The 270,171-nt window shown below is 42.1% G+C and overlaps 6 protein-coding genes across 10 annotated transcripts; 4 read left to right on the top strand and 2 right to left on the bottom strand.

Annotated features, from left to right (window-relative positions):
- Positions 1 to 51,778: 51,778 nt before the first annotated feature.
- On the bottom strand, positions 51,779 to 161,390 carry tgfbr3 (transforming growth factor, beta receptor III). The gene is made up of 18 exons (XM_071203038.1): positions 161,173 to 161,390; positions 153,632 to 153,802; positions 132,136 to 132,323; positions 116,995 to 117,132; positions 100,839 to 101,024; positions 86,819 to 87,002; positions 83,550 to 83,712; positions 81,765 to 81,912; positions 79,785 to 79,974; positions 79,170 to 79,441; positions 77,919 to 78,074; positions 67,938 to 68,087; positions 66,057 to 66,242; positions 64,687 to 64,980; positions 64,035 to 64,161; positions 59,794 to 59,832; positions 59,220 to 59,327; positions 51,779 to 55,739 (listed from the first exon to the last, which is right to left on the bottom strand). Exons 2-18 carry the CDS (start codon positions 153,690 to 153,692, stop codon positions 55,621 to 55,623), a joined length of 2,709 nt encoding a protein of 902 aa, XP_071059139.1. The 5' UTR covers positions 153,693 to 153,802; positions 161,173 to 161,390; the 3' UTR covers positions 51,779 to 55,620.
- A 15,735-nt stretch (positions 161,391 to 177,125) lies between these two features.
- Positions 177,126 to 196,567, top strand: brdt (bromodomain, testis-specific). Of its 4 annotated transcripts, none has more exons than XM_034082045.1 (20): positions 177,126 to 177,502; positions 179,220 to 179,481; positions 179,653 to 179,790; positions 180,064 to 180,202; positions 180,300 to 180,430; positions 181,779 to 182,129; positions 182,208 to 182,336; positions 183,162 to 183,359; positions 183,460 to 183,641; positions 183,755 to 184,044; positions 184,161 to 184,268; positions 186,325 to 186,441; positions 186,846 to 186,901; positions 186,998 to 187,172; positions 193,506 to 193,576; positions 194,571 to 194,634; positions 194,715 to 194,818; positions 195,101 to 195,294; positions 195,510 to 195,726; positions 195,824 to 196,567. In XM_034082045.1, exons 2-20 carry the CDS (start codon positions 179,290 to 179,292, stop codon positions 195,887 to 195,889), a joined length of 2,922 nt encoding a protein of 973 aa, XP_033937936.1. In that variant the 5' UTR covers positions 177,126 to 177,502; positions 179,220 to 179,289; the 3' UTR covers positions 195,890 to 196,567. The 4 variants fall into 4 exon arrangements, with proteins under 4 accessions (XP_033937936.1, XP_033937937.1, XP_071059052.1 ...); XM_034082046.1 differs by having other exon boundaries at positions 177,474 to 177,497; XM_071202951.1 differs by lacking the exon at positions 177,126 to 177,502 and adding an exon at positions 177,598 to 177,716.
- Positions 196,568 to 199,143: 2,576 nt separating this feature from the next.
- On the top strand, positions 199,144 to 213,587 carry ephx4 (epoxide hydrolase 4). Its single transcript, XM_034081512.1, has 7 exons — positions 199,144 to 199,670; positions 201,281 to 201,366; positions 204,077 to 204,234; positions 205,881 to 206,009; positions 210,910 to 211,013; positions 211,733 to 211,881; positions 213,324 to 213,587. The coding sequence occupies exons 1-7, from the start codon at positions 199,428 to 199,430 to the stop codon at positions 213,562 to 213,564; spliced, it is 1,110 nt and encodes a 369-aa protein (XP_033937403.1). The 5' UTR covers positions 199,144 to 199,427; the 3' UTR covers positions 213,565 to 213,587.
- A 2,633-nt stretch (positions 213,588 to 216,220) lies between these two features.
- Positions 216,221 to 256,931, top strand: btbd8 (BTB domain containing 8). Of its 2 annotated transcripts, none has more exons than XM_034080535.2 (19): positions 216,221 to 216,321; positions 217,159 to 217,277; positions 221,397 to 221,576; positions 224,205 to 224,323; positions 227,413 to 227,527; positions 229,450 to 229,539; positions 231,970 to 232,050; positions 232,130 to 232,226; positions 234,951 to 235,039; positions 244,988 to 245,090; positions 245,561 to 245,743; positions 245,827 to 245,997; positions 247,517 to 247,646; positions 248,670 to 248,731; positions 249,522 to 250,041; positions 250,534 to 250,621; positions 251,962 to 252,086; positions 252,171 to 254,009; positions 256,014 to 256,931. In XM_034080535.2, the coding sequence occupies exons 2-19, from the start codon at positions 217,174 to 217,176 to the stop codon at positions 256,511 to 256,513; spliced, it is 4,596 nt and encodes a 1,531-aa protein (XP_033936426.1). In that variant the 5' UTR covers positions 216,221 to 216,321; positions 217,159 to 217,173; the 3' UTR covers positions 256,514 to 256,931. The 2 variants fall into 2 exon arrangements, with proteins under 2 accessions (XP_033936426.1, XP_033936425.1); XM_034080534.2 differs by having other exon boundaries at positions 221,376 to 221,576.
- Positions 256,932 to 257,253: 322 nt separating this feature from the next.
- On the top strand, positions 257,254 to 259,245 carry LOC117445839 (protein SPO16 homolog). The gene is made up of 5 exons (XM_034081725.2): positions 257,254 to 257,412; positions 257,659 to 257,752; positions 258,547 to 258,718; positions 258,829 to 258,907; positions 259,015 to 259,245. Exons 1-5 carry the CDS (start codon positions 257,347 to 257,349, stop codon positions 259,120 to 259,122), a joined length of 519 nt encoding a protein of 172 aa, XP_033937616.1. The 5' UTR covers positions 257,254 to 257,346; the 3' UTR covers positions 259,123 to 259,245.
- A 56-nt stretch (positions 259,246 to 259,301) lies between these two features.
- Positions 259,302 to 266,674, bottom strand: LOC117445037 (glomulin-like). The gene is made up of 19 exons (XM_034080428.2): positions 266,600 to 266,674; positions 265,679 to 265,804; positions 264,804 to 264,914; positions 264,623 to 264,731; positions 262,804 to 263,053; positions 262,271 to 262,361; positions 262,040 to 262,191; positions 261,886 to 261,939; positions 261,767 to 261,797; positions 261,582 to 261,671; positions 261,060 to 261,101; positions 260,879 to 260,952; positions 260,430 to 260,514; positions 260,336 to 260,338; positions 260,184 to 260,290; positions 259,914 to 259,977; positions 259,697 to 259,829; positions 259,502 to 259,596; positions 259,302 to 259,416 (listed from the first exon to the last, which is right to left on the bottom strand). Exons 1-19 carry the CDS (start codon positions 266,672 to 266,674, stop codon positions 259,315 to 259,317), a joined length of 1,794 nt encoding a protein of 597 aa, XP_033936319.1. The 3' UTR covers positions 259,302 to 259,314.
- Positions 266,675 to 270,171: the final 3,497 nt, after the last annotated feature.

Raw genomic sequence — 270,171 nt, 5'->3', positions numbered from 1 at the left:
CTGGGAGACTTTAATATTTTATTGAAAAAAAGTTACATTGCACACACACAACACACCCGATTGGCGGTTCTAGTGTTAAATAAACTCACTAATTAATTAAACCAGTTCAATACGCATTATTGTTATTCTAATCATTCTTTATGAGCGCAAAAATAGTCTTAAAATCAGACCTGTTTTTAAATGAAATCTGACGGCAGGCAGTTAGCTCTGATCACCTATGATAAATGCGCCACACCTAATCGCTGGCCATTCAGCCACAGAGCTCCCTCTATACAAATCAAACTGTAGACGGTGTGAAAGCACCTATTGTTTTAAATCATGGTCGGAATGTGACCTGTGAGCCTTCTGAATTACCGTGGGACAGCACATTCTAAACTAAAATGTTCAATCAATAGAGTAACATCTTATCTTATCTTAATAATATCTTCATATTAATAATAATAATACATCATACAGTATGTGTCCGAAAGGGAGCAGGAGGAAGCAAACACAAAAATATACAAAACATATACTGCATATTAAAGCAAACGATTGTAAAGGTAAAAATATGAGCATGACAAATAAAGAAGTGTAATGTAAACATTTACATTATTATTATGATTATTTAATATATAAAGACTATATATTATTGAATTACAAGATTAGATACACTTTAGTTGATCTAAAATATTGATGTGTTCAAATGCTCTTCGAAACACAACTGCAAGTCCATGAAACTTGTCTTTCTGTATTTGTGAATGAAGCGCCATCTCCTGGTTAAAACCTGAAATTGAAAATCTGGCAACGCCCTCTTGGATAATAGTGGGAGGACTTAACATTCCTCAATACTGGTTTTAGGCAGGTCGTAGCAGGAAGCTGTAAACTGGAGTCTGAAATGAGGTGCTACATCTGTAACAAGGATAATCTGGTGTTTTTGAGTTGATGAGTAGTGCAGATATCACTGTAAAATCAATTGACAGTAAGTAGAATACATTACAATCAGTTGAAAGCTATTTGCGTCCGTTTATGAAGCTGAAGGAGACTTGTGCGTCACAACTGCACGCCAAAGGACCCTGACCAAGCGTCGCTATTGGACTATCAGGGAGTGAGACTGTGTTGGATAAACATGTTGCCATAACCCTCGTAGCAGCTTCCATATTTTAGAACTCACTGTAATGACTGAATGAACACAAGTGGAGGACTCAATAGCACGACTCAGAGACAGAGGCTTAGGATGCAAAAAAAGGTCTTTATAGCCAAGGTTCGGTACACGGGAGATCAGTCAATAAGGCTAACAACACAGACGAGGAGTAGACAGGGTCACGAAGCTGGGTCAGGTACACGTGGAATCAGATACTATGAAAAATACTGCTGGAACGCTAGGAAGAACTAAGACGAACTGGCACTGAAGGGAATGTGGATGCAGACTAAGTAGGCAGAGGGAGATATGATAATGGGGCACAGGTGAGGCTAATTAGGGATGGGAAGCAGGTGGAGTTCAATCAAGGGCAGGAAAGCTGAGACTGAAATGAGAGAAACCACGATGAAAACAGGAACAATAACAAAAACAACATGCTGGCTAGGCCCTTACAGTACCCCCCCCCCCCCCTCTAGGGACGGCACCTGACGTCCCAGGTAGTTCAGGATGTTGGCGTTGAAAGTCTTGGATGAGGTCCTTACTGACATTACTGGTGGAGACCCATGACCTCTCCTCAGGACCATAGTCCTCCCAGTCAACCAGGTACTGACGTCCCCGGCCTCTAGGTCGAACTGCCAAGAGGCATTTCACAGTATATACAGGTCCACCATCAATAAACCGGGGGGGTGGAGGGTTCTGTGCGTACTCCACCCAAATAAGATGCGTTCTCCACGTGACAGGGTTCTGAGACACCAGGCAGCGTAGACAGGTCTCAAGCTCCTGATTCAGCCGCTCCGTCTGGCCGTTAGACTGCGGATGATATCCAGAAGAGAGGCTGACTGTGGCACCGATGAGTAAGCAGAAAGCCTTCCAAAACTGTGGCCCCCGGTCTGACACAACATCCCTCGGGACACCATGGAGACGGAAAACATGGAACAACACTGCCTCTGCTGTCTCTCTGGCAGATGGCAGCTTAGGCAGCGGGACAAAGTGGACCATCTTTGAAAATCTATCCACAATTGTCAAAATAGTGGTGTTACCTTGAGACGGCGGCAACCCTGTGACGAAGTCCAACGAGATGTCAGACCAGGGGCGGTGTCGGCACTGGAAGCGGGCGCAGAAGACCAGAAGGGGGCTGACGGGAAGTCTTGTTCCGGGCACAGACTGAACAGGCTGCCACGTACTCCTTGACCGACCTCTCCATGGAGGGCCACCAGAACCACTGCTTAATGAAGAACATGGTGCGGCGAACGCCAGGATGGCAGGAGAGGAGGGAAGTATGTGCCCAGTGGATGACCTGTGAGAGAAGACGGTCAGGAACAAACAATCGGTTCTGTGGGCAACCGTCGGGAACCAAAACATTAGCACTCGCCTGCCTGACCCTCTCCTCAATGTCCCATGTACATCCCACTACACAAGAGGGAGGAATGATTAGCGAGGGAGTGCGAGGAGTTGGATCGGAATCAAACAGGCGGAATAGAGCATCAGCTTTAGCGTTCTTAGTACCGGCACGGTATGACAGAGTGAAGTTGAATCGGGTAAAGAATAGAGCCCATCTGGCTTGTCTGGAGTTGAGGCGTTTTGCAGATCTGATGTACTGAAGGTTCTTATGATCGGTCCAGACTAGGAAAGGGTGCTCGGCTCCCTCCAGCCAGTGGCGCCACTCCTCCAAAGCCACCTTAATTGCCAACAGCTCCCTGTTACCCACATCATAGTTTCTCTCGGCTGGGGAGAGTTTCCGAGACAGGAAAGCACAGGGTTGGAGCTTGTTGTCTCTCTTCGACCTTTGAGAGATGACTGCCCCAACGCCCACATCTGAAGTGTCAACCTCGACCACAAACTGCTGACGTGGGTCAGGAAGCGTGAGAATAGGGGCCGAAGTGAAGCTCCTCTTAAGCCTCCGGAAAGCCTGTTCTGCTAGGGGGGACCAATGGAACTTCACCTTGGGGGAGGTGAAAGCATGCAGTGGGGCAGCCACAGAACCAGGGACGTGCACAGACATTTGGAGGGGCTATTGCTCTAAACTAGAAACAGGGCCCTGCCCCACCAAAAAAAACACAAGACCTTTTGAATTTGTTTCTAAATGAAATGTTTTGCGGTCCATATCTCATTAACATATCTAATGTTACTAACTATTAAAGAAAAAATGGGGACAATTCTGTTTTAATGTAGGTTAGTTTGACCATTGTAACTTCTGTGCAGACATTCTTCTCTCCGCGTTTCATTGACAGTGATCGGTTTATCGTTCAATTCACACTGCCCAAGTAGATGTTTAGGGGTCTCTTGGAAGTATACGAATGCATTTTTTATATCAGATAAATGCATTAACATCACATGCAAATTCTCTATCCTTTCACCCGCAACGATTATAATCTGCTTTGCTTCTTCTTCGGTTTCTCCATTATTAGCTCTGAATGTAATCCTTTCTGGGGCTTCTTGTGCTTCTTGTGGTCTGTTGAATACCTGGCGTAGGATTTGTTTAGCTGTAAGGACAGGTACCATATAATTGTCTTCAAAAGCTTTGTCTATGTCGTCACACGTTTTGGCGTATCCTTTGCTGTAATGACAACCGACACTAGAATAGAGATCCTCCAACAGTCTTTTAATACATGTTCTGGCACTGTCGCCAATTTGGGCAATTCCATAGTATCGCGCTTTTTCTCTCATTATACTGAAGCAAAGCTCTGCCATTGCTTTTGGTATTTGCTCAACACATTCACAGCAGTCGGTTAGCGGTAGATGATCTATAAGATTATTATGATCCGGTAATGGCTCGACAACACCATCAGCATCCTCTAGTTTAAATTTCTTCACTTTGTTCCTTTTTCTTTTCACCTTCCTTCTTTTTGTCTTTTTCGTTTTTCGTCCTATGGCCCCTTTTCTTTTCATTCGCATTCTGCGTTTGCTTTTCATTTTTCTTCTCCTTTTCATTTTTCTTTTTCTTTTTCTTCGTTTTTCTTTACTTTTACTTTTCTTTTCTGCTAATTGTCGTTTGCGATCTTGGCGAGTGGTATGAGATATACTGTTTCTATAAAGGTTATCTATAATACCATCTTTTAAAGAAAGATATTCTTCATATGTCATGTTATCATGGTCCTCTTTTGTCCTAAAGACCTTACATGGATATGATATAGAGGAGAGCTCTTCTTCGGGAACATCCTCTCCCCTACTTTGTGACATCCAGTCATTAAGCCCATATCCGTTATCCTGGTGATAATAAGGGTAGGCTACATCAGACTTGGTTTTTCTCAGATCCATGGCTAGTTTTCAACGGTCGTCCTTAGTTTTATATGATTTGCTGAGTGGGGTGGGACTTATTGCGTTGAGTGGGAGCAGTCATCTGTAGAAAGTACTCTGTTTTATTAGATTTCGTAAAGCATCTGACTCTTAATGGCAGTTTGTGATTTTGAGGCTAATTCAGTGAAACAAGGCTGTTTTGAACATTTGACAGATTTATGCTTAATTCTCTCAAAAAAGATACTGAAAATATACACTTTTATGTTTAAAAGCTGACCACTACCATGAAAGCACTCTGTTTTATTAGATTTCGTCAAGCATCTGACTCTTAATGGCAGTTTGTGATTTGACGCTATTTCAGTGAAACAAAAGGCTGTTTTGAACATTTGACAGATTTATGCTTAAATTCTCTGAGAAAGTTACTGAAAGATACACTTTTGTGTATAAAAGCTGACAAAAGTAGATAATGAAGAACTTTGTTTTAGTAGATTTCATCAAGCATCTGACTCTTAATGGCAGTTTGTGATTTTGAGGCTATCTCAGTGAAACAAGGCTGTTTTGAACATTTGACAGATGTATGCTTAATTCTCTCAAAAAGGTTACCGAAAGATACACTTTTGTGCATAAAAGCTGAAAAAAGTAGATAATGAAGAACTTTGTTTTAGTAGATTTCATCAAGCATCTGACTCTTAATGGCAGTTTGTGATTTTGAGGCTATCTCAGTGAAACAAGGCTGTTTTGAACATTTGACTGATGTATGCTTAATTCTCTCAAAAAGGTTACCGAAAGATACACTTTTCTTTTTAAAAAGCTGACCACTGCCATGAAAGTACTCTGTTTTATTAGATTTCGTTAAGAATCTGACTCTTAATGGCAGTTTGTGATTTTGAGGCTATTACAGTGAAACAAGGCTGTTTTGAACATTTGACAGATTTATGCTTAAATTCTTTGAGAAAAGTTACTGAAAGATACACTTTGTGTATAAAAGCTGAAAAGTAGATAGTGAAGTACTTTGTTTTAGTAGATTTCGTCAAGCATCTGACTCTTAATGGTCCTCTCTAAATTTGATTCAGGGTTTTGTTTTAAATGATTTGAGCTTTGTGTGTACAGACACACATAAAACACTGAAAAACACAAAAACAAGGACTGTAATACACATGTATCAGACACGCTCCCCTTGCTCTAATGAAGACAACAGTTTTTAAATGTAAAAAAAACACTTTTTTTTATTTTTCACACACAAAATCAATAGTTATACTGATTGTAGCATCCCCAGGACCGTCTCCAGCTTAGAATTCCCCATATTACTGGAGATATCCTGATGGAGTTTGTTTCACTTCAGTCAAAATATTCATGTGTATGCTGTTTTCGACACAAAATGCATTACATCTACAAACAGAGCATACAATGAGAGCACATGATACACTTTTGATGTTTGTTTCATTTCTGAGATAATGTTACAGAATGTTTCGGAAAATGAAGATTCCAGGACCACTTTAAATGTTTTGTTTACAATCGTTTCCCAATGACCCGGAATAGTACTGCCAGAACGAACGATATCCAAAATGTCTTCCAGTTTACAAACTTCAGCCATTCTTTTTACACGGGGGTCACTACTCGTTCTGTTTTCAATCGTCCTCATCACCACACTTATTAAAAAGGGTATTGACTACATTCTGATCAATATATACAGAGCGTTTTGCAAAGTAGTTTCCCATTTTTATTTTACTTAAAGAAAAAAGTCACTGCATTGAACAAGCTTCTTCTCCATCCAACTGCTGGTTGTTAGTCTTCTTCTTCTCCATCCAACTCTGCATGGATATTTCAAGTCTCTCCTTGAGGCATCTGCATTTTATAAGCTTGTGCAGAAAAGCTTCCGAAGCGCGTCCTATCCTCAGTTCATCCTCGCGAATGCCTTTTTCAATAAGACTCTGGTCAATCACTGTAATGAAGTTTACGAGCCAAAGTCTTTTCATTAACGCTTTGTAATTGTTTCTGAAGAAGAAATCGGGCATGTCATTCCGACAATCGTGTTGCCTCTGGTCGGGGTGACTGCCTCGGCATCCTTTGCAGATTTCTTCTCTGTACCGATACATCACCATCTCCAGAATATGAAACAATTCCGATTTCACTGTGTCCCTAAACAGAGACTTCTTGACCCGAGGAGTAGCATCAGCAGCAGTAGTACTGCAAGATTCGGGTTTCCCAAATGGTGGTGTTGATGGTAGTTCAAGAGTCTGTTCCTGGATGCAACTCGCGGGGGGAGTCTTGGTTTTTCTCAGATCCATGGCTAGTTTACAACTGTCGTCTTAGTAGGGTCTTTCGTTGTAGATCATTTGCTGAGTGGAGGGTGGGGCTTATTGCTTTGAATGGGGGGAGTCATTTAAAGAATTGAGAGTTTTTAGAAAAAAGTTCTTTAAGCGTTGTAGCTTTTTCATCTCATCTCCAGCAATAGGTCATCATTTAAGAACAAGTAATAGTTTTGTCAAGATTCAACGGAAAAAGTCAAAAAAAGTATCGTTTGTCAGAAATATGGAAAAGTCATTGTGTACAAATAGTATGTTGAAAATCAAAAAGAAAAAGACAACTCAATTCAATACAAACTAATGAATATTTACCATGTTCTAAAGTGTTGCACCCCTTAAGGAAAAACCCCTTCCTTACCAAGTACTTCATATTATGCCCTTTTGTTAAGTGTTGCTTACATCAAGGTGTATCTTAAAGTATCTTGGTAGCAGAAAAATAACTAAAAATATGTAAGGTTATCAGAAAAGAAAAAACCTTGTTTAACTGAACAAGTGTTGCATACGCCAAAGTGTGTCTAAAAGTATCTTAGTACCACAAGAAAAAAGAGAAGAAAGCGTTGATGTTAGCAAAAACTGGATTGTTCCACTGAAATAATAAATAAATAATTTCAGAATGTGCGTTTAAAAAGAAAATGTATTCAGATAAAAGTATTTTGTTAGACTATTAAGTCCAAGATGGTTACATTTACCCCCTAACCCATTTGTATTATATGTTTGTTTTCCTAATAAAAACAGAGTCATCACATTTTGTCTCCAGACCTTTTTATTTTTTACATTTTGTAACAATCTTTAAACATTTGTAGAGATCAAACACTGTGGTTAAAATGAGTGTCTTTATGACGTCTCTCACACAGTTGGTATTTTTCACAAAATTCATTTTTAAACACATCATCTTGATACAGAGATAACACATTTTCGTAAGACAACCCCAACACTCTTTTTACATAGGTAGAAAACAAAAATGCTTTTCTTTGAGGGGTCCTTAGTTTAAAATGATCTGTGGGGAGGGTGTGACTTGTTATGTTGAGTGGGAGGCCTCTGTAAAGGTGAGAGTCTTTTTCACCAGTATAATGTCCATCGATGTCTGACTCTGTTTAAAAAGTTCTTTAAGCTTTGTAGGTTTTCCATCAATCATTTTCAGCCAAGCAGTCAGAGGCACCCGCAAGGATGTCTGAAAAACCCCGCATGTAGAGTTGAAATACTCCAAAACAAAATCATCAGAGGGGTCCTTCCCCAGCGTCAACAAACGGCTTGCGCGGTAATGTCGCCCCGATGGTCCGCTTTTAGTTTCCCAGACGGTGCTTGTCAGGACTCTTCTCACTTCTGGCAGCGGGGGAATAACTCCTTCTTCCTCCACATTGAGTGGCGGCGGTGACAATTCTTCTTTGATCTCGCATGCTGTCTGTGTTTCTTTGCTTTTCTTTGCAAATATCTTGTACACCGCTGGTTCCACTATATTTTCTTGATGCACTACTTCTTCCGATACAGTAGTTGCTTGGAGATCTCTGGAAGACACCAGAGTTAACACAGCCCAATCTGTTGAGGTCAGTGTCGCTTTAACACTGCGGGGTCCATACATTTCTCCATTCTTCAGATTGTAGAAATGCAGTTCATTCCCCATATAGTTGAATACATAACCCCAAACATCGCCATTTTTCAGAGTCCATTCTTCATGAAGTTCTTCGGCTGGAGGCGTCTGAATCCGGCACAGATATTGCATTAGTTTCTTGATTGGCGCTCCGGACGGATGGCAGTAAGTTGTCACAGGCGTCTCGCTGATTAAACCCATATCTATGCTTCTCTTGGCCATTTTTCTTTTTTGAAAGGTGACTTGGTGAGTGGAAATGACTGGCCTGTTATTTAGTTTGAGCGTATTTATTTTCATCTATTTCCATCCCCTTACTTTTAAATGTTCTGGTGAGGAGGGCGGGACATGTTATGTTGAGTGGAGGCGGAGCCCTTGTACAAGCTGGAGGCTTCATGGAGTGAAATGGAGCAGAAACACATTTTTTAAAGATACTTTAAGAGGGAGAGGGGTAGAGACAGCGGTAGTCAGGGCAACAGTCACATGGGTGGAGGGCAGATGTCTCTCTGGAGCAGGGGCAGAAGGGAAACATGTGGCAAAACAATCCTTATGCCAACCCAAAACTCTCCCGTTGGACCAGTCCATGTCGGGATTGTGTTTTACCAGCCATGGGTAGCCCAAAATAAGAGGGTGTGAAGGGGAGTTAAAAAGATGAAAACTCAGGGATTCAGTGTGGCCGATAGCGATGATTAGTTGAAGGGTACGGTGGGTGACTCGGAACAATAAACGTCCATCCAGAGCCTTAGCTACAAGAGGCCTCAACAGGGGAACGAAATTAAGTCCAAGTCTCTTGGCTAATCTCCAATCAATGAAACTCTCATCTGTTCCGGAGTCAATTAGAGCAGCATGAGACAAAGTCTGAGTAGGAGTAATTAGCTGAGCGTACGAGATGGACAAAAAGAAACAGTTCGGCTCACCAGGACCCTCCTACTTACTGATGAGCCTGGTCTTTTACTGGGCATCTGGCTACAAAGTGACCCATCTGTGAGCAGTAAATGCACCTCCCCTCCCGTAGGCGGAGAAAACACAGCTCTCGACTGAGAGAGCATGCATCACACACATGTATAAGTATACAGGTAGCAGTTTGCAGCTATATACAGCGCCCGGTGGCAGTGAGGGATCTGGAGACTGCCTCGGCATCCTTTGCAGATTTCTTCTCTGTACCGATACATCACCATCTCCAGAATATGAAACAATTCCGATTTCACTGTGTCCCTAAACAGAGACTTCTTGACCCGAGGAGTAGCATCAGCAGCAGTAGTACTGCAAGATTCGGGTTTCCCAAATGGTGGTGTTGATGGTAGTTCAAGAGTCTGTTCCTGGATGCAACTCGCGGGGGGAGTCTTGGTTTTTCTCAGATCCATGGCTAGTTTACAACTGTCGTCTTAGTAGGGTCTTTCGTTGTAGATCATTTGCTGAGTGGAGGGTGGGGCTTATTGCTTTGAATGGGGGGAGTCATTTAAAGAATTGAGAGTTTTTAGAAAAAAGTTCTTTAAGCGTTGTAGCTTTTTCATCTCATCTCCAGCAATAGGTCATCATTTAAGAACAAGTAATAGTTTTGTCAAGATTCAACGGAAAAAGTCAAAAAAAGTATCGTTTGTCAGAAATATGGAAAAGTCATTGTGTACAAATAGTATGTTGAAAATCAAAAAGAAAAAGACAACTCAATTCAATACAAACTAATGAATATTTACCATGTTCTAAAGTGTTGCACCCCTTAAGGAAAAACCCCTTCCTTACCAAGTACTTCATATTATGCCCTTTTGTTAAGTGTTGCTTACATCAAGGTGTATCTTAAAGTATCTTGGTAGCAGAAAAATAACTAAAAATATGTAAGGTTATCAGAAAAGAAAAAACCTTGTTTAACTGAACAAGTGTTGCATACGCCAAAGTGTGTCTAAAAGTATCTTAGTACCACAAGAAAAAAGAGAAGAAAGCGTTGATGTTAGCAAAAACTGGATTGTTCCACTGAAATAATAAATAAATAATTTCAGAATGTGCGTTTAAAAAGAAAATGTATTCAGATAAAAGTATTTTGTTAGACTATTAAGTCCAAGATGGTTACATTTACCCCCTAACCCATTTGTATTATATGTTTGTTTTCCTAATAAAAACAGAGTCATCACATTTTGTCTCCAGACCTTTTTATTTTTTACATTTTGTAACAATCTTTAAACATTTGTAGAGATCAAACACTGTGGTTAAAATGAGTGTCTTTATGACGTCTCTCACACAGTTGGTATTTTTCACAAAATTCATTTTTAAACACATCATCTTGATACAGAGATAACACATTTTCGTAAGACAACCCCAACACTCTTTTTACATAGGTAGAAAACAAAAATGCTTTTCTTTGAGGGGTCCTTAGTTTAAAATGATCTGTGGGGAGGGTGTGACTTGTTATGTTGAGTGGGAGGCCTCTGTAAAGGTGAGAGTCTTTTTCACCAGTATAATGTCCATCGATGTCTGACTCTGTTTAAAAAGTTCTTTAAGCTTTGTAGGTTTTCCATCAATCATTTTCAGCCAAGCAGTCAGAGGCACCCGCAAGGATGTCTGAAAAACCCCGCATGTAGAGTTGAAATACTCCAAAACAAAATCATCAGAGGGGTCCTTCCCCAGCGTCAACAAACGGCTTGCGCGGTAATGTCGCCCCGATGGTCCGCTTTTAGTTTCCCAGACGGTGCTTGTCAGGACTCTTCTCACTTCTGGCAGCGGGGGAATAACTCCTTCTTCCTCCACATTGAGTGGCGGCGGTGAAAATTCTTCTTTGATCTCGCATGCTGTCTGTGTTTCTTTGCTTTTCTTTGCAAATATCTTGTACACCGCTGGTTCCACTATATTTTCTTGATGCACTACTTCTTCCGATACAGTAGTTGCTTGGAGATCTCTGGAAGACACCAGAGTTAACACAGCCCAATCTGTTGAGGTCAGTGTCGCTTTAACACTGCGGGGTCCATACATTTCTCCATTCTTCAGATTGTAGAAATGCAGTTCATTCCCCATATAGTTGAATACATAACCCCAAACATCGCCATTTTTCAGAGTCCATTCTTCATGAAGTTCTTCGGCTGGAGGCGTCTGAATCCGGCACAGATATTGCATTAGTTTCTTGATTGGCGCTCCGGACGGATGGCAGTAAGTTGTCACAGGCGTCTCGCTGATTAAACCCATATCTATGCTTCTCTTGGCCATTTTTCTTTTTTGAAAGGTGACTTGGTGAGTGGAAATGACTGGCCTGTTATTTAGTTTGAGCGTATTTATTTTCATCTATTTCCATCCCCTTACTTTTAAATGTTCTGGTGAGGAGGGCGGGACATGTTATGTTGAGTGGAGGCGGAGCCCTTGTACAAGCTGGAGGCTTCATGGAGTGAAATGGAGCAGAAACACATTTTTTAAAGATACTTTAAGAGGGAGAGGGGTAGAGACAGCGGTAGTCAGGGCAACAGTCACATGGGTGGAGGGCAGATGTCTCTCTGGAGCAGGGGCAGAAGGGAAACATGTGGCAAAACAATCCTTATGCCAACCCAAAACTCTCCCGTTGGACCAGTCCATGTCGGGATTGTGTTTTACCAGCCATGGGTAGCCCAAAATAAGAGGGTGTGAAGGGGAGTTAAAAAGATGAAAACTCAGGGATTCAGTGTGGCCGATAGCGATGATTAGTTGAAGGGTACGGTGGGTGACTCGGAACAATAAACGTCCATCCAGAGCCTTAGCTACAAGAGGCCTCAACAGGGGAACGAAATTAAGTCCAAGTCTCTTGGCTAATCTCCAATCAATGAAACTCTCATCTGTTCCGGAGTCAATTAGAGCAGCATGAGACAAAGTCTGAGTAGGAGTAATTAGCTGAGCGTACGAGATGGACAAAAAGAAACAGTTCGGCTCACCAGGACCCTCCTACTTACTGATGAGCCTGGTCTTTTACTGGGCATCTGGCTACAAAGTGACCCATCTGTGAGCAGTAAATGCACCTCCCCTCCCGTAGGCGGAGAAAACACAGCTCTCGACTGAGAGAGCATGCATCACACACATGTATAAGTATACAGGTAGCAGTTTGCAGCTATATACAGCGCCCGGTGGCAGTGAGGGATCTGGAGCCTTGCTCAAGCGCACCTCAGGGGGCTTAGGAGGCGATCTGGGACCTCTCAAAGTACCAGTCCAGTCCCTGTACTTTGTCGGTGCTGGGACTCTCTAAAAAGGTCAAATTCCACTTGTTTTGCATCAATCTTGAGACAGGGTACTTATTATATATTGTAGTTTGGATCAACCCTGTCTCCTAAAAATTACGTTCCCACAGAACTAAACTGCATTCTCAATTACGTTTAGCTAGAAACGTATTTTCTCCCATGTTACGTTCGTGATGAACGTATCTCAAATACGTTTATTTTCTACATATCTTTTCCATTTATTGTCTTGCTTATGATAATGATAATAGTCATTTAGAAATATCATTTTAGAGCACACATTTGAAATCAGTAGGCGAGGCTGTAATTTCGCCAGCTGTTACTCTCATGAGCGAGGCAGAAAATAATAGTTTTATCATGCCAAAAGGCTGCTGTGTCGTTTATTGCACCTCAAACACTAAAACAAATCCAGAGTTACGTGTTTCTGTACTTCCTCTAAGAACAAAGGACAGTAACAGAAGATCTCTGTGGCTTCAGGCTTGATCGCCGTTCAAATGACAGCGTTGGTTTCCCCAAGAGTGGGCGGGGCTGTAAAGTGACATCGATTTTACTCTCATTCAAAACCATTCTATTTATTCTAACGTAAATTACATGCCAGTGTTTTATCTTTTTATTTATTTGTTTTTATTTTAAATCGTATAATGTCGGACTTGTTTTCCCGTCTGTGAGGAAAATAAATGATATCTGTATTTTTTTTAATATTTTTTTCCTTCTAATTTGTTATTCTTTTCTAAATAACACACTGTTATTTACTCAACAATAACACACAATTATCCTTGTTTTTATTTATTCGTTTAATTCTATAATCTTGGGCTTTTTAGCATGCTTGTTAGCCGTAAATAAAGTCACCGGAAACAGACGTAGGCTTATAAGGGACATTTCGAGCGATACACACCACAAACTACCCATAACAGATTACCCAAGATCCTCAGCTTGAAGCTCGTTGATTGGAGGTTTTAGCCGCAATGCATGTTGGGATATGATGTTAATACGATATGATATCCGAAAACATTTAAAAAAAATAAAATAATACTTTATTCCGAGTGTTCTTGCTTTTCTCTTTGGAAGTCATCACATAACTGCATTGTAATACACGGTTCGGCTGCATTAAATATTACACATCTGCCGTAGTTCTTTATTTATAGAGCCCTGATGAGAAGACTTCTAGACAAACAGGAGAACTGCCGCCAAAACTGAATATGTGAAGTGGATCATAAATATATCAACAATTAAACAACATCTTGCATTTCTTTTCACAAAATACGTCTCCTTGCAGTATCAATAGTAATTCGGCTGACTTTTATATTTGATCCAATTGGTAGATAGGCTGTATTTACACCATAACGGTGCACAGCTGATAGAAATGGACTTGTAATTTTTAAAGATATTACTAAATGTCTTTGAATATAAGAATGTAAATACTGAGTTGAGAGAATAGTCAGGGGATTTGGGTGATGGGAGACACATCTATGGAATCACAATTTCAATAGTTTACCATTAAATGACGGATATACCTTTCTGTCTGTGATGTTTTACAAATCAGATATTAATGTGTAGAAGTAAAACATGAGAAATAGTATAGCAATATCCTGTAAAAGTATGTAAAAACATGAATAAAACTAGCAAACTACACATCTTCAAATGTTATACATACATAAGTGTCCTACACTAATAATTAGTGCTGTCAAAATTATCGCGTTAACGGCGGTAATTAATTTTTTTTAAATATTTAACGCATTTAACGCATGTGACGAATGGCCTGCCCCATACGTGACACCAGTGGCAGCGCCAGGGTATGGCTGGGGTAGGCTACACCCATACCAAGAAATGGCTTAGCCCCACCATGAAAAATTATGTTAAAGTAAGCAAAATAAAGTCTGCCAACTCGCGCGGAGTAAATTGCATAGACAGCAGTTAGTAAGATTGATTTCAGTAGCCACGGTTTTGAAAACTTTTGTCACGTAGTGATCGTCTTCTCAATAGAACATCTTTGATAACGGCGTGGTGTTGTTGCAGGAAGTCCCGACGGAGAATACTTTTGCTGTAGGTACAGTAAAATGTACACATAACTGGTACGCAGGTTATATGTGCGTAATCTGAAATGCGTACCGTCACTTGTGTCACAAAGCGCATTTGCGTACCGACGTACTTGTGAAGCTTTTCCAGAAGGCGGTTAGATCACCGGACGACAGAGTCGGTCTCCGTGTGCACAGACAGAGCTGCTGTTAACGTTGGTCTGTACAACGGAATTGTGCCAAAACTAGCCAACCGGCTGCAGAGGGAGACTCCCCCCCCTTCACTGAAGAACTGAGCTAAAACAGCTGATCACAACGTTCACACTCTGTGGTCACGAAGTACTCCACTAGCCGCCGCCGCCGCCCCCCCCCCTCTGTCGACTTTCCTGAAGTACTACCCACGTTGATAGAAATCAACATGTAATGAATTAAGACCCCGCGGTTTGATGATTGATAGGTGTGTGGGTTGTCTTTCATTTTGACACGCAGAAAAATGTTATAATAAACATAGATACTGTATGTTAAATGGATATATCTGCCTTCTTTCATTTATCTTTCCATTCCCACAACAATATACATAAATAAATGGCATATTTTGGACATAGTTCGAATGGTGATTAATCTGATTAAAATGTTTAATCGTTTGACAGCCCTACTAATAATACAAAGTTAATATTAGTATGCTGTGTGTACCTTGTGTGCACCGCTTAGTGGTTAAAGCATGTTATTAAATTATTTTTAAAAAATATTAAGAGCCAGGTTAACCTCTGAATTGTAGTGGAGTAGAATTACAAAGTAACAATGAGCTGTCATGTGGGTATATATTAATGCTGCCCATTATGAATACAAGCGATTTTCACCCATTTAGTATTTACATGTTTTACATTTGTACACACCAATGTGTTTCCTATCGCCTAAACCTCCAGGGATGTACAGTACACAGTTTAATACTGTCAACTTCTAATTTTGGGAAAAACAAAAACGTCTTTTAAAACTACAATTCCCAGTAGAGACGTGCCATAGAGAACATGTTGCGAAACACAATAGCCAGCATGTGTAGTTCTGGGGGGTGTTCGAGTCCAGTTTTGAATAGTCTGCCGTGGTTTCGTTCCATTTCAAAGAGCTTGACGCTCGGCGTAACCTTGGCGCACTGCCACTCCAACATCCAATCCCAGAGCTTGAAGATTAATCACGGGGGTTGTCAACGGGACTGTAGTCCCAAACGATAGCTGGGGATTATGGGTAGTGTAGTGTCTTCGGCCATCCTAAACTGAATTTTTTTTTCCGGATATCATATAACATCTATCATATATCATATATAACAACACCACATATAACATATAACATATATCATATATCATATATCATATAACATCATATAACATCATATAACATCTATCATATATCATATATAACAACACCACATCTGGCATCACATCTCATCTTCTTTTACTGTCCTTTCTTCTTAGAGGAAGTAAAGAAACACGTAACTCTGGATTTGTTTTAATGTTTGAGGTGCAATAAACGACACAGCAGCTTTTTGGAATGTTAAAACTATTATTTTCTGCCTCGCTCATGAGAGTAACAGCTGGCGATATTACAGCCTCGCCTACTGATTCCAAATGTGTGCTCTAAAATGATATTTATATATGACTATTATCATTATTATAAGCAAGACAATAAATGGCAAAGATATGTAGAAAATAAACGTATTTGAGATACGTTCATAGCGAACGTAACGTGGGAGAAAATACGTTTCTAGCTAAACGTAATTGAGAATGCAGTTTAGTTCTGTGGGAACGTAACTTTTAGGAGACAGGGTTGTTTAGATTCCTAAAGCTTTTAGTCTACCATCCCATCATTCAAGGGTGGTTTTCAGTAATTTTATTTTTTTGGACGGACACAATAATTTACATTTTTTTACTGTGTTCAATCTGAATTTAATTTAAAAATAAAACATCTATATTGATTCTGACACTTCTACATCCAACTCACAGATGTAACCTTGCTTTGAGAAAAAGATTATTAATGTAACCCTTTTAGAAGGGAAGATATGGTCATTTGTTCTGGGAATGTCATTTTCGAGCCTGAGACCTGAAAAACAGGCTCAGGGCTTAACAAGTTGAAACATGGCTGAAGGGAGGCAAGTGAAGGATATCAATGTATTTTAGTAAATATTCATTTTTTATTGTGTGTTAATGCTCATTTCAGTACTTTGCATTGCCTTTGTGTAGGTGTTTACCTTAACCTTAACCTTTTCTAACCTCAGAAGTTGTATTCAAGGCTGCATGCATATTTTTTTCTTCCGGAGAGTTCTTCAGAATAACTTATTTGATCTAATCAATATTTTGGAACATGAGCTAGAGAGAAATCAAAGCAGGATGCAGTCAGTGCTGACTGCTGACGTATGCTGAGCTGGCAGTGGAGATGGAACATTTTACAAAGTTTGACTTCTTTCCACAGAATTAGGATTTGTGAATTATAGCACATGTCATGGATGAAGGTGAAAGCGAGCAGTGAAGCCGATGTTAGAGGCCAGTGAGAGCTGGTTGAAGAAAAGGCAGTCTGCTTAATCAAACTAAAATATGGAAATCTTTCTTATGAGCATAGCAGTGATTCATCTTAAAGCTTGGGTTGTATAATATAAAACCTTCTGAGTTCTCTTTGAAACCAAGTGCATCAGTAAACTTCTGTTTTAAACTGTTTAGCTGTTTTAGCTGACTTGTGCATTGTTTTATGGCATTCAATGAACAGCAACAACATTCAATGAAATGCTATTTTGTAAATGTGTTAATTCTGGAGACATTGATAAATACATTATTAAAATAGGATAAACATATACTGTATATATGATTGATACATCGTTTGGGTTCATATGTGGGTAAATCTGGCAGATAATAGCCAGCGCCTCCACACGTCAGTGCACTAAACGGACACACACACACACACACACACACACACACACACACACACACACACACACACTCAACATAAATGGAAAAACAGACATTGATATTTGAATGTTCTCTTGACCCTCTCTAATTTGATCAAAAATACCTGGGGATTCTTAAAGTGTAGCACTATTTATTATTATAAGGCCAGGTAAAAAGCAGCCAGATAATCAGGGCCCAGATGCAGAGCAGGCAGGCAGAGAGTTAAGGTTCAGGATTCAGGTGACTGGAACTCAAGGCACATGTCAGCGTTGACAGGGTTTCAGGGAATGAGTTAAACACTGCAGGGCTGATGAGGGGAAGTGGAAACAGGTGGAGCTGAGGGTCAGGTGACTGAGAGGTGGAGGAGTCCTCTGGTGGGAGGATGGAGGATAACAGGGTAGTGACTGCTGATGGAGACAGGGGCGAGGGACCCACGTTTCTTTAGCCTATTGCCAAAACTGCAACAAGCAAAACATTTCCACTGCATGAAACATAAGGTTTTGAGGTAGAAAACATAACATAACAGACAGTGGCATATAACACAACACATATTTAGTTTACTTTATGTAGGGTTTGATAAATGTTCACTCATTCTGGATGGATCACTGAATGGGTCAGGGGCTTTCCTCTGCTAAATATCACTTAAAGAGAAAACTAAATGATCACAAAAAGACTCACAACTCTGAAAAACGGGTAAAACAACTAAAACAGATACAATATGATTACAAACAGCCACAGAATTATGGAATGCCATTTAAGCCAAAATTAAATAAATACATAAATAATTAAATAAATACATATATATATATATATAAATATGCCTAAGAAATAAATTGTGAAATAAATAAATGAGGCAATAAATATGTATACAGATGTAGCACTCCAGATCAGACTCAAATGGGTGTGTCCCAGTCAAAAGCCCAGCGGATGCCAGTGGCTGGGGGTGTTGCCAAATTTCTAGAGGGCGTTGCCCAATTTCCCCATTTGTTCAATTACAGGATTTAACCATGAGATGGCGCTTCATTCACAAAATACACAAAGACAACTGGGTGTTGTAGAAACATCAATATTTTAGATCAAATAAAGTATATAGTTTGCTTTATGCAGTATATTTCTTGTAATATTGTTGGGGTGTTTTTACACAGTACAGTAGATTGAAGTAAATCAACTTATACATTAAGATAAGATAAGATGGACCTTTATTAATCCCGTGGGGAAATTCAGTAGTTCAAATAGCAACAGGGTGAGAGTGAAAAACAGGACAGCACAGATTCACACAGATTAATAAAATCAAAAATAAGATGAGCGATAAAAATAATAATAATGAGTAACTATGAAATAAGAAATGAATAAAACTAAAATGTAATTATCATATCATATATTATAATGTATTGTATTATTAAGTAATTTCATACATTAACCCCATTATAGCAGATGCCACATTGAATGGATGAACACATGTATGCATCAATAATTACAACAGAGTATTTCTAAATACAAGTTGTAAAAATACTTATATGTATTTAATATTAACCCTTTGGAGTCGACCGTCACGCCGGCATGATCAGATCACATGACCTGTTCAAGCCGGTGCCGCATAAAAACAACAGTCCGGACAACATTGCCGTGTGTTTCTGTCGAAAGTAATGGCTTGAAACTATATCCCAGTCTTTGTTTCATGCAACAAGACCCAGTAAACACGGAGATACGATTATATAAAGTTAATACATTTCAAAAGTATGAAAAATGGAAGCACATATTTGAATATCTTCGCCGTGTTTGATCATTTTACGAAACGGAAAATACTGGAAACTGTAGATCCTGCTCAACAGGATGTATATGTGTATTTCTTTCGAAAGTACTGGCTTGAAACTATATACCAGTCTTTGTTTCATGCAAAAATACCCAATAAACACGGACATACGATGATATAAAGTTAATACAGATATATTTCAGAAGTATGAATAATGGAAGCACATATTTTAATATCTTCGCCGTATTTTATCATTTTACGAAACGGAAAATACTGGAAACTGTAGATTCTGCTCAACAGGATGTATTTACCAGGGAGGGGGTGAGGTAATCGGGTAAACGGAGTGATACGAAACGAGATGAAAAGAGACGAAGAGGGACGGTGGGAACCAAAGAGAGACGGCGGGAAATGGAGAGAGACGAAGATATACGAAGACAGGCGGCGGGAGACAAAGGGAGGCGGCGGGAGACGAAGGGAGGCGGCGGGAGACGAAGGGAGGCGGAGGGAGACGAAGGGAGGCGGCGGGAGACTGTGATTGAAGTAAAGTGACAGACAAACATTGAGAATTTAGATATAGTTAGATAGATTTAGAGTTTTGAAGATTCAACTATGATGAAGAGAACTCTGAACGTGAGTCAAGCTTTAAGCTTGTTTTTTGACATGGAGGAGGAGGAACCTGTGATGTTGGCCTCTGTGTCGTAGTTGACATAAACCGCTTTGAAGCGTGGCACAGATAAAGACAGAAAAAACTGATTTTTGTACATAATGTGTATATATATATATTTGTATTATATTTATAATAACACTTTTGCCTTATCAGAATGAAATCCCATGCTACCTCAATCAAACGTTCACATTATCATAGTGACATCCCATGTATATATTTCCAGCTTTTAAATGGTTTCGTTATGTATGTTTGTGTTACCTATATGAAAAATAATATCATTTTCAAAATCTGTTTTTACGTTTTTTTTTGGGGATTTTGGGTCCAAAATGTTCATATAGTAGAAGATCACTGCTCTAAACAAAGTAAAAAATCCTACAGCCAAACGAAATAAATATAATTAATTATGATGAATACGTTAAGTCTTGTTCATTGTTTTTCACTTTTATTAAATGTTTGATATTTCCAGTGGAAATGGTGGACTATCGGACATTCAAAATGCAGCATATTTTCACTCTTACACACATATATTCTCCTTTTACATACATACATTTTCACACGTATATATTTACACTCACACATTCATACATTTTGCTCTCATATTATCATATTTCAATGCACACATTCATATATTGTCACTCACACATTCATGCATTTTGTTCTCATATTCATATAATGTAATGCTCATATTTATATATTTTGCTCTCATGCGAAATCTACTAAAACAAAGTATGTCATGGTGGTCAGCTGTTAAACACAAAAGTGTATCTTAAGGGCTGTAAATATAATATATAATATGCAAACAAAAACCTACAGACTGGGGGATGGGAGATCACAGGAGTGGGGGGGGGGGAGAGCTGTGGAATGTGACGCTTGGGAGAATTCCTCCACACATTCCGATGGCCAATTCGTTTTAAACAAAGAGTTCGCAACACAGGACAGCATAGGCAACATGGGGGGTGGGGGCTGGTGAACGGTCTGGTCAATGTTTGTAAACACAATCCCCAGGATGTGTCCTAATCAAACCAAAAGAGAAAATGCAGATATCATTCTCTCTCTCGACTCGCTGGTATCTCGAGCTGAGCGCTCATTGGTGTTCATACTGCTCACAGGCTGGGCTGCTGTGTATATCTAGTGTATTCATATGAAGGGCTGTGTAGTTACGTGGATATTTTATATTAGTGTACATTTGGTTCACAGTTACGTCGATATTTTCTACAAGTGTAAATGTATGCATACAAACTCAGATTTTTTTTCTGCAAGTGCTCACATCAGGTTTTACACGCTCTCACATTTTGCACCATATCTACCTTCATAAACCACGCTCACGTCGGAAGGGGGCTAGATGAACCTGAGCGATAATAACAGTTTATGATGAGTACGGAAAATGAATAACAAGCAGTAGCACTGAGCAAAGTGACTTGAACGCAACCACACACTTATACAAAAATAATACACTTTATAAAGTCAGGCAACACTAACCAGGCTTTGTGTGATTCTATTTATTTGTACCTTACTTTTACCATCCGTTCGCTGTTAATGATCATTGTGGAGAGCAGGCAGAAGTTTTGTTTTGTATTATAGCAGCTATCAGATGGAATCAATACATGGGCTGCACAGGTTGTCATGTCCGACTATCACAAGTAGAATCAGTGGCAGTGCCAGGGTATTGCTGGGGTAGGCTACAGCCATACCAAGAAATGGCTTAGCCCCACCTTAGCCCCACCATGAAAAATGATGTTAAAGTACGCAAAATAAAGTCTGCCAACTCGCGCGGAGTAAATTGCACTGACAGCAGTTAGTAAGATTGTTTCAGTAGCCACTTGTCTGGAAATACCGAAGACTAGAAACGGTTTTGAAAACTTTTGTCACGTAGTGATCGTCTTCTCAATAGAACATTTTGATAATGTCTTCTGGCCAATCAGAATCACGATAACGGCGTGGTGTTGTTGCAGGATGTCTCGAGGGAGAATACTTTTGCTGTAGTACATCTCTATATACATCGATACAACATTACGTGTTGATAGAAATCAACACGTAATGAAATAAGACCCCACGGTTTGATGATTGATAGTTGTGTGGGCTGTCTTTCATTTTGACACACAGAACAATGGGGGCTATCCACCCTTATCCACAATGTAAAGTAATTCACAGCCTCTTCCCTCTTCTCTCTGTGAGGAGCAGCAGGTTCAGCTTTCAGAACAAAGTAGGCTAACTAAAATGGCATTCATTTTTTTAAATATGTCCTGTAGTAAATTAATAGATGTATTTATTTTCTTCTCAAGAGAGTACCAGAATGTGTATTTTATGTTAGTATTTCAAAAAATCTCCTGGGGGAGAATCTTCCCAGACCCCCCTGCAGGGGTTGGGTTTTCAGCATGTCAACTCTTTCACTTGTGGGGAAATTGCAGGATTGGCTCCAGGTCGCCCTTTTTATTTACTACAAGACAAATGTGCCTTTTTATTTCATACAGTTACATTTGGATTGAGACAGGGAAATAATCTAAACCTCACGCGTGGCGTTTCACTGTCAAATACTGACTTGAGCCCCATCACTGTATGGGTTAGCCCTACCATAGATTACCCAACAAAAATACTCTGGCGCCGCCACTGAGTAGAATCATAATGAAAAGGTCAAATGTGCCTGTAGAAAATGGCTTATGCCACAATAGGATAGCAACAAGTAGTCAAGATAGACATTTTAGCTTTGGTTGCTGTTGCATAACTGCGGTCAACTCAGCCGTCTCTCGCGTTTGCTTGGTCAAATCAGCAACTATTCATTTTTGAGTGCGCAATGCACCAGAAAAGCATAAGGACGGTTCTTGAAACGGAACCGGTTTCGTTTATTGGCAGTTTGCAAACCACTTGTGTTGTGTTTAGAGCCGGCTCCGCTGCGGCCGAAACAGGAAGAACCAGAGCTAAATCAGGCTAGCCCGATCTGGCTCTGGAACCGGTTTGGTGGAAAATGGGCAGAACCAGATAAGCACCAGAAAAGCACAAGAACGGTTCTTGAACCGGAACCGGTTTGGTTTATTGGCAGTTTGCAATCCACTTAAGAGTACTGGAGTGTGAAACAAGAGCTATTGAGTCAGTGTTGTGGTGCTGTTGCTCTGGTCTGGATCTGTGATCTAACCAGGGTGCGAACTGGAGGGGAGCAGGGGGAGCTATAGCTCCCCTAGTGGTGACATGAGCTCCCCTGGGAACATGGTTTGTGACATTTGGGGGGAGCTCTCTAAAATACTGATATGATGACCTTATCAATTCCATTTTGGGCATGTTTTTTTTTTCAAAGGTTAAAAATAAGTGAAATAAAATTATATTTAGAGTTTATGATTCATGAAAAAAGTGTCGCCTGCTTGCACGCTGCCCGCAGCTCCACCCACTACCCACTCACTCACAAGCTCGTTTAGTTAGCACTGCATGTTTACCAGGCATTGTTGCTGCTGCTGCTGCTGACATGTCGAAAAGAAAAAAACAACTTACCTTGGGCAATTTCTTTAAAAAGACGGCCAAACAACCTGATCAAGAAGACCAACCGAATGTAGCTGGTGGTAGCACATCGTACGCACGTTGTGACTGCTGCTACAACAGAACCAAGAGAGGAGGGAGCTAACGGCAGTGCTAGTGCTAACTTGACAGCTAACGTTAACTTGGGGGCTGAAGAGACACAAGAAGACGAGCCGTTGTGTTGTGTGTGTGGCGTCGCGTCTCTCCAGGCAGTGAGAGGGTTGTGTTGTGCTATAGCTGTATTATTAATATTAATATTGTTCATGGTTGGTGCCGCTGGCTGCTCTTATCGCGTGTGTTCGGCTCTGTGTAGGCAACAGTCATAATAGGCTATAGCCAATGTGAAACAATGTAGCCTGTTTTTGAGTCATTTTAAGTTGATTTAATTAAACAGTCAAACGTTACATTGGTGGTCCGTGGATTATTTATTATCAAGTTGATTGAGGTTTGCGTAGCCCATACATGCCCACCTGGTGGGGCTTCATAAATGTGAACAAATTCAACCCATTAACTTTAATACATTCCAGAAACAAAGCATCTGATATGCAAAAGCAGTCTTGGATTTAGATACTTCACAGTAGCATCCTTCAAGGGCCACTTTATACGAGACCTCCATAATAAGAGGGTGGGGGTGGGTCCAGCTGGGTAACACATTAGCAGATCGGAACAAACACACACACACAAACTGTGTGTGTGTGTGTGTGTGTGTGTGTGTGTGTGTGTGTGTGTGTGTGTGTGTGTGTGTGTGTGTGTGTGTGTGTGTGTGTGTGTGTGTGTGTGTGTGTGTGTGTGTGTGTGTGTGTGTGTGTGTGTGTGTGTGTGTGTGTGTGTGTGTGTGTGTGTGTGTGTGTGTGTGTGTGTGTGTGTGTGTGTGTGTGTGTGTGTGTGTGTGTGTGTGTGCAGCAGCTCTTTGCATGCCACAACAACGCTCCGCTCTGCGTCATATCAGTGTCTGATTTATTCCCACTCCGAGGTGTTAGCATGCCAGTAAACTCTCCTCATTACGGGGAGAAATGGAACACGTGAGTATTCCTAACAAACTCAACAGCTAATGTAACAACATCTGCTGCTGAGGAGGTCTCACAGGTGCTGCACAGCGCGTGGACGTTACATTTAATCCTGTGTGTGTGTGACATATTGATCATAAGGGATTTATCACATTGATAAATGTTGCTAATGCTTTCTATGGGGGTTAATGTTTCACTTTCTTTTGTTTTCAGAGAACAGCTGGGTTTCAGCAGACGACAGGAACCTTCAGAAAAATGTGAAACCTCGAGATGGTGACACTTCCATAAACAGAGGTCTCTGTGAATAATCTGTTTCAGGTCCTAACCCTGAGTGTTTCCCTCTGCTGACCATATAGGGTGAGTTCTCTCTGCAGAGCAGCACTGTTTACATCAGCCAGCACTTTTATAAGAATCTCTTTTTCTGTGAATTAGCACGCCTGCTGCCCCTTTAAGCCTGACAGCTTCCAGAGTGACAGAAGCAAGTATCTGAGTGTGAAAGGTGCTGTGTCTAAAGCTTACAATGTGTTTATGCTCTGTCGAGGTTAAATTATGATAGCTCATCAAGAGAGCTGTTTATGTAATCCTGCTGTTGCTATTTGGAGGATGTTATTTTCTTCAGAGCAACTCAAGAGTGAGTCAACTACACCTGACTGTATAGTTTCATAATGAGGAGCTTTTTCTATGCTGGCCGACCCAAGGAAACGAGTTACAATGGCCCAAAACACTTCCATAAGGAGAAACACACTGCAGCTTCAAAATAGATGCTAATATAAAAACACAAATGTACCAAAACACATGCAAATGAATAAACATCTTCACCAACTTGTCGAAACACTATTAGTGTTTATTAAAAGCGCTGCATAAACAAAACGCTGCAAATACAAAATGCTGCAAGAAGCTCAAAACACAACAGAAACAAAATTGACGCACACAGCTGTGACCGGAGGGCTTGGTGACATTCAGGGATTATAAAGTTGCTGTCGGTTGTGCTTGATGTGTTGGGTGGCATATCCCTTCTTCCCCAGAGTGTCATAGGGCGCCACTGGACCCCAGGCAGTGCGGTTGGGAAACATCACATCCTCCACCCTGATCCTCAACACCGGAGCCCCTCAAGGCTGCGTGCTCAGCCCTCTCCTCTACTCCCTGTTCACACACAGCTGCGTGGTCACACACAGCTCCAACACCATCGTGAAGTTTGCTGACGACACGACCGTCATCGGCCAGATCTCCGACGGCGACGAGACGGCGTACAGAGAGGAGGTCGGAAACCTGACATCTTGGTGCCAGGATAACAACCTCCATCTCAACGTCAGCAAAACAAAGGAGCTGATTGTGCATTACAGGAAGCAGCAGGGAGAGGGACACGCCCCCATCGCCATCAATGGGACTACGGTGGAGAGAGTCAGCAGCTTCAGGTTCCTCTGTGTCCACATCAATGAGGACCTGACATGGACTCATCACACTACCACCATCACCAAAACAGCTCGACAGCGGCTCTTCTTCCTCCGCAGGCTGAGGAGGTTCAACATGGACTCCAGGATACTCTGCAACTTCTACAGGTGCACCATAGAGAGGATCCTGACCTTCTACAGGTGCTCCATAGAGAGGATCCTGACCTTCTACAGGTGCTCCATAGAGAGGATCCTGACCTTCTTCAGGTGCTCCATAGAGAGCATCCTGACCTTCTACAGGTGCTCCATAGAGAGGATCCTGACCTTCTACAGGTGCTCCATAGAGAGCATCCTGACCTTCTACAGGTGCTCCATAGAGAGTATCCTGACCTTCTACAGGTGCACCATAGAGAGTATCCTGACCTTCTACAGGTGCTCCATAGAGAGCATCCTGACCTTCTACAGGTGCACCATAGAGAGGATCCTGACCTTCTACAGGTGCACCATAGAGAGCATCCTGACCTTATTCAGGTGCTCCATAGAGAGGATCCTGACCTTCTACAGGTGCTCCATAGAGAGCATCCTGACCTTCTTCAGGTGCTCCATAGAGAGTATCCTGACCTTCTACAGGTGCTCCATAGAGAGCATCCTGACCTTCTACAGGTGCACCATAGAGAGCATACTGACCTTCTTCAGGTGCTCCATAGAGAGGATCCTGACCTTCTACAGGTGCACCATAGAGAGCATACTGACCTTCTACAGGTGCTCCATAGAGAGGATCCTGACCTTCTACAGGTGCACCATAGAGAGCATACTGACCTTCTACAGGTGCTCCATAGAGAGCATCCTGACCTTTTACAGGTGCACCATAGAGAGGATCCTGACCTTCTACAGGTGCACCATAGAGAGGATCCTGACCTTCTACAGGTGCTCCATAGAGAGCATCCTGACCTTCTACAGGTGCTCCATAGAGAGGATCCTGACCTTCTACAGGTGCTCCATAGAGAGCATCCTGACCTTCTACAGGTGCTCCATAGAGAGGATCCTGACCTTCTACAGGTGCTCCATAGAGAGGATCCTGACCTTCTTCAGGTGCTCCATAGAGAGCATCCTGACCTTCTACAGGTGCTCCATAGAGAGGATCCTGACCTTCTACAGGTGCTCCATAGAGAGCATCCTGACCTTCTACAGGTGCTCCATAGAGAGTATCCTGACCTTCTACAGGTGCACCATAGAGAGTATCCTGACCTTCTACAGGTGCTCCATAGAGAGCATCCTGACCTTCTACAGGTGCACCATAGAGAGGATCCTGACCTTCTACAGGTGCACCATAGAGAGCATCCTGACCTTATTCAGGTGCTCCATAGAGAGGATCCTGACCTTCTACAGGTGCTCCATAGAGAGCATCCTGACCTTCTTCAGGTGCTCCATAGAGAGTATCCTGACCTTCTACAGGTGCACCATAGAGAGCATCCTGACCTTCTACAGTTGCTCCATAGAGAGCATCCTGACCTTCTACAGGTGCACCATAGAGAGCATACTGACCTTCTTCAGGTGCTCCATAGAGAGGATACTGACCTTCTACAGGTGCACCATAGAGAGGATCCTGACCTTCTACAGGTGCACCATAGAGAGCATACTGACCTTCTACAGGTGCTCCATAGAGAGCATCCTGACCTTTTACAGGTGCACCATAGAGAGCATACTGACCTTCTACAGGTGCTCCATAGAGAGCATCCTGACCTTCTACAGGTGCACCATAGAGAGCATACTGACCTTCTTCAGGTGCACCATAGAGAGCATACTGACCTTCTTCAGGTGCAGGTGAAATCTGCACAGCACATCACCAGGACGGAGCTGCCATCCATGGAGCATCTTTACTCCCAGCGGCTCAGGAAGAAATCCCTCCGGATTACAAAAGACCACCATCACCCCAGCAACAAACTGTTCTGTCTGCTGCCGTCTGGCAGGCGGTACCGCAGCATCCGGACTAAAACCACCAGACTCAGGGACAGTTTCATCCCACAGGCCAGACGACTGTTAAACACCTGAACTTTGAAACAACATCCATAACATTCATCTGGCTGCTACTTAGACATTATAATAATACATTACATTTATAAAGCGCTTTTCCTGGTGCTCAAAGCACTTAGAAGCAAGTAAAACAAAATAACAACAAAAGTAGAAAGTGCTAAGCTAGGAGGAATCAGGGCAAGGGGTTAGTTGATTAGGAGTTGAAGGCAAGAGTGAAAAGGTGAGTTTTGAGGGATTGTTTGAATGATGTGAGAGTGTTGGCGGATCTGACGTGGCTGGGGAGGGAGTTCCAGAGTGTGGGGGAGGCTGCAGCGAAGGCCCTGTCACCCCAGGTCCGGAGCTTTGTCCTGAAGGGCTGCAGCAGGTTAGCTTCAGCAGACCTGAGGCGACGGGTGGGGGTGTGTCTTGGATGAGGTCACAGAGGTAGGGGGGGGGGGGTGCAAGGTTGTTGAGGGCTTTGAAAGTGAAAAGTAATATTTGAAAGTCAATGCGGTGTTTGATGGGGAGCCAGTGGAGGTCATGGAGGATAGTGGTGATGTGGTCGGAGCGTCGGGTGGAGGTGAGCAAGCGGGCAGCTGAGTTTTGGACATATTGTTTTTTTAGTATGAATGCAGGTGATCCAAAAAGTATGCTGTTGCAGTAATCCAGTCGGGATGTTATAAAGGCATGGATCAGAGTTTCAGCAGCGGTCAATGAGAGGGAGGGTCTAATGCGGGCGATGTTCTTTAAATGGAAGAAAGCGTTTTTTGTGACCTGGTTGACGTGAGGGAGGAAAGTGAGGGTGGGGTTGAAGATGATGCCAAGGTTACGGATGTGAGTGGAGGGGTTGACATTGGAGCCATCGATGGTAAGAGAAAAATCTTGGGTTGAGCGGGTAAGTGAGTTTGGGCCAATGATGATAAGTTCCAATTTGTCACAGTTAAGTTTTAGAAAATTGTTTTGCATCCACATTTTAATATCAGTGAGGCAGGTGCTGAGCTGGGAGTGTGTGGTTGGAGAAATTGATTTTGTTGAGAGGTAGAGCTGTGTGTCATCAGCATAACAGTGGAACTGGAGTTGGTGTTGACGGAGGATTTGTCCAATTGGGAGGATGTAGATGATGAACAGAAGGGGACCAAGAACAGAACCCTGAGCGATGCCATGATTGACGGGGGCTGTGGGGGATTTGGAGTTGTTAATGGAGATGAATTGATGTCTGTCAGAGAGATAGGATTTGAAAAGCAATGTATTTCTATGTCGATGTTCCCCTTTTTTTCGTGTTGCACAGCACGATTTTAAAAGCAATGTATTTCTATTGGTAGTATGTTTCAACCCAGTCTCACAGCATTACATGTTGAAACATACTACCAATAGAAATACATTGCTTTTAAAATCGTGCTGTGCAACACGAAAAAAAGGGGGAAATCGTGTTGGTGAACACGAAATGCCGTGAGACTGGGTTGGTGTTGCAGGACATGTGTTGGACAGACAGAGTGTGTGGTTGGACTCTGTCTCACAGGCAGGTTGCAGTGTAACATCAGAGAAGACTGGGACTCAGCACGATAGATTCAAACACACACAGAGACGAGACAAGAAGAGATAAACAGTCGGAGTCATTTCAAATGGCGTGCTCAAAAAAGAGAAAGGTAGACAGCGAAAACAGAGCATTTAATGACATTTTCTCTCACTGGACCTCTTTGAAATGCAATTGAATGAACCTGCATTATAGCAACAACAACAATAATAATAATAATAATAATATTAATAATAATAATAGCAATAATAATTAGGAGGGGGGGGCGCGGCTGTTCTTCTGTTCTCTGAGGGGAGGCTCACCTTCCCACACTATGAAAACCCCTGCTTTAGGGAGAACACTTCTTGTTTGTGATTTGACAGAGCCTGCCAGAGAAGCACTGCTGTGGTTGGTTGTTTTTGCTGCCAGTCAAGAAATTACGGTTCGTGATTGGTCAGCACCCGACAGCGCAACATGTCCCAACACATCAGCTGTTAGCTGTAAGCACACACTCAGAGCTCACAGCTCCTCATATCTGTTCAGAACTGGACAAAAGTTAAACATGAACAAACCACAGACTGCCTATGTCATGGTGAATACAGTCGCTGCTTTATTTCTGTCTGTATGGCGTTGTTGTGAGTGTGGACGGAGCAGCTACAGGTTAGTTTAGCCTGATCGATCCGATCTCCATTCAGAAAACACGCATTTTAAAAGGGTTTTTCGCCTGCCGTCTTGTCTGCACACTTGTCAAAGCATTAATTCATGGTTTTTACTAACCAGTATCAGTATGTAGTTACTTCGGCATCATTTTGAAACGTGTATTACAATTAAATCACGGTAAAATATGTTCATTTTGTTGTAGTTGGTATCTCCCATAGGATTTACATGGAGATACGCCCCGCCCCCCTCTCCAGTTGGCTAGCTGTAGAGGTAGCGGTTACGGCTACTAGGGCTTTCCACACCGGGAAAGCTAAGAAACTGTTCGCGAATTATTTTTTTCCACCGTAGCTGTGTTGTGCAGAGACGAGGGTGTCCAATGTTAGTGGCCAGCTGACGGCAGGGAGTTGACGAGATTGTTGACGGCCAACGGCTGGAGGCTGGTAGCAAACGGGCTAGCAGGCTAGGGTCCGGTACGCAGGAAAAATCAAATAGGTAACGGAAAACTACTTGAACAAAGTAGCGATTCGGTTGGAGCCAATATTGACAGATGTTATATATAGCTAACCGATGTATAAAGAAAAATCTGATCAAATATGTTCAAACACAAACTCAAAGTAGGATAGCGGTGGAGAAGCGGCAAACAAACCACACCAGCGTCCTCTCCTATCGGCAGTTGTGTATCACTTGTAGACTCTTATGGCACTACTTCTAATCTATTTTATTGTATTTACTTGCACTATTTGTTATTGTGTTGCACTGTTGGAGGAGCATAAGATTTTCATCGACATAACTACACTTTAGCCATGTACGAATGAAAATAAAAGCCTTGAATCTTGAAAAGGTAAACGCCGGCATTTTTGAAGTTGGTGAATGTTTTCTAAATGCCTTGCATGTGTTGTCTAGTTGGGGAGGATGTTCCTTAATTTGCATGTGTTTTGGCACATGTTAGTTTTTGCACTGTATTTGAAACTGCACTGTGTTTTCTCCTAATGCATTTGCCCGTGTCGGCCACAGTATTTTTCCAATAGCATGACTCGCTCCTAAACTGCCACTATCCTTGCAATAAACGTCAGCAAGCTCGATGAAAAATGCATTGTGTCTGATAAAAGAGGGGGCTGGGTTGTGCAGAAGCAGGCGGAGGAGAGAAGAAGAGACAACCCACAGCCAGGTCTGACCTCGCTGTGACTGGGCTGCATGAAGGGTCTGTTATTAAGATTGAGAGAGGTCTCCTCAGGGACTCTTTATGGTAACGTGTGTGTGGAACTTCGCTCATATCGGCCAACATGCAGGGCCCCTTTAAGGGATACCTTTGACTATTGTACTCTGATATTTTTCTTTGCCTGACACATGACCGGTATTAGAACAAAATATTCCACATTTGTCCTTGAGCTACCTTAAAAACACATGGCAGCTCTCCCCTTTAGAGGCCGATTTGTGTAATATGCTACTATTTTAGAGCAGCATTTTATCCCAGATAATGATCAACTCTTCACCATAAAGATATCCTGTTGTGTTTACTTAATGTTTACCTGTTTTAAATATTTCAATAGGGTAAGAGTAAGTATTGTAATTGTACAGAAATAACAATTGTTTACACATGCTCATTGGCTGCTATTGGAATGATTCAATCCGCTGTTTAGACAATGGGAAGTTAATTCACTTCACGGTCTTTTATATCTCTATTTATATAATTATATTGTTTTGTTCTTTGAGAGTATATTAAGTCATCGCAAGTCATACGTCCAAGTGATGTCATCATGAGTTATTGATGTTAACATTGAATTGAATTTCTTTTTTTTCTTTGTCAAATCTTTGGAGTCGGACTCAAATCCACAACCTGGATTCCATTAAATATGTTATGCACACATTTGAAAAATAAAAAACCCTTGTCCCACACAGTAATTGTAGTGGTTTGTATTCCGTCTATAACAGCGGTTTTCAAAGTGTGAGGCGCGCCTCCCTGGGGGGGGGCGCCAGAGAGCTTCAGGGGAGGCGCAGTGTGAGAAAATAATAACGAGAAAAAGACAAGTAAAGTGTCACTTGCAGACTTTTGGCTGTCTGTCGGGACCGAGTTCCCCCACCTCGCCAAAAAGGCTGTAAAAGTGCTCATTCTGTCACGATCTGTCTGTGTTGTGTTTAGATCTGTCTTTGGTTTCCTGTCTGTGGGCCCTTCTCACTTCGGTTAAATGGATTCCTTGCGTCCCTCACTTGCGTCGTTTCCCTGTGACTAGTCCCTCCCACCAGGGAAGCACGGAGAGACGCAAGGAAACCACGAGAAGCAGGAAAATGAGTTTTAAGAACAATGGGACGTCCTTTCCTCCGGAGCGTCACGTGAAGCGACGTCCGCTTGTGATGACGCCGCACAGCTGATCGTCTGACAGCAGCTCTGTCCCCTTGTGTTCACAAACACCCCCGCCTCTGTTAGTACACATTTACTGACACAAACATTTGTATCATCTGTTGTAGACCCAAATACATTAAATCAAATAAGAACTCATTCTCAAAAAAGATAAACGCCATTCTTAAAATGTATAAACGCTTAAGACCTTCCTTTTTGATAAAGCTTATAGTTAGGGCTGATTACATTCAGCCCCTAGTTTTGCTGATATAGGCTTAGTTTGTCGGGGGACATCTTACTTCTTCCTTCTCTCTGTCTGTACCTGTGTACACTCATGTTCCGATTAACCCAGCTTCCCCAAATGTCTTTCTTTTTGGTGTCTATATACGCCGGGATCCGGAGTCATGGATGATCCTGCGGTCCTGTGTCCTGGATCGCAAGCCCTGGATCGCGAGTCGTGGCTGTGGTCCTGGATCATCGGTCCTGGATGGATATCCTCGTGGATTCATCTTCCTATTATACACACATGCATTTCCAAACATTTGGACTACCTATGTTGCAAATGTATTATCTTTTCAATTTACACACGGCATCTATTGCACGTCTGTCCGTCCTGGGAGAGGGATCCCTCCTCTGTTGCTTTCCCTGAGGTTTCTCCATGTTCCCTTTAAACTGTGGGTTTTCTCCAGAAGTGTTTCCTTGTACAATGTGAGGGTCTAAGGACAGAGGGTCTAAGGACAGAGGGTCTAAGGACAGAGGGTGTCGTATTGTCATACTGATATTCTGTACACACTGTGAAGACCACTGAGACAAATGTAACATTTGTGATATTGGGCTATATAAATAAACATTGATTGATTGATTGATTGATTGATTGATTGATTGATTGATTGATTGATTGATTGATTGATTGATTGATTGATATAAACGAACAATAGTTCGATTAATATTGATTAGAGTGCACAATAGAAATAAAATAATTGAGAGAAGAAAAAGAGATATGTTATCTATCAAAACCCAGTTAGATTAACATTCATTGGTTACAGCGACCTCTCCTGGCGAAGTGCAAGGCTGCAGTGGGTTTAACGTATCTTTGCCTTGAAAAATATTCGATGCACACACACACACACACACACACACACACACACACACACACACACACACACACTAAGACTGAATATCATGTTCTATTTGCAATTAAAGATTGATAATTGTGTGTATTGGGTTATTGAGAAGAGACTAGAGAGTGCTGGACATTTTTTTGGGAGGAGACGACCTTTTATCAGGTATTAAAGTAGAAAAGCAATGATTAAAATACATTCATTCCGGGCTTTGAACCAGCTGCGCGGAGGACATCGCCACATTCGGGCCGCCGGCTCTACCCACTGGGCTATCTATTCCTTAAAATATTTAACTGTTTTTATATTACTGATAATTGTCTTTTTTTTCACAACTTCTCCACATTTCGAAGTGTTTCCCGACTCCGAGCCAGAACGACCTATCTTTCTTCCTGGCTTGCTCTATAATGATATCAAATGCAATACCAACAACAACTCAACCACAACAACACAAACTACAACAACAACCCACACATTGCGCATTGTTTAGAGCAGTCATAAAGTGTTGAAGCGCTCAAATTCGAAACTGTTTCAACCTGTCACCTGTCAGAACCGAGACGAGGCAGTGCATTGAATCGCGTGAATGGACCGCGAACCAGTCAAGTGATTCATTCAGGAAATGAAGCAGTTGCTGCTTCGGACGTCACATGTCACGTGATTTGAATCAAGCTTCGAAGCACTGCTTCTATGGAATAGGAAGTCCAGGGTTGAAGCTCCGTTCGAAGCTTCAGTGTCAAACTGCCATCACTAGCGGACTGGCCATCTGTGTGTTCTGGAGAATCACAGAACGGCCGGTCGTCAGCGGGCCGTCGACAGCCGGCTCGGTTCACTGACGGCTGGCACCGCCCCTTTTTTTAACGGCATCATTTAAGTTGCGCTGAAAGGTGACAGAGGTCCGTTCAGCGGGCCGTTTCCACGCAGCGAGGCTCCCCCCCGTTGACAGTTCACTAGCGTGCTCTACCAATTTGTGTGGGCTGGGCTGGGTGAGATTCCAGGGCTGATTTTTAGTCCCCGTCCGCCCCTGCCTCCACCTACCTGTGTGAGTGTGGGTTTTCCGCATTGACTTTGATCAAAAGCAAGTCCCGGTCAAGGCTGCAGCCTGAGGATGATCTGCGTTTATTCCTGTCTACATTGCATCCTGTCTACATTGCATCCGCCTGTGCGCATCAAAGACGAAGACTCAGGCGCGTTCACACCGTACCTTTCCCACTTTAGTTCCGAAATGTCGCGTTCACACCAAAAAAATCTGGAACTAAAATTAGTTCATGAGAACCTTTTTACCCCCTTTTCCGTCGCTGCTCGAGAGCAGGTACTTTCGTGGGAGAAAAAGGTTCTTATTTTCGGATTGCAAACCACGCCCCGTAAAACTCCCAAAAGGTTTTGTGATGCCGCCATCCTCCCATTAGCATTATTAGCATTAGCCCAGCGCACAAACGCAGAGAGACTAACTTATGGCAACACAAAAAAAAAACATGGGAGCGGTGGAGATGAGGAGGTGTCGGCGTTCTGGCGATTTACTCGGAAGACTTCCGGCCGGGGACTTCGGGTGGCAGTATACGCCGTGAAATTGTTGGCGGCCTGCCAGTAAACCCAAAGCAGAAGAAGAAGAAGTGACGTCAGCGGCTTCATTTGCCTAATCCTCCCTCAGGGACTTATTCCGGTGTGAACGCGATCTGTACTTAGTTCATGAGAACTAAAGAGTTCTCATGAACTAAGTTCTGATGAACCTTTGTGGGAAAAGTACTGCGGTGTGAAAGCGCCTATTGTTCCCACTAAAGTAGGGGTGAGTCATAAGGAGGCAAAGTTGACGTTCAGTGTGTTGCCAGGAGCATATAATGATTTATCCACGATGTTGAAAATGTAAAAAAAATGTACAAAAAATGTTTAAAACATAAAGATAAAAAGGTTCAAAAAAGTTATTGTTTAATGTAATAAGGAGGTGACGCTACTCAGCCAATCAAATCGATCCAGTCAGTGAGTCAGCACGATAGATTCGAACACACACAGAGACGAGACAGGAAGAGAGAAACAGCAGGGAGTCATTTCAAATGGCTGCTCAACAAAGAGAAAGGTAGACAGCGAAAACAGAGCGTTTAACGACATTTTCTCATACTGCCTCTTTGAAATGCAATTGAATGCCCCTGCATTATAGCAACAACAACAATAATAATAATAGCAATAATAATTGGGAGCGGGGACGCAGCTGTTCTTATGTTATGGGGGAGGCTCACATTCCCACACTTTGAAAACCCCTGGTCTATAAGAGTATAACTCCATCCAAACACGATGGAGACATGGAAGAGGAACCATTTAAGTTTGGAAAAAGAGGTTGTGCTGTTGAGAGATCTTGCAAAACGTTTTTTAATGAAGTCAATGTATGGAATAAACAAATAAAAAAACATTTTTGGAAACACAGCTCCTCCTTATAAACAAGGGACACTTTCTGTCACTGTTGTCACACAGTTACTTTTACTCTACTACATTTATTTAGTACCTTTAGTTACTTTACGGATTTGAATTAATGATGTGAAATATAATCAAGTGTTGAATCAGACTTTAGTTCCACCTGGAGTAAATCCACAAGCTACCCTGCAGTCTACAAAGTACTTCAGACTAGCTGCACCTTTACCAGCTTTGAGAACACTTTCATGATCAATCATTATAAAACATTTCATATATATTATTCTGAAATGGACCAATCTGCACAACGACTACTTTTACTTTTGGTACTTTAACTATATTTTCTTACTAATACGTTTCTACTTTTACTTGAGTAACATTTTGAATGCAGGACTTTTCCTTGCAACAAAGTATTCCTACACTCTGGTACTTCTACTGTTACTCAAGCATAATATATGAGTACTTCTCCCACCTCTGCCTTATTTTATGGAGGGGATTTGGAATGGAAAATGGGAGAGAGAGGATGACATGCAGCACAGGTCATCAGGTGGAAATCCAACCGTGGTCCGCCGCAGTAAGAACACGAGCCTCCACCTTTACCCAGTGAGACCCTCCCCCACTGAGAGGCTCATCTGGGGTCTGATTAAAACCTGTTAAACCCCAAGAAGTTTGTTTGTGCTAAACCTCTCCAAAAGTGTCAAATGTCACTTGTTTTGCATCAATCTTGATACAGGGTACTTATTATATGTTATAGTTTGGATTCCTAAAGCTTTTAGTCTACTAACCCATCATTCAAGGGTGGTTTTCACTATAAGTCATGGTTTTGTTCAGTACTTCATCAGATTGATACCCAATACAACTGTTTTCATATTTCTAAATGGTCATAAGAACATGTGTTTTTGAAAACAGTGTGTCCTGCAAAGGTGTCAGCTAAGCTAACATACTGCAGTTCTCTCAGACATCACGTTCATACGTTATCTGTCATACTCTGCTCTGTATACAATAACTAAAGTCTCAGGTACTTGTCTGGAACCTCAGAGCTTTAGTCCTGAACTGTGCTTATTATCAATATAAAAGCCAACCTGACGACACACACACACATTTCATTTGGTTTCCCCCAGCTGACTGCTTAATCCTTTCTGTCATGTCGCCCAACAATAAACAGACAGTGAACAGATGAATCAGACGGACTCATCCATTATCAATTATGCTTATTAGATAAGAAATTAGGAAAGCATTGCAAGGTTTCAGCGATAAAATCCTTTTAGTTTAATGTCTTGTGTTCCTAGTCTTGTCACCTTCCGTTTTATTTTGGTAAATGACTCTACCCTCTCGTTTCAGGTGTCTTCACTTCCTGCCCTTGTGTGTCACCTGTCAGCCTGATTGTTGTTCCTGCCCCTGATTGTTTCCACCTGTCCACGTCGAGTCCATATCTGTCATCAGTTAGTCTTTTGAGCAACCTAGTAGAACCTAGTGATCTTTTGTTTGTTATCGAAGTTTTCCTATTAAGTGATTGTGTTTGTAGCCTTACGTTTGTAGCTTTAGTCTTTTATAAATAAAATATATTTTTGAGTTAAAACTGAATCGTGCATCTGAGTTCCACCCTATCGTGTCAAGCATAGCCAGTTTGGTCATTTAAATCCTTCCTAAAAACACACTTTATAAAGAGGTGTGGTCTTTTTTCTCCCTGCTCTTCTCCTGACTTCAGTCTATGTTTTAATCTTTTTGTTTTGATCTGTTCTTAATTGTATCTTTGTTTGTTGGTGTGTTTATTTGTATCTGCTTACCTTATAAATATCACCTTTTATTACCAGTTTTTTTTGGTTTTACCAAATGACCAATTTTCTCGGAAATGGCTTCTTAAAGCGTGTACGCCAAATAATTGGTTATTTTTTCAAATCTACGATTGTTAATTATACAATTGAAATTACAATTAAACATTAATACTATAATTAAATATAATACTACATTTTACATATGCATTTAAGACATCTTTCTTTTATAATATTTTCTTTAAAAATAATAATAATAATAAGATTTTTAATAACACTTTATCATTGAACTAGAAATTATTCCTGTGCATTGTGTTTTTGTGTTATTTAATATCCATAAAGCTTTTTGTTTTGACTTTTCTAACCTCTTTCCTCCACTCGATCTCTGGTTCTGGTTCTCTCAGGGTCCATATATCAGCTGCAGATGTGTACAGAGCAGCTCCATATTTCACTGTTTTCTTTAACTACACCTCTGCTCCATTCACTCTTCAGTGCGGCCCCGGGCTGCGCTGTAATTTCTGCACATCTGTTTTGTGGACGACAGCTTTCACTGATCAGCTGGGGTTTCCTCTGGACCAATGGGAGGACAGCAGAGTATTTTCTCTGATTATTAGCTGAGGGCAGACATCTGGTAGTGTTTAGGAGTGGGTACCTGGACCCAGATTATTTGGTTTGGTTGCGGAGCAGATCTGCACTCTGGAGGCCCGGCAGGGCGGTTCTCTGCGCAGGATTCTGGATGGAAAAACACATTTTAATGAAGTCGCCCCCCCCCCCGCGCATCTACTGTGGCTCTGCAGGCCTGACAGAGTGTGTTTACATCAGGAGAACATTTACCAGAAATCTGATTGTTTGGTTTTTAAAAGTTACTTTAGTTGAAGTTTAGTTCTTAGAAAAATATACTTCATGTCACAATATTATTTGTATTTTATTGCAGATTGTGTTCAGACCAGTACGGATGGCTTCATTCTGCTGATAGTGAAATCTGATTTTGTAATTTTGCATCATTCCTGTGTGACAAAAAGAACCAGTGATTTTTGTCACACAGGACCAATTGTTACAATGTGAGGTGCAGGGGAAAGAACGATACGTGGAGAGAGGGTTTTCTTGCAAAAATAAACAGGCGTTTTATTCTTAGCCTTCCAAATTATTCCACATAAACAAAAACGGCATGCCTGGTGCTCCGTTCACCAGCAAGGAACAAACACCAATGCCCCTTCCCCTCTCTTCCCAACCACATATAGGAGACTGCCCACCTTCCCAATGCAACCTGGCCAATCAGGTCATGGTTCTGAAAGCGGAGTGAAGGGTTGAATAGAAAATTAAACACGGTTGTCTACATTTAATAAAATCATAAAGGCTTAAGTAAATTCATAATTGCATCAACATAAATATTGTACCTTAAAAAACAACAAGGTCTGCTTAACACGGATAGTTTTTAACCTAAAATCACACATTTCCTGACCAATCACGCCCATGACTCCGCCTACTCATACGGCACATGGGTGGATGACTGAATGTGCAGGGGCCTTCACCTACAAATTGTTACTCAAAGACTCAAACCACATTGTCCATACAGTTTGGTACCAAGAATGGAACATAACTGGTAAATGGACTGTAGAGCTTTATTCAGTCTTTAACCCCTAACCCTAACCCTAACCCTAACCCTCAAAGCACCTTCACATAGCAAGTCAGCATTCACCCTAACCCATTCAAACAGAGGCAGATGCTGGCAAACAGTACAAAGTGCTCAAGGAAGCTAACATTCACACACATGAACACACACGATTGGTCATGCCATCGGGAGCAACATGGATTACAAGGTCACACCAAACAAGTGTAAAGAATCGTCCATGAGAAACAATATGACTACAAAAAGCAACATAAATAACACAAAGAGGTTCATCATCCATCGCTCTGCCCATGCCCTCAATTATCAATAGAATCAAAGGATTCACTAATAGGACCAGCTGAACAACTCAAACATCCAACCCCCATACAGAGACAACCTTCAAACAAGCCTTTCCTAAAGATACAATCTGAGTAATCCTCTCGAGAGAAACTGTTAAACAGCCTCTGTACTCTTACACCATCTATATTTTCAATTATATCAAACACTGATGTGAATAAAACCTATGAGTGCACAAATATATTGCCCTAACTCTGTTAAAGTCCAAACTTGATTTGGTAGAAATAAACACGTTTTAATTGCTTCCTCAAGATGAAGTTTCCAGTAATCATTTCCTGTAAAAACTCTTTCAAAAATGTATTCTGTGTAAATGAAACATTCTGTTTGCTAGAAAACTGAAATGTTAAACCAGCTAACGCAGGCGCTGTCAGGTTGGGGAAAATAGGACCCAAGTGCAGTTAAAAATACAAAAAGGTTTGTTAACAAAAAGCGAGCTTTATTAAAAAAAAGCCGAAGACAGGAAAAACAAGAAACTGATTAACAGAAACAAAACCGGGGAGCACGACAGACAGGAACAAACATACAGACGGGAACAGGCAGGAGACACGGACAAGCATAGACGAGGCAGGGAACATGGACACGAAGAGACGACAGGTAGCAGGGACATGAAACGACGACAAACAGACATGGAGCACAGGGAAGACAAGACTAAATACACAGAAGGGTAATCACAGGACAAGACACAGCTGGGCAGGGGAGGAGAAACACAAGGGCAACAGGTGAACACAATGAGACACATCAGGGAAACTAAAGACAGGGAGGCAAACACAGGAAGTAGGATCAGACAAGACACAAGGAGGAAAACATTTAAAAAATAATAAAGGTGGTAAATGAAAACAACAAATCCATGCATGAATGTCATCTGCTGCACAGCTGATGTGCTCGTAGTGGCACAGATCCAAATTAGCAAAAGTTCCCTCTTTTAAAAATAAACAGCGGCCGTCCTCCTGCGTATGAATCCAGTCACTCAGAATGCTCACAGCCTCACTCAAGATGAAACTATGTGGGTCAAAAACAAATGTGTGTGTACAGCCACTGACATGAAAATGAAAGCAACAACAGACAGGGTCTAATGTGTTTATCTGTTAAATATATGAATTAGAAACCCCATCCTGGTGGTTGGAGACACTTTGGGGCTTGAGGCCACAAGTCGCTGGAGTGTAAATGAACGATGTGTCTGCACAGGCCACGTTTTCCGCTATACTCCTCCTAAAAAGTTACGACTTTAACCACACGGGCGGAAACATAAACTGCCATCAACCACCTCAGATTACCAACAGTTACTCTGACAGGAAGCTGCATCACACCGCTGCTGTGGAGGAGGATGTGGCCAGGTGGAAACACAATGTGGATCTGCATGAAGGAGGAGGAAATGGAGGTCATGAATCTATAAGATAGAATGAATGGGTGGAAGCTTTCAGCCTTAACTTCCACTAGTGGAGCCTGAAGTCCTCCATTAGAGAAGCAGATATAAAAACAGCTACTCAGATAAGACACTCGGTCCAAACAGTCCAGACAGACTGAATGCTGGGTACATTTCTCCAGTTTGTTTTTGTTTTCAGTTTATATTTGTGGCTTGGGCAGCAAATCAGTCAGTAATTAAGTGCATGTTGGTGTGTGAGTGTGTTTACATGGACATGGATTTTGCACATGTGCATGCAAAAGAGATGAAGAAAAAAGGGGTGCAGAGAAATGGAGACGCTAACATTAACTGAGTGGGAGATGTTTGTGGTAGAAAGCTATTTACGATTGAGCTTTTTCATTATGAGTAATGTAATTTTAGGCTACAGTGTTTTTTTTTCTTTCCTCTTTCTTCCCACTGGAAACACTTCAGTGTTTTCCAGCAATAAGTACGAGGGCCTCAGATGTCTAAAAAAATACACACATGCGGTACCCATGTGCCACAGTGAAAACAGAGTTTGCAATTCAGCAGAATGAGACCGTTTTATGGATTCTGGCAGCAATATGAAAGATAGCAGAGTCATATTTTGATGCAGCATACATCAGAACCAGCTGTGTGGGAGGCTAAAGTTAGCATTCAGGGGGCTATAGTTTCTGCATGGCTAAAAAGGAAAAAAACAACAACAGGAGAGGAAGCTTACTAGAGCAATAAAGCAACTTCATTGGTTAAAGGTGCAATGCGTGCGATATAGGCAGGATTTTATAATTACAACAATGACCTCACAATTTGACGTGATAACAGTGTTGACCGAATTACAAAGACGTCTATGTATTGTGTTGTAGGGATACGGACCTACTGACATTAACACGCTAACTGACGAGCCCCTCTTGTACTAGTTCTTCCTCTAGAGGCGATAGAGAGGGGCACTGTAGTGGCAGTCTGCTCTCAGCAAACGTGAGAAGACAAAGACGTAGAGCCGCCCCAAACATGTTCTACAAGTACTGTTAAGAATCCTTCATGTTGAGTTCCGGTTATGGCGTTGGAGTGATCGGTCGCATTGGCGTTTGCTCCCTAATCCTTTTTCGCTTTTACACATATACACCCAGACGTCTGCTACTTTTCTTACTTGATTAGTCATTAGGAGTGCCTCAGTAACTTTTTCGTTGTTGAAATGAGTAAAACTCAAGGCAGTCGTGGCAAAAGTCAGCAACAAACTAATCTCTTCAGCTCGCAAGATAAAGAGGCTAACAAGATGGCTACCAGTGCTTCGGAAGCTAGCGTGCAGCCGCTAACACTCGATATGCTAGTCGGAGAGCTTGAGAAACTGCGTAAAGACGTAACAGGTGAACTTACCGCTTCCATGAACACCGCGCTGGCCCCAATCCAAGCCTCTCTTCAAAATATCACCGACACCGTGGCTACACATACTGCCACCATCACCGGAATGGAAACGGCTCTCAGCGCTCATTCAGATGGAATCACTACTCTGGAGCGAGAGGTGGCCGTATTGAAATCCAAGTTGGAGACCACTAATCAGGTGAATGACAGATTGAAGCTGGCGGTGGAAGACCTGGTTTCACGTTCCAAACGACAGAATCTCCGTGTGATTGGCATTCCAGAAGGAATGGAGGGGGATGATGCTCGTCTCTTCATGACTCTACTGTTCAAGAAGATGGTCGGAGACCCTCAGCTGGATACCTTGGAGCTAGACCGTGCACATCGCAGTCTGGCTCCGAAACCGCCGCAAGGTTCCCGGCCCCTCATTGTCCACTTCCATAAATATGCCCAGAAGGAACGTGTGCTGCTGTGGGCTAGGAAATCCCGGGATGTCTCGTACCAAGGTCATCCCATCAGGATCTTTGAAGATTTCAGCGCCACACTCGCCAAGAAGCGGGCCGCCTTTAACAAAGTGAAGTCGCAGCTCTACAAGGAGGGAATACGCTTCGGCTTACTCTACCCAGCCCGCATGCGTGTTACTATTAACGTACTATTCTAATCTTTACCAATCAGAGGCTCCACCTGACAACATCTTAATGAAACAATTGTTGGATAATTTGGACTTCCCTACGATCAACGAAACAAGTAAAAGGAATCTAGATGCTCCACTCAGTTTAAAGGAGGTTACAGACAGTCTCAGATTAATACAGAATGGCAAGGCACCGGGCCCGGACGGCTTCCCAGCTGACTTTTTAAAGAAATTATCTGATCAACTGGCTCCCTTGCTATTGGACATGTTCAACGACTCCTTAGAGCGTGTTTCCCTTCCTCCATCCGTAACTCAAGCATCAATTTCACTCATTCCAAAAAAAACAAAGATCCAGCCGAATGTAGCAGCTGGAGACCTATTAGTTTGCTCAACTCTGACATAAAGCTATTAGCTAAGACCCTGGCTAGCCGTCTGGACCCCTGTCTACCAAACATTATTTCGGGTAATCAAACTGGCTTCATAAGGGGTAGACAGTTGTCCTCAAATATTCGTCGCCTCCTTAATATTATAATGTCTAAGTCTAGCACACAAGAGGCTGAAATGGTAATCTCTATGGATGCGGAGAAGGCTTTTGACCGAGTGGAGTGGGGTTATTTATTTTCAGCTCTTGACAAGTTTGGTTTTGGTCAAAGATATATTTCATGGATTCAATTATTGTATAGTGCTCCTACAGCTAGTGTGACTACCAACTCCACTCAATCCAAATGTTTCCCCTTACAACGCGGTTGCAGCCAAGGCTGTCCCCTGTCGCCTTTACTGTTTGCAATTGCAATCGAGCCACTTTCCATCGTTCTCAGAAACTCACAAGCTTTTACAGGTATCTATAGGAATGGGGTTGAACACAGGGTTTCGCTGTACGCAGATGATTTGCTGCTCTATGTCTCGAACCCTACGGCCAGTATTAACGGGATTCTTGACGTTTTACAAACGTTTGGTTCCTTTTCGGAATACAAGTTGAACATCAGTAAGAGCGAATGCTTCCCTCTTAATATTGCGGCAAAACAGATTCCGGCCCAGAGTCTGCCTTTTCATTTGGCCTCCTCTGGTTTCCGGTACCTGGGCATTCATATTTCGCATAGTCTCGCCTCACTTCATAAGCATAACGTTTTGAAGTTGGTGAAGGAGGTTAAATCTGACCTACAGCGCTGGAACTCTCTCCCTCTGTCGATTGTAGGTAGAATCAATTCAATCAAAATGAATGTGCTTCCCAGATTCTCATTCCTTTTTCAATGTTTACCATTATTCCTCCCCAAATCTTTTTTTAAGGACTTAGACAAGACTATTTCATCTTTTATTTGGGCAGGAAAGACCCCAAGGGTAAAATATTCTGTCCTACAAAGGGCTAAAGAAGATGGTGGCCTTGCTCTACCTAATCTTCTGGCATACTATTGGGCGGCCAATATTCAAAAGATTCACACTTGGCACAACTCCCCCATTACAGACTGGTGCCAGATGGAGGTGCGGACTTGTGGCTCCATCTCTTTATCGTCGTTAATTTGTGCCCCCCTAAAATCATATCCTGCTAAATGCGTATCCAACCCAATTGTACAATCTACTGTAAAGATTTGGAGGCAATTTAGACGCCACTTTAAAATTGTTTCCCTTTCCCTGCTAATGCCCATTTGTAATAATCATATTTTTCTTCCTTCATCTCTTGACCCAGTTTTCTCTTTGTGGAAGGAGAAAGGGTTGGTTTATTTCAAACAGCTTTTTGTTGATAACATTTTTGTCTCCTTTGATATTCTCAAGACTAAATTTGACCTTCCAAACTTCCATCTCAGTTATTTAGATATTTTCAAATCCGAGACTTTGCTCGTTGTAACTTCCCCAAATTTCCTCATCAACCACCTAATTCTCTCATTGATACAATTCTATTGACCCCTGGCCTGTACGTGGAGTAATTTCAACCGTGGGGAAGTTAATCTTATCAGCACTATCATCTCCTTTAGCGACTAGGAACATCTGGGAGAAGGAGCTTGGAGCTACCTTTTCAGATGAATGGTGGCAGGGGGCCCTAGACAGAGTCAACTCTACTTCATCTTGCGCCAGACTGACACTGATACAGTTTAAGGTCCTACACAGATCACACCTGACCAAAGTTAGACTCAGCAAACTGTTTGACACAAGTGAGATGTGTGATAGATGCTCTCTCTCTCCGGCCAACCACACACACATGTTTTTCTCCTGTCCAAAGCTGGGTTCATTCTGGTCCTCTTTTTATGATACACTCTCGAAGGCCTTCAATAAGCCGGTGGTTCCTAGCCCTTCAATTTCTATTTTTGGTGTCCCTGAGGAATTCTCTAGTTTCACTAACAAGGAGAGCAATGTTATTGCTTTTGCTTCACTTGTAGCCCGCAGACGTATTTTACTGCAGTGGAAGTACCAGAAACCTCCATCTTCTCAGTCGTGGTTGAAGGACTTAATGTCTTTCTTATACTTAGAGAAGATTAAGTATAGTATAAGGGGATGCTCTGATAAATTTAGTAAAACCTGGGATCCTATTCTCTCTTTTGTTAATTCGATTCCTTCCTTAGGGGATTAGACAATTATATTACTCATTAATGTACGTCGTAGCTACTATTGAGACTGGACGGTTATAATGCAATGATAAGTGATTGTCTCCTTTGGCGTGTGAATGGTCATGCAGCCCAATGTGCATGGTGCAACACAGTGTTTCTTTGTATTTCTGTGCTTTTGTGATATCCTCTTGTATTTTTTTTGTATTTACTTATTTTTGCTCCTCTTTTATATTGTATTGTGATGCTTTTCGGTTTTGTTTTGTAGGGGGGTGGGGGGATGGTTACTATGCCATGTTTGTTGTAAACAAAAAAAGTAAAATCGGGTGATCTTATGTCAACAGTTTGTATGTTTTAAGATTGATGGCCCAATAAAAATACTTTAAAAAATAATCCTTCATGTTCCGTACTATAACATGCTGTACCGTATGGTACCATCCATGCAGTGGGAGTAAAGATATTTAAATCCATCCGATTACTCCAGCTCTCTGACTAGAGCACTGTAGTCATCGATTTTCCACAACGCCAGTTTAAAGGGTCCAATACACAACAAGTAGCCCACATACTGTACAGTATAAACATTTTCTAAAATGTATTTTACTCAGAACTGGATACAACGAGGCGGTGCCCGTTGATCAGTGGTACAAATCAAATGTCCTGACTTTTGAGTAAACTAATATACGGATCAACTGGGGATTAGAGAGCATGTGCTAAGCATGGCCTTTCTACGCTCCGTCATGTCCAGTCCCAGCTGAGTCAACTGAATGGAACCCTAAAATAATTGATTTTACAAGATTAGGACCCAATGATTTGAATAAAGGCTTTTCAAGTGTTCATAGTTAGCTCAAAAATGATTTTATTTACAGACTACTCTTTCCCAATTTAAGTAAAGGGAACAATTATTTTTGCGACCAATGACATTCCAACAAGTTGTAGTACCCCCATGTATCCACTATGAACATTTGCTTCAATGTCTTCCTGGCGGCTTGGTTTTTATGAGTGAAGATAGCGTATTACAATAAACACCAATGGTACAGAATGGTGTAGACCAGAGGTGTCAAACTCAATTTCATCTCGGGCCACATTAGCATTATGGTTGCACTCAAAGGGCCGGTTGTAACTTTAAGACGATATAAATATACATTTATATATATGTTATCTATATTAAATAATGTATTATATTACATTATTGCCTCTGCATTGAATTATTATCAAATAGGGTAATAACTTTATAATTAACTATGTCTGAGAGCAGAAGTCTAGGGCAAATAATTGCAAGTCTCTTCAGTGAGAATGTCACATGATTTGAAAAGAAAAGCCACATTCTGGAAAAAAAAGTCACATTAGAAAGAAGTAAAAAAAAAGAAAATAAGAAGTGAAAAAAAAGAAAAAAGAAGTGAAATTAAAAAAAGTTACATTTTGAAAAAAAGTAACATTTTGAAAAAAGTAACATTTTGAAAAAAAGACAAATTCTAAAAAAGTCACTTTCTACGAAAAATACTTATTTTGAAGAAAGAAAAGTCAAATTCTGAGAAATAAGTCAAATTTGAAGTGCATTGCGGGACATGTAGTTTATGGTCTTCTGTAAATCGGCATGTAACCGTATAATAAACATATTATATTCTTTGCAAGCTCTTGTTGGGCCGCATAACATGAAGTCACGGGCCGGATTTGGCCCCCGGCCTTGAGTTTGACACCCCTGGTGTAGACGTTCTGTCTCCTAAATGGGTGAGGTCTAATTTAATTACTTTTTATTTTGCTAGTATTAGATATATACATTATAACTTACAACATGTGTAGTTTCATAACAACTACACTGAACAAAAATATAAACGCAACACTTTTGTGCTGATTAGACAGCATGATTATTGCACAGGTGTGCCTTAGGCTGGCCACAATAAAAGGCCACTCTGAAACGTGCAGTTTTGCTTTATTGGGGGGGTCTGGGGGGGTCCGAAAACCAGTCAGTATCTGGTGTGAACACCATTTGCCTCACGCAGTGCAATACATCTCCTTCGCATTGAGTTGATCAGGTTGTTGATTGTGGCCTGTTAGGGTTAGGGTTAAACCCTAACCCTAACAGTCAGTGAGTGACATGTTAGGTAACCTGTTAGGGTTAAACCCTAACAGGCCACAATCAACAACCTGATCAACTCTATGCGAAGGAGATGTGTTGCACTGCGTGAGGCAAATGGTGGTAACACCAGATACTGACTGGTTTTCGGACCCCCCCAGACCCCCCCCAATAAAGCAAAACTGCACGTTTCAGAGTGGCCTTTTATTGTGGTCAGCCTAAGGCACACCTGTGCAATAATCATGCTGTCTAATCAGCATCTTGATATGCCACACCTGTGAGGTGGGATGGATTATCTCGGCAAAGGAGAAGTGCTCACTATCACAGATTTTTTCAGATTTGTGAACAATATTTGAGAGAAATGGTTATTTTGTGTATATAGAAAATGTTTTAGATCTTTGAGTTCATCTCATGAAAAATGGGAGCAAAAACAACTGTGTTGCGTTTATATTTTTGTTCAGTGTAGTAAGCTAGGGTGTTGTGACACAATGTGACTAACCTTTATACTCTGTGTTGTAGAAACAGATACAAAATTCTCAAAGATGAAGGAAAAGTGGGTCTGATATTTACTTTTGAGGCATTCATCTGTGTTTATGTTAATGTTTTCCTCAGCGTGGTTAAATTATACAAAAGGAGAAACACTAGCAAGAAACTTCACTAGATTTTATTATAAGATCACTCTGCTTGCACAAATGTCCATTTATAGTCCACAAGAATTGTTCAACTCAACAAAACAGTGTTCCTCATGCAGCCGAATAATTCAAGTCAAACGTCATTTGGAATGGCAAACATATAATCCAAGGAAAACAATGCATTGCAAAAAGGAATGATGAAATGCTGCAGTGCTCCAGTGATTGGGGCGTGTATCGATGCATTACACAATGCGACTTTAATATGTTCCCATTGTTCAAACTGAAATGAGAGGAATATGAGGCGCGCTGAACTGATGACCTATTCCAAATGAGTTGACTGATGAAAAGACACATAAAGCAGCTTTTAATTCTTCATTCTGATGGTTTGAATGTGTTTCTCTCGGGTTACACTTGTTTCAGTTTCCGCTTGTTTTGCAATTAGTTTGATTATTGTTCTATTCTTTTTCAGCCATGTGTAAAACATAGCAGCTCATACTGCCAATTTCTGATGAAGCTACACACACTACACAACATCTAGTATTATTCACTTTGAAGCAGTTGATGCAAATTCACATTTCTGTCTCCTAAAAATGTTGAAAGTTTACTGACTCTTGAACGGAAACACGTCTAGTATCTCTGCAAGTATTTGGTTTCTAAGTTATGTGTGCAAGATCTGTTTTGTACTCTTTTAGCTAATGTGAATGTCAGCCTGTCAGCCTGTCTCTCTGGCTCACGCTCATCACAGGACGTTCTGTTTTTTTGTGATGGGCCGTGGGACAGGAAGATGTTGCTGTGAGGGAAAGGTACACATGGCCTGTTAATGTGCACCCCCCCCCCCCCCCCCCGATGTTATAAACCAGCCAGAACGTTCCAGAACGTCTGACTTAACTTAATTCAAGTAAGCATGTTTAGGAGCAAAGGTCTGGTCTGAATTATCCCAGCCTAAAACAAAAGTTCCCTTTAATTTGATCCTGGATTTATCATGCATATTGTCTGGGGGACGCTCAATCAGTGACTAAACGGATTAAATGCAAGAGTGTAAAAGCCAAAGAACAATTGTGTGCTCCAGGTACCCATGGGGGGACGCTGGGAGTGTAAAAAATGACATCAGGATCTACAGTGTGTCTATGATTTTAAAATCAATATTAGTCATTAGATGGATGAGAGCATCGCAGCATGATGGTGACATGTGACATCACAGAGGCTTTAGGGGCCAACCCAAAGCTGAGCTAGCATGAAAAGTGGCCCCTCGCTCTGTACTGCACCCAGGCCTGGGGAGTAATGGATTACTTCAAACGGGATAACGTAATCAGGATACAGCAGAAAAAAGGCACCTATTTTCTCTTAGTTACATTAAATTACTGCATTTCTGAAATATGGGGATTACTATCAGGATTAAAGTTTGAGTAAATCTAAAAAGATCATACAGTGTTTGATGTAAAGGATCAGATGTTATCTCTTCTCTGTGAGCCGTACTGTTCTGTAGGCTAATACTGTGTGAATCTGTTCATAACATAGTGTGTGTGAGCTGAACTGTGTGTATGAAACTAAAACGGAGCATTTCTGTCAGCTCTGATTTTATTTCTGTTTTTTAAACTGTAGTATATGTGCTCATGTGTTTCAGTGTTGGTGTGTAGGCTGCTGCCTGAATCTGCTTCATGAAAGGCAGCTTTTCCTATCAATACAATCCTTTCTGATCCTAAATATCTTGGTTTCTTCTTTTCTAAGGTCACATCGTTCTGTTGTTTTATACATTTATAAAAACATCTTCTAATTAGTTGGCATACAGGGAACTGCTTTAGGCTGGTTTAGGTCCTATCTATCTGAACGCTCTCAGTTTGTATGATGAATCTTCCATGCAAACCAAAGTTAGCCTTGGAGTGCCACAGGGCTCAGTGCTCGGACCTATTTTGTTCACATTATATATGCTTCCGGCAATATTATAAGGAATCACTCTGTACATTTTCATTGTTATGCGGATGATACTCAACTATATTTATCCATCAAGCCTGATGAAATGAATCATCTAAATAAAATTCAAGACTGCCTCAAGGACTTAAAAACGTGGATGACCTTAAACTTTTTGATGTTAAACACGACCAAAACTGAAGTTATTGTACTTGGCCCGAAGAATCTACGAAACACATTATCTAGTTAGTTCTACTAACTATGGATGGCATTAATTTGGCCTCCAGTGAGACTGTAAGGAATCTTGGTGTTATATTTGATCAGGATTTATCCTTTAACGCCCACATAAAATCAATTTCAAGGACTGCCTACTTTCATCTACGTAACATTGCAAAAATCAGGCATATCTTGCCTCAAGACGATGCAGAGAAACTAGTCCATGCATTTGTTACTTCAAGGCTGGATTATTGTAACTCCTTATTATCAGGGTGTACCAAGAAGTCAGTTAAGTCACTTCAGCTGATTCAAAATGCTGCAGCTCATGTACTAACCAGAGTTAGGAAAAGGGACCACATTACTCCTGTTCTGGCTGCCTTATACTGGCTCCCTATAGAACACAGGATATAATTTAAAATTCTTCTTCTCGCCTACAAAGCCCTTAATGGGCAGGCGCCATCTTACCTTAAATAACTCATTATACCCTACTGTCCTACTAGGGCATTGCGTTCCAAGAATGCAGGGTTGTTGGTTGTTCCTAGAATCTCTAAAAGTACAATGGGAGCCAGAGCCTTTTCTTATCAAGCTCCACATTTGTGGAATCAGCTTCCAGTTTGTGTTCGGGCGGCAGACAGCCTATCCGTTTTTAAGAGTGCGCTTAAGACCTTCCTTTTTGATAAAGCTTATAGTTAGGGCTGATTAGATTCAGCCCCTAGTTTTGCTGATATAGGCTTAGTTTGTCGGGGGACATCTTACTTCTTCCTTCTCTCTGTCTGTACCCGTGTACACTCATGTTCCGATTAACCCAGCTTCCCCACATGTCTTTCTTTTTGGTGTCTATATACGCCGGGATCCGGAGTCATGGATGATCCTGCGGTCCTGTGTCCTGGATCGCGAGCCCTGGATCTTGAGTCGTGGCTGTGGTCCTGGATCATCGGTCCTGGATGGATATCCTCGTGGATTCAGCTTCCTATTATACACACATGCATTTCCAAACATTTGGACTACCTATGTTGCAAATGTATTATCTTTTCAATTTACACACAGCATCTATTGCACGTCTGTCCGTCCTGGGAGAGGGATCCCTCCTCTGTTGCTCTCCCTGAGGTTTCTCCCATGTTCCCTTTAAACTGTGGGTTTTCTCTCTGGAAGTTTTTCCTTGTACGATGTGAGGGTCTCAGGACAGAGGGTGTCGTATTGTCATACTGATATTCTGTACAAACTGCGAAGTCCACTGAGACAAATGTAACATTTGTGATATTGGGCTATATAAATTGATTGATTGATTGACTGTTTGCATAATACATTTATTAAAATCAACGGTTCATTTTTTCAGTGTGCCAGGCACGCAAGGAGCTCTAATCAAAAACAAAGATGGAGAGAGTGCTGTTCTGGGGGGGGGGAGGTAAGGAACCCCCAAAGGTTCCAGCCAGAAGACCGCATGGTCTGTATCACGCTATGATCTCACCAGAGGAGTCATGACTTCAGGCCCAACATGTCATCATTACACATCAGTTATACAGCACCCTCACACACTGACAAGAAACCATCAAACAGCAGTCTGGTACATTGTTATGAAGATTTATTGGACATAATGGGTATACAGATGTCATGCTTATTTACAGCTTATAAAAATTCCAAAATAAAATCATGAAAAGTTTTACACATTTTTACAAACACCCGAAAAAAGGCAATCTTGGCATCATGGGAAAGATCAAACTCTTCATGGTTTGAGAAATAAAACTGCAGTAAAACCACAAAGGGGCCCGAACCATCCAACTGCAGTTTCATCTATTTAACTAGTGTTGAGTTCAAACATAGGCACGAAACATTCACACATATGACATCACACACGTAGAACAAAAAGTACACATTCATAGAAAAACATGAGGTAGTCAAATGGTTACAAATACAATCAATAACTAGATGGTGGATTTGTGCTCCACTTACAGCTGTTGTTCAGCAGTAACTATAAGTCCTATGGAAAGGCATATTTAGCTTCCATAATAACGCCTATTTGATCTGATACAGCATCATTATGTCATATTGCCCCCTTGTCTCCTAAAAATGATGCCTGACTACAACTCAACTGTATTTTCATTTACTTTCGAGGTAAACATGTTTTCCCAGGATTACAGTGGCAGTTTTAAACACATGCTTAACGTTGTGAAGTGAAACATAAAACATGGTTAGGTTTTGGTAAAAGATCATGTTTTAGGTCAGAATGAGTTTGCTCCGTAACAAAGGTTATTTTCCCAAGTTAAGAATGTTATACAGTTGAAATGCATATATCTAAGTTGAAATAAGTCAATGCAGACGTCATCAGTATGTTGTAGTAAGTGCGTAATGTAAGTTAAATTGCATACGTAATAATAAATGATGTCTTATTTGCGAAATAAGTTTCCCTCAAAGCATATTTTAGATTTCAGTTTGGTTTAAGGTTAACATCAAAGGAGACGAGGCATTGAGGCAGTAAGCATGGGGGCATGTTTATATGTTTGAATACATCTCATGAATCAGTTTGATTGAATATTCCAAAATGATCTGAATTGAGAAGATTAGATCCAGGACACAACATGGCGCTCAGCCACTTAACAGCTGGAGTTAGCGGGGTAATTACTCATGGGAGATGGACAGCAGATAAGAGAACCTCAAAACGAAAGGAATGTCAGAAAGCAGAGATCTCACAATGAGCGCTGATCGTAGGCTTCCCTCTCTGCAGTGTTTTGGAAAACAGTTGAAAACACCCTCCATTCTCTCTTGATATACACACACACACACACACACACACACACACACACACACATCACACATTCAACTTTCATTTTGGTTTATTGCTGCCGTCTTTAACCGTTGATCCATTTGTTTTCATTATTTTGAGGGGATTCACCTCATAGTTGTGAAAAGAAGGGTTTTTCTCTATGACAATACATAAAGTAAGGATACCATTATTTACCTAGACTTTGTGAAGAATAAAGTTAATAATTATTGCGATCATTTAAAAAACAAAAACAGTGATTTCCTTACTTTATATGAAAATATATTTTGAGTTAGAAAATGATCTATACAAAACAGTATAGTAACATTAGATGATGACAAACTGTGATAGGAGTTGTATTCTGTCTGATCATACTCATCAATCCTAACACATGTTTTATCACACAATAAACAATGACTTGCAATAGCTTCAAATGTAAATAAATATGATGTCAAAGTTAGTTTGTATCAAAGAGTGGACTTGGTTTATACTCTATATATCAAATATATTTTAAAAAGGTGAATCATTTTGTATCTCCATATTCATCAGTTGAAGTGTCAGGAAGCCGTGCCATGAGGCCTCACACATACTTGTGTATTGTATTAGCATATCCACAGTTCACAGTACAGTAACACACATACAAGACAATAGGTTTCTCTTGGTAAATATATTCCAAAATATAATTTTATACACAAATATATATTTAGACTCTGTTCCCTCTGTAGAAAGCTTTACACATGTTTACATAAGATAAAAAGCTTTGAGATAATATACATTCTGTTTTTCTTGACAGGGTTCTGGAGTTCAAAGGGCCCACACACACTCTGAGAAACACACCCAGTGTAGAGGGAGGCTCTACAGCAAACATTCATATCATTCTGAGGTGGGTGATGCAAAACAAAAGATATGTCCACAGCAATGAGCTGCAGCTTATGTACCAGTCAGTGCCGAGATGAGAGATCTACACTGCCCACTGTGGCTGTAGTGGCACACATCTGCTCTGACTGTCTGATGCGCTGAGAAACATTCACTGGATTTATCTTTTCATTATTCATCAAAAAGAAATGCCAAATATTTCACTTCATAACGTTTCTCAAATGTGAGGATGTCCTGTGTTTGTGAATGTAAACCCTCAAAAGGGTCCGTGGGCAAATGGACGGGGTCCTAACTTGTAACAACATGATTCTTCTTTTATCACTTTTAAAATGATAAATGGTATTAACTTGTAACTGATAAACTGGTCTAATCTTAAAGAATTTGCACACACTCTTAACCGCTTAACATTTTAGAGTATTTACAATATTTACAAAAATATACAGGTCCTTGGAGAATAGTTTAGCATGTTGGGAGCTATGCTACAGGATGGTATGCAGAATTAAAGCACAGACATGAGTGGTAAATATCTTCTGATCCCGTCTCCTGCGCTGCCATACAAGAAAACTGCATTTTCAATTATGTCTTTTCTTTTTCCGGATTACAGTCGCAACTATACACCGGGAATCATTGTGCATTTAAACAAAGGTAGCAATCAAAACTACTTGGATATTTAAAGTAAAGGATAATGGTTCAGATTTAATTCACCTAGAAAAGTAACCTACATGACCCCAATGAAGTATGTGACACAAGCCGACTGAATACTTGAGTTAAAATGCACATTTGACTTTTGGTTTAGCGTTAGTAAGTAGTGTGTTTGACCTATTTACCCACAGAATTCGACACAGACTTTCATTTGAAACATGATTACGCTACGTCGAACACAAACGAAGAACGAGAGAACAAATTCATTTACATCGAAACGTATTTGACATATCATATGGTAACGTGACTTTTAGGAGACCGAGGGTCTAACTTTTGGATGGCACGCAAATAAAGGAATTCCCAAAATGTGAAACTATTCCATTAACAATGACCAAAACAAGGGTACCCATAATGCCCCTGTGGAACTCTGTAACAGAATGGACTCAACTGAAATGCGGTACTATCACCACATAGGAAAAGGCACCGGTGAAATATGTGTTGCCAACCTGCGGGTATAAACCCATTATAAGGGAAGAGTTATTACGACATGGGGCATTCTATCAGCATGTCTTTCACATTGTTCTTTCACATTTGTTGGCGAATACTCTTCTGCATACATTCAATATCTATCTTGCATCTTTTAAAAGCCATCTCTCGGTCACGATGACGACTTGTGTCATACTGCACTTTTGTCCGCATGTTAATAGTGGTTGCGTGTTGTGAAGTGTAACAGTCCAGCCATTAACATCTCACGTACTAATACTGACGTCACTGCAGCCTGGTGGCCTTCCTGGCTGCCGCAGGACACCTGCTCATTACAGACCGCCTCCATCTCACCACTTAAGGCCACAACAAAAGGCTTTTGCTCAGAACAAAACAGCATTAGGATTGGAATGAAATGCCTTGCATACACGTATTTTCCTGTACTAAATATGAGTTGAGGCTGCCAAGGTCACTACTTTTACACAGCAGTAACACCAGGACAGTTTACTAGTCTGGCACAAAAGGAATTTACAGGACCAAAGGTGTTTTTGTGTGACCTTTAACATTCCCCTAATATTTCCTTTCATGGAAGGAGAAGAACAAAGCGGTCCCTGTGAACCTTGGGGCCTGGGCAGGGGTCCGGGTCGGGGCTACGCCGTGCTGCTGCTGGAGCAGGGCGTGCTCTGGGTGCTGCCCACACTGTGGCCCGGGCTGCTGTTCTCTGAGGCCGGGAGGGGCTTCTGGACCTGCTGCCTGCCAGCTGTCTCACCTACACAGGGGGAGAGAGCAGGAGAGGGGGTGAGGAGGGGTGAGGACCAAAGGGAGGTAGCATTTCTTTCATATATATTACAGAAAGGCAGGAGCATGACAACTTGCTTTGCTTAAAGCTACAAAGTGTCCTTCTCCTACTGCGCATGCTGGAACCGTCATTGTACCTCTTTAAAGAAAGATCTCCTAACATGTACTATGACTGTCACCACCTGACATAAAGCTTACACTTGATATCAAATACAATTCTTTATCGTGACGTTTTGTGACTAGCCATCACACATGTTCACTCAAGCATGAGCACAAAAGGATCCAGTTTCAGTGCAAAGACCTTGGCTACAAACTGCAAGAAGAACTCTGGATTTGATCTGTGCTAACGTTTACCATCTTCAAGCACAATCTGCTACAGATTCACAAAGTGTTTTAACTGCTTGGACCCGCAACATGTCACCTCAGAGCGCCCAGAAACAACCAGGCACATCCTATCTGTCGGATGACATCTGGGAGACAAAGAGAAAAGGAGGATTCCTGTTCATGGAATTCACTTCTTTGGTGATCTGGATTCAATTAGCCGAGCTTTAGTAGATACAGCAGAACAACACAGGACAGGACCCACTGACTGCAGCTCAAACCGCTGACTGGTTTATTGTTCTATGACTAAATAAGCATTTCATTTTGTAGACTCTTGGGATCCAGCGCTTTAAATGAAGAGGGAAAATAAAAGTGCTTACATTTGTTTACAGAAAATGTCTCTGACAGACAACGAACAGCTTTGGGAGTGCAGTCGAGTCTGGGTTGCATTTGAGTATGTGGCACACACGTGTTAGTGAAGTCTTTCCCTTGTTTGTTTGGCCCTAATACATAGAGAATGTGTCTCTAAGATAAGGGTTTTCCCATCGATGGTCTTGTTTGTGCCTAAAGTTGAGTGTGGCTATAAGAATATGTGAGTCCACTGGCGGTCACACGCCGCTCCCTCTTTGGGGCCCCTTAGTGCTGCTAATGCTTACCAGAGCAGAGCTGCCAGAGGTCTTTCCCTCGCAGGACCAAGAGCTCTTGAAAACAAAGAAGCTTGGATTCCCCTCATCTGTAAGGAAATGTAAATTCCTAGGTCCAATATTATCTTGGTGAGAGGAGAGATAAAGGCTGTTTTTATTTATTTGGTTATTTGATTTATATACTGCATTGTCATTGTCTTGTTTATGTCTCTTATGCTGGTGTTATCTATTGTGTATCTTGGTTTGTATGTGTTTGTACGGCGACCTTGAGAGCCTTGAAAGGCGCCTATATAAAATAAATGAATTATTATTATATTGTGTATAAAAACTCTGACTCAAGGGGCAATTTGCCTCCGAACTTAAAATGTCTAAATCAAGACCTGGGACCAGATGTATCCTTGGACCAGATACTTAACCCAGAGTTGCTCCCGATGGCATGGCCAGCGGTGTGTGAGTGTGTGTGAATGTGAAAGTGGCCCTGCTCTGTGTGGGGGAGGTGGGAATGAGGACTTGTGATAGTAATAGCGCTTTGAGGGCTCGTAGAAAAGTGGATACAGTGCTATATAAGTACAATCCATTTACCATCCACCATTTAAACAGGGATCAGATAACAATGTGTATCTGATGATGACACTGGATTAAAAGTGACAATTAATACTAAATGGAACATGAATGTATCAAACAAAGCTTAAGGCAATGTCACCTGACAGCTGTCAAGGAATAACACACACAACTAACTTCTCAGTGAGGAGAGGTCAGAGGATCGCCAAAGGCACAAGAATCCTTCTTTTGGAGACATGAACGGCGGGACAACATTTCATGACAATCCAAGCTATAGTTCCACCATGAAGGGGATCTCACTTTAAAAAAACACACACACTGGCTACTAATACATAATGAAACTTTGGTCTTCGTTAAAGCCATGCTTCAAAAAGTGTTTCCTAGTCGTACATTTCTTGCTGTCACTTGTGTTTGCGGCCCTTCAGTTGTATTCGTAGCCAAATAGTATTTAATAACATATTTCTAAACCCTGATTTTTAGAGGTGACATTTACCATCGGTACTCTTCCATGCAATTATTTCTAAAATATTTGGTGTATGTGGTTTCAAATAGTGAGCAGAGGTAGAGAGCAGTCATATCCGTTGAGAGATCTTCTCAACGGACATGACGGCAGCCCTGGCAGAATGCATGGTGAATGAGCAGGATGTCAGATCATATATTAAGGGTTCTTGGAGACGCTTGGGATTGCCCTATATGGAGTAAAACTGCAATGGATACAAAACCTTTAATGTAATGCCAATGAGTAGTAACTTCAAAATAAGTTTATTTCTCCAGAGTGTTTGTCCTCAGACCCTGAGGGGACAGACCCACATCTCTCTTCATGTTGCATCCTTCTGTACACAAGTTTAAAATACACCCCAACTGATATGTTGGTGGTTTCTTAGGGGATCACATACTTGGCGTTTATAAGGAACTGCCAATATTGCCTTGTAAGGTAATTTCAGCAAAGACAGCTTTACACGCCCAGCTAAAGCCTATTTTAATAACATCAGCAAGAACATGTTGTAAAACTCTTTCCAGAAATACTATCCTAACACCTGTTTCTCTCTCCGTGCTTACTTCTCATATCGTTGGAAAACCATCTAATAAGGCTCTCTAGGAAAGCCGTCAAGCTGTAGTCAAGTGGCTTTCTAAAGAGGAGCCAATACCAATGTTGTGATAAAGATAAGGGCACTGAAATCTGACTTCTGATCTTTTTTATGCTACACGGAATCCTGTTCAGTAAACACAAGATTTAGAATGAGTGGAACAGTTTGTAATAGTTCTGACAATGTGTCCGGATCTTTGGATGATTTACTAATGCATTTTATCTGTCCAACTGTAAGCTTTTGTTCTATGCCTAAACTCAAACACGTTGCATGTTCAGAGAACACCCTGAGCCCTTTATAGAAGACGTCCATGGTGAACACATCAGCCGCGGGGCCAGCAGGTCAATGGCATGGCTGATCACCAGTCAAGCAGCAAAGCCAATGAGAACAGGGCAGCTCTGTGCAACGGTGAACTCCAGAGGGCTGCTGGGAGCGCACTTCCTCCCGGGGGTCAGCAGGGGTCGGCAGGCTGGGGACGATGGGGAAGCTCTTGGCATCGAATGGACAGATTGTGTGTCCTTTCCTGCGAGGGCCACGAAACCCAACAACGGGGGTTTCCAACTCGTCCCAGCCATTGTACTGAGAGTATTCGTCGACCACCCCGCAGCTCCCAAAACACTCAAAGGCAGGAAAGAGAAGAGCCCTCGCTGCTGACCAACAGGATATATTTACAGTAGAGGAGTCGATCTGTTATCGTGAACCGGCCTCTGTCAGCAGCAGGATGTTTGGCATTCCCAGCGGCACATTGCTGGCACCCGGACACTGGGGCATTCTTTAGCGTCTTGTCTTTTCATTAGTGTGGAGAGGTGAGCGGGGAGCAGCAGGTAAAGGACCTACCTGTGTGTGAGTAGATGAACCACAGGGCTCCGGTCAACAGAGCCCCAATCACGAAGGCTGCGAAGGCGATCCCCACCACTGTGGGCGTGTCCAGCACGTACAGCGCGTCTGCAAACAGAAGAGCACACAGTTCATAACTTGGAATAACACATTCAAATATACATAATAATAAGTATGTATATCAATAAATTGTAAGACAATCATCACGTTTAATTAAATGTATACATCATTTAGGATAAGACGCTTATTGTCATTGTGATGTTAAACACAACAATAGCTGTTGGTTTGGAAGCAATCCACTCTCCAAAAACTCATAAATATATGAAAAAAATGACAAATGTTTTTAAATAGTCGTAGTTATGTACTGTACATACATTGTGCATAACAATTACATAAAATCAAGAAATATATATCTTATTGGTTTATGTAAGCCTTTAACCACATGTATTTATTTAATTATTCATTTTCAAGTCTTATTTATTTATTTAATACTTAAGGCTCCATATAATTCACATACATGTTAATATAAATAGAGGAGAATAATACATCTTGAAACGTGTGTACAATCACTTACTATCATCATCAGTATACGGTGGTGTTTCAGAAGGAGGAACTATAACACAAATGAAAGTATGTCTCATTATCGTGTCGGCGTATCACATTCATACATAGTGAGTCGTTCAGATGGTCAGCTGTCAGCTCCGGGCCAGAGGACCAGAACATCACTGACACTGCCCGGAGTTGATAAGCAATTCTCTGAGGAATGTGACACAGGAACCTGAACCAGGAAGTGAGCAGCCATACTATCAGCTGATGAACCTACTGACTCCGAACAATGCATGTCCAGCCCTCATAATGATGTCTTACCAAACAACACAAAGCCTCTTTTGTAATCTAAAGAGGCGAGCCTGGTGCACGTCCAGGACTCGGGCACAATGCACGCTATTCTTGGAAAGAACACCTTTGAGTTTCCATTTTGCATAATGAATGATGACAGGTCATCAGAGAGAACTTTAATTTCAGAGGGGACAATGGCCAGAGGACGTCCTCTCTGCCAACCCCCCCCCCCCCCCCAATCGTTCCAGTGTTATCTGTACAGTACAGAAAAGGCAGACAGAGCAGGCATAAGGGAGGCCAGCATGAGACGTTGGTGTGTTATGTTGTCTTGTAATGGCCTTGGTAATTGTTGGGATTTAAATATAATCATTTTTACAAACTGACAAAGACAAAGTTTCATTCATCATCAAAGTTTTTGAATATGTACTTTTCATCGCTCAAAATGAAAGAGTCATTTGACCACCCAGAGTCATAGATATCAAAACAGCATCATCCAGAACAGTGTCTGATTGAGGCAAGAGATCGCATTACAGTTTTATATCACAGATCATCACAAATATTTATGAAAAATATGAAAGTATTGATCGTGCTATAAGCAGCTAAATTATAGCTTTTAATTATTATCAATCATCAATGAACCCTGATTGGGAATAGCACCGTTGAACGCGTGTGAATAATTCAGCATCTAGCAGGCTTTGACTTCTATTAAAATGCAACCCTGGCTTTTTCATTCGTCTTGTTTTATGAATGTACGCAACAAAAATAAAAAGCATGAGAGTCCGTGTGCAAGGTTTCTGTGCAGAACGATTTTTATTGGATGACAGATTTAATAAAATGCATACCAAATAAATGGACTTAAACTGGACTCATTTTTTATTTTGTATGTGGAGAATTGACATGACTATCATCGTATAGCTCCCATGGTTAAACCGAAACTCAATGTATCTTTTCATATAACGCCTTGATGTCTTCGGGGAATTGTTCCCTTCTGGACGCCTGGCAGTTCTTACATTTTGCTGACTATTTCAACAGAACCACACAGCACCCCTGAAGTTAAAATCATGACTTATGTTCCTCTGCCAGAGTTGAAAGAGGTCTCTATTATCTCTAGGAACGTTTTCTTGCCATGGAATGAGAGAGAATGTTTTTGTTTAACTCTGATCTCTCCTCACACAGCGCAGAAACCCCTGATATCCTCTTCTGCAAGACCCTTGACATTGGATGTTCTTATTTATAAAGCCCAGTACAGTTGAACTCGACAGTTCAGAACGTTGTTACTGCAATAGGCTTGGTCTATGAGGCTATTGGCACCCACATAAAGGATGATATACAGTGGTTTTATATAGCTATACAGGTTTCTCATAATGGATCTGTTCAAACAATGTGTGGATGATTTATATTCTGATTGGTACATAAGAGTTTTTCACTTCTGCTTTTGTGATAACGTTGGCTTTTTGACATCAGTCCAGTGTATATAATAGCCCAGAGGGAGATCAAAATACATTCAACCTAATATTATGCAGTTTTTATTTTGACACAGATTATATTTTATTAAATGTAATGTGAATAAACGTGTTTTAAGTTTCTATCTTCTTCTCTTACTCTTTGCAGTATAAACGTAATACTACTGGTGTGAGTTATATCATCCACACTGCCAACTTCTCAAATAAACGATACTTTTCTGAACTTTACCAGATCCAATAACTTTTATTGTGTAGCAGTAAATCTGCTCCGGATGGCTGCGCTCTGAGGCTGTTGTGTTTCCATGCACCAAGTTGGCCACAAGTGGCCCTCTTTGATTTGTAGATGGACTTGTGCTCTTTGGGATACCATCCAGTACAGAACTGTGGCCCTTGAAAAGGCTGGTTATTTTGTTTGCCTTCGTAGCATAAGAGATGCCTTTGAGTTATAAAACCTGCTCTTTGAAATAGGTTTCTTTTCACTGTGCTTATTGCATATTTGTGTTGACTTAATGGGTGCCATGGGAAATAAACCTGCTGCACCCGCTGGATGTTGGTGTGGCTGTGCATGTTCCTCACCCTAGCTCAGCTAACTCACTCGTACTTTAACAACAAGTTTCTGATCACCAATGTCTTCAGCAGCTTGCTAGCATTAACACTGGACTTCTGTGACCACATACTGTTTATCTCTAAGGGACCCCACATTCATTTCAGTTCAGGAATGTTCTGTACAACTCTGGCCCCTCACGCGACAGCCAGGCTGATACCAGATTGTTGAAGCCTTTATTTGTATAGTTTTGCGTATGGCCGCATCCAACAATTGTTTTTACTATCAATTAGCCTATTTTGTCTTAGTTGGTAAAAAGTGTTAGTCAAAAACGCTGACTAAAAGACCAAGTTGTCATATTAAAATGGCTTGTACTGTCTGTCAAAAGTCTTACCACTCAAAGGTATAATGATAAACCATGGTCATTTAGGATTATCAGTATATTTGAGAGGCTGGAGCCAATCCATTTGTTTTTGTTTTAAAATAAATTATTTAAACAATTTTGAAAAGAAATGGTCATATATTTCAGTGGGGCCAGGAGCATGACACATCGGTTTGCTTCGAGCTACAAAGTGTCCTCCTCCTACATGCTGGAAAAAAGTACTGTTTAGTCTCCTACTGTTTACTATGACTGTCACCACCTGACATACACCTTACACTTTAGATACAAAACTATTCTTTATGATGAGGGCCCAATACTGAACATTTCATTAGTCATAACAGAAGACTCAAAATGGTCTAAGCCCCCAGGTTTCTCCTAATGCAACGTTTGTATGAATATGAAGATGTGTGTGATTGTAAATCGGTAGCAAATCATTTCAAACATATTTACCAGTGCTTGTCTTTGCTTCTTTTGGGCAAACTATGTTTATCACACTCTTTCATACTACTGCTAACACTCTAAATCTTTTTTATTTCTCTATGGCAATTGCATGTAGCTTATAAGCTTAAATATAAGACAGTACAATATATCCACATTAGGCTTAAAAAGTCTAATATTGGCCTTGCTGATATATGAGTCATGCTCTAGCTGACCACAGGTTCTGGTTGAAGTCATTGCTCAGAGGGAGGCTGATTTGAAACGCTTTGGCTGACCACCAGAGATCGGGCACTCATGATATCACCCCGTCTCAGTTTAGGTCATAATTAGTTAAATGTGAACGTGGTTACCTCAGGCCTCCCCCCCACATCTGCGGGCTGAACTCACTCACAGCCCAGGAGAGTCCACAACACAGCGAGTGAATGGAGAGTGGCTAAACAAGAGATGATGGAGGGGCCCTTTAGGGTCTGGCTGGACCTCCACTCCCCTCACACTCCTCCCTTCTCCCCCTCTCTAGTATAAGGCTGAGGCCACAGTGAAAGTCCTAAGTGAAAACAACTGGTGCTGTATGACTCCTTTTTTTCCACCCCTCCCTCAGCATGGACCGGTCCAGAGCAGCCGAACTGGGCCTCTGTGTTTGCACACGCCCCTTTACTGCAGTCCACCACATGCTAGTATGTGTACACACACACACACACACACACACACACACACACACACACACACACACACACACACACACACACACACACACACACACACACACACACACACACACACACACACACACACTCTTGTGTACAGACATTAATGTAAACACGGCACACAACACAGTGCTGGTAATGATGACCAGAGGGGGGGAAGTGATGTTCAGGGTTTTGTGGTTTGGTCTAATCTCTGAGGATTGGACTGAGCTTTCTCCGTCTCCTTGCCCGCTCAGACTTCATTCTCTCTTTACTCCAGTTTTCAAACCACACTTAACACTCAAAACAATGGAAAAGCAGGGCTTCACTTGTCATTTGTGGTGCTGATAAAACCAAAATGAAAATGAGAGAGCTTTGTAGACATTTATAAATGGTGTACAGGTTGAGCCCATGGCATAAGGTCTAAGTTTGTGTGAAGGGTTATATTTGCATCCCCTCTTTACTAACCTGGTTCTTCTGACGGACCAGATCCATCCACCACGACCAGCGGCTTCGTGGACGTCTTGCTGTGCATTACCATCGACAGGATATTTTCCACAGAAGGAGAATCGCAGGTGTCACTCGGTTGTAAGCACTGCATGGACAAAAAAATATCTGAACTTAAAACTAATACATTAACAGTGAAAAGCCCAAACTGTACATGTATGTCACTGTACAGCATTTCATTTTACATTCTATGTTTAGCTCACCACTATTTAACTTTATAACTTACAAAATTCTCGTTTTGTTCTACTTTGTTTCTTCTTGCACTTCTTTAATTGTTTTTTTGATTTGTTTTATTGTTAAATGCAAATAAAGTGGAGGAACGTGCTTGCAGGAGATTGTCTAAATTGGACAGAGAACAGTAAGAGAAAAATCAAGATGAAAATCAAGACAGATGTTTGTTTGGTTCTGCAGCTGGATACTTGGCGAATCTCACTTTGATTCATGTTTCCTGATAGTGAAAGGCTCGGGTTAGCCAGAGTTAGGCTGGGGCACGACTACACCAACTTCAAATCTCCTCAAATAACATCGCTAATAAACTCTCGAGAGACTTGTGCTGTCAAATAATAAAAGATGCAAAAGTATAAAAGTCATTTGGAAAGTAAAGACTGCATACCGGAGGCATTCTTTGGTTGCTCTGAGAACTCTTGGAGCACAGAGACATATCGCAGTGCAGGAAGAGCAGGGACAGGTTGAACTGAGAGTTGAAGGTGAAGCTGAAACTCTGCTTCTCCGCCGGTGTGTGGGGGACAGGGAAGCCCCTCGGAGGGTAGTAGGTGACGGAGTCGTCTGTGGGGCACACTGTCTCAATGAGGGTGTAGTCTGAGGGCACCGTGGGGTCGGAGTTGGGAGAGATGAAACAGGTTACGATGGTGAACCCCAGCTCCGGATCTGTGGCAGCCGATGTGACCTGACCAGAGAGAAGAAAATCCTTTATCATTAAATACATCTAAAATTGCAATAGCAAACATCTTTATGTTAGTAAGACTGAAGTCATAATTGTTCAGGGAAATCCACTTGTGATTGGTATTTGTCTTTTCACCAACTGTATATCCCAGGAACAAAGAAAATTAAAACTGCGGTCACAGAAGTGCGCGCAGTGATGAGCGGGCCCTCGCGTCCGTGCGCCTGACTTTATTCTGCTTACTTTAACATCATTTTTCATGGTGGGGCTAAGCCATTTCTTGGTATGGCTGTAGCCTACCCCAGCCATACCCTGGCGCTGCCACTGGTGGGATGGGGCGGGCCATTCTGTATGCGTTAAATATTTTAACGCAATTAATTAAAAAAATTAATTACCGCCGTTAACGCGATAATTTTGACAGCACTAATATATATATATATATGATAATATGGAAGTGGTTTCTGATGGTGACAAACCCTGTCAACACATTACCGATGTAAGAATAGCAAAATTGTGAGTATATTCTTCCTTACATGAAAAGTCCTATATTTAAAAAAAATAAGACTATTTTTCAATTCTTAACCTGATGGTGGGGGTCGGTGTCTCTTTTTAAGTCTTTAATTTGAGTTTATTCATTATATTCATGAAAATTCACCATCAACTCCCACACTTAGGATACATTAGGTTAACAAGGAATACATATTTTTGAATAATGTACCTTTTCTTCCTTAACAATCCCCCTTGAGCATACATATACACAGAAAGACCCTTTGTAACCAGCTGGCTCTGTCAGTAAAGCACCTCCCACTGATATCATCATAACTCCTCTTGTCAAAGGACTCCAGAGTATGACCTCTATTTGTACTGCTGTGGATTGAGGATCCTGAGACAGACAGGATATGGAGACATGTAGAGAGGAGATACAAATACTATTAGGGGGTTGAAAGTGAGAGTTTGGTTTTAAGACCTAACAAGATCAAATAGAAACTGACATGGCAGAAACTAATGGATGAAAGAAGGAAGAGCTGAACGGCAAGGACACAATATATAGAATAGTCCTTTTATTGCAATGCAACACGTACCTCCACAAAGACTTGCTGCTTTTGTGAAACAGTGTAGAAGGCCTGGCGTGAGGGGTTGTGGATCGGCAGTTTGTTGTACAACTCCATTTTAAATGTCATGTTGCTCACTGGGTGCCTCCCTGGTCCCGGTACAATCCTGGGAAGAGTTGCAGAACTTTCCTGGTTCTTTCTGTACGTGCAATTGAACTGGGAGGAGAAAGAGACAAAAGCCAACGGAAATATCAGCATGGATCTGACGTCTGATTTCAGTGTGCCAGTGTTTGACCACATTAAAGAGGGAGTGCTGACGTTGTGAAATAGTAGAGGTACTTATCCATTGTGAAATATATACAATAGATGACTGTATATAATCAATCAAACAAAGTTTATTTTGTATTGTTTAAATAAAATAAATAATGTTATTTATAATGTTGGCAGGCCCCCAGTTTGGAATAACAGACAGGATCATGCAATGTTCTGCTGTGAACAGGAGAAGCAGCTAACGGTATTTAGCTGCAGAAAATAAAATAGAATACATAATAATTCATAAATGGTTTATTTTAAATATTTTGATATTAAAGCTCACACAGGCAGATAGAGCAGCTCGGGGAGGTAAAGGCATCACTTATTACACCTTGCCGCGTGAGTGCAGCCATGTGCAATGATGTGCTTGTGTTGGTGTGTTCCAGGTATGCTCAAGTGATGAAAAGACGTATAAAAGTGTTAAAAGAAACTAGCGGTAATGCATCAATATTTATATCGTATATTATCATAATTTAACAGTTAAATGGCAAACATGTCATGTATGCTGTGCAATAGCTGCCCACTGCTCCTAGTACTAGGATGGGTTCAAAGCAGAGAACACATTTCACTGTGTGCTGTGTGCTCTGCATGTGTGACCGTTAAAGAGGGGTTTCATATCTCCATATTCTTCTTCTTTCATCCCTCTCAATTCTTCTTCGTCACAGTGCGTCACCGGCTAGCTAAATTGGGCTAATGTCTTTAGTATTATAACCTGTAACCAAATAGTGAGTTGTGTCTGTGTGCTGAAGAGTGTCAGTTAGCGTGTTATCGGGTTAATTGTGAGCAGACCTTTGGTATTTTATGTTTATCTAAGTTGGAGAATGTGAACAAATGTTTAGACAGAGACATCACTTATTAGAACGTGTCGAGTGTATGCCCAAGGCAGTGATGTGCTTGTGTTTGTGTATTTCAGAGATGAAGTAAAAGGATTCTTATTTTAAACGTATACAAGCCTTAGAGTCCCTTTTATGTCCAAGTGTGCAACATTTTTATCAAAGAGGTCTGGCTTTGAAGAGAACATAGATACCAGCGTCAGATCTTTTTTTAATTGGGCTGTCAGACAGCAATGCAAAGTGGTGAAAACATTCTTAATATAGCGTCAACTTAAACTGATACAGGATTTGTGTAGGTGTCTAAAATGTGATTCGCTCCAAACCACTCACTTTTAGCTTCTGTCCTGTAACTCCTGTCTGTTTCTCCAAACAGGGAGGCAAGTTGACCTCCATTTACTATAGTTAACACAAACTATGCATAAACCCCCACTTCAAACTATGCTAACTATCCCTTTAGAATGGATCAGGAAATGGAGAAAGAACCCAAGAGATACTCTATAGACAAGAACAATAAGTATGACACTGGGAATGGATTAGACAAAGGAAAATAAGTCGGTAGAGGATAGATGGAGAAACTTCAAAACGGAAAAAGTCAGATCAAGTTCACAAAACAGACATCATGGAAAGAAAGACAGATTGTAAGAGCCAGATGAGTTTTTACATGCAGCAAGGGGGTTTGTTCCCACTCTGCATGAACTACATAGAGATGTACAGTAGATGGTCTTGTATATCAACTCTCAGAACCACAATGGTTCTGCTGTCTTACCCCGATGACGGACTGGTGCTCTGTGGGTTCCGTAAACCTTCTGTTTAACTCCACCGGGTCTCTTGGGAACAGCATGTCTCCTGCTTGTAGATCCTCATAATCCAGCGGACCACCACTCCCATCCTTGGTCTCAGCATGACTTATCAGAACCTGCAATCCACAGAGGGGGCCACATCAGTTAGTGAGTGAAACATAAATCCTTTCCAGATTTTCATATTTCTTTTAACCACATCCAGTTGTGAGAAGTGTTGCTTAAGTCCGGGTGTTCACTAAGACACAGGCATGGAGATTTGACTATTGGAGAGGAGGTTGCCAAAACATTCTGCAACCAATCATTTGGATTTAAAATCAGGGTTCATACATTTTTTCAGCAATGATTTTCAATGACTTCCCCATGACTTCTCAATGACCTTTACCTCATTTTCCATGACCAAAGAAAAATTACCACTGAAAATAGTTTATTTGAACATGGAACAGGAAAATAAGGTCTGCATATGAAACATGTTGTGCCTATCTAAAACAAATCAAATAGTAGGCTTACTAGCTTCTACACGCTAAAGCAACTGTAGTCAGGGATGCAAACTCATCAGGTATGAAAAAGGTGACAAGGATCCGAGCCCCCCGACCCCACGGAATATCGGCTTTAAAATGAGGAATAACAGGATTTTAGCAGTCAGAACAACTAAAGCAGCAGTTAATAACAGAAACGCCAAAGAGTCACATCTAATAGAAATATATAAAAGCATTTATTTTAATTGTGTACTGTAGCAGTCAGTTTATAATTCTGGCAGCACTGTTGAGCATTTTGAAAATATATTTTCATGCCTCTGTGCAAGGCTTAGTCTTTCTATCTGTATAGCCACTGGTGTAACTAAGTTCATAAACTCAACAAGTACTATAACCTGACTTTGAAGAGCAGACTCTCTGAGTCAGATCGTAAAGTGGTCCAGCAGACTGATTGGTGAGCCACAGCTAAACCTGGAGACCCTGTACCTCAGGCAGTTACAGCGGTTATCCAGCTCCATATTGGACGATGACTCCCACCCTCTGCACTCAGAAGTCAAGCTTCTTCCTTCGGGCCGGAGGTTACTTGTCCCAAGGAGTAGAACGAAGCGGTATAAAAACCAGCAGCTATTGCACAAATTAACACATCATAGGAGCGTCACACAGATGCCTATTTTTATTTATTTATTTATTTAATTGTGAATTTTGAATGTCCATGTTTGTACTAGTGTTTTCCTTCTTAAAATGTTTTTTAAATATTTTGAGATTTGGTTGAGCAGGGTATACTTGTACTTTTACTAGTCCTTTATTAGAGATGTGTCTGTTGTTTGTATTTGTTTATAGTGTCAGGATGGAACCCTTGTCTTTTTCTCTGCAAACAGAATCTACCTACGGGTACAAATAAATAACCTGAAGGTACATGGTGTACTTCGACTCCACTACAGTTCAGAGGTACATGGTGTACTTCTACTCACTACAGTTCAGAGGTACATGGTGTACTTCGACTCGACTACAGTTCAGAGGTACATGGTGTACTTCGACTCCACTACAGTTCAGAGGTACATGGTGTACTTTTCCTCCACTACATGTATTTAATACCTTTAGTTACTTCACAGATGTGGATGAATGATGTGAAATATAATCAAGTGTTAAATCAGACTTTAGTTCCACCTGGAGTAAATCCACCAGCTACCCTGCAGTATACAAAGCCATTCAAACTAGCTGCACCTTCACCAGCTTTGAGAACACTTTCATGATCAATCATTATAAAACATATCATATACACTGAACACAAATATAAATGCAACACTTTTGTTTTTGCTCCCATTTTTCATGAGATGAACTCAAAGATCTAAAACATTTTCTATAAACACAAAATAACCATTTCTCTCAAATATTGTTCACAAATCTCAAAAAATCTGTGATAGTGAGCACTTCTCCTTTGCCGAGATAATCCATCCCACCTCACAGGTGTGGCATATCAAGATGCTGATTAGACAGCATGATTATTGCACAGGTGTGCCTTAGGCTGGCCACAATAAAAGGCCACTCTGAAACGTGCAGTTTTGCTTTATTGGGGGGGTCTGGGGGGGTCCGAAAACCAGTCAGTATCTGGTGTGACCACCATTTGCCTCACGCAGTGCAACACATCTCCTTCGCATAGAGTTGATCAGGTTGTTGATTGTGGCCTGTGGAATGTTGGTCCACTCCTCTTCAATGGCTGTGGGAAGTTGCTGGATATTGGCAGGAACTGGAACACGCTGTCGTGTACGCCGATCCAGAGCATCCCAAACATGCTCAATGGGTGACATGTCCGGTGAGTATGCTGGCCATGCAAGAACTGGGATGTTTTCAGCCTTCAGGAATTGTGTACAGATCCTTGCAACATGGGGCCGTGCATTATCATGCTGCTTGTCGTGGATGAATGGCACAACAATGGGCCTCAGGATCTCGTCACGGTATCTCTGTGCATTCACAATGCCATCAATAAAATGCACCTGTGTTCGTCGTCCATAACATACGCCCGCCCATACCATAACCCCACCACCACCATGGGCCACTCGATTCACAACATTGACATCAGAAAACCGCTCACCCACACGACGCCACACACGATGTCTGCCATCTGCCCTGAACAGTGAAAACCGGGATTCATCCGTGAAGAGAACACCTCTCCAACGTGCCAGACGCCATCGAATGTGAGCATTTGCCCAATCAAGTCGGTTACGACGACGAACCGGAGTCAGGTCGAGACCCCGATGAGGACGACGAGCATGCAGATGAGCTTCCCTGAGACGGTTTCTGACAGCTTCTGCAGAAATTCTTTGGTTATGCAAACCGATTGTTGCAGCAGCTGTCCGAGTGGCTGGTCTCAGACGATCTTGGAGGTGAACATGCTGGATGTGGAGGTCCTGGGCTGGTGTGGTTACACGTGGTCTGCGGTTGTGAGGCCGGTTGGATGTACTGCCAAATTCTTTGAACGCCTTTGGAGACGGCTTATGGTAGAGAAATGAACATTCAATTCACGGGCAACAGCTCTGGTGGACATTCCTGCTGTCAGCATGCCAATTGCACGCTCCCTCAAAACTTGCGACACCTGTGCAATAATCATGCTGTCTAATCAGCATCTTGATATGCCACACCTGTGAGGTGGGATGGATTATCTCGGCAAAGGAGAAGTGCTCACTATCACAGATTCTTTCAGATTTGTGAACAATATTTGAGATAAATGGTTATTTTGTGTATATAGAAAATGTTTTAGATCTTTGAGTTCATCTCATGAAAAATGGGAGCAAAAACAAAAGTGTTGCATTTATATTTTTGTTCAGTGTATATTATTCTGAAATGGACCAATCTGCACAATGACTACTTTTACTGTCGCTACTTTCACTATATTTTGATGAGAATACTTTTCTACTTTTACTTGAGGAACATTTTGAATGCAGGACTTTTACTGAAACAGAGTATTCCTACACTCTGGTACTTCTACTTTTAATCAAGTACAAGATCTGAGTACTTCTACTTTTACTCAAGTACAAGATCTGAGTACTTCTACGTTTATTAAGTACAAGATCTGAGTACTTCTACTTTTATTAAGTACAAGATCTGAGTAGCCTACTACTACTACTACTAAAGTATAAGATCTGAGTACTTCTACTTTTAATCAAGTACAAGATCTATACTTATACCACCTCTGTTTATAGCCTATGAAAAAAACTATTAGAAAACTAAGGCTAAAGCTAACGTTAGCAGATAGTGACAATGTATGCAGGGTTGGGTTTTAACGGAATACATGTAACGGCGTTACGTAATCAGAATACAAAAATCAAGTAACTGTATTCAGCTCGCGTTACATTTGAAAAACGAGTAATCTGATTACAGTTACTTTCGTAAACCTGAAGTGAATACATTTTGGATTACTTATTGGAATTATTGGTGGAAAGATTTCCTCACAATATTTAATATTCATTACTAAAGGTACAGCCGAATCATCACAGCGCACAAAACCTATTACCGCCGCAGATGGACCAAAAAAGGGAGCGTTTGAAAAAAAGGGGCGGGTCCGCTCAGTGAAACAATAACAACGAAACATGGAGGTACAAAAGTCTGCGTTTAAATCGCGCGTCTGTGTGTGTGTGTGTGTAGAGGTGTGTGTGGTTAAAACACATCAGCCACACCGCTCTTTAGCCTTTCTAATGATTCTGAAGGTAAACACAGTGAAGGCGGTGCGTGAAAGGCTCGTCTTCTCAGAAGCTGAGTTAACCCTCCCGCTGCCTCCTGGCGCTGCATAGATTTCATGAAGTGAAGGAGGTTTTCCTTCTATAAAACAGCTGCGGGCATGAATGTGTCACAGACATGAATTCATAGATCAAGGCAGACTGGTGCACACACTCTCCTGTTTTGCCAATCCGGTGCTTAAACAAAAATACACCCCTGGCCGAAATGTCCTTAAAATGAAGTCCGAGTTCGACATTTTAATTCATGTCCTGCCAACACTGGCAGGACAGAAGGCGACACCGCCGTTCTGCCGTGTCCTAACTCCTCACATCCCAAGCTGCATCCCCAACAAGTTTATTATGTTGTAACATCGTTTCAGATGTGTTGTTTCAGTTGTGCTCTTGATAAGCCATTAAAACAGTAAAAACACGTTCAGTTTCCTTTTGCTTTGCAGCTTTTTGTGTCTCTTGTTCACCAAAACATACCCATCTGTTATGGGAAAAGAAAGTAATCCAAAAGTAATCTAAAAGTAATCTGATTGCGTTACTTTTTTTAAGACACGTAACTGTAACTGTATTCGGATTACTTTCAGAGCCATGTATTCAGTAATCAGTAACTGATTACATTTACAAAGTAACCCTCCCAACCCTGAATGTATGCTAGCTAGCTAGCTCAACGATTCTTTAAATGATATTGCGACAGAAAAACATGTCAGTTCACATCACGCTCTGCCGCTCTGCTCTGAACACCTGAACGGCCCGTTCTAACAGCTGTTCACCAGCGGTGCAGTCAGTCGGGACTCCGCACAGTTAACGAACGCACCGTAGATAATGTAGCTGACCCTCATCCCGGAGCAGCAGAGTTCAGCCGACAGGCAGGAAGACTCGAGCACACAGCTCGCACTTCATATATTAAAAAATAACACCATGCGCGTCATGATGGCACATAACAGCTCGCGACCGCAGATTATTTCAGCGATTAGATTAAATGTAAATTATATTTGATGCAACTTTAGTTACATTTCCATGACTTTTCCAAAACTTTGGGAAAAATATTGTTTTCCATAACTTTTCCAGGGCCTGGAATTTGCATTTTCAATTTCCATGACTTTTCCAGGTTTTCAATGACCGGACGAACCCTGTAAAATGTGGGAATGTCCTGTGGTTTCAGCACTGGGACTCATCCTGGAAAAAAACATAGAACATACTTTAATTTCTCTGTAGAGCAGAAGAATGTCAGGGGTCTGACATGAGGACATGCTTCTCTAAGAAAAGGCAGATTTAATTATGTGAGAGGACAATCTCTGTGACACCAACAGTGTTTTCCTTGAGTCTGCACCAAATGAGTTAGTTGAACTGCCTTTGGTGCCACTGCTGAAGTAAATCAACTTGTCAAAGGACAGAAGAAACAACAGCCAAAGCAGATTATTTCCGAAGTGTGGGGATCTACACAATGAAGTTGAGTCTCATTTGACTAGAGGTCAGAAGAGATCCCTGCATCCAAGTGCAAACACAAAAGACGACCTTGGACTTGTGCCCAGGTTTTCCTTTTGCATCGGACAGAAAATGTGTTGTTCCAAATTTCCTCCACAAAAGATCTCAAAAGGTTGGGGAGGAAGTGATTCATCCTTGCTTGTTAGAACAAATGCACTGAGTGAATGCATTCCACAATAATGAAGACAACTGGGGCTGTGAGACTGTTCTCACACTGATAACCATGACATGGCAATGTGCTCATAATGGTGTCATATTGCTTGTACATGTATTCATTAAATAAAAAGGTTTTAACAGTTTGTGGAAAAAGTGTTTAAGCTTCAAGTGTCAGAGAGGATATTTCCTATTAGCTGTTGATGTCTGATAGCTGACGTTATTGGGAAATATGTTGTCAACTTCGGTGATGCTAGTGGCTTAAACACATTGTTTTCCAACCAGTCCATATAGTGAATAGTAAATACAGTTATGTATCAGCAGTGGTTTATGACTTCTTTGTTTAATTTGAAAATATGGAAGCTGGCCTGCTATGCTAACTAGCTTTTACTCATAAACGGTTTCAACCTAGTAAGCCAGTTAGCCAAGTTGGCGTAGTCAAATAATAGGGCTGTGCATCTTCACTGGTCTCACGATTCGATTCGATTATCCTGTCAACGATTCGATTCAATTCGATATCCCGATGCATCACGATGCATCACGATTCATACCAATGCGTTGCATCCTCAATTTTCTATATTACTGCACATGGCTTATTTTTCATCAATGCATACATACATATGAAGTCTCTTTTTATTATTTAGAAAGTGCTTCAGAAATCAATAACATAAAGTTGTTCCATCCTCAAAAACAAAAAAAGAATGCTTCTGCAGTCTAGCTGCAGCTTCGAGCAACAGTCTTCTGTTAAAAAAGGACACTGAATGTCCTGAATGTGGAATCACACACAGGACTTGAGTCTGAACACAGCAGACAACAGGAGTATTTACAATAGCATATACAGTACAAACAAAAATACTGCATGTGGGTGCACACTTACATTCTCTGTTTTACTGTTACATAAATCCCATGAATGTATGAGATTAAATTAGCTTCATTATATCTCAGTGATTAAGTGAATAATAAAGTTTCTATCGGGTTACTATCAGCCTGTCACTCATTATTTTCAGAGAGGGGGCGGGGTTTGGAGGAACGGAGAGGAGACGGTGATCGCGGAAGCTTTTTTCCTCCTGCCTTCACAAACTTTACACACGTATATATCGTCTGAAAATTGCTAGAGGACATTCATACTTTGCAATCCAAGTATGGAGTCAGATTTGGGTCAATATTCTAGCGCGTAAAACAAGCTACTCACGAGCGGAAAATGTGCTTTTACACGCGCATAAAATGACCCTCGCGTGCAGATTAAACCCCCGCGAGCGAGAGAGACAGCCCTCTTGCTCGCTCGCAGTGTGTCAGCCTCGCGGCGTCTGTCTATGCGCGTGAAAAGTTTCTGGCACTTTGGGGCGGAGCCACTGGACTTTGATTGACAGCTGCAAGGAAGCCCGGAGTTGCCAGGTTTGATAAATGCCTGAACTACCAAGAGCCGAGGAGTAGTGACAGCTGCAAGATCAATTGGACGAGATTGAATGGTAAAGTTGTCCATACAAAACTATTATATTCGTAAAGTGTACAGCTAATTAATATATATATATATATATATATATATCTTAATGAATTTTATATAAAACAATATATTTTTGAGTGGGCTGTATCTGTCGAAAACTGCTGTCTGCTGTATGCACCTCCCTGAAATGAACTATAAATGAATTATAGTATTACTATAGTATACTATAAGAGTTGTATAGTGTCCTTTAGTAAGTTTGTATTTTTCACCAGCTATTGTATTACTATAGTTTTTTATGTAGTGCCATTTTATTAGCTATAGTAGCCCTATAATATGTCAATAGTAATACTATGTATCTAGATCTTTGTAGTATTCCTATATTATTTTAAATAGTATAACTATAGTATAATATATAGTGTTTCTGTAGTTGTTTTTTGAACACACTATAGAACACTCCTATAGTAATAGTATGATGTCGTCATAATGAATCCATATTATTACTATAGTGTTTGTAAAAGTATTGCACTCCTAGAATTAATGTGTAATTTTGTTTATATCAAATTAATTTATATATATATATATATATATATATATATATATATATCAGGGTTTCCGTTAGCCGGTAATTACCGGTTTTTAGCTGGTACAATTTATTAAAAAACCGGTAAATTCAAAACCTGACGGTCAAAATGTCTGGTAATAATTAGGGAGGCTCCGATCGATCGGCCGCCGGTCATTATCGGCCGATATTCACTCTTAATAGTTTGATCGGTGCTCTCTATAAAGGCCGATCAGGAGAGCTGGATCTGATCGATATGGACATAAACGCGAATGAAGTGTAACCGGAGCGAGAGAGAGATCAGATCAGCTGCTGAGTCTGACCGAGACACGCAGCTCTGCATAATCACCTGAAGCCCCGCCCTCTGTTTAGCGGGCTGCAGGAGCTGCTTGAGAAACTGACGGGCTGTCAGGAGAGAGAGAGGGAGGGAGAGGGGAAAAGAGAGGCTCCGTTTCTCCCGTGTTATTATTCAAAGTTGATGTAAACTTCTGAATAATGTACGTTATCTACTACAAGTAGTTTGTTTGAATGTAATAATTATGTTGTTTGTGGAATCATTTATTGAAAAATGTTTATAATCTGTTACGATTATAAACTGAAGCAATATAAAAATGAGCCCCGTGAACTGAGTTTTAAACTGAAGCATATCTGCTCATAGTCCGGTAATTACCTGCTAACGGAAACTCTGCTACACAACTATTATTATTATTATTATTGAAATATGACCGGTAAGTTTCAAATTAGTCCGGTAAAATAAATTCTGCCCGGACATTTGACCGGCGAGAAAAAATCCTAGCGGAAACCCTGATATATATATATATATATATAGCTGTGTAGCTGTACACTTTACGAAAATAAATTACGAATATAATAGTTTTTTATGGACAACTTTACCATTCAGTCTCGTCCAACTGATCTTGCAGCTGTCACTCCTCGGCTCTTGGTAGTTCAGGCATTTATCAAACCTGGCAACTCCGGGCTTCCTGGCAGCTGTCAATCAAAGTCTAGTGGCTCCGCCCCAAAGTGTCAGAAACGTTTCACGCCGTGTAGACAGACTCCACGAGCAAGTGAGGCTGACACTCCCGCGAGCGAGCAAGAGGGCTGTCTCGCTCGACCTGACATGATTGTAACGTGATTATTTTTGAAAAACATAAATCCCTGTGCCGCAGCGACACGGAGTGATTCAGAGCGGGTCCTTCTGCTGTTGGTTCTGGACTGGTGTTCTTGTGTTGGTGGATAAAGCAGACTGCTCTGTGTTTGGTGTTGCTGTGCCGCTGTCACGTCTGCGTCACCGACCAATTTGATATTAAAGTGACAGAAAAAAAAAACGTTATAGTAAAGCCGCGGCCGGAAAATCAGGAAGCAACGTTACTACGCTATAACCGATTATCTTCCGTCACTGCATCGATACCGAATCGTCCACGTCCGCATCGCAATGCATCGTAGAAACGATTATTTTCAACACCCCTATCAAATAATAGCTCAAAAATGTGGCCCCAGGGCTGGATAACTGCCTGTGTTTTTGATGTCCACCCACACAAATACTGCACCAAAATGGAGATAAAATATGAAGGGTATTGCTATTAGTGCAGAACATGTTTTTCTTAAAATAAACAAGTCGGTTGTAATTGTATGGTTGGAAAAAACACATTTGAATTTCAGTTAAAATGTTAAAGTAAAACAAGTATGACCATGTTTTAGTAAACACAGCATTTCAAGTGAGTGAATATTGGACTTGCCTTCCTATATTTGAGTTTATTCAACGCGTATAAGCTTAGAAAATCGCATGTTTTTGCCATTTTCTAATCTTTCTCTTGGATGCGTGCTTGGACCAAATCAATACGTCTTTATGGAGGTTGACACCCTGAAATGTCACAAACACAGAGAGCATGGTCTCTCCAATGCCAACAAACACTTCTAGTGGGAAGTGAGGATTGAGAGGGATTCTGTTTATATAAGTCTATACTCAGTTTATTGGGGGAAATCCTACTCATTATGCCTTTAAAAACACTGAGTTTGTTTGTACATTATAACCGGGCAGCCAATTTCCATGGTTAAGGTTAAGCAGCCTTGTTGACATGACTTGCTGTAATAATGGGTATTGTACTCACAGAGTTGATGTGGAGGGCCATTGGGCTGCCCTGCATGGGATATACAGTGGTCAGGCAGCCAGTCAAAGGAGTTTCCAGGGTGTAGTGGGTGGCATTCACTGTTGCTTTGCATGCTGGATCTTGGAGCGTGAGGTTGGCATGAGCAAACCCATTCGCCTGAGGAAACATACAAAAATGGCAACATTGAGTAAAGATCAAAACAACTTTTACTAACTCATTTTTATGATAAAATGTTAAAAAAGGCAAAGTGGTTGTGTGAGACTTTGGTTCCCAGGAATAAACAAATCCCACAAGGTGGTCTAGCTCCAGCCCCAGCTTCTCCTAATTACAGTGTATGCCAGTTTCCATTCTGTGATGTGGGCTGACTGCACAGGCCCGTGTTCAGACGCCAAATGTCAATGTCAGGGATGTGGTCACTTAAATACAAAGTAATAGAACAATGACAACATTGTCATTAATGCTAGTTATTTCTACTTTACATTTGGTGACCTGATATCAGGTGTTTCTCAATCAGCAGGCTAACCTGATCTCTGCAGCTCAAAGCCCACACATTAATCATCGATCCATTCAGAGCCCTAATTGGTCCGGACACTGCAGTTCTCTTTGGGAGTTCTGTTCTCCATTGTTTGTTGTTTTCTGTTCATCTTGTCACATCAAGTCTGCGTCGTAAGAGCAGAAATGTGCAAACAAAACACCCAAAAGCAAATGTGATTGATCGGACCATGAAACAATTTTCAGATGTGCGACTTGAAAGGTATTTCAAATCATCGACGACACTGGATTAAGTGTGGTTGGGAAACAAAATATTTCATTGGTTTTGTTCTTTGCTGGAATAAAGCATTATCACGCATTGAATATTCAAAATGAACTGTTGTTTTTGTCTATTTAACATGAGAGGGGAACATGTCTTAACTGTTTGCTTCTTTACTCTAAGATCATGTTGCTTCATCTGTTTGATGATTGACAGAAAATGTATTTATTTAACAACTAAGTAACGCACATATTTGATAGCTAATGTTTTCTTTATCTCTACCACGTTAACTTATATGCTTTAAAGAAATGGTATGTATGTGTGTGTCTGTATGAAATATGTGGACATTTTTATTTTTGGTAAACGTTAAATATATATGAAATGATGCCTCCTGGATTGAACCCCAATTCAATTAAACTATTCAAAATAACCATTCCTTTAGCTCTGTACGTTTCCAGGCAGAGGGGTCCATAATGGATGACATCTTGCTCTCCACTCACTTGCAGGCTTTCTTTTTCGATGCTGACCACCATCCTCGTGGCCTCACACTGCACGCTGAGGCCCACGTTCAGAAATTCATGATGGTCCTCGGGCTCTCCGTTCTCCCAAGGCCGCTCATCGATGGAGGGGGGCAGGCCGTCGGACTGAGGCGGGGGGAAGTGGAAGGGCAGGCTGGAGCGCCGGGAAGCAGCTCCCGACCTCGCATGAGGACTGGCGTCACGCAGGATGGAGAGCTCTGGAGGCAACATGCTCTCCAGAGGATCCACCACATCTGTAAATCACAAATTGTAATAAGTTATTATATATATTATATTAGCTATGAAGAAATTGCATCAGCTGCTAAAATGTATGTATGCGCATATTAGTCAAGCTTCAGTGGAAAAACGATTATGTCAACACATTTCTCATAAATGTATTAGGTTAGTTGAAAGCAATAATATTAAGTTGAACCTACTTTTTCAACTAAACTTATAATTGCTTACCTAATACAGTTATGTGAAATATTTTACATAGTATATTTAATTAAAATCGACGTTTCCGTTTTTTCAGTGTACAACACATTATGTCTGTTTCTGCGCTTCAGTAGAATTAAATTGAGAGGATGTTTTTTTTACCTCGCTCTCTAAGTCGGATAGTGAAGTGGTTAGCAACGGGAGTGCTGGTGTAAGATGTGACAGGACCGTAGCCATGGTCCCCCGCCCACTTGATAAAGGCTTGTGACCCCGATGGCAAGTTCTCCTTCGGGGATTTGGACACCTGCATCACTTTTTGTGTATTGAAACTAACACTCACGGTATCAGAGGCCTGTGAAAAAGAAAAGCAGAGGTGTTATTTATCTTGTAGAAAAAGTCAACATTTGCATAAGCTCCTTTAAGATGTTCAGGAAACAAAAGACATAGTTTACTGTTCCAGAGATGTTAAACTTCAAGTTCAGTCCTGTTCTCATTCTGTGTCCGGTGTGAATCATGTACCGTGTGAGGTGTGGGCGTGTCGCCGCTCAATCAATGCTGAGAAACCATCATGTGAGTTTCCCCCATAACATGTGTCTCCTGCTCTGATTCAGACCTTTCCCACACATTCAAGTCTCTTAAGCAACTCTGAAGAGAACCCGTTGTGTGACAGAAGCAAGGCCTCAGTGTTACGAGGCTATCATATCACACACATAGTTGACACAATCCCAAACACTGGTTGCACAAGCACAGCATCCTGTGTAACACTGCTGTCAGGTCAAATTCAAACGGTCAGGAATTTGGCAACAAAAATGGGTTTTGTGTTTTAGAAAGACCATTCTGCTTTGGTTTAACACTGATGATAATGATGTGTGGCAGCTACAAAGCAGTAGTAAACAAATGTATTTGTTGTCATTGTCTGACTTTGGTAAATCCGAACTAACCCTTAAAAGTACAAAAGTAAACAAATAGAAGAAACAAGCCGATTGAGCCAGTGATAGATGAGCACATCCAGTGTTCTGTGAGTTCAAATTAATTAATATTAAATGTGCCTTTTTCTAGGTGGCTTAAATATGTTTGCTGTTGTCTATCAGAACTATCCCTGCAACTTCTGCTTAATGCATAACAATGGCTTTGTGCTGATGAACGTACTGCAGGCTTTGACCTGGTATCACACTCACACACGCTGACAGACACACTATACAGCAGTGACCAGGCAGCTGTGCAAACACACCGTGCCGGGTAAAAGTGCTGTGTCATGGCTGCAGAAGCATCAGCGTTACACAGCGAGGAGACACAGAGCCCCTCACACAGCTCCACTGAAATCAGCACACAAATCATACCGTAAATACCAAAAAAGGAAATATTTTGAGAAATGCCCAACATTAGTGAGTCTCTTTCAGTTGCATTGCACTGATTTCTTATTTCACTCCGGAGAAAGAAAATGTTCAACATTTCAGCCCTGGAGCAAATAGAGAGCTTGGAAAACTGCCAATTCTCCATCAAGATGATGTACAGTTAAACTGTTCTTCCAAAGTGTACATAGGTGTCATATTCTTATAGTTCCTAAGCGTTCTAAGAGACACTAATGAAGATTTAATATCAAATCTGTAAACTCAGCTCTGTTATGTGTAAAAGTATAGTCCTAAGAAAAGGGCATTCTGATATACTTCAGAAATAAGCCAGTGTTTGTTATGTGTGTGTGGCGAGGAGGTGCTAACAGCTAGCAGCTTAAGACAACGCCTGAAGAGAACTGCTCGTATTTCACATCGTGACTGATGGTGATGGGAAGCAGCTTTGTGCATCTCAAGTGCTGCAGTAGCTTTGGCTCTAAAAGATGTGATGCTCCCACCACCTCCCACTCCTGGCTCTCTCAATGTGATGACATCCTGGAGCTGCCACAATGTCATTTCACAGTTCCCCCTAACCTGTTATCCCCCCCTGCAGCGGGGACCCGGCGCCAATTCAACACACATTCTGGTGTGACACGTTCTTTGGGAACTGGTGTAAAGTGATGACATGTCTGTCTGGGACATGACTTGTGAGCCACCGTGATGTTTGATAACACACATCTCAGTGTTGATGTCTGTGAAGGAATAAAAAAAGATGTTCCTGAATGGAAAGCTGTCTGTTTTTCATGCTTACCACTACAACCAGGTTTCCGATCACGCTGTGGGCCTTGATGACCCAGTTCACGGACTTGGCGCACTTGAGCAGCAAGATGACGTTACGATGCAGCGGGGGATCGTCCTCCAGAGGCCGTAGATCCACTATGACATCCACCTGGAAAGCACTGCAGAGAAGCAGGAGAGAGGGGAGGATAGTTGGACGTTTAGATCCACAAAGTGTTATCACGCCTTCTGTGTCTGGCCAACTAATTAAAAACCTGGATGCAATCCCAGAAAAAATGCAGACATATGCAACACAGACCAGAAAGCATTGCAGTGAACTACAGCGCAGTGATTCCCAGATGTGCTTTGCGTCTTTGGAATAATCACTCCGTTGGGGAGTGAGGATATTATCTGGCAACATGAACTCTGAGACCCACTTTTGAAATATCTCTCAAAAAACAAACCTCCACTAAGTGAACAGTGACGGCCGTCCACACACAGGCATGAACAAAATCTTTCAAAGCTTCGCCCATTCACTTGAATGGGGTGACGTAGAAGATTTGAATCTTCGCCGAACTGCATTGTGGGGAGCGGAGCATGGCTTTGCAAGCATCGTGAGCATCAAAAGTTGAGCAATGTTCAACTTTTGATGCTCCCGATGCTTTCGAAGCTGGCAATCAAATCCCGTTTATGCAAATCCCGCCAGTACAAGCGCTAGCCAATCAAACCGCGTGCAAGCTGGGAGAGCCAGACCGCAGTTCATTTCCTCATATTCCAAACGAGAAATTACGGTAGCAAATCACCCGGTTCTTTACGACCAGACTATTTACCGGGATACAAACCGGAGGAACCAGGCATGGAGGGAGGGGGCAGAGACAGTGGGTGAAACTGGTAGCTTTTCGCCTGTTTGGGGAGTTTATATCCAGTTTACTTCGTTTTAACATTGCTATTGCTTTGTATGCCGGAGGCGGGCGGGAGATTCCTGATTGGTTGTTGGTCGCCTTGGGCGCGAGAAATCGCCAAGCCTCAGACACGCCCAGCTTCAAGATTTTTTGATGCCTGTAGTGTAGACAGGCCATAACGGTACGTCCACACAGCAGCTTTAGACGAAACTTCCACCGCTTCCAACGCTTCTCTGCTCAATGACTTTGAATGGGGATGACGTCACTTTGCCTCGCGTTTCGCCGAACTGCATTGTGGGGGAGCGAAGCGAAGATTTCCAGGATTTCCAGGATTCCAAAGTTGAGCAATGTTCAACTTTTGAAGCTGAGCTGGAAGCGTCAGCCAATCAAACACGTTTATGCAAATCTGACAGTAGAAGCGCTAGCCAATCAAACCGCGTGTAAGCAGGGAGAACCAGACCGCAGTTAATTTCCTCATATTCCAAACGAGAAATTACGGTAGCAAATCACCCGGTTCTTTACGACCAGAACTATTAACGGGATACAAACCGGAGGAACCAGGCATGGAGGGAGGGGGCAGAGACAGTGGGTGAAACTGGTAGGTTTTCGCCTGTTTGGGGATTTTATATATATTTATATATATATTGCTCGCATAAAATCCCCGGGGTTTTTTGCTTTGTATGTCGGGGGCGGGAGATTCATGTGATTGGTTGTTGGTCGCATTGCTCGCAAAAAATCCCCAAGCTGTCAGACACGCCCAGCTCCAAGATTTTCAAGATTTTTGAAAAGCTGCTGTGGACGTACCGTAACCCCCCAACTGACTTTCCATCCAAAACAAACTCCATGGAGATTAGTGAGAGCATCTTGACCTCGAAAATAAACTATGACTACATGTTTTCTTGGCTCCGGCCACTCACCTGCTGGAGTTGGGGGCTTGCAGCTCAATGATGTGGACCTCTTGGTCTTTGTCGGGTCCAGACAGCACACAACCCTTTGATGTCTGTGGCTCCACGTAGCCGCCCAGGTAGTTCAGAGACAGGAACTTGGTATCAATCTTGCAAGTGTCAGAAAACAGTGGATCTGAAAGAGAAAGGGTTGTTTATGAAACTGGTTGGGGGTTCTGTGAGGCTATAATGATCCCCCAAAGGAGAAATACGGCTTTTTGTTACCCCACACCACAGGAAGGTCAGAGCCGGGGTTAGCTACATAACAGCAGCCGTGCTTCTGGGAGATTTCAGTGCTCTGCCTAGGAGACTTCAGTAGGGTGGATGTTTGAACAGTCTCCATGCTAACCTAACCACACAGTCCTGCAGCGCTGGTTATCACTGTATTAGCAACAACTAGACATGACAATTAACAAGTGCTAAACAATGCTAAATATAATGGGTAAATCAAAGCAAGCCAAATATAATCCCTCAAACAGTGGATTGGGATTCTGCTGCACTTGAAAACTGTATTGGGTTATTCCCTCACCACTGCTACACTCTGCCACAACATGTTATGAAAATGCAGCCTGTAGTGTTTCTGTGTTCCCTAAGGTTCTGGTACGGTAGGCCTTAATACTACATTGGCAAATACCTTATTACTCTTTTATTTTAGTAGGAAGGCCCTCAAGAAAGCCTGACAAAAATGTGTGTGTGCAAATTATTATATATATATAAATATTTATGTAGCTTTTATTATGAAACCTCAATCAAATATAGAAAACTGAAGACACTTTGTTTTTTTAACTATGTTGTTGTCTGAAGCAGTTAAAGATTAGAAATATTGTAACTGGTATCAACAGTAAAAAGAAAACCACTTTAAAGGTCTGTTAGAATGTGTGAGATTGGCCATGGTTGATGTGTTCCCGCCTGAATCATGCTCCCAGTCCGGCTCTGTGTTGGATGGGCTGGGCGTGCTCTGGTTGGCATGACCTCTTCTTATCAACAGGGACATTTCTCTTTTGGTTTTTACATGGGAAAACTAAACAACGTTTTTCAACCCTAGTTCCTGTACAATAACAGGACAAAGTTATTCATATACAGATGTTATCAAACGTTCTAGTGTTTTTTTCTCCACTTTCACTGCTCTTCGAAAAATTGGTTAACTGCTAAGAAAGTACTTTTAGGTCATACAAAGTGACACCCTTCTCAGCGGTCAGATAAAACACAAGACAGCTGCTTCCTTATTTGGCAAACAGACTTATTGGACAAAGTGCAAACTGAAGGCTGGCACCTTCCTTTCCGGAACCCTTGTGACACTTGGAAGAGCTAAAGGGAGACCTTGAGTACGGGAGTGGTTAGGAAAGCACAGTGAGAATGTGTCCATCTTCATGAACCACTACTAACGATGTGGAGGAGTGGAAATCTACAGCTCTTCACTCGGAGTAAACATCATGGCACTCTGAGCTGTTGCCAAACCCACAGCCCCTAATGACATAAGCCAAACGCTCGCAGGCTGAGCAACCACTCTGCTCTCCACAGCAACTAACAACACTGAGAGAGAACCTATCACTGGCAGTAGAGGAGCCATTATTTATTTCCAGACATGAGTTGTTTTATTTCCATGTGGTGAAGGATGCTCATTAAAAACAAGATGTCCTGTCTGAGAGCTGATGCATTGGGAGGTTGGACGTGCTGTCTGTTCACTGTATGGACCGGCCAGTAGAGGATGTTCTAACATGTGTGAAGATCACTCACAGCTTCCCCTCAGAATCCTGCAGTGCTTCCTCAAGCCACTCAGAAATAAGAAGTTGAAATGCTTCCACAGTCCTGATGTGGGTTTCTTCTTTGTGGTGCTGGACAGTTAGTAGCAGTAGCATGTCAATAAGTGTAGCAATGCTCCCACAAAGGCACTCAAGAAGAAGATCATCCAACATGGACATACATATTGCATGATTACAAATATCCCCAGATCTGCCTTGCTAGTGTCTTAATAGGAAGCCATTGCATTCATCAAGTGTCTTAGACCACAAAGATAAATGCAATTTGTTGTGGGAAAACAAAAAATGTAAATATAACTTTTGTCTATTAATAATAATAATATTAATTAATTAAAGCGTCGTATCTAGGTTTTGTCTGTTAGGAGTGAGATAGAGATTATTATCTAATATATGCATCCAATGAAGCATCGCATGAAGTCTGTGATGAATCAGAGGCTGTTTGTTGGGGCTGTCATAAACGTTTTTACATTTTAGTTTTGTAGGCAGACCATGCAGGCCAGCCCGATGGTCACCAAGGTTCATGTTTTAATAGCATTTCTACAAAAAAAAGCCCAGTCGAGCCTAAAATGTGAAAATATGGCTTAGACCTCAGAGAGTTCTACTTGGGCCTGCGACCATAGTTTTACTGTATTCTGTTTTGAAAATCCACAGCGGAGGTTTGTGTCATATGAGGTGTATTTTGCATATCTCCTCCGTAGCCAACGATCTGTGAGGCTGTTGGCTCGGAGACATAAACTCCGTAATAAATGGTAGTCTACATTTCATAAGAGGTGTAAAACTTGTGAGCATTTTAAATCGCATTTTGAACTTAATGTTTATATAATCTGTAGTGTATTTGTATCGTTGATTTATTGTGAGTGAACGGGCGATATACAGTAGAGAAGGTTTAAGCTGTCATTATTAGGGCTGTTATATACTGTTGCAGTGGGAAGCAGGCGTATTGTTTTTGGATACGTGTGGAGTCAGGTGGTCCGTGAGTGCTTTTTATTGGTTGAGTGTCCTTGGTATGAAGAGAAACACTGCGCTAGTGGAGTGTCAACGGGGGAGCCTCGCTGCGGGGAAATCATACAGATGGCTAGTCCGCCCTGAAAAATGTCTATGCACCCGTTATTATTATTAATAATATTTTGTAATCATCTCGCGACACCCACTCGGGGTCTTGGGACCCCCCACTTTGGGAACCCCTGCTCTAGAGTGACACTGCATGAAATGACCTGAATGCCAGAATACTCAAATACATAGTCCATGCCCTTTCTGTATATATCTGAGGTCCAATAGTGCATGTGGCTGTAAGCAGCTCAGCTCAGAAGTACCACAGGTAGCCCGTTGAGGGAAGGAAATTATTTTCCCAGAGCAGTGCATGTGAACCTCTAGCCAGAGTTCAAACACAAAGCTAAGTAAAGTTATGGGAGCTGAAGGGGAATGGGGGGGGGGCGTGCCTTGAGGCATACAGCTATGTTGGGAATTTTGGGAATCTAGTACCTTCTCCGACTTTGATGTAGATGTCTTGAGTCATCCTGAGCTCAGAGAAAGAGGTGACGGCTCTGTACTTCTTCTGGGCCCAGTTCAGGAGATGCTCATTGCCATGGGAAAAGGCCTCCTTCTGGATCTGGCAGGAAAGAGAGAAGTTCCCAGGCTGGAAGTGGACCTCTGAACCCTCAGATACCTTGAAGAGAGAAAAACACAAGAATGTAAGAGGACAAAGGCAGAACATGCCAACAAAGAGGAGATATACACTGTAATAGGTTTTCTTTTCAGCGTTGGTGATGTCCAGCATCTATTTTTAGTTCATTTAGTTAATGCATCAAATATTCCTTTTTTCACTTAACGTTTTAACACTCAAAAATCAAACTCCCTGTTGAGAAGGATATGCTCATAAAAAGTGAACTAAAGAAGAAGAACCTGCAGACAGACTGAGAAAAAAAGAGCTCAGCCTTTCCAAAATTAAACATGCTCTCTAAACATTGGTGAAACCCATCCTACACGCTCAATCCTTTCCGTTATTTCAAAGCTTCTACAAATATGCTCTGTGTATTTTTACACAATATGCTGTCTGGTTTCCAGTGTTTACACCTTGTACTGTGTTGTAGTGCGTCATCACAAATGTGTAGTACTGCTTTAAAATGGCCACAAGGGGATAACAGAGAAAACAAAAAAACTTGACACTGACAGACTGACTGACAAGAAGGACAGTTGTCGGGCACACACTCAAACCAGGTAATACATAACATAACATCTGAGGCACAAGCATAAAAAACTAATGTTCAAAAGACAATAACTTTGTGCACATGATACAACACTTTGTAATACAGTGATACAAGTAATGGATGTCATAAAAAAGTCAAAAATGAGGAAGAAACCGTATCAAACATTTTAACATAACTTGAGTCAGGTAGAATTCTTAAAATATAAAGGACGTGCTAATTTGCGTTGAACAGGGAAACTGGCCTGGCCGCATTGAAGGGACCACCCCTTTAGCACTTAATGGAGCTCAGAACATATGCTTCATTTCAGAGAGATAAACATTCACATGTGCTGTAAAACCTAGCGAACAACCAAACTGAGTCCAAGCACACGGTCTAGACAGCCTTCCTCATTGTATTTCCATGCTTGTTTTTCTTTCTCCCTAGGTATCCTATCTGTATGCATGAGAAGACAGTGCTGGCAGGCCCAATTAAAAACATGAAATCCCTACTGAGTCCAACAGGAATACGTTAGACTTCTTCTCTGTGATGATGTTGTGAAGTCTTCCTAAATTGCAATCATGTTTTATTGATAATGGAATAATATCCCTTGGGGGCGTTCAAGTTTTCAGACATAACTGTTGAAACAACATCACAACATCTGTCTGACCTCTGGACACTCCTCTCCATGTTCCTGGCATTGTCACCAGAGGCAGTAAATCCTGCAGGCCGAGGAGATGGGCTCCGTGGAAGAATTCAGCTTGATTGAATTTTTAGCGCTTACTACGGTGATAAGAAACAAAAAAGAAAGATGGCGAGGAGGTGGAGCCCAGAGGAGGGGCTAGAGTCTCATCGCTCACCTTGCCAAGCTCAGCAGAGCTTATTAGTTTAATTGCAGAAATACGACTGCAATTAGTCGCAAAGAATTAGAGGGGGGAAACCTGAAAGCCAAACTAGCTCCAGGCCATCCAGAGCACTGAAAACCTCAGGAATTTGAAACAGGGCCGTCACAGCCCCCCCCCCCCACCCTTTATCTCTCCCCCTATCTCTGTCTCAGTTGACAAACCCAAAGTACTTACAGTACAGTTCTATTTTCCTGCAGGGCAAACGCAGTATTTATGACATTGTACTTTTGTTCAACAGTATTTTTGGCGTGTGTGTATAGGTGTATAGTTTTGATTTGAGGTTGTATGTGTAAACGTATCTGGCAATAAACTTGATGAGCCCTCGATAAGCTAGAAAGGAAAGAACATTGTTTTCCATGGGCATATGTGGAATATATTAATATAAATAAGTAGAATATGTAAATATAATTATATAATAATGATTGAAATAAACTGTTTACATAAGCTGTCAATCAATATACTCTAAAACTGTTAATGTTGTTGTTAAAGCACTCATATTTCAAAAATATATGTATCAGTACCCACACGGAAAGAAAGTATATGAACATATATGCCAATATATGGCAAATATATGCAGAATATATTGGCATATATGTCATATTCAGGTTCATATATGTTCATATATGTGGATTAATAGGAGATATATGTGTCATATATAGCTCATATATTTCCACATATATGCCAAAGTCAGGTTCATATATTTGCATATATCGCCTACATAATGCCTCATATATAGCTCATATATCTGTCTTTTTGCATATATGTCATACAGAATGCCTACATATATATAGGTCTTTGCAAGGTAATGTGGTAATGTGCATATTATTCCAAAGTTCTATATAACTACATGAATTAATCATTGTACTTATTTCCATTCAATGCAGATTGAGGTTTGCGGATTGCCCAAGACAATTCAATGTGTAAAGACAATATTGTTTTATTACGGTATGTTTTATTGTATGAAGCAACATTTGTTGTCCTCTGGACCGGGAGCGTGTGTGTGTGTGTGTGTGTGTGTGTGTGTGTGTGTGTGTGTGTGTGTGTGTGTGTGTGTGTGTGTGTGTGTGTGTGTGTGTGTGTGTGTGTGTGTGGCCCGAGCGAGCGAGAGAGAGACCTTACGTGCATTGTTGTTGTTAGCATCTGGTGCTAGCTAGCTGCGCTAACGGATACAAGGAGCTGTTTAAATGAAAACAGAGGAGCGACATTTCGCCGACAACTGCGCCGAGCACTTGACTTTATGCAAGAAGCCAGACAGTGGGACATTGTACGAAAAGTCAGCACACTCAGCACTGATAGTGCGCAACATGATTGCAGCGTCCAGGCAGCTCCCGTTCGAGCATATGCCTTGAGTTGCACATAGCTCCAACGATCCCACACACACACACACACACACACACACACACACACACACACACACACACACACACACACACACACACACACACACACACACACACACACACACACACACACACACACACACACACACACACCACACACACACACACACACACACACACACACACACACACACACACACACACACACACACACACACACACACACACACACACACACACACACACACACACACACACACACACACACACACACACACACACACACACACAATAATATAATATATGTTAATGACGTATACATTTTGTGTGTTGTATATATGTGCATATATGTGCAACCTATATGTGCAACCTATATGTGCATATATGTGCAACCTATATGTGCATATATGTGAAACCTATATGTGCATATACACTGCACCCATATATGTACATATATGTGTGCATATATGTGCATATATGGATATATATGTACATATATGTTCAGAGACATATATGTAGGGGTCCAATTTCATATATGTCACATATATGTTGAAAATATATGTGACATATATTAAAAATATATATGTTCATATACTTTCTTTCCGTGTGGGTATCTCTGAGTTGAGGATTGAAGATTTCTTCTGAGCTGCGAGCTTCGGCCCACTGCCAACTAAAGCATTACCCCTCTATATAAGAATATAGATCTCTTATAAAGCAACCTATTGCTATTACTGCCAACAAGTCTCTTGAAGGTACATTGTGTTACCTGTGCAGGCAGTGGCGGCTGGTGGGAAATATTTTTGGTGGGGCTATGGAAATAGGGACCAAACCATACTAAGGCGGTCCGGGGGGATCCTCCCCCGGAAGACATTTTTGAGAAATGACCCCTTAAATTATCTGGTGATGTTAGAGGGTGGGGGGGGGGGACAAATTGAGGCGTACAAATATGAGATAATCCATAATCTTCAGTGTGGTTAGCTATGAATCTTCCAAAACTGTGCAACAGTACAGTACAAACTGCAGAACACTGGTGCTTTGGGAACACTCAAATGATTTAATTCCCATTTAAAATCAGGAGACTAAATATGAACATTATGTGTGTGTGCGTGCGTGCGTGCGTGCGTGCGTGCGCGCGCGCGTGTGTGTGTGTGTGTCATACTTGTCAACACTCCCGATTTTCGCGGGAAACTCCCGATTTCATTGCCCTCTCCCGGTTTCCTCCCGGGGTCATGTTTCTCCCGATTTCTGACAAAATCAGATTTACTCACGACTGTTTCCACTCTGACTTTAATACAGCTACACCATTGTTTGGTTTCCATGGTAGCGCGTCTCTTTGGTCTCTTTAGCAGCACGCGCAATTCAAAGTTGGAGAGGGTGAGGAAGATGAAAACTGAACAAGAATCGACAACTCCACCCTCTGCTCACTCCTTTCCTGTAAAATACAGGTCCAGCCCACACATATGCTCCATGGTGCTACAGGCATTGCCCTTACAACTACAATAAGCATGTAAATGTTAATCTACAGCTCCGGCGATCCACTAGCACCGGAGTCTCCACGTGCAGACAACGACTGTAGCGTCACCTAGGATACGAGTCCAAACACACAGGCCAGGGCGCTGACAGGGCACCCTTTGAGCATCAGATCTGACGACGCTGATTGGCTGAAATTATGTTTCGGCGGCGGTTTCGCCCCCCCCCCGCTTGGGACAGTATGTCCCTGCGTAGTGGGGGCTGCCATGGCTGCCCGCACAGCAGCTGATATATCTCCGCTAGCCAGTACATAGCTGGCCAGTGCGGAGCTATCGGAATAAGTGTGTGGCGTTGCTCTCTCACTCTGGCCAGAGTTGGGGGTATCAGAGCCAGGGGTGGGAACGCGTACAGAAGGCCCGGGGGGCAATCGTGCGCGAGTGCATCCACGCCTAACGGTGCATTTAGATCACGCATCGAAAAGAACAGCTGACACTGAGCGTTGTCTTTTGATGCGAACAGATCCACCGCGGCTCTGCCGTAACGCACCCACAGCTGGCTCACAATCCTTGGATGTAGAGTCCAGTCTGCATAAAGTGGTGTACCTCTGGACAGTAGATCTGCCCCGAGGTTCATCACTCCCGGTACGTGTGTCGCTCTCAGAGAGAGGAGACGTCTACCGCTCCATAGGATAAATTTGCGCGCCAGTGTGTGTAACTGGAGAGAACGCAAGCCCCCTTGGCGGTTAATATACGATATTGTGGTCGTATTGTCTGTCCTCACGAGGACGTGATGTCCCCGGAGGAAAGGCAGAAAGCGTCTTAGGGTGAGGAACACCGCTAAAAGCTCCAGGTAATTTATGTGCGCCCGCTGTAGGTCTCTGCTCCAGAGACCCCTCACCGGGCGACCTTCATAAATACCTCCCCAACCTGTCAGACATGCGTCCGTGGTGACCACTTTCCGTGAAAGGACAGCACCCATGGGCACACCCCGTACTAGAAAAGTCGGGTGCAGCCAGTGGCGCAGTGCCATTACGCATTTCACAGTAACCATCACCGCCATGACGCGCGGGGTTTGGGTTTAGTTTTAGGGCGGCCACCCAGCGCTGAAACTCCCTCATGTGTAAGCGTCCTAGTCGTACGACCAGGATGGCTGACGCCATGAGCCCCAGCAATCGCAGGCATGATCTGAAGAGAACATGTTTGCGCAGCTGGAAAAGAGCAAGACAAGCTCTGAAAGCTTTCACTCTTTCCGCTGACAAGCGAGCTGAAAAGGGCACCGAGTTCAGGCGTAAACCCAGGAAGAGTATAGTCTGCGCGGGGCACAACATGCTCTTCTCTGTGTTTATTATGAAAACCCAGGTTGAGCAGGTGCTTTACGAGGACATTTGTCTGCGTAACAGCCTCCTGCTCCGACTGTGCGAGAAGCAGCCAGTCGTCCAGGTAGGTCGCCAGGCGAATACCCTGTTGTCTCAACTGGGCTATCGCGGCTTCCGTACACCGTACAAACACCCTTGGACTGAGAGACAGACCGAAGGGGAGTACTCTGTATTCGTAACAGATCCCCTGAAATGTGAATCTCAGATATTTCCTGTGTGGATAATATACTGAGATGTGAAAATACGCATCTTTCAGGTCGACTGATGTAAACCAGTCGTTTTGTCGCACGAGCCGCAGCAGAGATGTGTGAGTGAGCATTCTGAACTTATATCTTTTTAGATATTTGTTCAGAGCCCTCAAATCAAGTATTGGCCAAATTCCGTTCCCTCCCGTTTGGGAACGAGGAAGTACTTGGAATAGAAGCCGCCCTGACTCTGCTCGGCGGGTACAATAGATATAGCCCTCTTTTCTAGGAGTGAGAGAATCTCTCTCTCCAGAATATGGGCTGACTCTTCTCGGGCCTGCGAATGCAGAATGCCCGAGAAGCGAGGGGGGGTGGGGGTGACTTGGAGTCTGTAGCTCCGTGTAACTGTCTTGAGAAACCCAAGCAGATGTCGTGAGCATCTCCCGCTGTATGCTCCTTAGAGCCAGTGGAGATGTCACGTCTCTTCCCCTCTGAGTCTCTATTTGTTGTGTTATGGGGCCCTCCAGTGTCTGAGCACTGTGGTGCCCCATTTCGACAATCCCCACCGACACAGCGCATGCGTGTGGCGGTGGTGCCCTTACGGCTCCAGCCGGCTCCAGCCGGCACTGCGCATGCGCGTGACGGTGGTGCCTTCACAACCCCAGCCGGCACTGCGCATGCGCTTGACGGTGGTGCCTTCACGACCCCAGCCGACACTGCGCATGCGCGTGACGGTGGTGCCTTCACAGACCCGTCAATTGTCCGCCCTTTGAGAGAGGCCGTAGCTGCTCTCAGAAGGGGAACAGTTGACGGACTGTTTATTGTTTTTCTTTTCATTTTTCCGAGCTGCGCCCTTGGCTCGAAGCCTGGATGCGTCAGCGGAAAATGTTTTATGACAGAAAAATCAATAAGTGTGTGACATGTGTTTATGCGGACTTGAGGATGGTGTTGAGGCATCTCTCGAGGCGGCGGGAACACATTTAGAGCTGGGGAACCGTAGACTTCCAGCTCTGTCACAGAGGGGAGAAGGAGGGGCTGTCACGCCGCTCGCTTCTTTTTCCTCGACTGCTGGCCGAAATTATGGGTTAGCTGCGCCTGGGCTGCAGCCGGAACCGGAGATTTTCTAGGCCAGCTCGCCCTCGTCCCCTGCCTGGGCTGGGGACTCGGGCGTACTGCGACCTCTGCGTTTTCGGTATTTTGAACCGAGCAGGGTTCGGGGCAGCTTGGACGAAGGCAGCGGCTGGGCCATATATCCTCACAGAGCTCCGCTTGGTATGCGGTTAGCAGTGAGGAAACGTTCAGAGCCCGGCTCTGTAGGACCGTTCAGCCATGGTCGACTGGAAACGGTCCACCTTCGCTGGCAGCGTGGGGTTCCTGCTTGGTGACGGGCCCATCCTCGGTAGGAGGTGGGCTGCCACCAGCAGTTCCATCGGCGGTATGCGGAGCAGGCCGAGCCTCCGCGGGCGAGACCATGATGAGGTCTCGCCGGGAGCTCCCGCCTGGTGAGGCGTGGGGCTCCGTTCCCGCGTCTCTTGCCGCCACCGGGTCCCGGCCTGACACGGCGTGGGATCCCGGTTCCGCAGCTGCCGCTGTTAGTGAGCCCCAGACCGACACAGTGAGGGGCTCAGTCTCTGCGGCGGACGCCCCCGTGTCTTGATTGCTGAACGGCGAATCAGTGGACATGAGGGAGTCCTGTTCCAACAAGCTAGCTTGGTGTGCTCGCCGTCGGTGGAGGCTCTTTCGGGTGAAACGGGCACAATGCCCGCACGAGCCGGGGTTGTAGATAGCTTCCTGGGCGTGTTCCAGCCCGAGGCAGGACGAGCAGACGTGGTGTGAGTCTGTGCCTGCTATCTTCAACCCGCAGCCGCATGACCGAGCCTCAGAGTCCCTGACTCCTCTGGGTGAGGGTGAGAGGCGTCCATCTTGTTCGCCTCGTGGCGTGGAGAGGACCCGCTCGTAACAGGTACGTCGTTGAGAGAAAAGTGTTACCAACCCATCCTTAATCCGGAGAAAAAGGGACGGTGTGGGTCCTTTGTTCTCAAAGAATATTGACTGGTGTGTCAATATACTTCTAATCCTTTTCTCCTCCGTGAGAGAGAAAAAGAAAAGCGTCCTCGCTACCGTGGTGACGGTAGTAAAGGGAAGCTAGCTAGCAACAGGTGTGTTGCTAGCTTGAAAAAATCAGACCTACCTTACTTTCCGGGGAAGAGAAGGGCGAGGTCGATTCCAATACTAACTGGCGTTAGTATTACCGTCTTCCTGCAAAGCAGAAGGAGTAGCCGGCGAGTAGCCGGCGAGTGCCCGTCGACCGAAATGGTTATATTTGGGTTCAGTCTGTGGACCGTTAAGCTTGTCCGGCTACTATAGAGATGTGCTCTGAAGCGAGAAGAGGTGTTTGAATGACTTATAGGGGGTGAATTCCCTGACGCTGACGTCAAGATCACCAGCCAATCAGGATTGGCGTAATGAGATTGATGCTTCCGTTTGCTCCGCGATGAAGCGCATCCCATAGTGAGACATCGAACGGAGTGTTATGAATGAGAACTGGATCTAACCTCGATTTAAGAGGAATTCCTCAGACTTGGAAAGTCAGTTACACACCATGGGGACTGAGACGCATGCTTTCATGTTGGTAATGGGAGAAACTCATGTAGGCCTACTTGTGCTTGTAAATGGTATTTGCAGGCAGGCATGCAACTCCAACAACTCAAATGGTGACTGTTTTCTCCGTTTATATAGAATAACTAATGTTAGCATACTTATATCTGTTTAAGAGTACTATTTTAATGTATCTGAAATGGTCACCATTTTAATGAACACCTTAATCTTCATTATCTAATATCTATAGCAGGGGTGTCAAACTCAAGGCCGGGGGCCAAATCCAGCCCGTGACTTCTTTTTGTGCGGCCCCACAAGAGCTTGTAAACAATATAATATGTTTATTATACGGTTACATGCCGCATTACAGAAGCACGTTGCCCATAAACTACATGTCCCACAATGCATCTCAAATTAGACTTTTTTCTCAGAATTCGTCTTTTTTTTCAAAATGTCATTTATTTATTTTTTGACTTTTTTTCTCCAGAATTTGGCTTTTCTTTTTAAATCATTTTGTGACATTCTCACTGAAGAGATTTATGAAGTTAGTACCCTATCCGATAATAATCCAATGCAGAGGCAATAATGTAATATAATAAATTATTTTATAAATATTAAATATTTATACAGTATATATATTTTTATATAGTCTTATATATAAAACTGGCCCTTTGAGTGCAACCATGATGCTAGAGGCCCGAGATGAAATTGAGTTTGACACCCCTGATCTATAGTGATAGAAGCACATCTGCCAATACCCTATATGACCCTAAACATCCAACAGTACCCTTTCTGCCTGTAAGCACCAACATATTACAGCCATATGCGCAGTCAAAATGAGAAGGCATACCAAATGTTTGAGATCAATTACCACAGAGCTGTAATCCTCCGCTGAGCAACACCCAGAGCCTGGGAAATCACAAATGTTTAGAAGTGAAGAGGTGTTGCAAACAGAGGAGGGGGATGGAAAGCGTGGATAAAGAGTATGAGCATGCAATAACTCTCTGGTGATATGAATGTGATAAATGCTTGATCTCGTGCCTTGATGAGATACGGGAGTTAATCACGCTGCTCATGCATGTTGCTGTTATCTGGCAGGCTCGTTTGTGGGGAAAACAAAACCATATGTCTCAGCGCCACTCGGGAGCCTTACTCTGCCATCTCTGTCTGCAAATAAAAACCAATAGCGGCTACCCATGGTTTCCATCAAATATTACACTGAGGAGAGTAGTCCTCATGTGAGAGAGCGAAAGAGCTTATCCCTGTGAACGCAACACAGGCAACGCTTGGCACACAAACAATAGGCAGCACAAGCCAACAGCACAACTTTACAGATTTGTTCCATCCAGAGTCACTAAACCTTTGATCCAGATCAAGCCTTTCCAGCACAGATGCAACACAGCCCTCCTCCTCTTCAAAAAGAAATATTTAACACCCTGCCTGTCTCACTTCGAGGCCTAATGTCCCTTGCTAAAATAAATCTGGCATGATTTCAATGCTCATACTTCATGGCGTGTTAGACCCGTGATGGTCTGTGCCTGCGGATGATTGACACGGATTAGTGCTGAGAACATGTTTTACACCAAAAATCTGGATTCTTGCATTTTTTTAAGGGGGCAGGGTCCAGAGGCCAACAGCAACAGCGTGCCCAGCGTCTCTGTAGCTTTTTCCAGCGGCCCATCTGTGTCCGCGGAGCCCAGAGTGCCGGGACCAGGAAACAAGGACTGGCAGGCCCGAATCAGAGTCCAATTAGTCCCAGGAAACGGCCTCTCCAGCAGACAGGCAGAGCGAGGGAGGTCTGGAAGTGGGTTTCTGTTCTGAAGTGTTAAGCTCAAAAGCAGTTCCTTTTGACTCTGTTACTGTAGGATCTGACCACACAGCTTCTCCACCTGGGAGGCAGCGATCAGAGAGTGTGGGAACTGGCAAGGCCACTAACACCGAGACCTTTGTGGTCGTGGAACACGTACATGTACTTTTATGGACTGATACAAGTTCTTAGTTTAATTGACTGTTCCTCAAACCCCTCCCCAAAGTGATTGTCCAAATGTAACTAGGTGAGACAGACCTGCCAAGCCTGGTATTTGACCATATGTTGGAGCAGAGCACATGGGCTGCCGTTCAAGACTCAGCATTCAGAGAGTTTGCAGTGTGTTTTCACACAACTTGCCTTTCAGGGATGAGCCCAGAAATGTTCCAATACCTGTAAGCTTCTATCAGTGCCTCCCTGTGATTAACACCAATTATATTAATGTAGTTTATATTTTGTAATTGATTCTGACTGCAATCACAGTTAATGATAATGATAATTAGCTGCTCAATAGAAAACACCCAAGTGCCCCAAAAAATTGGTCGTCCTTTGCACTTTACGCAAAATCTACAACAGTGTGCTCTGTAGTGAACTTTCATCTGCAATTCATCATTGATCAAAGGAGTCAACACATTGTTCGTACGGTGGGACGGTGTCTGTCTCAGGTATCTGAGTCGTGTGGCATGTTAAGGAGGTGTCACTGTGAAGAGAACCTCAGACCTGGGCCTGGCTCACAGCCATGTGCAGTCAGATACCGACAGCTAGCACGGCCACATGGCCCAGTGCTGTCACTCAAACACAAAATACTTAACACCAAATTCAGTGGGGGCTCCCGGAGCCAGTCAAAGCCATTAGCTCAGCTTTGTCTGACTGCAGGGACCTACTTCTTCACTCTGATTCCCTTCGTCATCATGAGACAGACAAGTGTCATACTGTTTGGCCAACAAAGGAAGCCAATACTCCAGGTTTGTCTCAGAAAATATATTGTTGCTTTGAGAAATAGCTAAGTATGTTCGCTACTGAAAATACAATTATTAGACACATTCCTCTATTACAGGCTGTATCTTATCACTAAAAGCAGCCCATTATATAAGAGATAAAAGAAAAAAGGAAAACTTGTTTCTGTGGAAAAGCACTGGTGTCTAACATCATTAGACGCACAGCAACAGCTCTGCCTGGACTGTAAGCCGTAATGAAGGCTGTCAGCTGTTCTGTGTCTGCCACCACTGACAAGGGGAGACAGTTACTATGATGCTGACCTGCTGCTCTCTGCACAAACATCCATCTCACTGGCCCCACATTATCACAGCTTAAGGGAAATACAAGCTGGCCAGATGCATCCATCTGCGTGATATGCAACAATTTCCCTTGACATGAGAGCATTTATTCTCATTACTACAGGAAATAATCATTAGAAGGAGAACTCGGCACTCGGGCCTCACCCTTTCATGTTGTGTTTTCTATTAAGTACGTTTTTTTTTTAAAAACAGATTATCTGAATTGATCAAAGTAATGCTCTCTAAACATTTGTGTTTGTATGACAGATGAATGAAAGGCTGTACCCTAGCCTTTAACTGCACCCATTTTGAAATGTACATTAAACACTCTCAATGGTTCACTTATATATCAACTGGAAGTCATATGTCAGATAAGCCTAAAAAGGTTCCATATGGTAGAAGACGCACATTAATAGGCAGCCTGCTCAAACGTCCACAGACTCTTTATATAATAAGTGTGTGCGTGTGTGTAGATGAGCCTGTGCATCATGCAAGGATTTTGCAATTTCATCTTTTTTTCTCCGTGTCACATCGGCTTTCACGGCAGAACATTATGCACATGAGAGGTAAGCAAGAAAATACTGGACCACATATGGGAATCATTTGTGTACCTGATACTGCATTCTTAGGGAATGCTGTGGTGTTAACATACAATTGAAAATGATTACTTCTGGGAAGCCGAAAATGCAGGAAAGCCTTCGGAGCATATAGAGGCAAAGAAAGAAAAAAAGTTTTCCTCGCAATATAGTATGGTTAAGCCAAGGCTGAGGCTTCTGGGTCTCATGTTGCTGTGATGTTCTCATGTGATGCACAGGCTTTAAACATGGGCACTGAAGGATTCCATTTTTACATTTTTTATTAAGTTTTCCAGCGAGTCCCCCTGGTACCTTCAAAAGTCTGGCTCTCCAGGGGACGGAGCACCAACTACTGTACACTGAGATATCCCTCCACCAAAACATCTTCTCTTCCTCCCACATACAGTATGTACTCTGGGGCGAGACAGTCACTTTGAAAAGTTCTTACAAATAAAAAATTCATGGACAGTCAAACACCATTTCACTATTTATGCAATAGCTACTGTACATATGAAGGGTTTCTCTTGTTTGGTCTATCTCTGTTTGTTTTCCTTTTGGTACAGAGTCCTATTATTATTTTAGTTTTCAACTGTTGGTAGTAGTGTGCGGGGGGGGGGGATTTGAGCTAATTATCGTAGTGATATTGCGTAAAATCGCCTTGAAATCCTCCTCAACGCGGCTCTCTTGGATCCTTTCATCTGCAACCAACATATTGTTCGGTCTGGTTTGTTTTGTTGCCATTTTCTTCATTTTTTCTAGGACAAATGCATTTAAAAACTTGCAGTTATTATAACCGGTAGCCTGGTTATTTAAAAATGGCAGGCTGGTACAGGATGTCAAGTTTCATGCTATAGACGCTTCTCTCTAAAGATTCAGTTGTCTGCATTCTTTAAGCTTCACTTTTTACCTTTATCTCAAAAAGTGTCACATACTATTTGGAAACTTTTACTGATGGAAAACTTAAATACAGCTAGTTGAGTTGAGTCGAGTCGTGTCGTAACATGCAGAGGAAATGTGTCAATAGTCTTGGGTCATAACGATGATTGAGTGTCCTGTTGATGTTGCACATCTGGATCGGTTTTAGCCTCCCAGTGTATTATTAACAAATAAATTAGCAATAGAATTCCAGATTTCAGCAAATTACACAGGGTGAGCGATCAGCTCCTTACTCAGCAAATGTTAGTGGTTTAGTGTTTGCTACCACACATTCCCCGTTGTTAGGGGTTTTTGTGGGATACGGATACGCCCTGTCTGATTTGGACAGCTGCCAAGCTATCAACTGGACTGTTAACAGGAGGGAGGGAGGGAGGCGTGGGGGACATGGCCCTGTGGTTATTGAGTGTGAAAATAGCTGACAAAGCACATCACAACTTTTCTGATAAATATATTTTCAAAACCAGGATGTGAGTAAGGCAGGAGTTTGGCAGTATACAAACTAATTTCACAATAACCTACTTGATCATTTGATAAGACACAAATAATATTAATATTAGCCAAACTTGCACTTCTTAAACCCCAGTGCTCTGAGAAGACTGCACAGCTGTAGCTAAATACGTGTGCACTAAATGTGTGCACAGAGATTGATGCCTCGCCACAATGACTGCACCTGCATGCCTCAAAGACTCCTTTTGGCGGGTGGAAGGGCCTCTCTGCAAATTTACATCACTTAAATGATTTTCCTCAGCGAGGAAGGCTACTGAAATGGGAGGACGGTTTAGCCTGTGAGGAAATGAAAACACCGTTTTTAGGAAGCAGGATTTAAAGACTTTTAGTGATGCTGGACTCACATGAAAGGTACGTTTAATGCCCAGGGCCAGGTTCTCTGTCTTGATCTTCCATATCAGCGGTTGTGGGGAATTGAGCACGAAGACCAGTGGCTTCTGGTGGCGCAGCAGAGACTGGATGGGCTTCAGATGCAGCTCGACCTGGACAGGCAGAATAAAGGGATACGAGTGAAATAAAGAAACAACACGCTGGTGAACAAGTATCATATACTGAGGAAGAGCTGGGCATTAGCAGGGAACATGCATCACTTGATCCTCCTTCACACAGCAACACTATGCAGAGCTTTGGTTTTCTCATGCTCACTGAGATGTAACCAGAATGATGAGGCAACACAGTTACTATCCTGGTGTAATCACACTGCTGTAATGTTGGAGATTGTTCTTCTCTATCAGGCTTTGTGGTTGTTTATGTACTCAGTTTGCTGATAAGCTCCACAAGACTCCGTGCTGTGTTCTCCCTAAAAGGCGCTTGCTAAGCTCTCATGTAGCCTCAGCGGGATCTGAACTTTCACACAGAGGACTCTTTGTTACCAGAGGGGAAAGAAAGTGGCGGGTCTCTGTTACCATCTCTGCAGCATGCAACTATGCCTTTGATTCTCAGATGCTATTCAAATAGATGTTCACAGTCTGGTAGTGACATTGGGAAAACAAACTTGATGTTTTGTTGCCTAGACCGGTGTTGTTGTTTTGTTTCCAATGTTGGATTGGACAATTTGGTAATAGTGAATTCAGGTGGGTCATGGCCTGAGCATGCACTAAACTCAAAATCATCTCCAGGCAAGGATCTGTCTTTGTATTGCCCATTCAGACACTTCTAAAAGTAATACTTAATTGTTGCATTATGCCAGAGTTGTTATTAATCCTCTATTGTTCTCGCTAGCTTTGATAAGAAGTGATACTCGAGAGGTCTGTCTTACTCTCTTTTTTAAACTTCCTTCACTCTGTATTCCCACACTGATCATATTAGCCCCATCCTGCTTGTCAGCAATAAATGCCTTTAAATCACTAATTCAACCCACAAGGTTCATCTAACAGGATAAAACCACCCCTACAGGAATATAATCAGTCACAGCTACATCGCTTTTCTCAACAAATACAGCATTTGGCCTTCAATTGAAACTAAAAATGGAACCGACAATGTCTAATTACGAAGACGATAATTGTTCAAATGTGTTGACAGTTTCACATTAGTGGTCTCTGAACCATGAAAAAACCTTAAAAAACATTCATACGGATCATTTGTTTAAATGTGGTCGTGCCGTATCAAGATTAAGATCTACATTGTTAATGCAAACCATTAACATTTCTCAGCTTCAAACTTCTCTGCTACAATGCAGTTCTGCTAAACGTGTACATTCTATTCCAGTCACTTCAAAACAAGTATATATGAGCAAAAAAGACACTGTGCTCTTGGACTGAATTGTACGAGGGTAAACTATTTAAGGTCACGTTATGTAATGTTCTGAAATGGACATTTGAATCAGTCTAATTGTTCATTTTGCTTTATCACAAATGAACGATATCCTAGCAAGCGTTGGGAAGTGATACAATTATTTGGCAACTTTACATTCTGAAGTTGATCAAAGATATTTCTGAGTGTTGCCAATAGGCGCTTTCACACCGCAGTACTTTTCCCACAAAGGTTCATCAGAACTTAGTTCATGAGATCCCTTTAGTTCTCATCAACAAAGTACAGATCGCGTTCACACCGGAATAAGTCCCTGAGGGAGGATTAGGCAAATGAAGCCGCTGACGTCACTTCTTCTTCTTCTGCTTTGGGTTTACTGGCAGGCCGCAAACAACTTCACGGCGTATACTGCCGCCCCAAGTCCCCGGAGTTGGGCCTTCCGAGTAAATCGCCAGAACCTCCTCATCTCCACCGCTCCCATGTTTTCTTTTGTTTTGCTATAAGTTAGTCTCTCTGCGTTTGTGTCCTGGGCTAATGCTAATGCTAATAATGCTAATGCGAGGATAATAAAATGGCGGCTTCACAAAACGTTTTGGGAGTTTTACGGAGCGTGGTTTGCAATCCGCCAATCAGAAATGGGAACCTTTTTCTCCCACGAAAAGTACCTGGGTTGCGGTCGGATAATCCAAGGTTGCGTTCCAATAGTCCATTTAGTTTAGGAACCTTCCTAACCAAGTGAAATTACCCGGAAGTCCCTCAGTGGCAGCCATGATAAGTGCCGTTCCAATTCTCCAAATGAAAGGAAAGGAGGTTTCAAACTTCCTTTATAACCTCCTTTAGCTTAGGAACCACTGGACCTCCCTTGCCGATAGGAGAGGAGAAAATGCTGCCCCACAATGCATTGCAGCCGCAGCATTTGCCGTCACTCAACAGTCGGCCGTTCACGGAAACAACCGATTATGACCGAGAAATTATATCATGAGAGTTACGGTGCTTATTAAGCATTTTAAAACGTATGTGGTAAGTTGCCAAAGTGCTTTGTTTTGAACGTTCATCAGTATTATAATCAAAAAGAGAAATATGAACGTTAGTTTTTACTGAAATGATCAAATAAAGTCAACATTTCACAGTCTTTACTGAGCTGTGTGGTTTGTTAAACTTTTAAAAGATGTTTGAATGGTGATATACACAGTGATAGATGTTAAGGACTAACGTTTATAATAAATACATTTGTATTGATTTTAAGATATTTTCATACAATCATACGTATTGGGATCATTTGTATTAATGTGGACCGGAGGGAGAGGGTGACGAGCAGAAGTTTCACTTTCCTTTTTTATTTCAATTCCAACTTTGGTCATGAAGAATATGTTTCTCTGTTGTCCACGTTCATAAAGCAAAGCAGCAGCATCAGAGCACGGTGCAGAGTCTCTAGATGAGTTTACAGTAGTCCCTCGTTCTTATTAAACATCCATGTTGTAGTCCGCTGTATAGAAAACTGTAGTTTCCATGGTTACCCCACAGCAGCAGACGCACACAATGACGTCCGCTGGCGCATCATAAACACGTCGGATAGTGAAAGTGCATTCGGATTCTCTAAAGTACCGCAGTCTCATCTCCGAAGTCCTTTTGAATTCTCCTATCCACTATCCCTTAACCCCGTGACCTTTCACTCAGAGGTCAAGGAATAGGAGATAGGGTTAGAACTTAGGAGCTGATCTTTGGATTATCGGAACGCAACCCAAAAATCAGCTCCTAAGTTCTAACCCTATCGTCTACTCCTTGACCTCTGAGTGAAACGTCACGGGGTTAAGGGATAGTGGATAGGAGAATTCAAAAGGACTTAGGAGAAGAGACTGCGGTACTTTAGAGAATCTGAATGCACTTCACTATCTGACGTGTTTATGATGCGCCAGCGGACGTCCTGAATGTGCGTCTGCTGCTGTGGGGAAACCATGGAAACTACAGTTTTCTATACAGCGGACTACAACATGGATGTTTAATAAGAACGAGGGACTCATCTGGAGACTCTGCACCGTGCTCTGATGCTGCTGCTTTGCTTTATGAACGTGGACAACAGAGAAACATATTCTTCATGACCAAAGTTGGAATTGAAATAAAAAAGGAAAGTGAAACTTATGCTCGTCCCCCTCTCCCTCCGGTCCACATTAATACCAATGATCCCAATACGTATGATTGTATGAAAAGATCTTAAAATCAATACAAATGTATTTATTACAGTGATAGATGTTAGTCCTTAACACCTATCACTATCTATCATTCAAACATCTTTTAAAAGTTGAACAAACCCCACACAGCTCAGTAAAGACTGTGAAATGTTGACTTTATTTGATCATTTCAGTAAAAACTAACGTTCATATTTCTCTTTTTGATTATAATACTGATGAACGTTCAAAACAAAGCACTTTGGCAACTTACCACATACGTTTTAAAATGCTTAATACGCACCGTAACTTTCATGATATCATTTCTCCGTCATAATCGGTTGTTTCCATGAACGGCCGACTGTTGAGTGACGGCAAATGCTGCGGCTGCAAGGCATTGTGGGGCAGCATTTTCTCCTCTCCTTTCGGTGAGGGAGGTCCAGTGGTTCCTAAGCTAAAGGAGGTTATAAAGGAAGTTTGAAACCTCCTTTCCTATCATGTAGACTAGAGAATTCGAACGGCACTTATCATGGCTGCCACTGAGGGACTTCCGGGTCATTTCACTTGGTTAGGAAGGTTCCTAAGCTAAATGGACTATTGGAACGCAGCCCTGCTCTCTAGCAGGGACGGAAAAGGGGGTAAAAAGGTTCTCATGAACTAATTTTAGTTCCGGATTTTTTGTGTGAACGGGAACGCAACATTTCGGAACTATATCGGAACTAAAGTGGGAAAAGTACTGCGGTGTGAAAGCGCCTAATGCATTATTACCTAGTGACTTATCTTTCTGTTCTTTGCATGCCTAGAGTATTTACACCACTGACAGTGGAGAAAGAAACCCCACTCTGTATCTTTATGATACTTAAAACGTTTAAAAAGATCAACTGAAGACTGACTGAAGACTGATCACTGAACTGGCTCCTTAAGTAGATACAAATGAACTGATTTCATAACGAGCTAGCTCATTAGTGTAAATGACTGACAGCTGGTACTGTAGATAATCCTCCAGTTGACTTTCACAAGCACATCATAACGTCCTTTTTAAGCTTCTAGCCCGAACTGCTTTCAGGATGAGGTTGTGTTTGTGAAGCCACAGTTGGCTCGAGCAGCTACAGTGCATAGTAGGGCTGCCCCAAATTAGTCGACTAATCGTTAGTCGGCGAAAAAAGCCTTAGTCAGCTCTTTTTTCATTAGTCTATTAGTCGAAGGACACAAAAAAGAAAAAGAAAACTCCATCTGTGCGCTGCATCAGCTTGAAAACCCGTCTAGTATTATTTGAGTTCATCGGATATATTTGTTTAGGCAGATAAGTTTGTGATTATTCTTTAAACAAACCCATCTTTAATCTACCAATCTGTTATTGTCACAGCAGGGTTGCCAAGCAACATGCAGCATCCCCCCTGAGGCACTGGCTGGGCGATTGGTGATTATATATAACATATAAAAATGTTGGACAGAACCAGGTGATCTTGATTTATTCTTTATGCTAAATTAAGAAAATCGGTTGCTGGTGAATAAATCATCTCAATCTCTAACATAACGTAAATAAGCATACTTTCTAAAACAATCCAGAAAAATACATATCTACTATTACAGGACAACTGAAGATCATGTGATATGATCAAAATATCCAGAGCAGCTACTAATAGAATAGTAAGTGAACTGCTGTTTCCAAGGCCCTACAGTATATTGAACTGTGCACCTCCACAAGCCGGCAGTATCTCATTCAGTTCCACACCATGAATACAGCCCTGCCGAGTATAATCACCATTCCATTTTCTTGTCAGTAGGAAACATATGAAAAATATTGCTCTGTATCTTTGTCTAACAAGATGCTCGACTCCTGTCCTCCCTAACAGATATCTATTTCATCCCGTCAATTGTGATTGTCTTCTGGCTGATGCTCTGCGTTCAAAGCCTTGTCGCTGTGATGCTGCATGAAGCCATTTAACAAGAGGCACCGGCAGCAGAGACAGCAGAGTGAACATGCAGCATCAAAGCCTAATTACCATCCTCCACAGATGTAAGCCCCGGAGGACAGCAACACAAACGACTGTTTAGTGACGTGGTCCATGAAAGTGCTGCACAAATCATTCAAACATCCCTTCGAGAGAAGAAAATGGAACAAATGAGTGAACAGTTATCTATGAGGCAAAACTGTACGGTGATCCAAACAAACAGATCAGAGATTCGTTTTTTTCTTTTCCATTTTCTTTTTGCATATTTGCTTCCCCTGAAGTCCAGGCTCTGGAAAAAAAGCGTGTGCATCGCTCCCCTGAGAATATCAACAACCAAGATATAGTCATACCTGTCTTGGCCTTGAGAGATGGAAGAGAAGAGGAAGAGAGAAGCAGAAGGAGGAATTCTAAACCCAGACAGAATCACTTCCAGAAGACTTGAGTCACCTGAAAAACACACGCATACACCGAGCTCAGACGGGAAGGAAGGGCCAAGAGGCAATGATGGTGAAAACAGGAAGAAAGCTGTGATAATTATCTGCACTTTTTCTCGGTTCAGCAAGTAAACAGAGATACGTTCTGACCAGATCCGGGTTTGCACAATGTGAGCGATGATCAGGACTCCACAGCCAGAGCTGTGGGAAGAAGTACTCAGATCTTGTACTTAATTAAAGTAGAAATACCAAAGTGTAGGAATACTCTGTTACAAGTCAAAGTCCTGTATTCAAAATGTTACTAAAGTAAAAGTAGAAAATATTGGCATTAAATATACTAAAAGCACCAAAAGTAGTACTCATTATGCAGATTAGTCAATTTCAGAGTCATATTATGTGTTTTGGTTATAATTATTGATGTGTTTATCAAGCCGGTAAAGGTTTAACTAGTTTGAATGATGTATTGCTCGGCAGCATGTGAATTAACTCCAGGTGAAACTAAAACTATTATATAAGCGTTGATCATATTGTTTATCATTCATCTGTATCTGCAAATTAACTGAAGGTACTTCATACGGTACATTGTGTGGAGTACAAGTACATGATAACCTCTGAATTGTAGTGGAGTATAAGCAACAAAGTAGCATTAGAGAAGTAATGTTGAGATAGCTGTAGTTTACTTGATTATGTCCATGCTATTGTGTACTTCTACTAGGTAAATCGTGTACCCCCACTACATTTATGTTATACATTTAGTTACTTTACAGATGTGCTTGAAGGATGTGAAATATAACCAAGTGTTGGAAATCAGACTTTAGTTCCACCTGGAGTAAATCCACCAGCTACCCTGCAGTCTACAAAGTACTTCAGACTAGCTGCACCTTCACCAGCTCTGAGAACACTTTCATGATCAATCATTATAAAACATATCATATATATTATTCTGAAATGGACCAATCTGCACAACGACTACTTGTACTTTCGGTACTTGAGTATATTTCGATGCACAATACTTTTTGTACTTTTTACTTGAAGGTAACAAAGCAGGACTTTACTTGTAACAGAGTATTCCTACACTCTGGTACTTCTACTTTTACTCAAGTACAATATCTAAGTACTTCCCACCTCTGAAATACCTCAAAATTGTACTTAAGAAAAGTGCTTGAGTAAATGCTACCTCGTTACTTTACACTACTGTCGACCAGCAGCTGGTGTGCATCTCTGCCCACAAGCTTTTAATGTGTCATAAGAGTGGTGTGCATAGCAACAGCGCATGTCACACAGCCAGGGTGGTGAGGGAAGAGGAGCAGAGCACCAGGCAGAGTGCCTCTAATGGTTGTTGGCGAGGATCAGGTGGTGCTGAGTGTTCCCTCTGGATGCTTCCTTCATGGGACCCCTGCGGGGAGGGTCTTCCGGGAAACAAGAGGCCACGCCTGATTGATTATCAGGAGGCTGGCACGGGGATTTGGGGCTCCAGTGTCCATTACAGTTATGGGGCGCATTTGCCAGCAGCCACGGATGGAGGTTTGTCTAGACCTATCACGTTACTGAAAATCTCACTCCACGCAAGGGACGACAGCTGTAGCAGGATATGCAAGGCCTGTTACGGAGCATACCATCAGTGGGTGGTAGCATGTGGAAACAATGGGAATGTTAAAAAGAAACAAAACAGCTACAACTTTCAAGCCCTAAATCAGCGTCAACGACAAACGCGCCATCAAGAATGCTTATTGTACTTATTGTACGGCGAAGCCACACGGTTGGATTTAGAACGTTCTGATGTCTTTGACACAGTCATTGTAATGATCTGTTTGTCCTGGTCTCCAGCATGTGGTGCCATTTCATGACCTTTCTAGTCAAGTAAATCACGCTGAGATTCAAGTGTGCTTCATAAACACTGCGCATCAACATTGCAATGTGATACTTTCAAAGACAAAGTGTGCGGCCAACAGCGTGACCCTGCAGTCAGAGTGCAGCGTCAGTGCGGCTCCTTGCAGTTCCCTTTATTGACGGAGCTGATGATCCCTGTTGATTCGGAGAAAACCCAAAACATCCTTTAATTAGCCAGAAAGTAGGACTAATCTAGTAGCACTCTCCCTCCCAGGAAATAATAAAAGAAAGCCAAAGTATTCCATGGCATGAACAGAGCGGACAATATCTGAATAACAATGAATGGCTCTTTTTAAAGGAGAAAGTATGGTTTTAATTGATTACAACAAAAATCTAAACGAGATAAACGTCCGCATGCTATACTGGAACATTGCACAAGTTGAAAACAAAGTGCGTTGGCTAACTTGGCTTAAAGAAGTCTTGATTCCAAAAGGAGAAAGCCTGGGACCAATCATACGGTGTTATCTGACGTGCGTGTGTCTTGTCTGTCTGGATCTTGGTTCTTTCTGGATCACTGAGGGTTGTACAGAGCGAAGGGGATCCGGACCAAAAGCTGTTGACCGCTCTTATCAGCGCCACCCACATATTTGAGCGCCATGGGGATGCTACCTGGAGCCTGTGATGCTAATCAGTCTGCACTCGGTTCAATGCCAAACTGAAAGGCAAAACAGCCTGGAAAGACGTCAAGGTTAGACAGGCCCTCTGGATAGCAATCTGTGAGTGATATGGCAGCAAGGCAGGACGCGCTGAAGAAAAACAACACGCAGCGGGGGTCAGGAGGACAGCCCAAGATAACACTCTGATAAGATGGAAGTCGGACTGAAATGAAAATCAATTGTTGCTAAACAAAAATAAAGGAGTTTAATTTATACTTGGTAATAGTGCCCACTGCATAATGTTATTCAGGGATGGATCTTTGGTTGGTTTGATGGCACAATCATTTAAAGGTGGGGTCGGTACGTTTGAGAAACCGGCTTGAGATACACTTCTTGTTATATTCCATGGAATGCTCTTAACATCCGATAGAATGAATATCTGAAGTGCTTTGACAATAAATACATAAAAAACTGTCACCTATGGAAGATCTGATTGCACAAACGTATCTCATGCCCTCATTGGTCATGTGCGCGTTCGTGTGTGTTGGGAGGAGGGGCTCTGTGAGGAAGTGGCAGATTTTTTCCGGCTGTGTATTTTCAAATTCAAAATGACCTACCCCACCTTTAAGTGTGAATATCTTGGTTTGCGATGCACAAATAATGGTTTATGATACCACTTTGATTTGAAAGGACACAACTTAATGCATTAGCTAATGGGCTATTGTTGTGTAGCTCTTGCTACTGGAAGTACCCTTTGTGATTTGAGCGCTTCCTCTTATGTCTTTGGATACTTTGGATGTTCTACCTTACCAATCTAAGGAGGTTATAAAGGATTAGCAAAAGACTATTGGCAAGAGTTGTATGGAATTGTATGGGGAGTGTGTAGCACGGGCAAGGAAGAACCCATGACAATGTGGAAGGTATCTGAATCACACTATGTTTCACTTTCTTTAACAGTGCGAGATGGGGGGCATGGATTCGACGGAGGTCTGTGCTCTGCAGTGTTTTATTTACTCAATGTATTTACATGTGGAGAAATCCTAGGAGCAAAAAGTTCTACTGAGCAAAGACTGCATGCTATTTGATAACAGCGTGAGGCCACACAAAAGCACGTTTTGAAGAGAGAAAAGCTGCCTTTGTGTGTGCAGTTAGTCTCGTGTGATCGGACACTAGGCTCTTGCCAGCGGTGTGTGCCCGGTGAGCTCCTTCAGCTCGTCTCTCATACAGTCAAAGATATCTGCGAATTCCAGCTGATAAAACAATCCTCTGCTCTGCCTCACCCCGATTCAGAGCCAGTGGCTGTGTTTGATGTTTGCTTTTGGTAAACTGATGAGAGAAAGATGGCGGATTTGAGATATGGTCGGCCCCTTGTGATTATTCCCTATCACCGACTGCATCCCCAGACAGGTCTCTTGTTTGGAGTTTTTCGCTCTGCACTTTGCAGCAACTGGGGAACTCAGGTGTCTGCCCAAGTGCCATGCTCTGCGTCAGCGCACATGTGGTGGTGGTTTGTTCGCAGGGTGCAAAAGGCCACTTTAGCATGTGGCTGAGGGAACATATGGAAACATGTTCAAGCTTGATACCTACACCGTTGACCCGAAGCTGGGGGGACAGAAAATAACCCCTGGATGAGGTCATTGTTTTGGTAGAGCTTAAGTTGCAAAACACCAACACCTCCGGGTCAATAGTCACAGGACGAAAATATATTTTGCCTCAAAAGGGGTTTAAAGCTCGGATGAAGTTCGAGCAGTAAGTCTCGTCTACAGCCCACTCTGACTGTTACCCCGCTTCGAAGAATAGATCTTTTTTATCTAACACCATTTTGTGAAAATGATTCTACCAGTTTTTGAGGGAATCACAACCCCGACACAAAAAGCCCCAACCTGGCACTACAGGCTTCGCTATGACTTCGAGCACAGAACAGTAACTTTACTAGTCCCATTCCAGGACACTGGCTCTCAGCCTGGCCTGGCTTTTCTTTAGAGGTCCACGAGGGAATAAGAGAGAAACATGGGCTTCTGTTACTATGATCAAGATCACTAGAGCTGAGGAAATCAGACACATGTTAAACAATATTGGCCAGGCGTGCCAATGACAGCACTGGTCATTTTATATAAAAGAGAGCTATGAATCTATGAAAGAACAGCCCACTGTCTCCAGGAGGTTGAGTACAAGTCCAGAGAATTATGAGAAAGAGAAAAAGGAAAAAAACCTTATGGTGATACTAGAGAAAAGGTCTTGACCAAAGTGGAGGACAAACTGACCAAGTGACCACACATTAGAAGAACAGACCTAGATCGCCGTCCTTAGAGTTGCTAGTATGGCTAAACTGTGCACAAGTCAAAACGTAGCTGCCTTTGCAAGATGTATTAAGAGTGATTACTATATGAATGCGACTGATTTGAATTGATTAGGGCAATAGAGTCTTCTTTAAAACTGTAGTGTCCCATTCATTTACTATAGTCCAAGCTCTAAATCTAGATGAAGACCAACAGAAAGCTAGTTTTAGGGAGAAGATATCAAGAGTCGAGGAATCTGTAATGTCTTACTTAATCAGGGTGCTGCATGGAATTGATTGTTCAAAACGTTAACATTATTTGTTTTTTAACTGCCATTGGCGATAGGAACATAATCTCCTGCTCACTGGAAGACATTCTAATCAGTAACAGGGCAATTCAAAAACTATAATTGATGATATAGTAATCGATTCAAGTCATTCAGTTTCTGTAAGGGATAATGTCATTTATTTATTTTTTGACTTTTTTTTCTCCAGAATTTGGCTTTTCTTTTTAAATCATTTTGTGACATTCTCACTGAAGAGACTTATGAAGTTAGTACCCTATCCGATAATAATCCAATGCAGAGGCAATAATGTAATATAATAAATTATTTTATAAATATTAAATATTTATACAGTATATATTTTTATATAGTCTTATATAAAACTGGCCCTTTGAGTGCAACCATGATGCTAGAGGCCCGAGATGAAATTGAGTTTGACACCCCTGATCTATAGTGATAGAAGCACATCTGCCAATACCCTATATGACCCTAAACATCCAACAGTACCCTTTCTGCCTGTAAGCACCAACATATTACAGCCATATGCGCAGTCAAAATGAGAAGGCATACCAAATGTTTGAGATCAATTACCACAGAGCTGTAATCCTCCGCTGAGCAACACCCAGAGCCTGGGAAATCACAAATGTTTAGAAGTGAAGAGGTGTTGCAAACAGAGGAGGGGGATGGAAAGCGTGGATAAAGAGTATGAGCATGCAATAACTCTCTGGTGATATGAATGTGATAAATGCTTGATCTCGTGCCTTGATGAGATACGGGAGTTAATCACGCTGCTCATGCATGTTGCTGTTATCTGGCAGGCTCGTTTGTGGGGAAAACAAAACCATATGTCTCAGCGCCACTCGGGAGCCTTACTCTGCCATCTCTGTCTGCAAAAAAACCAATAGCGGCTACCCATGGTTTCCATCAAATATTACACTGAGGAGAGTAGTCCTCATGTGAGAGAGCGAAAGAGCTTATCCCTGTGAACGCAACACAGGCAACGCTTGGCACACAAACAATAGGCAGCACAAGCCAACAGAGCACAACTTTACAGATTTGTTCCATCCAGAGTCACTAAACCTTTGATCCAGATCAAGCCTTTCCAGCACAGATGCAACACAGCCCTCCTCCTCTTCAAAAAGAAATATTTAACACCCTGCCTGTCTCACTTCGAGGCCTAATGTCCCTTGCTAAAATAAATCTGGCATGATTTCAATGCTCATACTTCATGGCGTGTTAGACCCGTGATGGTCTGTGCCTGCGGATGATTGACACGGATTAGTGCTGAGAACATGTTTTACACCAAAAATCTGGATTCTTGCATTTTTTTAAGGGGCAGGGTCCAGAGGCCCAACAGCAACAGCGTGCCCAGCGTCTCTGTAGCTTTTTCCAGCGGCCCATCTGTGTCCGCGGAGCCCAGAGTGCCGGGACCAGGAAACAAGGACTGGCAGGCCCGAATCAGAGTCCAATTAGTCCCAGGAAACGGCCTCTCCAGCAGACAGGCAGAGCGAGGGAGGTCTGGAAGTGGGTTTCTGTTCTGAAGTGTTAAGCTCAAAAGCAGTTCCTTTTGACTCTGTTACTGTAGGATCTGACCACACAGCTTCTCCACCTGGGAGGCAGCGATCAGAGAGTGTGGGAACTGGCAAGGCCACTAACACCGAGACCTTTGTGGTCGTGGAACACGTACATGTACTTTTATGGACTGATACAAGTTCTTAGTTTAATTGACTGTTCCTCAAACCCCTCCCCAAAGTGATTGTCCAAATGTAACTAGGTGAGACAGACCTGCCAAGCCTGGTATTTGACCATATGTTGGAGCAGAGCACATGGGCTGCCGTTCAAGACTCAGCATTCAGAGAGTTTGCAGTGTGTTTTCACACAACTTGCCTTTCAGGGATGAGCCCAGAAATGTTCCAATACCTGTAAGCTTCTATCAGTGCCTCCCTGTGATTAACACCAATTATATTAATGTAGTTTATATTTTGTAATTGATTCTGACTGCAATCACAGTTAATGATAATGATAATTAGCTGCTCAATAGAAAACACCCAAGTGCCCCAAAAAATTGGTCGTCCTTTGCACTTTACGCAAAATCTACAACAGTGTGCTCTGTAGTGAACTTTCATCTGCAATTCATCATTGATCAAAGGAGTCAACACATTGTTCGTACGGTGGGACGGTGTCTGTCTCAGGTATCTGAGTCGTGTGGCATGTTAAGGAGGTGTCACTGTGAAGAGAACCTCAGACCTGGGCCTGGCTCACAGCCATGTGCAGTCAGATACCGACAGCTAGCACGGCCCAGTGCTGTCACTCAAACACAAAATACTTAACACCAAATTCAGTGGGGGCCCCGGAGCCAGTCAAAGCCATTAGCTCAGCTTTGTCTGACTGCAGGGACCTACTTCTTCACTCTGATTCCCTTCGTCATCATGAGACAGACAAGTGTCATACTGTTTGGCCAACAAAGGAAGCCAATACTCCAGGTTTGTCTCAGAAAATATATTGTTGCTTTGAGAAATAGCTAAGTATGTTCGCTACTGAAAATACAATTATTAGACACATTCCTCTATTACAGGCTGTATCTTATCACTAAAAGCAGCCCATTATATAAGAGATAAAAGAAAAAGGAAAACTTGTTTCTGTGGAAAAGCACTGGTGTCTAACATCATTAGACGCACAGCAACAGCTCTGCCTGGACTGTAAGCCGTAATGAAGGCTGTCAGCTGTTCTGTGTCTGCCACCACTGACAAGGGGAGACAGTTACTATGATGCTGACCTGCTGCTCTCTGCACAAACATCCATCTCACTGGCCCCACATTATCACAGCTTAAGGGAAATACAAGCTGGCCAGATGCATCCATCTGCGTGATATGCAACAATTTCCCTTGACATGAGAGCATTTATTCTCATTACTACAGGAAATAATCATTAGAAGGAGAACTCGGCACTCGGGCCTCACCCTTTCATGTTGTGTTTTCTATTAAGTACGTTTTTTTTTAAAAACAGATTATCTGAATTGATCAAAGTAATGCTCTCTAAACATTTGTGTTTGTATGACAGATGAATGAAAGGCTGTACCCTAGCCTTTAACTGCACCCATTTTGAAATGTACATTAAACACTCTCAATGGTTCACTTATATATCAACTGGAAGTCATATGTCAGATAAGCCTAAAAAGGTTCCATATGGTAGAAGACGCACATTAATAGGCAGCCTGCTCAAACGTCCACAGACTCTTTATATAATAAGTGTGTGCGTGTGTGTAGATGAGCCTGTGCATCATGCAAGGATTTTGCAATTTCATCTTTTTTTCTCCGTGTCACATCGGCTTTCACGGCAGAACATTATGCACATGAGAGGTAAGCAAGAAAATACTGGACCACATATGGGAATCATTTGTGTACCTGATACTGCATTCTTAGGGAATGCTGTGGTGTTAACATACAATTGAAAATGATTACTTCTGGGAAGCCGAAAATGCAGGAAAGCCTTCGGAGCATATAGAGGCAAAGAAGAAAAAAAGTTTTCCTCGCAATATAGTATGGTTAAGCCAAGGCTGAGGCTTCTGGGTCTCATGTTGCTGTGATGTTCTCATGTGATGCACAGGCTTTAAACATGGGCACTGAAGGATTCCATTTTTACATTTTTTATTAAGTTTTCCAGCGAGTCCCCCTGGTACCTTCAAAGTCTGGCTCTCCAGGGGACGGAGCACCAACTACTGTACACTGAGATATCCCTCCACCAAAACATCTTCTCTTCCTCCCACATACAGTATGTACTCTGGGGCGAGACAGTCACTTTGAAAAGTTCTTACAAATAAAAAATTCATGGACAGTCAAACACCATTTCACTATTTATGCAATAGCTACTGTACATATGAAGGGTTTCTCTTGTTTGGTCTATCTCTGTTTGTTTTCCTTTTGGTACAGAGTCCTATTATTATTTTAGTTTTCAACTGTTGGTAGTAGTGTGCGGGGGGGGGGATTTGAGCTAATTATCGTAGTGATATTGCGTAAAATCGCCTTGAAATCCTCCTCAACGCGGCTCTCTTGGATCCTTTCATCTGCAACCAACATATTGTTCGGTCTGGTTTGTTTTGTTGCCATTTTCTTCATTTTTTCTAGGACAATGCATTTAAAAACTTGCAGTTATTATAACCGGTAGCCTGGTTATTTAAAAATGGCAGGCTGGTACAGGATGTCAAGTTTCATGCTATAGACGCTTCTCTCTAAAGATTCAGTTGTCTGCATTCTTTAAGCTTCACTTTTTACCTTTATCTCAAAAAGTGTCACATACTATTTGGAAACTTTTACTGATGGAAAACTTAAATACAGCTAGTTGAGTTGAGTCGAGTCGTGTCGTAACATGCAGAGGAAATGTGTCAATAGTCTTGGGTCATAACGATGATTGAGTGTCCTGTTGATGTTGCACATCTGGATCGGTTTTAGCCTCCCAGTGTATTATTAACAAATAAATTAGCAATAGAATTCCAGATTTCAGCAAATTACACAGGGTGAGCGATCAGCTCCTTACTCAGCAAATGTTAGTGGTTTAGTGTTTGCTACCACACATTCCCCGTTGTTAGGGGTTTTTGTGGGATACGGATACGCCCTGTCTGATTTGGACAGCTGCCAAGCTATCAACTGGACTGTTAACAGGGGGAGGGAGGGAGGCGTGGGGGACATGGCCCTGTGGTTATTGAGTGTGAAAATAGCTGACAAAGCACATCACAACTTTTCTGATAAATATATTTTCAAAACCAGGATGTGAGTAAGGCAGGAGTTTGGCAGTATACAAACTAATTTCACAATAACCTACTTGATCATTTGATAAGACACAAATATATTAATATTAGCCAAACTTGCACTTCTTAAACCCCAGTGCTCTGAGAAGACTGCACAGCTGTAGCTAAATACGTGTGCACTAAATGTGTGCACAGAGATTGATGCCTCGCCACAATGACTGCACCTGCATGCCTCAAAGACTCCTTTTGGCGGGTGGAAGGGCCTCTCTGCAAATTTACATCACTTAAATGATTTTCCTCAGCGAGGAAGGCTACTGAAATGGGAGGACGGTTTAGCCTGTGAGGAAATGAAAACACCGTTTTTAGGAAGCAGGATTTAAAGACTTTTAGTGATGCTGGACTCACATGAAAGGTACGTTTAATGCCCAGGGCCAGGTTCTCTGTCTTGATCTTCCATATCAGCGGTTGTGGGGAATTGAGCACGAAGACCAGTGGCTTCTGGTGGCGCAGCAGAGACTGGATGGGCTTCAGATGCAGCTCGACCTGGACAGGCAGAATAAAGGGATACGAGTGAAATAAAGAAACAACACGCTGGTGAACAAGTATCATATACTGAGGAAGAGCTGGGCATTAGCAGGGAACATGCATCACTTGATCCTCCTTCACACAGCAACACTATGCAGAGCTTTGGTTTTCTCATGCTCACTGAGATGTAACCAGAATGATGAGGCAACACAGTTACTATCCTGGTGTAATCACACTGCTGTAATGTTGGAGATTGTTCTTCTCTATCAGGCTTTGTGGTTGTTTATGTACTCAGTTTGCTGATAAGCTCCACAAGACTCCGTGCTGTGTTCTCCCTAAAAGGCGCTTGCTAAGCTCTCATGTAGCCTCAGCGGGATCTGAACTTTCACACAGAGGACTCTTTGTTACCAGAGGGGAAAGAAAGTGGCGGGTCTCTGTTACCATCTCTGCAGCATGCAACTATGCCTTTGATTCTCAGATGCTATTCAAATAGATGTTCACAGTCTGGTAGTGACATTGGGAAAACAAACTTGATGTTTTGTTGCCTAGACCGGTGTTGTTGTTTTGTTTCCAATGTTGGATTGGACAATTTGGTAATAGTGAATTCAGGTGGGTCATGGCCTGAGCATGCACTAAACTCAAAATCATCTCCAGGCAAGGATCTGTCTTTGTATTGCCCATTCAGACACTTCTAAAAGTAATACTTAATTGTTGCATTATGCCAGAGTTGTTATTAATCCTCTATTGTTCTCGCTAGCTTTGATAAGAAGTGATACTCGAGAGGTCTGTCTTACTCTCTTTTTTAAACTTCCTTCACTCTGTATTCCCACACTGATCATATTAGCCCCATCCTGCTTGTCAGCAATAAATGCCTTTAAATCACTAATTCAACCCACAAGGTTCATCTAACAGGATAAAACCACCCCTACAGGAATATAATCAGTCACAGCTACATCGCTTTTCTCAACAAATACAGCATTTGGCCTTCAATTGAAACTAAAAATGGAACCGACAATGTCTAATTACGAAGACGATAATTGTTCAAATGTGTTGACAGTTTCACATTAGTGGTCTCTGAACCATGAAAAACCTTAAAAAACATTCATACGGATCATTTGTTTAAATGTGGTCGTGCCGTATCAAGATTAAGATCTACATTGTTAATGCAAACCATTAACATTTCTCAGCTTCAAACTTCTCTGCTACAATGCAGTTCTGCTAAACGTGTACATTCTATTCCAGTCACTTCAAAACAAGTATATATGAGCAAAAAAGACACTGTGCTCTTGGACTGAATTGTACGAGGGTAAACTATTTAAGGTCACGTTATGTAATGTTCTGAAATGGACATTTGAATCAGTCTAATTGTTCATTTTGCTTTATCACAAATGAACGATATCCTAGCAAGCGTTGGGAAGTGATACAATTATTTGGCAACTTTACATTCTGAAGTTGATCAAAGATATTTCTGAGTGTTGCCAATAGGCGCTTTCACACCGCAGTACTTTTCCCACAAAGGTTCATCAGAACTTAGTTCATGAGATCCCTTTAGTTCTCATCAACAAAGTACAGATCGCGTTCACACCGGAATAAGTCCCTGAGGGAGGATTAGGCAAATGAAGCCGCTGACGTCACTTCTTCTTCTTCTGCTTTGGGTTTACTGGCAGGCCGCAAACAACTTCACGGCGTATACTGCCGCCCCAAGTCCCCGGAGTTGGGCCTTCCGAGTAAATCGCCAGAACCTCCTCATCTCCACCGCTCCCATGTTTTCTTTTGTTTTGCTATAAGTTAGTCTCTCTGCGTTTGTGTCCTGGGCTAATGCTAATGCTAATAATGCTAATGCGAGGATAATAAAAATGGCGGCTTCACAAAACGTTTGGGAGTTTTACGGAGCGTGGTTTGCAATCCGCCAATCAGAAATGGGAACCTTTTTCTCCCACGAAAGTACCTGGGTTGCGGTCGGATAATCCAAGGTTGCGTTCCAATAGTCCATTTAGTTTAGGAACCTTCCTAACCAAGTGAAATTACCCGGAAGTCCCTCAGTGGCAGCCATGATAAGTGCCGTTCCAATTCTCCAAATGAAAGGAAAGGAGGTTTCAAACTTCCTTTATAACCTCCTTTAGCTTAGGAACCACTGGACCTCCCTTGCCGATAGGAGAGGAGAAAATGCTGCCCCACAATGCATTGCAGCCGCAGCATTTGCCGTCACTCAACAGTCGGCCGTTCACGGAAACAACCGATTATGACCGAGAAATTATATCATGAGAGTTACGGTGCTTATTAAGCATTTTAAAACGTATGTGGTAAGTTGCCAAAGTGCTTTGTTTTGAACGTTCATCAGTATTATAATCAAAAAGAGAAATATGAACGTTAGTTTTTACTGAAATGATCAAATAAAGTCAACATTTCACAGTCTTTACTGAGCTGTGTGGTTTGTTAAACTTTTAAAAGATGTTTGAATGGTGATATACACAGTGATAGATGTTAAGGACTAACGTTTATAATAAATACATTTGTATTGATTTTAAGATATTTTCATACAATCATACGTATTGGGATCATTTGTATTAATGTGGACCGGAGGGAGAGGGTGACGAGCAGAAGTTTCACTTTCCTTTTTTATTTCAATTCCAACTTTGGTCATGAAGAATATGGTTTCTCTGTTGTCCACGTTCATAAAGCAAAGCAGCAGCATCAGAGCACGGTGCAGAGTCTCTAGATGAGTTTACAGTAGTCCCTCGTTCTTATTAAACATCCATGTTGTAGTCCGCTGTATAGAAAACTGTAGTTTCCATGGTTACCCCACAGCAGCAGACGCACACAATGACGTCCGCTGGCGCATCATAAACACGTCGGATAGTGAAAGTGCATTCGGATTCTCTAAAGTACCGCAGTCTCATCTCCGAAGTCCTTTTGAATTCTCCTATCCACTATCCCTTAACCCCGTGACCTTTCACTCAGAGGTCAAGGAATAGGAGATAGGGTTAGAACTTAGGAGCTGATCTTTGGATTATCGGAACGCAACCCAAAAATCAGCTCCTAAGTTCTAACCCTATCGTCTACTCCTTGACCTCTGAGTGAAACGTCACGGGGTTAAGGGATAGTGGATAGGAGAATTCAAAAGGACTTAGGAGAAGAGACTGCGGTACTTTAGAGAATCTGAATGCACTTCACTATCTGACGTGTTTATGATGCGCCAGCGGACGTCCTGAATGTGCGTCTGCTGCTGTGGGGAAACCATGGAAACTACAGTTTTTCTATACAGCGGACTACAACATGGATGTTTAATAGAACGAGGGACTCATCTGGAGACTCTGCACCGTGCTCTGATGCTGCTGCTTGCTTTATGAACGTGGACAACAGAGAAACATATTCTTCATGACCAAAGTTGGAATTGAAATAAAAAAGGAAAGTGAAACTTATGCTCGTCCCCCTCTCCCTCCGGTCCACATTAATACCAATGATCCCAATACGTATGATTGTATGAAAAGATCTTAAAATCAATACAAATGTATTTATTACAGTGATAGATGTTAGTCCTTAACACCTATCACTATCTATCATTCAAACATCTTTTAAAAGTTGAACAAACCCCACACAGCTCAGTAAAGACTGTGAAATGTTGACTTTATTTGATCATTTCAGTAAAAACTAACGTTCATATTTCTCTTTTTGATTATAATACTGATGAACGTTCAAAACAAAGCACTTTGGCAACTTACCACATACGTTTTAAAATGCTTAATACGCACCGTAACTTTCATGATATCATTTCTCCGTCATAATCGGTTGTTTCCATGAACGGCCGGACTGTTGAGTGACGGCAAATGCTGCGGCTGCAAGGCATTGTGGGGCAGCATTTTCTCCTCTCCTTTCGGTGAGGGAGGTCCAGTGGTTCCTAAGCTAAAGGAGGTTATAAAGGAAGTTTGAAACCTCCTTTCCTATCATGTAGACTAGAGAATTCGAACGGCACTTATCATGGCTGCCACTGAGGGACTTCCGGGTCATTTCACTTGGTTAGGAAGGTTCCTAAGCTAAATGGACTATTGGAACGCAGCCCTGCTCTCTAGCAGGGACGGAAAAGGGGGTAAAAAGGTTCTCATGAACTAATTTTAGTTCCGGATTTTTTGTGTGAACGGGAACGCAACATTTCGGAACTATATCGGAACTAAAGTGGGAAAAGTACTGCGGTGTGAAAGCGCCTAATGCATTATTACCTAGTGACTTATCTTTCTGTTCTTTGCATGCCTAGAGTATTTACACCACTGACAGTGGAGAAAGAAACCCCACTCTGTATCTTTATGATACTTAAACGTTTAAAAAGATCAACTGAAGACTGACTGAAGACTGATCACTGAACTGGCTCCTTAAGTAGATACAAATGAACTGATTTCATAACGAGCTAGCTCATTAGTGTAAATGACTGACAGCTGGTACTGTAGATAATCCTCCAGTTGACTTTCACAAGCACATCATAACGTCCTTTTTAAGCTTCTAGCCCGAACTGCTTTCAGGATGAGGTTGTGTTTGTGAAGCCACAGTTGGCTCGAGCAGCTACAGTGCATAGTAGGGCTGCCCCAAATTAGTCGACTAATCGTTAGTCGGCGAAAAAAGCCTTAGTCAGCTCTTTTTTCATTAGTCTATTAGTCGAAGGACACAAAAAAGAAAAAGAAAACTCCATCTGTGCGCTGCATCAGCTTGAAAACCCGTCTAGTATTATTTGAGTTCATCGGATATATTTGTTTAGGCAGATAAGTTTGTGATTATTCTTTAAACAAACCCATCTTTAATCTACCAATCTGTTATTGTCACAGCAGGGTTGCCAAGCAACATGCAGCATCCCCCCTGAGGCACTGGCTGGGCGATTGGTGATTATATATAACATATAAAAATGTTGGACAGAACCAGGTGATCTTGATTTATTCTTTATGCTAAATTAAGAAAATCGGTTGCTGGTGAATAAATCATCTCAATCTCTAACATAACGTAAATAAGCATACTTTCTAAAACAATCCAGAAAAATACATATCTACTATTACAGGACAACTGAAGATCATGTGATATGATCAAAATATCCAGAGCAGCTACTAATAGAATAGTAAGTGAACTGCTGTTTCCAAGGCCTACAGTATATTGAACTGTGCACCTCCACAAGCCGGCAGTATCTCATTCAGTTCCACACCATGAATACAGCCCTGCCGAGTATAATCACCATTCCATTTTCTTGTCAGTAGGAAACATATGAAAAATATTGCTCTGTATCTTTGTCTAACAAGATGCTCGACTCCTGTCCTCCCTAACAGATATCTATTTCATCCCGTCAATTGTGATTGTCTTCTGGCTGATGCTCTGCGTTCAAAGCCTTGTCGCTGTGATGCTGCATGAAGCCATTTAACAAGAGGCACCGGCAGCAGAGACAGCAGAGTGAACATGCAGCATCAAAGCCTAATTACCATCCTCCACAGATGTAAGCCCCGGAGGACAGCAACACAAACGACTGTTTAGTGACGTGGTCCATGAAAGTGCTGCACAAATCATTCAAACATCCCTTCGAGAGAAGAAAATGGAACAAATGAGTGAACAGTTATCTATGAGGCAAACTGTACGGTGATCCAAACAAACAGATCAGAGATTCGTTTTTTCTTTTCCATTTTCTTTTTGCATATTTGCTTCCCCTGAAGTCCAGGCTCTGGAAAAAGCGTGTGCATCGCTCCCCTGAGAATATCAACAACCAAGATATAGTCATACCTGTCTTGGCCTTGAGAGATGGAAGAGAAGAGAGAAGCAGAAGGAGGAATTCTAAACCCAGACAGAATCACTTCCAGAAGACTTGAGTCACCTGAAAACACACGCATACACCGAGCTCAGACGGGAGGAAGGGCCAAGAGGCAATGATGGTGAAAACAGGAGAAAGCTGTGATAATTATCTGCACTTTTTCTCGGTTCAGCAAATAAACAGAGATACGTTCTGACCAGATCCGGGTTGCACAATGTGAGCGATGATCAGGACTCCACAGCCAGAGCTGGAAGAAGTACTCAGATCTTGTACTTAATTAAAGTAGAAATACCAAAGTGTAGGAATACTCTGTTACAAGTCAAAGTCCTGTATTCAAAATGTTACTAAAGTAAAAGTAGAAAATATTGGCATTAAAATATACTAAAAGCACCAAAAGTAAAAGTACTCATTCTGCAGATTGGTCAATTTCAGAATAATATATATGATGTGTTTTGATTATAATTATTGATGTGTTTATCAAGCTGGTAAAGGTTTAACTAGTTTGAATGATGTATTGCTCGGCAGCATGTGAATTAACTCCAGGTGAAACTAAAACTATTATATAAGCGTTGATCATATTGTTTATCATTCATCTGTATCTGCAAATTAACTGAAGGTACTTCATACGGTACATTGTGTGGAGTACAAGTACATGATTAACCTCTGAATTGTAGTGGAGTATAAGCACAAAGTAGCATTAGAGAAGTAATGTTGAGATAGCTGTAGTTTACTTGATTATGTCCATGCTATTGTGTACTTCTACTAGGTAAATCGTGTACCCCACTACATTTATGTTATACATTTAGTTACTTTACAGATGTGCTTGAAGGATGTGAAATATAACCAAGTGTTGAATCAGACTTTAGTTCCACCTGGAGTAAATCCACCAGCTACCCTGCAGTCTACAAAGTACTTCAGACTAGCTGCACCTTCACCAGCTCTGAGAACACTTTCATGATCAATCATTATAAAACATATCATATATATTATTCTGAAATGGACCAATCTGCACAACGACTACTTGTACTTTCGGTACTTTGAGTATATTTCGATGCCAATACTTTTGTACTTTTACTTGAGTAACAAAGCAGGACTTTTACTTGTAACAGAGTATTCCTACACTCTGGTACTTCTACTTTTACTCAAGTACAATATCTAAGTACTCCCACCTCTGAAATACCTCAAAATTGTACTTAAGAAAAGTGCTTGAGTAAATGTACCTCGTTACTTTACACTACTGTCGACAGCAGCTGGTGTGCATCTCTGCCCACAAGCTTTTAATGTGTCATAAGAGTGGTGTGCATAGCAACAGCGCCTGTCACACAGCCAGGGTGTGAGGGAAGAGGAGCAGAGCACCAGGCAGAGTGCCTCTAATGGTGTTGGCGAGGATCAGGTGGTGCTGAGTGTTCCCTCTGGATGCTTCCTTCATGGGACCCTGCGGGGAGGGTCTTCCGGGAACAAGAGGCCACGCCTGATTGATTATCAGGAGGCTGGCACGGGGATTTGGGGCTCCAGTGTCCATTACAGTTATGGGGCGCATTTGCCAGCAGCCACGGATGGAGGTTTGTCTAGACCTATCACGTTACTGAAATCTCACTCCACGCAAGGGACGACAGCTGTAGCAGGATATGCAAGGCCTGTTACGGAGCATACCATCAGTGGTGGTAGCATGTGGAAACAATGGGAATGTTAAAAAGAAACAAAACAGCTACAACTTTCAAGCCCTAAATCAGCGTCAACGACAAACGCGCCATCAAGAATGCTTATTGTACTTATTGTACGGCGAAGCCACACGGTTGGATTTAGAACGTTCTGATGTCTTTGACACAGTCATTGTAATGATCTGTTTGTCCTGTCTCCAGCATGTGGTTGCCATTTCATGACCTTTCTAGTCAAGTAAATCACGCTGAGATTCAAGTGTGCTTCATAAACACTGCGCATCAACATTGCAATGTGATACTTTCAAAGACAAAGTGTGCGGCCAACAGCGTGACCCTGCAGTCAGAGTGCAGCGTCAGTGCGGCTCCTTGCAGTTCCCTTTATTGACGGAGCTGATGATCCCTGTTGATTCGGAGAAAACCCACAACATCCTTTAATTAGCCAGAAAGTAGGACTAATCTAGTAGCACTCTCCCTCCCAGGAAATAATAAAAGAAAGCCAAAGTATTCCATGGCATGAAACAGAGCGGACAATATCTGAATAACAATGAATGGCTCTTTTTAAAGGAGAAAGTATGGTTTTAAATTGATTACAACAAAAATCTAAACGAGATAAACGTCCGCATGCTATACTGGAACATTGCACAAGTTGAAAACAAAGTGCGTTGGCTAACTTGGCTTAAAGAAGTCTTGATTCCAAAAGGAGAAAGCCTGGGACCAATCATACGGTGTTATCTGACGTGCGTGTGTCTTGTCTGTCTGGATCTTGGTTCTTTCTGGATCACTGAGGGTGTACAGAGCGAAGGGGATCCGGACCAAAAGCTGTTGACCGCTCTTATCAGCGCCACCCACATATTTGAGCGCCATGGGGATGCTACCTGGAGCCTGTGATGCTAATCAGTCTGCACTCGGTTCAATGCCAAACTGAAAGGCAAAACAGCCTGGAAAGACGTCAAGGTTAGACAGGCCCTCTGGATAGCAATCTGTGAGTGATATGGCAGCAAGGCAGGACGCGCTGAAGAAAACAACACGCAGCGGGGTCAGGAGGACAGCCCAAGATAACACTCTGATAAGATGGAAGTCGGACTGAAATGAAAATCAATTGTTGCTAAACAAAAATAAAGGAGTTTAATTTATACTTGGTAATAGTGCCCACTGCATAATGTTATTCAGGGATGGATCTTTGGTTGGTTTGATGGCACAATCATTTAAAGGTGGGGTCGGTACGTTTGAGAAACCGGCTTGAGATACACTTCTTGTTATATTCCATGGAATGCTCTTAACATCCCGATAGAATGAATATCTGAAGTGCTTTGACAATAAATACATAAAAAACTGTCACCTATGGAAGATCTGATTGCACAAACGTATCTCATGCCCTCATTGGTCATGTGCGCGTTCGTGTGTGTTGGAGGAGGGGCTCTGTGAGGAAGTGGCAGATTTTTTCCGGCTGTGTATTTTCAAATTCAAAATGACCTACCCCACCTTTAAGTGTGAATATCTTGGTTGCGATGCACAAATAATGGTTTATGATACCACTTTGATTTGAAAGGACACAACTTAATGCATTAGCTAATGGGCTATTGTTGTTAGCTCTTGCTACTGGAAGTACCCTTTGTGATTTGAGCGCTTCCTCTTATGTCTTTGGATACTTTGGATGTTCTACCTTTACCAATCTAAGGAGGTTATAAGGATTAGCAAAAGACTATTGGCAAGAGTTGTATGGAATTGTATGGGGAGTGTGTAGCACGGGCAAGGAAGAACCCATGACAATGTGGAAGGTATCTGAATCACACTATGTTTCACTTTCTTTAACAGTGCGAGATGGGGGGCATGGATTCGACGGAGGTCTGTGCTCTGCAGTGTTTTATTTACTCAATGTATTTACATGTGGAGAAATCCTAGGAGCAAAAAGTTCTACTGAGCAAAGACTGCATGCTATTTGATAACAGCGTGAGGCCACACAAAAGCACGTTTTGAAGAGAGAAAAGCTGCCTTTGTGTGTGCAGTTAGTCTCGTGTGATCGGACACTAGGCTCTTGCCAGCGGTGTGTGCCCGGTGAGCTCCTTCAGCTCGTCTCTCATACAGTCAAAGATATCTGCGAATTCCAGCTGATAAAACAATCCTCTGCTCTGCCTCACCCCGATTCAGAGCCAGTGGCTGTGTTTGATGTTTGCTTTTGGTAAACTGATGAGAGAAAGATGGCGGATTTGAGATATGGTCGGCCCCTTGTGATTATTCCCTATCACCGACTGCATCCCCAGACAGGTCTCTTGTTTGGAGTTTTTCGCTCTGCACTTTGCAGCAACTGGGGAACTCAGGTGTCTGCCCAAGTGCCATGCTCTGCGTCAGCGCACATGTGGTGGTGGTTTGTTCGCAGGGTGCAAAAGGCCACTTTAGCATGTGGCTGAGGGAACATATGGAAACATGTTCAAGCTTGATACCTACACCGTTGACCCGAAGCTGGGGGGACAGAAAATAACCCCTGGATGAGGTCATTGTTTTGGTAGAGCTTAAGTTGCAAAACACCAACACCTCCGGGTCAATAGTCACAGGACGAAAATATATTTTGCCTCAAAAGGGGTTTAAAGCTCGGATGAAGTTCGAGCAGTAAGTCTCGTCTACAGCCCACTCTGACTGTTACCCCGCTTCGAAGAATAGATCTGTTTTTATCTAACACCATTTTGTGAAAATGATTCTACCAGTTTTTGAGGGAATCACAACCCCGACACAAAAAGCCCCAACCTGGCACTACAGGCTTCGCTATGACTTCGAGCACAGAACAGTAACTTTACTAGTCCCATTCCAGGACACTGGCTCTCAGCCTGGCCTGGCTTTTCTTTAGAGGTCCACGAGGGAATAAGAGAGAAACATGGGCTTCTGTTACTATGATCAAGATCACTAGAGCTGAGGAAATCAGACACATGTTAAACAATATTGGCCAGGCGTGCCAATGACAGCACTGGTCATTTTATATAAAAGAGAGCTATGAATCTATGAAAGAACAGCCCACTGTCTCCAGGAGGTTGAGTACAAGTCCAGAGAATTATGAGAAAGAGAAAAAGGAAAAAAAACCTTATGGTGATACTAGAGAAAAGGTCTTGACCAAAGTGGAGGACAAACTGACCAAGTGACCACACATTAGAAGAACAGACCTAGATCGCCGTCCTTAGAGTTGCTAGTATGGCTAAACTGTGCACAAGTCAAAACGTAGCTGCCTTTGCAAGATGTATTAAGAGTGATTACTATATGAATGCGACTGATTTGAATTGATTAGGGCAATAGAGTCTTCTTTAAAACTGTAGTGTCCCATTCATTTACTATAGTCCAAGCTCTAAATCTAGATGAAGACCAACAGAAAGCTAGTTTTAGGGAGAAGATATCAAGAGTCGAGGAATCTGTAATGTCTTACTTAATCAGGGTGCTGCATGGAATTGATTGTTCAAAACGTTAACATTATTTGTTTTTTAACTGCCATTGGCGATAGGAACATAATCTCCTGCTCACTGGAAGACATTCTAATCAGTAACAGGGCAATTCAAAAACTATAATTGATGATATAGTAATCGATTCAAGTCATTCAGTTTCTGTAAGGGATGCTTGCGAAAGTAGGGTGAACCAATTTCCAAATGTAACATATTGTGTTTAGGTTACAATGTATTGTAAATCAGTATCGCCTGTATTCCATGCGGTTCTTAAGATCACACGTATTAGCAATGCATCAGGAACAGGCGACATTGGACCTATCTGTGACTTTAGTTGAGATGGCTCGACTGCTTCACTCTCTCATCAGCAGAATTGAGCACATGGCTTGGACATCACTCGAATACTATCAAAATATTATGGTGGGTATTTCTAGCTTAAGGGTTCTTAAATGAATGATTAGCATATTTTCTCCTTCTGTTGTGTTATTCTACGCTGAGTTCAAGCCCGAAGCATATCCCAGACGAAGCACTCTGCACAGTCACAACTGAGGTGTTCTGTTGCACTTAATAACTCTGCGTTGGTGTGTGGATTGGCCAGGAGCCAACGTGTGTATTCTGAGTCAGGTCCAGCTGTGCAATTCTTTCAGTGGATAGCAGTTCATAGCCCTCAGTTAATACCCGCACTGAATGGGTTCACTGGTGCAGGCAGGAAACAATTCATTGCTCTCACGTCTTCACTGGAAATATGGACAAACTGCAAGCCATGACTTTCACACACGGATGTGGAAGAGATGTGAAGCAGGCCTCACACACCGTTGCTGCAGGGCATTTGTGTGCCAGTGTGTGTGTAGGAGACAGACCATGTGATCCCCTATGTCCGATACACGCCTTGTGAAACGAAGATGTATTCCCGACCTGGTCAAGGCTTTGCAGATACTTAGCGAGGAGTCAGTGGGGCACATCATGTTCTCCAGCAGCCCCTGAACCCAGACAGCCAAGAGTCCAGCACAGCCAAAACCCAGCCAGAGGCACCTTGTGTCCTGGGGGCCTCCAACACATCCAAATACAGTCTGTCATGTGGCCCAGACACCACTTCCTCCTCCATCAGCAGAGGTGAGGAGTAGCGCTCAGAGAAAGATGACATGCTCACAGACTGACCAGCACCCCTGTGCTGACTTTGAAAATAAGCAAAGGATATGCATGAGAAAAGTAAACAGGGAAAGGACCCTTTACTAAGAGTGAAATCAATTTGGACGCTTCCAAATCAGATCACTAGATCAGCCTTAAATGAAAGAAAAACATGTATTTCTGTGACTTACACAAAGAAGATCAGGGAGCTTGATATATAAAACTCATTCTCATTGGAATGGCGTTTTACGATTAGTGGTCATGCAGTTTAATGGTTTGCTTTTAGGAAATAATTCCAAGGAACGTTCCCATGAACGACATAAACCTCCTCACTTCCAGCTTTACTCTATTTTGCTTCAGCAAGTTGCTCAAATGTAGTCAAGGATGGCTCAGTTAGTCATTCCCTTCCCCCTGTTTCCTCGCCTCCTCCTGTCCCCAGAGACCACAGGTGAGGGGCAGCTTGTGTCAATGGGACCACAGCGTGACGCACTGCGTGCCCTCCAACTGAGTCTTGTTGAAGGCTAAGCCCTTAGGAAGGCTGCTTGTGCCCAAGACCCAGGTGGAAATGCAATCAAGGACCAGAGTGGGAGAGGGGGTTGATCTTATCTTATCACAAGCTCATGGAAAAAGTTTCTGCTGAGCAACGTAATCTCAATCAGAGCTGAAGTGACCTTCTGCAGCCAAGGCTGTAGGCAGGGGAACAGCTGGACATCTGCCTCCTCCGCTAAAGTCCTCACTTGACCATTAAGCTGATGGGTTACCAACAGCTGGATAAGTTGACATGAAGAGATGCTTTTCACAGACCTTCAAACTGAAGTCTTACTGGACTATCTATTACATTTAGGCTCCGAGTAGTCATTTACAGAGCTAATTACGCTATACCTCTCTTCATAAATAAAACTAATTGTGTAAAAGAAATGCCATAAGACAAAAATGAATTGTTGTTCTTTAATTGTACTTATCTGTCTGCTTTTCATTTGAATAAATGATCTCTTGAGAAATACCTTGTCAGTTGCAGCAGGGTCTGTTGAGAGCAAGTGGAAATAAGATGTAGACGGTCGGCCTCGAGGGTTGTGACAGCTTCAACAGCAGAATAAATATGGTTGAGATGTTTTGACTTTCCGAAGTGTCATTGTTGGCACAAGTTAAAAAACTTGAGAAAGAAAATCCTTGTAAATAATAGCAAAAGTCTTTACTGTACACTCTGCCGTGCACTTATCTGTCCTATAAACGGCCACTTGGTCGAAAATAAATATCAATTCAATTTGTTTTCATTAAAGATCTATCTGTGTTGAAGCATAATCTACCTTGACACAAGTGGAGATGAAACTCAACACAAGCATCTTACTTGGCAGGAGTCTGCATACTAAAGTCAGAGGGGCAGAAAAACATGCTGCGTTGCCATACCTACTGTACAAGGGCTGAAAAACACTGAAAAACACTGAGACATTTTTCTTTCTGCAATAAAAATAGCATGGCCCAAATTAAAAAGGAAAAGTATCCTGTTAATAGTTACTTATAAAAGTTAGACTTTTGAGTGTATGTTTGTTGCAAATTTGTTAAGAAGTATTTTTTCACATTGCATGCTAAATCTGAGTATCATACTTTCATTTAATACATAATGATTGTATCTGGACTACACTGCTTGTCTGTAAAGTAATAAACAGGTTTCAAAGATGTATCAAGCTGGGCCATTGTTTGTAATGCATCTTATGTTGTTGCATTGACAATGCTCCTTCCCAGCTCCACATATTTCAAGATTTTTATAAAAAACATCCGTCAAATGTCGACATTACATTGTGTGGAGTAAACATGACAGATCACAACAAAAGACAAATGCGTCTCATTGTTATGGAAACAGAACTCTATCATTTGAGTTCATGTGGTAAAGCTTCAGAACAAACACTCGAGAGTACATTCTGTATGTTCGTGCTGATGCAGCATACTCACACACACATACCGGTTGTCTGTGTATTTGGCCTTGGCAACGTCTTAAGCCTACATCAGCAGCAATGGCAAGTCTATACATGCTGCGTTTCACACTGCTGTGACTGAGGGGGAGGGGAACGTGGGACAGTTCAAACTGCAGATACAGCGTTGAGGAGGCTGTGGGGCTATGTATGACTCACCTTGAACTGTGAGGAGTCCTGCTATGAGACTTCACCTGGAGACAGGGAGTGCTTTTTAAAACCCACACCATTTGGAACTCTATCAGAAGAAGTGCTGCCAGTTTAAATCAGTGCACGAAAGAGATTAGCTCAAAAGTGGTTGGAAAATATCTCTGTACAGACATTTAAGTGACCGACTAATTATTGTGTTATTTGTACTCTTTAGAAAGTCAAGGGTTAGATTAGGTTAGCCAATCTCAACATCAGAATCAGCTTAATTACCATATAGGTTTGTTTGTCAAATTCAACATGTTGACCATCAACCATTAGACAGCTGTCTTAATGAAACAGAGATTATAAATAGTTTGAGGCTATCAAAGCTTATTTGCTTTGTTGCACCATTCACTTTTCTAACCCTGATCTGTCTGAATTTAAACTGTTTCAAAAATAGAATTATTATCTCACCTAACAAGCGTGTTATCAATACCGCACCGAAAAGAGACGTTTACCAACTAGCTGTAATCCGCCTTCGACAAGCTTCCCGTGGATTCGTGTGGATGAACTTCACCGTGCCACTCGAGTGTGAACATGTTTTTTACTAACTCTTTTTTTGCGAAGAAGCTTTCTCGAAAAACAAAAGGGAAAAGGACTGGCAGCCATTATCAGCGTCACTGGTTAAAAATAGAGCCAACAAGGGCGGTGGAAATATGCAGCAGATCTTGCACTCTGGAATAGTGTCAATGTTGAGAAACAAAACACAACCGTCTGCCTATACTGAAGGTATATATGGGTGAAGAAGAGAATTGTTAAATGCCTCACTATTAACAATGTTTGATTCAAGTCTAATCTTGACTGCTTGTATTGAAGAGACAATGATGTTGGTAGACAATAGAGCTACATTTGAACTTCTCCTAAGAATGACTCACTTCAGCAGGGTTGCTGTCTGGTCCCTGTGGAACATGTCCTCTCAGGTTGATGATGTGGACCTCCTGGGGCAGGCTGGTGGTGCCTCTGCTTGCACAGCCTGACAGGGCGGTGTAGCTCTTCAGTGTGGCCTGCACTGGGTGTCCCGTCCCCACCGGCAGCAACTCACACGGGCTGCGAAACACTGGCCCTGCAGCGAACACAAGAATACTGTATGAATGAAATGCTACAGTATGTGAAGGGATTTCAATTGCATGTCTCACATGGTGCTGCTGACGTATTTATGTAAATCATGCATGAACTCTTCGTGTACAGACTCATGTCCCAATGGTCAGAATGACTTTACTTAAGAAAACAGTTGTTTGTTTTATTTCCAACAACTTGAAAATACATCACATTAATCTTTCTGATACATGAACCATTCAAAACATCATCCCTATTGATGCATTATTGTAGTCTCATTGGAATACATAACAATGAATTCTCATTTAAGCATGTGTCAGGCTGACCACCTGTAAGCTGAGGAACTTGAAAGACAGATAATCAACACACTTCAAGATTACAATTAGAATTCCCATAATTCACCTTCAAATGCTTCATTGGCAGATTCGCTACCGATGGTGATATGATGGGCTCTTTCCAAGTGAATGAAAACTCAACAGTTCTGAGTTTCAGCTGTTTATACACCAGTGAAAACCCCGCTAAATCCTACCGGTGTAACAAGACTCCTGTATAACCTCAAATTACACTTGTTCTTAAAACTTATACAATTGGAAAAGAAACATGTTATACTAGAAACCTTGACCTCTCATTTTTACAATTGTTTCGGTTATTGTATCTGATTCAGTCATATCAAACTGTTCAGTTATGAGTTATTTTATAAGCATTACATTACATGTCATGACGCTTTTATCCAAAGCGACTTACATACTCAATACGGTGGACAATCCCCACAGGAGCAATGTGGGGTGAGGTGTCTCAGGGACACAACGACATACTGACTGCAGTGGGGTTTGAACCTGTGCCCCCCTGATTCGAACACCAACGCACTAGTTCACTGCGCCACAAGCCTCCCTTATCGATGTTATCCATTAAAAGCCAAAACGCATTATCTCACTTTTATTATTACATGGTTTAGTTGAATATTCGATTCTGATTGGTCAATTCAGAACATGTGACACGTTGTTAATCCAGAACAGACAGACCGCTGTCAAGGATGTATTGACCGTTGTTAAGGACGCTCACATCTGCACAAAGAAGTCCGTTCGATTTAACTGTATACAGTTTGGCCGAAAAGCAAAGTGCATGCAGATCTAGATCCTTCCGCCTCGCGTCGGGCTCCTGATCAGCCGGTCGGTGTTCTTCTCCCCATGATGACCACGTCGCTGCACATTATCCCTTACGTAATCTCTATTGGTGTTCTGATTCCAGTCACGACCGCAGCCACGACTACGAACATCCGTCACTGATCCCAGTGGAGCACTCGGCAGGTACGGACGCTGAAGCCCAGTCCCAGTGAGCTGTGATGAGCAGCTCAGTGAGCTGTGAACGGGCTACTTGACTTAAACACAGACTCACTGACGTCTACAGGGTCGCACCTAGCTTTCACATCTGCTCTTGCATGATATTGAGACTTCCTTTCTTAACCACAATCTGTAGGGGGTTAACAAGCTTTACCACAGCCTGAGATGTTCACGGTGAACTTCCTTTCACAAACACATTCAGGGTGTATCTTGCACATCTACAAACATGCACACACACTCAGTCAGTCAGTGAGGGTGGCACAAACACACAGCGCTGAGGTGTGTGTGAGGCAGCTCTTTTCCATTAGAGGCATGTATACTATGCGGCCAGGTTTTCTCATGGGGTCAGACTTTGCGGTTTACCCCAAAGCCTTGTGCCAGCCAAGGCCTGCTCACATTTCCAACACATAACGCTAAACATGCAACCTTTGCCAATAGCAGTCCGATGGAACATTTGGAAATCATTAAAGTCTCCGTGAAAGACAGTTAGATAACAATGTTACATTCTCCCCTGACTGACTCCAAAAAGGCCGTGCCTCAACAGTGGGGTACACTAAGGGGGGAAACTGTTTGGTTGTTGCTCAGAACACATAGCTATTGTTTTCTCTTTCGTGCTATCCAATAAGCCTATGTTACATCAGCATAAAGCCATAGATGATGTATGGCATAGCTCCCCCTCCGTGTTGAGAGAAAAGATACAGAGGCTTTATTGTTACCTTATTGACAGATGTTTCAACCTGGCCTTTGTGCTGTCTCTAGCAGCTTGTGAATCCTCAAAGCGAAACTCTTATTGGGAACATACATATATTAAAAACATGTCAAGGTCTTTCCGTAGTGATAAAAGGACAAGGCCTAATGGCAAAAACCTGCGGTGCTTCAATTTCTCAACCCCCGCTTAACTCCCCCCTCCCTCTTCCTCCCAAAGGACCGAAGCCTAACCATGTCATCAAGTCTCCCTCCCACAAACACGTATGAGGGCACACCAACTCACTTTTTCCCCTCACACACGGAGAATAACAAACAACTGCCAAACAAACAACGAAAGAAAAATGTAGTTATTTCTGGGAGACTGCCAAAAGATTACACATTGGGCAATGATCGGACTTTTTAAATTGAAAAAGATAAGGCACGTGGGAGTTAGAGGTAAGAATGGAGAAACCAGCTCGAGTGCGCTAGAATTTGAAAGTACACAACCGAAAAAAATCTGCCCCTTCCTTCAGACTTCCTCACAGAGCCCCTCCTCCAACACACAGGAACGCGCACACGACCAATGAGGGCACGAGATCAGTTTGTGCACGAGATGGAAGGCTGACAGGCAGGTAGGCCATCCAGTTGCTTTAGCCGGCTGAATCCCCAGCCAGTAGGGTTAGGGGCTTCAGACTTTTATTTTTTTGATATTGATATAATGTTGTCAAATACTCATTTGCAATCAATTATTACTTTCAACTGAGCCTTTTACGTTGACTCAAGATCTAAGACACTCGCACACATCTTTCACAGCATATGACTCAATTATGAGCAACAAAGACATACAGATGTTTCACTATGATACATCTAGAAATCCCTGAAAGGTATTTGCAGACATTACTTTCCCACATGTGCACGCCCACTTAGTCAGACTGAAAACCTGCAACATGGCTGCAGTTATAGTATGGGAAACTTAAAAACTATTATATTTTCAAATAACAAAGGTAGTTAGCAGTAAGTAGCATTCAATTTAACGAATGACTAGAGGATCCATGGATGCTACATTTGGCTAGCCACTCGGCTAATTCACAAGGTCAACTCAGAATCAGGATCAGAACCAAGTTTATTGCCAGGTACGTTTACACACACAAGGAATTGGCTTTGGTATTGGTATTTGGTTTTGGTGGTGCAAACATATCAATCTAAAAAAATAAGTTGCAAAGTAGGTAATAAGAAAATATATATATATAATATAAGGGTAATAGAAAATAAGTATTTTTAAGAAACAATTTAGCATTAAAAAAAGGATGCTAAAGACAAGTATTTACACCAAATGTAAATAACCTTAAAAGCTAAAAAACAAAAGCTAATATTGTTAGCATGTTTTACGTGTGCTGAAAACGTGAAAAGCAAACTACTTTTGTTTTGTTCTTTGAACATAGAGAGTTATAATGGATCTGAATTGTGTACTTTTGGTAAATGAATGATAAACCATGTTATATTTTAACATTTAACTGAACTTAACAAGTAGAAAAATGGCAACAGCTAGCACTGCCATTCAGTTGGCGTAACTGCAATAACTTCCATGATGTTAAGTGCATACCCTTTATAATGCAACCTATGAACCCTATATATTTAGATTTAGGATGATGCATACAGTAGCAGAAGGCCATCTTCATTAAGTTTGTTTTATGAGGAAACTGGCTCAGGTCTAATACCATCCCATGTGCATTTACAATCAGCCTACAATCTTAAGGGACATGAAAATCCTTTTTAAAAAACACTGCCGGGCCACAGCTTTGTGTCTTCTGTCACCTTGTCTGTCTGTCTTTCTCCCCCTCTTCTGTCTCTCCTCCTCTCCAGCCATATTTCCGTGGTCATCTATGGAGTACAGAGTATGTCCTGTCCAGCTGCTACTGTGCCTTTTGGCTGGCCAGGCCAAACGCCCACAGCAGAGGAATGAGAGAAGCTGTTGTTCAATCTGCCTGAAAAACAAGTCCAGCCAGACATACCGCCTTCACCCAACATATACTGTACAGCAACTTCTGATGGTGAATCTGATACTCCAGCTGAACCAGTAACAGTCATCTCTAAAAAGAGAGGTGAGAGTACACACTATAAAAGATACACAGCAGAGACAGTAACCCTTACTTTATCCTACAACAAAATATGCAAAACATCTATTGTTTCCATCCAGACCCATTTTGTAGCTCGCATCTCATCCCTTTTGGTACTTCAAATTATTTTGGCAGAGCACTATTGTTTTGTGGTAAGCTACAGACTAATATCTCCAAACATCCGTGAATCAAAAGAAATGGATCTACTACCAAATGGGGTACAGGGTAATAGCTTGGGCAATATTCATTTCTAAAATGATGGAATAAAGCGACGGAGATGCTTTATTTCCCCAAAATCTATAGTAAAAGGCTTAACCCACCAATGTCCTAACTTGTAATCCTCCAAACATTCATTTAGTTAACATTCATGCAATAGGATCCTATAAAAAAAAAAATTGTGGGAAAACGTTTTTTTTAAATAATAATAATTTTGAATTTGGAAAAATAAATAAATACATGTTCAAATAAGTATAGACACCAACTGGTGATCACAGTTTGAACAGTTGACAGCTATAGGCCTACAGCTTTCATGCTTAAAACATAACTTTTTTGATGGATTTGGACATAAACGCGTGATAATATGTAATCAACTTAGGCACCCCTCCCAAAAAAAAATAAAAAATTACAAAAACAATATTCATAACTCATATTCTCATATTCTCATATTCGAATACCTGAATGATTTCGTTCCCATCCCTTGTAAGAACCACATCAAAAAGTGTCAGAGGAAAAAGAAACTGTATAATGTGACTCAACACAGATATCAGACACCAGCCAGAGACAGCACATGGGTGGCTATCTTACCGAAACAAAGTAATGTGTGTTTGACTGAATAAAGTCCAAGTTCAAGCATCAGTCAAACGGAAGTATCAACTGAAGTGAAGGCTCAGAAAAGGAATTGTTCAAGTGAGCTGGTGATGTGTAACCATTGAAATCAGATCAACTCTTACTTAAACAACAAGAGATCAGTTGAACCGTCAGGTGACATGAACAGTACATGCTGTACGCAAGCAGCTCAGATATCAACTCTAAATGTGTTTAAACTGAACTGGTATGTGAAGAGTATTATGAAAGCAGATCAAATATTGACATGATAGCAGTTAACTGTCAACTGAAGAATAAGATTAAACTAGTTGACGTGTTAGGGTACAAATATGTACAGTGTAAATTGAAGTGTAAGGTCTGAACGTCCCTTCACATAACTCCAAATGAATAGTGTACTATGCACATGGGTTCGTTTGTGCTCGTGGCACATGTCGCATTCTGCCAAAGTAGCACAGGGCATGAACATGGAACACTTGTGACTGACATGCACCTTAATCTGACTCTTTTCTCCAAACCACCTGCAGTTACATGTTTATTCAGATTAGCACTGAATATACACGGACTGATTCTAAAAGCAACACTGGATAGGCATTACAAGACCATTTGCAAGATTCATTTATTTTCTGTCAAAATATATTTGTATAGTCTTTTGACTTTTGTCTTACAGGTACTGTAAGAACGGAAGTAAACATTTGTAATCCAGAGGAGAGACTGTGTGAATACTCGCTTTGAGAATAACAACGTGATGTCCAGACAGTGATGTCACGAGACACTGTTCACATGTGTTGGTGGCTCCATTTGGACAATAGACTCTGTATTTATTTAAGCTCTTGTATGTCGTAATAGTATTCCAGAATACTATACTGTGATAAAACAAGATACAAGTCCAGCTTCCACTCGACCAGATTCACCAGACTGCATGCTTTCAAGTGCAACCACATATCATTTAAAGCAGGGGTGTCAAACTCAATTTCATCGCGGGCCACATTCGCATAAAGGTTGCACTCAAAGGGCCGGTTGCAACTATATAAAATAAATATATATATAAAATAATGTATTATATTACATTATTGCCTCTGCATTGGATTATTATCAGATAGGATAATAACTTAGTAATTAACTACGTCTGAAAGCAGAAGTCCAGGGCAAATAATTGCAAGTCTCTTCAGTGCACATGTCACAAAATGAGATGCATTGTGGGACATGTAGTTTATGGGCATATTATAAACGTATTATATTATTTGCAAAATGAAGTCGCGGGCCGGATTTGGCCCCCGGGCCTTGAGTTTGAGACCCCTGATTTAAAGGGAAGAAACCAGTCTTTTTGAAACTGGCATTATGCACTAATGGTTGTCTTGCAGTAAGTTATTGAAAGTGATCTGTCTGAACCATTATGTTCAACGATTGCAAAAACATCAGTGGAATTGGATGAGAAGAAATGTAGAAGAACCCTCGGGGAATTGGAGCAGGAAAGTAAGTAGGTCTGACGCTGGTAACGAAAGAATGCTGTAATGAGTTTGTAATGCTCCAAAGTTCACTGATGTACTTCCACTGAATATATTATATGAGCAGTAACATTATAGACTTCCATGTGATGGGCTGAAGTCATATTATCACATGTTTTCTATGAGTTAAAAAATGAGTTTGTTATCACACAAGACTAAGAAAAGCCTCAAATAATCACAGGTGGAAATAGGGCATGTCTACATCTGCTTGCTTAAACAATTACAATAAAAACAGTTTGACTAAAAAAAGAATGATGTTTTCATAAATGTATACATTTTATTATATTGTATCAAAGTCTCAAAGTAAAGGGTTTAAACACACTTGTTGAGGATATGAAACTGGAAAGTGGACCAGGTATCACTAAAGATGATGACCCTCCCTGTGAGCATTACCATCTTCTCCTATCTTACCACTGCAATGGTGTCTTCACAGGTCTCACTAAAACATCTGTTAGGAAGCTGCAGCTGATTCAGAACGCCGCTGCTCGAGTCCTCACTAACACTAAGAAAGTGGATCACTCCTGTTCTGAAGTCTTTACACTGGCTTCCTGTGTGTCAAAGAATACATTTCAAAAATACTGCTGCTGGTTTATAAAGCACTGAATGGTTTAGGCCCAAAATACATCTCTGACCTCCTGCTAAATTATGAACCATCCAGATCTCTCAGGTCTTCAGGGACTAGTCAGCTTTCTGTCCCCAGAGTCAGAACTAAACATGGAGAAGCAGCGTTCAGTTATTATGCTCCAAGTATCTGGAACCAACTCCCAGAAACCTGCAGGTCCGCTGCAACTCTGACTACTTTTAAATCCAGGCAGAAGACTTTTCTTTTTGTCGCTGCTTTTAATTGAAACTGAGCCGTTGTGTTCATCAGTAAAGTGGGACTTCTGTGTGAACTATTCATATCTTAAACTGCACTGTAACTTTTTATTCATGTACTTTTTATTCATGTATTTTTTCTTTTAATGTTTCTTTTGTTATCTTTTACTGTTTTTAAATGCCTTTGTCTGAATGTCTTTCCTTTTCGTAAAGCACCTTGAATTGCCTTGTGTTAAAAGATGCTATATAAATAAACTTGCCTTGCCACTGATAACGCCTCTGGTTCCAAAGAACACACTCTGATGCCTTCCACACTGCGACCCTGAGCCAAGATCTGGTACAGGAAGTGATGTCAGTCTGTGCCAGTTAGGGACAAACTGATATTCCCACAAAGCCATTTCCGAACATAAACAAACAGAACCTCCACCCTGTGTGTGTACACACATCCTCACAAGTCCTGTTCCCAGTACCCTTCAGCAAACAGAATCATTGTGCAGTGAAGATTACTTCACACATGACAACAATATTAAAGTTCCCTATCAAAAAACAACAACAATGGAGCAGAAGAAGTCCACTATGAAACTTAATGCATTTTCAATAGAATTCTCCAATAATGCAAAGATATAATAAGTCCAATGTAATTACAATGAAAACAGAGTAGCACAAAGGGGCCTCTTTGTTTCTATATATTCCCTCCCTTTACCTGAGACATACCAGTTCCCATATGAACTACAGGATTAAAGAAATCCCCAAGTCTCCTTGCTTTTTACTGCAAGGCATGATTCCCATGGACCATGAACTATGCAAACCTGTTTAGGGAACGTAATATTCTTCCCGCTTTTGTTTTCCTAAGGGGCTTTGGACTAAAGAAGCACTAGATCTGCAGTGTTGACTCTAGCACAGCGCACTCACCCCTGAACCTTGAGCAACTACTACAGGAAGTGAGTAAAGCCGTTCATAAGGGAAGTGGAGGTGCACTCCATGGGCCTGCCTATGAAAAGGATTTACCTCTCGAAGGCATAAGAGGAGGAAGGATGGAGGGTAGGGGCGAGCCCGAACTCCATTAGGGAAGTTGTAAACTCCCCCATCAAAGTGAGAAATATGAAGACACATATCCTGCAGACCTGTGTGGAACTCAGTATCTCCAAACACTCGTTATTGGTCATCTAGTGTAAGCTGGCATATCGCTGAATACACAGCTAAAAGGGTTTCAATGGATTATATTGGATCTTTGTTGGAAGTCTGGTGAAAGGATATGCAGGAGAGGCTTTGTTCAGTTTGAAAGTATATTAGCAGGTGTTCAGACAATAATACATTCATGTGGATGTTAATGCTTCAGCAACAGTTAGGAACAAAGACACTCGTGTTGTGCCGATTATATGCCATTAAGTTGAGGGCTTTATATGAAAAAGGACGTTAAATATTAATTAATTTAAAAATACTGCTTGATTTATCAATCGATTAGTCCGGTAATTGTTGCAAAGCCAGTTTGTTAGTGCTAGCACAGCATGTGCTTTGAGCTAAATGCTAACACAGGGTATCTGCAGGAATCCTGAAGTCAAATTGTACACCTTTTAAGACCTTTTTTGAGAACCTTTCCATACATTTTAAGACCTCATCGCCACTTCGAGTTTTAACCGGTTACATTGGCGCAACATTGACTATATACAGTATTGATTGTCCTTCCTCCTTATCTTCCAACCATTTGAACGCAAACTTGCATTTCCCCAGAACGATGCTGTTTAACAACCGGCATAAACGGACCTTCGCGCTATCAAGCAGTGAGCGCACGATGTCCTGTTCAGATGACGTCACATCCAACGGGATGCCATCAATAAACTCCACAGAATCACACTACACTCCTACGCCATGATTACATTCAGGCACACTTTAGAATACAACCTCTTTGGACCATTTATATTGAAAACAAGTACAATACTTTTTAATGGCCTTAATTTTTGCTAAATTGATTTATCAACTTTTAATAATTTTTAAGACCATCATCAGCATGCTAACATGCTAACAATGATGATGCTAACATTCTGATGTGCAACAACATCATAGTTTATCATGTTAGCATACCAACATGATAATATTTTCCAATATTAAAAGGCTCTGTTTGATTAAGTAGTTTATATATTATATGAAATGAAAGGTAGATAAAAAATGTTTCTGTTCCTGACAGCGAGACTGGTTATTATTCATCAGCCCTGACAGATGAAGTGGGCACCTGTTGGTAAACCATCACCGTGAGTTGACTTGAACAATTAAAGGCGCGAAGGAAGTGGGTACATTTATCCCTACCTCTAAATAAAGACATCAATCAGAGGGCTTTGAAGCGATGGATGACAAGGCTGATTCCCAGAGGAACACAAGCAGGAGCCACTGTGTAAAGTGAGACGGCTGAGCATGTGTGCGTATGACTAAAGACTTTACTGGCTGTGCTGCCACTGTATGTCTTTACTGAGGGGTGCTGACATGTGCTGTCTGGACCGATAATATCAAAGAACAAAAAGGTTCTGTCAGCACCGTCACGACACAAGAACTGGCTGTTCTAAAGAGTATTAAATGTTTAAGACCAACTCAAAAGTATATTAAAGCCGTTTGGAGTATACATTCTGGGCCAAGTAAAATGTGAAATATATTTATTTTGAAACTCCTTACGAGGTTGTACTCAAGATGCATACAAACCATGAGTAAAACAAAAACAAGTGAAGGATTGGTTGGTAACGACAGAAAGAGTGTACAATCTAGCACCAACAATGTATAGTCATTATCTTTACATTGGCTGAACAGGAATGAGAAATGACTTTGTGTAGATCGTAGATACCTGCATCAGCCATCCATTCACATTGCAGTATTTAGCAGTGCTCATAGCACCAGCGTTTTGGGTTTTTGTAATGCTTTTTTGAGCCAGATCAGCAGCCTGCATTGGAGAGTGACAGTGTTGAGAGTGGGAGTAAGAGGGGAGGACATGCGTAAATGGTTGCAGGACCTCATGGGTCCATTCCATGGGCACTGAACCCCAATGCATGGGCCACCAGCTCTACCAGGTTAGCTATACAGTATGGTTGCCCAGGTTACAGGCTATTGTCCTATGTGTTACCGTCTTGTTAATGAGTAAAGGGACAACATTTTTGGAAATAGGTCAAGTATTGAGTGAGTACACCTCTGAAGGCAGCCGTGAAACTGGCTGCATGTTTACACCATTGTGTTCATCCACTACAGTTTCAGATTGTAATTATATAAGTGCTTCATACAATTATGGAAACATTTTTTTTTCTTTACCTTTAATTTGATCAATCGTGTTTGTTATTGTTCTAAGCAAGTCTTGCTCAAGAAGAAGTCTCATTCGGAAAACAAGAGGGTTAAGCCTCCTCCACATTGTGAAAATCAGCTTAATATTAAGCCATAACATTGATCTTTAAGATAACAATAAGCTACACTTTCTTTACTCTAACAAAACAAACTCCTCCATTTTCAACCATTGCATTCCAGCAACAAGTCACCTCTAACATGATCTCTTTCTGAGCGACGCTTAGTTAGACACGACAACAAACAGCCAGGATCAAGCGAGAGGTAAAGAAAAACATTGAATGTCTCTGGGGCCGGTCCATAATGATGCCCAACACTTGTAACAACAATCCGAGCCTGTCAGCAGCAAAAACAGGCACTTTCAGTGGACGCACATTTACGTCACACAATTGCCCGGAAGGATTACATTGCAGCCCATTTGCTGCAACACATTTGAAAAATGTGTTTCCCCATTCGTCACTTGGACACAAACACATGGGGAAATAGGGTCCAGGTTTGAGAAATACCAATGTTACCCTTTAAACAGGGCAATGGTGAGAAATGTGTGTCCTGCTGCTCCAAGGGCATTTCACTCATCAATCATGTCTGCTAAAGCCAGCAGCATGGTGGGGGTCCGGGGGCCCCTGCTTCATCTGCATTCACAAAGATTCAAACCGAGCAAGGAGCTGGGCCCCTCAGTTCTTGGGTTGTCCGATCAGCCTCATTCCATTTGTGTGCTATTATCGGCCTTGTCATAAATCTTCCGCGTACAGTTGCAATAGAGTGGTGAAGAAATGAGTCCTTAACACGGAATGAGTTAGCATGTTAGCACTTCTCTGTTTCCCCGTGACGTAGAGATTTTGATTAGATTACTTAAATTAGGTCTGTGGTTAATACTAGCTTACGAGATTTTCACATGTTGTTCTAATACATCAAATACATAAAAACCTATTCCACTTTTTAAGCATTTACGTGTCTTATACAGGCGGTTAAAAGTGACTAAATTAGACTATTAAAAGCCATCCCGCAGAACATGAGGCTGCATGTAGTTTAGCAGTGGTGACATGTAGTCATTCAGCCATGATATAGTTCCTTCATAGCATTATATTATCTATTAACTTCTGGCGCTTGCATTTACGCTTTCTGTTATATATAAGTAGTGTGGAGAACTGTTGAGATGATCCTTCTGAAGAAAAGTATCACAAATGTCCAATGGAAAAATCCCATTGCTTTTTGTCGAAGGAGCGCTTGCGAAGCAAACTTCCAGGTCAGCCCACAAAAATATGTATTTTTCTAATACTAACTATACTTTATATAATTCACCAGCACTGATGGAAAGTAACTATTTCAGACAGGCTATGGTCAAAGTTAGTTGAAAGTCTAAAAGATGCTCTTTTGGGGAATTGGACAGAACGTAAATGGACTGCATTTATATAGCGCTTTTGTTTTTGTGACAACTTAAAGCACTTTTACAACTCACTCAGCATTCTCCCGTTCATAGAGAGGCACAGGCTTTTATATAACGTGCCACCTGCTCGCACACTACAGGCTCTGCTCTCAGGAGCCATTTTGGATTTAGTATTTTGCCCAAGGATACTTTGACATGTTGACCAAAGGGGCCAGGGATCCAACCACTGACTTTCCGATATATGTGGACAAGCACTCTTCTTCCTGAGCAACAGCCACCCCCATAACAATCTTTGTAAACAAGTTGTAGAGCATACTCTACTACAGTGTAAATCATAATGGACTTACATTTGCAATACTTGCACATTTCATCCATGTCATGTCTCAACCAGACTTTCAGGATCAGAATGATATTGTTTCTCAATACCAAAATCAAACTGGGCCATGTTTAGCCATATCTGTTCCTTTATTTAGCATCCAAATTGGCATACACACTGTAAACACACACATCCTTCCATACCCACTGATTTGTTATGGGCATGTTAAAAGGATTTTGTAAATCAAAAAAATAGATGTTTTCTCAACATCAATCAATAAGCGGCCCATAAAGATGTCCTTTTTGCGATCCTGTGATATTCTACAAAGACATCATCACTCAGATGTGATAATGGGGGGTTTTGAGAAGCAGCAGGTCGCCATCAACAGAAAGCAAAGAGTGAAACAATGCTGGGCCATTGTGCCAGTGTGTGAGCCCAGTGGGAAGGAGCCAGAGAGGTGAGAAAGGGCAAGGCAGACAGCGTTTTCACACAAGCTGGAAGGACATTCCTCCGGGGTTCTTCATCTTCAGGAAAGGGAGGGCAAGAGAGAAGAATGACTTGTCAAATGCCGCGCTGCCTCGTGTTTTAACACGTACAAAGGACGCTTTGGAAGGCCTCTTGACTGGACAGTTAACTAACGGAAAGTGTGATGAATAATAGCACTATTATAACAGTCCACAGACAATAAATAAGCAATGAATGAAGTTGTTAAGAAAAAAACTAAGATAGCAGATGATATCTAGGATGTTGAGGGGAATGCTTAAAATGCACATAGATGTCCTACAAAAATGGTCACCTATATACAGTAAGTGCAGATGCTTTAAGTAATTACAGTGGCAGCATTTCAGCTACCATAGCAGCCTGTTCAATGACCTTTTAGCTAAACCACTGTAGCTAACGGTTACTTTATTACCTCTGCCTTTATTAGAAGTTACATTTTGAAAAACAAGTGGAAAAAGACAGCATTTCAAAGAGTGTGTGTGCGTGAGTGAGTGCATGTGTGCGTGTTTGAATGTGTGTATGTGATATCACTCAAGTATCTGTTATTCAGGGGAGAGTAAAGGGCCTGCTGTCCTTTCTTGGACAAACAGTCCTGGTTTCTAGAGCTATTCCAAAATGGGGACATGGTCTTCCAGCAGGACTCATGTGGGGGGAAAGGAGTGAGGAAGGCGAGGCCCCAGGAGGGGTTGGTCTGATGAAAGACACCACCTGGACGCCTTCAGCTGCATCCCATATTAGGCCTTATTTTGCAGAGTCAGTCATCCACTCAAATGTTTGTACCTTTGCAACAAAATTAGGCAAGTAGTAATGGATGTAAAATAAAAACTACACATCTAAAAATACTACACGATATAGCACAACTTCAATTTGGTTTTGCTGCTTCTGAAAGTTATCGGATTAGGGGGAGTCCCATTTTGTACAATTACTCTCTCTTTTTTCAATGAAGTCACACACATTGCATAACTCTTTCACACTAACTCTCCCCAGCTCCGTGGCATTTGTTTCCTCTTAGTGCTGCGAAACACAATGGAAAACGCACGATCACTCCAGCTGTCTCCCATTACTGGCTTTGACCAAAATTATTTACACGCCTGCTTACTGGAACTATGGAGAGAGAGAGAGAGAGAGAGAGAGAGAGAGAGAGAGAGAGAGAGAGAGAGAGAGGAGAGAGGGATAAGATGAAAGAGGAGAGAGCAGAGAGTGAGAGAGAGCGAGTGAGAGAGGCTAGAGCGAATGTAGATAGAAAGCGATCTGAGAGCTCTCTCGCGCTCCCTCTCGAGAATCTCTCTCTATCTCTCTCTCTAGACCTCTCTCTCTCGCTCGTCTTAGCCTCTCCCATGAGGTGTGACCTCTATTTTGCGCGGTTGCGCGGCCTGCAGTTCGCGCGCCGTGCGCGCGCGTGCGCTCGCCGCGCGCGCGCCCCCCGCGCGCGCGCGCGTGCGTTGCGCTCGCGCGCCCTGCGGCGCGCCGCGCGAGAGCTGGCGCGAGCGCCCGGGGCGGGATTCGGTTCCGCTCCTCAGATTTGGGTAAGCGCCCTAAGTTTTTCCATTAATTAGCACTTCTTTATTAAATATTATGAATATGTCTTTATTATCAGGCTATGTTCCACAATCATTCAAAGTAGCAGTGATAAAACCGCTTCTTAAAAAGCACAACCTCGATCCAGAGGTTTTAGCCAACTATAGACCTATTTCTAATCTTCCGTTCCTCTCAAAAATTCTTGAGAAAGCGGTCGCAAAACAGTTGTGTGATTACTTAAAAAACAATGATTTATTTGAAGATTTTCAGTCTGGCTTTAGAACACATCATAGCACAGAGACAGCTCTGGTTAAAGTCACAAATGATATTCTAATAGCCTCAGACAAGGGACTTGTCTCTATTCTTGTTTTGCTCGATCTTAGTGCTGCATTTGATACTATCGACCATGATATCCTATTGCAAAGACTAGAGCACTTAGTTGGCATACAGGGAACTGCTTTAGGCTGGTTTAGGTCCTATCTATCTGAACGCTCTCAGTTTGTACGTGTTAACGATGAATCTTCCACGCAAACCAAAGTTAGCCATGGAGTGCCACAGGGCTCAGTGCTCGGACCTATTTTGTTCACATTATATATGCTTCCGTTAGGCAATATTATAAGGAATCATTCTGTAAACTTTCATTGTTATGCGGATGATACTCAACTATATTTATCAATCAAGCCTGATGAAATTAATCATCTAAATAAAATTCAAGACTGCCTTAAGGACTTAAAAACGTGGATGACCTTAAACTTTTTGATGTTAAACACGACCAAAACTGAAGTTATTGTACTTGGCCCGAAGAATCTACGAAACAAATTATCTAAAGACATACTAACTATGGATGGCATTAATTTGGCCTCCAGTGAGACTGTAAGGAATCTTGGTGTTATATTTGATCAGGATTTATCCTTTAACGCCCACATAAAATCAATTTCAAGGACCGCCTACTTCCATCTACGTAACATTGCAAAAATCAGGCATATCTTGCCTCAAAACGATGCAGAGAAACTAGTCCATGCATTTGTTACTTCTAGGCTGGATTATTGTAACTCTTTATTATCAGGGAGTACTAAGAAGTCAATCAAGTCGCTTCAGCTGATTCAAAATGCTGCGGCTCGTGTACTAACCAGAGTTAGGAAAAGGGACCACATTACTCCTGTTCTGGCTGCCTTACACTGGCTCCCTATAGAACACAGGATAGAATTTAAAATTCTTCTTCTCGCCTACAAAGCCCTTAATGGGCAGGCGCCATCTTACCTTAAAGAACTCATTATACCCTACTGTCCTACTAGGGCATTGCGTTCCAAGAATGCAGGGTTGTTTGTTGTTCCTAGAATCTTTAAAAGTACAATGGGAGCCAGAGCCTTTTCTTATCAAGCTCCACATTTGTGGAATCAGCTTCCAGTTTGTGTTCGGGCGGCAGACACCCTATCCGTTTTTAAGAGTGCGCTTAAGACCTTCCTTTTTGATAAAGCTTATAGTTAGGGCTGATTAGATTCAGCCCCTAGTTTTGCTGATATAGGCTTAGTTTGTCGGGGGACATCTTACTTCTTCCTTCTCTCTGTCTATACCCGTGTACACTCATGTTCCGATTAACCCAGCTTCCCCAAATGTCTTTCTTTTTGGTGTCTATATACGCTGGGATCCGGAGTCATGGATGATCCTGCGGTTCTGTGTCCTGGATCGCGAGCCCTGGATCTTGAGTCGTGGCTGTGGTCCTGGATCATAGGTCCTCGATGGATATCCTCGTGGATTCATCTTCCTATTATACACACATGCATTTCCAAACATTTGGACTACCTATGTTGCAAATGTATTATCTTTTCAATTTACACACGGCATCTATTGCACGTCTGTCCGTCCTGGGAGAGGGATCCCTCCTCTGTTGCTCTCCCTGAGGTTTCTCCCATTTTTCCCTTTAAACTGGGTTTTCTTTGGAAGTTTTTCCTTGTACGATGTGAGGGTCTAAGGACAGAGGGTGTCGTATTGTCATACTGATATTCTGTACACACTGTGAAGACCACTGAGACAAATGTAACATTTGTGATATTGGGCTATATAAATAAACATTGATTGATTGATTGATCGTAACGGGAGGCTGAGGAGATGTGATACAGCAGGACGAAGATACGAGTCTATTAGTAAAGACCTGTCAGCTGCAGCTCATTCAGGTGCTCTTCCTCCTGTGAGTGTTTGCGTGAGTAATTATATCAAAGTCAATATTCCACGATTTAATTAAGACCCTGCTGTTAATTAAACTACAAGGGTGACCTTTATTTAACAGGCAAGAGATATACAGGGCCAGCATGGACGTCTCCTCCTTGACAGCGCTGTTACGATAAAGGCCTCATCATAGGGGGAGAGCAGACCTGTAATTAGACACACAGGACTCCCGTTGCTATGTAAACATCCCAACCACTCTGCCTGGCAGCACACTGCCTCTGTGCCGTGCTGCTCCAGCTCCTCGCATGAATCACAGGGCAACATCTGGTTTAGCACGCTGGAAGGGACTTTGTCGGTTTGGCACGCTGTACGTGTGTGGAGTGTGTCGATTTGGACCAGACGACCCACGCCTGCCTCTCTCTTCCCCCTGGCTACCCCTCCTCTCAGATTACAGCGCTTGCACAATGCTTTTTGGCAGTCCCACTATTGCTGGCCCTATAAAGCATTGTGCATATAAAGACGGACCTTTTGCTCAACTGTGGGCGGAAAAAACATTAAAAACCACTTTTGGCAGCACAGTGACTCCAGTCTGCCAAGAGTATACAACAAATCCAAAAGAAAGAAAGTTGTTTACTCTCGTGTTTAAAAGTCATACATATACGCCGTGAATGTGAGCACAATTCCCTTTACCACTCATAGTTTGATTTAACAATCCCAAAGATGATGTGGTTCCACAATGAGTAGCTGAGGACAGATACGCACTAATAGCTCCATCTTTCATCAAGCCGCCCCATAGGTCGAATCAGGAAAGGCTATAGGAGGAGGACAATGTACTACTTCAATCAATGGCGTGGTTTTCAGTGAGTCACCAGCCCGGCGTTGTGCCTCCAGTACAACCAGCATCCTGCCGGAGCCGTTTCTGGCAAGTGCCTCAAATTAATATCTGGCATGGCTCCTAGAAAACTTGATTTTACAGCGAAACCCAAAACTCAGCCCAAATGTCCACAATATATCCTTCACAAAATAACCGTTTCGGCAAGCTGAGGAGAGGCGACCACAAAATGGTAGTGAGGATATGAAAGAAAAAGTTATACACAGCTAAAGAATTGAGCGCAGCAGCAGAACAGAGACTTGAAATATGGACGTCGAGGTGCTCTCAGTCTGAGTTGTGAGAGTTATGGGAGGCATGGATCCTGGATAGCATCACGCTGAGAGAAGACTCATTGCAGACTAATCTAAACATTACGTAAGAGCGCTCTCCTCACAAGTTTAGAGGGCAGATGTTACTGTTTACACAGATGCAGCGAGATGATAGAAAAAGACAGAAAAAGAGAGATAGAGGTGAAGATGGGCTGAAGAGGTGGTGTGAAATAAAGATAACAAAATGGATAAGCTTACGACTGAAGGTGAAAGTTCATTCAGCCAAATGGAGGTGGAAGATGTTTTATCTTGAAAATGCTATTGATCGACTGCCTTTACCTGCTCGACAATCTGTTTGATAAACCCAAGTGCATCTGAAGATGTGTCCATTGTTCACCAAGTACAATGGCTGCCAGGGCACTTTGGGGGAAAGGGCATTTGGTTTTCTAACTGTAAATATGTGTCCCTAGTGACACAGTTAAACAATGCGTCGTGCCGCATGAGGAAGAATTTAGAGGAAAACTTTGTACGTGACTTCATTGTGTTTAAGATCCTGGCATTGTGGTAGAAATGATGTTTGCTCGACCCACAAAATATACTGACTACACTGCTATTGTATGAGTAGAAGTCCACTCTCTGGATTGCGGTTCAAAGCTCCAGGGAATAGGGAAGAACTTTTGAAATAATAACCTCAATCAGACTGTAAGAATGAAAAACGGGATCACTTCTTTGGAGCGCTGGCTATGTGGCGTGCCTGCTCCCGGCCGCCGGGTAATCATCCCTGTGCTACCGCGGAAAAGCAACATGGGGATCCAGATTAAAGCTGGAGTGAGTTAGAGTCCAATGGCAAACATTGTGAAAGCAGACCCTGAACATGACCACTCATAATCAAAAAAATGGAAAAGAGACATGTACACTGGATTCTCAATGTGGTTCGCGCAAGATTGTTGCCAACTCGAGCATTGTTTTTAATCATACTGTGACGCTGAGCATCAGGCTTACATCAGTGAATTGAATATTTTGTTCAAACGATGAAACCACTGCTAGATATTGAAGCCAATGTGGACAACAGTAACAGTTCCTCTAGTTAATAGCCTACCCCTCCCACTTCCAGCTAGTACATAAATGACCACAACCAAACTTCTCCCGAGAAACGTATTTATTTCTGCACGAGAAACATTTTTAAAAAGTCACTTTTAATTTCACTTGTCCATGTAATATGTATGTTGCTTAACACGGGCAATGCAAAAGTGGCTACCTGGAAGTGGCCTCTCTGAAATCTGATTGGCCAGTCTAAGTGTACATCATTTGTAGTTGACCAATACAATGAATTTGTCTGAAATCTTGCATTCTATTTTATAAATAGTATAATATGTCAAATAAATAGTCTGTGATATATTTGTTTTTGGGTTTTTGTGACATGGTGATGTTTGTTGATAAGTCATAGTCATAGTCAAAAGAGGGATTGGCATGAAATGTGATAGACGTTAATATTGAAGGTCAAAAGAAGCATGCACATTCCTCACAGTGAGAGGTACAGTACTGTATTTCTCAATAATTAGACAAAGTTATGGTATGAGTTGTGGCAGTAAGTGCAGTATCACCATCCAGTGCCTAACATGAATTGATATATGACACACCGATGCATTTTAAGTATTCGCTCTTGTAGCAGTTCACTTATATATTTTCTTTGGCTCTGTCTGTTGGTTTGATTAACGGCGGTAAATTACTCAGTATTTGGCATTATCTAATCCTCATTCCAAACACTCTGACAGATACATGTAGAGCTGCTGAGTGTTTGTGTTCTGAGATTGAACTTGGCTGCACTTTCTTAAATGTAAATCCCCCTTACTCACGACTCTGACAAGCGCTGTCTAGAAAGGCATTCTGGGAGAAATAGTGGAAAATTCCATATGGACAAAGTTGCGGTTGTCTGACAAGACAGCACTGCAAGACTCTGTGCTACGTATTCAATATATATTGTTGCTGAGTGATAGCAAAGTTGCATAGTGGGAATTAAAAACACATTCAGTCATGTCATTAATTATCTTTTAGATAGCTCTAGGCTTCACTTCCTGAACTACAACACAACAAACTCCTCGCACTGCTCTCTCTAATGGTACGTCCACACGGTTCCGTTGCGTGCTTCAACGGAGACGCTTCCCATTCACTTTGATTGGGGTGACGTCACGCTTTGCCGAACTGCATTGTGGTTCCGTCGCGTCGCTTTGCCTCCGTTGCTCGTGCTGAAAGTTGAGAAAAGTTCAACTTTTCAAGCGTCGACGGAAGCGCCAGCCAATCAAATCATATGCCAGTACCAGCGCTAGCCAATCAAACACGCTCTTTGTGTGTCCAGGGCGGGAGATTAATGTGATTGGTTGTTGGTCGCGCACCAGACACACCCACCGGCAAGCTTCAACGCGACGGAACTGCATGGACGTACCGTAAGTCTCACTATGTCTTCACTGTTGTCTTTCATAAATGTCCCCTCTGTGGGAATAATTAAGGATTTCTGAAGGATTTCTGATTCTGATTGGTAACAAGTCACTTCTTGCAATGTTTCAGAAGATGTTCAAATAATGGGGGAAGGGAAAACAGTTATCTGCGATAACATTTCAAACGGTTTAATGACTGCCGGCTGCAGTACTCTAGCTCAATTCAGGATCAATTTAAAAGAAAGTTCCAATTAGTCACTTAATAATATTTCTCTAATGAAAAGCACTAACTAACTACCCATAAAATGATGTAAGCAAACTAAAGTGTAATCTAATGTTGTCATTATTAGGGCTGTCAAGTTAACGCGTTAATAACAATTAATTAAAATTAATTAATTAAAAATTAACGCCACTAATTATTTGAACGCGATTAACGCATGTGTATTTTTTTTCCTCGGCCGCCCCGTAGTTTCAGAGCGCATCGAGTTTAAAATACCATCTACAAGCTGATGCTGACAGCCCCGCTCCTGCCGCCCGCTTGCAGCTGACCACACTTCCACGCTCACCGGCAGGCACCGACTGGCCATCGGGTGGACCGGGAGGGTGTGTGTATGTGTGGCGAGAGAGAGCGAGAGAGAGACCTTACGTGTATTGTTGTTGTTAGCATCTGGTGCTAGCTAGCTGCGCTAACGGATAGAAGGAGCTGTTTAAATGAAAACAGAGGAGTGACATTTCGCCACAACTGCGCCGAGCACTTGACTTGATGCAGGAAGCCAGACAGCGGGACATTGTAGGAGAAGTCAGCACACTCAGCACGGATAGTGCGTGCAACACGATTGCAGCGTCCAGGCAGCTCCCGTTCGAGCATATGCCTTGAGTTGCACATAGCTCCAACGATCCATCACACACACACACACACACACACACACACACACAATTTGTATTGTAGTATCGTATGAGAGGTTCCAGGTTGAATTGAGGCGAATATTTGTAATGTTCAGGTTGTTGTGTTTAATATTCATGAGAATATTTGTCATTGTTCAAATGATAATAAACATTAGCATAAAGCATATTTGTCCACTCATATGTTGATAGGAGTATTAAAAACTTGAAAAATATTCCTCTAAGGTACATTTAGAACAGATCAAAAATGTGCGATTAAATATTTGAATCGACTGACAGCCCTAGTCATTATATATGATAACTCTCTTTGTTTCACATGTAGCTTAGCAATGAGAGGATCTTACCTGCAGATGCCAAGCAGCATATTGCCAGAAGTAACAAGGGAATGGGGAATCTCCTAGCCATCCTGGCGTTTCCAGTATGAGGAAGGTGGGCAAACAGGCCTTTTCTCCTGCTCCTCACAAGGATGTTCCTCTCTATGACGCAGTCTGCAGAAAGTCAGCTCCAAGCACCGACTGCAAAGTGAACATAAGTAGAGAAAGTCAACCAGAAGAAGAAGCCGGTTGCATTGAGCATGGACAAACAGCAGGGAACTGGGCTCTGGTTAATATACACCCTGTGGGAGTGATGAGATGAGACAAGAGAAGCAGCAGTTTAGAGGCCAGCGGATTAATCCAGGAGGGTTAATTGGGGCTCATGCATGCTTCAAAGGGCCGTGCTGCACACACCTTTCCGTGCCAGAGTGTATGAAAAGTGTGGCTGACCGGCTTGCTGGGAGTGAAACACTTTGGGACATGCCACAGGTTATTAACACTCTTTAATTGAGAGGGCCAGGAAACACTGATGCTCCAGAGGGGTCTTAAGTAAGCAGATTAGTACTTACCATGCTAATCAGCATGACCTCCCCTAAAGCTTTAACTTTAGTAATGCGACCCCAAACATGGACTAACAGGACGCAGCAATACGTCCATGTACTGTTAAACACTGAGGATGTCCAACACTTTTCACACAATCAACAGAGTTCCTCTCCAACTAACCAAACTAATAAAAAGGTAAAATAAGTTACACATTGTCATGTTACTTTATGAAATGAAGTCAAACTGAAACGAAAGTATTAGTATATTAGTATATACTTCTTGTTCCTGGGATTGTTGGCAGTCAGGTCATTAAACCTCAGCCCAACTGGAACCATGTAAGAGTGGGACTGCTGATAGCCTCCCTCCTTTATAGTGGGATAAACACATGATAGGTCACTTACAGTGGGAACCAGTTGGTGAGCTATGATATCTAGCTATCCAAATGGACACTTGCTAGCCCAGCTTGCTAGCTTTCCCTTTTTAAGGAAATACAACTGAGCCACACGATGGGTCCTCCCTCATGTTGAATATTGTGAAAGGAAAGGCGGCTTAAAAAGGCTAACCAAAGCTATGAGAGCTTTTTCATAAAGGCGGAAACATATCTATTGACATGGTCCTAGACTCTCATATTTACTCTCCCGTTTGTTAGCGGTCCCTACTGAGGGATATCCATTTTGGATTTTTTTTTGACGTATTTTTTCTTAATAATATAAGCTGACACGCTGTTGGATTTATCTATGTGTGGTCATTGTTTTTGCATTTATTTTTAAGTTTTTGAATATGGGTTTTTTATGTTTGTAAGTGTTATTATGTGTGTGATAAAAATAAGATATAATTAAAAACAAACAAAGCGAGATTTGAAGGATATATAAGCCTATCACAGTATCTAGTTGAAGCCCACCACGTAGACAGTAAACTGTTTAAACTGTGTATCTCCTAGCAACACGCCCACCAGATGTCAGTCAGCTGCTGCCGTGGGAAAAACCCACCCAGAGGTTGACGCCTTGATACAGGTTCCACAAATAAGTCTTGACAAAAGTTGCATTATTATCTATTTGCCTCAAGAAAAACTTGATGTTACTGAAGTAAAAGATGTTACTGTAAAAGAGAGGCAGGAGGATTTTAAAAGCAGGTTAATTATCTGTAATAATTATTAGAAAATAAATGAAAATATTTTAAGTGAAGCACCTTAAAACTACATAATATTCATTTAGTTGTTGTGGCTTTGCCTACAAAAGAGAGATGTTACAGTAAATAGACAAATCATCATTGCCATTGCATCAGAACAGGGAGGATCATCTCGGCTAGGTTTTCATCATTTCTGAAAGCAGTGCATTCTGACCTTTAAATAAACAGTCGATGATTCTGACTAACACAAGTTCAGGCCCATGATATCTGGAATAATGCAATGGCTTCAACATCTAGGCCCATTTTTTTTTTATCTTGAATCAAGCCTCAAAAGGGAATTTTAAAAATAATAACTTTATACAAATGTATTCTGGAGAAACATTTGAACCAATATGTTTTTATTTCTAGGTTGCGTAACATGTTTGAAGTGGTCCACTGAAAAAGTTTTACACAAACTACTTCTCTGAGTGATATCTGATTCTTAAAACAACAAAACTGTAACTTGAGTTGAATTTTAAACTCATGTGGTTAAGGTGCTGTGACAGGAATTGCACTCGGCCTCAGTATAAGCAGAGCACTGCGTGGTAAAAACAGATGTGTGCTCCTATCTGCCTCGTGGTGAACCGTGCAGGGTGTATGGGAGGTGGTGCATGAAGTCCTAAGGTGCATCGCTCTGCAGTGCAAGCAGTTGCACTGGACAAAGGGCCTTTCACTCTGCGGCGATCCAAGGCCTGGGAAGTCATTTTGGAAGATCATGACAAATATTACACTTTCAGCTAGTCGAGGAGAGCCAGTGCCCTCGGTTTGATGTATGCCTCTCTGTGACCTTCCTCTCCTCAATGAAGGTAAACTGTGTTGCAACGCCTTCGGTGAGTCAGACCAAATCAAAGGAAAGGAGCATTAAGACGGAAGGAAGCTTAATCTGTTGGTTAAGGTTGGGATTAAAGATAGAAAGTGTTCTTAGTATGTTTTGAAATGAATCTATCACAATTTTAACAAGCGTGTAATGTAAATGAAGGGTAATCTGTTTTGGGTTGAGAGTAGGGGTTTTACTCATGCCTCGGTGCTGGTTGTGTTGCAGCAACAACTTTAAATCACCTCATGTGACTTCTCTTCAACCCTGACCGTCTAAGCCGAGCAACTATTTCACCCAAAGAAGATCTGGAAAGTACATCAGTACACAGACTCCAGACTGAGCGTACTGCAGTGCACATTACCGAAACCAAGGTACATACTTGTGGCCACTTCAATGTTAAAGGCCCTGGCTTACATCTGTGTCATCACGTATGCATACGCTGAAGTTAAGTGTTGTTAGGTCCAGAGGGAAGATACTATGTTTCCCTAATCACAAAGCCAAGAGAGAGAGCTGCACACGAAAGGCTGAGCCAGTGTGTGTGGGACAAACTGCATGTTGAGGTTCAGGAGTAAGACGTTCATCCGACAACAGAGATGAGAACTGTACTTAAGTACAGTACTTGAGTAAATGTACTTAGATACTTCCTGTGTCACATGCGGAGACGGGCTGTGGGCGTGTTTGTGTTGTTTACTAACAAGACTGTCATGGCGGCGGCGGAGCTCAAGTCTAGTTTCTCCACCTGGAGATATTCTCACTATTTCACTTTTGTCGAGCACAAAGAAAAGAACGTTTTAGTTAAATGTAAGTTGTGTCCTGGCGGGTCAAAGAGCCTATCTACTGCCCAAACCAGTCGTTCAAATCTCTTAAAACATCTGCAGAAACAACATGCTGGGACGAAGCTAGTAGCTAACACCACAGAGACTCAGCCGACGCCACTCCACCTCCACTTGCACCTAAGCAACAGCGGCTGGATTTTAACCAAGGGACTGCTAGCCAGGGAAAAGTCGATAGAGCCATTGCACGGTATGTTGTAGAACACATGCAGGCTATTGCTACAGTGGAGTCACCCGCTTTCAGGGAGCTAGTTAGCATGATAGCATGTTCGGGCGGCACACAGCATATGGGACGGAAAACTTTTTCCAACTACCTGGAGAAAGAATATACACAAATGTAAAGCCAGCTAATATCGATGCTATCCAGATTGCATATAATGCATGTCAAGTTGATCAACAGATTGTATTATTCTCAAATGCTATAACAGTACTGAAATGAAGGCTATAAGGGCATTAATGGGAGCCCTTTTTTAAGTAACTAAAACGTTACTTTTCACAGTAACGCATAGGGGTGTAACGGTTCACAAACATTTCGGTTCGGTACGTACCTCGGTTTTTTGGTCACGGTTCGGTTCGGTACGTTTTCGGTACAGCAGAATTTTTTTTCACAAAACAAAACATATATATATATTTTTTTTTATTATTATTAAACTGTGAATAATGTATTCACTCAAATAAATACAAAATATAATAAAATAAACATTAAGGTGCAGCTTTTCGATGAACTGAAATAATCTGTATTTGAACTTTACTGTACAAGTACTCACAAAACATAAACTATTAGTTTTGGGTTTTTAATTATTATTAAACTATGAATATTCACTCAAATAAATACAAAATATAATCAAATGAACATTAAGGTGCAGCATTTCGATGAACTGAAATAATCTGTATCTGAACTGTACTGTACTGTACTGTACTGTACTGTACTGTACTGTACTGTACTGTACTACCTAAGCAGCCAGCTTGACATTAGGACTCGCTTGTCATTGTATTTTCATGTTGTTTAAAGAAAGATGAACTTTTCCACATTGCTGCTGAAAGGGCAGATCAGCTGGCACTAGCAATGTCTCCTGCTGTGGAGAACACCCTCTCTAGGGACAGAGGTAGCAGATACAGGCAGGTAGCGCTTTGCTAACATGGCAACATAAGGATATTTGGCGTTTATAATAGCTTTGACTCGGTCTGAAGTTTTTGCGAGTGGTGGAGGCTTAAATGCTAGCGGGAGTTGGGTTTGCACTTCAGTCTTTTTTCTTTTGGTACCGGTGATATTCACGTTCGGGTGATGCCTTTTCAAGAGTGTGCAAGTTTGATGTATTGCCAGCCGCGTAACCAATGTTAGTTGAACAATGCCGACAAACAGCTTTGGTTCGGTCCACCTGTCTTTGTCCGTCATCCTTGTACGTAACTGCGAAACCAAAATGTTCCCAAACCGGAGACTTCAATGATGCTGGAGGATTTTCGAGCTCAACTTTATCTGCGTTCGCCATTAATTTTCGACAGTTACTCAAATGACCGACTAAATTTGAACGCATCCCTCTGACCAGCTCTCATAGCATGCCCTCTCGTCCAATGAAATGACTTGCTCGCTCTATGACGCGCTGAGCCCAATGGGAGCAAATTACTCTGAATGCTGCGACGCAGCACCTCAGATTACTTCCAAGAAATTGTTCACTTTCTCAATTTTTTACGTTTAACGTTATATTCGTTCGGTACACTTCGGTACACTTCGGTACACACGTGTACCGAACCGAAGGGCCCGTACCGAATAATTTCGGTACGGGTACCGTTACACCCCTAGTAACGCATTACTTTTTGGTGTAAGTAATCAGTAAAGTAACTGAGTTACTTTTGAAATGAAGTAACTAGTAATGGTAACTAGTTACTGGTTTTCAGTAACTAGCACAACACTGCTCATGAGTCATATGTTCATGATCTGCTGAATGAACCTCGTATTAGCTCTTCTCTTCTTTCAGTGCAAGTGTAACTACTGGCTAAGGACTAACACACCATTAAACCTCCCACTTCTCCTTTTTCACAAAAGCCCCGCTCTGACTGACTGATTACAAGTGCTATCACACCCTTATTTCTGACAGCGCTCTCTGTCCCTGCACGCTACAGCGCAGAGAAACACCCTGACACCTGTGCATGATGTGCATGATGTGCACCTTTGACAACGGCGTTAGCATCCAAACAGATCCTTGACACATATGTTATACTAAGGCAGGGTATATGCAGGAATCCTGAAGTCAGATGTAAAACCTTTTAAGACCTTTTTTAAGACCCTTTCCGTACATGTTAAGACCTCATCGCCACTTGGAGTTTTAACCGGTTACCATGGCGACAGACTTCACCTCACATTGACTATATACAGTATTGATTGTCCTTCCTCCTTATCTTCCAACCATTTGGACGCAAACTTGCATTTCCCCAGAACGATGCTGTTTAACAACCGGCGTAAACGGACCTTCGCGCTATCAAGCAGTGAGCGTGCGATGTCCTGTTCGGATGACGTCAAATCCAACGGGATGCCATCAATAAACTCCACAGAATCACACTACACTCCTACGCCATGATTACATTCAGGCACACTGTAGAACACAACCTCTTTGGACAATTGATATACTAATTGAAAACAAGCTACAAAATGTAATACCTTGGGAAATGCCGTTTAATACTTTTTAATAGCCTTAATTTTCAACTTTTAATACTTTTTAAGACCCCGCGGACACACTGTTAGGGCTGCAATGAATGCATGTTTTCATTATCAATTATGTTCTAGCTCCAAAACATTTCAGAAAGAGTCCAAGGTGATGCATTTAAATGTGAAACAAAACAGAAGCAATGAAATATTTGAGAGGCATTTTCTGACTTTTTTGCATGAGAAATAATCTAAATGGTTAATCAAGTATCAAATAGACATTTTTCTGTCAATCGGCGAATCTAACTACACAAATCACTGCAGCTCTAATTTTAACATAATAAGTCCAGTTTGCAGTAGTCATAATACTTTATGCATGTCACTTTTAAGTATTTGTTTTGATATCCAATGTCCTGAAATAGACCTTAAAGGATAAGTAATTGACTTAAAATGAACATAAAAAAAAGGTTCAGGTTTCATGAAATAGTTTGTAGCGAAAAAGACTAACATGCTTGTTCTGGTTCTCAAATGAAAGGGTTTGCTGATTGAGCTCATGCACCTCAGGGTGATTTAAGCTTAGACTATGTTTCCAGTTATCGATACATGATGTACTATTTAGTAATGATTTTGTACCTGTGTCCATCTGTTTATGATGTTTGTCCTATGTTTAATGTCTGAAAGAAAACGTTCCACCTTGCAGCAATATAGTAAAACATTCATTAGTTTTTGTTTTGTTGGATATTTGAATAATTTTGGATTTCAGACTCTAGGTAGTACAAATTTGCAAATGAAAAACATAATCTTGGGCTTTTGCTTTCTTTTTTTTCAGTCCAAAAATGCATAAAGTAAGTTGAATGCATTATTTTGGTTATGAAGATTTCAAATGATTTTCCTAAAATATCCATTGACAGATTTGAAAACACATTCAATAAACATGCATCAATTAATTAAGGTTAGTGTCAATCCCTTAGTGCAACACATCAGATAGTTAACATTGTTGAGAAGCCAAGTGATCATTTATTAAAATAATCTGTTTCTCCAGGGTCCAAATAATAACAGTATTGTTGGTTAAAAAAAACAGTGCAAATCACGTTCACCCTTAATGATAGGCAGTTTTCAATGTCATTTGCAAAAATGGGATTCCTGTTGACTCGTCCTGCTTTCAACCCAGATCTTACACGGTTCCCCTGTCATAAGAGCATGCTGTTCTCTATCTGCAGCAGGGAACACCTCTCAAAGCACTGGAGTATCACTCTGTTTACCTCCGTTTTATGTTAATTTCCTGTTTTCTAATAAAACATGACCAAAACAGCATATCATTGGATATCAACATTAGCTAATAGCCTGTAGCTTGTAGAGGAGCAGCGAGAAGGAGAAAGCTGCATGTCAACGCAGCATTCAAGAGACAGATGTTCAGCTGGATTTATGGGCGGTTAGGTAAACACAGCTAACTGGACAAACATATTTTTACAATACATCTTATTTACAGACACAGTGTACAATGACAGTCTTTTAATAAACCACAGTACTCCAAAAACAAGCACAAATCTTGAACGTGTTGAGAACGTACCATGCAGTCTCCAGAAAATGCCCAAACTTGCTGGAAGTGAAGTCGCTCGCGGGATGCGGATATTAAACGTCTTCTCCCGGCTGGACATTTACACCATCCCGTTGTTTTTGGTGGAAAAGCGAGCGGTCAAAACGTACGTGATATTGTTCTAGCAAAGTGTGGATAAACAGCCCCTCTCGCTAAAGTTTTAACAGTTCACTACTATCTATCTGCCTTTTACTGGGGGCTTCATCTGGGGGCGGGGCCTAGAGGGAGGAGGCTGTTGCTGCACACCTTCCTCGCGAGCCCCTGCACGAGCGTCAGGAGGTCCCGCAGACAGCATTCAAAGTCAAACAACTTTATCACAGACTCAGATAAAAGACGAGACATTACTTAAAATAAAGTTAAATATATAAACTTACCAAAGCACTTTCCGTTACTTTTGGATTACCTTAATATCAAAAGCAACGCCAATAAATAAGCCTACAAGACAAAATAAATCAAAATGTCAACCAAAAAGAGTGAAAATCCTAAAGCAAATTAATTATGTGTACAGATTATAACCTTAAGTGTTGGTCTACAAAACAATATAGCTCACAAAGTAGAATTTAAATCTGCCCCTTTTACAAGAAATATGGTATGCCCTCCGGCTGAAATGATGAATGTACGCGTATAGTAATCATAAATAACACGGCAGGGTCCGTTACAGTTTGTTTTCATCTAGTTTCAAATAAACAAAGTCTTGGCTTTCAGAATATTAAAATTGTTTCTGCAAATTCAGATGATAAATACAACGTTGAAGCTTGTAACGGCATAATTACAAGCAGAGAACGGAGTAACTTGACGTCACAGCAGGCATAACAACAGCCGGTGTTTCTCGTGAGTGTTTTCCCCGGGAAACAAACACAACACACACCAACGGAAAATTACACAAACACACGTACACACATACACACACACTCGTGAGCTTCCCCCAGACCAGTAATCCAAACGAAAATATCTTCCCTCCGTAGTATTTTGATCATTTGCTCCGCTAATCAATCAGATCGATGGATTCCAGAGATGACTCCTTAACAGTCCGTGGGCACCACTTAACAGCCAATCAGAATGAGAATATTTTTCACATGTGACTTATTCAAATTGCGAGTGATTGAGTGACAGATGAAGGTTGTTTAGGAGAAAAAGTTTGAGAAGAAAAAGTTTGAGATTGGCGCTCGGAAAAGGAAATTGTTGAGGGAAAAGGAGTTTCGAGACCAGCAGCTATTACAAAAAATGCCGAAGCTTACAGGTTATTTTAAACCTGTAGACCAGGATGAGGAGGAAGGAGAGATGAGTTCTGTGCCGAGCGGTAGCGGTGCCGGCCGCGGGGCCTCTGAGCCAAGTAGGTTCTGATAGCGATGGACTAGCGGGAGAGGAAAAACAGACAGGAGGGAGGGAGGGGAGGAGATGGACTTGCTACGTGGAGGGGAGCCAACGGCAACCGGACAAATACATGAGGGAGGCCCGATACGTCACTCATCTGGAGGAGAGGACCAGGCGCGCGTAGAGCAGAGTGGAGAAGTGCAATCACAGAGCCTGCCGAGGCTATAAATGACTTTGATTTGTTGTTTAAATAGGGGGCCTACAAAACCATCAGCCCCAGGGCCTGATGGCAGGTTAAGGCGGGCCTGCTTACCAGGGGTTAAATTGGGATTTGGTATGTGGGGGGGCTCTGTGTGGAGGTGGGAGAGGGGGGCGGAGGTCGAGGATCTCATTATTTGACCTTTAGGGACACTGTGGCCCTAAAGCAACTGCTCCATTATCTGTATCACATGCACACATTGATGCCACCAAATGTCACAATAAAAATAGAATGTACTGCAAATAAAAATGTACATCTTAAATTATTAATACACAAAAAAAGGTTTACAAATATCCAACCTTCAAATTGCTTTTTTAAATCAACACTGCTCTGCACACTTGCTAATGAACATTTGTGTGGAAATCTCAATTCAAGTGTAGGGGCGCGTGAGTATGGCCAAAAGTATGGGAGTATATCTAAACTATTTAATCATCACCAAATTCTGTGTGACCGATCATAACTCTTAGCTTTATGTAGACATACATTTAGCATGGTGTACAGGGCCGGTTTTTGGCATATACGACATAGGCGGTCGCCTAGGGCGCAAGATCTGGGGAGGCGCTGCGCTGGCAGCTCTGGGAGGGAAAAAACATTTTTGACTGTTTGCACTCATCCTAATTTTTGGCCTTGATGTAACAACATTCATAATTAAGTAAATGAAACACCCTTTTCACCCCGGTTACACTTTTCATTTGCCCTGTACGATGGGTGCTGTAAGTGATGAAAGTGGGGGGTGTGGCTTATCAGGCGTCCGCAGCTCACAGCCAAAGTGGGCGTGGGAGCGAGCAAGGGAGAGAGATAAATGCAATTAACACATATTAACACAGTCTCCATCTACAGCGCAGACAGATGTGAAATTCTATACAAAACTTAAACAATGTTATTGCATGGGTTGCTTTAGGTCACTCGTATCGCAGACCCATGGAGTGATCTCTATCTGCATGTGGGTCCTTGATGCCAGATTATGGAAGTGTCTGGCTATGCAAGAGTCTCTATGTGTGTAAGTTTAGCACTTAAGCTAAATGAGGGTTCATATATCCCTGTAGTTATTGAAAGAAAATATAGTGGTAATGTAGGGAATACATCTGCATGGAAAATATAAACTGTGGAATTCTATTTTGAGTAACAGAGAGGCCTTAGGTTCTGCATTTGCATATTTGCAAATCTTCTCCACTACATTTAATAGGAAACCTGTTTTACTACAGAATTTGACAGCAATAGCTAAAGATGTGTTTATAAAACATGATATATTATATATATTAAAAAAATGTAAACAGGTTGTTGCTTTGAAAACACAATATGAGTGCTTTTTAAACCTCAGGATGTTAGGATAAAGCTGTGGTGACCTTTAACTTCCGGCTATTTCCTCCATCCTTCAAGTATTCACATCATTTGAGAATATTTATTTTGTGGGGGGCCCGGTAGCACACCTGGTAGAGTAGTTGCTCCATGTCCTAAGTGGGAGAACCTGACATGTGGCCCTTTGCTGCATGTCTCCCACATTCCTGTCTCTCTTCTATACTATCGAAAAAATGTAAAAAAAATTATATATGTTGTGACTTTGACGGCAATATATACATATAATATAATAATATCACATGGCAAATGAAAGGACTTGGATTTGTTGTCATCAGTTAATCTGATGGTGTTGTTATGGTGCTTTTTGCATGCTATTGTACAGTTCTGGTTAAAACTCTCACCCTTACAACTAACAAAGGTAAAGACTAGTATTTAAATGATTATTTAACATTTATATTGATATCACAATTTACTTATCTGAAACTCTTTTGGTCACAATATTCATGTGAGTGTGAGTGTGTGTGTGTGTGTGTGTGTGTGTGTGTGTGTGTGTGTGTGTGTGTGTGTGTGTGTGTGGTGTGTGTGTGTGTGTGTGTGTGTGTGTGTGTGTGTGTGTGTGTGTGTGTGTGTGTGTGTGTGTGTGTGTGTGTGTGTGTGTGTGTGTGTGTGTGTGTGTGTGTGTGTGTGTGTGTGTGTGTGTGTGTGTGTGTGTGTGTGTGTGTGTGCTCTTTATTTTCCTCATACTGCCTGTGCTGCAGCACCTCTTTTCACCCTCTGTCTGAAACCAGAGCCCAGTCTACTCTGATTGGTTAGCTGGCCGCCTCTGTTGTGATTGGTCAACCGCTTAGAGATGCCCCACCCCTTAGCATATCACGTACAATTTGTTGGAGCGCTAGCCAATAGAGCACAATAGGGCCTCTTTAAGTGAGAACGGGAGAACTTATTTTAACATGTGCAGCTGATAAACGAACCTTAAACAGTACTTTGTATTACTGCCCCAACAACACTAAGAATATAATGGAATATTTTGTATGCCATTTAATTTTCATGAGACATGCCTTGTGTTACAGTATTCATCAAGCATCAGGAATGTCTCAAAAGCCATGTTTATATATGGGGCTGTTATGATAAACGGTAATTAGGCTATTTTACTGTTTAGATTATTTTTGGCTTCGGGGGAGCGAATAAGCACTCCCTCTGTTACATTTCATTCATTTGGCAGATGCTTTTGCTCAAAGCAATTACAATAAATTAGTTTAAACCTCCATAATAATAGCACTCAACCTCTTATGTGATGTATGAATGTTATACATTTTCTTTCGTACATTATTGCGTTTGAATTTAGCAAAGAAGAGTTGAGAGTAACCTCATTGTGATCAGATTAGCACAGATATTATTAGATATTTAATCACAATACACATCAATTGCAAACTTGGCTCCTCCCATATTTCAATTTTGGGAGGCTTCTAATATTAGGATGTGAGGATTTGTTCACAGCTCTCACAACACATTTTTGTCACACTCTTTCAATTCAGCACCCCACAACCCCAATGACTAAACTGTACGCACAATGATGTCTGTGTGTGAAATGTCTCGCTCCCTCCTGAACAAACACTGCGTTGCTTCGCTGTGATATCAGACTTCCGCTGAAAAGAAGATGCTGTGTGACTGGGTACAACATAAATGTCAGCTTAGTGATTTACCACTAATGAGACGGCACCTGTGATAAGACAGGAGGAAACTTTTGTCGTTCAAAACACACACACGAAAACAAAACAAAAAAAACACTGCTGCTTTGAGAGCTGACAAGGAAACGCTCAAAGGGATCAAATTATTTTACATCTCATACATATGCATGCCTCCGTTAAAGTGTTCCACTTTGTTTATTTACACTGTGTTAGGCTTGTGAATACAGCTGAGAGGAAGGGGGGTAGAAAGAATAGGAGCGCATCAAAGATATGTGAAAATCTGAAGCATCTTCACATTCCATTAATGTATCAGGAGTTCTGGAGTTGTGTTGACCCAGTTGATTGCACTAGCTGTCACGTCCAACAATGCTGTGGCAGATTTATCATGCTGCACTCAGAGCAGAGGATCACTGCATACAATAACACATGATCTCAGTATTTGGTTGGATTGTATTACAGGCTTATATTATAGCTTACATACAAGTCATGGTCAAACATCTGTTTATCTTTGTCTGTTATTGGTTACATGGCATAGATATTATAGATTACATCAGATTGTTGTTATACATTGATTACATGTGTTTCTGTTGTGCGATAATATTCAACAAATTGTGTTTTTCTCAATTAACCAGGCATTCATCTATTGCCTTGAGAAAATCAATATGAGAAATTGCAATTTTATTTTAGATTTTTTTTAAATGGCTACATACTCCATTTCCATCGTTTTAACCTCTTATTTAGAGCTGAAACTTACAATTATTTTCTTTATCGAAATATCAGCAGATACATTTTTCTAGATTAGTCGGTCTATTAAATTAGCAGAAAATTGTTAAAAATCGCATCCAGTTTCTCAAAATCAAATGTGATGTCTTCAAATGTCTATTTTCTCAGTCACAAACACACACATATTTATCGAGTATGATATAAAATAGAGGGAAGCAGCACGTATCCATTTGACAACAGCATTTCCTTACATTTTTGCATGTTAATGACTCTGATTTTCCATATAGGATATTATTTTCTTTGTGTAGCATCTTTGCACTGTAAGAAGGAAATTAAATCCATTAAAGTCACATTTGATCCATATTAAAGAGAATATGAAATCAAATTGCATTCAATGTTAAACGTGGACAGTACAGTCTCATAAACAATATATGATTTAGAGAGTGACAACGCAGTAGAAAGCAAGTTATAAAATACAAGCAGAATAAAATAATAAACCAAAAAATAGTAAGAAGTTTAATGTCTTGTGTTCACTGTGAGAATCCCCTTTTCTTTGTCTCTAAATATTTAATATGTTAATTTGTTATTGGACCGCTGAAGACTGAAGCTAAAGGGAGTTATATATCACACAGGCTCAGGGCCGGCCCTGAACAATTTGCTGCCCTAGGCAAGATTTTAGCTGGCGCCCCCCCAAAATGCAGACACTCACTATGACTCACGCATGCATGCACGTGCACGGTTGTGGCATGACCACCAAAACAGAAAGATGTGGACACAAGATGCGTGCAAATGTATTAGTATCCTATCCATTTGAACGTGATTTAAGTGGGGGGTGGACGTAACATCCTCTAGGGGGTCTGGGGGCATGCTCCCCCGGGAAGATTTATTTTTTTAATATTGAAGTTAAAAGCATCAATCTGGTGCACTTTGAGAGCAACATTTAGGGTGCATTCACACCTAATAGTCCGCTTCTCTGATGCGCACCAGACCACAGTTTGTTACATTGTTTCATTTTTCAGAAGGTTTGGTTTGCGTTCACACGGGCAAAACTCAAACGGACTATAAACTTTAAACACAAGTCATGTGCACGGAAATGCTGTTCAACCATTGGTCAGACATTAAGGGGGTAAAAACGCAAAATCCCGGCAATTTCTACCGGAGCCTCCACCATAGAGCATCGGCACCTTCGGCAGGTTATTATCATACTGCTGTTAATCTGGAGATCAACAGACACTAGCGGCCCGCGCATATGATTATATAATCAGACAACGTCCGTTAAAAAACATTATAACACATATAATGAGAGACGTGTATTACATGTATTACAATGCTGTTATGTGATGACTTTCAAAGAGAAAAGCAAGCACACTCGGAAGAAAGTTTTATTTTGTTTTTTAAAAACGTTTTCAGATTTCACATCACATAAACCCCAAATCCCAGCATGCATTGCGGCTAAACCATCCAATCATCGAGCTGAGGATCTTGCTACGTCAGTTTCCGGTTTCATTTATCACCGATGTATTTTGTTATACACACATTCCTTCACATTTACATTTTAATTTGCATTAAAGTATTTCGTGAGGCCTTCCAACATGTTTTTAAATATAACTACGGTTGTAGTTGAAGAGTTTGTAAATTAACATGAACCGAAGCTGTTGCCTGGCAACTCAATCGCACAACGTCACGTCCGTTAATTCCACATCCACACCAGATCTACACGCATGGATTAACATCGATTTACTACATTAATGTAGCCTTTGTTTCTGCTAAAAGAGGTGTCGACCAGCTGGGGTAACAAGAAAATTGGCGTAATCGAGTGTGACTATTAAAAAATAAATCATTATTATATTAATATTGACAATAACAACCGACCGTCGGGGTAGCATTTGATTGTCATTTCCGGTTATTTCTCCAATGGTTAACATGGGTTAACAATACCGTGTAACTGTCACGTTTGAAGGGATGAAATCGTGACATCTTCACGTCTCCCAGCATGGTAAATCATCACATGTTCACGTCTTGCCGTGATATCGAGTTGGATAAACCGCAGGAAGTGCTATCAAAGTGCTATGCGAGTGCAGGGGCATTATGACCGACGTGTTGTTGTTAGGAGACACACCACACTATAGCATAAAAACTCTGATTAATGTTTTTTTCCCTCTGAGTGGAAACTACATTATGGTGGAGTGCGCGCTCCGACAAGAGTGCGCACGGTGCGTTCAAGGACCTCAGTGGAAAATCGGCCCTTAGCTGTGGCTCAACAGCTGATTGCATGTCCCCTAACGCAATGTTACGGGGAGTGGAATCTCAGCTGTGTATTGACAGAGTGGATGGACAGGACACTGAGACTGGGTTATTCACTCCAGTTTTGCAGCATCCCTCCTCCATTCAGAGGCATAAGAGAGGCAAATCTATCATCCCAAGAGGAGAAGAGGTTTCCGGCAGAGAGTCAGGTCCTGTTGCAAAAACAGGCGGTGTCTGTTGTGCACTCTCAGGACAGGGAGAAGGGGCACTATTCCATGTACTTCCTGGTTCCCAAGAAGACAGGAGAATTCTGGTCCATTCTGGATCTTCAATGCCTGAACCAGCAGATTTCCTGCAAGAAGTTCCATATGTTAACTATAAAACAGTTACTGGGGTTAGTGCAGCCGGGCGATTGGTTCACAACCATCGACCTGAAGGACGCTTACTTCCATGTCGAAATTGCTCCAAAGCACAGAAAGTATTTGCGTTTCGCCTTCCAGGGGGTAGCCTACGAGTACAACAGACTACCGTTCAATCAATCAATCAATGTTTATTTATATAGCCCAATATCACAAATGTTACATTTGTCTCAGTGGTCTTCACAGTGTGTACAGAATATCAGTATGACAATACAACACCCTCTGTCCTTAGACCCGTTCGGCTACTCCCTATCCCCACGCACGTTCACCAAATGTGTGGCCACAGCACTCCAGCTGCTGCGCGACCATGGCATGAGGGTGTTCTTTTATCTAGACGACATCATAGTCATGGCCAGGTCCAGGGAATGGGCAATGTCTCATGGTGGCAGCTCACTTTGTGGCGCCACTCGGATTATTGCATACACGTCGCCTGCAGAGGTGGTTTATCGGCCTTCGTTTAGCTCCCAAGAGGCACAAACGACGTCTGGTGACCATTCCCCCCTCAGTAGAGAGCAACCTCCAATTCTGGGGGTCCCCAGAGCATCTGCGGAGGGGGGCTCCACTGGGGCGAGTGACCTCTTACATCACGGTCTTCGCATCCGTGACAGGATGGGGGGGGACCTGCCTAGAGAGAGCTATAGGTGGTGGCTGGCCTCTGACAAAGGCTCGGCACAGCACCTCCTAGAGCTGCAGGCAGTGATGTTGATCATACAGCACTTCAAACCCTTAATACAGGGCAAACATGTGCTGGTGAGGAGTGACAACCGCACCACAGTGGCGTACATCAACAGGCAGGACGGGGTTCGCTCCGCAGCCTTGTTGACCGCAGCAGAGAACCTGTGGTTGTGGGCTTCACAGAAAGTGTTGTCTCTAAGGGCCCTGCATATCCCAGGATGGGAGAATGGGGGGGCCAACCTCATGTCAAGAGGCGGACCCCTGCCAGACGAGTGGATGCTTCACCTGGAGGTGGTGAAGAAGGTCTGGACTCAGTTCAGGAGAGCAGAGGTGGACCTGTTCGCCAATCGGCGCAACAGCCACTGTGCCCTGTGGTTCTCTCTGGCCCGGTTGGACAATCCGCCCTTGGGGGTGGATGCATTTGCACACGAGTCATGGCCAAGAAAGCTGCTTTATGCCTTTCCACCGCTTCACCTTATCCCCCCCCTCCTGGAGAGGGTGAGGCGGGAACGTCTGTCACTCATCCTAGTGGCCCCAGGTCGCCGCTTGGCGTCGTGGTACGCGGAGGTGACACAGATGATGGTGGGCCAGCCCTGGACGGTTCCTCAGGTCTGGGGAGCGCTGGCTCAGGAAGCAGGGGCAATAGGGGCGTTACCCACTCTGGGCCAACCTCTCCAGGCTTGGCTCCTGAGAGGGACAGGCTGAGACAGGTGGGGCTGTCTGACAACGTTATTCAGACTATCCAGGCAGCAAGAGCAGGATCCACCACAGCCTGTTACAGGCCAAAGTGGGCGGGATTCCAGCGATGGTGTGAAGAAAGGAGTCTAGAGCCTCTATCGTGTACGTTGTGCTCTATTCTGTCCTACTTACAGATACTGCTGGACAGAGGGCTGGCTCATTCCACAATTAAGGTGTATGCAGCAGCCATTTCGTCCTGCCATGAGGGATTTGGAGGCAGGTCAGCCTTCAGTCAGCCGCTTATGTCGTGGTTTTTGCAGGGGGTCAGGAGGCAGCGCCCAGTAGTGCACGCCTCCACCCCGCAGTGGGACCTGCCGTTGGTGCTCGAGGCTCTGGTCACAGAACCAGTTGAGCCTCTGGAGCTCTCCTCCCTGAAAGCACTGTCATGGAAGAAAGCGTTGCTACTTGCCTTGACTTCGGCCAAAAGAGTGTCCGAGCTGACCACTCTGTCGGTGCACCCAAGTTGTCTTTTGATCCGGGGTGACCGTAGCGGGGCGACACTCAGACCGAACCCCTCCTTTGTTCCCAAGAGCCTAAGGAGTTTGTCCAGGTCAAGGTCTATCCAGTTAGGTGGCTTTAATCTTCCACCCATATTGAGGCCAGGGAGGCTAAATTGCACCTCCTCTGCCCGGTGCGTGCGCTAGCATGTTATGTGGAACGCACGGCTGCCATTAGGCTCACTGAACAACTGTTTGTGTGCTTTGGAGATGGTGTGGCTGGAAAAGCTCTCTCCAAGAGGCGCCTGACAGGATTACATTACATTACAATGCATTTAGCTGACTCTTTTATCCAAAGCGACTCACAATAAGTACATTCGACCAGGAAAGACACAACCTTGAAGAAAACAGAATCATATAAGTACATCAGGTTTCATAGAGCCAAGTATTTCAAGTGCTACTCAAGGATGGCTCTGCGAGTGCATTACACATGCCTATGGACGGGCGGGGAGAGCCCTCCCCATGGGGGTCCGTGCACACTCTACATGGGCTGTGGCTGTGTCAACAGCCTTATTCAGCGGCGTGAGTGTAGAAGATATATGCACTGCGGCATCTTGGTCTACGCAAGGCCCCGTCATAACGTTTCATCTCTTGGACATGTCTGCCTCCTTCTCGTCGTCTGTGCTTGCCGGGGCAACACATGACTGGTGAGAGGGGGGGGGGGGGGGGTCAGTAGGTATCTGACCCACCCCCGGACATAATGCACTTATGTTTTACCCATGCTCCTTGGGGACCTGGGAAACATGGTGCGCAGTGAGCCCCATACAGGGCTGGAGGACTTCCCCACTACTTTTGTTCCATGCAAACTCTACACGAGGTAAGTGTGTGTGAGTGTGCCTTATCCAAGCTGCGGCCCCGACTTCTCCACGGTTACAACCGGATGGGAGGAAGTGGGGATGCAGTGAATGTTAGCCAAACGCCGGTCAGGGACGGTGCGGTGGGTCGATGATGTTGGACGACAGGGCGTTTATACATCGGAGATCCCCCCACTGTACCCATAGAGTCCAGTAGAGGGCGGAGCCTGTGATATATAACGGGGGGTTACATATTGTAACCCTAGTCATATAAGCACAGGCGGAGCCCCTCTACCTGGGGTCCCTGTCTTGCCTATGCCGCTCGATGAAGAGGGTGTAGGATGGATGACGGTCGGGAGGCGTAGCCGCCTTATATACTGTGGGCCTGCGAGCACATTCAGGTAGGCTCGCCCCGATTGGCCGGCTACGTTTATGCAACTCAGTAGGTGAATGCACATGTAGCAGGTTGGAAATGCTAGATGTTAAGTTTAAACAGACACCCCCCCTATTTTTTGTTAATAATATAATCTTCCTAAAATGTATACAATACACTGTAACGGCAGTAGATGGCGCCCTGGCGCTGCGGTGGATACATTAGAGAGGAACTCAGCTCATGCGCAATGCGCATGTCAGAAATAAACGTGCTGTGATCTGAGCAAGACGCTAACTTTGGTCCTCTCTGTCTACAAAGCCACAGGTACTGCAAAACTAACGTTTCTGTATTTAGCTTGCATCGAGATATAATGTAAATGCACTGTCAATGGTTTAGTAATGTTTCACGGGATTTGTGATATGTGTGTAAGTGTAGCCAGTGTCCTTTTGTAGCTAATTGTTCTGGTTAGCATCGCCATGCTAAGTAGCTGTTTTTACAGTTTTACACAGTAGTTTTGGACGTGTAAGTAACTGACATTCAACACTGTGGCATAAGCAAATGTATCTTAAATGTTGTGGTGGTGGTCACGCCATATTGTCACGTGCTGCTGTTAAGTGAGTGTGTTTTGAGTTATTTTGGTACCTATTCATATGCTAAATTAAGCCAATTATTGTTTATGTGGAATATATGTTAAATCATTTTAATTCATATGCATGTATTTCTTAGTTAGGCAGAATGTTTTATATTATTTATACTTTATACTTTTTATATGTTTTGTCTGTAAGACGGTTTGATATTAAGTTATCATGCATTTTAACTGAGAGCCTTGACATTATGTGACTGAACTGTATGCCATTGATGTCAGAAATAAACGTGCTGTGATCTGAGCAAGACGCTCACTTTGGTCCTCTCTCTACAAATCCACAGACACAGTTTATATGTTGGTTACACAGTGCTCTGTGAAACCCTTGCTGCTGGTCCAGATTACCCCTAGCACACACATAGCATGATAGAGAGTAGTACCCATAGAGTCCAGTAGAGGGCTCCGCCTGTGCTTATATTACTAGGGTTACAATACGTAACCCCCCGTTATGGGATGGTCAGACTGAACAGGGGGCCGCTGCCTCGAACTTCCTCACAAAACGGCCACAACAGGCCAATCCAGCATTCAAACTTTACTACAGCTAAGGCTAGTGGCTCCTCTGTGCACTACACCAAGACTTCACATGTGAGACAGTTACTCACATGTTCTCACTTTGAGTTAAAACACCTATCAGTAGCAGGAAAGATGAGAAGAATCTTTTTGTAATGCTGGGTTTTATGTCCTCAATCAAAGCAGTAACACATCTGAATTCTATTCAAATGCAGACTCCCCATCTTTTACTAACAGCATCTGGGGCGCATTAGGAATAATATAGAATAATAACAGACTCCTTTCACGCATGCTGCCCCTGTCTATTTCAGTTTTCAATTAAAATAGTAATAATAATCTTCTACCTTCTCACTGTGTTTGTACTTACTAAAGTAGGTGGGATGTACTCACTTTCCTAGACGTTATTGTGCTTTCATGTATTCAGCATTGTATACTTCACAGAATAATAAGCCTACAATATTATTCCAGGAAAACACAAATATATGGATTATGTTGCCCTCTTATGGATAGTGTAGATAATCCTCAGACAACTCTGCTTGTTTTTTATTAGGGTCATCTCTATTTAAGGATTTAGACAACTAAATATGATTGTATTGGTATTAGGTGTAGAAGCATTAGCCTTACAGAAGTATGGCCCTTTATGTTAAAGCAGCATTATTACGAAAATGCTCCATTGCAAGTTCAATAACTGCATTCAAAAGTAGATGTATAGCAGTGTTAGCAGCTAAATGTATTTTTAAAACTCACAGTACTCGTTATGCAGGAAGTACTCCTCAGTTTTGTATTATGTCATATAACAGGATTCATTATTGCTGATGTGACTGGACAGTGTCAGTAGAATTTTAAAGTTCTAGCTGTATAGAGGAGGAACTAATTCGTACTGTTAATACTAACTGTCTTAGACACCAGCCAGCACACCCTGTCCATGGTATACAGACTGGTCTTACTTTTTACATTGTATCAAATGTCTCAATAAAACTAAAAACTATCTGACTCATCAATCAGGCCAGGAAGACAAATCAAGACAACCAACTCCAAAAAGGCAATCCAGATCTACTATCACTGTATCTTCTCAACCCAACATTTCTGTTTCTGCCATCAGGCCTCATATTGAAAGTCCCTACTGCCAGTCTCGATGTCCCCTCCCCCCACCTCCAACACACATGCACACACACGCACGCACACACATCTCATTTCAACCCTAAGCCCCCTTTCCAACAAGCATCAAGGATGATTTCAGGGACATTCTGCAACCATCGCCCTCAGCAGCACTGTAACTCATTTTAATGTATATATATTAATGTATTGTTAAAACTACTGAATAACATGCATTGTTGTGATATTTTAATGGACCACATGCCAGTGAAAGAACATTCCACTTAGCAATTTTATTATGATTGCCCTTTGTCACTTTAAGACTTTAAGATGCATAACTGTAATGTATTGTGAGTGAACCTGTTCATCTGTGTGTGTTGTCTTACATGCTGGTGCCAAAGACACACTTTGATTTCATGCATATTTATGGACAAAGGAGTAATATGAATCTGAACCTATACAAATGTCTCAGATTTAATTGGATGTATAACTCTTAAACCATGTGATGGCATAAACGTACAAACCCAACATCTAAAAAGTAATTATAGATTTGTAAAGTAGCATAACATTAAAATAGTACTTGTATTTGAGTAATTATAATTTGAGTAATTGTACCACTGAGTAGCAATAGCAGAAAGCAACACTTTGCTCAGTTTAAGGAATGACATATTTGTTCATTCACAAACAAAAAGCTGTTTTTACTCCTCACATTTGAAACGTAAGGGGCAGAGCCTTTTCCTCTATGACCCCCTCCCTCCTGAACAAGCTTCCTGTCATTGTCAGAGGATCACACTGTGTCAGTATTTATAGGCAGATTCAAAACTCTAAGGAAATCTGAAAACCTGATTCACAACCCACCTTTCACTTTCTAAATCCCCCTGCACTTTGTCTTTATTTACTGCAGGCTGCCCTGGTGCGTATGCCTCATCTCCACAAATATATTTGTATCGCTCTCCACCTCCAATATTGCATGAAAGATGAACTGCTTTTCTACAGTACCGCACTAAATATAACAAACATCCCATCACTTAAGTGGGCTGGTTATGGGGGTATCACTGACAGATTGTATATAAATAAATTATATACAGTTTACAAATCTTCAGCCTGTCACTTGACGTGCAAGATGTGCATTTGGTTCTTGGTTATAACAGACTAAACACAACTCCCTGTGTTAGCTTTCAGTAGTGAAATAACGTCACATTGCAGTGACATTTCTCTGGTAGATACTGAACTGAAAATAATTTAATAAATCACTTTTGGGTATCAAAACCCCAAACCACAACAACATTCCACAGGCTTCTTTCTGCCTTTGAACCTCTTCCACGGGATACTTTAAAACCCATATTTTGGCTCCATCTTGTGGACAACATATGTAAAAGCTCAATAAATAGGTATTAATTTAAAGTCCTTTCATGTATGAGCTAAACATATTAGATCTAAAAGTATAATGTTTACCAAGTCACTTTGATTTATTAATAATGTTTCATTATGGTTATGTAGAAAAGGTTTGAAGCAGATACACCATTCCACTGGACATAATATTCTTAACATCACTCTTAGTTCATCTGTAAATTCTGCTGCAGAATGAATTAATTAGTGATCTCGATTTGTGATCATTTGTTATTCCATTATAGCTTGCTTTTACCAATCCTTACATAGAAACATTTAAAATTGTGACAGTTTCTAAATTCAGCCCACTCCAAGGTGAGCATGTTTTTATTCAATTTGGATACCATGATGAGAACAGTAAAAGTACAGACACTCACACCTGGCAGGATTATTTAAAGACTTCCAGCTCACAGTTCAGTACATTTCTAAATTATAAAATAGTTATAGATTTATCATGGATAATATTATGTTGTTTGTTAAGCTTTAATGAAATATATGAGATGGAATATTTGTATTTCTTTTTTTAAATAAGTGTGCCACAGTAGACAGTATGTTTAAGGAAAACCTTTGAGACAATAACCCCCAAAAATATGAAAGTGTATTTACTTTGCATGTCTAATATTACTTTAATGTTTAATCTTGTTGTGCTTTTTCATTAGATTGTGTATATATACACATGTGTTTCTGTGTCATTTTTGTTTTAACTGCTAATTTTATATTATTGCAATATGTTAACTGACCTGAAATAAAAACAAATTCCAGCTCACAGGAAGTAAACTCATGTGTAGTTCGTGTCACCCTGGTAAAGCCCCAATGTACCCCACTCTTTTAAAGAAATCTGAACTCTTCATTCTATATACTAAGAAAAAATACAATTTAAACATATGTGCTTGTGTAAATCGTCCATATTCGTATTATCGTTTTACATTTCCAGTGTTAAAAACCTCTGAATAAAACAAATACTATAAAATACACTAAACTTAGAAGCTAGGGAAGTGCTACAAGTGTTATAATTGATTAAAACATGTCATGTTATAACATTGAAAAGAGAAATATATTAGCGGTACATCAAAGGATTCGTATGGTCACTTTTTGGTAAAGAGCATAGTAAAAAGGGGCTGGTTGTTTTTACGTGTTCGTCGAAGCCAGGTTTTTCGCTTCTGTGTCAGAGCATGAAAGCACCACTCCGCCCAGGTTCCAGTTTTGCATTCGTGTCGACACACTGCTCCTCGGCTAGCAGCCGGACAGCCACGTCCGAGGAGACACCCAGACGAGTAGTGATATTATTTACGAGAGTTGGTGTCCCTGCACCCACGAGTCACTATTCCTGTCAACCGACAATCATCCAGGGTCCTTCTGTTACATCGAGTTGCCATTTTGTTCAACTCACAACAAATGTTTACCTTGTGCTTTAGAAATTAGGTTAAATCTACACATTTACAGGAGACACAGTGGGATTTATGTTTTGCATTAAAGAAAATGTTTTAGGCGTCTTTCTCTGCAGAATATCGAAATGCTACATGTGTAGTTAGTGTTTTGACCAATCAGTTGTAGAGCCTCGATAGAGGGGTATAAATGTGAGGCGGTTGCCGTAGAAACGTGCCACTGAAGAGTTGAACGCAAGAGCCCGTGATAATCGTAAGGTAATTCTAGCGCGGTCATTCGTAGTAAATGCCATATTTACCAAACGTGAATTAATGTTATGGTAACTTGTGTTGTACTGCTAATGACTGAACAATTTGCGACAGTTGTCATAAGTTGGAAAGGAGCCCACGAGGTTAAACGACTACATCCTAACAGCTAACGCTAGCTAAACGTTAGCTGCGGTAGCTAAGCTAACTAGATGCTTCCTAACAGGTATTTGAATGAAGCTGCTCTCGATGGACCGTATCGCCCTGTTTGTGGAAAAAAACAGATCTGTATATAAGATAACAATGTGAAAATACCTCGTTAGTGCAAGCTAATATGACTTTATGCCACGAAAGCGTCATTCACAACATTTATTGGCCGGGATTACATCTACACCTTTCAAATGGAGTACTATAACTAGCTCCCCTAGCTTCTCGGTTTCCCTGATAACTTGCTCTGGAGGTTAGCTGAGATGGTAGCCAGAGCCATATAGCTAACCGGTGGGCGTGTTGGCTTCACGTATTGCCCTGATCACTGTCAACAGCACAGCCATGCTTTCTGCTTTTTTCCCCTACATCTGAAAACAACTATAAGTTAAAGCCTTATATTAAACCAAGCCTGCAACACCTTAGTGAATCTAATTTTAACAGTAGGTAAAGGTAATGTTTAGCTAAAATAATTATTTTAAATGCAGTCTTTTGTCGGGTACTCAAAAATCTGTGATGAAGTTAATGATTTTTGTGTGGTGATACTTTCTTAATTATTAATTCAATAATCCTGATGTTTATTTTTTTAACAGTGGAAAAGATCTGAAAAAAACGTGAAAATAACTGGTATTTTGGACAAAACATTTTGAAAAGATGAACTGTGACAACCCTGTCTATGTCTATCGATCAAAAGTGATTCCATTACCTGTTACTGTTTCACTTATTGACATACTCAAAAGTGCTTTGGAAACATGGTCTTGTTAAAGGCTCCTGAGCCCCCACTGTTCTCTTCTGATGGTGTTGCTATCCATTCAACTAGCATTTTATATATAGGCTTCTGCTGGTGATTTATTATTTATTATTATTTGTGAACATCCAGTCAACTGACTAATTTGTACAGATAAACAAATCAGAGAATTGATGATACTGCAATCTCGTTGGTGTTGCTTATTTGACATTGCTGTGTCTTTATAAGTAAGCAACATTGAGCATACTGCAATCAATAAGCTATTTATTTTCAGTATACTATGCTGGAGAGGTTGGGATGAGTGCTGAGACTTCAAACTTCTGAACTTCTTGGCATCCTATGTTTTTGTTCTCACTATCATTTAATCTACAAGAAGGCCTTTTGGGATCGTTGTTTGCTGTTTCAAGACACACATGCAGGTGATCACATCCCCCTGTGCCTGCTGGCTGCCTGATTCTCAACATTGTTTCATGTTGAAATGATCAGACTATATTTTATGAGGGATGGACCTGTTGAAGCATATTGACTATTTTAGCACAGTATTGGCTTGACTTTAAATTGTCATCTTACCTACTAGCACTTTCAAATGTTGGACTGAACAGTGTTGCGTTGCATTGTGGGTAATGTAGGGCACCAGGATTTATGAATTCTGTTGTAAGTTAGAATATGTTTCAGCCCTGTTGTAGTATTAAGCAGTGACTGACTACTTTTTTTGTGTTTTGTCAGTATATACCCAATATCCATGTTTACTGAAGCAACTACTTTCTTCGTCTTTAGGAGAACGTGTGATGAACACCAAATTGCTGCAAAGCATTCAACATACTCTTCATGGCCTTCAGACAGAACAATGTCTGGTGTAAAAGTCTGTCCCACTGTGAACGGAAACCCCCCTCCGCCGGAGGTCCTAAACCCTAAGAACCCTGGACGTGACACCAACCAGCTGCAGTACCTGGAGAAGGTGGTGATCAAAGCCTTATGGAAGCATAACTTCTCATGGCCCTTTCGCCAGCCTGTGGATGCTGTGGCACTGGGTCTGCCGGTAAGTCATGAGATTACTATAGCATCATGTTTTTCTGGTTTCAGGTAAATAATAGAATAGTAGTATTACAATGTTTGAACTGCAATATCAGTTGTTATGGTGGAGTCGCTTCTTTAGACTTCGATCTGTGAAAGGTTTTGTATTCATTCTAGTGTATTCGTTGTCTTTCAGGATTATTATAAAATCATCACAAAGCCTATGGATCTGACCACTATAGAAAAGCGTCTCCAGAACAAATACTACTGTGGAGCACTTGACTGTGTACAAGACTTCAACAACATGTTCACCAACTGCTATATGTACAATCGGGTAAGAGAATACTGTTGTGGTGCTGTCAAACTGCCCACACAGAAGTAATTGACATATAGAAAATGAACAGTGAGGAAGTATTGTACATTTCAAGCAGTTCTGTGAACATGGCCACGTATTGCTGTTCTATCATAAGGAGAGGGTTCACACCCAGAGGGACATTTTATTTGAGGCTATTACAGTGCTGGAGATTATTTCTGCCGTTCAAACAGGATTGGTATATCAATACATGCTTTACTAAGTTATTTTATTACGCACCTTCTCTTTCTACAGCCTGGAGATGACATTGTTTTGATGGCACAGACCCTAGAGAAGCTTTTTCTGCAGAAACTGTCCGACATGCCTCAAGAAGCGTTTGAACTTACAGCAAACAATACAAAGGAACCAGTGAAGGGGAGGAAGACACATACAGGTATCATGCACAGCCCCAGTCCCAACCGCAAGGAAGTAGTTCTAGTTTCATTTGGAGATGGTTTCTCATACTGTGCATGCACTCCTCTTTGCCTCAGCTCATGCAGGTTCAGTAAAGCACAGATCCCTTATGTCAGAAGTTGTTCTCCAGCAGACTGTGACAGTCATTCCAACTGATGTGCCTAAATGTATCCCACCCAACCAGCTCTCTCTACAAATTGATCCCACAGTAAGTATTTATTACTTTGAAAGTAGATTTTACATTCCGACATGTAAACACATGTAACGATCACAAAGGGAGTCGGAAACAGGCTTCAAGTTATTAGGCTTTAATAACTCTTCTTATTCACAGATGATCACAGGTTCATGTACAGCTTGTGGGTTCAACCTCACACTAACACCAACTCCCACACATACCCATATATATATCAGTGTCTACGTCACAACTTCCCGCCCCCCCCCCCCGTCTGCTCCCCCAACCACAGGCCCGCACCTCAACCAGCATCACTGTGCAGCTCTATGATTGGCAAAGAGACGGGGGATGCCTGAGTGACACCCTCAGCATCCTATACAGGGTCGCTACACACATATAAGTGAAAGCCTTATATTAAACCAAGCCTGCAACACCTTACTGAATCTAATTTGAACAGTAGGTAAAGGTAATGTTTAGCTAAAATAATGATTTAAAATGCATAGTCTTTTGCCGGTAAAATCTGCGATAAAGTTAATGATTTTGTGTGGTGAAACTTTCGAAATTATTTAATTATGAATTCAATATTCCTGGTGTTTATTTTTTTAAGAGTGGAAAAGATCTGAAACATGTTGAACAGATTTTTGTCTTTTTTGCTCGATTTTTACAATGAATACCCTATACAGTATATATTCATGTTGCATTGTTGGAGGAGCCTGGGACTGTAGCTATTGTGCATATGACGATAATGCTTTGAATCTATTATAGTTTTCAATTCTGATGCTTGACTCGTTAATTCAGTACGAACATTTGTATTTGTTTTCTTACGAGTGACAGCTTCAAAGAAAAAAAGGTAAAGCTCCTTGTGGCCAAAACGATGAGGATCTCTTTTGCTCTCCTGTAGTGCGGTCTCTAGGTCTGTGTGCATGTACATGGTCTGCAAAGGCTAACATTCCAGAGGGAGTTTCTCTCCTCCACACTCCCCCACAAACACATTGTACGTGACAGGCTGAGGGGCAGGACATCTCGTGTGTTGTTAACCAATCACAACAGAGCCGGCCTGCTAACCAATCAGAGCAAACTGGGCTCTGGTTTCAGACAGAGGGGGAAAAGAGGTGCTGCAGCACAGGCAGTATGAGCATTTTTTTAAGACTGACAACTTCCCAATTTGAGAGGGTAAGATACATACTCATTGGAGTTGGAAGCAGTATTAAAATACATTCTAAATGTATCATTCATAGAATTTGGACAATACAATTGGTCTATGTGCCTTCAGGCAAACTTTTATCTCATAACACAAAACAAATGGTCAATCATTCTTCCTACAGCTTTTTTAAGCTAATATAGTAATTTACTCTAAATGTGCAATATGTTTCTAAATACCCAGGTAAAAAAAGGTTTTAAAAGGAAAGCAGATCCCACATCCTCCACCACCTCCGTCATCTGCCGCAGGGAGGAATCCCTCTCTGAGAAACATTCAGCACCGTGTGCGCTATTGTCCAGGAGAGGCAGTGGAAGGCCCATCAAACCTCCTCTGAAGAAAGACTTGCCTGGCTGTGAGAGCAAGGTGCGCCTGTCTGAGCAGCTGAGGTTCTGTAACGACATGCTGAAGGAGATGCTGTCCAAGAGACACTATGCCTACGCCTGGCCCTTTTACACTCCTGTTGATGCTGTGACTCTGGGCCTGCATGACTACCATGACATCATCAAGCAGCCTATGGACCTCGGCAACATCAGGGTAAGAATATGGATGATTAGCATATTATGTTACTTTCAATATATGTCCGATCAATTTTCATCAGTCTTATTTTCTCAGAAAAAGATGGATCAAAGGGAGTATGAAAAGGCAAAGGAATTTGCCGCTGATGTACGCCTGATGTTCTCCAACTGTTACAAATACAATCCACCGTCACACGAGGTGGTTTACATGGCAAGAAAACTGCAGGTATATATTTCTCGTTCTTTAAAATCACTATGCTAATACGAAAATGTACCATGTGGAGATGTTTTGGAAACAAAGTGTTGTATGTTTCCCATTCAAATGCATTTCGTATATGCTTAAGGACTCATAAACGTCTAGAATGTATAATCTTCTTCATTAAATGTTTGCAACCTCCATTTTTGGAAGAATTTGAAACCTACACTGTGAACATGTGCTTGCTAGCAGACGCCTTCCTCCTTGTCTTGTTTGGTACGTTGAAGGTCACAGCGTTATATTTCCTGGAATGTTAGCACCGCCACCTGTCGATCGGTAGAATGGAGTGCAGCTAAGCCCACATGCAGTGCATGTAACAAAACGAGGACCCACCCTTAATGCCAATGCTCTATAGCTTTACTACTGGTCGAATGGTACCTGCAGTTTTGTTTATCTGCAGAAATGATTTAGGTTCAAATGAAATGGTCACTATTTGTGGTGATAACCGATTTACTGTACTGATTATTAGTATTTAGCCTAGGCCACATCTCACTGAACTGCTGTAGGGTTTGTCTGTGGCATGTTCTTCAAATGTAGACACTCATGCTATAGAGAAAAATGTCAGCTATGTATATGTTGCCAATTTAATATCTAACTATCATTTTCATGTTTACAGAGAACCGTGTATGCTACACAGACATATTAGGTTAACAATAACCATAGGATCACTAACAGAGTTCTTTATACATGTCCATGAACTATGATCCCTACTAGGCCACACTGAAGTCAAAGCATTAGTAGTGGTGTTCTCATTTCTAACTACCACAAAACGTATTTTGAATTTTATATCAACAGGACGTCTTTGAGACCCGATATCTGAAGGTTCCCGAAGGAGTAGATGTTTGTCCCATACCTCGTCAGCAACTCGACAAAGGAAAGGCAGAGCGAGTTGGAAGTGTGCCAACATCAGCCAGCGCTGAAAGCGACAGCTCCTCGGAGGCGGAGAGTTCCTCAGGAGGGGTGTCGGTTCAGCTGGCCAACCTAGAGGAGCAGGTTGGTAGAAACATGCCAGTAACCGAGCAAATGGCTTTTTCACAAGTTCTTCACTTCAGTGCATTTCACCTTATTGGCTTATTAATGGCTGGCTTTTCAGTTGGAAGCTGTCCGCGATGAGCTGAAGAGACTTGCCCAAGAGCCTGTGATGAAACATAAGAAGAAAGCAAAGTTGAAAAAAGAAAAAAAAGCTAAAGAAAAGGATATCGCTAGATTAAAGCACATATCCTTGAAATACAAATCTATGGTAGAAAAACTGGCCAACCGCAAAAGCTCTACTTTGTAAGTGAACCCACTTTTATATTATATTTGATACTTTGAACAAGGAATTTTGAAGTAAGTTTTTTGAAAACAGATGCCGAGTTAACATTAGATGTTTTTGTATATATGTCTAGGCACGGCAACAGACACAATATTCATGGGGTACCTTTAACGTGTGAGGATGAGGTCCCATCAATTCCAGTGACCTACCAGGAGAAGAAGCAGCTGAAATCGGATGTCGACAAGCTGCCTGGTGACAAACTGGGCAAGTTGGTGAAGATCATCCATGCCAGGGAGAACTGCCTGCAAGACTCTTCTCTGGATGAGATTGAAGTTGACTTTGAAATGCTCAAGCCTTCCACGCTGAGGGCCCTGCAGAGGTTTGTTGCAGCGTGTCTGAGGAAGGTCAACAAGAAAGCTTGTAGTAAGTCCTTGCTTAAGCTTTCCTATTTCAGCAAATATACCTCTTCTTTTGACAGAATCTGTTTCATTATGGAATGCTTAATGATGATGGAGGGTTATTATGTCTTCCTCCTGCAGAAGCGAAGCTGGCCGCAGGAGGAATGCAGAGCGGGAAACTAAAGAATGCCTGTACATCTCAGGTTGCCAGTGAAGAGCAGCACTTCATTCAGAATAAACAGCAGCCGCGTAAGATCTGGATTTGATTAACAATGTGATGCCCCCTTTACAGCTTGCACTTACATGCTATTTGGGTGATTGGATTGGATAGGGTTTGACCACATGGGAGTACAGGTGTAAATGCACTCAAAATATGACTCGCAAATCTACATGCCCCTGAAAAGAAATGATCCAAACCCTCTGCAACGTCTGTCTGACTGTCTGCAGGACATCAGAGCCGGGATGGCCTTGAACTTTTTAAAATGCAATGAATAAAAGACCTAGGTAATACTGTTTGGACCCACTGGTGGCCCCAATGCCCCGCCTGTGCTGGATTCTCTTGTCCCATATGTGAAACCCATTGTCACAAACCTGGGTGTGCGGATTGATGGTGATTTGAAACTAGACGGACAGATCAATGTTGTGGTAAAATCCAGCTTTTTTCAGCTAAGAATTGTAGTAAAGGTCAAGCCTTTCCTTTCTTTGAATGGCTTTGAGAGAGTAATACATTGTTTTATATCCACTAAACTGGATTACTGCAATGCTCTGTACATTGGAGTAAGCCAGGCTTCCCTGTCCAGAATGCTGCTGCACGCCTCCTTACAAGGACAGGCAGGCGTAAACATATTACTCGCCTCTTTACATTGGCTACCAGTCAGTTTTAGAATAAAATGTTATTGTTTGCATACAAAGCCCTAAACGGTTTAGCCCCACCGTACCTGGCAGATCTTTTAAAACCATACACGTCCCACACGGTCACTGAGGTCTGCTGACAGACTCCTTCTGGCAGTCCCTAAATCGAGGTTAAAGCAGCGAGGAGACGGAGCCTTTGCTGTTGTAGCTCCAACATTATGGAACTAATTGCCCCTCCAGGTTAGACTTGCTTCAACTCTGCCTGTTTTTAAATCTCATTTAAAACCCCACTTCTTTTCCCTTGCATTTACAGACCAGGTATGACAATACATTTAGCTGACGCTTTTATCCAAAGCGACTTACAATAAGTGCGTTCGACCAACAAGATACACACTGAAGAAAACAGAATCATAAAAGTACATCAGGTTTCATAGAGCTAAAACATTTCAAGTGCTACTCAACTAGCTTTAGATAAGCCAGTGCTTTGTTAGTAATTCTATCGCTCGAAGTGGAGTCGAAAGAGATGAGTTTTCAGTCTGGAAGGTGTGTAAGCTATCTGCTGTCCTGATGTCAATGGGGAGCTCATTCCACCATTTTGGAGCCAGGATAGCAAACCCACGTGTTTCTGCTGATGGGAACTTGGGTCCCCCTCGCAGTGCGGGTGCAGCGAGTCGTTTGGCTGATGCAGAGCGTAGAGCACGTGCTGGGGTGTACGGTTGACACTTGTGCTTTTACATTTTGGTTTTTATCTTACTAGTGTTTTGTATTGTTTGTACGTCATGTAGGAGAGTTTCTCAGTCTGTGGTTTTTGATCTGGTTTCATTGTCTCGTGTTTTACATTTGTTTCATGTCCTGTCTGTTTATGTATTTATGCTATGTTTTTATACAGTTGTTGATGTACAGCACTTTGTTCAACTCTGTTGTTTTTAAATGTGCGATAGAAATAAAGTGGATTGGATTGGATTTGAAAATGCATTGAGGGCAGATTACGATCCATTAACAGTGATTTTATTATACATACAACAACTAGGTGGGCCAAAATGCTTAATCACATGCAACTATTCCAAAAAATCAAGGAGGCAGCCAGTTCTCAGCTAAGCTACTAGTAAGAAAGCAATTGATAATCAAGATGCTCGTGGTTAGAGACAAACACTCACAATACATTTATTATTTAGTACCAGACTGCTGGTGAACTCTGCATCAACAGGACAGCAACGTGTCCATCAGGCAGAAGAGTGGAGGATGTGAAGGGAAGTTGTTGGAGCTTGAGGCAGCTATAGGATTCAAAATGTACTTACTGGTTACGCATATTCATACAAGGTTAATATAAACGGGTACAATCATGAAGTCTGAAGATGAGATTAATTGAAATTCAGGTTGAAAAGGGGGTCTAATTGTGCATCCACATGCAAGGCACGGAGAGTGCAAATTAAACCTTATTTTTCGTTAACAGCTAAAGTCATGGCGGCGCCTGACCCCGGCTGGCTCCTACGCCTCAGTGCGAGCAGCAGCTCAGGCAGCAGCAGCAGTGATTCCAGCTCTAGCAGCGATGGCAGTGTCCTCGATACAGGTAAGCTGCCCCCCACCATCTGTTAGAATGGTTCTCCTCTCTCCACTGATGAAATAAGAGCCATGGGAATAATTCAACGGGGTGCCTTTCCATCCCTTATTATGGTTCCACACCAAATATGATACTTCCTTTTTTGCCCTTTTTGTTTAATTTATACACACACTTAAATAATCTTTCTAAAGAGGTGCACATGTCAGTCCCAATGACATCTGAGAGTATTGTGGTCAAATATTATATAGTTTTTTTTTTTAACTGGACTATAAGTGGTATATGTTGAGGCAATGTAACTCAGGACATCTACACCTAAGCAAGTGAAACGTTTTGAATCCGTTTTTGATAGAGTATTGTTCGGGGGGGTTATGCCTGACACTGCCGACTGAATTATTGATGTGCCTGTCTTTCAGTCCCAAAAATAAAGAAGCAGAAAAGTAAAGACTCTTGCCAAAAGGTTAAGACGAAGGTAAATACATTCAGCATTTGCTTACTGTAATCAAATGATTAACTGCGAGATCTACAATTAAAAAAAGTAAGGATGTTGTTTCTTCTTAACTCACAGGTAACTCGTACTGCCTCTGGCAAGCAGTTATCGCTGATAAAAGATTTGACAAAAGCCTCTTTGAAGACCTGCCAGCCTCCTCGTGCTGGGCAGTCCGCCAAAGCAGAAACCAAAGGCCACCCAACATACAATAATAAAGACTGGACCTTTGACAAGATGACTTTATCACCTCCAGGTACTATTCACATCTCTCCTCTTTGTCCCTCAACTAAGAGGGAATTAAGATTTTTCCAAAAAAGTCGTTTTCTATTTACATTTTGTGATTTTCCTTCGAAGTCTGTGGGTCTTTGGCATGTATAAACTGTCATCCTATGCTTTATACTGAATAGTTCAAATGTATATAGTTGTCTCTTTATTGGGCTAAAGTGAAAACATTTTTCAAGGGTCCCCATACTGTTCATTTTCAGGTTTCATATCAGTATGTAGTGTCTCTACTGGGACATGTCTCCATGCTTTAATGTTCAAAAAGCTCTTTATTGTTCTCATACTGCCTGTGCTGCAGCACCTCTTTTCACCCTCTGTCTGAAACCAGAGCCCAGTCTGCTCTGATTGGTTAGCTGGCCGGCTCTGTTGTGATTGGTCAACCGCTTAGAGATGTCCCGCCCCTTAGCCTATCACGTAAAATGTGAGATATTAGCCTTTGCAGACCATTAACATTCACAAAAACCTATATAACACACTGCAGGAAAGAGAAGACCACAAAAAGCATAATATGGCCCATCTAAATATATGAAAAAATAAACAGGATGCAACGCGTCATCTGTGAAGCTCCGCCCACGTTGAGCTTCCGCCCACATTGAGCTCATTGAGGCATTGCACACTGCATTGAGGGGCTTCTCGAATATTCGGGACAGCCCGTTTCGTTGGTGCGTTTATGTGTTTGTCTTTCTGCAGCTCATCTCTCATACTTCTCTACACTGCCAGTAGCTTTGCCGATATCTGTGTTGATAGGTAATAGATTAAGAGCGGTGAATCAGCTTAGAAACAGGAAGTGCTCAAACGTTTGTGTGAGTTTATCAAATTTAGCAGTGATTCCATGTCAGCCACAGCTTGTCACAAAAAATCTTACTGATAGTGTATCCAACAAACTTAAACTAGCTTTATTAAATGTCAGGTCTTTGCCAGGAAAAACATTTGTAATCAATGATTTTATCACTGAGCACAATCTTGATTTTATGTTTTTAACGGAAACTTGGATTGAACAAAATAACAGTGCAGCTGTTCTTATCGAATCAATCCCTCCCAACTTTAGATTTATGAGTCAGGAAAGAATGCAAAAGAAGGGAGGTGGAGTTGCTATTTTGTTCAATGATTCCATTCAATGCAGGAAGACATCTTATGGGAACTTTGCTTCTTTTGAATATGTGGCCCTTCAGCTGAAATGCTCCTCTCGAGCTCTGTTCCTAAATATCTATAGACCACCCAAATACTGTGCAAGCTTTTTTGATGACTTTACTGAACTGCTGTCTATAGTGTGTATTGACATTAGCCGCGTTCACACTGCGGTACTTTTCCCACAAAGGTTCATGCGAACTTAGTTTATGATCGCGTTCACACCAAAAAGAGCCGGTACTAAAAGTAGTTCATGCGAACCTTTTCACCCCCTCGAAAGTCCCTGCTAGAAAGCAGGGACTTTCGAGCGGCTCTTTTTTGAGAAAAGAGCTATATTCCTGATTGGCTGGGCGAATTGCAAACCACGCCCCGTAAAACTCCCAAAAAGTTTTGTGAAGCCGCCATTTTATTATCCTCGCATTAGCATTATTAGCATTAGCCCAGCGCAGAAACGCAGAGAGACTAACTTATGGCAACACAAAATAAAACATGGGAGCGGTGGAGATGAGGAGGTGTCGGCGTTCTGGCGATTTAATCGGAAGGCTTCAGTAGAAGCTGCTGGGACTCCCAGCAGCTTCTACTGAAGCCAGTCCCCAACTCCGGGGACTTCCAGCCGGGGACTTTGGGCGGCAGTATACGCCGTGAAGTGGGTTGCGGCCTGCCAGTAAACCCAAAGCAGAAGAAGAAGAAGTAGTGACGTCAGCGGCTTAATTTGCCTAATCCACCCCCAGGGACTTTTTCTGGTGTGAACGCGATCTGTACTTAGTTCATGCGAACTAAAGAGTTCGCATGAACTAAGTTCGCATGAACCTTTGTGGGAAAAGTACCGCAGTGTGAACGCGGCTTTTGACCATCTAGTCATTGTTGGTGATTTTAACATCCATGTTGACAACCCCCAGGACAGAGGGGCTAAAGAACTGTTTTGTGTTCTTGATAACTATGGACTGACTCAGCATGTGACGGAGCCCACGCACAATAAGGGGCACACTCTGGACTTAATTATCTCAAAGGGTCTGAATATCTCTAAGGTTGTGTTGACTGATGTTGCACTCTCTGACCATTCCTGTGTGTTCTTTGAGAGCTCTATTTCTGTTCACAAGAATGTTCAAAAAGAGGTAACCACAAAGCGATATTTAACTGAAAATACTAGGGAAATGTTTACTCAGAATTTTTCTTCCACACTTGCCCCTGCTAACATCTCAGTAAATGAGCTAGTAGATCATTTTAATTAAAAAAATTATAAATGTTATAGATGCCATTGCTCCAACTAAGGTAAAGGAAGTGACTGGGAAGAAAATATCTCCATGGAGAAAGGCCATGACCGTGAGAGCAGAAAAAAGAGTGTCGAAAATCTGAACGTAGGTGGCGAAAAACAAATCTCCAGGTTCACTTTGAAATCTATAAAGAGAGACTTGGCCTTTATAATTTGGAATTGAAAAACGCACGACAGTCTTTCTTCTCTGACATCATTACCAAAAACAAAAACAATGCACGTGCCTTGTTTGCTACCATCGACAGACTAACTAACCCCCCAGTGTCAGTAGCCACTGAATTTCTATCCACCAGGGCGTGCAATGATTTAGCCTTCTTCACTGACAAAATTCAGAAAATCAGACAAGCAGTCAGTGCCTCTGCATCAGGTACAGCAAATGTGTTGTCCCTATGTCCACCTAATATCAATTCAAACACCATGACACAATTCCATCAGATTAATGATAAAAAACTAGAGGACATTATTCAACTTCTGAAGTCCTCCTCCTGCTGCCTTGATATTATTCCAACAGGATTTTTCAAAGATGTTTTTCGTTGCATGGCCTCAGATCTACTTCATATAGTAAACACATCTCTTCACTCAGGTATTTTTCCACAGGCCCTGAAAACTGCAGTCATTAAACCGCTCTTAAAAAAGAATAATCTAGATGCTTCAGTAATGAACAATTACAGGCCCATATCAAACCTGCCATTTCTAGGTAAAATCATTGAAAAAGTTGTTTTTCAACAGTTGAGTAATTTCTTGCATTTAAATAGTTGTTTCGATGTGTTCCAGTCAGGCTTTCGTCCAAACCACAGCACTGAGACTGCTCTGGTAAAGGTCTTCAATGACATCCACTTAAACACAGACAGTGGCAGAACTTCAGTGTTAGTATTATTAGATCTCAGTGCTGCGTTTGACACTGTTGACCACAACATATTACTCGACCGACTAGAAAACTGGGTGGGACTTTCGGAAACAGTTCTAAATTGGTTTGAATCCTACTTAAAGGACAGAAAAAACTTTGTTTCTATAGGTAAATACAAATCTGAGTTGACAAATATGACATGTGGGGTACCTCAAGGCTCCATCTTGGGGCCTCTTCTCTTTAACATCTACATGCTACCACTGGCTCAGATAATGAAAAACAACAAAATAAGTTACCATAGCTATGCGGATGACACACACATTTACATAACAATTTCACCAGGAGACTATGCTCCAATTCAAACACTGAGTAAGTGCATTGAACAAATCAATGACTGGATGTGTCAGAACTTTCTCCAATTAAACAAAGATAAAACTGAGGTAATGGTTTTTGGAGCAAAGGCAGAACGTATAAAAGTTAGCGCTGAGCTTCAGTCTGCAATGTTCAAAACAACAGATAAAGCCATAAATCTAGGTGTAATCATGGACTCTGGCCTGAGTTTCAACAGTCACATTAAAACAGTTACTAAATCAGCCTACTATCACCTAAAGAATATATCTAGGATTAAAAGACTAATGTCACAGCAGGATTTGGAAAAACTTGTCCATGCTTTTATCTTCAGTAGACTGGACTACTGTAATGATGTCTTTGCAGGTCTCACTAAAAAATCTATTAGAAAGCTGCAGCTAATTCAGAACGCCGCTGCTCGAGTCCTCACTAACACTAAGAAAGTGGATCACATCACTCCTGTTCTGAAGTCTTTACACTGGCTTCCTGTGTGTCAAAGAATAGATTTCAAAATACTGCTGCTGGTTTATAAAGCTTTGAATGGTTTAGGCCCAAAATACATTTCTGACCTACTGCTAAATTATGAACCATCCAGATCTCTCAGGTCTTCAGGGACTGGTCAGCTTTCTGTCCCCAGAGCAGAGGTCGCGTTAACCGAATATATTCCATCTATGATGGAATTCTTTTGACAATGACGGAAAAATCTGAAAGCAGTCCGTCATTTTGACGGATTAGAACAAACTCAGAATAGCGCCAAAGTTTCCCCGCAGCAGGGCTCCGGTGTTATGCCCTTATGTCGTTTCCAGACCTAACTATGCCGTACAAATCATTGAAATGTCTGGGAGTTTATGCTTTACGCTGTGGCGCGCTCCCGCGAAGTGCAGTGGGCATGCACAACACGGCATAACACCGGCGCTAATCCCCCCCCCCCCCCCCCCCCTGTTGACAGTTGTGTACAGACCGACAGGTAATAATGGATTTTGACGGAAACGTTGCGATCCTGTCCGTCAAAATGACGGGCAGCGAAAAAGTCTAGCGCAACCTCTGCCCCAGAGTCAGAACTAAACATGGTAAAGCAGCGTTTAGTTATTATGCTCCAAATATCTGGAACAAACTCCCAGAAACCTGCAGGTCCGCTGCAAATCTGACTACTTTTAAATCCAGACTAAAGACTTTTCTTTTTGCCGCTGCTTTTAATTGAACTACTCACATCTTAAACTGCACTGTAACTTTGTTCTTTTAATGTTTCTTTTATTATCTTTTCTTTTTAATGACTGATTTTAATTGCCATTTTCTTAATGTCTTTCGTTTTTTGTATAAGCACTTTGAATTGCCTTGTGTTGAAAGGTGCTATATAAATAAACTTGCCTTGCCTGCTCAATATTGTTTGTGCTCATTAATGACTTCATGCTCAAATACCTCTTAATTGAGATTCTTGACTTTTGATAAAAGCTATTTTAATTGAGTGTTTTAAACCAAACAACAGGGTAGAGAGTGCACTCTACCCCCTCTCAGCCTTCAGTAGGAGACCCTCTCAGCGCCTTCTGATACCTACTGCCACATCAGCAAGAACACCTCTCCCTGTACTCACAGATCAGCTTTGTCAGTAAATACCTCTCATTGGAATGTCTTATTCCTCCCTCAGTGATATGGCTCCACATCTCAGACTCCCTGTTCTCCTTTTAATTGTCCCATATGCTTAGTGTCATCAGGAGACAGACATTTGGAAAGTTTGACTTGGCTCCCTTACTGTGGCTTAGTTCTAATAGTGCTGAGGAGGAAATAAGGGAACAAATCACCGCCCTTATGTTAGGCCTGCCCTTGACCAAAGATGTTCCTAGTCGACCAGTAGCCGCAGTTCAAGCACTGAGTGTTTTAGCTTCACAAAATGGTTTCAGTTACAGGGCTGAGAAACAGTATAATAAGTACACATCAACATCATGGTTCATGTATAAAACATATTATACATAAGTGTAATAAAGAGCCTAAGCCCATATGGACCGCAAGAAAACAACACATTTGTTTCACAGCACGTGTAACAAAATTAAAATGTTGCCTAGGTTCATTATATATGAAGATCTATATTTATTTTTATAAGGCTCGGCTACCGCCTGACTCACTGTCACTGCAGCTTCATTCCTCTAATCCTAGACTTCTCATATAATGAGGAGAGAGCATATATGTGTCCACGTTGTCAGAGAGAAGTGTCTCTGTGTCTTGCTCATCGAATTTGTGTTTCGGCTCATGTTGTATCGTTTTTTTCCTACCATGCCAGGCACATTTTTGCCTGTAGAGTTTGCATGTCACCTTCTCGGGGCCTTCCTCTACATGCACAAATGATCCAACACTTAGGATTTCCTGCTCGACATAATTGACTCAATGACCAGGCACAACTCCTGAAAGAAGTGTGAGGGGTTTTCTTGCAGACACGACAAAGCACAGCCCCCAGATGGAGTTTCTTTTTCTTTTCTTTATGTAACTAATAGACTAATGAAAATTGCTCTCGCCAAAGACTTGTTTTTAGCTGACCAACGTTTGGTGTACTATTAGGGGGCGGCCCTTCCTTATTAAATTCAATCTCATGCTGCTTCTTCCTGCATTCAGTTGCTTTGACTGTAGCTCTTGTGATAGTCTGTATAAACACAGAGAGGTATTAACACACGGTTGTGATGTGTTTAGGTTTATATCTGTCCTTTTCTGTTTGACAGATTTGTCTGCCCTCTTATCTCCCATGGCGTCTCCAGGAGTGTTGCTGGACTGGACTGCAGCCAGATTTGAGGTACGTCTAAAGATACGACAACACTTCACAACGACTGCTGGCTTAATTTATCAAGTAAAAAAACGTTTAAAAATATCTTGTTACACACACTACTTATTATTATTATTATTATTATTATTAGTATTAAAGGTCTCCTATTATACTATTTTTAGGCATATATTATAGGTCTCAGATATATATAAAAAACATGTCTATGAAGTGTTTTGCTCAATATACCAAACAGAACATGCATTCTAGACATCCCTCATACCCCTCTATTTCAGCCCTGTTAGAGAAGTGCTGATTCTGGGTCCGTAGCTGGAAAAAAAGGGGGGGGAGCTTATGCCTTCTCATGCAGGAGAATTCTAACCAGATACTCAGCTAAATGCTGCCGTGATTAAACACCACATCATGTTCCAAACCACATCAAGGATTATCTCTGAAACGGTATGGAGCTCAAATGCTTTTTCTCTTGCGGGTTTACCACAAGGTGAGTTCCTTTTTTAAATGTCCTTACACATACTCTCCAGTACGGCGTTAGCTCTGAGTGTTAGCAATGCTTGCTAATGTGAACAAAGACCATATTGCGTCCAAAACACGTCGCGCATTGTTTCTGATAGCAACGTTTCTGATAGGGCCGTGGGCGTAAAGCCAGCCCACATTTCTGATATTACGTCATATCGGCAGCAAATCTGGATCAGCTCCGTTGTAGCCCCGTTTTTAAAGATTTGGGTACGGAGGAAAAGAGAGAGGGTTTTGTTTTCTGACACTTAGTGAGTTCCCTGACACACCAGGGACACATATTGATGTATAAAAGACATACAGAAGTGCATTTTGCATGATAGGAGACCTTAAGTAACATTTAAAATGACCTTTATGTCAAATGGATCTTCCAAATCACTTAACGCGCGTAACTGTCGTTTCAGGTTTTTGGTAGATTTTTGTTGGCTGCCTTGCTGTTAAGCATTAAGGACCGAAAAGATGTTTTATTTACAAACTGAATCTCTTCTTTCAGCCCGGCCCAGTGCTGTCCCCTCTGGCAGCCAGCCCGCTGCATCCCAGGGAGGACACCAGGTCCAGTAAGTCACTAGGAGACCCTTACTCTGAGCCCACCATGTTTAATAGACATAGTAATCCTTTTTTTACATGATTATTGCAGATTTCAGATACGCTGAGGATTTGCCTGCTCAGCTGATTAATGTGCCTTACACCAACACAGCAAGTAAATCTGCTGAAGAGGGGAAAAAAGAAATTCCCCAAAAGGTTAGCATTGTTTGTTTCCCTCAACTGTAGAAAAAACTATCTAAAATATTTAAGTAACAAGACGTGCTGATTTATGATTATTATCTTTTTTTATGTTAAGTTAACCAAGTATTTTTGTTTCAATTCATAATGTTATCCATGTGTTTAAAACTAAACGTTCCGCAATGTGCGGGCAGGTGCTGGAACTTGACCTGGGTGTGAAACACATTTCCTGTGATCACTGATAATGGCCATGTTGAATGGGATGATAACATTCCAAACTTGGTGATTTATTTTGTTCAGGACATTGTTCTGAAAAATGCTGAGTCATGGGCAAAACTGGTGAGGCAGTCAATAACTGCAACTGCTATCAAGTCGTCCAAGGAGAGCTTCAAACAGTTCCGTAAGGTTGCTCAAAAAAAGGAAGAACTTGAAAAAGCCCTGAAGAAGAAACAGACGGAAGACAACAAGGAGAGGGAGGCTCCTGAGAAGAGCAGGTATTTAGAGAATGCATTAGATTTGTCTCTACATTTTTTCTTTACTAGAAAAAGAATTCCACTTCGACAAACTTTGAAAGAGTCCAAGACTACATTTCTAACATAATTGTCAGCAAAGCATCCAAACCCTTTTTTCTTTTTTTAAAGCAGTATTTGAAAGAAAGCTTGGTAGTCAAAGATCTATAGTTTTAATAACAAGGACATTCTCCTTCTAGCTTACCAGGCCCTTGTGAAGCAGACACTACTCTACAGCCTACTGGGGAGGATCCTGAATCACCCGAGAGCGTTTGTAGAGAAACTCAAGACGCTATTAAGGATGTTGAGCAGCAAAAGTCTCCTGTAGAAACACAACCTCTAAGCACACAGTCCGCGGTGGATGTGAGGAGAGAGATGGCCCGCAGGACGGAGCAAGAACGACGCAGGCGAGAGTCTGTGAGTTCCCTCATTCCTCTTTCAGTGTCATTGAGTTGTACAAATGGCGTTTGTTATGCATTTAAATGTCCTTTCTGTGGATTGTTTTTCTTTACAGATGTCTGGTATAGACATGTCTCTGCAGCGGGACATCATGACTTCCTTTGAGCTCGCCCTGGACTAAAGAAACTACTTGGAAACCTCTGTGCCAAACCGAGCGTCGTCTCGGTGAATAACTCGAGCTGCTGCTTCTAGAATAGACAAAAAGAGTTATTGTGGGAAAAAAACATTGAAGAAATATAAATGGGCCCTGAAATGTTGCACTGACACACTGCACTGTTGGATGTGAGAGGATTGGGGTGAGGCACGGGAAAACCTAAAGCTGATCTTTTGTGCAAGTGTATCTGTTCTTTTCTCCTTTGTGTGAAAGTTGTTTTGTGCATATACTGTAGTTCAATCGTCACATTGTCTTGTTTGCTGAGAAATGGCAGTGTTGTTAAGTTATGTTTGTTAAATGATCCCACCTGATCAACCCTTACCGCCATCTTTCACTTCGTCCTGACCGAACACTGTTATATGTTGATGTTACATGCACACGTGACTTTCTTTTCTTGCACAAAAGTACATTTTGACCCAAGGTTGGTAGGTCCTTGTCAATGTTTCCAATGTGGAATAGAAGTTAATAATCTCAGTTCCTTCGCTGTACTACTTGAAAATGCCATATATTGTGTTAACCGAACACACACTGCACTTTGTTGTTCATACAGTTCTCACTGTTCCAAAGCTGCTTTTGGAGATTATCGACATGTTCTATATGTTACAGTTTGTATAAGCTAAATAAACAAGAAATAATTTCTTCTTTTTTGGGATCAAAGTAATAAAGTTATTTTCACTAAGCAATCTGGATCACTTCATCAGTACTTCTACTTCTACTGGCAGTGCAGAGCGGACCACAGCGCCTCATCTGGGGCTCGTCTCCCCTCAGCACCAAGCTGGGGTGCTGCGATATTATGGCAATTAACTGCAATAATACAAATGTATATACAAATATCCATCCATCCATCTTCTCCCGCTTATCCGTGGTCGGGTCGCGGGGGTAGCAGTTCCAGCAGAGATTCCCAAACTGTCTTTTCCCTGGCGACATCAACCAGCTCTGACTGAGGGGTCTCAAGTCGCTCCCAGGCCAGCGAAGAGATATAATCCCTCCACCTGGTCCTAGGTCTACCCCTTGGTCTCTTCCCAGCTGGACGTGCCTGGAACACCTCCCTAGGGAGGCGCCCAGGTGGCATCCTAACTAGGTGCCCGAACCACCTCAACTGGCTCCTTTCGACGCGAAGGAGGAGCGGCTCAACTCCGAGTCCCTCCCTGATGACCGAACTTCTCACCTTATCCCTAAGGGAGACACCAGCCACCCTGCGGAGAAAACCCATCTCGGCCGCTTGTATCCGCAATCTCGTTCTTTCGGTCATAACCCATCCTTCATGACCATAGGTGAGGGTAGGAACGAAAATGGTCCGGTAGACAGAGAGCTTTGCCTTCTGGCTCAGCTCCCTTTTCGTCACAACGGTGCGGTAAAGCGACTGCAGTACCGCTCCCGCTGCTCCGATTCTCCGGCCCATCTCACGCTCCATTGTTCCCTCACTCGAGAACAACACCCCGAGATACTTGAACTCCTTCACTTGGGGTAAGGACTCATTCCCTACTTGGAGTGGACAGTCCATCGGTTTCCTGCTGAGAACCATGGCCTCAGATTTGGAGGTGCTGATCCTCATCCCAGCCGCTTCACACTCGGTTGCGAACCGATCCAGTGAGTGCTGAAGGTCGCAGACCGATGAAGCCATTAGAACCACATCATCTGCAAAAAGCAGTGGTGCAATCCTTAGTCCACCGAACTGCAGACCCCCCCCCCCCACGACTACGCCTCGAAATCCGATCCATGTATATTACAAACAGGATTGGTGACAAAGCGCAGCCCTGGCGGAGGCCAACCCTCACCGGAAATGGGTCCGACTTACTGCCGAGGACCCGGACACAGCTCTCGCTTTGGGAGTACAGAGATTCGATGGCCCTGAGCAGAGACCCCCTCACCCCATACTCCCGCTGCACCTCCCACAGTAACTCCCTGGGAACTCGGTCATACGCCTTCTCCAAGTCTACAAAACACATGTAGACCGGATAAGCGTACTCCCAGGCCCCCTCCAGGATCCTTGCGAGAGTAAAAAGCTGATCCGTCGTTCCACGACCAGGACGGAATATACAAATATCGATATGTAAATAATGCACTTATTGTTTAAGTAAGCAAGAACCTCTTGGATCATTTTTGCATCTTTGTAATTGTTTTTGTTATGTACGTTCCAACCGTAATAGTTACAGACTGTTCTCTTCTATCGCATTTTGAGTGCAAGTCCGCCCCCCCCCCCCCTCCCCCAAAACCAATTTGACTGATAGCATGTCTTTCAAATTATTTTTTGATTTTACAATAATATAATGCTTTGGCAAATATTTTTGGATTGGATGGCCACATTTGCATTATGGTTGCACTCAAAGGGCCGGTTGTAACTTTAAGACGATATAAATATATAAAATAATGTATTATATGACATTATTGCCTCTGCATTGGATTATTATCGGATAGGGTAATAACTTCATAATTAACTACGTCTGAAGGCGAAAGTCCAGGGCAAATAATTGCAAGTCTCTTCAGTGCCATGTCACAAAATGAGATGCATTGTGGGACATGTAGTTTATGGACAATGTGCTTCTGTAAAGTGGCATGTAACCGTATAATAAACATATTATATTCTTTGAAAGCTCTTGCGGGCAACATGAAATGAAGTCGCGGGCCGGATTTGGCCCCCGGGCCTTGAGTTTGACACCCCTGATGTAGATAATTAAAGTCAAACAAATTGATGCTACAGTAGAAATAATAAAGCTTTCCTTTTGGTGAATTATTTAAGTAATGTCATTCATTATTCATGAACGCCTCATCTGGTCCACTTCCGGGCTCCATATTTCAGCTCGAAGAAGGACAATGGTCTCAATCTGTTATCCAGTCACGTGAGGCCGGGGCTCATCTGAAACACGTTAATTGCTTCATCCCGCGTGTCATTCGGTCTCGAGCTGTGTTTCGCCACCATTGACCCGCTGGGCTGATAAGAGCGCACCTGCACCGCATCACGGCTCATTATAATATGAATGAGCTGCCCGAAACACACCAGTATAGCCAGCTAATGAAATCAACTGCTGGCCGTTAATTGTTCTGAAAGTGGTGGGTGTGACAATTGAAATTAACTCGAAATATTTCATGTATTAAAAGCAGGTGCCTTATAGGCTATTTGACATGCAGTGTTGTTGTTGCCATAACAGCGGCTGCAGCCCGGGGCTCTGCGGTGATGCCCCGCTCTCCCCGCCTCTCATCTCCGCAGAGCGCCGCACAGAGCGGCTCACCGCCTCATTTCGGGCTCGCCTTGTATAGTCAACAGCACCGTCTCATCTCCTACTGAAACAACCCACTGCTGTCACACGCACGCGTGAAATCTGACGTGATGCTGTTGCCACCGTCCCATTCAGCCGTGTATCGGGATCCTCCCTTCAGACAGTCGTGCGTATGCGCTGCTGGGAACGACATTGTGCAGAGCGGTGTTTAAGCAGAAGCGAGCTGTGAACAGAGACAAATCAGTAGCTAACTCAATCCCGATTGATTTTCCTGCGGCAATGTAAAGATGGCGAGAGTGCTCCAGTCCTTGCTGTTATTTCTGATGAGTCTCGCGCTGAGAATCAGAGTTGTGGGCTACTGGTCGCTGATCTACGGTTATTGTGCGCTTTGCACCATCGTAGCCCTGCTGAAACTTTGCTGGAACATCATCCTGAGGCCGACTGCCACCTTCCAATGGGGGGTCCGCGAGACTCCCCCGGCTTGTCTGAATGACACGTCCTTGGGAACCCACTGCTATGTTCGGATCAAGGTAAGGTGTGTGTGTGTGTGTGTGTGTGTGTGTGTGTGTGTGTGTGTGTGTGTGTGTGTGTGTGTGTGTGTGTGTGTGTGTGTGTGTGTGTGTGTGTGTGTGTGTGTGTGTGTGTGTGTGTGTGTGTGTGTGTGTGTGTGTGTGTGTGTGTGTGTGTGTGTGTGTGTGTGTGTGTGTGTGTGTGTGTGTGTGTGTGTGTGTGTGTGTGTGTGTGTGTGTGTGTGTGTGTGTGTGTGTGTGTGTGTGTGTGTGTGTGTGTGTGTGTGTGTCGTGCACACAGGCTGCCTGATCTCAGAGCAGATCACCACTGTTGGTCCTTCAGACGTGGTTCCGCTGCTCTGGTCTCAGGTGGTGCTGAAGGGACAGCTCCTCTCGGCTCCACAAGCAGAGGCTGCCTGCGAGCCCCCAACAACCATAGGCGCATTCACACTGCGGTACTTTTCCCACAAAGGTTCATGCGAACTTAGTTCATGATCGCGTTCACACCAAAAAGAGCCGGTACTAAAATTAGTTCATGCGAACCTTTTTACCCCCTCGAAAGTCCCTGCTAGAGAGCAGGGACTTTCGAGCGGCTCTTTTGTGAGAAAAGAGCTATATTTCTGATAGGCTGGGCGGATTGCAAACCACGCCCCGTAAAACTCCCAAAAACTTTTGTGAAGCCGCCATTTTATTATCCTCGCATTAGCATTATTAGCATTAGCCCAGCGCAGGTGTTCAACATTATGTCATGAAATACCCAGGCATGCTTTTCAGTCATGGACAGTAACATTTACCCAGGCATTGTGCCATTTGAGGCACTATGGAGCTATTTCAGGGTCATAAGTTTTGATCATTCAAAAAAATACAATTTATTTGAAAGTTCAAGTTTTTATCCTGAACTTTGAAAAATACAATGATGTATTCAAAATAAAAATAAGTATTTGAAATCATTTTTCAGGTTGAATATTATTTTGATTCAATTCAGCAATTTTTTTTGAATAAAATATTTATTTTCAGATTTCACTTTTATACATATTTTGATATTTGAATCCTTATTTTTTTCAGTTGCAGATTTTTCGTTTTCAGATTCAAAACAATAATTTTTTCAGTTTCAAATCTTGTTTTTTCAGGTTTCACATTGCTTTTCACCTTCAGATCGTTTGAGAGCTGTGAATACATGTTTATACATCAGTATGAAAATAATAAATAAGCTTAGTTAAAAGCATGCATGTTATACACATGTAATATTCTACTCTAATGTAACAACTAGAGAGCCCATTGGCTGCACATTAATTTTTTAATGTTACATTTAAAGTAGCCTTGGTTTTCTGGAGTATGCTTAAATTCATTTACAGAATTAAGATTTTAAATACAGAATTTTACTTACAAATTGCCGCTATTACAGTGCATCATATCTAATAAACTCGTCATATATATTATAAGAAGAAGAACAAATTAACAGAAAATGTAAAAAATATGTATTAAAGTATTCAAACTCCTAATAGGAAAGCTTGTTGACTAAATGTAGCCTACTTAATACATCTTTGGTGTTATTTTGACAAAGCAGCCACTGAGTAGTTATGTTGTGTCTCTGAGTGGCTGTGGATAAAAGCATGTCTTCTCTTCACCAGGAGTCGGGCCTGAGGTTCCACTATGTGGCTGCTGGAGAGCGTGGAAAGCCACTCATGCTGTTCTTACACGGATTCCCTGAGTTCTGGTAGGTCAAATGGAAATCAGGGTTTGGGGGCATAGCAGCTGCACTTTAGCAGACAGCAGAGTACAGCCACCACTGTACCATGTTTGTGTTTGTTCCCTCTGTCACCGCTCTAAAATGTCCCTTGAGAATGAGCATTCTTTAGCTTTATACCATTAAGGCTACCATTACATCTCTGCACTCTTCCTCCGGGGCTGCAGAGACAATTCCACACAATGCACGAGGAGTCCTCAATCACAGACACGATTTGCCGTCGGGGGAAAAAAGTCCAAAGCATTCAAAATCTCCCCCTCCTGATATGAAATGGAAAAGTGGCGCTGAGCAGCGCTCCTGGATTGGGGCCAAAGAGGTTGTCCCAAGCTATAAGCCGTCCATATCTCTAGCATACTATCTAAGCTGCTGACAGGACGGGGATTCACTCACGCAAGAGGGGAGCCTTCTCTGCTTCCGTTTACTTCACTGTGCTCAGTGACACGGATGGAGAGAGCTCTTTAGCGCTCTCAGAACTTAGAAGAGTAGCATGTGTGGGAGACTGTGGCTCAGTAGATAGTGTGCTCGACTTGGAATCAGGGGGTAGCAAGTTTGAGTCCCACTGCAGTCAGCATGTTGTTGTGTCCCTGGGCAAGACACTTGACCTATGACCCCAAATTGCTCGTGTGGGGATTGCCCACAGTATTGAATGTATGTAAGTCGTTTGGATAAAAGCGTCTAACAAGACACTGGTGCTTGCGTACCATGCTGTGAATGGATCTGGCCCTCCCTACATCCAGGACATGGTTAAACTGTACACCCCAGCGCGTGCACTCCGCTCTGCATCAGCCAAACGGCTCGCTGCACCCTCGCTGCGAGGGGGACCCAAGTTCCCATCAGCAAAAACACGTGGGTTTGCTATCCTGGCATCAAAATGGTGGAATGGAAAGTCCGGCGCAGACTGAAAACTCATCTCTTTCGACTCCACCTCGAGCGATAGAATTACTAACAAAGAACTGCTAACAAAGCACTTATATACTAATAAAGGACTGGCTTATCTATAGCCAGTTGAGTAGCCCTTGAAATACTTGGCTCTATGAAACCTGATGTACTTTATGATTCTGTTTTCTTCAAGGTTGTGTCTTCCTGGTCGAATGCACTTATTGTAAGTCGCTTTGGATAAAAGCGTCAGCTAAATGCAATGTAATGTAATGTAATGTAACATGTCGTGTCAGAGGAATGCTTTCTTTGTTCTAAACCTCATCTGAGAGTTCAGTGGTGGGATCTCATACCGACTCATCAGAATCTCACTGGAGGAGGAGGATTCCAGTTCTTATGAGGAGCCTCTAGGAGACAAGATCTTCAATTATTTTATACTGAAGTGACCTTCGCTCACTGGAGAGAAAGCTCAGTTAGTTTGTGTCTCAAATGAGCATTTGCACTGTGCAAGTTTAAAGAGGCGCTGTCCTGACTGTGCAGGGTTATCCATTTGGAAAAGAGTAAATACAGTTGAAGTGTTAATAACTGTACATGTAAGGTCAGTTTTGTAGCGCCGCAAAGAGGTATAAGACACTGTTGAATTGCATTATAAGAACTGAGGAGCCAGATAGTTAAAACATATATATTATGTTCCCGTAAAAAAGAGCATATTGACCCGCGAATAACAGCCAACAGATTAACATAAAGCTAAATAACCTCTGGAGGCACAGCTGTGGAGAGGACAACGGTCCAACTCTAAACGGTCCCACACATCATGATTTCCTCCCGGTCAAATATCAGTGTCATATCAATTTCTCATCGTTAAGGTCATCATCCACTCTTTTGGGATTCGTTCATTCTCATCTTTTATCTACAAACGCTTCCTTGTGGCGGTTGAGAGAGTCAGAGGTTACTCTCTTCCTTACTTTAGTTGCAAAGATCTTTTGTTCAATGGTGTATAACTTCAAGGGATTCCTTCAGTATAAGAGCAAGAGACCTTTAAGACTTAAGTGAACATTTTAAGAAAACATTAAAGAGAAGACAAAAGACACAACTGATTTGATGTTCATTCATACTTCAGTGAGATCTTAAATTGATGTTATGGTGTTTTGGTGCCTGATCCCAAAGTAGCGCATACACTTCTGGATATCTGGACTTCTGCTGTAACGTTTTTTCAATAAAAAGTCTCTTGCAAGTTCTACAATGCTATGATCTAGGCCAGGGGTGTCAAACTCAAGGCCCGGGGGCCAAATCTGGCCCGCGACTTCATTTCATGTGGCCCGCAAGAGCTTGCAAAGAATATAATATGTTTATTATACGGTTACATGCCACTTTACAGAAGCAGGTTGCCCATAAACTACATGTCCTACAATGCATCTCGTTTTGTGACGTGCGCACTGAAGAGACTTACAATTATTTGCCCTGGACTTCTGCTTTCAGACGTAGCTAGTTACTAAGTTATTATCCTATCCGATAATAATCAAATTCAGAGGCAATAATGTAATATAATACATTATATATATATTTATATATGTATATTTATATAGTTACAACCGGCCCTTTGAGTGCAACCATAATGTTAATGTGGCCCGCGATGAAATTGAGTTTGACACCCCTGATCTAGGCAATTCCAACATGTTGGAGAAGCCCTTTAAAAGGAAGCTGTTGTGAAATAAAACCATTGAGCTCTGTCTCATCAATTATGAAAGTAAATTAAAGAAATGAAAGAAAAAGTGAATTTGTGCACGTTGTTTGTGTGCCTCAGGTTCTCCTGGCGTTACCAGCTGCGTGAGTTTAAGAGTGAGTTCCGCGTGGTGGCCGTGGACATGCGGGGCTACGGGGAGTCCGACCTGCCGCTCTCCTCTGACAGCTACAGCTTCGACAGCCTGGTCACCGACGTCAAGGACATCGTGGAGTACCTAGGTGAGAGAGAACAGGAGAACCGCGTGTCTGTGATGTGAACAGAACTATTGTTTAGACGGCGTCTCCAGTCTAAAATACACTTGTTTATCAGTGCAGCATGGCATGAACACTTCCTGTGACTAATTCTTACTGAACATGGGACAGTGTACCGATACCGCGCCAACAGCCTGCTGACTGCATGCTAACACTAGCAGGGAGCTAGCCTGAGGCTGTCTGCACACACCAGGCAACATCCAATGGTTTTCTGCCAAGGTGACACTTTCACTCTTCAATCGGCCAGCATTTCACAGGACAATAAGCACTGCGTACCTACTGTATGAAGTAACCCGTCTTAGCATTGACACTTGCCAGCTCCTATTTTAGTGGGTATTCTTGGTGCTAATTACAAGTAAACGTGTAAATATACGTTTTGTTTTATAGAGCTCTTAATGTTCTTGCCCTCCTATTTGTTAGACTTGCTTTGAACCCTCTATAACCCTGAGGTCTTCTGGTACTGCCTTTAATGATATACTGTACCTAAAGTGAAAACAAGGACCCACAGTGAGACGTCTTCTTCTTAGTACAGCCCCCCAGAAAGACCTGAGGGCGGCAGAGAACATTCATAGGTTTAAGAGCCAACTCAAAACCTACATTTTTTATTTGTCTTTTAATTGAATAGCATTTCTTCAACATTTGTATGGAGTTTAGTGGGGTTTTATTAAATTACAATGTTATGTCTTACACTGGTTATTCTATAAATAAATACATCTAGAAATGGGGTTGATTTTGTTTCTAAAACCAAAACATTGAACTGAAAGATGCTAAAATGCTGTATGGATACATCTCCAATGGTTCATGCTACGGGCAACACATTACATTTCAATACACACTGTCTGCTGGTCCATTGGTAATATTACAATATGAAGTTGAACAGCTTTAAATGGTACAAGTGGATTTGATCTTTAACCAAGTAGAAGTCCAGCCCAGAGGAACCCTCTCTCCCTAATATTCCCCTGCACATTCCCACTTACATTGTTCTAACCGTCACAGTCATTTCCTCTAGGCTTTAAAGAGCTAATGCATATTGCTGTGGAGAGGATTCACTCAATGCTCATGTGAGTGGAAGTGGGAGGCTTGCATTGATCATAAGATAACTGAACTACCGAGCCTTTTTACAGCTGCAGTTAGAGCCCAAATGGTCCACATTACAGTTCCACATTCACAGCCAGCTAATGGGGCCACACCAATCAGAGGCTTGCCCTTCAGCCACCAATGGCAAGTAACATTGCCCTTTTCTTTGCTCACAGCAGACACTGCATGGCCATCTGTAAAGTGGCCCCAGACCTTTGAAGTGCATGTGATATTAATGTTGAGATGAGGTTCGCTGTGATTCAGAACAGTGGTTGTAGCTACATTGTGCCAGCAAAGGTAAGAGGATGACTTTAGAACAGTAATGTGGCCAGCATCCCTCAGATGGATGCCCTGACCTTGATCTGCATTCGGCTGTCAGCATGAATAGCATTCATTAGATGGGTGTAAATGTCCCAGCAATAAGAAAGTGAGAACAGTATTGATGTTGTGGCTATGACATGCCTTAATAAGCAGCACAAACATCCTTTATTAGGAACAACAACGACAGACTAATGCTCCTTTGCTTTTCTTCCAAGGATACAACAGATGTTGCCTCGTTGGGCACGACTGGGGCGGGACTATAGCCTGGCTGTTTGCCATCCAATACCCAGAGATGGTGACCAAACTCATCGTCCTGAACAGCCCCCATCCCTCTGTGTTCACAGGTATGATTGTGCAAAAGAATAAATCCCAACATAGTTTTCCCTATGTCTGTTTTAAGTATGTAGTGTCTCTACTTTAAAGAGTCCTCTCCTGCTGATGTTCAGGTGTATATCAGTATGTAGTGTCTCTACTTTAAAGAGTCCTCTCCTGCTGATGTTCAGGTGTATATCAGTATGTAGTGTCTCTATTTTAAAGAGTCCTCTCCTGCTGATGTTCAGGTGTATATCAGTATGTAGTGTCTCTACTTTAAAGAGTCCTCTCCTGCTGATGTTCAGGTGTATATCAGTATGTAGTGTCTCTACTTTAAAGAGTCCTCTCCTGCTGATGTTCAGGTGTATATCAGTATGTAGTGTCTCTACTTTAAAGAGTCCTCTCCTGCTGATGTTCAGGTGTATATCAGTATGTAGTGTCTCTACTTTAAAGAGTCCTCTCCTGCTGATGTTCAGGTGGATATCAGTATGTAGTGTCTCTACTTTAAAGAGTCCTCTCCTGCTGATGTTCAGGTGTATATCAGTATGTAGTGTCTCTATTTTAAAGAGTCCTCTCCTGCTGATGTTCAGGTGTATATCAGTATGTAGTGTCTCTACTTTAAAGAGTCCTCTCCTGCTGATGTTCAGGTGTATATCAGTATGTAGTGTCTCTACTTTAAAGAGTCCTCTCCTGCTGATGTTCAGGTGTTTATCAGTAGTGTCTCTACTTTAAAGAGTCCTCTCCTGCTGATGTTCAGGTGTATATCAGTATCTAGTGTCTCTACTTTAAAGAGTCCTCTCCTGCTGATGTTCAGGTGTATATCAGTATGTAGTGTCTCTACTTTAAAGAGTCCTCTCCTGCTGATGTTCAGGTGTATATCAGTATGTAGTGTCTCTACTTTCAAGAGTCCTCTCCTGCTGATGTTCATGTGTATATCAGTATGTAGTGTCTCTACTCTAAAGAGTCCTCTCCTGCTGATGTTCAGGTGTATATCAGTATGTAGTGTCTCTACTTTAAAGAGTCCTCTCCTGCTGATGTTCAGGTGTATATCAGTATGTAGAGTCTCTACTTTAAAGAGTCCTCTCCTGCTGATGTTCAGGTGCATATCAGTATGTAGTGTCTCTACTTTAAAGAGTCCTCTCCTGCTGATGTTCAGGTGTATATCAGTATGTAGTGTCTCTACTTTAAAGAGTCCTCTCCTGCTGATGTTCAGGTGTATATCAGTATGTAGTGTCTCTACTTTAAAGAATCCTCTCCTGCTGATGTTCAGGTGTATATCAGTATGTAGTGTCTCTACTTTAAAGAGTCCTCTCCTGCTGATGTTCAGGTGTTTATCAGTAGTGTCTCTACTTTAAAGAGTCCTCTCCTGCTGATGTTCAGGTGTATATCAGTATCTAGTGTCTCTACTTTAAAGAGTCCTCTCCTGCTGATGTTCAGGTGTATATCAGTATGTAGTGTCTCTACTTTAAAGAGACCTCTCCTGCTGATGTTCAGGTGTATATCAGTATGTAGTGTCTCTACTTTAAAGAGTCCTCTCCTGCTGATGTTCAGGTGAATATCAGTATGTAATGTCTCTACTTTAAAGAGTCCTCTCCTGCTGATGTTCAGGTGTATATCAGTATGTAGTGTCTCTACTTTAAAGAGTCCTCTCCTGCTGATGTTCAGGTGAATATCAGTATGTAATGTCTCTACTTTAAAGAGTCCTCTCCTGCTGATGTTCAGGTGTATATCAGTATGTAGTGTCTCTACTTTAAAGAGTCCTCTCCTGCTGATGTTCAGGTGTATATCAGTATGTAGTGTCTCTACTTTAAAGAGTCCTCTCCTGCTGATGTTCAGGTGTATATCAGTATGTAGTGTCTCTACTTTAGAGAGTCCTCTCCTGCTGATGTTCAGGTGCATATCAGTATGTAGTGTCTCTACTTTAAAGAGTCCTCTCCTGCTGATGTTCAGGTGCATATCAGTATGTAGTGTCTCTACTTTAAAGAGTCTTCTCCTGCTGATGTTCAGGTGTATATCAGTATGTAGTGTCTCTACTTTAAAGAGTCCTCTCCTGCTGATGTCCAGGTGTATATCAGTATGTAGTGTCTCTACTTTAAAGAGTCCTCTCCTGCTGATGTTCAGGTGTATATCAGTATGTAGTGTCTCTACTTTAAAGAGTCCTCTCCTGCTGATGTTCAGGTGTATATCAGTATGTAGTGTCTCTACTTTAAAGAGTCCTCTCCTGCTGATGTTCAGGTGTATATCAGTATGTAGTGTCTCTACTTTAAAGAGTCCTCTCCTGCTGATGTTCAGGTGTATATCAGTATGTAGTGTCTCTACTTTAAAGAGTCCTCTCCTGCTGATGTTCAGGTGTATATCAGTATGTAGTGTCTCTACTTTAAAGAGTCCTCTCCTGCTGATGTGCAGGTGTATATCAGTATGTAGTGTCTCTACTCTAAAGAGTCCTCTCCTGCTGATGTGCAGGTGTATATCAGTATGTAGTGTCTCTACTTTAAAGAGTCCTCTCCTGCTGATGTTCAGGTGTATATCAGTATGTAGTGTCTCTACTTTAAAGAGTCATCTCCTGCTGATGTTCAGGTGTATATCAGTATGTAGTGTCTCTACTTTAAAGAGTCCTCTCCTGCTGATGTTCAGGTGTATATCAGTATGTAGTGTCTCTACTTTAAAGAGTCCTCTCCTGCTGATGTTCAGGTGTATATCAGTATGTAGTGTCTCTACTTTAAAGAGTCCTCTCCTGCTGATGTTCAGGTGTATATCAGTATGTAGTGTCTCTACTTTAAAGAGTCCTCTCTTGCTGATGTTCAGGTGGATATCAGTATGTAGTGTCTCTCCTTTAAAGAGTCTTCTCCTGCTGATGTTCAGGTGTATATCTGTATGTAGTGTCTCTACTTTAAAGAGTCCTCTCCTGCTGATGTTCAGGTGTATATCAGTATGTAGTGTCTCTACTTTAAAGAGTCCTCTCCTGCTGATGTTCAGGTGTTTATCAGTATGTAGTGTCTCTACTTTAAAGAGTCCTCTCCTGCTGATGTTCAGGTGTATATCAGTATGTAGTGTCTCTACTTTAAAGAGTCCTCTCTTGCTGATGTTCAGGTGGATATCAGTATGTAGTGTCTCTCCTTTAAAGAGTCTTCTCCTGCTGATGTTCAGGTGTATATCTGTATGTAGTGTCTCTACTTTAAAGAGTCCTCTCCTGCTGATGTTCAGGTGTATATCAGTATGTAGTGTCTCTACTTTAAAGAGTCCTCTCCTGCTGATGTTCAGGTGTTTATCAGTATGTAGTGTCTCTACTTTAAAGAGTCCTCTCCTGCTGATGTTCAGGTGTATATCAGTATGTAGTGTCTCTACTTTAAAGAGTCCTCTCCTGCTGATGTTCAGGTGTATATTAGTATGTAGTGTCTCTCCTTTAAAGAGTCCTCTCCTGCTGATGTTCAGGTGTATATCAGCATGTAGTGTCTCTACTTTAAAGAGTCCTCTCCTGCTGATGTTCAGGTGCATATCAGTATGTAGTGTCTCTACTTTAAAGAGTCCTCTCCTGCTGATGTTCAGGTGTATATCAGTATGTAGTGTCTCTACTTTAAAGAGTCCTCTCCTGCTGATGTTCAGGTGTAGATCAGTATGTAGTGTCTCTACTTTAAAGAGTCCTCTCCTGCTGATGTTCAGGTGTAGATCAGTATGTAGTGTCTCTACTCTAAAGAGTCCTCTCCTGCTGATGTTCAGGTGTAGATCAGTATGTAGTGTCTCTACTTTAAAGAGTCCTCTCCTGCTGATGTTCAGGTGTAGATCAGTATGTAGTGTCTCTACTCTAAAGAGTCCTCTCCTGCTGATGTTCAGGTGTAGATCAGTATGTAGTGTCTCTACATGTCTCCATGCTTTAATGTTCAAAAAGCTCTTTATTTTTCTCATACTGCCTGTGCTGCAGCACCTCTTTTCACCCTCTGTCTGAAACCAGAGCCCAGTCTGCTCTGATTGGTTAGCTGGCTGGCTCTGTTATGATTGGTCAACTGCTTAGAGATGCTCCGCCCCTTAGCCTATCCCATACAATGTGTTGGGGCGCTAACCAACAGAAGCGCAAGTGTTACATAGTGATGTCACTATGTTCAGGAAGTAAACAAAGGAGAACAACGGAGGTGTTTCAGGCAGGGGGGGGGGGGGGAGAGCACAGAGATGTTAGCCTTTGCCTCTTTAACGTTGTAAGAGAAAACCAATGTTCTTCATACTAATCAGATTGCTCTTGGATTATTAACATGCTTCTTGTCATTAATTAGGAAGCATATTACTTCAATTGTATGTTTGCATCCATCCGGCCGATCCTCTTGTGTCGTAAGGGGAAGAGGATGAGAAGCTAATTACAGGAGGCTAATTTGAGGCTGGAACAGCTGGTGGAGTAAACAGAGAGGAGAGCCATCCGGAGTCATCACGCCCAAGAGCCCTCAGAGGGGGAAGACTGGGCCGTGCATTACTATCTAACAACTCCTCTCCTCTCCTCCTCTCCTCTCTTCTCCTCTTCTCTCCTCTCCTCCTCTCCTCTCCTCTCTTCTCCTCCTCTCCTCTCTTCTCCTCTTCTCTCCTCTGCTCTGCTCTCCTCTGCTCTCCTCCCCTCTCCTATCCTCACCTCTCCTCCTCTGCTCTCCTCACCTCTCCTCTCTTCTCCTCCTCTTCTCTCTTCTCCTCTCCTCGCTTCTCCTCCTCTCCTCTCCTCACCTCTTCTCTTCTCTCCTCTGCTCTGCTCTCCTCTTCTCCTCCCCTCTCCTCACCTCTCCTCACCTCTCCTCTTCTCTTCTCTTCTCTCCTCTGCTCTCCTCTTCTCCTCCCCTCTCCTCTCCTCACATCTCCTCTCCTCACCTCTCCTCTCCTCTCCTCCTCACCTCTCCTCTCCTCTTCTCTCCTCCTCACCTCTCCTCTCCTCTTCTCTCCTCCTCTCCTCTCCTCCAGATTACGCTCTTCGTCACCCGAGCCAGCTGCTGAAGTCCAGCCATTTCTTCTTCTACCAGCTGCCCCGCTTCCCCGAGCTCATGTTCTCCATCAATGATTTCAAGGTGGTCTGTTGTGTGGGCTTAAGCACTTTCAAGGTCAAGGTTGTGTGTGCTAGCATCCTCTGTGTGTTGTGTGTGCATATGCATTGTTGTATGTTGCATGACATCACAGTGAAAGGCAATATCCTGCTGTCAGAGATTATGTGTAGGATCAACTCTGGAGGAAATCTAAAATGAGAGAGTATGACCAAATCATTTGCTAAATTGTATAGCGGCGTTTTGTCATCAAAAGGCAATAATACTTTTGCAAAGCATCCTTTTCAAAGAAAAGTGGGCTTGCTTTTTTAGTTTTTTATGTAAATAATGAATAAACATAATGTGAAAAGACACAAGAAGAACATTCTTATAATAACATGACAATTACAATTTCTTTCTTCTCTAAATAAAAACCAACAAATCCAATACATAATAAATACATTGAATCAATAATCCTTTATTTGGTGATTAAAACAAAGTAATGTAGATTTTTGTATCACAGGGCCTGTTTAGTAAACGTTTTGGTTTAAAATAAGCGTGAACGGCTAATAAACACATAATGTTGCTTTTATTCAAATTAAACAACAACTTCATGATTTCTACATGTTGGCCTTTTACGCTAAGCTAGGCTAATTTAAGCTAGCTGGCTGTTTCATATTTAGGCTATGGTTTCAGAGACAAATAATTACCAAAATGTTAAACTTTTCAATGAACTTCAAGACTTGAAGCCGTTGTCTGTGCTGCAGGCTCTGAAGGCCCTGTTCACCAGCCGCAGCACGGGGATCGGGAGGAAGGGCCGCCTGCTTACTGCCGAGGACCTGGAGGCCTATCTGTACGCACTCTCACAGCCGGGGGCCCTCACCGGAGCCCTCAACTACTACAGGAATGTCTTCAGGTGGGGAACACTTCACTCACCAAAAGATGTTCAGGTCAAAGATATAGAAATTGTTTACAGATATTTGGAAGAAAAGTTTGAGTCTTTTCTTAAAGCTCTATTATACCCTGTTGCAAAAGTGCTGATTCTGTGTCTGTAGCTTTAAATGCTAATGAGCTGCTGCTGGCCACGCCCCTCTGAGAAGTGATTGGTTAAAAAAAGTCCATGTTGCTCTCGGAGGAGATTCAGGTGATAGGATGGGCGGTTGTTACCTTGGTTGCTGATTGGTTAATGGTTATACAACCCAAAACACATTGTGACATCACAAAGTGGCCAAACTCTGATCAGCTCATTTTCAGACAGGTTTTTATAGAAATGGATCAGGACAACAAAAGAGAGAATCTTTTTTTCCTGAAACTTTCAGTCTCTCTCCACAGCGGGGAGGGGACACATGTGTATGTGTAAAAGACAGGATTTTGCATAATAGGGGAGGAGCATTGTTGGAATATGATAACACATGTGTATATGTAAAGGTTTGCAGGGGTGACATTCTTTTAGCATTTCTAAAGCAAAAATGTAATTGCAAAAAGTAAAACGCATTAGTTGCATGACTCATTTCAGTATCAAAGATCCAATCAGAAAATCTATCATCTTCGAGGCGAGGGGTTACATCTCTAACATTGCATCAAATAATACAAGCGTCATATGCATGGAAGCAGGTGCCATATGGGACCTTTCACTGATACTAAACTACTTTTTAGTACAAGAAAAAAGAAACAACTATACAATGCTCTAATTTAATGCAAATGTAGTAGCACCATCTACTGTCAGAGATATTCTCTCCATCCGTCAAATATTTACATCTACATACAGCTCCATTGTTACATGTCGGACTGGCCAGATGGCTCATAGTGATCGGTATAAATCAGATAAAAAATAGAAAATGTGCATTTCTATCTGACATGTGAACTGTATGCATGATTGAGCATGCCATCTGCTCCCTTCTCATGCAATGACTTATCTTAGAATAGCTTTTATATGCGTACATCAAAGAAATATCACTGACCCATGCTCAAGCAGCCAAGCGATATGTACCTTAGCACTGGGGACAAACAAAACATGAACACACTGCATGTAAAATGCTGTAGAAAAGTGGGAAATCTAGAGATAACATTACAGAAAGGTATTTTCTTCAGCAAAGTCTGCATTTCAGATGGTCGTATTGGATACAATGCATGGCTGCAGAGGAGAAAAAGGCAGTCCATCTACATTTGTGTTGCTATATAGCCTTGGCTTGAGTGAACACACAGCCAGCAGGTTAAGTCATTACTTAAACACCAGAACATCATAATTCCATAGCATTGGCACAATCTCATATTGATATTATGAATAGAATAAAGATACATTTTCCCTTAAAATCTCACACGCAATCATATTTTGGATTTTTTCTTTTGTGTCCTCAGCTCCCTCCCCCTGAGCCAGAGCCATGTCCGGTCTCCTGTGCTGCTGCTGTGGGGGGAGCGAGATGCCTTCTTCGAGCAGGAAATGGCCGAGGCATGCCGCCTCTACATCCGGAATCATTTCCGTCTCAACATCATATCTGGGGCCAGTCACTGGCTGCAGCAGGACCAGCCTGATATTGTGAACACCCTCATATGGACCTTCCTGAAGGAAGGAGAGGGACGCAAAAGCTACAGGAACTAAATCCACAGCGAGGCCTCCTCCACCCCCCCCCCCCCCCCCACCCTGCCCCTCTCGCTTGCCACACCTGGAAGCCTGGAATATGCCTGTGATACCAAGCAACATAGTGATAATGCAATCATTCTTTAAATCTTTCACATTCGAGATATTTTTTAAAGACGTCAGCAGCAAAGGAAAAGAAACAAAGCACACCTCACCAGAGAGGACACTGAGCAGGACGTGTGACACATATATTCAAGATGTTTTTTGCACATGACATCCGCCTTAAAGTTTTTCAGTTACAGCATTACAAATGTGCAGCAGAATCTCTTGTGACTTGTATTGTGTGGTGCCTTTTAACTTTGGAGTTGTAGAGATGTCCTGAGAGGCAAGGATGTGCACTTGTGTGTTTCACCGGGTCGCTCCACTCTTCTTTGGGCACAGTCCTTCGGGAGCCATCGCTCTCCCACTCCCTTTATCAGGTAGTGTTGTCGAAAGAAGCTTTCTTTTTTTGTATTTTTTCCTCAGAGATGCTCAAATGTAGAGAATGTTGTTATCTTGATCTTCCTGTATAGACATGTCAGTGATGTTTGACTATTGTACTATTTTGTATCTATTCCTACACACTGCATTTTGAAATTCACAGAGCCAAGTCTACACCTTTTGATTTTATAAATAAACTAAGTGTCAATCTGTTTGACTGCATTGCCTCTCATCATGCCTGGCCTGTTTAAAGATAACAACATCAGTCGTGTGTTTGAATCTGTGCGCTGGGCTTCATGATGCCTCCAGGTTAGACAGAAGAGATGAAGAACACCAGAAATACTATTGTATGTGCTGTTAAATATAGCACAGAGCTGAGTAATACAGCAGTTGATGTTGGTTATTTTGGGTTTCCTCTGTAGAACAAAATATATATATATTTTTAGATCCCTTCCTGACATTGTTGATGTAATGAAATGTTAATGTGAAATTATACTGAGATGTCTATTTATCAGTCTTACATAAACAAGTTTCAGTGCTGTTGTCAGGCAATACATTATAATGTCAGTTTAAAGACAGCAAAAAACATAGACCATTATACACTTTAGTCCTTTTAAGTGGCTTATTGTTCATTATTTATAATACATTGGTTTCAATGTAATTCTTAAAATTATGCCTTATTAGAAATTTATTTTAATTGCACCAAATGGCTCTGCAGTAGATCTTACTGTGCAACCACGCTGGACATTTGCTGTGTTTGTTTCTCTAATGCTGATTCAAACATTTACAGTTGCATTTCCACTGACAGCATAGGTTAACGATGCAGGAGAGGTCGATGACATCAACAACAGTCAGGGACAAGCTCTTTCGCTGCCTTCAAGGGCAGTGGGAACTATTATGTCTGGCACACAGGTCAGTATTTTTCAGGACTTTTTTTATTTTTTGTTTTTTAATAATCATCGCATGGATTGAAATGTTATTGATAAGCAATATTAGTGTTGTTTTTTTTACTTGTGATTTTGCATTATTTACATTTTTGATTTTGTTGTAGACTTGTAGTTGAAGATTGTGGTCTGTGTTTTTTATAGAGAGCCGAATTCAAATGACAGTGTTGTTTCCCCAAAAAGTGGGCGGGGCCGTAATTTTCGCCCTGAAGTGACGTAGATGTTACTCTCATCTACTGTATGGACATCGATCACTTTCTGCTATATTTAACCATATATCGAGCCCGATCTTCGATTTCCAATGATTTAATGTAATTGTTTGCCTGTCTGGCCATTGTAATCGGGCTCTTTGAAGATCCAAAAATCCACGGTTTTCATACATTTCTGATCGGATCGGCAACAACTTCAGAATTTGAATTGACCGCCATTCAAATGACAGCTTTGTTCTATTTCGTATATGGCTTCGCCATTTTCATTTGAATTTTTGGGACCTGAATTTGACTATTCAAATTTTTTTAACTTGAATCTTTACATTTTTATTTCACATATAAATTCGGAGCAAAAAAATTCAGATAGATGATTTTCAAAGTAATTATTTTCAATGCTATAAATTCGGTGTCTGATAAAATTCAAATACTTCTGTCTCTTGTTTGCTTCCATAGAGTATCCTTCATAGCATGTGTGTCACATGTGTATCCTCCGTGGTCTTAAAATCCCCACAATGCTTTGCGCACGGACCAATTTCCCAAATCTTAGGCGGAAATCGCGCTCCATTTAAGGCGGGACCTCGCATATGACGCACACCTGTTAGCCTGTTCCACCATTCTTCGTTTTCCGAGGCTAGGAAGGATTCTTGCCTCGCTTCTGAAGGAAGTGACTCGGAAGACATGTCCTACCAAGGAAGTGTCCTCGACATTGAGAAACACCTAGTATCTTGTTCCAAAAAATATTCATTACATTCAAACACATTTACATATTTCAAACTTCAAACAATTGGACTATGGGTGGGTTCAGATCTAATTGCTACTCGGATGCAACAATAAAGTGTGAGGCGAGGTCTTACTCTGAGATATGAAAATAAAAACACAAGGGACCAGAAGAGTTTAATTTCAAAGTGTTAGAATGTCGAGGTTAGGTACAGAACCTGAAAGCATCATCTGAGGACACGGCACCTTCCTTGTTTGCACTGCGCATGTGCCGCAGCTTCCGGGCTGTGACGACTTGGCCACTCCTCCGAATTGCGAGCCGTGCTCTGGAGGGCGATGGGTGGGGAGTAGAGCAGCGTGCAGCGGTGATGTCAACAACATCGGTCAGTGGGTCAGCCGACGACACGTTAATGAAGATGCTTGAGCTGGTAACCGAACCTCATACTAACAGACGGCGGTAACTCATTTGTGTCGGTTTATTTTGGTCCCCAGACATTCATGGTTTAAGGAAGATAACTAACGGTAGCCCATGTTAGCTAGCGCGAGCATGCTAGCAATGAGATGGACATGAAAGTAATGTTATTCGGCTAACAGCACAGGCGTGTAAGCATAGATATTTATGTGGGGTTTAGCCGAGTGTGGTTAAATTATTGAAACAAATGTAAAAAGAAGAGATATACTGGTTATCATTGGTGTTATCAGTGGTGTTTTCTCGTAAGGAAGCTGAGTAAAGCCGGTTTTCTGTTCAAAGCTATATTTGTCGATGTTCTAATTACGTTAAGGTTGAATAATATCCATGGACACGGTGCATTTGTTTTGGGTTGTCGAGGTCATCTCTACCCTTTTTAATAGATGTTCTTCATATTGACAAGCAGCAGCGCCTCTATGGGTTACAGTGCTGGTAAGAGTGTGTGGTGTGTGAACTTGAAGGTGTTGCAGACTGACAGAGAGCATGTCAGGTGAAGCTGGCATCATATGATTGAAACAGTATTAATTAAATCATTACATTGCATTTTATTTGGCTTGTGGGATTCAAGCGATATGCTACTGTCTCTTTTTTTCAAAGACCTGTCTCACTTGGCCAAATATATTCTTACGTTTCTTTCCCAGCATGCAACTGGGGTTTTATGTAGCCCAATTACTTTTAATAGTATGTGTTCTACTTCTTATACAATGGTTTTAGCTCATTGAATGTACGCCTTGGCATGAAATGTCCTGTATAAATGAACTGACCGGCTAAAATCTGTGTCTTGCCTCTGTCTCAGAGAACCTGATGAATCATGATCACCACAGAGGCTGCCAGGGAGTTCCAGGCCAAAGAGCGCAAACACAAAGAGCAGCTGAAAAGATGTTTATCAGCTGCATTATCTGCAGACTTTGACAGGTAAGACATGTGACAGTACTATGCACTGAACGGGGATCTTGGATCAATGGCAAATGTCAATAACAAAAAGCTTGCCGCGCCTGTGTAGTGGAAATTTTTAGTTATTATCATCCTTATTATATCTTTCATATGCTTAAACCAAATGCTTCTTATTTCCTGATATATTCTTACTATTATTATATCACTCTTGTGGCTCTGCAAGGCCACAGCTGTTTTAGCAGACTGGGAGTCACACAAGAACCGTTATGCTATCTGCAAGGCCACTGGGTGTCTCATAAACAATCTGACCGTGTGAACCCAAGAGTTATAATATTCCCACTCTTTCCTTATATAATCTCTGCTTCTTCATTGTTCTGCGCACTCTCGGGCAAACTTTTCATACTCTGTCCGACCTGTGACAATATATTATTATATCGTGTATTTGAAGCTTCAAATAAATAACCAAAAGACAGCTTTGCTTGATTAACCATTTATTTGTTTTGATCACTTTTGACTTGTACTCTCCAGCCGGTGTTTGGGCCCCAGATTTCCATAACACCTGCAACTTCTTTTAAAGGCTCGTCAGGAAGGTAGGGTTAGGAAAAGGGATCAATGCTGCTGTCATTTAAAACAAGTATGTAAAACAATAGTTTTACAAACAAAGCTCAACTCAAAGACTACGTTTAAAGAGGCAGTTCAGCAAATGTATTCATTAACTTCAACTAACTTGTCAAAGAGAGAAGTACTCAGTTGTTAAAACTGTTTTAATGTATCCTCTTTGGCCCAAGAGGAGCTTATAAAGTTAGAAAAATAACCTTGGTGCAGTCACAGTGGCGGTTCTAGACCAATTTGACTGGGGGGGGGGGGGCAGTTATTCTCTGAAGGGGGCACAATAAATGCAGGACGAAAAATACAAAGACTATGAAGTAATTGCGCATAAGAATGCAATACAGTTATTGGTATTTGTTTCAGTACACATATTTATCTCAGATACTTATAGTTACAGTTTTTACGCTCTAATGCAGGGGTCTCCAACCTTTTTACGATGAGAGGAAAAAGGTTCCCCACCCCTGCTGTAAATAATAATAAAAACCCTTAATTTATAACTTAACATCTCTGTCTCCTGTTGATCTGAGTATATTATAAAGAATAGCCAGTTAATTGAAGCATTATAGCTAGGGTTGAGAACCGAAACTCGGTTCCAGATGAGAACCGATAAGAAAATGCCGGGTACCCATACAAAATACACAATTTCCGTTCTGCTTAACAGTTCCTAAACGCGGTAGACCCTGTATTCCACCGGGTCTGTCTGCGCCGCGGCGCCCCGGTGGAATACAGCCAGGGTAAGGGCGGACTGGCCATCTGTGTGTTCTGGAGAATCACAGAACGGCCGGTCGTCAGCGGGCCGTTGGCGGCCGGCTCGGTATGCTAACGGTCGGCACCGCCCTTCATTTTTTAAACGGCATCATGTAAGTTGCGGCGACAGAGGTCCAGAGTTGCCCCGCAGCGAGGCTCCCCCCTCCCTCCCGTAGACAGTTCACGAGCTCAGTCACTTCATAACACCAAAGATGGGTCGCGGTAAACGCTCTAAAGTGAGGCTCCACTACACTAAAAAGAAAAAGACAAGGCACAGTGTAATGCCTGTTAATAGCTTGCCACAGGCGTAGCTCAGTTAAAATAAAGCACAGCTATTGTGCAATACATTTGTATTGCATGTATCTTTTTTATTTGTAAAAATGTCAGTTAAAGCTTAAAAAATAAAGATATTTTTGCTATCTAAATGTTTGACCTCTTTCTTTTATAATTTCTTTAACTTCACCTCTAAGTTTACCTTGGAGGAAAGTTTCCTGGAAATTACTTTTTAAAATGACCTTTACTTATCTTATTAAGCTTTAAATGTAATAATATTATAATATTGTCTTACTATTTTAGGCATTCATTTGAATACACACAATGGCTACAGCGTAGTTTTGCAATGAAAATCTTCAGATGAACAATGACGTAGCTATTTTGCATATTAAATTAAAGCCTTTGAAAATGTAATCTTAATCATACCATAGAAATAAAAGCATAACAAAGTACAAGTTATTGTTTTGAAGAAAAGTAAACATCTACTGAGGAAGACCACACAGTCTGGTTGAAAACTGTTGGTGCAAGCTAATAATTGGCCCTTAAGTTAAGGACTACTCTTTCCATGGTCAGGAGCCCTTGAGAGAACTATAGAAAGGTCTCAGATAATAAGACTATACATCTTGGCAAGCTGCAAAGTTACAGTAAAGTTCAGGTCATTGGGTTGTATCTGATGTGGATGTAGATGTCCTTGTTGCTCTAGTGGTTCATCACTTTGGGCAGATTTAATCAGACGGTTCCAGTTATGGACATAGTTTCATGGTGGAACTTGTACATACCGCACTCTCGGTCTTTAGCTGAGGATTCCTGGGTCACACAGATCAGTCGTTGAGGCGCGAGGAGAGATAAGGATGGGGAAGAAGAAAGGCACCGCCTCAGCCCTCAGCCCTCAGGACTCTGCTGTGTTCGTTTGAGAGGGGGAAATAGGCCGTCAGAGTACTCTTTGAACCTCAGAGATGTTAGAGGTTGGTTAGTTAAGAAGGCCTTACTTGTTCATTACTGTTCATGTACAGCATAGAGCAACAAATCTTCAAAAGAAAGTTCAGCGTGAGTCCGATTGAACTACAAGGAATGTACTTGTTTTAAAAAAACTCAACAAAATAAGTTAGTTTTGTAAAAGAAATACAACGTGTAATAAACTTTAAACAATTAAAAAAAAATAGTAATAGGATGATTAACTAATATAAAACTAAAGAATGAACAGAGGTGGAATGATACGTGGTTCAGTTTGTCTGGCTGTTTTACTACCAATAGAGCAAAGGAACTTCAATGTAACATCAACCATTGATTACATATAGTAAGTAAGACACAATAACATGAACTCAGATTGATCACATTTTGTAATGTGTGCAACATAATAGAAGGCACATAATGTTCTCTGTTTATTACAATGTGTATGTTGTGGCTCAGTCTGTAGGGACTTGGCCTGGGGACCGAAGGGGTCTCCGGTTCAAGTCCCGATCGGACCAAAAAAAACACGGTAGACTGGTAGCTGGAGAGGTGCAAGTTCACCTCCTGGGCCCTGCTGAGGTCCCCTTGAGCAAGGAACCGAACCCGCTGCCTCTCCAAAATGCATGTTTATGTGTTCACCATGTGTGTATTTGTACTGTGGCTCGTAAAATGCGTACCTATATACTTGTAGTGTGTGTGTGTGTGTGTTTATAAAAACAAAGTGAAAGCTGCATTTCCCCTAGGGGGAACAATAAAGGTTAATCTTCTTCTTCTTCTTAAAGAAATTAATGACATTGACAATTGGTAAAACAATAAACATCTCTCCTGCATCGTGCATTTTAGGCATAGATCAATATCCCTCAACATCGATGAAAACTCATCAAAATGCCTCTCTCCGGTGCTAGGCGGTGCATGTTACTAAAGTGGGTGTCAGAAGAATCCCCACATGTCACACAGTGGATGTTAGTGTGTTAGAGTTCACTTCTCTTGAAGCCCTCTGCTTTTATTTAAGAGATGAACCGTTTCAGTTTTATAACGTTTGTCCCTTTACCACTTATTTAGGACCTGAGTCCCTACGGACAATCACAGCAGGGCTCTGTGGTCGGGCATGTGGACAATAGAAGTTGTGTAACTGCTTTTATTATTATTCATATCATTTTAATGTCTGTACTATCTGGTCAAAGTTGTAAATACTGGTTTCACCTTTCAAATCTGTCATGTTCTGTTAACCCGTCTTGTATGAATGGGTGAAAAAAAAGGTTGACATAATCAAAGTCTTGATTATTGAAAATGTATTGTTGTTTTTTTAATAAATGTGTATTTAAGTTGAATTAGTTAAAAGCGACCAAAATAAACTAAACTCAACTATGTTTGCTTTAAAATGTAATTGTTTTTACATGTGGCCAACAGGGTTAAAACCAAAGTTTTTCTGTTTTGTATTACTTTTTTTAATCGATAGTTACTCAGACACATTGATAGTGTGCATGTTTTAAATACAGTTGGAACAGGAGAATTGTGATGGTTCTGCGTGTGCTAAAGTGTTGTAAATCCTTTCCCCAGACTGCTGCAGGAGGAGCTGGAGGCGGATGTCTCTCTGTATGCCGGGGCCGGCTCTCTGCAGGCACACAGAGCCGTCCTGCTGGCCAGAGCTCCTCATGTCCTGCAGGGCCAGGCCCACAAAGATCCCACCAACATCTATCTGTCTGGATATGAGCTGTCCGGGTTAAAAGATTTCCTCAGGTAGGCCAGATTTATAATTGCAGCTTCTATTTATGTCGCTAAGGCCTCTTAAATTGAGATACCCCTACCCGAGGTAGACCAACCATGTTATTTCAATACTTTAATATACGTCGTTTTTTAAATGGATTGTAATATACAAGTATCTTAACTATTTTTCTTGGTTGAGGTTTGGAACCTTCCCACAATCGAAAAGAGTGAAAATGTAGTCTTCTCCAAGGGGGGATCGTGTGTATAAAATGTTGCAGTAAAATCATTAACATTATATTACATTGCATTTAGCTGACGCTTTTATCCAAAGCGGCTTACAATAAGTGCGTTCGACCAACAAGATACAAACTTGAAGAAAACAGAATCATATAAGTACATCAGGTTTCATAGAGCCAAAACATTTAAAGTGCTACTCAACTGGCTTTAGATAAGCCAGTCCTTTATTAGTATATAAGTGCTTTGTTAGTAATTCTATCGCTCGAAGTGGAGTCGAAAGAGATGAGTTTTCAGTCCGGAAGGTGTGTAAGCTTTCTGCTGTCCTGATGTCAATGGGGAGCTCATTCCACCATTTTGGAGCCAGGATAGCAAACCCACGTGTTTCTGCTGATGGGAACTTGGGTCCCCCTCGCAGCGAGGGTGCAGCGAGTCGTTTGGCTGATGCAGAGCGTAGAGCATGTGCTGGGGTGTACGGTTTAACCATGTCCTGGATGTAGGAAGGGACAGATCCATTCGCAGCATGGTACGCTAGTACCATTGTCTTGAAGTGGACTCTAACAGTTACTGGAAGCCACTCCAGTGAAGGGAGCGGTGTGGTGTGGGAGAATTTAGGAAGGTTGAAGACCAGACAAGATTAAAACAGGCATCCGTTTAAAAAACTAGACAATAAATCTGGTTTTACCTCGGTTGTGCCTTTTACAATGTGCTTTCTAGGGGACGTTAGGAGACATCTTTTTTTCTCTTAGTGATACATACTCACAAACTGCCCAGCAGAGGGCGCCAAGCACACCATCTGTAATCTGCAGGATAAGAATCTGCTGCATCCAAATGCTGCAGCTGTTCAATAATAAATTGCACGTCACATTTGAGTTTCAGTGCTGAGACACACAAATCCCAAGGTGTTTGAGGGTTTATAATCATTCTAGTGTCGTTATTTCCATCAAGGCTTTGCAGTGGTTTGATCCACTGATGTGAGTCTGGGTATCATTAGCAGTTTATAATTAGGGCTAGAAGAAAGAGTCGTCCTTGTTTCGCTACACTACCATGAGGTCTAAAATTAGTTTCAAGCTTTTATAATACATAGTAAAAAAAGCATCCCTGCATTCAGGTTACCATGAGATGGAGGTTTTTGGCATGAATAGGCATCCTATTAAAAAGATTCAATATGAATGAGTTTAGTCAATCACAAATTAATCAATTATTTTGATAATAAGTTATTTGTTTGATGGTGTTGACCTTTTTAGCCATTGCCTTCTTGAATTATATTTAAAACTGCCATACCAACCAGAGCAGTTTTAGACGGTTAGGTGGACAAATCAAGCAGTCTACATGTACTTATGCTGAAAGACGTTTTGACATTTATCAGTTATCTGGAGAGAAAAACACGTTATCAACAGTTTCTATGACATGGTCACTGTGGATTCAATAAAAGTGTGGTGTACAAGAAAGAAGCAAAGATCATTAAGTTAACAAAACGGCATTGTTTCAATGAAATAGCGTGCAACATAAAACAAAAATACAAATTTAAGGGATAGCAGCACTGCAACTACAAACATGCTAAAATAATTAGTGCAGTAGTATGAGTAAGTGTTAAAAAACACATGGAACCAAGTTGTCCAGCAGCAACATTATCAGAGATCCACAGTAACATGAGCAGCACGGAGAGGATGATGTTTGTATCTGTTTGTCACGACTAAGGGGAACTGAAACAGGTGCCAGAGTGTAGGGATACAACACGCAGGTAAGATGGGAGGTGCCATCTGTCAAGATAGAATTGTCCCTGTTTACCAGCTGAGGGCTATAGAGAACAGGCCGGCTACTCTGCTGGACCATCATCATTACTGTTTTAGCTAGTGCAAGCTTGGGTTTGATTTACAAAGACCAGAGATAATCAAATAAATAATGATGATGAAACATGTTTCAGTGTAGGATTTGTAGTAGAGGGTCATCAGGGACCTGTCGGCATGAAAGTTGTCAGGTTGCCGGAGACTGTAAAGTGTTTGCACTCAACTTCTAGCCTTTTTAGCATTGCATCAAAAAGAATATTGTTACGGGTGAAAGAGAGACGAGGAATGACGTGCATCAATGGTCAGACGTAAACCCAGGAATGTTTTTTATTGTCTGCACTTTAACGCCTGGGTAGCATTATCACAACTCACTCGCTTGCTTAGCACACTTGTCAGACCAAGCCAGGCGTTCACAGCAGATTACAAAGCACTCAGGGCACATGTACTATCACAGACTTAGTGACTTCATCAGGTTCCGAGCCACTTTATAAAATGCTTCACTGAGAAAAAAAGAAAAGCCTTTGCAGTGAAAATGTATGCCGTGCATACTTTGTCACTACAGTCACAATGTATCAAATGAGATTGTTATTTGCGTGAAAGGTCTGTGTTAATTAACCTTTGGAGTTTCCCCCTGCAGGCGCGTGTACACGGCACACCAGAGCATGCACTCGGCTGAAATCATCCCAGACATGGATGACTCGGTGCCAGAAAGCACTGCTCCTGACCCACCAGACCTGCGAGGTTCCTCTGACTCAGGTATACACGCTTCTCTATAGAGGGTTATTGTAGGTTATGTGAACTATTAGCCCCCCCCGTCCCCATCCCCCTTCTAAACATCATGTTATCTCAGCCATAATCCATTTAAGAGATAATCCCATTTGGATTCCTGTTGTCGTAACTGCTCATTTCAGCATGGCCGTCACACAGATACTTTTTAACGTCACAATTTGCTGTGTTATAAGTTAAGGCAGATGCGTCCAAACTACGGCCCAGTTGCCAACTGCAGCCAACGTCCATTTTTAGCCCACAACTAATTCTAAAAGTATAATGGAATATGGCCCACACATTGTACTTCTTAAGTATGTATAGCCCAATTTTCAAATACATTCAGTCAATTCAAGTTGAAAACATTTTCTAACGAGTCTTAGTTGATAAAAAAGCCAAATAACCTATTTGCATAACAAGCTTAAATATACTCTTCCTATTTCGGCGTATCGATATATATCAATCAATGTTTATTTATATAGCCCAATATCACAAATGTTACATTTGTCTCAGTGGTCTTCATAGTGTGTACAGAATATCAGTATGACAATACGACACCCTCTGTCCTTAGACCCTCACATCGTACAAGGAAAAACTTCCAGAGAAAACCCACAGTTTCAAGGGAACATGGGAGAAACCTCAGGGAGAGCAGCAGAGGAGGGATCCCTCTCCCAGGACGGACAGACGTGCAATAGATGCCGTGTGTAAATTGAAAAGATAATACATTTGCAACATAGGTAGTCCAAATGTTTGGAAATGCATGTGTGTATAATAGGCTGTGTAGGCGAGAAGAAGAATTTTAAATTCTATCCTGTGTTCTATAGGGAGCCAGTGTAAGGCAGCCAGAACAGGAGTAATGTGGTCCCTTTTCCTAACTCTGGTTAGTACACGAGCCGCAGCATTTTGAATCAGCTGAAGCGACTTGACTGACTTCTTGGTACACCCTGATAATAAAGAGTTACAATAATGTAGCCTCCATCCATCCATCCATCTTCTCCCGCTTATCCGTGGTCGGGTCGCGGGGGTAGCAGTTCCAGCAGAGAGCCCCAAACTTTCTTTTCCCTGGCGACATCAACCAGCTCTGACTGGGGGATCCCAAGGCGCTCCCAGGCCAGCGAAGAGATATAATCCCTCCACCTGGTCCTAGGTCTACCCCTTGGTCTCTTCCCAGCTGGACGTGCCTGGAACACCTCCCTAGGGAGGCGCCCAGGTGGCATCCTAACTAGGTGCCCGAACCACCTCAACTGGCTTCTTTCGACGCGAAGGAGGAGCGGCTCAACTCCGAGTCCCTCCCTGATGACCGAACTTCTCACCTTATCTCTAAGGGAGACACCAGCCACCCGGCGGAGGAAACCCATCTCGGCCGCTTGTATCCGCGATCTCGTTCTTTCGGTCATGACCCATCCTTCATGACCATAGGTGAGGGTAGGAACGAAAATGGCCCGGTAGACAGAGAGCTTTGCCTTCTGGCTCAGCTCCCTTTTCGTCACAACGGTGCGGTAAAGCGACTGCAATACCGCTCCCGCTGCTCCGATTCTCCGGCCCATCTCACGCTCCATTCATCCCTCACTCGAGAACAAGACCCCGAGATACTTGAACTCCTTCACTTGGGGTAAGGACTCATTCCCTACTTGGAGTGGACAGTCCATCGGTTTCCTGCTGAGAACCATGGCCTCAGATTTGGAGGTGCTGATCCTCATCCCAGCCGCTTCACACTCGGTTGCGAACCGATCCAGTGAGTGCTGAAGGTCGCAGACCGATGAAGCCATTAGAACCACATCATCTGCAAAAAGCAGTGGTGCAATCCTTAGTCCACCGAACTGCAGACCCCCTCCCCCACGACTACGCCTCGAAATCCGATCCATGTATATTACAAACAGGATTGGTGACAAAGCGCAGCCCTGGCGGAGGCCAACCCTCACCGGAAATGGGTCCGACTTACTGCCGAGGACCCGGACACAGCTCTCGCTTTGGGAGTACAGAGATTCGATGGCCCTGAGCAGAGACCCCCTCACCCCATACTCCCGCTGCACCTCCCACAGTAACTCCCTGGGAACTCGGTCATACGCCTTCTCCAAGTCTACAAAACACATGTAGACCGGATAAGCGTACTCCCAGGCCCCCTCCAGGATCCTTGCGAGAGTAAAAAGCTGATCCGTCGTTCCACGACCAGGACGGAATCCGCATTGTTCCTCCTCAATCTGAGGTTCAACAATCGGCCTGACCCTCCTTTCGAGTACCTTGGAGTAAACTTTCCCGGGGAGGCTGAGTAGTGTGATGCCTCTGTAATTGGCACACACCCTCTGATCCCTCTGATAATGTACCCTAGAAGTAACAAATGCATGGACTAGTTTCTCTGCATCGTTTTGAGGCAAGATATGCCTGATTTTTGCAATGTTACGTAGATGGAAGTAGGCGGTCCTTGAAATTGATTTTATGTGGGCGTTAAAGGATAAATCCTGATCAAATATAACACCAAGATTCCTTACAGTCTCACTGGAGGCCAAATTAATGCCATCCATAGTTAGTATGTCTTTAGATAATTTGTTTCGTAGATTCTTCGGGCCAAGTACAATAACTTCAGTTTTGGTCGTGTTTAACATCAAAAAGGTCATCCACGTTCCACGAATTTTATTTAGATGATTAATTTCATTAGGCTTGATTGATAAATATAGTTGAGTATCATCCGCATAACAATGAAAATGTACAGAATGATTCCTTATAATATATATATATATATATATATATATAAGGAATGAGCTGCCAACACTTGGGTGTAATGTCATCTTTTTCTTCTTTAAGCATATTCAATTATCAAGAAAATAATTGACCTACATTTGATTGGTTTAGCTAACTTATAACTTAACTGATGAGGCTATATACCTCACCTCTAGTGAGGGGCCCAACCCTTTTTTTCTGTATGTGGCTTTCAGTAAAAAATGTTTGGAGACCCCTGAGTAAAAGGGTTTAATGGTAGATAACTGCTGTTCCACAAACACAAATATGCACGTCTCACACTCTGAGCATGGCTCTTCGTCACTCTCCCTCCCGCCCTTCCTCATTATCCCTCTTTACTCCAGACGCTGTTCTGGAGCCAGCCTCGGGCCTCGGAGCTGACTTGCTGGATCTCTACCAGCGGGGTGAGCAGTGTGACATCACCATCCAAGTAGCAGAGCAGGTCTTCTCCTGCCACAGGTAGAGCTGCTCCCACTTATCTTATTCATACTTCTGGAATTCAAAAACATTGTTTTTCTTAAGAATAGTATCATATGGGTCCTGTAAGATGTTCAGCTCAGTACAGTCAGTGAGAAAACACTTCAGAGGTCGCACATTGGCAGTGTGGGTAGTCATTTTGTAACGCAGAGGTTGTAGAAACTGCTGGTAACCATGGAGACAGGTTTCTCCCAACTCATGCTCAGGGGAGCAGCCAGTGAATGCTTGTCAGAGAGAGGAAGCTGGGCAAGTTCTTTCAGATATGGGCGTGTTATCCTGCCAAAAGCATCTATTGGAAGATGGGTAAACTGTGTGTCATATAGGGATGGTCTGCAAACATACTCAGGTCGGCTGTGGTGTTTAGACCGCAGACAATAGGTTTATGCAGTGATAACATATTTGTGTAGGCCGACACGAAAGTTAGCATCGCAAGGGTTCCCTCAACAAAAGCTATTGGATTTTTCTATTGGTCTTCAGAATATGTCAAACACACGTTTATGATACTTCCACGTTTTGTTCAGCAGGATAATCTCCATTATATTATTAATTTTTTAAGCGGAAATGCAATAGCCATAAGTTAAAAGCTAATGTAAGGTGAAAACCACGCAAAGCTAAATGTGGCTAATGTTTGGTGTGATGATGTTTAGTTGTCTGATAAAGTCACTTGTTAGCAACCGCCATTGTTATGACCTTCAGACTTTCACCTGTGTGTTTTTGCTGGTGTGTTTTATGTCCTAGAGCAAAAAGGGTAGATCTCTTCAGCTTTTTTTAACCACAAACCTACTTCAGACATTTAAAGACTTAATCAAAAAACACATTGACTTTGAGACAATTTCATGTTGGCCATTCATTTCCGGGTTGGCCATTCTCCTCTGACGTCTGCCTTCAACAAGGTTCTTGTGTAACGGTACGTCCACACAGCAGCTTTAAACAAATCTTGAAAATCTTGGAGCTGGGCGTGTCTGAAAGCTTGGGGATTTTTTGCGACCAACAACCAATCACATGAATCTCCCGCCCCCAACATACAAAGCAAAAAACCCCGGGGATTTTATGCGAGCAATATATATATATATATATATATATAAACTCCCCAAACAGGCGAAACCCTACCAGTTTCCCCCACTGTCTCTGCCACCTCCCTCCATGCCTGGTTCCTCCGGTTTGTATCCCGTTAATAGTTCTGGTCGTAAAGAACCGGTTGATTTTCTACCGTAATTTCTCGTTTGGAATATGAGGAAATGAACTGCGGTCTGGTTCTCCCTGCTTACACGCGGTTTGATTGGCTAGCGCTTGTACTGTCAGATTTGCATAAACGGGATTTGATTGGCTGGCGCTTCCAGCTCAGCTTCAAAAGTTGAACATTGCTCAACTTTTGAGTCCTGAAAATCCTGGAAATCTTCGCTTCGCTTCCCCACAATGCAGTTCGGCGAAAAGCGAGGCAAAGTGACGTCATCCCCATTCAAAGTCAATGGGCAGAGAAGCGTTGGAAGATTTGTTTAAAGCTGCTGTGTGGACGTACCGTAACTAACTAAATGTCTTGAGTTACTATCACATGATTGGCTGAGCAGATATTTGCCTAAAAGAGCAGTTGAACAAGTGCACCCAATAATGTGGCTGATATTTAGCACACTAATTCATAATTCATGGTTGGTTGTGGTCTCTTCATGGGATTTAGAAAATCACTAGCCTCATCCTTCATTTGAGCTAAGTCAGCAATATAAACAGGTTATTTCCATATTTGTGACAGCACAATCTTCAGAGGAAGCGAGAATAAGAGAATCTCCAGAGACTATAAAACACATGTTCTGTTGTTGTGTCTATACGCAAGCCTGCCAGATGACATGTAAAATATTAAAGTGCTGGGTTGATCTGACTTGCAACTGCCTGCTTTACTGGGTTTCTAGGGCAATCCTGTGTGCGCGCTCCCAGTATTTTCGAGCCATGTTGAGCGGGAGCTGGATGGAGAGCTCCAGACAGTGCATCACTCTGCAAGGGTAAGACTCGGCATCATCCTGCAGCAGGTCGTCACACGGATCAATAATACACCTCTGCTCCTGCTCTGACAATTCCACATTTTATTCCTGAACAACACAGTTGAGTTACTGCATATGCTGCATTCATTATTCAGGCCTAGCAACAGAGGTGGCTTTGTACAGTATGGGGTTTCACTCACAATGCCTTGTTTTAACTCCATATATACCCACACTCACACACTCACACATATACACAGCAACCCACTGCCAGTGGAATCTGAAATGGCTCGCTCAGATATCTACCGAGCGACGTTTGTTTCATTGTCCTCTGTGAGGCACATCAATGTCTTCTCACCCACTGCCTGCTGACGGGCCTCCCCCACCACTGGCCCCTAACCCCCCCACACAGCCGGGGAAAGGCAAATGAAGCCCATTTTTCCTCCGGGGAGAGAGGTGCCGCTCGCCTCAGCATCACTGATCTGAGGTTAACGGGGGAAGACGTGTCGGTCAGAATGGAGAGCTGCGGCGTTGACGTGTGGGGGGGGGGAGCCTATAAAGTGTCCCTCGGGCTGCAGTCACGAGGATTGAGTGCTGCATGATATATGGATTCTGTTCACAGCATTCTCAGTTGTGTTTGCAGTATAGACGGAAATCTAAACTTTGTGCATGAAGTCACAAAGAAAATAAATAGGCTATACTTTGGTTCCATTCTTTATGTTTAAGGAATAGTTTGGATTCTATGAAGTTGGGTTGTATGAGATACTAATCCATAGTCATTGTAGTACAGTATCTACAATAGGTTGTGGCACTCATTCGGGTACCATTTTGGCCACCTGAAAGAAAATGCCGCTGCCCTGTCCTTACAGTAAATTGCTAAGCTTCCTGCTGGTACTCCTGTCAGTTTCTCCTAAAAGGGAGCGTGTCCTTTGCCATTTACTGTGGGCAATACACTGACCATGTATTAGTACCCAGTGGTGGGCCGTCAGGGACAGAAAGGCCTTCACTGCTGGCCTAAACACGATCAGAATCCTTGACTAACGTTTTAATATAGTTTTTTCATTAACATGTATTCAATTATTTCTCATAGTCTATTCTCTATGATCTATCTATCTACTCTTCATTTGAAAGCTTTTTTCTGTGTTGCGATCGGTTGCGCTGCGTCCAGTAATGGTTGTTAATGTTGGAGCTTTTATCCAATCACATTTAAGTCAGAATGTGTTGCTAGGTCAAAGAAATCTGCCTTGAGGCCTTCAGAAGCAACAGTGCGGGCGCTTGTAGCTTAAAACAAATGGCAATGAAATGGTTGCATTGACCAATCAGATTTAAAGTTGGTGTCATCATGGTGGCAATCTAGCAGGTGTTTGATGACCTCTGCCTTTTCACGGCCTTTGATTGGATTGTCAGCGCTTGCAAACACTAGCATGTGTAGCGGTAGCTACCAGTAGTGACCTGCTGGCAAACCGCATCTGTAGCGACCTTAGCAACCTGCACAAGGTAACATATTTCCCATTAGATTTTAAAGCTGTTTTTTCAATCCACAATTCCTGCAAGTGGAAGAGGAATTTATTTGGTTGAAGCTAGCAAGCCTGTCGCAGCCTGTGAGAGGGTTTGACCACCACTTTAATTTCACTAACTTCAGCAGTACCTTGGCTCACAGCCTCCGAGGAGTACAGCGAACTGTACTGCTAGGAATGCCTGATATTCGCAACTGACCCACTTGGTGTTCGGAGCCATAGAGGGTTTGCAAACTTGAGTTGGCAGCATCGAGACGCCAAAGCACAGCTGGACACTTACAAGCAACGGTGCTCTGGAAACGTTTTTGGGAAACTCGAGTGGATCTACAGCCTAATTAACAAGTGCGCAGGGAAGCGGAGCGCCACAATGTTTTTTGCCAGAAATAGGACTGGACAAACTGGACTGTCAGCATCAGCCTCCATGGCGATTGAACAGGACTTGGAACTAAAACACTCAGATAATCTGAACAACAGAGTCATTTAACTATTTTTGAGGAAAGAAAGGAGCATGGATTTTGTGTACAAATAATCAAACGTATTGGTGAGTAATACTATAATGACTTGTATTTATATATTTTATTGAAGTAAATATGAATGCTTCTGCTAGAGATGATGTATGCAGCGCAGCTGTGGCTGCAGTGAACGGAGACTTGTTAAATTGTGTTGTTTCGGTTTTCTGCTTCAGTAACAGCGTTCATTCTCGCTACATTAGATACCTGTTTGTGATGAAACGCCCTGCTAAATGCGTCTCTGTATAACATTAATGGTTCCTATAGCCTTGACGTCATAAAGATGCTATTAAAAGGTGGATCATTCAAACACTACTGGAGGCCCCTCTACTGTCAGTACCTTATATACCCCAACCTGCAAGCAATCCAAACTAACCTTTAACTTTAATAATATCTCTTAACATATTGTTTTGTTGCCCTTTTTTCAGCTTAGGGCCAGATGAGATGGAGGTCCTGCTCCAGTTCATGTACGGAGCCATTGTGGATTTACCCCCTGGAGCCAGCGCCAGGTACGTTATGAGACCAGACACAATTAGAATGCAGATGCAGAACACAAGCTGACCTGTGTTTGTGTCTCCTGTCCCACAGTCAGGTGGTGTTGGCTGCAGACATGTTGGGTTTAGAGGGACTGAAAGACGTGGTGGAGATGGTTCTGACCCGAGACTACTGCCGCTTCTTCCCCAAGGTCAGCTTTACATTATGAGGGATGTAATGATGGTCTTTATAGGCTTGTTCTCTTTCAATATGTACTGTGTGTATGGGCTAGGTGGGTCACATGTGTAGCCTTTAAACATGTTGAATTTGGGGCTGCTATCAATTACGTTCATCTTTCGGTCACACGGTCAGTTAATCGCACCTTATTAATCGCTGGCCTCAGGTCATTTGCAAAGTTATTCAAATGAGTTCAAGGGAGTAAAGAACAAAGATTTTAAATCTGGTTAACCCGAGCACTGGTATTGGCAGCAGAGGTCGCGTTAACCGAATATTTTCCGTCTATGCCGGATTTTTTTTAACAATGAAGGAAAAATATGAAAGCAGTCTGTCATTTTGACGGATTAGAACAAACTCGGAACAGCGCCAAAGTTTCCCCGCAGAGAGGCTCCGGTGTTATTCCGTGTTATGCATGCCCGTCAAAAAGGAAATGATATAATTTCCAAACCGTACTTTGCTGTACAAATCATTAAATGTATTTGTACCTCATTCTTTGGGAACAGAACGTTGCTTAACCTAGACCTGACCAACTGCAGTAACCCCAGATCATCACACTGCCCCCACTGGCATGTACGGTAGGCACTGGGCATGCTGGGTGCATCACTTCACCCGCCTCTATTCTTGCCCTGATGCGCCCATCACTCTGGAACAGGGTAGATCTGGACTCATTGATTTGGTTTTAATAATGCATTGGACAGTTCTTAACCAGACTTTTAGTGGTTTGAGCAGTCTCCTTAGTTGTGTTCTGACCTTTCTGAAACAGATTAACATCCTTTCCACGACCTTAGGATATGTGTTCCGACATGGTCGTTGAGATGAATCGTTCACATCCCTATTACAGATTGGCTTAGTTAAACCAAGTTGGTGACTTTGTTTCTGGACGGACAGTGTATTTTCTACCACTGTCAGCCCCGTATGGTCTGGTTCACCAAAGAAATCTTGAAATCGCATCTGATTGCAATTCTTCATGTGGCAAGGTATAAATGTTACCTTTGCGCCAGGAATGGAAAACAACAGTGAAAAATATAATTTTGTAATGTGAGCATGAGCTACAGAACATGATGAACAAGGTGCAGAAGCATTCCTTCAAACTTCAGTCACGAAGTAAAACTTGCGAGAGAGAAAACTATTTCAGGAATTGAATATCCGAGTCATCGCTGCTTTTTCAATGCACTGCTGTTTGAAATAGTAATTTGAAGTGGATGACAAGAAAAAAGTACATCCTTCAATCATGCCATGATCAGCCCCCTGACACATTCGCTTCAGTTACCACCAACTCTCTGAAGACGCCAATGATTTCATTCCAACTTTGTGGTTATAAGCGATATTTATTTTGTATTGACTTTGTTTGTTGTCATAGAAAAAGGCGGGTCAATTGTCCTCAATGTATGCATACTCTCTAAATGTAATACATTTCAAAATGCTCTGTTGCACCGAAACAATATGTGCTGGGCAGCGCCCTTAGGGGTGCTTAGAAAATTACACGTTTTCTGTGTCTTATTTGTGAAGGTCTAGGGGCCTTCCAAAAAACGCAGTTCTTTTCTGTATTCACCCATCAGTGTAGTAGTGTTGTCACAATACCAACATTTTGGTTTCGATACAGATACCAAGTCAAGAATTGCGATTTCGATTCTTTTTCGATACTTTTAATTATTATTTTCATGATCAATACAATTGTAGTTTATCTGTTTTCTTCCAACATGGTCTCTTCTTTATACTTGAGTTTATGTGATTTCTTTGATAGTTAACTTTATATTTTATTAACATGTAATAGTACAGTAATATAAATAATTATTGACAAAATGTACATTGCAGATGTTAGCCACATTGGTAAGTTAGCTAAAAAGATAGCCATATTAGACAGTTATCATTGCCATTAATTGCCTCGTCAAACTACGAAAACGTTCGTTTTTCACTAAATAAATTACACTTGTTTGACTTAGATTTGAGGGCATGGGCTGAGCATGATGTAATTACGTTATCTATCACATTCGCTAACCTGTCTGTCTCTGGATGCCGGTCGGCGAGGTGCTTAGCCAAGTTTGATGTGTTGGCTCAGATCTAAAACATGTCTTACAGACAGGCCTCGTGGTGTCCGTAGGCTTGCCTCACTGTCAGAGATATAGCTCAAATACATCCAAATTTAGCTTCTGGCGTCTTTTTTGCCACCAAGCCGAGGCGCAGCGGCAGTTACACTCCCACTTGCAGCCATGCTTCTCCTTTTCTCACATGATCTGGCAGCTAGCGCTTGCATGAGAGAGGGGGGGCACTTAGAGCGTGCTTGAGAGGGGAGGGATTAAAACAGCGCTTTCTCACCGGAGTACTTTTCCCCGTCATTCTTAAAGTACCGATACTAATGAAACGGAGGAATCGTAACGTTTTTAACGGCAGGGTATCGCGGTACCTTTCAAGTATCGGTACACCGTGCAACACTACAGTGTAGTGATCCCTCCGTCGTCCAAAACAACAATAAATTATCACTATGTGTAGTAACAGCTGAAAACTCAGAAAACAAATCCTATTGTAAGTCCTTTGGCTTAACACTTGTTGATTGAGTATGGTGCGTGCATGTTCATTGCCAATAATAGTGCTGTTTAACTTATCTGAACACTTTTTCATTCTCATTTTACCATATGCCAGATTTCACAAATGTTGTATTTGTAAATTCCTATTTTTCTTTCCCCTCCTGTGTTGGCAGCCGATTGACGGGGTTCAGAGAACAGTTCTTGAATGTCTGTCGCTCACACACGCCTTAGGCCTTCAAAACCTCCACCTGCTTTGTAAGAGGTGAGTGTCGGTTGTTGCTTTTCTATAAATGTGTTACAGCTTAGAAATCTGAAATACATTTCGACGAGACACTACATGTAAATAATTGGTCATATCATGTTAACAGTTGTCAAAGATGACCTTTAAAGATGCTTGTGTAATTGGAAAAAAAGTGCAGAATATTCCAACCTTGCTACTTTTGCTTACATCAGCATCCTGTTGCTAGGTAACCAGCATGTGGGTTCATACTTGTGTTATGAAATAGCCTTGGGTTGGGGGTTACATGCCTTAATGTGATTCAATTCACCATTCTGTTGAGTACAATTAAGTCCATTTAGATCCTTTTAAAGCAATTACTCCTTAGACAAGGAAAAACCTACAGAAAACACTTGTCCTTTAATCTTTTCTTTTAAACCTTTAACATGTCAAATGTAGATGACGATCATCCTTAAGGGCCAATGCATTTCTCAAGTTTGCTGTTTAGTTACAGACACTAATGCATTGCTCTACATTTAGAAGTGGATCAGATTTAACAACAAAAATAGGCACGTCTTTAAATTTCAGTACGCTGCACGGCTTTTATCCCTTTCCTGACTGTGCATTTGTTCACACACAATCTCATGTTTCACGTTGAGATCTCATGTAGCTGATTCTTCTGTAGGCTAACTAGCGCTGTTGGTGCGCTAATGCAGTGAGCTGGCAGGACGTTTATAATGTAGGCTAGGGGGATAGGATGTGTTGAGCTGGGCTGTGAGCTGGTTCTGAGTTGAGTTGGTGTGGGGGGACATGGCCTTGCCGTGTTGTCTGATGAATCACGCATGTATGGCAGTAAATCTCCCTGCGCTGCTCTGTGCAGCAGTGCGTTACTGACCTTCTCATCCTCACTCACTCTGTTGTTCCCTCGAGCAAAGCTCTGCTGAATGCTGCCTCCAGCCACAGTGATACACTGCAGTACACCTAGAATACGACTTCACCAGTTTCACTGAAAGTCTGTCCTGCTGATTTTCTGTTATTATGCTCATTCCCAGGTTCATATTTATGTTGTGTGTCTCCACTGGGACATGTCTCCTTGTTAATGTTCAAACAGCTCTTTATTGATCTCATACTGCCTGTGCTGCAGCACCTCTTTTCACCCTCTGTCTGAAACCAGAACCCAGTCTGCTCTGATTGGTTAGCTGTTCGGCTCTGTTGTGATTGGTAAAACGCTTAGAGATGTCCCGCTCCTTAGCCTATCACGCACAATGTGTTGAAGCACTAGCCAATAGAAGCGCGAGGGTTACATAGTGATGTCACTATGTTATGGAAGTGAACAAAGAAGTGGTTGAGAGAAGCTCCCTCCGGAAGGATTTTAGCCTTTGCAGCCCATTTACGTGCACACAAACGTATATAACACACTTAGGCCGCAAGGTGAACCTCGAAAAGAAATCCCGCTCCACAGAAGTGGAACTACATAATATTTAGTTAAAAAAAAAGAACGAGTCTTGCTTATCCACCAAAAAAAAGTTTGTCGCTAAAATTCCTGTCAATTCTTCTAGGCACGTAATTATTGGCTGAACTAGTCCCTTCAAAGCGTAATAATATCTTGGTCAAAAGTAGTGCCACGGTCCGTCACGTGATCGTGCTACACCAATTGGGTAGCTGCATATTGTCAACAGAAGTGAAAGATGGCCGCCTACATGGTTACGCTAAACCAGACCAAATGGATTCTAAACAGTGCTGTATGCTTATTTTATGTCATGTTTTGTCATATGTCTTAATACATCACTAAGTCCGAGGTATTTGCGTTATATACGTGGTATTTTTGAGAGGTTTTACTATCTGGGAACAGAGTTGACCATCGAATCAACATTGGCTAGCAGCGTTTATCAGCCAACTCCAGCTACAACAACATTCCTGGACTACCATGTTCGCATCGCTAGGTTCATTGGCTGAGCTCGTGGATTATTCCATTAGACTGAGGACTTTTTGTCTGTCTGTCTGTTGTTATTGTTACCCTGTACACGTTAAATGCACTCTTAAAATAAACATGACTTGATTTCATACATAGCTGCGTCCAAGAAGAAGGTTAACTTGTTACGTTAAGTAATTTAGATCAATAAAATGCAGTACTTATACCAATGTCCATTGATTCATTTATTTACTCATTCATCATATAATAATTTGATGAATTACATTATTATTATTATTATTATAGATTATTATTATTATAGATATATATAGATTATTATTATAGATATATATATATATATATATATAATATATATTATATTATTATAATTATTATTATTATTATTGTAATATGATAATATTGTATTTGTAACTTCAAAATCAATGCCACTGTGTAACTGTCATGGAGGGTGTACAGTCTGTTGATGTTGTTGAAGAGCTGCAGTGTGATCATGAGGAATGTGACACACGGGTGTTTTTACATGCCCAACATGCTGCACAGGAGCACAAAGCTGTCGTCATCAAGAGCTCTGACACTGATGTGGCAGCCTTGGGTTGTACCCTGTACACGTTAAATGCACTCATAAATAAATAAACATGACTTGATTTCATACATAGCTGCGTCCAAGAAGAAGGTTAACTTGTTACGTTAAGTAATTTCGATCAATAAAATGCAGTACTTATACCAATGTCCATTGATTCATTTATTTACTCATTCATCCCTCCACAAATGAAAACAACACTGATGAACCATTAAAACGAGATTTATTACAAATATAAAAGGTATGACATAGAAAACAGTACAAAACAGAATAAGGACACTCCTATTCCTCACTGTCAGTGTCAGGGCAGTCATCGTTCTCTTCCTCTGTTTTTTTTATTTGCACAATTTGAGCAACAACATAAGTCTGTGCAACAGAGTCCTGCAGAGAAGCATGAACATCTGCCTTTCTCACAGGCGGACTCTTTGCAGCTGCAGTGTATCACATGCAACACTCCGTCAGGGGCAGGATTTCTTGTCATCCAGGTGACGTGTAAGTTCCCATCCTCTATTTCCCAACCATATCAATGTTTATATAATCTTTTTTTTTTATATATATATTTTATTTTGGGGCCCCAATGGCATTGACTGGTTCACGCAGTCTTCAAAGTAACCTAGCAACCTAAATACATTTTTAATTTGTCTGTCCAATGACCTTGCTCCCTTTCATGTCATGTGATACCTTGCGTGACGAACGAACCGTTTAATCAACATCAAAAGTTATATGTACTACACAGCTATAGCAGCAGCAAGATTGGCAGAATTATAACAAATTGAATAGCTTGCATTTATAATGTACAGCAAACTAAAACACAAGAGCGGCGCTCAAAAGAGAAAGGACAAGAGAGACCAAGGAGATGTAAAGGCTAAACAGACAAAATTAGACATTTTTTTTTGTCATACATCGTCCTCGAAATCGAACGCTAACGTTGGTAATGTTGACGTGCAGCGGCAGCCAGAACCGGAGGCTAACGATAGCTCACCTGCCTCACCATCATCTAGCTCCACAAGTGAAGCTGTATCCGTGGCTGTGCGACCTTCTTCTCCAGCCATGAGCCAGGAGGAGAGGATGGATTTGGCTGTGCCCGGCGGTGGTCCTACAGTTCCCGCAAGGGCCCCGCCCCCAACCGATAGGGGACTCTATGGCGCTATTGAGACCCCCGACGCCAAGATCAAAGGCTATATTATAGCAACCGGTCCATGTAGGCCTATCGGCCCATTCCCCAGAGACACACATCAAGGAAACAGGTGTTTCTCTGAGATGTATTACACCACCACTACCAGAGCAGGTATCAAACTGCCACGGACATGGCTGTGTTACTCCCCCACCCTGGACTGTGCCTATTGTGAGCCGTGCTGGCTGTTCGCAGACCGAGGTGCACCGTTCTACAGTGATGCGTGGGCATGCGTTGTCTGCGACGATTGACTCACATGCACAATCTCAGGTCCATGTCGGAGCGTGTGTCATATATGAACAGTGGAAGAAAAACGGGAGAATCGATGCAAACATGGAGAGGAATGCAAGGAATGCTGCTAATTACTGGAGACAGGTACTTGAGCGTATTGTCAACATTACAATCACTCTGGCCACTTGTAACTTGGCTTTTAGAGGGCATAGGGAGATTCTTGGACAGCCTAACAGTGGAAACATTCTCAGTATGATAGAACTTTTAGCATGTTACGATCCGGTTCTGAAAGAACTTGTTGAGCGACCACAAGGTTCTGTGAAATACTTGAGTCCAGCTGTTCAAAATGAGATAATCTACATAATCGCAAAGCGGGTGCAGTGCGACATTCAAGTAGAAATAAATAATGCTCCGTTTTATGTTGTTTGCATAAGTAGGCTATATTTTTCGTTTCGTTTATTTAATTAGTTAATTTCAAGACAACTTTGGGATTATTGTTTGTTTGTTATGAGTTTTAAATAGATTTTGAAAGTGGAGAGAGAGAGAGAGAAAAAAAAAAAGCAAGCAACGCTGAGTTGGGGGGGGGGGGGCCCAAAAAAATATTTGCACCGGGGCCAATCACAACCTTGTTACGCCACTGCTGAACACACACTGGTTCCGAGAGCTGATGACACCATGGCAATGTCAATGATCCGTGTCCTGTTGCCAGTCCCTGTGCAACATAAGCTGCATGGCAACTCTGCCTGCAGACTTACAGCAATGACTGCCACATCAGTGTCAGAGCTCTTGATGACGACAGCTTTGTGCTCCTGTGCAGCATGTTGGGCATGTAAAAACACCTGTGTGTCACATTCCTCATGATCACACTGCAGGTCTTCAACAACATCAACAGACTGTACACCCTCCATGACAGTTACACAGTGGCATTGATTTTGATGGGCAATGTACAAGCTGAGGTTTTTACCCACTGTTGTGAGGTCTGCATATGTCCATGCCACATAAAGTAATTCGGCCAGTGCTTCCTTATTTTTTCCGTCAGAGAGAAACTTCTTCCACTGGGTTGGAGTTCTCTGATCTGGGCTGAAGATTGTTATTAGTTGTGACCCTGCATCAGCTCTACGGGACCGTTCTAGTCTTTTGATGCTGATGGGTGGATACCGGTAAGTGACAAAATCAAAGCGTGTACACTTGTGATGCAAAGCAAGTTGGAGTATGCTCTGCAGTATGGTCTCTGCAAGCTCTCCAAATGTTGCTGGTCTGGATCGCATGGCCTGCATGACTGCCATGCCATCAAAAAGAATGGCACCACCTATTGGAACTTTGTCAACCAAGCACTCTCCACCTTTGCTCTCCAATAGATCCATGAGAGCTGATTTGTTTGTTTTGGCAAGTGAACCATCAGCACTTGCTAATGGATATGACACAGTTCCCAAGGAATATGACAGAATTTCCCTCATTTCAATTTTCCTGCTCTGGCCAAGGATGAGGAGCCTGGAAAATAACTTCTTGTCAGCACGCAAAATCACTTCCTTGCCTGCTGCAGATTTTTTGGGGGGCTTTTTCTGATCACTGGGAGTCTTGAGTTTTTGTGATATTATGGGGGCAAATATGTCAACTGTTTTGGATAACAGTCTCTGCTCCATAAACTCCTTTACAGCATTTTCACCCTTTTCTGAGGCAACAAGCAAATCCTTTGTGATTTCTCCTGTTGCTACTCTTCCAGAGCTAAGACACACAATGCCGTGTTGGTGTACATCAAAAGGGTTGAGCATGGAATCAATAGTGTCCAAGATTCTACTCACAGCCTTTGCATCAGCAGAGATGCGTGTCTTGTCCAGGTCTTTTCTTGTCCGTAGCTCAGGAGATATCCCTGCCATTGATTCACACTGTCTTGCTATCGCGGCTCTTTCATGCTGTGACAGTATCCATCCAGTGATACACTCCAGACCGATTTTGTGTGATCCCTGTCCAGCCACCTTTGGTCTTGGCATCTCTGTTAAGTGTTTGCTCAATAGCCTGGTCGCAAGCAATGGAGGCAAATCCATGAACACTTTGTCGCTGGACAGTCCACTGGCCTTCCACATTCATGTCACTGTGGCAAGAGGGATGTGTGACAGGCAGATTCATCATTTCCAGCCAGATGCATAATTTCCAGCCAGTATGCAGGTAAATATCGAGCGTAATTTACTCGATCGTAGGCAAAAAACCATGGCATCATTAACCGGACTGTTGACAGGTGAAGCTGCCAGTTTGATTCTCGCGTTGCTCTCACAAACAGGAGGAGTAGCTGCATCATGTCAATGTATGAGCTCCAGAAAGCAAATGTTGCATTCTCTGTACTCCTCCTCTGCACAAAGTCTGCCTATTTCGAGCACATATTATCAAACCTCTGATCTGCACTCAAAACATCCATCAATCTGTCTGGAAAGGCACAGTCCATCTCAGTGATGACATCCATGCACACAGCTCTCTCTTGGGGTGGAAAGGAGTCCATGAAGGTGATAAACCGGATGCGCTGCAGACTCTCATATAGAAGTTTATGAGCCCTCATGCTGCGATTATAGTGATGGCCATTGAGTACCCCATTGATGGATCCTGGGGCAACAACTTCAGATTCAATGAGGATATCTTGCAGTCCTGCATCTCCAAACCTTTTGCCTAGAATACTCAGGTAGGACATGCATGTATGGAATTCACCGAGTCTAATCACTAGACGCTTTGTAAACTCAACATCCTTCCAGCGTATTTGCTGTGCTTTGGCATATATAGCCTGGTCAAACACTAAAACTATATGATCCAGTTCTAGCTGGTCAGCAATCTGGACACTTCGCTTCAGGATAGTGTTGACTGTTGACATCTCTGTTGGTGAGGCTTCAATGACTGGAAGATAATACAATGCAGACTTCTGCAGAGTGTTTTCATCCTGAAGCAGTGTATGGAACCCTGTCCAGCTTGGGATTGTACAACTATCCGTACATGTGGACTTCACAAAAGCATATGTCATTTCAGCTTGTGCAGCAAAGTGGGTGTCCATTCTGCATGTCGCTGACTGCACTGGTTGACACAAGTTCTGTGGCCCTTGCCTTTTGGACTGATGGTAAGGTTGTATAGGCATTGGGGGGGGGGGGGGGCTATGAATGAGGTAGCTCCCTTTCTCAGTGGCTGTCTGATTGCTGTGGACATAGGCTCGACGGGCAAACTCTGGAGCATAATTCCATTTGTATGGTGAGTAGTTCCACGACCCGATAGTGTCTCCTCACCAAAGTCAATGTTATCCCACACAAGTGTTGTGGGTGTCCGCTTTGAGAATCCCTTTGGTATTTTGTCTCTGCCTTCTACTAGTGCCAGTTGGGCAAGGCTAGTGTCTAGACTCAAAACTGTGTCCCATGATGCACAATGTCCCAGTCTGTTAAGCAGTGATACAATGCGTGATGATCCAGTTAAATGTCGAACAGTTAAACCTAAAGCCAAGGACTTGGGTGTCTGCTTGCGGCCCTTGGAAGCTAGGTACACAATGTCTTGACAAACAGACAACACTTTCAAATGTACGTCATCATCAATGTTGACATAATGATCCAGTGTTGGCTCCTCAGTGGCTCCTATAATCCAGCTGACCAGATTGTATAGTCCAATGGGGACAACAGTTTGAGATTCAGTGACATTTAGATTTTCAGAAGTGGGAGGCCATGGGCATGACATGCCAGGAGTGTCACTAAGCAGTCTTTTCAAAAACAACGCTGCTGTATACAGTGTCCTTGTGTCCTCCTGTGTTGTTTGGCACTTTGTTCTCCCTGTTTCATTGTCGCTGTCTGTCTGGCTCAATTCACTGGACTGTTGTTTCCGTACCGGATGGATCTGGTAGCATGTCCACGAGTGCATCCTTTGACAGAGTCTCAGCAAAAACCAGTTCGCAGACGTTGCGCTTGGTGGGCATGTGAAACGCTAGCTGAGGGAAATCTTGAGCCAGCCTCTTCTTCAACAGATCCTGTCTGTAACACAACAAAACAGTGACAATTACGAGTCACAGGAGTACCATCAAAAGCAGAGAGTGGTGGAGGTGATACAAGACATTACAGACTAGAACCTATCTGCCATACAGCACATTTAACACCAAAGAAGCCAAAGAAAGGCCCACATCATCACAAACAACACTACACACTACACATCAGCGGTTCTCCATGTTGCCAACTGGTACATAATAATAATAATAATAATAAATGTTATTTATATAGCGCTTTTCACAACTCAAAGATGCTTTACAATAAGAGGGAGGGTAGACAAACAAGGACAGGCAAATAAGTAAATATAGTCAAATGAAATAAACCAAAAAAAAGGCAGTCAAGAGGAAGTTGAGTAGTTGAGGAAGTTGTTGAGGAAGTTGCACATGTCTGTGCAAACAGCAAGACTTAAAAACTGTTTCTCCAAACAGGCCTGTCATACACATTTAGTTTAAAGCTGGCCTTGCACATGATAAATAATAAGACTTGTATTACATTGCAGTTACCTGTAGTTTGAAGCATCAACACCTTCGTTTGCTTTCACCATGTCAATGAAGGCTGGCCCATTCTAAGCACCTCATTGTTGACAAGCAGCCTCTGGCGGATGATCCTCTCACAGAACAGCACAGAACAGCTTGTAACTGGCATCAAACATTGGCTCATCCCTATAACACATGAATGAGAAGTAAATAAGTGTTGTGTGCACATATAACAGAAGGAAATTGGATGTTTACTTGTATAATGTTAAGTATGTGTTTGTGTGTATATATATATATATATATATATATATATAGCCATCGCCGACACACACCTGGACTTCAGTCTGGTGGTAGTGCAAATAGGTAAAGCAATCCAAGGAGAAATAACTTACTGTTCTGTCTCTGGTTTGTCAGGTCTCAGCAAAAACTTGGTGTACTGACTGTAACAGCACACAGGTGGGTGTGTGAGTGGGTGGGGGAGGGGGTTTGCATTTTAGATTTGTGCTTACCTGCTGACAATGTTTCAGTCTTACACAGTTGATCCCTTTGTCGCTTGCCTGCTTTGATGATCATTTTCTCCTTCATCTTGCATATAATGCACAGGGCAGGAAGGACGGGGCAGAGCCTGCGATTGGCAGGCCTGACCTTGATCGTAGCTTCTCTGTTTGGCTTCGGTACGTGCTGCTAGACGTCGATGGGATGGGCTCGACCTCGAGGTCCTCCCTAACGTCTTGATCTCCCTCACGTGCGAGCCGTCTTTCCACCTTCGTCATGGCCTTTTTGTCGGTAAACCTTCTGTAGCATGTGTGGTGGAAGCCAGCGTCCTCAGGACTATCTTCGAACTCGAAATCAAGACAGTGCTTGTGGTTTTCAGTCACCACGTTCCGAGAGTCTCCCTTCAAGCCGAGCCACCGTTGTAAGCTTGTGCTGTACGTATTCCGTCTTGTATTGGTCAAATAATCAACCTTTTCGTGCTTCAGACGTAATATGCATGTAACGATGTTTGTGTGTTGATCATTTTGACTTTTTGAGACTTTCTGGTGCGTTTTCCTCGTTCCCGCTACTCGATGGCGGTCGCCATTTTTTCCAAATCTGTTTGTTGATACCGGTATATGTAGCTACCCAATTGGTGTAGCACGATCACGTGACGGACCGTGGCACTACTTTTGACCAAGATATTATTACGCTTTGAAGGAACTAGTTCAGCCAATAATTACGTGCCTAGAAGAATTGACAGGAATTTTAGCGACAAACTTTTTTTTGGTAGATAAGCATGACTCGTTCTTTTTTATGAACTAAAGATTGTGTAGTTCCACTTCTGTGGAGCGGGATGAAACGATAACAGGGTTCACCTTATGGCCTAACTACAGGAAAGGGGAAACCACAAAAAGGGTAGAATAGCCTCTTTAAGTATCTTGCAATGTCAGTCCAAATCTCAAAGATATTCTCTTTAATATAATGCAAACCAAACTATAGCAGGACATTTCCCAGCTTGACGGGCTCAAACTTGCATTTGCTGCAATTTTTGCATTGAAAGAAATTGATTATTAATCAATAATCAAAATGGTTAATTGATACTCAATGATGTGTATTTTCAGGTGGGTTGCTGATCATTATGTGAAGACCTGGTGTGAGAGGAACTTTTCCCTCTTGTCTCCTGAACTCCAGGCAGCCTGTCTAACAGCTCTGACTGAAACCATGGTGAGTCCCTCCCTCCCAGTCATCAGCTGAACTGCACGCATGTAATCCCACAAATACCATCAACCCATTCTCCAGTGTTTTTCCACAGGAAGGAAATCCAAACGTAATCTAATCAAAGATGACCTTTATTAAATTCACAGTTATTAAAGACGGACTCATTTTGGAATATAATGTAGATGTAGACAGATGGGGAGTGGACCAGCCGTGTAATTGATAATTTAATTTGGGGTCTGTCTTTCATCACCATCTAAGAGGTGGAGTGCATTCTGTGAGGAAAGTGACACGAGAGTACTATTGTTCAGTCTTTGCCAGGATTGAGATTCAGAGCTGGCCAAGAACCATTATTCAATCCTGGGCCTCCCTCTACTGATCGATAGGTCCTGGGCAGGAGTAAACACTGCTTTTATGGAGGGCTGTGTTCATTCACCCACGGTATAGGCTGTCTTTAGCTGATAGGTGTTTCCATTCAGACTGTGCAGAACGCAGTAACCATGCTCTGTGGCACTGAGCAGCTGATTGGCAGTCTCCCAGAAGTCAAGTGGGCCCAGCAGGTGAGGAGTCTCGCCACGCAGCTGCAGGAGGAGAGCCTGCACGTCATCGTCCAGCATCTCCCCGCTGTAATCGGAACTCAGGCCTTTCAGGAGCTTCGCAGGGTAAGAGGATGCTGGAGCTGATGCGTATGCTCTCTGCTGTACTGTAACAAACATATTCAACTTAGGTTTCTATGTTTTCTCAGAGGGAAGAGGTTACCCGTGAGCCCACATTGTTGAAGAAGCTTTGTTCAGCTATCAGAGAGGGTGCCTCTGTGGACAACTGCTGTGATCTTTTCTCTGCTGTGTACCTCCTGTGTGGAGATGACGGGGAAGAGGACTCCCCCCTACAGCAAGGAGGGAGGAAACAAGAGGAGGTGAAATTATCAATGTTTCTGTATTTCACACCCGTTTGTTGTGCGGTTTCCATTTTAGTCCAGTTTGACTTCTTGTCTTCTTTCTCTGTTGTAATTTGAGAAGATTAACTAAGAAATCATGGTCTACTTACAATATGTTGCCATAGATTTGCACAACTCTTCACAACCACTAGAAAAGGGAAGTGAGGCTCCACTCCCAAACACAGTGCAGTGTAACTTCCTTCAGTCAAGCTTGTAATAAGTCACATTGGATCTTAAACACACTAGTGATACATGTGGTATGTGTCGAGCCTGGATTTCTATCGTCCGCTGCAGAATTAGGCAAATACGCTGCACAATTAATTGTGTTGGGGCAATTCCTCACTTTCAATGTGCGTTCACTAAAAGTACATGTTTTGCCACAGACAGGCTTGTTGACAGAACATAGCTCTATTAGATGTACAATGATGGTGCAGTCTTGCTACATACTGGATCCATTTCAGAAATGGTTGTTCACCTTTGTCACTTGGAGACAAAAACATGGGGCAATTGGGGCCAGGTTGAAAAATACTGAAGTAACCGTTTAAAAAGCCACAATGTTTAATATGTTCGTCAAATCTTCCAAGCTACAGGTTTAACACAGCTTAAGCTCTCTGCTATAAATGTGCTCCCCCTGTCGGCTTGTCTCCCCTTCAACTCAATTGTAAGCTTTGTTCAATATCTATGAAGATCATTTTAAATCATATCTGTCAAACCCTTAAGAGACTAACAACATGTACTGAGTTGAGCAGGCAGGTTAAGCTCGTGAGATGACTTCCAGGGAAAGTGACCCGGCTGCTGAGCTAAAGCTCATTCAGCTCCCTGTAAATACGGTACAGTATGGCAGAATGGATTAGGCTGAGGGAGGCTGTGACGTGTGCCAACGGCCTTCACTAATCTGGCCGTGTATGTGTGTGTGTGTGTGTGTGTGTGTGTGTGTGTGTGTGTGTGTGTGTGTGTGTGTGTGTGTGTGTGTGTGTGTGTGTGTGTGTGTGTGTGTGTGTGTGTGTGTGTGTGTGTGTGTGTGTGTGTGTGTGTGTGTGTGTGTGTGTGTGTGTGTGTGTGTGTGTGTGTGTGTGTGTGTGTGTGTGTGTGTGTGTGTGTGTGTGTGTGTGTGTGTGTGGTGTGTGTGGTGTGTGTGGTGTGTGTGTGTGTGTGTGTGTGTGTGTGTGTGTGTGTGTGTGTGTGTGCTGCTGCTGACGGCTGTATGGTCAGTGCAGCCGAGGAGCTGGAGTTGGCTCCTCCCTAACCTCCCAGCCCTGTTTTCATAATCAGGCGTGGAAACAGGACAATGGGCATCAGCCACTGACATTACTGATTTCACTCAAGGGAGCTCAAGTGCATTCTGCAACGGAGACAGAGGGGGAGGGAGGGAGGGAGGGACAGAGAGAGGGAGGGGCATTTGTTGCCATGGTGAAAGGTTCTTGAAGCAGCTGCTGATTTGCCTGTGCTGTAGCGCACCCCTTTCCATTCTTCTCTCTCTCCTCTGTGTTACCGCCAGCCGTTCAGGCAAGAGATTTGTACGCTGCGCGCTCGCCTGTGGACCTTCCTGCTTCAGACCTTTTACGCGGTCCGCCACACGCAGGGATGGGAGACCCTTTCTACCAAACACAGAGAGAGGATACTAGCAGGTAAGGGAGGACATCCTTGCTGTGAGCTCTCTTCTCTTAGGCACAGACAGAGATTCATGCTGCTGCAGTGTGTGTGTGTGTGTGTGTGTGTGTGTGTGTGTGTGTGTGTGTGTGTGTGTGTGTGTGTGTGTGTGTGTGTGTGTGTGTGTGTGTGTGTGTGTGTGTGTGTGTGTGTGTGTGTGTGTGTGTGTGTGTGTGTGTGTGTGTGTGTGTGTGTGTGTGTGTGTGTGTGTGTGTGTGTGTGTGTGTGTGTGTGTGTGTGTGTGTGTGTGTGTGTGTGTGTGTGGCGCTGCGTTGAAGCCGTGGCTCTGCATCGTTAGAGATGAAGCAAAGCTCTACGTGCATGCTGGCTGATTTAATACATAATGGCTACACAGCTGTCGAGGCACTCTTAACCTATTTATTGTCTATTTTAGCTTTATGTGAGCTACCTTTTCACAAGTCTCTGTGAGATGAGTATCGTTATCATGGCATTGCACCAGACACACCATGCTTGATTTTAAAGGGTGCGAGTGAAGGCTGGATTCCTGTCTTTGTGGGTCTGATTTGTCGCCCCCACAAATACAAATAGCATACTGTTTCCTCACTGTTGAGCCTTGTGTGCTGAAATGCACCGCATGAATAATGTATGCAGCTGGTATCAGCCTGTGCCTATCACTGGTACATTTGCTGCCACCGAAATCGGATTCCAGATCTCGCAACAAGCATCACAAATCAAATCAAACAAAACATGATTAGGTTTTCAAATGGTTTCTGTATTAAGCATAGCAGTGCTTTGCTTGAAATATCCTGTTTGATCAATATTCATGTAGTGTTTGTTTCCCAATTGTCAAAGGGTAAACACAGAAAAGGACATTTGTGAATGAAAAAAAAATGGCTCGTCCATTTCATGTAAAAAATAAGACTTCAGCTTCTCCCTTTAAAGAAATCAGTGCAGCCCTTTTTGTCTTGATTTGAATATATGATACATGCAGAATACTTTCTTTTTGATGATCATTGCTCTTCCTTTGATCCTCTTGACAGAAGCTATTGATAAGGGGGACAACCGGAGACTTGGCAAAAAGCCTGTATTCACTAGCTCACAGGTAACATTACCCTCCAACCATATATGTTAAATACATTAACATGTATATAAACTCTTTTTGGTGTTTCAGAAACTAACATTTGTTTTTGTAAATCAGAACTCTGACTCTAAGGATGAAAATGTACGATGTGAATTTATGAGGCAGTTTTATCTCTGAGAAATCCCTGTAAATGTGTTTACTCCCTGCTCGTCATTACAGTGTGGCCATCAGATGCCACATGTCATGCCCCACCCTCGCAGCACAGAGATACACTATAACATTTGCTGCAGGGCCTCTGTAACCAGATGTATTGCTCAGATTCCACAGAGGAATTCCAGATGTTAGGTGTGAGTGGTTCAGAGCAGAAGAGCTCCTATAGATCATGAGCAGTGGTGTGATTCGGTGAAAACAAGCACTCTGTCTGTTTTAACATATGATTGCTCTTTTGTTCGAACCTGCAGATGGTTGTTCTACTGACAAAAGCCAGTTTGGTCATTTGCCAAAGTTCATAAAGTGACACACAGAAAAAAAAGAAGAAGAATTCCTTCCCTTAACTTCTGATAGCAAATCAGCTGTTTAGGATAGTAAATCAAAAACAGGCTATATGAACTTTGTCTGTTTAGCAGACTATAGAAATCTCAACGACTGATGTTTAGATGATGTGTCATCCTTTTTACTTGTTTTATACTCCAGTAGCTTATTGTAATCTGCTATAATGTTATTCCGTTTCATAAAAGCGCACTGTGCTTTGCAGCTTAATCATGTCTTACAGTTGTAGTATGACTAATATGCTTATTTCTTTATCCTGCAGCCAAGGGCTGTGAAATGCCCTTCATCTGGACCTGAGAGTCCTCCTGTGCACAGGACCCAGAGGGTGTCTGAAAACACCTCCCGTAGTGCTGCGTCAGCCATGAAGTCTGATGGACTGGGGACAGCTAACAAGCCAGGAGAGGGTCAAACATCCAAGGCAAAGAATGCAAAGAAGCCAGGGGAACATAGTGCAGCAGCCAAAGCAAAGACAGCATCAGCTGGAATACCAGTTGTCAACGGCACCGGAGCTGCAGGGGGCAGGCGAGATGTAGCCAACAGCTCCAGAAGCTCTCAAGGGGCGAGAGAGCAGGAAAAGAAACCAAATCCAGGTGCACGGCCTAAAACATCTCCCCCGAGCTGCACGTCTACAAGCCAGCCAAGTGTAACCAAGACTCAGAGGAGCTCGACAGGAAAAGCTGACAGCTCTGTTGGCACCTCCCAGGCTCAGCCCAGCGCCTCGTCCACATCAGGCAGCGCTTCGCCAGAGAACGGTGCCAGCAGCCCTCGTAATGACAGCGCAGGTTCGCTCTCTTTATTCACCTCCTCTCATTTCCTCATGGTGACTGACACCCATTACAATGTCTGAGCTGAATGTGAATTCAGACTTAGTAGTATGATACATTTGGGTTATGGCCAAGAGGGACTTTTGGAAGACGAGGGCAGGCATGTTGATTTATTAGCAAACAAAGCAGCCTGCTGGTACCAGGGTACACACTCTCAGCAGAACAGCACTTCCCGTAGAGGAGATGTGTTTCTGATAGTTTAAGGAGGTGAGGTATTCTCCACTGATGCAAGTGTTCAATGCTTGAGTTTGCCCACGTACCCCACACTGTCTCTGATGTCCGCTCACATACTCACAGCACATTACCCTACCCTGCTGCTACGTATCCCTGCTGCCCTGAATGATTGACTTAAGAAATCAAGGTTTAATATGTATAAGACTAAGTCTCTTTTGATTCATCTCAATGCTATCTGCCCTGACACAAAAATCATGCATTGTTTTCTGTGTTTAGGTGCGAAGCCCAAACACCATACTAAGGCGGGGGTGAAATCCACACTGACCAAACCTCCTCAGAAATCAGATGCAACGAAGATCAGCAGGTGAGCTCTTCCTTCATGGTTATTATCCGTGTGCTTTCTCATCACTTCTTCTTTAGTGAAATGTTAGGTGTAACGTTCTGGAAGTGCTTTCCTTGTCAACTTCCACATGGACGTTCTGCTTGTTGTGGGTCCACCATTAAAGGCATTTAAGAACAATCTAACTCAGATGGAGTTAGAGATTTTCTTTTGAGTGTTTCAAGAGCAATTCAACAATCCAGCAAGCATTTGGTTAATTTCCTGTAAATAAGCCACGCTAAAAAAACTTCCAACTGGAGATATTTCTAAATATGAAACTGTGTTTTGCTCACCCCTCAGACTGTGTAGCATTCCATGTGTTTATGTTATATGTCAGACTTACGCAGCCCCAAGTACCAAGGCAGTGGGAAAAGCTGTTTTGTGATTAAAACAAATGTGGCCGATAAGAACTCAAAGGATGGAGCGTGAGAATCTAAATCCTCAAGTACAGCACACATGTCTGCTATCCAAAAAACATGGAATTAGCTAATTATTTAAAACATTCAAACAAGAGCAGTGAATTCAACTGACTATTTCACTACGGCCAGGCCAAGCAACATGAGCTCAAGACAATATAACCAACTCCAGTAGCTGAAAGCATTCAGGGCCTAGAAAGCAAAACAGAAAACTATCAGGAGGCAAAAGCAGCTGTGTAACATATTCTGACATACTTTAATCTGCCTTTCAAAGATGTTAAAAATATCCTTTTAACAACAAATCTGCATCACATCCGTTTTGAACAGCCTCCCTGCAAAGAAACCATGTAAGTTTGCCAGAAAAAGCTGATGGCCGAACAAAAGATATTGTTGTTGCATATTTTGTAAAGAAACAGATGGTGCCGGTAACGGTTAATCCATATTGTAATCAACTTCTGGATTTGTGTGCTGAGAATGAAGATGCTCTGGAAGATTAAACTCCCCTCCAACCTCAATTTACGTAGCGAGAATAATCCTTTGTAGATCGTGTATTTTTTAAACATGGCCCTGTCGTATTAAGTCATGTAGAATCTGTAAAACTGTCCTCAGTGAACTCACTAATATGTCAGATAATATGTTCTCTTGTTCCTCCTACACTTAGATTGAGTTAAAATCCAAGGAAGCACATCCTTCAGAAGGACAACAATTTAAAATTCTTTGCCTTCATAATCAGTTCATGTCTCAGACGCTTGTCTTTGACAAAATGGGAAAACAACTCTGCTGCCCCCTGCTGGTGCTGAATATTAATCCATGATTTAATTTCTCTGTGACTCTTCTTATGAATATCTTGAAAGATGATGTGAACCATCATGAATTTAAAGTTGCGTTTTTGTTTCCGTCAATCAATAGCAATCCTATCAATAGGTCCAGTGCAAGAGAAAGTGCTAAAGTCAAGACGAGTGCAGCAGAGAAAGCATCGACAGGAGGGACAGCAGCAAGAGCAGAAACCAAGGGAAGAGGCACACCAGACCATGGTGAGATGTTCAAAGTCTGCTTAATTTAAATGTCTGTCCATATACTGTACAAAGTACTAATGTTCTATTCTGTCTTTGGGATAGTCTCTAAGCTTGGATCAAAAAAGCCTGCTTCCCCGAGGAAAGAAGACGGCAAGGACGGGTTGAAATCCTCAGCACCAGAAAAAGCAGCCATTGAAGTTCAAAAAAAGAAGACCACAAAACCTGCTTCGGCACCTGGAGCCTCAGCGAAATCAAGTGCTAAACCACCAAAAGCCTCTTCGGCCCCCTCCAAGCAATCTTCAGTAGCAGCTGCCAAGTCCGGACCAAAGCCTACGGAGAAAGCTTCTCCAAAATCAGCAGGAACTTCCAAAACCTCACCTGCTACCAAGAAATCAGCAACTAAAGGAAAAGAGACAGTCAATGGCAAAGACTGTAAAACGGAGTCAGCGCCAACAGAACACACTGGTGAAGTTGCAGTGCATAAAGAGAGTACAGAGGTAGAATGCTCTGACCAGCCTGCAGCACAGCCAACACACCAGGGTGAAGGGGATTTACTTAGCCAGCAACTAGAATCTAAGCAGCATCTCCAGAAGACTGAAATACTGTCAGAAAGCACTAACTGTTCAGCTAGCAACACCCCTCATGTCAAATCTGCTAAGGCGGACACTTGCAAACAGACTGAAGGGAGTAAAGTGAAACCGCCCCCAAGTGGAGTCATCAGTGGAGGGCAGATTCACGAGGACGGCTCCAGAAATTGTCTGAGAGATACTGAACGTCTCGTAGACACACCATGCAGCGTGTGCAGCACTGGCCCCCCCTTAGAGGACTCCTGGAGTGCCGTCCACCATCAGGTCAGCCCCGAGTCTGAGACCTGCAGCACACACACCACCTCCTCCGACGACATCAAGCCCCGCTCGGAGGACTACGACGCTGGCGGCTCGCAAGACGACGACTGCTGCTCCAACGAAAGAGGAGTTTCAAAGTGCGGCACCATGCGCTGCCACGACTTCTTGGGTCGCAGTAGCAGCGACACAAGCACCCCAGAGGAGTTGAAAATGTACGAAGGCGGGGCGGGGTTAAGAGTGGAGGTGAGGCTGCGGGGGCGAGAAGCGGAGACCACCAGCGAGGAAGAGGGAGTGCGACAGCTTCCTCGCTCCTGGTTGCACCGAGACGAGCTTCCCGTAGAGGAGGAGCACTCGGAGGTGGAGGCAACGGTGACGGTGAAAAGCATCCCCGACCACCAGCTCTTCTCCTCTGAGGAGGAAGATGAAGAGCCCACGGAAGATGACAGATCTGAAGTTGAGGTGCTTCCGGGGCAGGCCCCGCTGCCACCATCTGAATCCTCTCCAAACTTTCAGGGGATCATCAACCTGGCTTTCGACGATGAAGCCGCTGACCAGGATAACGATCAGGCCGACTACCAGACCACGGCTAACTTTCTCCGCTCAGTGTTGCTCTCTGTTGACGAGTGTGAGGAGTTGGGTTCAGAAGAAGGCGGCGTCCAAACGCCACCTCAGCAGCCCAGTGAGGGTGCGACTCCCTGTGACGTTTTCGAGTCTGACTCCACAAATCCTCAGACCAATTTTGCTCCAACCAACAACCAACTGAACCACCTGAAAGGCCATCTTGAAACTGCAGACACAACGCATACAAAAACAGACGAGGAACAGGATGAAAAGTCCTCTGTGTTCCTTACGGAGATCCAGGCGGAGAGTAACGGAATAAAGTCTAGCGTCCCTCTCTTGGATGCGGACATGGGAGACCTGCCTCCCCAGGAGCGCCCATGCCACCTGGATCTCCGGCACACAGAACAATACAACGGGGGGCCACGCAAAAATCACTCCAATCCTACAGAAAGCAAGAAAGCTGATTTACATCTAGACTTAAAAGAGCCTCAGCAGACAGGGGACTCTCCTGTACATGCTGCACAATCTCCAGCAGGTAATGTATGATCTACAGACCCTTATAGACCCCAAATCCAAATTCACCTCCTATCCTCAAGGTATAGTTTATCCCTGCAAGATTCATCCTCCTCTGCTCCAACTGCTAGTCCTTACCCACACCCAACATGTACCTATCCCTCTTTCAGAAAAAGGATATAGTGTAGTAACTAAATATAAACACAAGTTAAAATTCAAATGAAATCAGTAGTCATCATTTCCACCCATTGATTGTGTAGCTGTTGTAAATTTGAATTTGCAACATCAATATCCTTTTAAAGACGGAGTTTGGTGTCATCATAGTCCATTCAGCTGTACATTTGAAACAACTGAACTACCTGTAGTCAGAGGCATTTAGGCCTTGGTGAGTCAGTTTACACAGAAACAGGGGAAAGCAGTGTACGTGTCACTCACACTGATGATATCAATTGTATATGTGACATTAAAAAGAATATGCCTTGTGACAAGGCCCGTTAGATAGTTCTACCGATGCACTTTCATGTACATACAAATCAGATTGTTTTGGTTATTGTTGTCATTTCCTTTATGCAGTCAGAATAGCAGTTGTCCTTTTTAGAGTCAAAGAGAATTTGACAAATTTGATGGAACTTTCAATACATCGTTGCTAAATTAATTTACTTTGTATTATTAAAATTGTGTTTCCTAAAAATAGAATACATTCCAAAAAGCTCCATCACTCAGGAGATGTTGCTCTAAAAGTTTTCTTCTGCTTTGGTGTAAAGGATAGATATGTTTGGCTTTTCCTTCATTAAACCATTGTCATTCTAAGAAGGACAAACATATCTCCAGAAGCCCTTTTTTATTTGTCTTCTCATCGATGGCCCCTTGTTTACAGCGATTAAAGGAACATCTAAAGATAACATTCAAAAGATTTGTTGATGTGAAAATGCTATATGTAGCACCTGGCATCAAGGTAAAACACACAAATAGATTAGCTGAACTGCCACTGCTTGTCAGAAAACGGGGAACTTTTCCCTTGCATTTTCTTGCTGATCATCTTTATTTGTATTCATGAATGTACCTGAGTTTTGTGTTTGCTTTTTGTTTTTGCACTGCACACATGCATGCTTGAATTAAAAAAAAGTGTCATCCCCCTCTGCTATCAACCATTTTTGTGTCTTTTTTCCCCACATTCCATTACCTCTTGTCATACCCAATAGACTTAAGTGTAGATAGACGTCCACTTTTATGAGCTTTTGTTCAGTAGGTTTGTGTCGTGTCAGTAGCCTCCTCTGTAACGAATGTGATGACTCTTGAGCAGCTCTCATTGTCCTGCCATGTCTCTCTTTCTTCATCATATTTTGAAAAATAAATCCTGTGCACCTTTACTGAGGGTATATTCCGATGCAAACATGTCAATTACTTTGTTTTTAACATCAAACAATGATCCATCTTTTGCCTTTCTGGAATTGTACAAAAAATTGAAAACACAAAGAATGTAAATTGAACTTGGTGGTGTGCCATCTTTATGTGCTACTAAGTAAAGCACCGTTTGCTTGCATTTTTGGTTTTTGTGACAAGTCTGTTCATTACGTCTGCCCGTTCAATGACCTGCACGTAAATCTCAAAACATATGACTGTTAGCTACTGACACATGCAAAGTTCACTGGTGCTGGCGATGCATGGCGTACTTTGTTTGAAAAGGTGGATAAAGAGATGCATTCGGATTCCTCTGTGCATTACCTTTAAGGCAACTGTATCCACCTACTGGAGCATCCATATTTTGAAGTAATGATGTTTCAAATGATGACTTCATAATTCTTCATAGTGTTGCCATTTGAACAACCATATTGTGACCATCAACATCACTGCTTTTATAATGTTTATAACTTCACTATGGATTATCTTTGAAGGGAAACAGTTGCATTAAGGGTAAACATGTAGTCATCACTGTTGTATCAAACGAGGCAGTGACTAGCCTCTGAAATGTGAAGAAAAGGAGTGAATCAGTTTGTCATTTTGCAGTATTGTCAATTGTTTTTAGGGGACAATGGTTGTGACAGATCGGATCAAACCTGCAAACATGACCGCCGACCATCCAAAGCACTATCTCCCATTTACGAGCTGGATGGTGGAGAAGCCTTCGAGCAATGCTCGGAAAAGGACAGGAATGTTAAGCTGAAGGCAGAGCAAGAAAAGCAAAGAGAGGACGATGAAAAAAGCAATGAGTTTGCAGAGCGGGACTGGAGCATGCTCAGGCAGCTCCTCTCAGACCACGAGTCCAACCTGGGCATCATAAACCCTGTGCCTGAGGAGCTAAACCTGGCCCAGTACCTTATCAAGCAGACTCTGTCCCTTTCACGTGAATGCCTGGACTCTCAGGGCTTCCTGTCCCCAGAGAAGGAGACCTTCAAACGCTGGGCGGAGCTCATCTCGCCCATGGAGGACTCCTCCACCAGCATCACAGTAACAAGCTTCTCCCCAGAAGACGCTGCATCTCCTCAGGGGGAGTGGACCATCGTGGAATTGGAAACGCATCACTGACTACTCACACAGAGGAGAACCTGCCGGACAGTTGTCACCTCTGTGAACGTTGCACCTCTAAATATTAACTTTGTTTTAATTTATAATCATTTTCTGTCTCAAAAATGTTCATCTTTTTTTTTTCTGGACTTTGCAGCAGTTTATTTTGCATTCCCCATCATGCCCTCAGTGGACAGTTTTTTGACACAAACGGGATGTTATGCATGCTAATATCTTTTGTATGTCTGACTGTTTAATTAATGTTGCTTCACAGCTCTAGACAGAATAGAGTAAGGAAACACATATATTTTTTCTCAAGGCAGTCTTCTGATAATATGGTTGACTGAAGTTTCTTAAAGAAAAAAATAACAATGGCCTACTGGCTTGCATTTAATGTCATATTGAAAATAAAGATTTGTGTTTATTGAAAAATGAAAAGTGTTGGTCACTGACAAGTCACAGAAACGTATTATTTTGTTCAATGTGTTTACTAGTTGGGCTTGCTAAGACTTGATTATGTTATTACTTACAATTGTGCTTATCATGCTGTGAAATAAGCACATAGACATAGGCCCACCATAGGCCTAATGGACACAGGTATCCCAACTTAATTACCTAATAATAGTTTTTTTTTTTTTTTTAAACGAAATTATATAACAATAGAAGGTGCCTTTACCGTTAGTATTTGTTATTTCTCGTCTCAAAAACGTTAAAGAATGGTTTTGAAATAGCATCGCAGCGCCTTCTCGTGGTCCGATACACTGCCATACTGCGAATGGACCGCGAGGACATTCCAGAAAAGACGAATCCTCATTAACCGCTCTAATATTTAGCCTTTCATTGAGCAGTGGGTTATGGCGACACACGCAGGAACAACTCCTCAGTGGAAAACAACGATTATAGTCAGCACTTCACTTCAGGTAAGTGATGAGTTAACTCCTGAGTGGTCAAACATTTATTTTAGACTTTAGTGTCAGATATTGGTAAAATAAATAGATAACGTGAAGAATATCGGTTAGCTATCTAGCTAGCAAAGCAATGCCTAATACAAAACGCAAAGTGTTGGTTAAGATAACACTTGTCGAAATTTGACACATTTAACTTTGTCTGGTTTTAAACGACTTTAGGAAATACATGTATGTAATTACCTGTATTTGTTTCACCAGAGCCATGACACAAGCAGGATGCTAAGCGCTCAGCAGCACCGAATCAGGTTTTCAGACGGTGTCGAGTCGGGAGCCTTCATCTTCCCTCTGTCAGGTAAACCTGCTGTCAGCTCTGCTGCTGGTTAGATAGGCCCCTTTACCGACCCTATAGAGCCCCTTTAATACACCTGCCTTACACTTCAAACCCAGTAACGCTATACAATATTAATTTCAGTAGTGTAAAGTAAATAAGTAGATTTACTCAAGCACTGTACTTAAGTACAATTTTCAGAGACTTGTACTTCAGTATCAATGAATGCTACCTTTACTTACTTTGCAGATTTGGATTAATAATGTGAAATATAAACGACAAACACTTAAGACTTTAGTTCCACCTGGAGTAAATTCACAAGCTACTCTTCGGTATAAAATGTATTTAAAACTAGCTGCACCTTTACCAGCTTTGATAACGCTTTAATGCATCGATAATTAATTATATAAAAAAACGTATAATATATATTATTTAGAAATGGGCCAATCTTCAGAATGAGTACTTTTACATTTGATATTTTAAGTATGTTTAGATGCTTATACTTTTGTACTTTTACTTGAGTAAAAGTGTTATACATTCATAACACTTTAAATGCATGACTTTTACTTGCAACAGAGTATTAATACACTCGGAGTACTTCTCCCACCTCTGTTAAGTTTGCATTTGACTCTGTAAAGTGTTTTTCAGTATCTAGAAAAGTGCCCTATAAATAAGATGTATTATTATTATTATTATTAACACAGAAGCCACTTACACAGGCTGAACTTGGGAAACAAATTACCACACATATTTGTTGGGGTCTCACAGTAACATGTTTAGTTTAGTTTAATACATTTAACATTCTTATAATGTTCTAGGTACTGCATTTCTTTTGCTTGACCCTCAAGACCCCTTGGGGCATTGTGAGGAATCTGGACTCATTGAGAAGATAAAGACGTTTGTGCAAGTACACCGGAACAGCTTTCTTCTTCTATACGCCCCCTTTAATGGGAAGAAGGAATTGGAAATATTGTCGGTGCTTCAAGACAGGTAGATAAATAGCTGTGTTATGTCTTTCCCAAGTTGTAACCCCCTTGTTGTGCTTGGCTGTAATATAGGCATTGAGATTCTGACATCTACATTATTTGCATCTCTTTCAGATTTTCTGGCAGCAGCCTCAGGATCCTGCCTGTGCGAAACAATGCTGAGATCGTCAAAGGAATGTTGACTATTGCCAAGGTAAAGACAGAGGCAGCACACAACAGTTATTTGGTCAATGTACATTATAAGTTAGACAAGCTGTTTGTCGCCTTGTGATATTTGAAGTAAGGCTCATCTGTCTGCAGGCCACCAGTAAGCCCCATGTAGACAGTATCCGCGACCGGATGTCCCTGGCTCGGGCTCACATCATTGAAAACAGTCCTGTGTGGGAGATGCTGAGAGACATTCTATGAGCTATGATTCAGCATTGTTTCACACACTTACCACTTGTGTTGTTTTATTTGATGCTACACGCCTTATATAAAAGCACATTTAAATCCATGTTTATCACAGTTTGTTCTATTTGTACATTCTTTTTGTATTGGTCAAGCAGAGCACATCAAATAAACCTTCATAGAAATATCCCAGCAGTCAGAGGTGACACCTCAGTTTAGTTGTTGGCTCTTCTGCTTTTCATCTGCGATCTCTTCAATGCGGAATATAAGACTCTCCATCAGGTCGAATGTGACCAAAGCGCTCTGCAACACCTGTGACACACGAGAAGAGTCAGGTTGCTTGTCCTACAAAGGTTCAAATCCAAATCATCATTAATAGGAAAGACTGTTTCTGTACCTGGTGCTGGACCTCTGGGGACATATTTGACATTTTCTCCTTTTTCACCGTTATGCTTTTGACTAGTCGGCTGGATCTGGCAGCATCTCTGGCTTCTGGGTGGAGCACAGAGATATTCCACAGTGTATTTTATCACCTTCTTTGCAAGGTTATTTCAACGTCATTTTGTTACACAGATTAGGAGCTATACTGTACCTCTGGCTTTTATCTTTTGATCCTGCCGCAGCGCCTTCAGTTCGGCAGCATAATATCCTCTTGATATGCTGATGCACACACGCAGCATTTTTAGGTATTCATCTTTGATCGTGCACAGCTCCTCCCACACAATCTAAAGGGAGGAGGAGAAGATGATCAGCTTTGCGCACTCACCAGGCAGGAGAGTAGTCTTAAGTCATACATTAGACTGACTTACAGTGCTCCTCAGGGCTGTGTCCCTGATAAGGAGGTAGCGTAGAAGATTCAGACTCTCCATTATCCTGGATACAAAAGACAGGACTTAGTCTGCTTAATGTGTACCAGTTCTCACAATTACAGATCTCTCTGTCTTTCGCTCTCTTTAGGAAAGCCACAATGTCTATAACTTCATCACATCCAACATAAATTGTGTCACGAATTATGCCTAGACTCTGAATTTAAACATAAACAGATCTGTCCATATGTTAAACTATTCAATATCACTCACTTGTCCATATTGTTAAGCAGATCTGTCTGAGCCCCTTGTGGCAAAGACAGCACCAGTCCCAACAGCGGCAGAAGCTCCTCCCCCAGAAACCATTTATTGGCATTACCCTGCAGGGGGAGAGTGAAGGATGTAACACCTTCAACACATGTCACCAGCTGAAACACTGAATTAGGTTATCATGAATACAGCAGCAGGATTTTCTAAAATATTGCTTAACATATTATATTATTATTATTATTATCTTACCTTAATAGAACATTCAACCTGATTCCTGATGTTCTTTACTATGTAACTCTCCACTCCTGCATGGTGGCTGGTTTTCAACATGCACCTGCAACAGGAAATATAACCTTTGTTATCAGATGTCAGCAAATGCAGAAAATAATACAATAATACAGCAAACACAAAATAAAACATAAATCCGATTTCTTCCCTAAAATTGAGGTACATCAACTTTTGCAATAGTTTGACACTGGTGACACCGTATTGATTTAAAACTACAAACAATGTTTACATTAGATCACTAATGGGTGAACAATTGTATCCAAAAAATAGTATGAAAACACCACAAATGTGAATATTAATGATTAGATTATCCATAAATATAGATATTTAGTAATTTATTTGACATTAGAATATGTGCTATTGAAACATGAACATTTGGTATACTGTTCCTTCTCTAATGATTCTCTCACCTGAAGAACTTGTGCTTTGCTTCAGAATCAAATTTATCGATACAAAGTTGTAAAACCTGTAGTCCCGTTGCTCTCTGGGGAAGCAGCGATCACACACAAAAGAAAAGTAACCACGTCATTGTGTTCTACAGTACCACAGATATACAATGACCATCCTAATCAAGCATCGTTGTTTACTCACCACATTCTGCATTGGGCAATCGGTTAAAACTTGCCGCAGGTTCTGTGAAGTTCAGCACAGCACACGTCACTGATTGGTCAGAAGTACCCAAATAGTGGATTAAACACACAATATGCTATTTCTTCCATGAGTCTTTCAAATAAAACACAAACAAAAGAGTGTTGTGAGGTAAAATACTCCGGTTAAAATATATGTTTAAAATGACCCAGATCAGGACACTGTATATTCAAAATGTAAATGTATGACCACTTCTGGCAAAACCGCAATAATGCTGAATCATGCTTTTAGGGCACACGAAGTGTTTACAGGCGGCCAAAGGAAATAGGCCGTACATTGAATGAAATTAAGAATTTCTCTGTGATTGAAAATGGTTTCAAACATTTGGCAATATGTAAGTACACAGATCAAGAACATATATAACACAGGTCTAGTTGTTATGGATATATACATATGTAAGTACGGTCAGCCAGTCAAAATCACAACACCCTGCAGAAAACCTGCTCCCGAGGCTGCTTGTCGTACCTGGGGTGCACGATAGAAGCTCTTCAGATCCTGGAGGCTCACCGGAAGGCTGTTGTCCTGCACATTTCCCAAGCTCTTCTCATACAGTGCCTGAGTGAAAATACACAGGTATGTCCATGAAAAACAACCATAGACTTGTCTACCGTATTACACCTCAGACTGACTGCACGTTGCTGTGGCCTCACCAGTCCTTTGAGCACGTGTGATTCCGTTTTGCTATCGATGGAACAAGATTACAGGTCATTAAAAAACAACTAATTGAAAAGCATCACTACATTCAGGTCTCACTGTAGCGACAGCTTACCTGCTGAGTAGTTGATTGATGTATTCCAGGTTGCATTGAAGAACAAATACAGGACTGGGACAGCAGGACACAATACAATGTCAAGTGTCAGGACTTCTGACTGTCAGTGAATGCATCATCAGTGTGACCACTACATGGTGTTTCAGTGTTTCACCTGAATACTGCTGGAAAGCTGTCGAAGGTGATGAGCTGGACGAACAGTAAATAAGCCAGGCACGCTCTGGACTCCTTGGCCTCACTGCTGTCCTTCAGAGGGCTGAAGAACAGGAGCTCGGACAGAGACTCGTGGATCGCTGGCAGTGTGACCTGCAGTGATGCACAGTGACATTCAGTCACAACACTCGTTGTTTACATGCTTTCCCATTTGTGGAAGACTTGCTCTTACCACTATCTCTGTTGCAAAGAGCCACAGTGAGGATGTTCTGTCTCTGTTCAGTTCGGCCTCGAGCAAAGGCTCCCTCAAGCTCCGCATGCAGCTGCAGAGGCATTAGCAACAGTGTGAGACACTATAGGCAAACATGTAGTTGTTTCAATGCACTGTTTACAAAACATATATTTAAAGGCCGCTTTCTAAGTTCTGTTTTTTTCTTATACCCTGAGCAAGAAATGACTTTAAATCTCTGCTTCAAATGGGCAGATATTTAAATAATGCCAAACTTATACATTTAAACATAACATTTTAGAAAAGTGAAATTTCCAAAAAATCCAGTTGTTAAATGAGGTACCCCGTTCACCTGTAGTATCTTCTCTCACCCCATAATGAAGCAAAACAAGTGAACTAAAACAGACAACAATGAACAAAGATAACGGCATTGATCAATTGTAACGATAAATAAAGTACTTTCATCAAAATACAAACAGAGAAGAAACTTTTTGTTAACTCTGCCTTTACCACAGCCTAACGGAGAAAAAACGTACAACTTGAGAAGCTCGGTCCTTAGCTCCTCATCCTCAGAGGTGGTGACGGAGCTGCCAATCTTCCTCTTCGCCTCCTCTACGAAAGGCTTTGTGAAGTTGGTCAGGGCGTTGTAGCAGCGACACAGACCGTGCTCATCCTCGTCCTCCTGCTGCGAGCTGTAAGGCACAGGCAGGCGGGACAGCTGCTGCTGCAGGGCGCCCAGAGCCGAGCCCAGCCTGGCTGCCTTGCTGTCCTGCAGCTGCAGCAGCACTGCAACACACAGGGCGATGTTTGCATCAGTGGACAGCAGGGGGAGCCATACTCCATGAATACAACAAGAGATCAAACATACTCTTTACCATAAGCTGCCACAGGCAAGACTGTTGCAGTTGTGCAATAAACCCTCCCTTCATGAATGTTTTTTTAATTTTTTATTGTACCTTTATTTAACCAGGATAGTTCTCATTGAGATTAAACATCTCTTCTTCAAGAGAGTCCTGGCCCAAGAATGGTAACAGCACAGTTTCAGACGGTTTTACAGTTACAGACAATTAAAAAACACACAATCACAACACAGTCATCACCAAGTTTAGCCAAAGCGTTTACAGACACAGCGGCTGCTTCAAGGTCACTTAGAGTTGCTTTGAGTGTGTTTAATGAGACCAGCTCTCTGAGTTTCAGCTCGGTTTGAAGCAGGTTCCAGCTTGAGGGGCAGCGTAACTGCACGCCCTTTTCCCAAGTTCAGCACGGACCTTTGGAACAGTTAAAAGGAAAAAGTTCTCGGAGCGAAGCCGATAAGATCCTGTGCATGTTCTGTTTATGTACATCCTTAGATACGGGGCAGAGCACCAAGAACAGCCTTACATATAAGGACGTGCCGATGTTTCAGTCGACGCGTGGTCAGGGAAGAGCATCCAACACGAGCGTATAGATTGCAGTGGTGCGTCAAGGGTCTGAGGTCAAGGATCTGAGGTGTGTGATGAATCTCAGTGCACCGTGTGGACGGTGTCCAGCGAGTGAAGGCACTGAGAAGATGCATTCATATAAACCACATGTCCAGAATCCAGCACAGACAGAAAGGCTGCAGACACTCGTCTCTTTGTGGCCTCATAGGAAAAACAAGACTTGTTTCTAAAGAAAAAACCTAATTGTATTCTTAATTTTTTCAAGAGTTCCACAATGTGTGGTTTAAAAGAAAGCGAATTATCAATTATAATTCCAAGTTACTTCTACTGCAACACAGATTCAACCTCCGTCCCCTGAAAGCTGGTGATAGGAGGAAGGAATGATGTTTATGGTGATTGTGGAGGCTGCTGTTGAGTTGTATTGCTTTATGGTGTTTCAGGTCTTTCTATTACAGGTCACATACATCCATGTGAGTAGGCTACTAACAGAAACATCCCTTCTAATGAACTGGCACCTGAGTACTACTCCATTAAGCTGCACGATTGATAGTGTTACCATGATTATGTTGTGTAATACACGTACCAAAAATAGACATTTTGACTATTATGCCTCACTTTAAAAAATGTTTAAAGCCTGTGAAATGTCGATGATTAGCAACAATGTCTGCATTTCCCCCAATGGCTGAAACATTCATTTGCAAAAAGTACATTTGCCATAAGACATAAAGCCCTTGTGTTATACATGATCAGAGTTGAGGCCTTTATACTACACATTGTGTCTTCAGGACATCAACGTGTGATTCTCTTTGCATGAATGATCCAAACCAGTGTAATATTTAACCTTGTCAAATTAAGATTATTGACTATTGTGATTTTTTTGTGGAGGGTTGCGTATGTGTTAATAGGTAGTAACATCTCCTGAGACTCGTGTTACCTGTTTGAAGATGTGGTAGTAGAGTTAAGATGGTGTCAGAAATGGCCCCTGCATCAATGTCTTCAGTCAGTTCCAGCAAGCTGTGCATGAGTTCATCCGGGCTGCACGTCTAAACATCAGACCAGACGTTAGACCTACGTAGAGGAAGCGTTTCAATGTGTGGATGCATTCAGGTACATACCATCGTCAGGTGTGTGATGGCAGCCTGGCAGTGATCGAGACTCTTCCCTTTTTTAACCACTTCCTTTACAAGAGGGCTCATAAGAACGCAGCCCATAGACTTCACCATGCCCTATAAGTGCAAGGGAAAACAATCATTATTCTTTCATGTTAGCGTCAAACTCATTTCCAAATAATCTCCTCAAAATTGTCTGGAAAGAATGAAGTAGTATGATACTGGACCAGGGAAAATATTCTAACCAAACATAGACATTTGAAAAGCTCCACTGCCACACTGGAAACAAAACTTAGATCCAGATACATACTATGTCACTGACATGCAGTTTATATGGGTAACTGCTTTGGCTTCAAAAACACTTCCACTTCCATCTCCAAGTTGTATTCTCTATGTCCATGTTTAATGCCGGGGATTTCTCATTTGGTAATCAATCCTTTGAACCCCCTGAGAGCGTTTCAGGCTCCGAAAGAGGACGCCGTTAGAAAGGACACATGCTTCTAAAAGTACGCTGCACACAACATGCGTGAAGCGTGGAGAGATGGGACAACCCAAGGGCACTTAGAGGAGTGCTGTATTGAAGAGGGTTATCAGTGGAGCGAGAAATCTGACTGCATATCTGCTTGTTTCCTCCCTGCACCTCCAGGTCAGGAGGCCAGCCGGCACGGAGCGGTGTCTGCACGTTAATGCTCAGCCTCGCTGCCGTTCGCTTCAGTGGCGCTGTGTGTGGCTGTTGCTGCTCAGCAGGCTGTGGTGAGAGGCGTGTGTGCTTTAGAGCTGTATGACAGATTAACACTGCATGTCACTGTCTCTTCATACAGTATGTGTGAGGTGTGAGGGGTACTAGGGGTAGAGGGAGGAGCAGATCTGTGGAGAAGTACCCGGTTCTCCTCATCCTGAAGGAAGTTCAGAAGTTGTGCGCCGTCACCCCCGGTGACACAGACGCATCCGAAAGTCTTGAATTGCTGATAATCCTCTGGCTTCAACTTTTCTTCTGGAGTATTTCGCTAAATACAAGATGGAGTCATTATTTGTTATCAACAAATATCAGCAGATTTTATTCACCCAAAAACCATATGAAAGAAATATTTACTAAACCAGATTATTTGACTGACATTTCATAAAAACAAATGTTGATAGGCAACGGTTGAATGGTACGTATTACATTTACGCAAGTACTGCACTTTTTCCTATTCATGTCACTATAGTTCTAGTATGATCTGAAATGTTCTACATTTTCTAAATGTTCTTAAACCTGTCGATGCTACTTACTTTATTAATAAATGTGCACACAAAATATATGAAGTTATAATACAAGAGCAACTTTTCATTATAATTGTTTGTCAATTTAAAAGAACATTTCATGTTTCCATCTTCTAAATTGTCATTTCTAGATTTTTATTTGAGTTATTTTATTCAAACTAATGTATTTGTAATTATTATTGAAATAACTAATAATCACTTTTGTTCAGAGTTTAAACCGACCAGAGATCGATCATTCAGATCCATTCATCTGCATCTTAATCCATAATACAAAGTGAGTTAATGAATTGTTCAAAATGCATTTAATGTGTGGCTTTAGTGCCGTAAGTCAATCTGAATACTTCTTCAACCGCTGCAGATACGTCATGTTAGTGAATGAGTAGGAGGCATGAAGTACAGTCAGAACACTCGTGTGTACAAGTAGTTGTGTTTCTGTTTGCTTTCTGCTCAAGTCCCCCCCCTCTTGAAGGTCACACATGATACTGATATTAAGCACGATTGCTCAATTGTGTCACAGTGATAGAAACCTGTAGACTTACCCATCTCTGGATGATGTCATTCACCTCATCTTCAGCCACTATCAGAGTCTCGTCAGCCCTCGTAGGCAATCCCATTATCAATACGTCTTTATTATCAACTCTAGACACTTGTGCGGCTATCGGGTCAGCACCAATTTCAAAATGAACCAATGTGTAACTCCGCGTGTCTCGAGGGAGAGAGAGATTCGGTTTGTGAGGAGCCCAAACATAAACCTCTTATCTCCCTTTGTGCTTGACGTGTAATAGGATTAAACCAGAGCACTCGTAGTGACCTGGAACTGTCTGGAAGGATCTAGTCCAATAACACTCTCAGTCCTGTTCACAAAATAAATAGTGATAAAGAGCCCAAATAAATGAATAGTTTTGTAATCCAATGGAAGTCCATGATATGTGTCGGTGCTTCGAGCACACACTACACGTCCACACTGAGCTATTTGTTTATGCCACACAACACAGTCTGTGATCATAACAGCAGTTCATGTGTTTCCATATTGTTGTAGCATTTGAGAGATTTGTGAAACAAATATATTTTAAAGGGATACTTTGTTAAATCATTTGTCTTTATTTTTCAAATATATCTAGCACAAGTATATGACTGCTAACTATTTTTCTTAGCATGCTTCAGTGTTATGATTGTTAAAGAGGCCATATTGTGCTTCCTAGTGGGTGCTATAGGTTTGTGTGCATGTAAATGGTCTGCAAAGGCTACTATTACGAGCGCGTCAACACATTGTACATGATAGGCTAAGGGGCGGGACATCTCTTATTGGTTGGCCAATCTCAACAGAGCCAGCCAGCTAACCAATCAGAGCAGACTGGGCTCTGGTTTCAGACAGAGGGTGAAAAGAGGTGCTGCAGCACAGGCAGCATGAGAACAATAAAGAGCTTTCTGAACATTACAGCATGGAGACATGTCCCAGCAGAGACACTACACACTGATATGAACCTGAAGATCAGCAGGAGAGGACTCTTTAGAGTAGAGACACTACACACTGATATGAACCTGAAGATCAGCAGAATAGGGCCCCTTTAAATAGTGTTCCTAATAGACTGGCATGTTTCTGTACATGACGCAACAGTTTGATCTGAGAAGAGGTGCAATATAATGTGGTTTGTAGTTATTTCAGATATAACATGAGCAGCACTGATCTGAGCCGCATTCTGATTCGACAGTTAGACAAATAAATCCACCTGTGCCAACTTCCCTCCTAATGAAATGGAGACGCCTGTTGGACCGAAAAGGATTAGGAATGCCTTTCCATGACAACATATTGCTCTGTGTAAGCACAAAGGCTCGGATCATCTTTTCCCCTGCAGCGTGCGTGTGTGTGTGTGTGTGTGTGTGTGTGTGTGTGTGTGTGTGTGTGTGTGTGTGTGTGTGTGTGTGTGTGTGTGTGTGTGTGTGTGTGTGTGTGTGTGTGTGTGTGTGTGTGTGTGTGTGTGTGTGTGTGTGTGTGTGTGTGTGTGTGTGTGTGTGTGTGTGTGTGTGTGTGTGTGTGTGTGTGTGTGTGTGTGTGCGTGTAATATAATAGAAGTACAATCACAGACGTCCCGCTGCAGCCTCAGCACAAAAGCAGCTCACGTCCTGATTTGAGATGAATAGGCAGAGAGACGTATTTGAACGGTCGGATTTAACCGACATCTGCCGCTCAGGTTTGCTCTCTGTATTGCTGTGTGATGAAAGCCTTAGACAAAAGCCACAGAGCAAACAGAACACACTGCTGCTGCTCTCTCCGTGTGTGTCCCTGATTTTGTCATTCCTAATTGCTGGCTGATGAAGTTTTGTTTCGACAGTGGATCCCAGGTACAGGACATACGAGAGGAAATAACATCTAGGATCACTCGTGTTGATAATATTTATATCTTTTTCATTTCTGATATACAGCAGATCATCTAATACAGCAATCCAATGAAAGTTGTTTAGGCTAATTGCAGGAGAGAAAATAAAATACAGAGATTTGTAAAAGCTCTGTCCTCTCAGGAAGGCTTTCCAAAGCTCCAGATAAAAGCTAGGAAGTCCGCCTTTAGTTTTAAAAACAAAGAGACACTATTTCAAACTGTTCTCTCTGAAATGATTCGTATGATATCTCAATGATTCACTTGGAAAGCAACCATTTGTACGACAGACCCCTCAGTTCTGACTTCAACAACATCTTATGAGCGTTGCGGCCTAAAATGAATCATTTGAGAACTGAAAACAAGCCAGAATAAAAGTCAATAATTTCTGCTCTTATGGAAATCGGATCGGTACAATCGGTATTGGATCTTAATTTGCTGATGTATGTTTTTCAGTGCAAAGAATCCAAATGCTCGGATATGGGACGAAAGGCAGTAATCACTTTCAAACTCCGGAGGGCACCGTTTGTCTGAGCGCTGTCCATCCACATCCAACACCTTGTGCACACATCGATGCTTTTCAAATAAGGGTTCAGATTTATACTTAAGTATATTTAGATATATTTGAGTAAAAGTCACAGGATTCAATCATTTCAAGTATAATTCAAGTATATCTTATACACTGATATTTAGACAGAATATTTGAATCAAGCAACCCACCAGTCAACAGATGCAGCTTCAGAAGTATGTGATTTTCACAAACCATGAAGGAAGAGCAAAGAGGAACAAATGAATTAGAAATGGATCACATGATACCCTAAGTATCTAAACCTTGAGGACAATACTGTGTTCATCCCTTATAGTAAGAACGAGAAGGCTGCGATTCATCAAGTGCTTGTTATCTAGAGCAGTGCTTCTCAGACTTTGTTCAGTAATGTTCCCCCTTTGAAACATTTTCTCAGCCAAGTACCCCCTGACCGATCCCGAACCTCTTTGATCGGAAAAACCTATATAAATAATTACAATATAGTGATGTTCCCTCAGTGTGTGATGTATTAATTCCTTCGGGGTATGCATTACAACAAACTAAGGATATTTTCACTTTATGCATGAATAAAAACAACATAACACTTTTATAAAACAGATTTTTCCAAGGAGTTTTTCAATTTAAGTAATATGTTATTGTGAAAAACTATAAAATACAATACACACATTTGACATGTTTATATGAGGACCCTTTTGGTGGTTCTAGGAATGTTTTATATAAAATTGTGTTTTCTATTTAACTTATTTTATTAAGATTATTTTTTTAATTAACCTATTTTTTATTTTATTTTTTAAATCTCACGTACCCCCTGCAGTACCCCAACGTACCCCCAGGGGTCCGCTTACCCCCATTTGAGAATCACTGATCTAGAATGACCACCTGCACAGCGATTTTTTAACTGATGCCCTAATGTTTATAACATCTTATCAAATATATGTATAATATTATACACTACATTTTATCACTGCAGAGAGCCAGGCATAAAGGACAAATTAGAGAAAGAAGTATTTATTTTGTATTTCGTTTTGCGCAAAAAAACTCTATTTATTATTCCTGCTACTGAAACGATATGTTTAACTTTTCAACTTCTCCAAAAGGTTAAAAAAAGACTTTAATTTGCATTTGTTTCCTTATGCCTTGCACTTCTACTCTTAAGGAGCATATCCTTTGTATCAAGAGATCAACGTTC

This window comes from Pseudochaenichthys georgianus, chromosome 4, assembly GCF_902827115.2.
Source record: "Pseudochaenichthys georgianus chromosome 4, fPseGeo1.2, whole genome shotgun sequence".
Classification (NCBI taxonomy): Eukaryota; Metazoa; Chordata; class Actinopteri; order Perciformes; family Channichthyidae; genus Pseudochaenichthys; species Pseudochaenichthys georgianus.
The sequence above is the reverse complement of the archived record's forward strand: the minus strand, read 5'-3'. Positions and strand labels throughout refer to the sequence as shown.

Excerpts from the sequence above, each read along its gene's own strand:
- tgfbr3 (XM_071203038.1), bottom strand. The coding sequence starts at position 153,692 with ATGGCTAGGAGATTCCCCATTCCCTTGTTACTTCTGGCAATATGCTGC. Across the intron at positions 66,243-67,937 it reads AGCACCAGTCCGTCATCGGG|TTCAATTGCACGTACAGAAA; the intron begins GTAAGACAGCAG and ends TTCTCCTCCCAG. Across the intron at positions 59,833-64,034 it reads TGGTCCGTCAGAAGAACCAG|TTCCTCCTTCTGAAACACCA; the intron begins GTTAGTAAAGAG and ends TTTGTGTTATAG.
- ephx4 (XM_034081512.1), top strand. The coding sequence starts at position 199,428 with ATGGCGAGAGTGCTCCAGTCCTTGCTGTTATTTCTGATGAGTCTCGCG. Across the intron at positions 206,010-210,909 it reads CCATCCCTCTGTGTTCACAG|ATTACGCTCTTCGTCACCCG; the intron begins GTATGATTGTGC and ends CCTCTCCTCCAG. Across the intron at positions 211,014-211,732 it reads TCTCCATCAATGATTTCAAG|GCTCTGAAGGCCCTGTTCAC; the intron begins GTGGTCTGTTGT and ends TCTGTGCTGCAG.
- brdt (XM_071202951.1), top strand. Across the intron at positions 183,360-183,459 it reads TGGCCAACCTAGAGGAGCAG|TTGGAAGCTGTCCGCGATGA; the intron begins GTTGGTAGAAAC and ends CTGGCTTTTCAG. Across the intron at positions 194,819-195,100 it reads AAAAAGAAATTCCCCAAAAG|GACATTGTTCTGAAAAATGC; the intron begins GTTAGCATTGTT and ends TATTTTGTTCAG.
- btbd8 (XM_034080534.2), top strand. The coding sequence starts at position 217,174 with ATGATCACCACAGAGGCTGCCAGGGAGTTCCAGGCCAAAGAGCGCAAA. Across the intron at positions 217,278-221,375 it reads TTATCTGCAGACTTTGACAG|TGTTGTAAATCCTTTCCCCA; the intron begins GTAAGACATGTG and ends CGTGTGCTAAAG. Across the intron at positions 250,622-251,961 it reads GATGCAACGAAGATCAGCAG|CAATCCTATCAATAGGTCCA; the intron begins GTGAGCTCTTCC and ends GTCAATCAATAG.
- LOC117445839 (XM_034081725.2), top strand. The coding sequence starts at position 257,347 with ATGGCGACACACGCAGGAACAACTCCTCAGTGGAAAACAACGATTATA. Across the intron at positions 258,719-258,828 it reads TTGTCGGTGCTTCAAGACAG|ATTTTCTGGCAGCAGCCTCA; the intron begins GTAGATAAATAG and ends CATCTCTTTCAG. Across the intron at positions 258,908-259,014 it reads GAATGTTGACTATTGCCAAG|GCCACCAGTAAGCCCCATGT; the intron begins GTAAAGACAGAG and ends ATCTGTCTGCAG.
- LOC117445037 (XM_034080428.2), bottom strand. The coding sequence starts at position 266,674 with ATGGGATTGCCTACGAGGGCTGACGAGACTCTGATAGTGGCTGAAGAT. Across the intron at positions 264,732-264,803 it reads CCATCACACACCTGACGATG|ACGTGCAGCCCGGATGAACT; the intron begins GTATGTACCTGA and ends TCTGATGTTTAG. Across the intron at positions 262,192-262,270 it reads TCTTTGCAACAGAGATAGTG|GTCACACTGCCAGCGATCCA; the intron begins GTAAGAGCAAGT and ends GCATCACTGCAG.